The sequence below is a fragment of the Lynx rufus genome, unplaced genomic scaffold (genome assembly GCF_022079265.1).
Source record: "Lynx rufus isolate CCGP_SWC_20201006 ecotype Redwood Valley unplaced genomic scaffold, mLynRuf1.p SCAF_9, whole genome shotgun sequence".
In the NCBI taxonomy this organism is placed as follows: Eukaryota; Metazoa; Chordata; class Mammalia; order Carnivora; family Felidae; genus Lynx; species Lynx rufus.
Window position 1 is genome coordinate 39,885,531 of NW_025814897.1, and position 268,931 is coordinate 40,154,461.

A 268,931-nucleotide genomic window follows, 5' to 3' on the forward strand; every position below is an offset into this window, starting at 1 on the left:
ATGGTAAATATAATCATGGCTGAAATAGACTCATGCTATCTTCCTGCTCCCCTCTATGCAACCCTACTCTAAAGAAAGGATCTGAGGGGCGCCTGGGTGGCTCAGTCGGTTAAGCGGCCGACTTCGGCGCAGGTCATGATCTCACGGTCCGTGAGTTCAAGCCCCGCGTCGGGCTCTGTGCTGACAGCTCAGGGCCTGGAGCCTGTTTCAGATTCTGTGTCTCCCTCTCTCTCTCTGACCCTCCCCCGTTCATGCTCTGTCTCTCTCTGTCTCAAAAATAAATAAACGTTAAAAAAAAAATTTAAAGAAAGGATCTGATAAACTTAGTTCTAAGTGTCATCAAACATGACCTCAAGAAGCTTCTAACTAATCCAGAGCAGTGGTTTTCAACCCTGGCTGCACATCAGAATCACTGAGAGAGCTTTTGAGAAACACTAATGCCCAGCCCCTGCCCCCCACCACCCTGAAAATCTGATTCATTGAACTGGAGGGACACCCAGTTCCATATTGTAACATTCAATCCCCTGGTGCTTTGTTTCTAATGTGCAGACAGGGTCGACCGTTTCTGGCACAGCCCAGTCCCCTCAGAGGTCCAGAGAGTTGATGTCACTTCTCCATGGCTGGAGAGCTGGGAGGTGACAGAGGCGGGATATAAACTTACAGCATCACTGGGTCATTCTAGCCTTTATCAGCTCTTGATCTCACGATATTCTTTCTTCTCTCGTAAATGTCTCAGACTTCAGGTTTTCTCGTCCATATATGCATTTAGCAAATAGTTATTAAGCACCTACCCTGTGCCAGGTCTACAGCAGTGAGCAAAACAGCCAGTTTCCTCTCACCTTGGCCTCAGCAAGAAGAGCCCTCAAACCTGGATGCCTTTCTCAATTTGGATCATTTGGGCTCCACTAGTTTGTGAATTTCTTGGGACCAGGAGCCACGAGTTATTTATTTTTGGAGCTGCAGAGCCTAGCACATTGCCTGGTGTAAAGGCAGATTTGATAAAGGTTGATGAATAAACAAATACGAGTGATTCCTAAATCCCCACACATGGATCAAGAAAACAGAAAAAGGTCAAGAAGACCACTCGTATTAGTCAGGACTCTCTCAATTCTATGTCATTGAAATCTAACTTAAATTCTCTCCGTCGAGAGAGGGCATTTACTTGCTCGTTCGTAACTGGCAAAGGCAAATGTGCAGAGTCCCAGAGGTCAAACCATGTTATTAGGGCTCAGTCTTTCTTGGCAGCTCCCAGCTGGCTCAATCTGTGTCCATTGGCTTCGTTCTTAACTCACAGGCTCTCCACGTGACTGGCAAGATGGCTCCCCAGTATTCTCAGGTTTGTATCCTCTGATTTCAGCAATCCCAGCAATGACGTCAGGGCAGCCTCCAAAGGCCCATGTGCCCATCCCTGAACCAAACACTATCTGGTTCAATGCTCTCTTAGTATCTCCCAGGGGCCAGGCCCTTTGCAAACAAATGGGCTGTCCAAGAACACTTGGCTAGATGAAGGGATGGATTGGTGCATGGGCAGATGGGTATGTGGGTAGATGGATGGATGGACCGGTGTGTGGATGGTGGACAGATGGATGGATGGATGGTGGGTGGATCTCATTAGTATCCAATGGTTCCACCCAGAGCTGCCTGAGGCTCTCTTGTTGTCCCCTTCTTCCCACCCCTCTTACCCCAGGCTGTCACTTCACTTTCCTAAAAGCCTTCTGGTTGCCCATGGAGCCATTAGATGGTCTCTCTTGGTCCTCAGCCAACAGCTAGTACTTTCCCTCCCTCTTGTATCCAGCATCCAGCTGAGTGTGGAATCAATACCAGGACGCTGGGTGTGAACGGAAGGAGCCTGCTCTTTATTTGCCATTATTTACTTCTGAGCGTGTGCATTCCCACTGCTTTCCCATTCTCTGTCTCTCCTCCCTTTTCCTTCCCACTCCTTGGGAACTGGCTCAACCACAATAGGATCAGCTCATCTGCATTTGGCCCTAGAGGACCTGCCAGACTCCGAGGAGGAGGGCAGAGGCGGCGGGCGGGCGGGCGGGCGGGAGCCGCACGGCGCTGTGACAGCGCACAGTCGGGCCCGCGCTCGCCGCCTGGAAGCCCATGCCGGGCCGGAGCCGGGCCGGGATTGCTCATGAGGCCTCTGCCGAGCGGGAGTAGGAAGAACCGCGGCATATCCCTGGGGCTCCTCGCCCTCTGCCTGACCGCAGCCTGCTGTCTGCAAAGTAAGCGCGGGGCGGCGGAGGCGGGGGGGGGGGGGGGGGGGAGGCGGCGGGGAGAGCGCGGCGGGGCGGCGGGGCCAGGGGGGCTGCGGAGGACCGCGGGGTGCGCGGGGCGCGGCGGGCGACCGCAGGGCGGCGTGGGGCGGCATTCGGGTCCCGGGTGTCGCGGCTGCCGGGCCACAGGCCCTAGCCCACCTTGGGGGCCCCGCCTGGCAGGAGACGCGCTGCTCCCCGGCGGGGCTGGGCGCGTCCCCTAGGGCGCCGATCGCGGCCGGAGGGGACGAGCAAACCGCAGGCTCTCCGGTCCTGGCACCTTGGGCCACTTGGGGGTGCCCGTCCCGGCCCCGCCCGGCGGGGCGTTATCAGAGCCGGAAGCCGGCGGGGAGATAACCGGCTCCGGGCCCGGGCGGCCACCTCCTCTGCAGTATTTTCTATTTCTTTTTCCTGGAATGACCGGGCTGCAGCTGAGGTGTTCCGACCCCAAGGGCACGCGGGCCCCGCCCCCTACTGTGGGGACCCCTCGTCCTCCTCCGGGCTTCCCCGGTCACCAGGACATTCTGTAGGCCTTCCCTAAACGCAGAAGAGCCCACAGCAGACTCTCTTGAAGTAAAGGGGTTCTGGGGGTTTGGGTTTGGGTGTTGGGGCTTGAGGTGGCCCTCGCCACTGTGCACCGAGTGGCGGGCTTTGGGTGACCCTAGAATCTCCCTAGTATGGGGAGTCTGGATGTAAGGCACAGCTGCACAAACTCCCAATGGCACAAACTACAGACTGTAAGTTTTACTTTCTCGTCTAGTCATTAACGCTATCGTCATTCCCATTTTACAGATTAGCTAAGTGAGGTTCAGAGTGACCAGTGCAGGGCCATTGGAGGTGGGAGGGCCAATAGTAAGAGCCAGCTCTTACTAAGCATGGATGCATTCACGATCCCTCAGACTTTACAAGACTTCTGTCCTTGAATCCACAAGGCAACCCTCTTAAGTGCTACTCGATTTCTGTTTCACAAGTGAGGAAAGGAGACACAGAGGTTGCTACTTGCACAAAGTCACCCGCTGTTCCTGGGGAGGGTGGGGTGCCAGGGTTCCAACCCGAGCACCCTAGCACTGCACCCTTACACCTCTCTGACTAGACCCCAGCTTTGGAGACTGCACATCTCAGAAACCCAGAAAGACTGGGACCGGGCATGGACTTCTGGCTTCCTGTTGAGGGAGAAGTAACAGGTTGTTATTTCTCAGGTAGGTGGGTGTGTTTGGCCTGGCAGTGACCTTTTCAATTGTTTTTCAAGGCTCCAACACATGTTTCCAACCACCATTCTTACACAACAGATGTTCCCAAGACTCAGGCGCCAGCCAATTGCCACAGTGTGTAATTCATTCATTCACTCACTCGTTCAGGGCCCCCCTCTGCCTGCAGGAAGCAGGCCTCGGTGGGGAAACCTAGTTCAGAGTCATGCCCTCAGACAAGCAAACGACAGTGCCAGCTTGCAGTGGTGAGTCTGGAGAGGCAGGAAGTGCAAACCTTCTGGGAGCCCTGGACGTTCAGAACCCAGACTGGAGAACTGGCCCCACTGAGTCATTTGTGGCCCGGTCCCCAGGAGGACAGAGGAGCGGGCTGAGTCTGGTCTGGGGAGGGAGTGGATAGGCCAGAAGCCACCACCGCTAGAATGGAGCTGTGGGTTCTGGGCTTAGCTGGGGACGGGATGGGTGGGAAGGGGCGGGAGAGCCAGTGTAGGAGGAATCTCACCGAAGCCCCCGGAAAGGCCCAGAAACCATTCCAGGACAGGGCCCGTTCATGCTCTGTCTCTCTCTGTCTCAAAAGTAAATAAACGTTAAAAAAAAAAAAAATTAAAAAAAATTAAAAAATAAATAAATAAAAATAAAAAAGGAAGTCTTCCAAATTCCTTCATTTCTGATCTCCACGGGAGATCTGACATACTCCATGCTCGTCTGGGAGGGGGCTGCAGACAGGAGACCCTCCTTTCTCTATTACCACCAGGACCTGAGGACACCTATATGTGACACCCTATTTGCTGTCAGACTTTTTTCTTTAACATGTATGTATGTATGTATGTATGTATGTATAATGGACATACAAGGCATTCAATATTACTGTAGGTGTACAATATATTTTTTTTAGATTTTTTAAATTGTTTTTTAAGTTTATTGATTTCTTTTGAGAGAGAGCAAGAGAGCGAGCAGGGGAGGGGCAGAGAGAAGGAGAGAGAGAGAATCCCAAGCAGGCCCTGCACCATCAGCACAGAACCCGATGTGGGGCTCAGACTCGTGAACCATGACAGCATGACCGGAAATGAAACCATGAGTCGGGCGATTAACTGCCTGAGCTATCCAGGTGCCCCTAAGGTGTACAACATATTGATTTGATAATTCTATGTATTGCTCAGTGTTCATCAAGATAAGTGTAGTCATCCTCTGTCACCAACATTATTAAAAGATGATTGACTGCGTTGCCTATGCTGTACTTTTCATCTCCGTGACATTTACTTTATAACTGAAAGTTTGTACCTCTTAATCCCGTGTCCCCACCCTCACGGCCTCCTCCCCTCTGGCATCCACCAGTTCTCTGTATTTAAGGGTATGTTTCTGGTTTTTTGTTCGTTTGTTTTGTTTTTTAGATTCCACATATAAGTGAAATAATACGGTATTTGTCTTATCCATGTCTGACTTATTTCATGTCGCATAATACCCTCTAGGTCCATCCATGTTGTCACAAATGGCAAGATATTCTTTCTTATGGCTGAGTGATATTCCGTTGTAGATATATACCACTCCTTCTTTATTCATTCATCTATTGATGACACGTCTGTTGCTTCCATATCTTGGCCGTGGTACAATAATGCTACAATAGGCATAGGGTTACATATATCTTTAGTGTCTTGGTTTTCTTTGGGTTTTCCAGCAGCGGAAATCCTGGAACCCATGAGAGTTTTAATTTTAATCTTTTGAGGAACTTCCATACTGTTTTCCACAGTGGCTGCCCCAGTTTTCGTCCCCACCAACAATGCATGAGGGCTTCCTTTTGTCCGCATCCTCACCAACATTGGTTTTTTCTTGTCTTTCTGATACTAGCTATTCTGACCTGTGCAAAGTGGTATCTCACTGTGGTTTTGATTTTCATTTCCCTGATGATTAGTGATGTTGAGCATCTTTTCACGTGTCTGTTGGACACCTGTATGTCTTCCTTGGAAAAACGGTTATTCAGATCTTCTGCCCATTTTTTAATCAGGTTGTTTGGGTTTTTTGCTGTTGAATTGTATAAGTTTTTTATATATTTTGGACATTAATCCCTTAGCAGATATACCACTGCAAGTATCTTCAATAGTTGCCCTTTTGTTTTGTTGATGGTTTCCTTTTTGGTGGTTTTTATTTTGGTGTAGTCCTGAGTATTTTTGCTTTTGTTTCCCTTGCCTGAGGAAACGTATCTAGAAAAATGTTGCGAAGACTGATATTCAAGAGATTACTGCCTCTGTTTTCATTTAGAGGTTTTATGCTTTCAGGTCTCACATTTATGTCTTTAATCCATTCGAGTTCATTTTTGTGTATGGTTTAGGCAGGTGGTCCAGTTTTATTCTTTTGCATGTAGCTGTCCAGTTTTCCCAAAACCATTTGTTGAAGAGACAAGTATTCTCTTATGTACTCTTGCTTTCTTTGTTGTAAGTTAATTGACCATATAATCTTGGATTTATTTCTGGTCTTTGTATTCTGTTCTGTTGATCTCTGTGCCTGTTTCTGTGCTAATACTATACTGTTTTGATTATTATAGTTATAGTTACAGTATATCTTAAAGTTCAGGGTTATGATACCTTCAGCTTTGTTTTTCTTTCTAAAGATTGTGTGGTTATTTGGGGTCTTTGTGGTTCCATACAAATTTTAGGATTCTTTGTTCCAGTTCTGTGAAAAATGCTGTTGGCGTTTTGATAGGGATTGCATTAAATCTGTAGATTGCTTTGGGTAATATGGATTAATGGTAATAAGAATTAATGATATTAATTCTTCTAATCCATGAGCGTGGTATATCTTTCCATTTGTTTGTGTCGTGCTCAATTTCTTTCATCAATGCAGTTTTTCATCAGTGTTCTTTCATCAGTATAGTTTTCAGAGTTTGGGTCTTTCCCCTCCTTGGTTAAATTTATTCGTAGGTATTTTATTCTTGTTGGTGCTATTGTAAATGGAATCGTCTTCATAATTTCTTTATCTGCTACTATTAGTGTGTAGAAATGCAACAGATTTTTGCATATTGATTTTGTGTTCTGCAACTCTACTGAATTCATTTATCAGTTTGAATAGTTTTTTGGTGGAGTCTTTAGGATTTTCTATATATAGTATCATGTCATCTGCAAATAGTGGCAATTTTCTTCTTTCTTACCAGTATGGAGCCTTTTAAAATCTTTGTCTTGTCCACTTGCTGCAGCTAGGATTTCCAGGACTATGTTGAATCAACGTGGGGAGAGTGGACATCCTTGTCTTGTTCCTGATCTCAGAGGAAACACTTTCAGTTTTTCACCCTTGAATATGATGTAAGCTGTGGGCTTTTCATTGATTTCCTTTGCTCTGTTGAGGTATGTTTCCTCTAGACCTACTTTATTGAGGGTTTTCATCGTGAACAGGTGTTGTACTTTGTCTAATGCTTTTTCTGCATCTATTAAACTAATCATATGGTTTTTACCCTTCCTCTTGTTAATGTGATGTATCACCTTGAATGATTTACAAATGTTGAACCACCTGGATCTTTATATTAATCTCACTTGAGCATGGTGAATGACTTTATTACTGTGGTGTGGAATTCTGTTTACTCATATTTTGCTGAGGATTTTTGCGTCTTTGTTCATCAGAGATATTGGCCTGTAGTTTTCTCCCTTTTTATAGTGTCTTTGTTTGGTTTGGGTATCAGGGTAATGCTGGCCTCATGGAATCCATTAAGAAGTTTTCCTTCGTCTATTTTTGGAATAGTTTGAAAAGAATAGGTATTAAGTCTTCTTTAAATGAGTCAGAGAATTCACCTGTGTAGCCAACCGGTCTTGGACTTTTGTTTGTTGAGAGTTTTTTTTATTATTGATTCAATTTTAGTACTAGTAATTGATTAGTCCAGATTTTCCTGAATCAGTTGTGGAAGGGTGTACACTTTCAGGGATCTACCCACGCCTTCTAGGTTGTCCAATTTGTTGGCATATAAATTTTCCCAATATTCTCTTAAAATTCTTTATATTTCTGTGCTGTTGGTTGTTATTTCTTCCGCTTCATTTCTGATTTGATTCATTAGAGTCTTCTCTCTTTATTTTCTTGATGAGTCTGGCTGTAAAGGTTGGTCAATTCTATCTTTTCAAAGAACCAGCGCTTGGTTTCATTGATTTTTTTTTTCCTACTGTTTTTTCTGCCTCCTTCATTTATTTCCGCTGTAATCTTTATTATTTCCTTCTTTCCACTGGTTTGGGGCTTTGTTCTTCTTTTTCTGACTCCATTATGGGTAAGGTTAGGTTGTTTATTTCAGATTTGTTTTGTTTCCTGAGGTAGACCTGTTGCCATAAACTTCCCTCTTAGAAGTGCTTTGCTGTGTCCCAGTGATTTTGGATGGTTGTATTTTCATTTTCACTTGTCTTCATGTATTTTCGTCTTTTCTTTGATTTCTTTATTGAGTTGTTTAGAAGCATGTTGTTTAGCCTCCATGTGTTTGTGTTTTTTCCAGTTGTTCTCTTGTAATTGAGTTTCAGTTTCATATGGTTGTGGTTGGAAAAGATGCTTGATAGGATTTCAATCTTGTTAAATTTATTAAGACGTGTTTTGTGACCTAACATGTGATCTATCCTAACATGGAAGATGTTCCATATGCACTTGGAAGAATATGTAGTCTGTTGTTTTGAGATGGAAAGTTCTGTACATATCTGTTAGTCTATCTGGTCTAATGTGTTTGTTGTTCAAAGCCATTATTTTCTAGTTGATTTTCTGTCTGGATGATCTACCCATTGATGTATGTGCTGTGTTAAAGTCCCCTACTATTATTGTATTATGTCAGTTTCTTCCTTTATGCCTGAAAATCATTGCTGTATGTATTTAGGAACTCTGTGTTGGGTCCATAAATATTTACAATTGTTATATCCTCTTGTTGGATTGATACATTTATCATTATGTAGGGCCCTTTTTTGTGTCTTGCTACAGTCTTCATGGTTTTTTTAATTTATTTTTTCTATTTTATTATTTAAAAAAAATTTTTTTAATGTTTTTATTTATATTTGAGACAGAGAGAGACAGAGTATAAGCAGGGGAGGGGCAGAGAGAGAGAGGGAGACACAGAATCTGAAGCAGGCTCCAGGCTCTGAGCTGTCAGCACAGAGCCCGACGTGGGGCTCAAACTCACAGACTGTGAGATCATGACCTGAGCTGAAGTCCGACACTTAACTGACCGAGCCACCCAGGCTCCCCTTCATTTATTTTGTTAAGTTTATTTATTTATTTAGAGAGAGAGAGAGAGGGAGAGAGAGATGGAGAGGGGCAGAGAGAGAGGGACAGGGAGAGAATCCCAAGCAGGCTCCACACTGTCAGCACAGAGCCAGATGCAAGGCTTGATCTCACAAACCATGAGATCATGACGTGAGCCAAAATCAAGAGTCAGATACTTAACCGATTGAGCCACCCATGCACCCCATTACAGTCTTCATTTTAAAGCCTATTATGTCTGATAGAAGTATTGCTACCTTGGCTTTTTTTCTCTCCTCTCATTTGCATAGTATACGTTTTCCCAGCCCTTCACTTCAATAGGTATGTGTCTTTAGGTCTCAAGTGAGTTGGCAGCATACAGATGGGTATTTTTTTTAATCCATTCAGTCACCCTGTGTTTTTGATTGGAGCATTTCGTTCATTTACATTTGAAGCAATTATTGATAGGTAGGTACTTAATGCCATTCTGTTCATTGTTTTCTGGTTGTTTTTGTAGTTCTCTGCTCCTTTCTTCTCTTGTTTTCTGGCCTTGTGGTCTGATGGGTTTCTTCAGTGTTGTGCTTGGATTTCTTTCTCTTCGGTTTTTGCACACCAATTATAGATTTTTGATTTGTGGTTACCACTGGGTTCAAATACAACATCTTATATGTATAGCGGTCTATATTAGGTTAATGATCGCTTAAGTTGGAACACATTCTAAAAGCACTAATGTGTCCTGTATATGATATCATATTTTGCATGTTTTTATGTTGCCTATCCCCTAATTTTTGTAGATATAATTGATTTTCCTACTTTTGCACGTTAATCTCCATTCTGACTTTGTAACTGGTTAATCTACTACTTTACTATATGTTTGCTTTTACTTGTGAAATTCTTTCTCTTTCATAATTTTCTTACTTCTAGTTACGGCCTTTTCTTTCCCCTCAAAGAATTCCTTTTAACATTTCTGGTAAGCCTGGGTTAGTGGTGATGAACTCCTTTAACTTTTGTTTCCTGGGAAACTCTCCTTCTATTCTGAAGGATTACCTTGCCTGGTAGGGCATTTTTGGTTGTAGTTTTTCCCTTTTAGCACTTTGAATATGAATATATCATGCCACTTCTGGCCTATAAAGTTTCTGCTGAGAAATCAGTCAATAGCCTTATGGAGTTTTTCCTGTATGTAACTGTTGGCTTTTCTCTTGCTGCTTTTTTTTTTTTTTTAAGTTTATTTATTTTGGGAGAGACAGACACCGCTAGTGGGGGAAGGGGCAGAAAGAGAGGGAGACAGAGAATCCCAAGCAGGCTCTGCACTGTCAGCACAAGCCCAATGTGGGGCTCAAACCCACGAAACCTGGAGATCATGACCTGATCTGAAATCAAGAGTTGGATGCTTAACTGTCTGACTCACCCAGGTGCCCTGGTCTCCTGCTGCTTTTCAAATTAAAGGTTGAATTCTCTTTCGTCATCGTCATCGTTTTAATGATTGTGTGCCTTGGTGTGAACCTCCTAGGGTTAATCTTGTTAGGGGCTCTCTGTGCTTTCTGAATCAGCAAGTCTGTTTCCTTCCCCAGATTAGGGTTTTTCAGCTGTTATTTCTTCAATTTTTTATTTAAAAACATTTTTTTATGTTTATTCATTTTTTTTTAAATTTTTTTTTAACGTTTATTTATTTTTGAGACAGAGAGAGACAGAGCATGAACAGGGAATGGTCAGAGAGAGAGGGAGACACAGAATTTGAAACAGGCTCCAGGCTCTGAGCGGTCAGCACAGAGCCCGACGCGGGGCTCGAACTCATGGACCGCAAGATCATGACCTGAGCCGAAGTCGGAAACTTAACCGACTGAGCCACCCAGGCGCCCCTGTTTATTCATTTTTTGATAGAGACAGAGCGTGAGTAGGGGAGGGGCAGAGAGAGAGGGAGACACAGAATCTGAAACGGGCTCCAGGCTTTGAACTGACAGCACAGAGCCCGACGCGGGGCTCGAACTCACGGACCGTGAGATCATGACCTGAGCCGAAGTCAGACGCCTAACCAACTGAGCCACCCAGACGCCCCTCTTCATTTTTTTTTTAATTTTTTTATTTTTGAGAGAGAGAGACAGAGACAGAGAGAGAGAGAGAGACAGAGAGAGAGAGAGAGAATGAGCGGAGGAGGGGCAGAGAGAGAGGGAGACACAGAATCCAAAGCAGGCTCCAGGCTCCGAGCTGTCAGCACAGAGCCGGACATGGGGCTTAAACCCACAGACCACGAGATCATGACTTGAGCCGAAGTCTGGCACTTAACAAACTGAGCCACCCAGGCACCCCTGATAGGAGTCTTCTGCCCTCTTCTCTCCCTCTTCTCCTTCTGGGATCCTTACAATGCACATGTTATTACACCTGATGATTTCACAGAGTTCCCTTAACCTATTCTCATGTTTTTACTATTCTTTTTCCTTTTTGCTGCTCAGCTTGGTTGCTTTTCATTGCTCTGTCTGCTGTTAGACTCTTAAAAAATATATTTTAATATATCTCAAGTCAGGACACATCAATATCAAATTGATTGCTTTGCTCTAACTCCGTTGGCCTGGACGGAAGTTGAGCCCTTCCTGAGAGGATGTGTGTTGCTTCTGTCAGTCACCAGGAGGCTTCTTATCTGGGGAGTAGGAAAGACTTCATGGAGAAGGTGAGGCCGAGTCTTGAAATATGAGTCGTGTATACCACAGGACGAGATGGAGTAGACAATTCTAGGGATACAGCAGGCACTCAAAAAATAGGTGCCCGGTTCCTTCTCGGGCCTGGCCCAGAAGGGTCCAGACACGCTAAACAAGGGAAGGGGAAGCGTGCTGCTGCCTTACCCTGCATCTACCAGGATCTTAGCGGAAACCCCACTCCGAGACCCTGCTGACACTGCGCCTCCTTGGTCCAGTGCATTCGTGAGCCTGGTCTGCCCGCACCTGCGTTTTCCCTGGACAGGAAAGTATTTACTTATCCAGCAGTAAATGGGGGTAGGAGAGAGGCCAGGTTGGCAAGTTCAAAGTTAGAAAATGATTTTCTCCCGTAACTGGGAAGGCCCCAGTCAGCCTTGTGGGCAAAGAAGAAATAGCACATTGGACCGTAAAGGGAGCACTGGACGTTCCTTGTTCGAGTGTGCTTCAGGAAGCACATTGCCCTTTCCTCCTGCTGAGTCACGCCCTGGGGACAGCTATGGCCTGTGCCATGCAGACCCCAGAGGAGCCTGGCTGCTCTGGGACTTCCTGAGGAATCCTTAGCTGGCAGAAAAGGAAGAGCCCGGGGAGCTGGTCCCAGTCCCAGCGCTGGCTGTAAACCCTGTACCCACGCAAGTCCCCGTCCTCTCTGAGTGCACAGGGCAGTGAGCTTGGTGGTTCTCAGCCACGGCTGCACATTAGAACCCCGTGGGGGGCTTGTAAGACCTACAGATGCCCACACCCTACTCTAGAGAGTCAAACTGGTATCTCCAAGGGCGGGAGCCGGTACCGCTGTGTTCTGATTTTAAGTTCCTTAGGTGATCCTAATGTGTGACCAGGCAGTGCTCCTGGACTAGGCCATTTCTATGTCCCCTCCATGAGTCTCATCCCACGGAAACAGTCAGGAAGCGTACGTGTCTCTCCTACCTTCTGGTCTCAGAACACCCACCATTGTGTAGCGGAGCCTCACTTATGTCTTATTTGTGGTTTTTATCCTGACCAACCTATAGATACTTTCCCACCAGGCTTAGGTCGGGAAGACAAGGCTGCCTAGCTTGGAAGTCGGGTTTGCTCAACAGTTCGAGTACCCATGACGTGAGAGGCCAGGATACTCAGCAGGAGGGGAAGGCGTGGCCCGGGGCAGGGCAGGGGCGGGGAGGGCGGGGTGAGTCACATCCTAGCCTGATGATTGGATGTTAGGTGCCCTGGCGCCACAGAGAAAGGGATTTACCTGGCTTGTTTGGATTTGGGAAGAGGCTTCTAGAAGCGGAAACCGGGGAAGGCCAAGTAGGAGGTAGTCAGGTGAGCAAGGAGGGAGGCAGTTCTGAGTAACAGGAATTAAGAAGCACAGACCCAGCCTTGCCCTCTTTCCTCCCTTTGCGCCAATAGCAGGTGACCATTCTTTGGTTAAACCAGGTCTTCCAACACTTGGCCAATTTCTTCCTATGCAATCTTGTAAGTTCTGTAAAAGTTAAAGAAACAGAGTTTGGGAAGGCTCTGGCTCTGGATCATAGGTTGAGCGTGCTGGAATAGTTCCTCTGACAGACCCTTACACTAGTGCCAGAGAATTGGGAGGGAGATGTGGGTCCCTTGGCCCCAGGCAGTGACCAGGGGACCTCACGTGAGACTTCTCGATTTGCCCTTTTCTACCAATGTACCATTCGCTGCCCCGGGCCCACTAGAGGAATAGATCACATTCCTTTTGGAAGCCAATGCCCAGAAGCAGAAGCGCAGGCTTGATCTTTCCTGTTGCCATCAACCAAGCCTTTTATATACGTTGGGATGGGACTTCAGGGGTTCTTGAACCACAGCTTATTCCTTCATGTCGAGGAGACCATGGATTCCTGGCCCCAGCCTGAATGAGCCATCCATCGTGTTACACGTCACTGGGCGCTGGCCATTCGGACCTCAGCACATGCTGGGCGCTCACCTGCTCCTTCCGGCAGGGAGGTGGGCAGTCAGTCCTCTGACACGAACGCAAGGCAGGCTGGGAACTATGTCACAGGAGCCCGGGGGGCCCTGGCGGAGGAGGCACCTTGAGTGAGCACACACCTGAGATAGGGGAGGGGGGAGTCTGAACTGAGAACGAGGGGAGAAGGGCCCAGAGGGGAGAGGTCTGGTGAACTAGAATTGGGTGGCGAGGAGTCTTGAGGGATGGGGATGGAAAAGAAAGTTGAGAGCAGATTACTGAGGACTTTCAGCGCCAGGGGAGACACAGCAGATGTGTGGTCTAGAAGACCACTCCAGCTGACCGAAGAGAAGAAAAGGCAGTCTCTCCCGAGTTTTTATACTTGCTAATAATAGTTACAAGACAATGATATGTGTGGCTGTTTATTGAGCACCTGCTTTGTGCCAGGTATTGCAAACAGCAGGCTTCCACTCACCTTCACATAATCCTGCAAATAGGTGCTGTTGGCTATTGGCCCCCATTATACAGATGAAGAAACTGAGGCTCAGAGAGGTTGAGGAGCTTGCCTAAAGGTACTCATTCCACTAGGCGCTTATGGAAAGCCCACAGTGCCAGGCATTGTGATGCGCCCTGGGGACTCAACAGTGAAGAAAATGGATCTGCCCGCCCCACCACCGTGTTCATAGTTGACAGCTGATCGAGGAGGATGAGCCATTAATCACGAGGAATTACCACGGACCGGGATAAGTGTGTTGATAGACAGGAACAGGGGGCTATGGGAACACAGAGCTGGGCCCCCTAACCTAGAGTGGAGCGATCAGGGAAGGCTTCCTGGAAGAAGTGATATGTAAAATCTACAGGGTGAAGAGGAATCGGCCCCTAAGTGCCTCTGAAGGGGGAACTTTGTACCCTAACTGTGGTACCTAGTCATGAATGTGCCTAAATCCTTTCATTGCTCTATACCTTTCTTCCAAGGGCCTTCAGGCATCCTATAAATACCTCTCAAAGAACCATTGGGAAGTCACCCCACTTCATTTCTTCCTTAGTCCTCCTGTTCCACACATATTAACTGTGGAGTTACCTGAGAACCTCACTTTCCAGTTCCCCAGGCTGGACACTGGCCCAGGCCCGACCATAAGTCCTGTAGCCCCGCTGTGCCGACAGCGAACCCTGCGGCACCCTGCCCCCCTCCCCCACAAGGCTGTGCAGGGCCAGGCAGCCCGCCTCCACCATGCCCGGCTGGCTTCCTTGACATCCGGGTAGAAATGCAGCCCATGGCTATTCAGAAGAGTTCAGCTTTGCAGCAAGGGTGGCTCTTGCTTGTGGTAGAGAGATCCCAAAAGGAATTCTGTGAGGAAATCATAAGATTTACAAGTGCTCATTCCAGTCTATACCTGCTATGGGATTTGGGCTGGAAGAACCAGCTCCGGTCCCTGGTACAACTCCGGCTTCTGTTTGCACACACCCAGGGATGGGGAGCTCACTACTTCAGTAAGCAGCTCAGTGGATCGTCAGAGAATTTTCATTAATAATAGCTAATATTTATTGAGTGATCGCCAGGCATTGGAAACTGTGATACGCTCCTTATAGGTATTGTCTCACTGAAACTTCTTTCTGCTGCAGGAGGTTGGGTCACAGCACTATTGTAGTGTATCTATTTCATAGGTACGTAACTGACGCTGGAAGACTAAGGAGTTTATCCCAGATCACACAGCCATTACTGGCAGACCTAAATTCTGACTCCAGAGTCCATGAATGCATCTATTACACCCACACGGCCTCAGTTCTGTTTACCAGAACCTTCCTCATTTCAATCTTTACCCACCGGTCCTCATTCTGGCAATGACTGGGAGTCCCAAAGCTTCCTTTCTCCAAGATGAGAGGTTCTGCAGCAGAGGCAGTCCCTCCCCTCCCCCCGCCGGTGTGGTGGCCTAAGAGGTGTTAGCAGTGTCGGAGAAGGAGAGGAGGGGCTGGCCTGCAAGAATCCTGGGAGCATCCTCAGTGCCCCTCAGGGCTTGCAGATTCACAGCTACCAAAGTTCTGAGCATGCGGTCCCAAGACCAGCAGCATTACCTAGAAACCTGTTAAAAATGCAAACTCTGAGGCCTTCCCCCAAGACTACTGAATGAGAAATGGAATGCGGCCTACCAATTGTATTTTATTTTTTTAAATGTTCATTTATTTATTTTTGAGAGAGGGAGAGGGCGAGCGGGGGAGGGTCAGAGAGAGAGGAAAACAGACTCCAAAGCAGTCTCCGCACTGTCAGCCCCACGCGGGGCTCGAACTCACCAACCAACCGCGACCTGAGCCAAAGTCGGACGCTTAAGTGACTGTAATTGCATTTTTTTTTCAAACGTTTTTTATTTATTTTTGGGACAGAGAGAGACAGAGCATGAACGGGGGAGGGGCAGAGAGAGAGGGAGACACAGAATCGGAAACAGGCTCCAGGCTCTGAGCCATCAGCCCAGAGCCCGACGCGGGGCTCGAACCCACGGACCGCGAGATCGTGACCTGGCTGAAGTCGGACGCTTAACCGACTGCGCCACCCAGGCGCCCCTGTAATTGCATTTTAACAAGACCTCCGGTGATTCTGATCCAGCTAAATGTTGAGAACCACTGCATTATAGCCTTGGAGAAACGGGAGGGGCAAATGGAATTATTTAACTTTCCTCCCTACCCCCCAAAGCATCCCTAGAAGTAATAAAATTTGCAGGATGCCAGAAAAAATTCCTTTCTCCCAGAAAGAGCTGGCACAGGTGCCCCACACATCCCTCTTACCTGGCAGGCCTCCATTGCTTTGGCTTTAGGCTTTGTTAAGTGCTTCTTTGAAGGGTTATGAGCCTTCAGCGGCTAGCCCCTTAGTGCGGATTCACTCAGTAGTTACCAATCTTGGCTGCACACTGGAATAACATGTGAACTGTTATTTTAGATATTATTAAGTTTATTTATCTTGAGAGAGAGAGAGCACGGGGAAGGGGCAGAGAGAGAGGAAAAGAGAGAGAATCCCAAGCAGGCTCTGCACTGTCATTGCATAGCCCGATGTGGGGCTCAAACTCATGAACCGAACCATGAGATGGGGACCTGAGCTGAAATCAAGAGTCAGATGCTTCACCCACTGAGCCACCTACGCGCCCCCCACATGGGGACTTTTAAAGATCACAGAGGCTTCCGTCCCTCTTTCCTTTCCCCCCAAAAGATTCTGAATACTTCTACCCAAAGGGGTAGGATTCTTAAAAGCTTCGCCAGATGATCTAATGTTCAATCAAGGATGTCAGGATTCAATCAGGCTTCTCGGCTATGGTGAATGAGTAGATTAGGTCAAGTGGCCCACTTGGGTCCAGTTAGCTGTGGCCGGGGAGGCCGGCTGAAAGGCCCTCTGCATGGGAATTCTGAGAACGATAGCAGTGGAGCTGGTCAGGCACCACATTAACTAATAATGGCCTTCCACGCAGAGCGAGCGACCCGAATTGGTGCTCTGTGAATGTTAGTCCCCTTGGCTTCCCTTCCTAAGTGCTTGTTGAATGGAAGGAGACTGGATTGGATTCTCATGGCCTGGAATCAGAGCTCCATCTGGGTGAGAAATCAGGGAAGGGAGCTCCCCCTGTGCCCCGGCTATCAGCTTCTCACAGCCTTAAGGGTTTTGGGGGGGTTTTTTATTGGATCATTGACAGCCAAGCCTTGATGGTCCCTAATTACAAATGAGGAAATGGAGGGGCAGAGAGATAAAAGGCTTTGCAGAGTCACCCAGCCAGGGTGTGGTGCCACCCAAACGGCACCTGTGGCTTTTGGTTACACACAGTGTGAGTAGAGTGGCCTTCCCAGGCCCACATCCTGCCCTTCTCTGCCACCCTCTGCTCCGGCAGGCAGGTGTGCCTTCTCAGCGTCTGAGGAAGCCTGCGGAGTGTTCTCTGTGTGGTCAGAGAAGAAGCCAGAAGGGACGCCAGGATACCCGGGGAGTGTGGCAGTCCAGAAGGCACAAGTGTGCTTCAGGTAGGAGAGGTGGCCAGCGGTGCCCAGGAGGAGAAGGTCGTTTGCTGAGAAGGAAGAGGAATTTGGAGGTCTAAAGAGATTGGAGGGAGCTGGTCATAGTAATCGTGGAAAAGGGAGTAAATTCACAAGAAAAAGCGTTGTGAGGTTGGCAGTATGGAGGGTCCCCTTGAATTTGGTGATCGTGAATGTGTGCTGGAAACCGTGTGCTTTGTTCTGGAGGGTGTCTGTTGAGGGACAGTCTTCCGCAGTGTTGACGGCTCGGGTTTGAGCAGAGAGGGAGTAGAGAGCTGTGGACCCAGACTCGGCAGATGTGATGAAAACACAGAGACCAGTGGAGTAGGAAGAACTGACAAGAGTGCTTGGAACATGGCAGGCCATGGTACCCAGGCTGGCTAGGGAGGGAAGTGAGGATTATGGATGGGGAAAAGTGGAAGGAGTCGGAAGGGAAGGACGCATGAGGCCAGTGGGAGCAGTTGAAGAGTAAACAGGAACGAGAAAAGGCTGTGGTCAGGGCGGGCTGCTTTACTGGAGGCCAAGGGTGAATGTTCTGGTAGGCAAGGGTGCTGGATGGGTCGTCCAGGGGGATGCTGGAGGTGCTTACAGCGATGTCAAGCCCCACAGGAGAGTTGCCAGTGTGTTCGGAGAATGAAGAAGAGGGGTGCCTGGGTGGCTCAGTTGGTTAAACGTCTGACTCTTGAGTTCAGCTCAGATCACGATCTCACCGTCGTGAGATCAAGCTCCGAGTCTGGTTCTGTGCCGAGTGTGGAGTCTGCTTAGGATCTATTCTCTCTCTCTCTCTCTCATTCTGTCTGTCTCAAAAAAAAAAAAAAAAAAAAAAGAAGGGGCGCCTGGGTGGCTTAGTTGGTTGAGCATCCGACTTTGCCTCAGGTCATGCTCCGGTCATGATCTCGCGGCTCATGAGTTCAAGCCCCACGTTGGACTCTGTGGTGACCGCTCAGAGCCTGGAGCCCGCTTCAGATTCTCTGTCTCCCCCTCTCTCTGCCCCTCCCCTGCTCACACTCTGTCTCTCTGTCTCTCAAAAATAAATAAACATTAAAAAAAAAATTTACAAAAAGGAGAAGGAGAAGAAGAAAGACTGGGGGATTTCTCCTGCTGTTGAGGGGAGAGGGTGGAATGACCAACTGCAAGAGAACAGATTTGATTTTGCAAGGCAGCGGAAAGTGATCGTCTAAACCAGTGCCGTCTAAAAGAAATATATTGCAAGCCATACATGTAATTTTGAATTTTCTAGTGGCCACATTAAAAAAGTAAAAAGAAACAGGTGTGATTTAATCATATATTTTTAACCCAATATATTCAGGGTATTATTCCAACATGTAATCAATGTAAAAAAATTACTAATGAGATATTTTGCCTTCTGTTTAACATACTAAATGCTGTCTTCAAAATCCGGGGTGTATTTACACTTAGGGCACATCTCCGTTCGGACTGGCCAATTCCAAGCGCCCAATAGCTACATGTGTGGCTAGTAGCTCCCGTATTGGCAAGCCCAGTTCGGGACTGTTGCCTCTGGTGACATGGGCCTCGCAAGTCTTTACCAGCACTGAGCCATGTGCCATGTGGGGAAATATAAAAGAGGTATAAAAATCCACCTCTGTCCTCAGTGTTTTATTTTTATTAGAGGTGTCTGTGGAGCACTGAAAGTGCTTTGGGGGGGGCTCCTGGGTGGCTCAGTCGGTTGAGGGTCCAACTTCAGCTCAGGTTATGATCTCGGGTTTCATGAGTTCGAGCCCCACATCGGGCTCACTGCTGTCAGCCTGTCAGCACAGAGCCGGCTTCAGATCCTCTGTCCCCGTCTCTCTGCCCCTCCCCCGCTTGCACTCTCCCCACAATAAATAAATGTTAAAAGAAAGGAAAAGAAAAGGAAGTGCCTTGAGTTCCAGCCTCAGCTCTGATTTTCTAGCTGGTGAGAGCTTGGGCTCTGTGTTACGCCTCTGGGCCTCCGTGTCCTTGTCCGGAAAGTAATGTAAAGTAAATAAGCAAGTGAAGCATAGTTCTTTTTTTTTTTTTTTGATAGTTTATGTATTTATTTTGAGGAGCAGATGTGTGGGGGAGGGGCGGAGAGAGAGGGAGAAAATCCCAAGCAGGTTCCACACTGTCAGCACAGAGCCCAACGCGGTGGGGGGGGGGTGGGGGGGTGGGGGGGGTAGTCTTAATCCCATGAACCTTAAGGTCATGACTTGAGCTGAAATCAAGAGCGGACGCCCAGCCATCTGAGCCACCCAGGCAGCCCGTGAAGCATATTAACCCAGGTCTCCTGCCTGCCTGCCTCCCAGGTGGAGATAGTACCTGTGAATTACTAACATTTTCCAATGTGAAAAGTCCGTGGCTGAGATTGGCATGCAATGTATTTATTTTGAGGATCACGCCATTTTTTATTTTTTAAGTAATTCACAAACTTGCTAAAATAGCCCAACTGTCCAAAAAGGCATAAAGTGAAATGTAAGGCTTTCTTCAACCCCAGACACCCAGTCCGTCCCCAAAGACGAGCACATCACTGGTTTTTAGAGTATCCTTCCAGAGATCTTCTATGTCGTTATGTGGATAAATCTATGTGCGTGTGTATATACATATTGTTACTTAAATGGAAATATTCTCTGTATTCTGTTATGCCTTGTGCTTTTTCATTATTTTTTAGATAATCGAATATCAGTGCATATAGATGTATCTCATTCTTTAAATGTCTCCGTAGTACTAGAATTTGAATATTGATAATTTTGTTTAACCAGTTGTGACATAGTAAATACATATTTGGTCACCTCTCCCTGGTTCCTCACACAGAGCCCCTCATATCCTAGTCATTTACTAGGTAATAGGAGCATCTCCTGTTACAATATTTGGTCTTACTCCTTGGTTCCTGACACAAAAGCTAACTGAGGCCCTTGGAATCTCCAGAGTGATAAGTCTGTCTTTTTGTTTGCCAATGAGGTGACTTTTGGAAGATGAAGGCTGGTTGGTAGAGGAGCTAACCATGGGATTAGAAAGTTAGAACTTTCAGCCCTAACCTCCTTCCACCACAACCTCTGGAGATAAGAGAGAGGCTAGGGATTGAGTCAATCACCAATGGCCAATGACTTTATCAACTCTTCCCAAGTAAGGGAACTTCCCCCCAGATGCTAACTGAAGAAGCTTGGAGAGCTTCTGGATTGGTGAGCCCATCAAGGTGCTGGGAGGGTGGCACACCTGGAGAGGGCATGGAACCTTTGCACATACCTGCCTACACCTCTCTTCCGTGTCGCTCTTCCTGAGTTGTATCCTTTATAAAAATAACAGATAATAGTAGAGTGCTCTCCTGAATTCTGTGAGCCATTCTAGCAAACTATTGAACCTGAGGAGGGGGTGGCAGAAACCTCTGTTTTATAGCCAGTTGGTCAGAAGTACAGGAGGCCCAGGGTCGCCCTGGGGTGCTCAGTCAATTAAACATCCAACTCTTGATTTCGGCTCAGGTCATGATCTCGAGGTTCGTGAGGTCTAGGCCCACATCGGGCTCCGCACCTACAGTGCGGAACTTGCTCGGGATTCCCTATCTCCCTCTCTCTGTGCCCCTTCACCCCCTCCCCCCAAATAAATAAATAAACATTTAAAAAAAGGAAGTACAGAGGCCTGGACTTGTAGTTGGTGTCTAAAGTGGGGGCGGTCTCATAAGACTGAGCCCTTTAGGGGTGGGGTGTGCTCTCCCTGCGGGTAGTTGGTGTTGGAAGAGTTACGAGTAGTGTAAGAGCCCGTTTTCCCTTACTGGTCTCTTACCGGTGAGCATACAGGATGCCTCTGGTCTTTTGCTACTACAAAAGACTACACTGTGCTTCAGTAACAAAACCTACATTTGTGTTCCCTTATTACTTGTAGGATCCGTTCATAACCGTGGAATTTCTGGGTCAAGAGGTGTGTGCTAATACTATTTTCATAGATTTTACCATATTGCCCTCCAAGAAGGTGACACCCATTTACAAATCCCCACAGTAATGTTGGAGTATAACTTCGTCCTGCTTCTGACAACGTAACGTTATCAGACCGCTTCGTCTTTCCCAGCGGATAGCGGCCGAGCCATTCAGCTTTCCCAGCCGGGGTTTTGCTGGGCTGTGATAATTGCATAAGACAGGTGGTCACAGGTGGTGACCCACAGAAATGCTATTTTGGAGTGATTTTTTTTTTTTTGATTGGGGTACAACTACAGGAACCTGATGCAGGGGAGCCCCCTGCAAGCCTTCGCCTAAACCTGCATCTGTCCATACTGTTTGGATTTGGCTGACGACTGGGTGACTCCTCAAGGCCATTCATTATACAGTAAGACGATCAGGGGCGAGCTGAGCTTTGGTCCCTGAGTAATCAGGCACTGAGAGGGAGAATTACTACCTGAGCTAATAGGAGGGATAGATACCCTGTAAACTGGGCACACATGTCCACCCTCAACACCATTCATGGCGTCTAAACCCAAATGCCAATGTTTAGGGTTGCCGTGCTGGCCTCCAACGTAGAACGGTCTCCAAAATTCCAGGCTACTTGTTTCAAGAATGACAGAGGTTAGGGGCGCCTTGGTGGCTCAGTTGGTTAAGTGTCCAACTTCGGCTCAGGTCACAATCTCACGGTCCACGAGTTTGAGCCTTGAGTCGGGCCCTGTGCTGACGGCTCAGAGCCTGAAGCCTGCCTGCTTCGGATTCTGGGTCTCCCTCGCTCTCTGCCCCTCCCCCACTCGTGCTCTGTCTCTCTGTCTCTCAAAATAAATAAACATTAAAAAGAAGAAGAATGACAAAAGTTAGGCAGCGAGGTAAATATTTTAGTTGCAGCTTAAAACTGCTGTTTCTCCTTTGAGCTCTTTGGCCCTCAGCAGACTTGGAGGGGAAGGGGGCCTCACCAGCATCCCCCTCAGCTCGGCACAGATCCTCCTGTTCCTGATCCCTCCAGGGGGGCAGCAGTTTGACAGGCAGGGCACGCGTGTCTTTATTCGTCCATTCCAGTATACTCTGAGTGCGCACAAAGTGCCAGGCACTGTGCTGGGCTCTGGGGCTTCTGAAATGACTGGAAACGAGCTCCAGGCAGACCTACTGTGCACACGCTCACTTCCTGCTGCCCTCGCTCCCCGCCAAGTACAGGCCAAAGCCAGTGCCTGGGGTTGTTCTCGACTGTTGGGGCTCAGTCGTGGGTTGTCCTGAAGGTGTGTAGGACAGGCGCATGTGGTGGGCTCAGGGCAGTGTGAGCCCTGTGCGTGTAAATGTTCGATCTGCTGCCAGATCGCCCTCCAGGAAGCCCCGTTCAGATCCTGCTGTGCCTCTACTTAAATGCCATCTGAGGGCCTCCCTGCCCGAGGGCTAACTCCCTCAGATAATCTCCAGCTTGCTACAGATTCCTCAGGCTACCTACCACCCTTTTACTCAGCAGGGCCGGAGAGAGCGGAGGATCCTTCTTGCCTCCCTGGGGGGGCTCACTGTTCTCCCAGCCAGGATGGCGCTTCCTCCCTTTCCCACAATTTAAAAATTTTATCCTTCAAGGCTCTGCTTCTTTCTCTTTCTTTAAGCTTATTTATTTATTTTGAGAGACAGAAAGAGCATGAGCGTGGGAGGGGCAGAGAGAGAGAAAGAGAGAGGGAACCTCAAGCAGGCTCCGTGCTGTCGATGTGGAGCTCGATGCGGGGCTCGAACCCATGAACCTGAGCTGAAATCACGACCCGAGCTGAAATCAAAAGTCGGACGCTTAACCAAGTGAGCCGCGTAGGTGCCCCGCGGCTTCGTTTCATTGAGTGTCTGCTCCCTTCCCCAGCTCCTTGCGAACTTCCCGGCTCCTACCAGGGCAGTGAAATGCAGACTGGATGTCACTCTCAGTTCAGCCACTTAATGTGACATTGCACAAATTCTGTAACCTCAGTGAACTTAACATGTGCTACTCTGTCAAATGGGGATAATAATAATACTGTTCACCAGGCCATACCCGCGAGCCAGCGCCCCGTTGCGGAGAATGCGATGGCGTTCTGGGGTGGCATTCAGTGACTGTGGGGCTGCAGTGGGATTGCTGACCTTGGAGATGCGTTAGGAAGGCAGAGCGTTAAGGGAAGAGTGGCTTTGGCCCTCCCTCACCTCTGCCTCTGCCCCCCACCCTCGGGTGCCTCAGAGATCAGCTCTTGTGTCCCTTGGAGTTTTCCCATTGCTCCTCAACATTTCTGTGAGTCTCCGTGTAACCGACAGTCCTGGTTTGCTTCTAGCACTGACACTCCCCAATCTTGGGAAAACCCCCGGGCACCCTGGGAGGGCTGGTCATCCCAAGGCTAGTGACACAGACCTGAGCCGAGGAGAGCAAGCACGGGGGCCCGAGTGCTGTGCCCTGCGGGGCCTCACACGTGTCCTGTCACCCGCCCTCCCCTGCCTCACAGCCTTCGTCTGGAGGCTTTTCGGCCCTCTTTCCACAGCAGAGGAAGCTGAGGCTCTCTCTCGAAGGTGAAGGGATTTCTCCACGGGGAGGACACCCCCTGGGTTGAGTCCACGTGGATCTGCTCACATCGTGAGCCTCCACCACACCTCCCCGCCCCTTGGAATAACACTTCTGTCCTGTGCTTCCTCGCTCCGCCGCCCTGCTCCAGCAGTGTTCCTGATGTAGGCTTTCTGACTTCCAGTTTACTGCTCACAGGCTCGCTCAGGGTGACAGCAACACTTGCTGGTTCTCGGCTGTGTCAGATGGTCGCGCTGGCTGCACAGGTGGCTTTCCAGATAAGATGAGTTGTCCCGATAGAGGTGGCCTCCATGACTCCTGACACCCAGAGTCTGCACCAGCCATCCGTCCATTAGTTGATACCCTTGTTCGTCGAGACTGTGGTCTGAATAGGCTTGACCTTTGCTGTGATTTCAGGAAATAGATCATCTTCAATCATCAATTTCTTTAAAGCAGCAAAATACAACCTCTGTAATTTATTTGTCAGAAAAGGAGTAAGGAACCATTCTGAGTAGTATATTCCAGCCCATTCCTAGTAGCTGATTTCTGCTGGCACTTTCCCTCTGATTAGTTTCTTTTTCTTAATGTTTATTTATTTTGAGAGAGAGAGAGAGAGAGCGCGAGCGAGCACGCGCGGTGGAGGGGCAGAGAGAGAGGGAGGGGGAGAGAGAATCCCAAGCAGGTTCTGTGCTGTCAGCCCAGAGCCTGACACAGGGCTCAATCTCACCAAGTGTGAGATCATGACCTGAGCCGAAATCGAGAGTCAGAGGTGCCCCTCCCTCTGATTAGTTCTAAGTGGGTCTCCCCAGTACCAGGAAGTCAGGCTTTCAGGGAGCACCTTGGTTCAGGTTCCAGTGACTTCTGCCTTATTAAAAATCTTTAATTCTGTGACACCTTCTTTAAAGGAGGGATGTGCATCTGGGAAATGGGTAGAATTTAGTTCTTCTCTGCTTTTCACATAGAAAGCAAGCGAAGATATAAACCAAGGTCAGCTTTTAACCTTTCTTTAAACTTTGTCCACCAGATTGCTTGGTCTAATCAGGAGAACCTTAAAAAGGTTTTTTAAAATACATTTTATTTTTTTATTCAGTAAACAACTGAAATTCAAAACTTATATAAATGTATAATTTGGAAAATAAAATTCCATTGCCATCCAGTCTCTAAGGGGCAATCCCCGTTGACAGTGAACATATATTACTACAACATTTTCTGTATGTAATAGGTACCTATTTATACACACATAAATAAGATCATATTATGCTGCTTTATAAATCTATTTTTTAACCTAGTAACATGTTGTAGACACTCTCCCTTGTCCATGCAAAACTTATCCTTGTTAATGGCTGCCTGGCATCCACTTTACAAGTGAAATCCGATGTATTAAACCAACCTCCTTGAATAGAACATTTTTTTTTTAATTTTTTTTTTTTCAACGTTTATTTATTTTTGGGACAGAGAGAGACAGAGCATGAACGGGGGAGGGGCAGAGAGAGAGGGAGACACAGAATCGGAAACAGGCTCCAGGCTCCAAGCCATCAGCCCAGAGCCCGACGCGGGGCTCGAACTCCCGGACCGCGAGATCGTGACCTGGCTGAAGTCGGACGCTTAACCGACTGCGCCACCCAGGCGCCCCCGAATAGAACATTTTGAGCCAGGTCTAAGGATTGGCCTAGCTACTAACTTTCTCTGGACTTATTCTGAGTGATCTTAGCATGAGGTACAGAGGCGGGTTACTCATTAATTCAACTTTTTAAACTAAGGTGACAAGCAGTTTGCCTTTAAATTTTTAGAACTGTTAATTTTCCCTCCTAATTATAGATAGATAGGAAAAGGAACTCTTTGTTCTAAAAACCTAGTTAAATGCCTGGTTGGTTTGATTAGAAGGAGGTTTTAATATTAAAATCTTTATTATTTTTTTAAGTTTATTTATTTATTTTTTTTAGTTAATCTCTACACCCAAGGTGAGGCTCAAACTCACAACCCCCAGATCAAGAGTCACATGCTTCCCTGACCTCGCCAGCCAGACACCCCAGGAGGAGGTTTTTATGGTCAAAGGAAAATACAGACTAGTCGACCAGTTTCCAGCTGTATCAGCGTCTCAGAAACTTGGGCTTGTTATTTTTGTTTGTTTGCTTTTCAGTTTTGCTATTTCTTGGGCCAGAGTACCTATAAGACTCAAAATGAAGGTCCCGAAGGGTATTGAAAGGGCTGGCAGTATCCCAGGAAACTAATCTGTCAGTAACCTTGACCAACATGTTTAACATGAGTGTGCGTGAAATATACATGTTGCGATGCAGGTTTATCACTAGCTCTAAATATGGTTCTCCAAATCTTATGGTAATCATATTCCAACTATTTGTATTTGGGGTCAGAGAAATCTGAAAACATAGATAAATGATCGTCACAAGGTGAAGTGGGAAAAACAGTTTTTTGTATGTTTGCTTTTTTTAATGGAAGTATAGTGGACGTACAATGTTACACAGTGAGATTCCACAGGTCTTTATGTTATGCTGTGCTCACCACAAATGCAGTTACCCTCTGTCACGATACAACACTATTGCATTGACTACGTTCCCTGTGCTGTACCCATGACTTGTCCCATAACTACAGCCTGTATCTCCCTCTCCCCTTCACCCATTTTACCCATCTCCTTACCCCCACCCCTCTGGAAACCATCAATTTCTTCTCTGCATTTATGGGCTTGTTTCTGCTTTTTGTTTGTTGGTTTGTTTTGTGTTTTAAATTTTACATGTAGGTTAATTCATACGGTATTTGAATTTCTCTGTCTGACTTATTTCATTTAGCATCACACTCTCAAGGTCCATCTGTGTTGTCCCAAATGGCAAGATCTCATCCTTTTTTATGACTAATACTCCATTGTGTGTGTGTGTGTGTGTGTGTGTGTGTGTGTGTGTGTATTCCAAACATTTTCAATCGGTGTGTTTTCATTCTTGTCTCTATGGATATTTTTATTTCTTTTTGATTTCCTCATTGAGGTCTGTCACCTCCCTGATTAGGTTCACCCCCAGGTATTTTAGTCTTTATAGAGCAATTGCAAATGGAATGTTTTCTTAATTTCTATTTGTGCTACTTTATCATAGTGTATAGAAATGCAACAGATTTCTACATATTCTATATTCAGCAATGACGGGATTCATTTAATATTGCTAAATTTCTGGTGGTGTCTTTAGGAAAAAGTTTTGAATAAGACAAAACTGCACTTAAGTCCCATCCTTTCCATTTCCTAGCTACATGGGCATGTTGCTGACTCATGTAAAAAATTAGAAGGATTGGTAAGCACGTAAGTATGTATTATCGTAACTGGCACATGAAGTCTTGCCTAAATTATAGTTCTCTTTCCTACTTGTGTGTTACCTTTTATTTTTATTTATTTATTTTTATTTATTTTTTTTTCTTACATTTATTTTTGAGACAGAGAGAGACAGAGCATGAACGGGGGAGGGTCAGAGAGAGGGAGACACAGAATCTGAAACAGGCTCCAGGCTCTGAGCTGTCAGCACAGAGCTTGACGCGGGCTCGAACTCACGGACCCGCGAGATCATGACCTGAGCCGGAAGTCAGCAGGCCGCTTATCCGACTGAGCCACCCAGGCGCCCCGCGTGTTACCTTTTAGATATGCAAATTTGTCAAACCATTTCGGCAGCAGCATTTCTCAGGAAATCTTACCCTTCTTGTTGCTATAAACATTTGTCATTCACTTATTCAACTCAACAAAGATTTAGTGACCAATCCCTCTGTGTCCGGAATTCTGCTGGGGGGCACAAAGATGAAGAAAATACATAACTCCTGCCCTCTGAGGGCTGACCTGGAATTTGACCTCTGTTTTCTTCCTGAGAGAGGGGGCAAATGTGGCAAAATGTTAATAATTAGTGAATTAAGGAGAAGGTACATATTAATTGTACTTGCCTTTCAACTTTGCTGTGAATTTAACATGTTTTAAAGCCCAGAGTTGGCGAGAAAATCGATCTCTGTTACTCGGCAGTTGTAACCCGTGAGAACCATTATTACCTCCCAGTGTCTCACCTTGATGTTTATCAGATTATGTCTAGTCACCTAGCCGAGGCCTTTCGGAGAGAAACACTAGTGGAAAATTCTGGGGATGGGAGAAGGCAGGGAGAAATGTCTGGAAAAGTTAACAGGTGTGGTTACCTAGAGCCACACAGCAGAGGCCTTGGAGCACCTGGACACCCAAAGATTGAGGGGCCAAACAGGAAGTGGAGGGGGGAAACCAAGGGATGGGCTCTGAGCTTAAGTCCTGCCCTGTTCGTTACCCAATGTCCAGCCATCTCTGGCCGGTCCTCTCAGGGAGGGTGCGGGGGCATTTGTCACATTCCGTGCTCTCCACTGCCAACCAGTGATGACTGATTTGAGCATAGAGATTAAATATGTGGGCTTTTGGGGCGCCTGGGTGGCTCAGTCGGTTGAGCGTCCGACTTCAGCTCAGGTCACGATCTCACGGTTCATGAGTTCGAGCCCCCGCGTCGGGCTCTGGGCTGATGGCTCAGAGCCTGGAGCCTGCTTCCGATTCTGTGTCTCCCTCTCTCTCTGCCCCTCCCCCATTCATGCTCTGTCTCTCTCTGTCTCAAAAATAAACATTAAAAAATTAAAAAAAAAATATGTGGGCTTTGGAGCCAGCTTGTGTGACTCTCAACCTTGCAGAATGAACTTGGACAAGCTAGTTAGTCCTGTTGACAATGAGGTTTTGCTCCATTCTCGATAGAATTGCAGTAGGTTGTGTGCGAGACATGAATGAGGCAATTTGTGCAGGTGGTTGCACGGGGCTTGTGCATGGCACCCGCTTACTACACGTATGACGGCATATATGTATGACCTCAGTCAACGGTGCTAGTACACGCTTGTGCAGAAACTTCTGCTTGACGCCTCTTTGACTCACCCACCGCCCACATCTAGTTCGCCAGCATGTTTCTTCTCCCCGTTCATGCCCTGTGAGGCTATGCCTCATCTCTTCTTTTTATTTTATTTTATTTTATTTTTTAATGTTTGTTTATTTTTGAGAGAGAGAGAGAGACAGAGCATGAGCAGGGTTGGGGCAGAGAGAGAGAGGGAGACACACGATCCAAAGCAGGCTCCAGGCTCCGAGCTGTCAGCACACAGCCCAACATGGGACTTGAACTCACAGACCGTGAAATCATGACCTGAGCTGAAGTCGGACGCTTAACCGACTGAGCCACCCAGGTGCCCCTTGACCTCTCTTATCTGTCCCCTGCAGCAGCCACCTGCCTGCTCTTCCTGCATCTGGGCTTATCCCCTCTCCCCCAGAATGTTCTCCACAGCAGACGTTCTCAGGCTTAGCGGAGAATGTCCCCTCCTGCCTGAGCCCTCCTGTGGTTCCCATCAGCCATGAGTGAACCCCACTCCTGACCCTCACATTGTGGCCCGTGTCCTGCCAGCCCTCCAGCCCCACCTCTGTCTCTCCCCACTGCATTCTGACATGCTGGCCTTCCTTCTGTCCCTCAGACACACCAGCACTCACCATCCCCTCACAGTTTTTTCACATGCTCCCTCTGCCTGACCTGCTCTTCCCTCAAGTCTCCACAAGTTGCATGCCTGTCATTCAGGTCTCCATTCAAAGTCATCTCCTCAAACCCCTTTGAACTGCTGGTGGGAATGCAAAGTGGTGCAGCTGCTCTGGAAAACAGTATGGAGGTTCCTCAAAAAAAATGAAGAATAGGACTACCCTACGACCCAGCAATTGCACTACTAGGTATTTATCCAAAGGATAACAGCAGTGCTGATTCTATTGGGCCCATGCACCCCACTGTTCATAGTAGCCAAAGTATGGAAAGAGTCCAAATGTCCATCGACTGGTGAATGGATAAAGAAGAAGTGGAATATATATATATATACACACACACACACACTGGAATATTACTCAGCTATCAAAAAGAATGAAATCTTGCCATTTGCAACAACGTAGATGCAAGGAGAGTGTATTCTGCGAAGCGAAATTAGAGAAAAACAAATATCATATGACTTCACTCATGTATGGAATTTAAGACACGAAACAGATGAACATAAGGGAAGGGATGCAAAAAGAATATAAACACATAAGAGACTCTTAAATACAGAGAACCAACTGAGGGTTGCTAGAGGGGTTGTGGGTGGGAGGATGGGCTAAATGGGCGATGGGCATTATTAAGGAAGACACTTGTTGGGATGAGCACTGGGTGTTATACGTAGGGGATGAATCGCTGGATTCTACTCCTGAAATCAAATCGTTATTGCACTACATGCTAACTAACTTGGATGTAAATTTAAGAAAAAAAATAACTAAAAAAAAAAAAAGGTCATCTCCTCTGCGAGATCTTCCCTGACCATTCTCTCTACAGCCACCTTCACCCCACTGGTCACTAGTGCCCTGTTTTATTGTCTTTAAAGCACTTGTCATTATCCAGAATGATTTCATTTGTTTATTACATCCTTGTGTGTCTCCCATTTAGAATGGAGTCACCAGGGAGGTTTACTGTTCATCCAGTAAACAGTCACCTTGGATCTTGTTCACGGGGTGTGTGTGTGTGTGTGTATGTGTGTGTGTGTATATATATGTATATATATGTATGTGTGTGTGTACACACACACACACACACACACACACACACACACAAAATAGCACAGACTGAGGGGCTTAAGCAACAGAAATTTATTTTCTCACAGTTCCAGAGGATGGACAGTCCTAGATCCCGGGTCTAAGCACAGGTCAGTTCAGTTTCTGGTGAAATCTCTCTTCCTGCTTCTTGCTGCAACCTCACATAGCATTTTCTCTCATTTCCCCCTTGCATTCCCGTGGAGAAGTAATGAGAGAGAGAGAGAGAGAGAGAGAGAGAGCTCTCGTGTCTCTTCTTATGAAGACAGTAATCTTATTGGATCAGGGCCCTACCCTTATGACCTCATTTAACCTGGATTACCTCCTCTTTTTTTTTTTTTTTAATTTTTTTAAATGTTTATCTTAGAGAGACAGAGACAGAGTATGAGTGGGGAAGGGGCCGAGAGAGACACAGAACCTGAAGCAGGTTCCAGGCTCCGAGCTGTCAGCACAGAGCCCGATGCGGGGCTCAAACTCACAAACTGTGAGATCATGACCTGAGCCGAAGTCAGACGCTTAACCGACTGAGCCACTCAGGTGCCCCTAACCTTGATTACCTCCTTAGCGGCTGCATCTTCAAATACAGTCACACTGGAGGTTGGGATTCCGACATGGGAGTTTCGTGATACGGGGTACAATTACTCAGTCTATAATGTTCACCACTGTAGTGCCAGCACCAGAACCTAGAAGATAGCCTGGCATGTGCTAGGCACTCAATAAATAGTTGCTGAATAAATCAACGAGTCGTCAAAGTCCGCTTTTCTCTAAGTTCATATAGACGCTGCCCCACGTCTGGCATTCCATCCTGCAGGTCAGGGTGTGTCCCTGTACATCCCCCAGTCGGCCATCAATGCCACGGTGGAGGAAGACATCTTGCTCTCGGTTGACTACTCCTGTCATGGCATCCCCACCATTGAATGGAAGTACACCTCCAACTGGGGCGCACAGAAGATCGTGGAGTGGAAGCCGGGCACTCAGGCCAACATCTCCCAGAGCCACAAGGACAGGCTCTGCACTTTCGACAACGGCTCCATCCAGCTCTTCGGCGTGGGCGTGAGGGACTCGGGCTACTACATCATCACGGTGACGGAGCGCTTGGGGAGCAGCCAGTTTGGCACCATCGTCCTGCACGTGTCGGGTAAGGCAGCCCCCCGGGGCCTGGCACCTCTCTGAACTGCCCACGTGTGGGGCAGCGACTTCGTGGTATTAAAAGAGCCATTATCTTCCCCTTGCCCTGCCCGCCCCGTAGAGATCCTCTACGAAGACCTCCATTTTGTGGCTGTCTTCCTTGCTTTGCTCGCTGCCGTGGCCGCGCTGTTAATCAGCCTCATGTGGGTTTGTAATAAGTGTGCGTATAAATTCCAGAGGAAGAGAAGACACAAACTCAAAGGTAATTCTCTGGGCCCTGTGGTGATCCATTCACGCTTTTATGGCTGGAGGTGGTTCTTGTTATCCTGGTCTCACCGAGAACCAACCCCCCTGTGGCTGGCGGGCAACTGACCGGCTTGTCTTTTGCTTTGCAGAGAGCACCACTGAGGAGATTGAGCTGCAAGATGTGGAGTGTTAGCCAAGGCTGCGCCCAGTTACATTCCTACCTCAAGAGGAGAAGAGTATTTTCCACAAAGGGCGCGAACGCCGCCAATCCGCCCTCCCCGCCTCCTGCCGCCCGGCCAGTAGCCACACGGTCCCGAGGGGACTGCGGATGTTAGCGAAATTGACTCCGTGGACTCCAGGACTCTGGATTGGACAAAGTCCGTTCTAGTGCTTGCAAGAAGCTCAAGGAGAAGCGCGCTTGAGGCTTTGGGCCAGAGCCTCGCTCGGCGGCCGCTTTGCGAACCCACGCCAGTGGCCTCGTGCTGGTCGGGCCGCTTGCTGGCTACGCTCGGCGCGGCCCTGGGGGTGGCCACTGGAGGTATCCCCGTGTCCGAGGCCGGAGTGGCCCCGGACCGAGCGTGCAGCCAGCATTGGACAGGCTCTCCGTGTTCCTTTCTGCTCTGCTGGTCCCTCCAGCCTCTGCTGCGGGAGCTACTGTGAGAAGACCCGAGGCTTTTAGATGATCTGCCTGCCATGCAGGGGGAGAGACTGGGCCCTAATGAGGTGCTTGGAGCAGACCCCGGGGCCTGGTTAGGGAGAGGGGCTCCGCTTGTTCCTGAGGGATCAATGTCAGAAGCAAGAAATAGGGAGAAAATGACCTCTCTCTTCCTCTCGTAGCCCAACATTAGTTGGATTTTCCCTCCTCTGGCCCCTACTTAGGCCAGAGTGAGGAACACAGATGTTCATCTCCACTGTGGGCAGCAGCTGGCTCCAAATGGCTTCCCGACAAGCCAGGTTCTGGTACCTATGAAAGCGAGCCTGCGTGGTGGGTGGTACGACTGTGCCCCTCGTCACCAACACTTTGTCTCAAGTCAGGCCCTTGCTCCCTCCCAAGTGGGCTTAGGAATACTTGGCGCTCACCTACCTCACAGTCGGGGTATCAGGTGAAGCCCACAGTATGCACAGAGCTCACTGAGCAATTTCAGGAAAGCAGGAGGATTCTTCAAGGGTCTGGAAAGCCAAGCAGGCTACCGAGAGCTGTAAACTGATACACGCTCTGGTGTACCGGGGCTCCATGGGGACCTGGGGACTGGAGCACAAGTGGCCTGGGCTCTTAGGCTCTCGGCTTGTCAGTCACCGTGTTTACTTGAAAGTTTCTCCACCCCGATTTCCATTTGGCAAGCTCTAAATAGGCATGAACTTGCTTTCCATTATCCTTTCTCTCTCCAACACTCTTAGCTACAGACCAAACGCACCAGGCCAATTAGTGGAGCATTCCCTTCTCTTCTCCTCTTTGTTTTTTGAAATGTTTGTTTTTGCGAGAGATGGGTGGGGGGGGGGGCCAGGGAGGGGCAGAGAGCAAGGGGGACAGAAGATTCAAAATGGGCTCTGTGCTGACAGCAGAGAGCCCGACTTGGGGTATGAACTCATGAACTGTGAGATCATGACCTGAGCCGAAGTCCCATGCTTCACCAACTGAGCCACTCAGGTGCCCCTCTCTTCGCTTGAAGTCCCCAGTGTCAATATCTTTTCTACTTCCCATGTGGCAAAAAAAGTTGCCTGGAGAAGTTAGGCCTTTCTCTAAATAATCCGGGGTAATAAGAAGGGATTTTTGGAGTAGTCACACAGGAGCTCTGTGCTCCTGGAGAAAGTCTCTAAAGGCATTATTGATTCAAAAGGCAAGAGAGCAGTTGGTCTACACAACTGATTTGTAGCTTGAGCACCTGCACAGAGAAGGTTCTCACCCCCCAGGCCACCTCCTGTGCACACACTTGTAAGCACGCACACCTGTGCCCTTTCCCCCAGGCAGTAGTCAGAGGAACCAGTCCCCCACCGGGATGGGTTCCTCATACAAGTCCCCACTATCATGAAGAAGCAGGGTGGGAGTACGGGAATAAAAAGGGGGTCAAGGATAATCTGATTAGTTCTTTCTTCTCTTTCCCACAGAAAACGCATCAGCAGGAAACCCGTTTGGATCCGGGCACCTGCTGGCATCTGTGTGTGCTCTTTTACACCACCTGCTTTCCAGAACTGTGCTTCTAGCTTGTCAGAAGTCAGGGGTGGTAATCTCCAGAATAAAAGGAGAAATGGAAAAGCGGAACCAGTGAGAGGCCTTCATGGCAAACCCAAATGTAAATTAAACTGCCCCCCACCCCAAAGCTCATGAAAAGTTATGCCCCTGGCTTTCCATTTCTTTATTTTGCACTTTTAAAGCTCCCTCCATCCTGAACAGTCTTGTGGAAAGTATTTGATTCCAGAGCCTGAAGTGTTTGTCTATTTTTCAGAAAAGAAAATCTGAAATTCCAGAGGTTGGCCACTGGAAATGTTAAGCTATAAGTTATGTTTTAAACTGTGAAAAAAAAAATTGCTGTAAAGAACAAAATAAAGCCTGAAAACAAAGCCCCAGCCCTTTGTGTGTGAGCCCAGTCCTGCCAAGCGCTCAGAGGCCCTGGGTGAGGTTTCCATCACCTGTGGGCATTAGAAAAACCCCAGCCACACCCATGGGTCTGGCACCTTTTTTATTTTTATTTTTATTTTTTTCAATATGTGAAGTTTATTGTCAAATTGGTTTCCATACAACACCCAGTGCTCATCCCAAAAGGTGCCCTCCTCAATACCCATCACCCACCCTCCCCTCTGTCCCACCCCCCATCAACCCTCAGTTTGTTCTCAGTTTTTAAGAGTCTCTTATGCTTTGGCTCTCTCCCACTCTAACCTCTTTTTTTTTTTTTTCCTTCCCCTCCCCCATGGGTTTCTGTTAGTTTCTCAGGATCCACATAAGAGTGAAACCATATGGTATCTGTCTTTCTCTGTATGGCTTATTTCACTTAGCATCACACTCTCCAGTTCCATCCACGTTGCTACAAAGGGCCGTATTTCATTCTTCCTCATTGCCACATAGTATTCCATTGTGTATATAAACCACAATTTCTTTATCCATTCATCAGTTGATGGACATTTAGGCTCTTTCCATAATTTGGCTATTGTTGAGAGTGCTGCTATGAACATTGGGGTACAAGTGCCCCTATGCATCAGTACTCCTGTATCCCTTGGGTAGATTCCTAGCAGTGCTATTGCTGGGTCATAGGGTAGGTCTATTTTTAATTTTTTGAGGAACCTCCACACTGTTTTCCAGAGTGGCTGCACCAATTTGCATTCCCACCAACAGTGCAAGAGGGTTCCTGTTTCTCCACGTCCTCGTCTGGCACCTTTTTTAAATGACGAGGAACTGTAAACATTTTTTAGTGATTCTGAAAAACACCTGCCCGTCATTCTGCCCTGCATCCTCCCAGAAGCCTAATTGGAAGTTTTTGCTTCCAGAATATTAACCATAATTCAACAGAGTCCTTTCTGCTTCCGGAAAGGGCTGAAATAAAGATATGACCATTGTACCACCGCGTTCAACAGTGCGTGAGATGCTGCACAGAACGTAACATGCTCTGTCTACAGAACGTCCTCTCAGATTGCGATCTAAGAAAATTAAAAAGGTATACACCGTACTTTCTCATTTCATCGCGTTCCGGGTTTGGAAGGACGGCGGAGCCCCCCGTGGGAGGCACGCACAGCACGCCACGCCCCCTTGAGATAGAAGTCACAGGAAGGTGAGGAGCTGCGCAGTGCGAGGTAGCCAGTTCTGAGACCTGCCCTGAGCAGGAGCCTGCTGTCAAACCCTGGGGCAAGGGGAACCCTCCCTCTGCCATCGGTTTCATATCCCAGCCTGGGTTTCTTTGGCCGCTACAGGGAAGCATCGAGCACCTCTGGTTTAGGGACGCAGAGCCAGGCCTGTGGCCACTGTGGGCGCGTCTGTCCACCACGCAACTTCTCAAGGGGTGGCGGCCTTTCCAGTCCCCTGGTGGTGAGGTTCAGGACACCACTTCCACTGCCTTTTAGAAATCGGATGGGCGTTGGGGCTTGGTTTCATTGCAAAGGTGAGAAATCCTTCTTTAAAATTGAAATGATGGGGCGCCTGGGTGGCGCAGTCGGTTAAGCGTCCGACTTCAGCCAGGTCACGATCTCGCGGTCCGTGAGTTCGAGCCCCGCGTCAGGCTCTGGGCTGATGGCTCAGAGCCTGGAGCCTGTTTCCAATTCTGTGTCTCCCTCTCTCTCTGCCCCTCCCCCGTTCATGCTCTGTCTCTCTCTGTCCCAAAAATAAATAAAACGTTGAAAAAAAAAAATTTAAAAAAAAAAAATAAAGTATTAAAAAAAAAAAAAAAAAAAATAAAATTGAAATGATACTCAAGTCTGTATATAAAGTAAAAAGTAAAATTCTCCCTCAAGTCCTACTCCCCAGAGGGAAGAGTAGTTACATTGGGCATGTATCCTTCTAGCCGTAGGCATCTGTGAACACCTCTCTGTCTCTCTCTCTCTCTCTCTTTCACTTTCTTTCCATGCACACATCCCAATAGTCCATCTGTTTTCTTTTTAGGCAAATGGGCTTCTGTGATATGTGTTATCCTACAATTGGCTTGTTTTCCCTTAATGTTTCTTAGGCATTATTTTGTTTCTCTACTTATTCCTAAACTTCATTCTCATTGCCTGCACAGTGCAATCCCTAGCATGGATACATTACAGTTCACTCGGAAGGTACTTTTTATTTCAAATGATATATACAAAAATAAATATCTTGAGCCATCTTTCTTTCAATGGCAGACTTGTTCCTTCGACCAAGGTGGCTGCTTCTTGTTAACTAACACAGTCAGCTCTGTTCCCTAGGAATCCTTTACTCTTTCAGGACTTCAGAGTGATTGTTTCATAATATTGGTGGGTTTTTTGTTTTGTTTTTTTTTTAATTTTTTTTAACGTTTATTTATTTTTGAGACAGAGAGACAGACCATGAATGGGGGAGGAGCAGAGAGAGAGGGAGACACAGAATCGGAAGCAGGCTCCAGGCTCTGAGCCATCAGCCCAGAGCCTGACGCGGGGCTCGAACTCAGGGACTGTGAGATCGCGAGATCGTGACCTGAGCTGAAGTCGGACGCTTAACCGACTGAGCCACCCAGGCGCCCCTGGTGGATTTTATTGTAAAGCTTCTTAGGGACTATTTGGAGGAGGGAGAAAGAGTATTGTTCATGTAAAAGAAATCCAAAGTTTCAGCTTTAAAATTTTTTGTGTGTGTTTATTTTTGACAGAGAGAGAGACAGAACATGAGTGGGGGAGGGGCAGAGAGAGAGGGAGACACAGAATCTGAAACAGGCTCCAGGCTCTGAGGTATCAGCACAGACCCCAACGCAGGGCTTGAACTCACAGACCGCGAGATCATGACCTGAGCTGAAGTCAGACACTCAACTGACTGAGCCACCCAGGCACCCCTAAAGTTTCAGCTTTAGATGTCACCTTATAAAGTGGAAACAGGTAGGTTACATTCCTTTGATGCAACAGACCAGGGTTTGTTTTGGGCAGTTCTGGCCCTAAAAATGCTAAAAGTATTTTTCCTTCAGGTACCTCATGGTTTGAACGATTTCTTTTCTTGCCAAACAAAATGAATTTATTAAACAATTATTTATTTTCCTGTTTTTATTAATCACAAATACTAAAGTGTCAATTAGGATTCCTGGTCAAAACGAAATCATTGGTATCACTTTGATAGTGTTCTGGCAAAGAAATCTGATGGTGAAGTTTTGTTGGGTAAATGTGTGATCGCCTTTACGCTTTTTCAAATACTAAACACAGATCACAGTTCTCTATTACTGCCTTTTGGGTCCCAAGGGGCTTGGACTGGGAGCATTTGTCAAGTGCGTCAAAAGAAAAGCTGTGAATAAATTTAGGTAAGAGACACATCACTGGCTTCATCTAAATTATTGGGAAGTTTTGCAGATTGTATGTTTCTTTTGGGGGGGGTGGGTTAATCTTAAATTACATGAATAAATACAGCCAAGACTCTACTAAGAGAAATGTACATTTTTAACCTCAGAAAGCTTTGGTTTCTGGTTTTTTTTTTTTTTTTTAACGTTTATTTTTGAGACAGAGACAGAGCATGAACAGGGGAGGGGCAGAGAGAGAGGGAGACACAGAATCTGAAACGGGCTCCAGGCTCTGAGCTGGCAGCACAGAGCCCGACGCGGGGCTCGAACTCACGGACCGTGAGATCATGACCTGAGCCGAAGTCGGACGCTTAACCGACTGAGCCACCCAGGCGCCCCACTTTGGTTTCTGTTTTAATTGAAGTATGATCCACACGCAATGTTATGGTAGTTTCAGGTCTCACCATGTTAGATACCATCTGTCACCGTGTAACGTTATTACAATATTGACTGTATTTCTTGCGCTGTACTTTTAATCTCTGTGACTTATTTCATAATTTGAAGTTTGTACCTCTTAATCCCCTTTATCAATTTCACCCATTCCCCCACCCACCTCCCTCTGGCAACCACCAGTTTGTTCTCTGTATTCGAGTCTGTTTCCGTTTCTTCTTTTGTGTTTCAATTCCACGTAGGAGTGAAATCCTATGGTATTTCTCTGACTTGTTTCACTTAGCATAATAGGTGTATATACATATATAGAAGTACACACACACACACACACACACACACCACTGTTCTTTATCCATTCATCTATTGATGAAAACTTGGGTTGCCTCTATACCTTGGCTATTGTAAATCATGCTGCAATAAACACAGGAGGTCCATATCTTTTCATTTTCTTTGGGTAAATATCCAGCAGTGGAAATACTGGATCACAGGTATTTCTGTTTTTAATTTTTTTGGGAACTTCCACACCGTCTTCCAGTGTGGTTGCGCGAGTTTGCATTCCCACCAACAGTGCAGGGGGGGGGGTCCGTTTCCCCTACATCCTCACCAACATGTTTATTTCTTATCTTTTTGATACTAGGCATTCTGCCAGGTGTGAGGTGGCATCTCATTGTGGTTTTGATTTGCATTTTCCTGAGGCTGAGTGATGCTGAGTATCTTTTCATAAGTCTGTTATCCGTCTGTGTATCTTCTTTGAGAAAATGGCTATTAAGTTCCTCTGCCCATTTTTAAATCAGGTTGTTGCTTTTCTTTTTTTTTTTTTTTTTTTTTTTTTTGGTGTGGAGCTTTATCAGCTCTTTATATATTTTGGATTTTAACCCCTTTTGGCTATATCATTTGCACATATCTTTAACAGGTTGCATTTTGGTTTTGTTGATAGTTTCCTTTGCTGTGCAGAAGCTTTTTATTTTGACGAAGTCTCAGTAGTTTATTTTTGCTTTTGTTTCCCTTGAGACATATCCTTAAATATTTGCTAAGGCTGACATCCAAGAGATTACTATCTATGTTTTCTTTTAGGAGTTTTATGGTTTCGGGTCTCATATTTACATCTTTAACCCATTTGAGTTAATTTTGTTATGGTGAAAGAAAGCGGTCCAATTTCATTCTTCTGCATGTAGCTGTCCAGTTTTCCCAACACGATTTGTTGAAGAGACTGTCTTTTTCCCATTGCATATTCCTGCCACCTTTGTCCTAGATTAACTGACCATGTAGCTACGGGTTTATTTCCAGGCTCTCTATCCTGTTGCACGTGTGCTACTTTTATATCTCAAACTTCTCCCTCATCTATCACTTCAAGCCAAATATAGTCTGTTCTACAACAAATGTTTCACAATCAGTAAATAGGAAGAGAAATAAAGTATAATACGGAAGTTTTCCTGGTTCCTAATCAAGGGGAGCCAGAATATTGGGAGCAGAAAAACACGTTGGCCATGTGGTGAGCTCAACTTTTAAAGAAGTAAAAATGAGCACCAGTTATTTCGGGCTCCTTTACCAAAATTTAGGCCATTTCCTTTTTTGGGTATTTAGATCGGTCTCAATTTTTCAGTTTGCAGACGGTGATCTCTGTGACTCTGTCCTTTGCGAAGTATGAATTTCTAGAGGTGGAGTTGTAAATAGGAAACAGCAAACTTGAGAACGAAGACGAAGCTCCAGTCACAAAGTTCGCGTAGCACTTGCCACTTGGCACTTGCTATTTCAGACACAGGGTTTCTCAGCTGTGAACTGCCTGTCAACGTCAGTTCCCACCCTGAAGTGAGAGTCAGAGATTTTAGTCCCAAGGCAACGAAGAATTGGAGTACGAAGTAGAAGTGAACCAAGGTATGGAAAGAAATTGACCACAGAGCATGGCTTTCAAAATGAACTGGAAAAAAACAAAAATCTTCATGGCCACAGATGCACTCGCTGTCTTTATCACCTGTAAATTTGAGCAAAACAGGACATTCTAAAATGCTTTCTCCTACGGATAAATACAAATAAAGCTGGCGTCTTAACCACTGACTGACTTCTAAAACGCTGGACTTTCCGAGAACAGTCACTTAATGTTTTCTATCTGCCAGCCCTTTGGAACTTCACATCCATTACCAACCATACTGAGACCTTTGAACCACCACTGAGGTGAGCAGGGGCATTCTTGTCCTTGTTTTAACACGTAAGGGACCGGGTGCAGCCGGGGTAACGTTGCCAAACGGAGACAGCTAAGCAGGGGTAGAACCGACATCAGAACCCAGCTCTTTCGCCAGCCCATTAAACACACAGGGACTAACTGGTTTGCTCCCGCTGGCCTCCCAACTTTCACGGTATATTCTTCCATTGCCGGGTCATCCAGGTTGCAACATTAATTAAGCTGGAGAATGTGAATCAACATAAGGCACACGAGTTGCTGGCCCAGTGGCCGAGCTGCCATCTTCCCCCTGCCTCTCCTTCCTTTTCCACTGTTTTCTAAGTAGCGGGTAATGGCTCTTCACTCCCCAGCGATGAAGATCGTGGCAGCGTGCGGTTGCTCCACTGTCCTCAGATGAAGCTTAAGAGAGCCCGTGGTTACACCTTGGGCTCTCCACTCCACTCGGTGTGGTCGTTGCACTGGCTCCTGACCAGATAATCCTACACAACAAAGCGTTCGTTTTTTCTAGTTGATAGCCATTTTATGTCTAATAAGAGGGGGGCTTTTCTTCCGGATCTCTTTAAACTGTAACTCTTCTAATAACTCATTTTTATTATATTTACCAAATTATCAATTTGCAGTGGATGGAAATTAAACAAAAAACAAGAAAACCCCCACCAAAACGAAGTCTCCTGGCAAAAGTCCTTTGAGTATGAGCCTTCAAAATTACAGAAGACTCCACATGTGAGTCGATCTGTATGGATTAGCTTAGGATAATTAGCTAAGGCAACTTTTGTGGGCCACCATGAAGAGATTTATTTTTTATAAAGCTTTATAATTGTAGAGTCATAGCAGTTTCTTAGAATTTCCATGGATAGAAAGATGCAGCATCTCGATCAGGAGGGGAAAACAAGCAAACACACAGAGAGGTTATGGTACTTTGTGGCTTACAAGTTCCATTTATCTTTTAAAAGAAAAAAGGAGATGGGGCGCCTGGGTGGCGCAGTCGGTTAAGCGTCCGACTTCAGCCAGGTCACGATCTCACGGTCCGTGAGTTCGAGCCCCGCGTCGGGCTCTGGGCTGATGGCTCAGAGCCTGGAGCCTGTTTCAGATTCTGTGTCTCCCTCTCTCTCTGCCCCTCCCCTGTTCATGCTCTGTCTCTCTCTGTCCCAAAAATAAATAAAACGTTGAAAAAAAAAATTTAAAAAAAAAAAATAAAAAAAATAAAAGAAAAAAGGAGAAATATAAACCTTATGAAGTGATTTTAGTCATAGCTTATTAAAAGGGTATCTTTAAAAAATTGAAAGCCTTTCTCATAAGGAATACACTCCCTATGTATTATTTATAATTGTTCCAAAAGACCCATATAAACCTAAGTCTCTTATTAAGGGAAGTAACTCAGGTGCATTTTAGGATTGGGGCACTATTTCCAGAAAGTTCAAATATGTTATTTGTAAAATGTAATCAATCCACAGATCCATTCGTATTTTTCCCTGGAGAAAGAGCGCTTTATGGAGTGAGACAGGACAATACTTTCACTGAAAGAAGGAATCCAGAGCTGTTGGGTGGAGGCTGGAGAATTGCAGGGGCAGGCGGGGCAGGGTGTGAGCACTTGCCGTCTCAAGGGACAGAGGTCATTCAAGTGGCGGAAGAGACAAAAAAGGGACCTGAGAAAACCCTAAAAATATACGCTGCCCTCTGTGCCTTCGGCTGAGCACTTTCTAGGATGCTCTCAGAGGACCCAGGCATACATAAAGGCAATTGGAGGAAGAGGAAGTCGATTTGCCAAGACAAGCGTAGCTTTAATAGCTCTGCTACGGAAGGGGGAGAGGATCTTCCTGCCAGCGTGTAGATCCTTCCACTTCAGGGGAAGAAGTCTTCTTTCACTGTGAGCACGCTCTGTACGAAAGCTGGGTCGTAAGAGCGTTTGTATATTCTTAAGCAATCTTTTTAACGAATAGGAGAATGAGATGAGTTGATAAAAGACAAGCAATCTTTTTAACGAATAGAATGAGATGAGTTGATAAAAGACATAATTCATTTGGGGGTGCCTAGGTGGCTCAGTCGGTTAAGCAACCAACTGCCTCTTGGTTTTGGCTCAGGTTATGATCTCTCAGTTTGTGACCTCAAGCCCAGGGACAGGTTCCACGATGACAGTACAGAGCCTGCTTGGGATTCTCTCTCTCCTCTCTCTGCCCCTCCTCTCTCTCAATAAATAAACTTTAAAATCATCAGTGCTCTTTAAAAAAAAAAAAAAAAAGACCATTCATTTAGGTTGTTAAGAGTTCAACGAGGGGCACCTGGGTGGCGCAGTCGGTTAAGCATCCGACTTCAGCCAGGTCACGATCTCGCGGTCCGGGAGTTCGAGCCCCGCGTCAGGCTCTGGGCTGATGGCTCAGAGCCTGGAGCCTGTTTCTGATTCTGTGTCTCCCTCTCTCTCTGCCCCTCCCCCGTTCATGCTCTGTCTCTCTCTGTCCCAAAAATAAAATAAACGTTGAAAACAAACAAAAAAAAAATTAAAAAAAAAAAAAAGTTCAACGAGCATCTGGAATTTTTAACCATATGCTTTATTTGATGTCAACATCAAAGGAATATTTTAAAAAGTTAATTCAAACCCATAAATTAGTAACATTTCAAGTTAACTGCATAAAAAAGTTGTTTTGCATCTCCCTATACTATATACCCTATAACTGTACATAAGCTTCTGCATTTCAAAGCACTCGTCACTTATAAAGTGAAAGGTTTCAAAATGCTAGGTAAACATCTGCTAATTATTTTTTTAAAACAATACTCCTTTGGAAAATTTCTCTTCCTTGTGCTTAATGGTTCATCTTCTCAAGTCTGTTTCTGGAAACTTCTCTGCCAAAAAACAATCCAGAGACCGTGCTGGAAACAAGGATCATAGCAGGCAAGGGCTGAGCGCAGACATAAGCAGCTCCATTTTATAGACAAAGTTTCGACCTTCCATCTTATTCCACTGAACTTCTCTGAACGGACCACGAAGATGATTCCATTTGCTATCCTGTAAAACATCACTCTTCGGAAGGTCTTTACACTGGTTCCGGGGAAACTGAACCATGATCTTGCTGCCACTTTCAGGGCCATTGCGAACTGCGGAGCAAAACCAAAATATCAGTATGGTCAATTTCCAAACTAGAAAACAAGGAAGCGTCCCACAACTTCATTCTACCACGAATACAAAAACCTCTTCTGCATATGCATTTAAAAGCTCTAGTTTAAAAGCGCTGGTCCGTTTTCATATGCAAAAAACCAAACAAACCTTGCTGATTTATATATACGAGGCTGGTATAAATATTCACGAACTACTGTTTGTATCATAAAAATGTGGCAAGATGAATTCTGGCTTGGGAAAGTCATATGTCCTGTATGTTTTCAGAAAACCAATTTATTTTTTTTCTAAAACACTTGATACACATCTAATATAGAAGGAAACGCAAACGTTCAGAATCAGGACTGGGAGGGAGAAGGCAAGATTATTCTGAATTACGAACTTCAGGTTTTAATGAGGCTTCATTACTCAGTGAAGAAGAAATGGGTATTTTGAAACTCTTATCAATAAAGATCGAGCAAATGACCAAGCCTACAGATTCAGACCATGGTTCTGGGGGAAAAATTTCTAATTGCTCACTCTTTCAAATATTTAGAACAGGTATTAGTAAAGACACACTAGGGGCGCCTGGGTGGCTCAGTCAGGTAAGTGTCCGACTTCGGCTCAAGTCATGATCTCGCGGTTTGTGAGTTTGAATCCCACGTCAGGCTCTGTGCTGACAGCCCAGAGCCTGGACCCTGCTTCAGATTCTGTATCTCCCTCCCTCTCTCTGCCCCTCCCCTGCTTGTGCTCTGTCTCTCTCTGCCTCTCAAAAATAAACGGTAAAAAAAAAAAAAAAAAGAAAGAAGGAAAGAAAAGACTACACTAAAGCCGCAAGTACTCCAAAAACACCTCTCTTCTCTGTTCCATCCCGTCATGTCCTTAGGATCCGATATTACTCTTGCCAATTTGCAGTACATTTTCAAAAAGCATTTATCCATCAAAGGTTTTGAACTTTAGGAGTAACGATGCTGATGGCAGTTTTCAGATCTCTTAGGAAAATGTGTCATCAAGCAAAACATTTTTAAGACCACTAGAAGAGAATAATTTGTTGCTCTGAATAATAGCTATGATCAGATAAAAGCTCAGCATAACTGCTATATGAACTCACTGCAGAGATAAATGACTCCCAAGTATGTCTATTACAGGTAAATGTTAAGACCAAACTCCCAAAGGCCTCTTCACATTCCAAGCAGCAGCCAGTACCTGAGATAGCATAGTCACCACTCGGGGAGGCCACCGTTATGGCAGAGGCATTGCCAATGCTCTCTATGGGTCCAAGGCCCACGTGATTACTGAAGCTTAGCACTTGCCAGCCCATAACCTTGGCGAGCTGCTGAACTGCATGCACCTGATGCTGTGACATCTGTGAACGAAAAAGGAAACTTTATGTGTAATTGCCATGGATATTTACTTTGCGGTAGCTTGACATCACGACTGTGAACTTTTTGTTGGGGTGTCCCCTGCTGAGCACAGACAGGAATCCTATCTTCTGTGTGAGGAACCCTCCTCTGTGATTACCGGGGGAGGGTCCCACCTTCCACCGCAGAGGCTAAAATAGCCTGATGCTCGCCTTCCCTGCCCGATGGCAGCTTGAGCACAGACATGTGACCTAAACTTGGCCAACCGAAGACTCCCACCTGGATCACCGAATGTGGCGCAGTACCAAAGGCAGCGGGGTGTGCTGAGTATCTTCCAGTTACCCCTGCAAATCCACTCTCCACCCAGAGAGGATGACCCATATGGTTACATCATTTGGCTTCAGGGTGGGTTCAGATAACGGGAGCAACCAAGGTAATGGGAGCCAGAGGATGGCGAAAGAGAGAGGAAAGCAAGGTCGGTACCCTTCCCCGTGAGCTTGTATCCGGTGATGAAAGGCGACTAGTGTTTTTCCAAGGTGGCCTGTTCCACATGACTCTCCCCCTTTAGGGCACCTACAAGCCCTCCCCTTATCCCTCTGGCTTAGGACTGATGACCACTCAGCACCCCCCGGCCTGGTTACCTGGTTGGTACTAGCACCAGGTTACCACACTTTCCCTGGCGGTTCTCCTACACCCACACTTTTGTAAATCCTTAGAAAAATTACTGAGTGCCACCTGTTTTCTACTAAAATCCTGACTAATGCACAGGGGCAAGTTAGAGCGCACTCTGCCACTAGCGATGAAGGCAGTGGGAGTGTCAGGATGGCAACTGACAGCAGCCGCTGTCCTGGCTGTGCTTCTCACCGGGCAGCTTCCTTTGATCTCCGCCACCTGCCAGCCTTGTTCTCTAGACTTTCCATTGGTTCTCGGAGCTACCCAACAGCCTCCCAATATAGTTCTGTGTGCGTGCGTGTGTGTGTGTGACACGAAAGTCAGTTTAAGTGTAATCAACCAAGAACTGCCGTATCTCACAAAAGCATTTTATTTACTTGGCACCAAAGAAAGAAGTCAGTATAGAAGATTATTGCTTCTAGGATGGAGAGCATGTTTTTTTCAGCTTTATGTGAAATATAAATGTGTATATTGTGAAAAGCGTATTAGCTTCCCTAAACCTACCCTTTCTCCCACAAGTCAATTTTTCACTGGATCATAACTCCATGAAGAACACAGGAGAAATACTATTCTTAACTTTACAGAAGAGGAAAGGAAGGTCCAGAAATTTGTCTGGCGTCACAAAGCAAATTTGTGGTGTACCTGGGACTAGAACCCAGCACTTTCCATGCTGCTCCTTAACACGGAAGAACTATATCTGAGGGCTTAAGTAAAATATCCCACTTCTTATCATGGAGGGTCACTAGAGTTTTGTATCTGATCTCTCCTCTGGTTTTCTGGGGTAATTCTCCACTTTTGTGTGGACCCAAAGGGGCTGTAAACCCAGGCAAACGTGAGAAATCCGAAGTTTACAGTCTCCGAGCTGCTCCTTCATCTTAACCACAAACTAACTGGAAATACATCTAGGACAATTTATCAAAGTTTCACAATTAGTCATTAAGTTGTAAAATGTGCACTAGAAATTAAGCAAGATGGCGGACAAAAATAGCTTTCTTTTTATAATATACCTTAACTCTTCCTTACTCATTTTGTTCTTTAAGCAGTAACAAGGGCAAGAGGCCCCAGACTTGCGGTCTATAACTCTTACCTGTGACAGGAGGAAGTCCTGTAGCTCCTGCTCCTGGTGAGACAGTGTGATCACTCTTCCATCCCTGTGTACAACTCGGATCTGCTCAACTCCGATATTCAACTGCAGCTGAATGGACCTTTATAGACACATATACTAAAAATCAGAAATGTTCAAAATTACCTCATACGATGCCACAGACATTAAACCTTAACACCAAAGAAACCGAAAATAACAATTTTGATAACCTACACCAACACCCATGGGAGAGAGGGGTTGTCTTAGGTTCAAGGTAACCGTCAGACTCCCACCAGATGCCCCTAGGTCACCCATGTGTGCAGAAGGATGCAGGAGAGGAAGCCCAGCTCGCCAGCCGGCCAACACCCAATGTCACTCTGCTCTGACAATCTGCACACCTTTGCTGCACTGAGATGAGATCTACACTGGGCATGTGGGGGACCTGCCCCGACTTAGAAGCCTCATTCCGTAGAAGAGCCACATGTCCTCATGACAACTCCATAGACATGGTCTCCACAGTCCCCCCCCAGGAGATACTGCCCAGTTTGAGAAGTCACTCCATCTGGGAAAAGCCAAAGGCACCTCCATCAGGTGTTTATAATTCCTTCCAGTCCAGATCCACTTTACCAGTTTGGGATCATTTTTGCCAAAAGCAATATTGCCTAGTAACACAGGTGGCATCTTTTCTTAGCAGGTTACTAGGGGACTATAGCTAAAGAGTTAACCGAAGATCAAATTCTCATACGGAAAGGGAAAAGCTCTTATTAACTCCACACCCTCTCCTGAAATAATCGGCAAACAAGTCAAAATATATACTCTATTAACTTGGCTTAGGTCAAATAAAGAAACTCATAAAACAACATGCAGATAACGACCCTCTTCCAAACCAATTTACAAATTTTTAGCACTAGCATACAACATCTACGAGAAATATGAAATTCTCCAAATCAAACCATCTAGATGAACCGAAGGATAAAATAGCATTATTATCTCCTCACATTTGAAAATACCTCTTTTTTTAGACTTGACTTTACAGTGACCACTTAGGAATAAAACATTGTGTCAGTTATCTATGTAAAATTGTAATTTTGACGTATTAAAAGTTTACATGTTTCTTTCAAAGAAAAACACAAAATTCAGAAGGCTTAAAAGGAAAAACTTACAAACTTAACCAAATGGTAAAAAGCCTGAGTACTGGGATACCCGCCTGAGTGGCTCAGTCAGTTAAGTGTCTGATTATTGATTTTGGCTCGACTCACAGTTTGTGAGTTTGAGCCCTGTGTCGGGATCCACGCTGTCAGTGCAGGGCCTGCTTGGGATTCTCTCCTCCTCTTTCTGATCCTTCTCCACTTGTGCATGCTCTCTCTCTCTCAAAATAAATAAACTTAAAAAAAATTATGATTACTATTGGTAGAAGCATAGTTGTGGCAACCGCTTTGAAAAGCAATTCGGTAACATTAACACAAAGTTTAAACGTCCTTATCTTCTGACCCAGCAATTACACCTGGAGGGCTTTATCCTACGGATATACTTGCCTACGGATGTACTTGCACGTGTACAAGTTACTGGCTGGCATCTAACTAAAATGTTCATCAGGGGGCACCTGGGTGGCTCAGTCAGTTGAGCGTCAGACTTCGGCTCAAGTCATGATCTTGTGGCTCTGAGTTTGAGTTCCACACCAGGCTCACTGCTGTCAGTACAGAGCCCACTTAGGATCCTCTATCCCCCTCTCTCTGCCCTTTCCCCACCTGCGCTCTCTCAAAAATAAATAAATATTTAAAGATACAATAAAATGTTCATCAACAGAAGGCTGATTAAAAGTCATGGTACATACAATGAACACAATGAAGCTGTAAAAAGAATGAAGTAAATCTGTACGTAGTGGTAAGGAATGCTTATTCACCAATATAACATAATGCAATTCACCAATATTCATCAATATAATATTGATGGGAATTGGGATCATTTGGGAATGCAAATTGGGAATGACTGCTGATAGGTATAGGGTTTCTTTTTGAGGTAATGGAAAATGTTCTAGAATTAGTGATGATACACAACATAAATAATATACTAAAATCCACTGAACTGTACACTCTAAAATAGTAAATTTTTTATGTGAATTATATGTCTCAGTATTTTAAAAGCACACAATATTGTAGGAAAAAAGTAGGATATATATGCTTGTAAATGCACAGACTTTCCTAGAAGGATGTGTAGAAACTTTTTAGATGCTTCTGGGAAGTCCTAAGAGAATTACTTTCAACTTTAAATAACCTAAGTTGACCCCAGCTATAAAAGATGAGGAAAAGGGCATTCTACTACTTCCTTTCCCTCCTGATGCTGTCAAGGATACATGATCAACAATCCTTCTTCTCAGAAGTTTAGAACTTTTACCCCGGGCCCTGAAACCATAATCTCACATTTGTTCGGTCTTGTAAACGTAAATAACTCGATGCTGACAATTTTTTTCTTTTCCGCTCCTTTGTACTCTTTCTCGTAATGTTTTATGGTGGAAAATTTTAAGCAAAAGTACATAGTAGATTTTGCATATATAGTAATATATACAAAAGTAATGCAATGAAATACAAGGAAAGCCAATGGCCCCATCACCTAGCCGTAACAGTTAAAATGCATGCCAAACTTGTTTTACCTTATTCAACGGCTACTCTCCCACCACACTCCAAGTCACCTCAATTATTTCCTTATTTCTCTATAGTATAGGGGAAGAAAACCATGATCCACCTTCACCCCACCATCTTTTCCTGGAAGTTGCAAGACTGATTTCCACTGTGTATTCCTTTATCTTCTATATCCGATCTTTTACATCATGCTCCCTAGCGATTTTTCATTTTTGAAAAATAGTGAATTAAAGTCTCTATATTAAAAAAATAACAATTGGGGCGCCTGGGTGGCTCAGTTGGTTGAGCGTCCAACTTCGGCTCAGGTCATGATCTCGCGGTCCGTGAGTTCGAGCCCCACATCGGGCTCTGTGTTGATGGCTGAGAGCCTGGGGCCTGCTTCGGATTCTGTGTCTCCCTCTCTCTCTGACCCTCCCCCGCTCATGTTCTGTCTCTCTCTCTCTGTCAAAAATAAATAAAACATTAAAAAAAATTTTTTTTTAAATAACAATTTAAGGGGCGCCTGGGTGGCTCAGTCGGTTAAGCATCCGACTTCAGCTCAGGTAATGATCTCACAGTTCGTGGGTTCGAGCCCCACAATGGGCTCTGTGCTGACAGCTCATAGCCGGGAGCCTGTTTTGGATTCTGTGTCTCCCTCTCTCTCTGTCCCTCCCCTGCTCACGCTCTTTGTCTCAAAAATAAACAAACATTAAATAAATAAATAAATGAACAAACAACAATTTAAGGGTATTATACTCTCCTACTCCTGAGGGTGGTGATTTTGTTTTCAGTGTGTTTTGCTCAACGGAGAGAGCCCAGTGGCTAGTTAGGTCTGCCTGAAATAAAGCAACTAAAACTTGAAAAAGAAAAGGTACTCACCGACATTGATAAATGTTTGCTAATGGCTCTCTCAGACTGACCTGGGGAAGGGGACTTAACTATATCCTGTCAGTTGTTAATTTTAGTTTTTAATATTTTATTTGAGAGAGAGTCCAAGCAGGAGAGGGGCAGAGGGAGGGGGGGGACAGAGAGAGAGAGAGAGAGAGAGAATGAGAATACCCAGCAGCCTCCACACCCAGTGCAGAGCCTGACATGGGGCTCGATCCCATAACCCTGGAATCATGACTTGGACTGAAATCAAGAGTTAGTCGCTTAACTGACTGAACCACCCAGGAACCCCAGTTGTTAAATTTCAAAAGAGGCTCAAACGGAGGCCAAAATGCCTTCCGTGGCTACAAGCTTAATTTTATTAACTTGGTTTATTCTCCCCAGCTTTATTGAAATATAATTGACACACATCGTTGATTGGTTTAAGGTGTATGTAGAACATGATGATGTAATAAGTGTATATATTTTATGAAATGATCATCGTAGTATGTTAACACCCATCACCTCATAAGCTGCCCATTTTTGTTCCTGTGATAAGACCTTTCAAGATCTACTCTTAGCTACTTTCAAATATACAACACAGTATTATTAACTATAGTCACCATGGTGTACATTAGATCCCAGAACTTTTACAAATGGAAGTTTGTACCTTTTGCCCACCCCGCCTCCCAACCTCTGGCAACCACCAATTTGTCCCGTGTTATCTTAGCCCGTGATTTGTGAATGTAAGTGAAGGAGAGTGCTTCTCTGTGAATGGTCGGGACAAAAGTCATTTCACCCCCTTTACAGACACAGCTCTCAGCCCCATTTTAAGAGCATAATCATGAACTAGATTGGACACAGGTTTAATCCTCTAATCTCCCCCGCCAGGAGAGCTACAAAACTTAGGCTGTTTTAGGCACAATATGGAGAGTATAGGCTCTAATACAAACGGCCCTGCTCACCTCAAATAACCCCAGACTCGCCACTGCCTCGAGCAAGAACTGAAGCGGACCAGAGTGTAAGGCGTGGCCGCTCAATGATGAGGTTCATTTTTTGCCACAACTCAAATATGTGACATTTACCTTACGGAGACTATTTCAAACATTCTTACTTCTCATTTGCACAAAACCTCTACAGTTGATAGAATTTACTGGAATGTTATGGCACCGCAGCAAATAAAACCCCAAATCTCGATATAATCATTCAACAAACATCAATATATAAAAAGCAACTTAACGTTTGAAACGAACAACTTATTTTTGACACTTACTTGCATATCTGTTCATAACCTTGTGATGTGATTAAAACCTTCACACTAGATTCATAAACATCATTAATATTCGACCAGTGAGCCTGTATCTGAGGGTCCTCGATGCGACTTGCCAAGCTGTCAATGGTTGCAGCAGCTCTTTTAAAGAAAAGAAGGTGAAAATTTTAAAAAGCTACCATTTTAAATAGTAAGATTATAAATCACTTTATTAATGTTATGGCTATTTGAAAACAGGAGGACTACGTTTCAAAAATACTACATTTGAAAAGCAAAGACCTTTCTTAAAAAAAGGTTTATTTCCTTTGAACTCCAATTTGTTTCCTCTCAGGAAAACTCATCAGAACAGAGGAAGAAGGGTACTTTTAGGGTATATGCCTCAGGTCTGAAGAGAAAAGAAATCATTCATGGATGTTAATAATTTGGTCCCTGGTAACAAATGGCACACCCACAGTGGAGGCCCATTTACTATCATGGAACTACAATCATTTTCCTGAGAAGCCAGGGAGCCGTTCTGCACAATGAAAACCTTACACTCCAAGAAAGATAAACATGTACACGAGAAATACGATTTAACTCCTCATTATGTACCACAGATCATAGTAAGTGCTTTCATGAACTGTATCGTTTCATCTCACTAACAACCCTGTCAAGTAGACACTATGATTATCTCTATTTTTCAGTCTAGCCACACTCAGTAATTTGCCTAAGGTGACACAGCCATAAGCCGAGGTATATAACCGGTAGTCTAACATACTAATCAAACAGCTACTACTCAGAACCAAAGCATAATTCATGACACTTAATGAGACTACTGGAGGTCTCCGGTTTCTAGTTATCTGATTCCCCAGTACTTGATTGGGAAGAAATGCAAACTGCCATTGAGGACAAGAGGCCATTTACATAAATGGGTTTGGGGTTTGCTCTTTTACTGCTTCTGCTCCAGTACTGGTTTCTTTCAACCTCTTCAACTTTCTCTTCCTTTTCTGGGATTTGTTTCCTTGACAGAATTTCTTCAAAAATTCCTACAGCAGACAGATATGTATGTGAGCACTGATCTTAGCATTATGCCCCAATAAACTGGAAATAAAAAGTATCTAGTGACTGAGAATTGGTAAAAGAAATCATGGAGTGTTTACATAATGGGATATTGCACAGCTATTAAAATATCTCTGAAAGGCATTTAATGAAAGATAAAAACATTTATAATATTAAGTGAAAGCAGGATATAAAATTTTGTGATTCCGGATTTTCCTTTTTTTTTTTTAATTTGAGAGAGAGCACGAGGGGGGAGAGAGAGAGAATCTTAAGCAGCACAGAGGTAGGTCCCATAATCCCCAGCACATGACCTGAGCCAAAATCAAGAGTCAGACACTCAACTGACTGAACCACCCAGGCGCCCCGATTCCAGATTTAAAAAAAAAGATACACATACCCTAGCACACATATATATCAAAATACATGAGCATGTTAATAACAGGTCTTGCTTGTGTATGGTATTTATACAGATGGGGTTGATACGTTGGAAAATTATTTTATAACTGGGGAACGCAGGAATATTTTTAAAGCTTTGCTGCCTCCAACACTATAACAATACTCTGAAAATGTATGAGGATTCCAAAAATAGCTACCTTCATTCCCCTGACTTTAGGTTAAAGGTTTTTATAACTGAAACGTACAAATGAAAGTGGCAACAGTAACCTACCCTATTTTATCGTTTATAAGGAACTTCTGCATATATTATTTCATTTGACCCGAAGACCAGACTCCTATATCCCTAACTGGCAGAGAAATAGGTGGAGGGCCATAGATATGAAAACCAAAGTTAGTGGAGTGCCTGGGTGGCTCAGTCAGTTAAGCGTCTGACTCTTGATTTTGGCTCAGGTCATGAACTAGCGGTTTGTGGGATTGAGCTCCACGTCTGGCTCTGCACTAACAGAGCGAAACCTGCTTGGGATTCTCTCCCTCCCATTCTCTCTGCCCCCCGACCCCCGACTCATGCACATGCTGTCTCTAAAAATAAATAAATAAACTTAAACTAAAAAAACAAAAAACGCCCCAAAGTTAGTTAGCAAGTAACTGAGCCCTGTTTTTGTTGTTGTTTTAATGTTTACTTACTTTTGAGAGAGAGAACACGAGCAGGGGAGGGGCAGAGAGAAGGGGACACAGAATCTGAAGGAGGCTCCAGGCTCTGAGCTGTCAGCACAGAGCCCAATGTGGGGCTCTAACCCACAAACCGCACAGAGCCCCACACAGGGTTCGAACCCAGGAACCGTGAGATCATGACCTGAGCTGAAGTCGGATGCTCAAACAACTGAGCCACCCAAGCGCCTCCTGAGCCCTGGTTTAAGCACATTTTTTTACCCCAGATTTCTTATTCCTTTTACTGCACCATGCTGTCTTCTCAGAACATGTCCTGCTAATTCATTTTACTATAAGCTTCAGGCTTAGGTTTCCATTTAAAGACTACAAACGTATGTGCCATTAAAACCATGACTTGCAGAAGAGCCTGGGCGGCTCTGCCGGTTAAACATCCAACTTTGGCTCGGGTCATAATCTCACAGTTCTCGGGTGCAAGTTCTGTGCTGACAGCTCAGAGCCTGGAGCCTGCTTCGGATTCTGTGTCTCACTCTCTGCCCCTCCCCCACTCACGTGGTCTCTTTCTCTCAAAAATAAATAAAACATTAAAAAAAAATTTAAAAAGAAAACCATGCCTTGTATTAGCATGAAAAAAATCAAAATCAAAATAAACACTCATCCACAGCACAGTGTGCCCACACCTGAGAGTCTGGAATATTATCAAGGCACCATTCTAAATGAAGTAAAAAACAGCTCTCTTCACCAAGGAACAATACTAAAATACAACAGCACCTTCAACATGTTTCTTTTTTAAAGTTTATTTATTTGTTTTGAGAGATTGAGAAAGAGAGTGAGGGGGAGAGAGGAGAGAAATCCCATGTAGGACTCAATCTCATGACCTTGCTTCCAGATCATGACCTAAGCTGAAATCAAGAGTCAGATGCTTGGGGCACTTAGGTGCCTCAGTTGGTTAACCATCCAACTCTTGGTTTTGGCTCAGGTCATGATCTCGCTGTTTGTGAGTTTGAGACCCGCATCGGGCTCTGCACTGGCACAAGGGGCCTGCCTGGGATTCTCTGCCTCCCTCTCTCTCTGCCCCTCCCCCACTTGCACAGTCTCTGTCTCTCTCAAAATAAACTGAGCCACTCAGGCGCACAAACCTTTAGCATGTGAAGAAGGCACATTTAAGTACAAGTTCTTTTGTAAACATAAAAGTTTGGATTGCAAGTAACTTGTTCTGCTAGTGTTCCCCAAGAGAAGCAAACACTTCTAACAAATACTAACTTGATAAACGAGCGTGTCTTACAATTCAACAGTACGTGACACCCAGCGTGACATGATCACAACTGAGCCAATGGTTCCTGAAATTCGCTTTGATAGGAGAAGAGCGCTTTGGATGACAAGCATGTTTCCAGAACGAATTACGCTCACAGACCAAGGTTTTCCTGTCGTGTGCATGGAAGCAAGAAAATGAGCTCCAGAGCTCCACAGAGCTGGGTATGAACCCTGATTTTGCTACTCTTTAGAGGTCTCACTTGGAGCAAGTTGTACAACTTCTCTAAGTTGGAACCTTCTCATCACTGAAAATAACTAATACCACCTGATGCCAGAGAACAAAAGCTAGAGAAGTCAACATATGGGAAAGCACCTTCCCAAGTCCTAAAACGTGAGACAGCCCAAAAAAATAGGGAAAGCTTCAAAAAAAAAAAAAAAAAGATTAGAATCAGTTCAGTTCAGGAACAAGTATCTCCTGGATGGGTCACTGAAGAAGGTGTGGGGTTCAGGGCATACTCCTAGTCAGGTACCTTCCGAAACTGCAGCCAGCGTCAGAAGCCATCTTGTAAGTTACATGGGCCCTGAAGCTAAGTCTTCCCCACACCTGACAGGACCATCCGTGTCAACTCTTATCCCACACCCCGCTTCCTCTCCCTGGCACAAAAGGTTACAGCATGCCAAAAATAATGCATAGGAGGTAAGTAATAAAGGAAAAATGACTGAAGCTTTGAAGAAAAACCATTACTTTGTTCATCTTTACCTGCTCCTCAGAAAGATATGCTTTGCTTGTTTAATTATTTTTTCCAGAAGCCCTTCACTGGATTGTAATGAATTAATCTCGTTTTTATCAAAAGCCTGAGGACCCGAAAGTCTCATTCTCTTGTGACCAAAAGGTGCGCTTGCTGGATGAGGCATCGTGATGGAACTCAAGGTCTGTTTATGAAACTGTAACAAGAATAGCCATTTTCAATTAATTTTCATACCGAAGCATAACTGACATAGAATGTGTTAGTTTAAGGCAGACAACATCATGACCTGATGTTAGTATATACTGTAAAATGATTCAAAAGAATCCTAGTTAACATCTGTCATCGTAAACAATTGTAAATTTAAAAAACTTTTTTTTTTTCTTTAAAGCAACTAATACTTACATATTTAAGGCAGGGGAGGCTGGAATACATACTTCTATTCAGTTTCTCAGGGGATTCTTTTGAAATTAGCCTAAACTGTGAGCCAGCACTCTGCAAACACAGTTCTAGTTAACCTGTATGAGAGTATGTCCTGAAATAACTATCCTGTTCACAGGCTCTGGCATGACACTTTCCCCATCACTCAATCAGAATCACTTTTCCCTCTGCACCCTGCACTCTGCACACTTTCCTGGTGCGTCTGTATCAAGCTTGAGGTTTATTTCTACCACTAGAAGCTAAGCTTGTGAACACAGACTGAGAATTCCGATTATCGGCGTATTCCCCCAACACAGAGCAAGGATCCTTCACATCACAGACGGTGAAAGCCATCACTAGGGGAATAACGAGGACTCAACAGAGAGGAGCCTGTGCACATTCACCGCACTGGGTATGCTTACCAAAACGCAAGAAGAGACATTTATTCCATTACCTCTCTAATTAGTAGATGCAAATTATGCTCTAAGACATAAAGATGGTCCTCCGGACTTTGCTTCTCAGTAGCACATTTTTGGGATTTCTTATCATTTGAGGAATGGCACAAAGAAATCAGTAACTGCAAGCCTATTTATAAAAAGAAATAGGACAGATGCAAATAACCGAAGATATAGAAAAGCACAACTGTCTTCATAAACTATAATCACAGCCCTTTCTCAAAAGAGCATTCTAAACTTAGAGATCAGGCTTCACGATTACCATTTTCACACCAAAATGACTATTCAGGATTATAAATAAACCATCACGTATTTTAACAATTCAAGTTCTATTGACCTACAATGTGGCTGTTGACTTTGAGCTGTGGATAAAGAGAGTTCAAGAGAAACTGTATGTGAATTAGTTTCTTCTTGCCTTTAAATTAAAAACAAAAAACACAACACCATTTTTGAAAAAACAAAAAACACTTAGTTGGGGCGCCTGGAGGACTCAGTCAGTTAAGCGTCCAACTTCGGCTCAGGTCATGATCTCACGGTTCATGACTTCAAGCCCCACATCAGACTCTCTGCAGTCAGCACAGAGCCTGCTTCCAATCCTCTGATTCTGCTTCCCCCTCTCTCTGCCCCTACTCCATGCTCACTCTCTCTTCTCAAAAATTAATATTAAAAAAAAAAACCAACAAAAAACCTTGGAAAAACAACAACAAAAAACCCCACCAAGTGGGTATCTGGTCTTGCTGACTAGAAAAAAGACAAATACTCTTCCTTGCTGTCATGAAAGCATGGATGGAATTTTTCACTTGTAAAACCCATTCCTTTGACAAGACTCAAGAAGCTACATCTCACAATTTTAAAAACAAACAAAAATCACTGACACGGCTAACAACAAATTGATCTCCAAGGCAATTCCAACTGCTCTTGAATAGTAATATAATTAAAATCCCAATTTCCACAAATTTAGGAATATTATGGGCATTTAATAACCACTGTCTGACTGACATCTTATTTAGCTAGTAGGACAGGATCCCTGGGAAACAGTCCACGAACGGTGTCAGCAGACACCTCAAAGCAACTGTTGCTGAATAACAGCCTTGCTAGTACACGTTTTTCGCGTATGTGGTTTAAAATCCAGGAGTGACACTACTTAGGACACAGACTAGAATTGGAGACGTGCTGTGTCTTGCGCGCTTTATGAGCCACCACTATGGACAGCACGCTACCGCTTTGCTTACTGTTCCCTCAACGCAGCCACATACGTAACTAGCCCCTCTGCCCTGTTCCCCAAACCACAAAGTCCTATTTATAAACTCAAAAGGGTTGGCTGCTCTTACTTGGAAAGGGCTGAGAGATAATCTGGTTTTTCACCACAATGTGAGGGATCTGTGACTTAATTTGAACAGCTTCCCGAGAGAGCTGCGCAAAAATTTCTTTACACAAGAGAACGTTCTGTGCTGCTTCTAATTTCGTCTGCCAGTGTGGGGAACCTGAAAGACAGGGGACATATGCATATATCAATTATCTGACCGGATTATGCATTAATTCGCTTAAGTGGGGACTTGAATGCATACAACAAAAGTTCAGAAAACACTGTATTACAGCATATCTTTCCCAAAACTGAAAAATTTTCCTTTCGTTTACATAGAAAACTGGTAAAGAAGTTCGATCTTAAAAAAAAAGATTGCACAGCTATTCACCAACAGTTAATTAACGGATTATAAATAATAAATTTCCAATTGTCCTTACTCCAGAGTACCGACTTTTCCTATCTACGTTTATCACCAGTTTATTTGGGAACGTAAGCTCAGACAGGACCAGAAGTTAGAGGACAGAACATAACTGCACCTGGTTTGGATTTGGGCAAAGGTCGTTTGAAGAGGTTGACTGTGCCAAGGTCACCTATGTCTGGAGCCTGTTTTTGAATTGAAACCTATGGGACAATAAAAACATGAAAAAATGTTAGCAAATTAACTTCTGAGTGAAGAAATTACTAAAACATACTTTAACAAGGGGCATCTGGGTGGTTCAGTCAGTTGAGTGTCTGACTTCGGCTCATGTCTGACTTCGGCTCAGGGCATGACCTCACAGTTTGCGGGTCTGAGTCCCCCATCGGGCTCTGCGCTGACAGCGTAGACAGAGCCTGCTTGGGATTCTCCGTCTCCCTCTCTCTCTGCCCCTGCCCTGCTTGTGTGGTCTCCCTCCCTCAAGAATAAACATTCAAAAAAAAAAAAAAAAATACTTCGGCAAATACCTTGATATATGCAGACCCCTCTAAATCACTAGGAATTTGTACATCGAGGGGACAGTAATCTTCAGGTATCTTCTTATCCAGATCAATATCTGTATTCTTTATTACTTCGAATGTACCGTGATGGGGAAAGAGAGATCCTAATGGGGTATTTATTAAAAACAAGAAAACAGAAACAAGTTAACACATAAATTTAACATACCTTAAGTATATAATATTTCACAGGTGTGCCGTTTTAAAGGAGCACATGCACCCCAATGTTTATAACAATAGCCCAAGTATGGAAAGAGCCCAAATGTCCATCGATGGATGAATGGATAAGGAAGATGTGGTGTATATAAATATATATATATATATATATATATATATATATATATATATATATATTTATACACATCCACAACGGAGTATTACTCAGCAATCAAAAAGAATGAAATCTTGCCATCTGCAGTTACGTGGACGGAACTAGAGAATATTATGCTAAGCGAAATTAGCCAGTCAGAGAAAGACAAATATCTTGACTTCATATGACTTTTTAAGATACAGAACAGATGAACGTAAGGAAAGGGAAGCAAAAACAATATAAAAACAAGGAGAGGGACAAAACATAAGAGACTCTTAAATACAGAGAATAAAATGAGGTCTGCTGGAGGGTTGTGGGTTGGGGGATGGGCATTTTAAATGGGTAAGAAATTGGGGCGCCTGGGTGGCGCAGTCGGTTAAGCGTCCGACTTCAGCCAGGTCACGATCTCGCCGTCCGTGAGTTCGAGCCCCGCGTCAGGCTCTGGGCTGATGGCTCAGAGCCTGGAGCCTGTTTCCGATTCTGTGTCTCCCTCTCTCTCTGCCCCTCCCCCGTTCATGCTCTGTCTCTCTCTGTCCCAAAAATAAATAAAAACGTTGAAAAAAAAATGGGTAAGAAATTAAAGAAGACGCCTGTTGGAATGAGCACTGGGTATTATACATAGGGGATGACTCACTGGAATCTACTCCTGAAATCATTATTCCGCCATATGCTAACTTGGATGTAAATGAAATAATTAAGTAATTAATTTTTAAAAATATGTAAAAAAAACAGAAAAAAGCCTTGGTCATCTTGAAATAGGATTTTACCTTCAGAATTCCCCAGTTTACATCAAATGCTGAGACACTTAGGTTCTCCGGTACTGACTTAAACCACCTCACCTTGCCTGCTTTTAATGGTAGGACAACGATGGCTCCCTCTGGCAAATAAGTCTTTTTAAACTATCACTCTCCTGTTATCACGGTGATCACAGCCAGGGCTCCTTGCTTTGTCCCTTGGCACTCAAAGCTTTTACTCCACTGAGCTGGGAGTCTTGTAAACCTTTACTGTGTTGCTCCTCTGAATACACCTTAGTGGCTTACAAGACAGCAGCGTGATTACCTCCGGAAACGTATTATAGGTCAACAATAAAAAGTCTGTACAAACAGATGTGAATTCAAGATCATCAAATTTTGGTATATGCCAACAAAATATATTCCTGCAACCTTGGTAGAATGGGGCAAAAGGCAAAGTGTTTTCACCACTCTCTCCCTTAACCCAGGATGTGACAACAGCTTAGATGACTTAATGGAGAAAAAAAGAGTTAAGGTGGAATGGAAACATTTCTTTTTCCTTTTATGCTCAGTTGGTTTTTTTTTTTAACTTTTTAAGCTTATTTTTATTTATTTTTTGAGAGAGCATGTGCAAGCATGGGGGAGGGGCAGAGAGAGAGAGAGAGAGAGAGAGAGAGAGAGAGAGAGAGAGAATCCCAAGCAGGCTCTGCACCGTCAGCACAGAGTCTGACGTGGAGCTCGAACTCCCAAACCATGACATGATGACCTGAGCCAAAGTCAAGAGTCAGATGCTTAACCGACTGAGCCACCCAGGTGCCCCTTTTGCTTAATTTTTAAGGGTTACAAAGGAGCCCCTGATCGAGTCCAGTCCTAGCTCCTTTATCTCTGACGAAAATGTCAATTATGGTTCCGGGTGTGTTAGCACATAAGCTTTCTGTTAAATGCATCTAAAGATTTTCAAACTGAATCCCTCCCTCCCTCTCTCTATATATTCACTTATAAGGCTATATGAGTAATTTTAGCTTATCAGGCTTATGTGTACAGAAATTAAAATTTCAAAATGTAACCTGTAACTGAGAAGCCATACATTATAGCCATACACATAAACATCACAGTCAACCCCGTATAGTTTTGTGACAAGCTACAGCTTAAAAGGACCGTTTCTAACAATGATCTATACCTGCGCTTCTGTAGCTCAGATCTCCAAGAATTTTATCTCCAACTTTTCTGAGTTTCCAGTGTTGCCGTAATCTCAAAAGCTCAGAGTTGAAGTCTCTTTGCAGCTTATTTTCTTGGTTTTCAGTGACTGATTTGGTCAATCTTTCTGCCCCCTTCAACAGGATCTGTGCTGCTCCAGCCAGCGACTTCTTTTTAGATATCAACTGCAGTGTCTGAGGGTTCTAGCAAAAACAATCCAACCATACAGTTCTGTATTTGTAAATGATTTCAACATTTCTCAATAATAAAATACCTACTCAGGAGAAAATTAAGAAAGAAAAGCACTGTTTTTTGAAAAATAACAACCTTAACTATTTCTCCCGTCAACTCAAATGAACTTATGTTAAACCACAAACACCACACTGGACTACAAATCAGAACTCATGTGAACTCTGCCCAGTCTAGATGGGGTTCCCCTCTTGTGTCGTACAAATGCCCACCCCCGGCCCCGTGTATACCCTTCTCTGTAATCCCTGCTTCAAAGTCACCCACGATGGCGAGACCCACTATGTCCATGGACGCTAGAACAATGCTCAGCACCTACTACTTGATTTCTGGAATAAATGAATGACCCCAATGAGTACAGCTGTATAATTACACGATGGCAAGCTACCAATGTGCCTTTGGAATAAAGACTGAAGCCACACAGCATTAAAATTAATGCACTTCACTGAAGGCTGATTTCCGGAAAACTGATGAGACAGCATAATCTATGTATTATATGTACATACCTAAATACCCATTAATCACCACCGATTTGTGTACTCTAGTAACCGGATACACTTCCAAATAAGCCAAATTTAACAAAAGAAAGTCTTCTGGCTGCATGAATCAAAATCACCAAGTTTCATAAAATGTCACAATAATCACTTGTCAATTTTTAAAACGTAATACGTTTTTAATTTTCTTTTTTTTTTTAATTTTTTTTTTTCAACGTTTATTTATTTTTGGGACAGAGAGAGACAGAGCATGAACGGGGGAGGGGCAGAGAGAGAGGGAGACACAGAATCGGAAACAGGCTCCAGGCTCTGAGCCATCAGCCCAGAGCCTGACACGGGGCTCGAACTCACGGACCGCGAGATCGTGACCTGGCCGAAGTCGGACGCTTAACCGACTGCGCCACCCAGGCGCCCCCGTTTTTAATTTTCTGAATAGTTATGTTCCTTAACTCTACATAGCAACAGCAGAATGGCAGGTCAGCTGTGCAAGAGAAAGAGCCAGGAATTCTTTTGCACTACAGCGTAACCAAGAACGGGGAAAATTCCCATCCACAGGTTTAAAGAATAGTGCTGGTCACAATAATCTTTGGACCGTGTCAGGGAAGTGAATTCTAAATTCTTGGAGAGATCAAGAAATTCCTGGAGACCCCTCTCTGGGAAGAGCACAGGTAAAGGCCGTGGGCTAGGAATAAGGAGCCAGAGTTGTGGTCTTGGCTCTCTAACCACGGGCTGTGCTGCCTCGGAATGTGTCACGCATCCCTCTGGGCCTCGGGGTTCTCTCTGTACAACGAAGGAACCAGACTGAATGATCTCTAAGAAGTCTTCCAGCATGGCGTTTCTAGATTCCGAAACTATTACCACGTGAGTAATTACATTCAATGCACTTTACGTACAAATGGGCAAGAACAACCATTCCTTCCTCTTCTCGCCATTAACCTGGTCGTGGACCTAATGCTGCTCTTCCTTGAGAACCTCCCAAGTGGCCTCCTTCATTTCAGACTTTCCATTCACTATTGCATCCTTCTGTTGCCTCCCTTTCATCCTCTCGTGCTCAAAAATTAAACACGCTCTTCCTCAAACTGCAACAATCTCACCTAGCTTTCATAATTTGGCCTTTTTAAACCAGTCCCTAGAAACAGGTTGAGGGGAAAAGTGAGACTTTGAAAAAACTCACTTGCTGAAGGACCCAGGACTAATGACGGCAGAGGCGGGATTTGAACCCAGGTCTGTCTGACTCCACAGCCATTTCACTATCACATTTTTTTTTTTTATTTTTTTTTAATTTTTTTTTTCAATGTTTATTTATTTTTGGGACAGAGAGAGACAGAGCATGAACGGGGGAGGGGCAGAGAGAGAGGGAGACACAGAATCGGAAACAGGCTCCAGGCTCTGAGCCATCAGCCCAGAGCCTGACGCGGGGCTCGAACTCACGGACCGCGAGATCGTGACCTGGCTGAAGTCGGACGCTTAACCGACTGCGCCACCCAGGCGCCCCTCACTATCACATTTTTGTGTAATACACTACAGACCAAGGATCCGGGCTGTAAGAATTTGTTAAGATCTGGGAAACTTTCTTTTTTTTTTTTTTTTTTTTTTTAATTTTTTTTTTCAACGTTTTTTATTTATTTTTGGGACAGAGAGAGACAGAGCATGAACGGGGGAGGGGCAGAGAGAGAGGGAGACACAGAATCGGAAACAGGCTCCAGGCTCCGAGCCATCAGCCCAGAGCCTGACGCGGGGCTCGAACTCACGGACCGCGAGATCGTGACCTGGCTGATGTCGGACGCTTAACCGACTGCGCCACCCAGGCGCCCCAGATCTCGAAACTTTCAAGTGTTATATTATTAATGAAACTTAACTCCTCTAAGGGTCTCAGGACCATTAATAAAATGATAAATAAAGGAGATGGGGTTTCACACCTTTGTTTTGAACCAGTCTTCACAGCTTCATCTGGACTTAATTTTGCATGAAAGGCAAAGGGGACAGAAGGCACACAGCCTGAAAAGTGGTCCTGGGACTCAATAAAATGGTACCATTATTCAATTAAAGCCCACAAATACCTGTTTTGGAGGAAGTGCATCCTGAGAGACGGGATCAAGAGTCATAAATTTTTTATCTCTAACAATACTAAGGACATCATAGAGAACGCACATCTCTGTCAAGGCACTTCTCAAATTATTCCTCACTGAGTCCCAGGGCCAAAGAGAAGGTTGAAATTTTACCAACCCTAAAAAGAGAAAGAAAAAAAGAAACGCACAGGTATGAGTTACACTGACTACAAGGCAGAAATCTCACTGAGATGTTGTAAGTACTAAAAGAACAGTGACTTTCATTTCAAATCGCTTCCTGTTTTATCCCATTCCACGTACCCTTTCATGAATCTTTGTGTTAATATTTAAGCTCGCATTCCTACAATGGCAAAACAAACATGATATCTAATTTCCACAGCTTAAATCTAACATTCCAACATTACAGGTAAGCATTTCAGTATTTTTTTTCAATATATGCAAGACTTTTATTTTTTTTATTTTATTTTTTTTTAAATGTTTATTTATTTTTGAGAGAGAGAGAGACAGAATGTGAGTGGGTTAGGGGCAGAGAGAGAGGGAGACACAGAATCCAAAGCAGGCTCCAGGCTCTGGGCTGTCAGCACAGAGCCCGACGCGGGGCTCGAACTCACGAGCTGTGAGATCATGACCTGAGCCGAAGTCGGACGCTCAACCGACTGAGCCACCCAGGCGCCCCGAATGCAAGACTTTTAAATAACCCTTTTCTTCCAGCTTTTAAAACGAGTAACCGAAAGGGTGCCTGGGTGGCTCAGTCGGTTAGATGTCCAATCTCGGGTCAGGTCATGATCTCACGGTTCGTAGGTTTGAGCCCTGTGTCAGGCTCTATGCTGACAGCTCAGAGCCTGGAGCCTGCTTCAGATTCTGTGTCTCCCTCTCTCTGCCCCTCCCCTACTCACACTCTGTGTCTCTCAAAAAGAAACATTAAAAAAAAAAAAAACAAAACTTGAATAACGAGAGAATTTCCAAAATACATTAAAGTACAAAAATAAAAGTGACCTACAGGGGCACCTGGGTGGCTCAGTCAGATAAATGACTTGACTCTTGATTTTGCCTCAGGCCAAGATTTGGCTCAGGTAGGCTTGGGTAACATTCCTGAGTTCAACCCCACTTTGGGCTCTCTGCTGACAGGGAGGAGCCTGCTTGGGATTCTCTCCCTCGGCCCTTCTCCCCGCACTGCCACGCACATGCGGGCTCTCTCTCTCTCTCCCTCAAAATAAACCTTAAAAAGAATTTTTTTTTAAATGATCTATAAGGGCAGCATTCCGATATTAAAAACTGTTAACATGCCTTCCAACCTCTTAAATCACTTCATTAAATTCCACCAAATACATGCTCATTATATAGAGTTCAAATAGAGTTATAGAGTAAAAAAGTAAAAGTTTTCCTTTGTTCCCCACCCCTAGTTCTGTCCCATCCCGAGAAGTAATCGATATTAACAGTTGAGGTGTACCCATCCAACTGTTTTTCGATGCATTTATATACATTTACTTCCATGTTTCTATTACTTGTTTTTTTTTTTTCCTCACTTAATATGTCCTACAGCTACTTCCATGTCAGTACATAGATCTATTTCATTCTTTTAACGCTATTTGACATTCTGGAGCATAGCTGTACAGTAAGTTTAACCATTCCTATTTAACGGACATGTACGTTGCTTTCCATAATGTCAGTAATGGTAAACATGCTGAACACACATCTGTGTACGTGGACAACTTTTTCTGTAGGTTAAATTCCTAGCCATGATTTAGTAGGTCAAAGGAGATACACATTTAACATTTTTGACATACTGAACTGCTAAACCTTCCAAAAAGGCTTTACCAATTCACATTTCCAACACTGGATACTATGTTGCTAATGCACCAGAATAGTGTTTTAATTTGCCTCTCCCTAATTGTGAGATCTGAAGTCTTTTCCTGTGAGCTGCGCTATTTTTCCAGTGCGTTGTCTCCCCCACCCCCACCCCCAGTTGGAAGGGAATCTTTGAATAGCAGGGATATTGACTACTATGTGTCCTGTATGTTGCAAATGCTTTTCCCAGTCATTTCTTTTCTTACTTTGTTCATGGCACCTTTTTCCGTTATTATTTTAAATTTTTATGTAATTAATCTGTCCCTTTGTCTTTATATTTTCTGTATTTCCTATCTTAAGAAGGTCTCTTCTACTCCCAAAGTTTTATAATTATAGTTTCCTTCCAATTTTTACTTTATTCTCTTCATTTGTATTTCAATCCTTGTGGAACTAATCTGAGTGTGAAGTAGGAGGCAGTATTTGCTTTTTACTCCCAAATGGACCCCCAGTTATCCTAACACCACTGATTTGAAATGCCATCTTTAAATTCCCATTTACACAGGGTCTGTTGCACATACCTAAATCATTGTGACTATTTTTTATCCCTGACAATAATGAAAATCCAAAACCCATCACACTGTTTCTATAATTCTCTCCTAACCAGTCTCCCTCCTTCCAGTTTCATTTTCCCTGTAATCCTTTCGCTACATAGGATCCAGAATAATCTTTTTTTTCTTAATTTTTAAAAAATGTTCATTTGTTTTTGAGAGAGAGAGGGAGGCAGAGCACGAGCAGGGGAGGGCAGAGAGAGAGGGAGACACAGAATCCCAAGCAGGCTCCAGGCTTTGAGCTGTCAACACAGAGATCCACGCAGGGCTCGAACTCAGGGAGCTGTGAGATCATGACCTGAGCCCAAGTTGGACGCTTAACCCAATGAGCCACCCAGGTGCCCCAAAATAATCTTTTTTTAAACAGAATCATCAGTCTACTTAAAATCCTTCAAAAGCTTTCAGCTGGCTTTCTAATAAAAGTCACATGCTTATCTTGGCCTACTGGCTGTACACGATTTGGTCCCAGCCTATCTCTTAGACTTTATCTTATATTCCAGTCAATACAGACCTCTCTCTCTTTTCAGTAGGTGTAATTAGCATCATCCACATTGCAAAGTAACTCGACTAGACGTGGCAGAGCCGCGATATGAACCGCAGGCTTCTTCACCAAGTATGCCCCATAACAGACTTAAACGCTTCATCAGTGACAGTGCCTCAAATGCTCCAATTCAAGAAAACATGCAGAAGGATAAGGAGTGTTAGCAGGCAGGCAGCGCCCTAAATCGTCAGGCTGTGAAAAGACCACAGTGAGCACGATCACTCTTCCGCACTGAAGTTACTTGCAAAGTTCGCCCACGCACCGCATCTCGTCTAGCACGGGAGACGCAGGGTGGCATTACCTGGGCGGGTACCGGGGTCCCCAGACCGGCCCGCGGACTGGAGTAGCACACACGGGCCTTACCTTCCTCGTCGTCCTGGTCTGCGCTGGACCCGGCGCCAGCCCAGTCCTGCGCGTCCCCCTCGGCCCCCGCCGCCTCCTCCTCCTCGGAGCCCGAACCCTGGCTGAAGTCGATCCGCTGGGCCAGGCGCGCCAGGTTCTGCGACATGGACAGCGGCTGCAGGTACGTCTCAGTGCCATCCAGGCCCACCTCCTGGACCTGCTTCTCGCAGGCCGACTCGATGCTGATCCGCACAGCGCGCACCCCAGACATGCTGGCGGCGTCGGGAGGACTGCCGCGCGAGCCAAAACCCGAGGTGGGAAGGAGAGGCGCCTCCGAGGAAAGCCCGCAAGCCGGGAACCGCAGTGCTTCTGCGGACCTCCGGAAACCAAACGCCGCGCTGGGGCGGGAAACAAAGCCGAGGGCTTGGCGGCTTTCCCAGAATGCACTGCAGTTCCCCGCCCCCGCTCGGAGTCTCCCGGAACCCGACTGGCAGGCGCTGGCTCTCCACGCTTCCGGGGGGAGCGCTTCCGGTGAATCCCAGGGCAGCGCCGGGAAAAACTTCCTCGTCTGTAAGGAGGCGTGGCCGGCAGAGGGCGGTGGGGAGGGATCTTAGTGCCGAGGGCGCGGGCGGGCTGGTCCGTGGTGTTCGTCTGCGTTTTAAAAGTTACTTGCTTGAAGCGATGGAAGGCGGAAAGCTGGAGAAGGCCGGAAAGAAGTCGGGAAAAGGAAATGAATGGGTCCCTGGGTCTTAGCAATGAGCGTCCTTCTGAGAATGTGAGATTTGAGGGCTTACACCTCAAGAAACATGTCTGAAGAGTGATAAAACGAAGATGTAATTTGAGGAAAACAATACATCGTGCTTATTATCTGTTTTCCCATTAGTGGTAAACTCCTGGAGAGGGACTATCTCCAGCAAGCTTAATAATAGACACTGGCATGTAATATGAGCTTAATTTTTATTTTATGCCTGAGTAATGGAGATAAGCAATACTTAAAGGGTTAAGAAGCAGTGGTAAAACTTAACAGTCTGAGTGCCCGAGACTATGTCATAAGTATTAATTCCACAGAGGAGGACAGATATCGCAAAACTCCTATTTAAGGAATTGTGTATACCATTTATCATGGATGAAGGATATGAGCGGAAAAGTGTTCACCTTTAGCCCAGAAGGCTGACCTATAGTGTGCATAGTTTTGATAAAGATCAAATAGATGCTGACGGCTGCATTCTTAAAGGGTCTCATGACTGCCTCTACATCTCACGGATAGTTATTAGTATCGAGCTGCATGATACGCACCAGAGAAATCTTTCGAGAAGACATTTAGGATCTAATACTCCCTGCATGTCCCCCCTTGAGCACTAAGTACATACAGAAGCGCCAGCTTCACAAAGCCGAAGTGCAGCTCTTTCTGCCCATGGGGTCCTGGCCCCGTTTTATAAGAAAAGCACCTTTTTTGCACCAAAAACGTCTCAAGAATTCTTCCCTGACTATTCGCGACCCCACGTCAATCATGAGGCTTTTCAAGTTTTGTACTGACCAAGATACATTTAAGTTTTTTAATTATTTCCTAAGGTGTTTAGGAAAATAAGATTTCCCTGGTGTCAGTCTCTAAGGAAACAATATGTGGGAGTGTGTTGGGAATGTGAATTTTCAAGAGAGGAACCTATTTTTGGCAAGCTCAAGTGATTCTTTTGCACAATCATGTTTGAGAACCACTGTACTCTATGCATAAGTTTGTAAAAGTTTTTAATACTTTATTTTAAATTTTGTGCCCATCACTGTGCTTGGTTTAAAAAAAAATTTTTTTTTAATGTTTATTTATTTTTGAGACAGAGAGAGACAGAGCATGAATGGGGGAGGGTCAGAGAGAGAGGGAGACACAGAATCCGAAACAGGCTTCAGGCTCTGAGCTGTCAGCGCAGAGCCCGACGCGGGGCTCGAACTCACGGACTGCGAGATCATGACCTGAGCCGAAGTCAGCCGCTTAACTGACTGAGCCACCCAGGCGCCCCAGTGTGCTTGGTTTTAACCATACTTTTCATTTCATCTTTTTAAGGTGCTCATCCTTCTGCATTTTGGCCCTGGCAACTGCTATCTCATCTGGGTTAGCTTACACACCTGAGAATCAGAATTGAGGCTGGGCTCGGCTGGTGGGTTCTACTTCAAGATATAGGTCTCCAGGTCGTTCAGATGACTCTGTACCATGTGTCTTTCGTTCATTCTTCTTGGACTGGCAGGCTGCTCAGGATGTGTTCTTATGGTGATGGCCGAGGTACAAGAGAGAGGTTTTGCCTGCATTACATGTCTAACAATCACATGGCCCATGGCCAAGCCTAAAAGTCAAGGATAGGAGAGGGGACACTCAGCCTTTTCAGTTGCAGAAACTGCAGAGTTACATGGAAAGGGGATATGGATAAAGGGAGGATCAAGGCCAACAATCTGTCACATATGGAAAATAATCCAGTTACATTCCCCTATCTCACACCATAAATAAAAATTCCAATTGGATTAAAGATCTAAGTATAAAAAAAGTGAAGTCTTCTGCAGACTCAGATATATATATGAGGCTAAGTCCTGCTTAAATAGAAGTGTTCTATGAAAAAATATTTGTCACATTTTGAGGGTTCATGGAGCTCAAATCTTCCAAAGGGAAGAGATGAACCATCCTTAAGGGGTGAGGAGACAGAGATCTGCTAGGCTCTCAATTAAAACTCCACAGAACACAAGGAATAACAGGCTATAAGCAGGGGTGGCCTGAGTCTTCTTTAAAATGTAACCCAGAGTGCCTCGGTGGCTCAGTCAGTTAAGCAACTGACTTTTGATTTCAGTACCTGACTCTTGATTTCAGCTCAGGTCTCACGGTTCATGGGATTGAGCCCCATCCATGTCAGGCTCCACCCTGACAGCTCGGAATCTGCTTGGGATTCTCTCTCTCCCTCTCTCTCTGCCCCTCCCTCGCTCACGGGTACTCTAAGTAAATAAATAAACTTAAAAAAGTAAAATGCAGCCCTACCCTATTCCAGCTCAGTCTCTGATTACACTGAGGAAATCGGTCTCTCACTTTATATACCTAACAAAAGAAAGATGGAAACCCTCACCGTGGAAGATACCTGAACACACAGTACCCAGCATATAATAGCAGTAAATGTAAAAAGGCAGGCAAGAGTGACTGATAATAAAAACCTAAAACAATAGGAACATATCCATGGATGATCAAAACATTGGAGATGGTAGGCAAGAACTTTAAAATAACTGAACAGTAATGTTAGATGAAAATGGAGAAAATGGATGAAAGGCTTCAACAGAAACTGGAAATGATTTTCTAGTCTATTGGTTTGATTGTCATCACTGTGCCAAAACCACACTCTTACTTTCACAAGTTTATAAATTTTGATATCAAATACCCTTGACCTTGTTGTCTTGAAAATCACCTTTGTTAATCTTGGCCCTTTGCTATCCCATACATTTTCCAATCAACTGGTTCTATGGAAAGGCCCACTGGCATTCGACTGGCATTGAATTGAGTTTATAGATTTGACAAGAAAGGCTTCTGATGCTTCTATGATACTGCATTTTCCTAGATAGAAGTATTTATTTTTCATGTTTTTAGGTTTTCAACATTTTATAATGTTCCCCATGATGGTTATATATAATTTTTGGTAAATGAAAATATTGCTGTGTGGTTTTGATAGCATTGTAATTGATATCTTTTTCAAATTTACATTTTTAACTATTTCTTATTGGTATGAAGAAATGTAACGCATTATTATACATTGATTTTATATTTTGGAATCTTCTTGAATACAGTCTAGTAATTCCACTAGAAACTCTCTTGGGTTTTCTAAGAATCAATCATGCTTTCTGCCAAAAATGTTTGTCTTCCTTTTCAGTCATTATTCTTTCTTGTTTGTTTTTCCTGGCTAGAACCTCCAATAGTTGATGATATTGGACATACTTGTCACGTTTAGAATTTTAAAGTAAACATGGCATTAACATAAAACTTTCTGAATACATGTATAGCATTTACAAAACTACATTTACATGCTTCTCAGAGCATGCACTAGATGTTTGCTGCCCAGTCAGGTGATTCTATTTTGTTCACAACAGCCTCTTACTGCTTCTTTTTGTTTTTTTTTTTAAATTTTTTTTAATGTTTATTTATTTTTGAGAGAGACAGTGACTGAATGCGAGTGGGTTAGGGGCAGAGAGAGAGGGAGACACAGAAGCAGAAGCAGGCTCCAGGCTCTGAGCTGTCAGCACAGAGTCCGACGCAGGGCTCAAACTCATGAGCTGTGAGATCATGACCTGAGCCGAAGTTGGATGCTCAACCGACTGAGCCACCCAGGCGCCCCAGCCTCTTACTGCTTCTCAAACATACCAAATCCCCTCCTGTGTCTGGACCTTTGAATCTGCCAAGAAGGATGTTTCTCCAAATAACTTCATAGCTCACTTTCTCATTTCTTTCAGGTCTTTGCTCAAGTGTCTCTTTATCAGAGTCTTTTTCTGATCTCCCTATATAAAATGTGTAATAAGGAACCTAATTCCACTTTTTATGTTTGACTGCTGACAGCTGTTAAGCCTCACTCCCCTCTCTTCCCATTCTGCTCCATATTTGAGCAAGCCTGGCTGCTCCTTCTCTGACACTTGTGGGAAATTTAAACTGCATATGGAACCATCACCTTGGCCCTAACTGTTCATTACCACAGAAACCCCAAACCAGGCTCCTTTCTCTGTTCTCTCAGCCATTTTTGGACCTGCTTGGGAGCTGTCCTGCTTTCCCCAGAAAGCCTCATTATGCAAGCGGCAAATCCTTTCATACCCTGTTGGGGTGTATGTGACTCTATCAGTCTTGACACCCAAACCTAATTTGGGGTGATGAGTCCATCCTGTCTCATGTGGGATGGACTCAACAAAATAGCATCCTCCTTGGGGGCGCCTGTGTGGCTCTGTCGGTTAAGCGTCCAACTCTTGATTTTGGCTCAGGTCATGATCTCACGGTTGGTGAGATTGAGTCCCACCTCAGGCTCTGCAATGACAGCATGGCTCGGGATTCTTTCTCCTTTTCCCTCTGCCCCTCCCCTGCCCACGTTGTCTCTTTCTGTCTCTCAAAAATAAATTGACTTTTCAAAAAATAGCGTACTCTTTTACAATCCATCCTGTGTTTTATTTTTCTTCATAGGACTTAATACTACCTGTCATATAACACATTTGTTTACTGTTAGTCCCCCCCCCCCATATAAACGATTGAATGATAGAGGCCCGCATCTGGTGAAGTGTCTGACATAATCTTCTATACACTCATTCATTCAACAAATATTTATTGAGTGCCTGCTTTGGCCAGGCACTATTAAAGGCATTAGTGCTACACCGGTAAACAAAGCTCTTTTTTTCCTGTCTGGAGGCAAGATATTAAAAAGAAACATCATATTGTGAATATAAACTTTTTATTCATTTTTTGCTTCAAACTAGTGCTTCTTGTAAAAATAACATTTACAAATTTCTACTCACAGGACAGGTTATAGGTAACATCCAAAGAAGACAATCAAAAAATATTTTTTGAAGATTTAGTATGCGTTTGTTATTAAAGAGCTCCTAAATCTGCACATGCTTAGCATTAGCAAGATTATGATTAGACAGTTGATTTCTGGCTAATGATTATTAAAGAAGAATACTGAGGATAATGTCAACAATTTCAATCAGTAAAAGAGTATAATTTTTTATTTCACAAAGGACAGTGTCATGTGTACCAACGGCCTCACTTATAAATTAAAGTATACCCACTTCAGTGTTGTATTTGGATGTTTCTTTTCCCTTTCCTTCTGGCAAATAGCCAACAAGATACAAACTGCTTCCAACTGGCAACCCAAACAAAGGAGGCATCATGGCTAACCACCTAGTTGCCAATGCTTGTGAAAGTCAAATTGCGAACTCCTGAGTATGGTTCAACCCCACCAAAAGGGGGAAACTTGCTTCCTCTGCCCACCTTATTCCATGAAAATAAAAAAGTATACTCTGATTTCTGAAATGGATTTTTAAAATTTAATACTATAGATTCAATAACTATCAGCATTTGCAACACTGATTTTTCTAATACCCAGAAACATCCACTTAGGACTTGTGAGAGTATTTTGAAAAATTTAATAATGTTATACAAATATAAGTTATTACCGGTAGATAGTAGGTATAATCACGTGATTCCTGATCGTGTTATATTTAAGGTATAAACATAAGACTGATTTTGCTGTGAATAAAGAATAAAAAAATGAACATTTTCATTATGTATGTTGGTTCCCAATAATCTCTAAGATATATCAGATAATACAGAGTACAGAGGTCAACATACCTTTCAGTTAATGGCCAAAACAATGGGATTTAAGTCGTGAGATCATTTCTATTGGATTTTATATTAGTATCAATCAATGAGTTGATTACTTAACCTTAATTATGTCTTTTTCATTTGATTTAATCTCGCCCAATTGAATGGGTCTCTTTTGGTTGATCAATGCGATACAGAAACTCTGCAGGCAAGAAGTATCCAAGATATTCCACTGTGTCTGGGGTAGTGTCATAATGGTAGTGTCCACCTTCTCCATGATGACTGAAACAATGGGTGTGCTCCAATCGCAAATCAAACCCCTAGGACAACAGACAAGCTATCTGTCAGTATTTAAATTATCCTGGATAGGAATTGTTTAAGGGGGAGGGAGACCTTTTTATTTGTTATAATAGTTTTTATTTTATTTTTTAAGTAAGCAATATATATACTTAATTCAAAATTCAAAGAGTGAAAAAGGATATATTCCGTAAAGTGTGTCTTTCCATCTTCTGCCTTTACTACTTCCTTCCTTCCTTTCCTTGCAGGCACCCGGTGTAAGGAGTTTCTTATATATCCTTCCAGAAATATTAACTTTTGTAATTTTTACTCAAATTTTCACTCTGTACATACTGTGATGAGTATTGCTTTTCTTCATTTAAAAATATAGCTTGAGATCTTAGTATATTAGATCATAAAAGAGCTTCTGCTTTCTTTTACACCTACATGGCATTCTATTGTACACACATACCGATTCCACCAATTCTCAACTAACATTTAGATTATGTCCAATGCTGCTATTATAGTAATGCTATTATGAATAACCTTTAAACTAATAATTTTAAATACTTACACGTATATTTAAGGATACATTCCTAGACACGTAATCGCTGGATCAAAAGTCAGTATTGCGGTAGCTACTTTCTCTGAATTGGTCTCTCTCATATCTTTTTCTAGTGTCTAGTGTTAGACTATAAGGAATGGTATGATGAGCAACAAATAAGGTGATAGGAGACCCGAATCATGGTCTTGATTCTACTATTTAATAACATGACTTTGGGTGTCATGTAAAATACCTGTGCCTTGATTTGCTCGAAGGTAAAATCTGCCCTGCCTAACTCACAGGGGCGTTAGCCACCTGCTCCCTCATCTTTCAAGATAATTCTGGAGACTATCCTAGTTCTTAAATGACAACTCAGAAAGTGCCTAATTTTAAAAGAATATCCTAAAACCTAAGCATAATCACTGTATTATACTGCAATATAAAAGACAGACATAAACTTACTGGGTCTCTGGAGACAAAAACTGGCAGACAAACCAAAGGAGCTTTCATCTCATAAAAGTGCAACCATTTATTCACCTCCTCATCAGAGTTCAAAGGGCAGGAAGAAAATTCTGTGGGCTACAATAAAAGATCATTCTAAATATATAGAATATTATTGATAATTAAAATGTAAATTGTATCTAACTTCATTACATTAGAAATTTAAGCCTTCTTATACATTTGACTATTTTTAGAATCAAAACAAATTATATACCATAGTTTTCAAAAGGATCACCAATCAAGTATATAAGCTAAGATGCATGAATGAATAAATGAAAGAATGAGCCTACTACTATCTTTTTATTTTTCATAGCTTCTCAGTTTTCCTGGAAATATATCCTCGTCCTAATTTTAAATCTCATTACTGCTACCAGTACATCGAGGGGTGTGTGGGTGGGGAACAAGGCATTAGAAGTTGGTAGAAGCATCAAAATGAATAAAATAAACTGATTCAAGGAAGCAAAAACAAAACAAACAAACACTTGTACTACAAAGCACTGCTAAAAGAAATTTGGGAAGACTCCAAGGGGGCACCTGGGTGGCTCAATGGTTAAGCATCCGACTATGGCTCATGATCTCAAGGTTCGTGAGTTTGAGCCCTGCGTTGGGCTCGGTGCTGACAGCTCAGAGCCTGGAGCCTGCTTCGGATTCTGTGTCTCCCTCTCTCTCTGTCCCTCCCCTGCTGGCACTCTGTCTCTCTCTGTCTCTCAAAAATAAAGCATTTAAAAAATAAAAGAAATTTAAAAAGACTCCAATAAATGGAGAAATATCCTGTGTTCATGAATCGAACAATATTGTTAAGATGTTAATACCACCAAAAGCAATCTAAAGATTTAATGCCACCCCTATTAAAATCCCAATAAAGTTTTTTGCTGAAATAGAAGAATCCATCGTAAAAGTCATGTGGAATCTCAAGGGACCCTGAAGAGCCAAACCAATTTTCGGGGAAAAGAGAAAAGTTGGAGGCCTAGCACTTCCTGATATCAAACTTACTACAAGTAATCAAAACGGTGTAACACTGGCATAAAGGCAGACATACAAATCAGTGGAATAGCACAGAGATCCCAGAAATAAACCCTTGCATATATGGTCAAATAATTTTCAATAAGGGTGTCAAAACCATTCAATGGAAAATGGACTATCTTTTCAAAAAATGGTGCTGGGAAAACTGGATATTCATGTGCAAAAGAGTGAAGTCGGCCCCTTAATTTATACATGTACAAAAAAAGAACTCAAAATGGATCAAAGACCTAGCTGTAAGAGCTAAAATATAAAACTTAGAAGAAAATTTAAGGGAAAAGTTTCAGAACGTGGGATTTTTCACTATAATTTCTTGCATATGACATAAAAATTACAGGCAACAAAAGGAATAATAAACAAGAGGGACTATATCAAATTACAAACGTCTGCACTGTAAAGGAAACAAGCCACAAAATGAAAAGGCAATCTATGGAATGGGAAAAAATATTTATCCAATAAGGGGTTAATATGCACAATATACAAGGAACTCCTACAACTCAATAGCAAAAAACAACCAACTTAAAAAATGGGCAAAGGAACTAAATTAGACATTCCTCCAAACAAGACATACAAATGGCCAGCAGGTATATGAAAAAGTGCTCAATATCATCAGGGAAGGGAAATGCAAGTCAAAACCATGAGATATCACCTCATTCCTGTGAGGATGGTTGCTATCAAAAAAGCAAGGGATAACAAGTGTTGACAAGGATATGGAGAAAAAGGGACACTTGTATGATGTTAGTAGGTATGTAAACCGGTGCAATCATTATGGAAAACAGTATGAAGGTTCCTCAAAAAATAGAACCATATGATCCAGTAATCCCACTTCTGGGTCTATCAAGGGATGAATGGATAAAGAAATTGTTGTGTGTGTGTGTGTGTGTGTGTGTGTGTGTGTGTGTGTGTGTGTATGTGTGTGTATATATATATATATATTTATATATATATATATATATATAAAAATGTGTGATTTGATTATATATATGTGCGTGTAAATATGTAAAATTATGACATATATATACACACACATATACAAGGAATGTTATCCAGGCCTAGAAAGGAAGGAAATCCTGCAATTTGTAACAACATGGATGAACTTGGAGGACATTATGCTAAAATGAAATAGGCCACACACAAATATTGCATGGTATCACTTACTGGAATCTAAAGAGTCCAATTTAGAGAAACAGACACATAAAGTGGTGGTTGCCAGGAGCTGGGGAATGGGGAAAATGAGGTGAAGGTCAAAGGGTACAAACATTTTTCAGTTACAAGATGGGTAAGTTTTAGAGATATAATGCACCTTATGGTTAACTACAGGCATACCTTGGAGATATTGTGGGTTTAGTTCCAGACCACTGCAATAAAATAGGGGCAAGTCAAATGAATTTTTTAGTTTCCCATTGCATGTAAAAGTGATGTTTGCATTATACTGTGGTCTATCAAGTGTGCATATATCTTAAAAAATGTACATACCTAAATTTAAAAACACTTTATTGCCAAAAAACGCTGACAATCATTTGAGCTTTCAGCAAGTCATAAACTAGTTTTTTCAAGGCATAAACTTTTTGCTAGTGGTGGGTCTTGCCTCAGTGTTGATGGCTCAGGGTTGAGTGATCAGGGTGCTACAGTGGTGAACAGTGCTGTTCTGTAGCATTTTACCCACAGAACTTTCTTTTTTTTTTTTTTTTAATTTTTTTTTTCAACGTTTATTTATTTTTGGGACAGAGAGAGACAGAGCATGAACGGGGGAGGGGCAGAGAGAGAGGGAGACACAGAATCGGAAACAGGCTCCAGGCTCTGAGCCATCAGCCCAGAGCCTGACACGGGGCTCGAACTCACGGACCGCGAGATCGTGACCTGGCTGAAGTCGGACGCTTAACCGACTGCGCCACCCAGGCGCCCCCCCACAGAACTTTCAAAATTGGAGTCAATCCTCTCAAACCCTCCAGCTGCTTTAGCAACTTAGTTCATGTAATGTTCTAAGTCCCTTGTTGTCATTTCAACAATCTTCACGGCATCTTCACCAGCAGATTCCATCTCAAGAAGCCACTTTTTTGTTCATCTCTAAGAAGCAACTCTTCATCTGTTCAAGTTTGATCATGAGATTGCAGTAATTTAGCCCCACCTTCAGGCTCCACTTCTAGTTCTCTTGCTGTTTCTACCACTTCTGCAGTTACTTCCTCCACTTACGTCTTGAACCCCTCAAAGTCATCTATGGGAGTTGTAATCAACTTCTTCCAAACTCCTATTTATGCTGACATTTTGACCTCTTCTCATGAATCACAAATGTTCTTAGTAGTATCTAGAATGGTGAATCCTTTCTAGGCTTTCAACTGACTTTGCCCTGAGCTGCCATATTCCTATGGAAGCTATAATCTTATGAAATGTATTGTTTTTAATTTTTTAATGTCTATTTATTTCTAAGAGAGAGACAGAGTGCCTGCAGGGGAGAGGCAGAGAGAGAGGAAGACACAGAATCTGAAGCAGGCTCCAGGCTCCGAGCTATCAGCACAGAGCATGACATGGGGCTTGAACACATGACCTGAGCCAAAGTCAGATGGTTAACCGACTGAGCCACCCAGGTGCCCCTGAAACGTATTTCTCATATAATAAAACTTGAAAGCTGAAATTACTCCTTGATCCATGGGTTGCAGAATGGATGCGATGTTAGCAGGCATGAAAGCATGAATCTCATTGTGTATCTCCATCAGACCTCTTGGGTGACCAGGTGCATTGTCAATGAGCAGTAATATTTTGCAAGGAATACGTTTTTCTGAGCAGTTGGTGTCAAAAGCATGCTAAAAATATTCAGTAACCCATTTTGTAAACGGATGTGCTATCGTCTGGGCTCTGCTGTTCCATTGATAGAGCACAGGCAGAGTAGATTTAGCATAATTCATAAGGACCCTAGGATTTTCAGGATGGTAAATGAGCACTGGCTTCAACTTAAAGCCACCAGCTGCATTAGCCCTTAACAGAAGAGTCAGCCTGTCCTTTGCAGCTTTGAAGCAAAGCATTGACTTCTCTATAGGTATGAAAGTCCTAGACGGTATCTTCTTCCAATAGAAGGCTGTTTTGTCTACCTTGAAAATCTGTTGTTTCGTGTAGCCACCTTCATTAATTACCTTAGCTAGATCTCTGGAGGATAACTTGCTGCAGCTTCTACATCAGCATTTGCTGCTTCACCTTGCATTGCTATGTTATGGAGATGGCTTCTTTTCTTAAACCTCATGAACCAACCTCTGCTAGTTTCGAACTTTTCTTCTGCAGCTCCCTCACCCGTTTCGGCCTTCATAGAATTGAAGAAGGGCTTTGCTCTGGATTAGGCTTTGGCTTAAGGGAATGTTAGGGCTTGTCTGATCTTCCATCCAGACCACTAAAACTTTCTCCATATCAGCAATAAGGCTATTTTTGCTTTCTTACCATTTGTGGATTCACTGGAGTAACACTTCTAATTTTCCATCAAGGACTCTTCCTTTATGTTCACACCTTGGCTGTTTGGATGGGAGGTCCAGCTTTTGGTCTTCCTTGGCTTTTGACATGCCTGCCTCACTAAGCTTAATCATGTCTAGCTTTTAATTTAAAGTGAGAGACGTGTGATTCTTCCTTTCACTTGAACACTGAGAGGCCACTGTAGGGTTAGTAACTGGCCTAAATTTAATATTGTTGTGTCTCAAGGAATAGGGAGCCCAGACACAGGGCTGGTTGGTGGAAAAGTCAAAACAGACCAACATTTATTAAGGTGACCATCTTACATGGGTGCCGTTTGTAGCACCCCAAAGCAAGTTCAATCATTACTTCAAAGATCACTGATGACGGACTGCCGTAACAAACATAATAAGAACAATGAAAAAGTTTGCAATATTGCGAGAATTACCAAAATGCGACACAGAGAGGGGAAGTGAGCAAATGCTGTTGGAAATTTGGTGCCAAAAGACTTGCTTGATGCAGTGCTGCCACAAACTAATGTATGAAAAATGCAGTATTTGCGAATGCGATAATGTGAAACACAATAAAATATGTCCATAGTTAATAATAAAGTATTGTGTACTCGAGTTTTAAAAATGCCTGTAATTATTTGGTATTTGCAATTAGATTTATCTACAATTCTGTTTTTAACAATTTGGAAAATTAAGTAGTTTCGTAAATGTTGTGTCTTTCTTTGCAAAATCAGCTGACTTGCCATTTAAAATTATCAGGATAAAAAACATTAAAGCCAAACATTTTTGATGAGTTTAGTGACAGAATGAAAAGGAAATTAAGTTGTAATTACTTTTACACTTGATTCATTCTTGCACCCACAAAACATTATTTTAAAACCTCGGGGTGCCTGTGTGGCTCAGTTGGTTAAGCGTCTGACTTCAGCTCGGGTCATAATCTCATCGTGTGTGGGTTCGAGCCCCACATTGGGCCCTGTGCTGACAGCTCAGAGCCTGGGGCCTGCTTCAGATTCTGTGTCTCCCTCTCTCTCTGCCCCTCCCCCACTCATGCACATGTGCACGCGCGCGCTCCCTCTCTCTCTCTCAAGAATAAACATTAAAAAAAATAAAAATTAAAAAAAAAATGCCCTGGGTCTTGCTTCATACGGTATTCCATCCTTATTGTCTTATAAACTTATATAATTAGCCCATAAGATTATAATTTTCATAATGACTCCTTTCCCCAAAACCACAACCATCTAGATAGCAAAGTCAACATATGCAGTTTGGGATTCTGGCAATAAAAATGATAATCCAAAAAAAATTGATAATCTATTTCTAAGGCTTATACTCATATCTATCTACATCTTAAAAACACAAAGTTCCAATGTATTAACATAAAGAAAGGACTCTGGTTAGACATTATCTTACAGTATGATTTACAGTATTGTTTGTCATTTAAGTTTTAAAGTAATACATGGGGCACCTGGGTGGCTCAGTCAGGTAAGCGTCCAACTGTTGATTTCCACTCAGGTCATAATTTCACGGTTTGCGAGATCGAGCCCTGTGTCGGGCTCTGCACTGAGCGTGCAGCTGGCTTGGGATTCTCAATTCTCCCTCTCTCTCTCTGCCCCTCCCCTGCTCTCTCTTTCTCTCAAAATAAAATAAACTTAAAGGATTAAATAAATAAATAAGTAAAATTAATACAATCATAGTAAAAGCATTCAGGGTGTTTTAAGGGTAGAATTCTCAATGTATATTAAAAAATCTCAAGATCTTAAGTATGTGCACATACATACCCATATACACATGTACACAAAGACTCTTACCATTATGTGAGTCTTCACTTTTCCCTTCTGAATTACGAAAGTACCTCCCATCCCTACAGGCTTATCTCCATAATGTTTTTCAAGAGTCTGTCTCATACAAGTCACAAAGTTAAGTTTTCCAGTTCTTCTTTTGGCTTTCACCTCAATGACCTAGAGAGGACATAAATATGCATTCCATTGCTCTAAGTTGCAAAATTTTATGTGAATAACTATCAAAATGAAACATATAATCTAATGCCATGAAGCAGTCACTTGTTTGCTTGGAGCACACACATAGGAGTTGAGCGAGATGTCTCAATCCTGTCTTGATCAACAATACATAGCGTGCGTGTGTGTGTGTGTGTGTGTGTGTGTATGATGAGTTATCATTTACTCTAATAAGTCTTATTCATGTTTTCTTGGACAGAGAGAGTTATAGCGAAGTCTTCTACTGAGCTCTAGAGATTCTTACCATTTATATGTCAAGGTGGCAAAAGGTTGAAAATTCCTGGCTCAAAGGGGTTAACCTCTGGTAAGTCAGAAGGGAGGAGAAAGTGATTACATCTTTTCCTTTCCCTTAAAATTCTGGACTTGTGTTACCTCCACTTAATTAGGTCTTTTTACTTCACTACCTGGCTTCTCAAAGTAGCCGAAGTAGCTCCCTGTATTTAAAAATCTGAGAGTTCTCACAACTGCTAACATTGAAATGATCTTTTCGTGTTCTAACAGGAAGTAAAGACGAGGTGAGGCATTAATTTTTTTTACCTCTTTCTTGATGTAATAGTTTGCTACCACAATTTCTGTCTAGCTCAACCAACATCTGATCAATCAGCAATGAACAAATTACCTACATAGCAACTGCAGGTAGGTAGTATCTGTCTATTTCAGCTGCGTGGTTCATCTATTTGACTCACTCCACACATGAATAGCATTACCTTTTATCACTCAGAAAACAAGGTATTGCTTACTAAGTATTCTTCACCTCAGTTTTAAATAAGACTTTCACCTTACTTGTAGTACTCTCTGAATCTGTAATAAAATTTGGCTCAGCTGGTTTTGACTTTTAAGAAAACCGTACTTGTGGCAGTTAAAGTTCAAATTTTTAGCTATCTGAGAACTTCTGGAGAATACTGTGTCTTTGTGAACAAAAAATCACCTTTCCAGGTTGGCCCTCACTGGCAAAAAGATTAGCCAGTAATGCACACCCAAAATCATGATATTTCTCACTGTATTTCTCGAGCAGGCACCCTCCATCTGCAGGGTTAACATGGGCAAAGTAACTTCCATTTACTGGAGATTTGTGTTCACTTTCTGTTTGAATAATTGGCATAAACTGAAAAGAAATGTAAATAAGAAAAGTAAATTAGTCAATCCTGGCATCAATATCCGAAGAGAATATCTTGAGGATCCTTGACTTAAGATATTTTATTTCAGGACCCATTAAGAAAACATGAAGTATGAAATATTTAATTTTAGATTCAAAATGTTGAAGATTTACAAACATCAAAAAGTTGAAAAAACATTTTATAAAACGTCTAGTATTTCTTACAGTGTTTCAAAAACCTTGTAAACTGGGCTTTAAATTTTAGACTTTTTTTCTATCTTGAACACTAGGTAAATTATATTACTCTTTCTACAAAAGAACCTTGTATGACTATCGAGTAATGGTCACATCTGAAGAGATGAGGGAATGGGCAGACTTAAGAGGTCTTTTACTTTTCTGGTCCAGAGATGGGAAGAGACCGTGGTGTTTTTATGTTGTAAATATACTAACACACACAGGAATCGATAGTATCTTTTGTAAATAATCATTATACCACTGGGGTAGGTCCTTGCTATTTAGTCTGAAAGAGGGAATTGATGAGATCATTAAATATTCCATTCATCTTCTCATCAAAAGCTGCTTTCATATCAAACGGAAAGATTTACAGTGAAGGCAGAAATTCTCTGATGGATAAAGGATTAAAATCTTGCACAATCCAGGGACCTCAGCAGACCACATTAGGATGTTAGACTCATCTAACACGGAGTGCATACCCTAGAAAATCTGAAATTAGGGGCTGGTGCTCCATTATAGTGGAACATAGGCTATAGTCCAAATCGGTACCAAACGATATCAAATCTATAAAGAAAGAGGATACCAATTCATTCAGAAAGCAGACTTTCGGGTAGGGCAATAAAAGAAAAATAGGTAGATAAACGTCAAAGCAATAAAATAAAATAATAAAATAATAAAACAATTTAAAAAAAATAATAAAATAAAGTAAAATAATTATATGTATGCTGACCTCACAGTTGAACCCAACAGTCTGAAATGGGCCTGCTCCTGCTCCAAGAATAAAAGCTCCAGGAAGCTTAATGTCTTTTGCAATCTTATTTACATCATAAACCTATACAAGAAAAAAAAATATTATTTAAATCACAACTTATACAAATCTGTACTTTTTTTCACTGAGTCCGTTAATACTTCCATGCCACATTGGTCAATGGGTCTTCTAATAACAAAAAGAGGAATCAACTCAACCTCTAATAATCTTCATGTGAATGTGAAGAGTAAAAGTACACTTACTTTTTCTTTATTTGCAAGAGGCAATAAGTAAGGCACACCTCCTACTTCTGCAATTCTAGTTTTCCCACAGATGCCTAAAAAAAAAAAAGTAACTTTAAAAATAGGCAAACCTCTAACTTAAGTGTAAAATGCCAAAAGGCACTAACTTATTTATTATCTAAAGGGTACCTAACTCTTCCATTCTTACAGTTTTACAAATAGTAGGGATTGAAAGACAGAAATAGCTATGATCCCTATCCTATTCTAACTACTTATATATCTAATACTGTCATTATCAAGCATAAAGGCAACGGAAAGTTGATAATAGAGCAAGGGCTAGAATTGAAGCCGAAGTTCAGATAGGATGAGAATTCTACAATTAGTCTGTAATGACCTATTCCTTTAAAAATCTGTGCTTTGGGGGCACCTGGGTGGCTCAGTCGGTTAAGCATCTGACTTTGGCTCAGGTCATGATCTCACTGCTGGTGGGATTGAGCCCTGCGTCGGGCTCTGTGCTGAATAGACAACTATGGTGAAGGATTGAGCTAAATTTTAGACATGCTGACCTCAAGTTGTCCTTAGCATATACAGGTGGAGATGTCCTGTGGACAGCTGGAATTACTCATCTATAGCCAAGAAAAAGACAGACCTACCTAGGTGAGATGTGCAGATTTCAAGTTCTTGTATCCACACAGCAATTTAAAATCACAGGAGTAAATGGAAAAATGCAGAGAGACTGTACAGAATAAGAAGAGGTTGAGGAAAGAATTCCAGAAAATGTCAGGATTTAAGAGCCTGCCAGAAAGAGAAAGGAGCTAGGAAAAATGAGGAAGAAAGAACATCATGGAAGTCGGAAAGGTACCAAGGAAGAGAAGGCAAAAGAATCAAGGAAAAAGGAGAGAGAACTAAGGGGAGACAGAATGTCAGGCAGCCATGGCCGAATACTATGAAATATGTGAGAAACCAAATAATACCAGTAAACATATCAAAGTCATTGGTGACTTCAGTCAGACCAGGTAGAAAGTACCTAACACTTGTAAAAGATACGATACATATAAACGTACATATCTAGCTTCCTTAGTGTTGCAATTTAAAGGCTTACAAGTTATCATCTAGAAACCTTTTTGGATGACAGAATTAAGATGAATCATTTTTCCTTTTCCTTGTACTCTTCTGTGTTTTCTGATTTTTTAATTTTACTTCCATTGACTACTTATTTAGTGGGGAGAATATATTACCTCTGGTACACAAAACTTCCAGAATTTACAAGTATACTTAATGCTTGTTTGTTTGTTTGTTTGTTTATTTATTTTGAGACACAGAGAGAGACTGCATGAGTGGGAGAGGGCGGGGGGGGGGACCCAGAATATGAAATATGAAGCAGGCTCCAGGCTCTGAGCTGTCAGCACAGAGCCCGACGTGGGGCTCGAACTCACGAGCCGTGAGATCATGTAGAATTTACAAGAATACTTAAAATCAGAGACTGTTTAAACTGGAAAGACCCAGAAAGAAAATGAAAGCCAAATCTCTCCATTTTAATATATCTGAAGCCCAAATATATTATTTGGCTTCCTTAGGGTGATGAAATCTGTGCATGGCAGAGAAAGAAGCAGAGTCTAGAACTTCTGTGTAAAATTACTTTTTAACAAAAAATTATAATTATGTCAGTAACATAATCAAAGAGGAAGTGTGAGTGTTTATCTCCAAATTCCTCATCACAATAGGATATAATGGGAGAAGGTCAGACTTTCAGAACAGATAGACTTGGATTTGAATCCTGATTATGATTACTGTTGATCTTGCCTAGCCTCTCTGAGCTTCAGTCTTCTCATTCCTAGACTGGGGCGAGCACTTACTTTGCAGGGTTATTGTCAAAATTAAGTCACCAAATATAGGTGTTTATCTATCATACAAATTATATTTATTCAACCAATATTTTTTCCCTTCCTTCTTACTTTAAACATCGGCTGGATGTTTGGCAAATAAGAATTTAACAGATGACTCAAATACAAGGCTTTCAAGATTCCTTCTGGTCTTGAATAAATAAATATAAACAGCGAGATTTACATTTCCTTAACAGTCGCTCCAACAGTTAAAAAACAAAACTCTCATGTGATATCAAGGATTCTAGCCTACTGAATATCGATGATAGAACCTGTGAAAATAACATAAGTGCATAAAACAGCATTTTCCCACAAAGGAATAAAACGAAATTTGCTCCATTTAAGAAAACTGCACAGAAATTCAGCACAATTTAGTCTAAAATTTGGGACAATATCCTTTATTTGTAGGTAATTTAAGACAATCCTTCATAATAATTTTAGTTTCAGAAGAAGATGGGGACTGAAAAAAGTGAATTGCAAAAACTGTTTACCTTTTACAGGAAAGGTAAATGGCTCCTTAGTCAAATCAGGGCAATCGACCACAGACACCTGGACATCAGCAAAGTTATCTTTGAGGCCCTTCTGCAGAACTGACAAAAAAGGAAAAGGGTTAACATCAGGTAAAAATTTGCCACCATATATCAAACCTTCCCTCAACATTTTGGGTATCACGCTCTCAGTCTAAATTTGTATAATTAAAAGGTGGGGGAGGGAGAGGGCAAGGGGAGGGGCCTGGTTCAGTTGGTAGAGCAAGGGACTCTTCATCTTGGGGTCATGAGTTCAAGCCCCATGTTGGGCAGGGCTTACTTTAATTTAAAAAAAAGAGAGAGAGAGAGGGAGGAGTGCTTGGGTGGCTCAGTTGGCTAAGCGTCCGACTTGGGCTCAAGTCATGATTTCACGGTTCTTGGGTTTGAGCCCCACATTGGGCTCTGTGCTGACAGCTTGGAGCCTGGAGCCTGCTTCGGATTCTGTGTCTCCCTCTCTCTTTGCCCTTCCCCCACTTGCATTTTTTCTCTCTCTCTCAAAAATAAATAAGCATTAAAAAAAAGAGGGAAATGGTCTTACTAATGAATATAACTAGACATTAGGCACACAATCACAAGGTCTTATTAATTAATATAATTAGACACCAACACACAATCACAAGACAGAATTAAACACAAATAATCCCCATCAAAATCACTATAGATCTGTAGAGATTTAAACACTGCATTAAGGTGAGGACTACTTTTCTTTTGCAGACAGAATTCCAAAGACCTATTGAAATGTCTATATTTAAATTGTTAGTAAGCAATTACATGTAACAACTTCATGGACACTTGAAGAGAAAACGTTGAGCAAAAGGACTAAGACACAAAAGACTTTATAGGACTTCACTTACACATACTTCAAAATCGGGCAACTCATCTAAGGTGACAGAAGTCAGAACGGTGGTTACCTCTTTGGGTAGAGATAGTGACTGGCTAAATACCTGAAGGAGTCTTCTGGAATGCCGAAGTATTTTATATCTCAGTCTGGGTGGTAGTGACATGAGTGTAAGCATGCTAAAATTCATCAAGATGTACACTTAAGATTAGTGCACTTTACCGCAGACGTATTGTAACTCAATACAAAAAGGGAAAAAAGAAACATATTTCAAACTTATAATGCTAGGAGCAATGTACTTCTAAGGATGGAAAGTTTCCATAAAAATTTCTCTGATAGTGTCAGCCATTAGTTTAAGTTTTGTAGAATCAACCTCTCCAAAACATGAAGTCATCCTAAATCTAGCCACATAGACATTCCATACCAGATCTTTTATCCATATGAAAACAGAAACCAAATTGCCTGGAAAATTCCCCTAGCTAAACTAATGACACCAGACTTATCAATATGGAAATTATAATATTTCAGCATGTGGAAATACCGTTAAATCTATTTTTTACCGATTTCAAAGAGACCAAATTCTTGCTGTAGGACTTTATGTAAAATTGAAAATCAATTGCAAGCCAAAAAACTTAGATTCCAATCTATTTTGTACTGAAAATATCCTGTACATATAGAAAGAACATATAGAAACACAGACACACAAGCGAAGATAGATGTAGAAAGGCCCTCAAAGAAAAGATTCCTAGCTGTCCTCTCATAACAGGGAAGACAGAAAGACTGACAGAAAGAAAATACAGGCAAAGAATACTAGTCATACAGATGATTTGTTAGCCGCCATCCCACTGAGGAAAAACTAGGAAGGTCAGAAGAAGAGAGTCATAACCAAGCAAAACCTGAGTACGCTTTTTGACTTAAACCTTAATCAGGAAGACAGATGAACTGTCAGGATGGGTGCACTTTGAAAAGTAAGGGTAGGTTTTATACTCGCCGTCAGAATACAAGCTAGAGGCCATCAATCAAATGTTAGCTTTCTGACAGGCTATACAGTTTTGGCTTAGTACTATTCCTGGCTTCATTTCATAGTCCTATTTTTACTTTCTTTTTCTTATCTGTCACCCCACCTAATTCATCTTGCGAAGGGGCCTTAAATTCCTATTTGAACAAGGGGAACTGCAGAAAAATATATACAGAAATCTAAGCGAGTTCATTGGCAGTCTATCATATCAGGAGAAGGGGAAAAAGTAGTAATGTTAGGAACATGGTTAATATACCACAGATTTTATACTTAAAGAATATTGTAACTGGTAAAAAGCTAAAACGGTGTGACTTTTCGGGCATCACACATACTTAAATATTGGATTACTATATTCATTTTCACTCTGTAAAGTTGGTATCTTAACAAGAATCTTCAAGTGGTTGAGTTTACTTTTTTTTTTTTTTTTTGGAGGGGCATAATTTTGGACTTTCTCAATAAAAATAGTACAGAAGAGACACCGAAAAGGAAAATGAGCTCTGCATTGAAAATACTATCACATAAATTATGTCTTACAATATTTTTATTTTTAATTGTTTTCCTTAGGATAATTTAAAAACCCTTCAGTTACTATTGTATTTACCTCCAACAAGCTCCTCAAGACTTGGCACGTGAAAAGAATACTCAGCGCAAGCCATTTCTTCTTGAGGTGCAAGGATGTACACGTAAAGCTATGCGAGGCTAATGGTCACAAGAGTTCCCGGTAAAGGAAGCATGAACAGCTGTTGTTCTGGAAAGAAACACTAGAGTTCAGTTATATAAAAAGGGCAGAAGGGCATTTGGGTTTCTATCCTCATAGAAAGGCAATCACAGCTTCTGGTATTTAATATTCCAAGCGAGAAATGCACAAGTAACCTTTTTTAATACTGATTCTTTAAACAGTCAACACTTAAAATAGACAAGAGGAAATGCCAAACCAAGAAGGCACATGATTCTTTAGTCATATATGTGAATTTAACACGTAGTTTTCTAATGGTTGATCTAAGGAATATAGGTCCTGAGGCAAAAAGTAGTTTTTAAGGTTTATAGATAACTGTTTAAACGGTTAGAGATAACAGTATAAGATGCTCAAGGAATTAATTCTCTCATAGATAATTTGTGTCTTCTATATTTGACATATAGGCTAAAAATTAAACAAGTTTCTTAGACTACCACTTTTACAAAAGAAATTTTAAATTACTAAGAAAAGTGCAAAATTCTGCAAACGAGTAGCTACTGAAATTCAAAGTATTACTTTTACTTACAAATAAACATACTTTCTTGGTAAGCAGCTTTAACGTTCAATTATTCTAACCTGATTATAGTCTGATGTTTTAAAAATATATGCTAAGTATATTTTACAATAGGGAAACATATATACACAGAGATTAGTATCTTACCTTAAGAGTTCAGGTGAGGTGATGAAGCGTGCAAGCAGAGGGAGGTAAATAAAATGAAGGAAAAAAAAAAAACCCCTAAAACCCAAGCAAAAATAATGTAAGGTGGGCAGGGGATCCCGCTCTAGGCCAACTGCAACAAAGAATGCTGGTAACATTCTTAAGGGTGTTTCTAAGAGCACTATTCAGATTCTCATTAAAATTGTTAATGGAACATCTCATTAATTATTAACCTGAACAGTCTTGATACAGGCTTGCTTAGTAAGTGGAAGGTGGTCTTTCAACATCACTTGAAAAATTCTCCCTCCCCCCCATTTTTTTTTTTTTTTTTTTTTTTAATTTTCCAAAGTTTCGCAGGTTTCTTAGAAACTGGGCTTCTGGTTTTGGTGGTGATTTCAAACAACATATCCTCAACAAACATGCTAGCGCATAGATGTAGGACTTAACGTTCACATAAGTACTTCATCAAATACCAACTTTTATTACCCTTTAATTATATGCATAATCTAGTCTCCCAAATAAAATATAAACTGTTGATAATGGGCCCTGAGTCCTATATAATCCTATTTCAATGATCTCAAGCATGTTTTTCAGTTGAACAATTTATAATTGTTCAGGAATGAGACATTTTAACTTTTTCTCTGGAAATTAATTTCAGATGGACAGAAAACACACACAGATATTCCTGTATACCTTCACCTAGATTTTCCAAATGTTAACATCTTACGTTTTATCAGAAAGCAGCAAGTAATAATCAAGAACATGTCAAAATCTGCTCAATACTATATTTATAATGAGGAAAATAAAAGCACTCTAGATATTTTTATTTATAGTAGGAATAATAAAGACAAGCTTAAATTCAAATATAATCCTAATTTTATACTTTGTGCTACCTTGAAAAGGTCAGGGGTTTTTTTTGTTGTCATTTTTTTTTTTGTTTGTTTGTTCGTTTGTTTTTCTTTCCTCACCAAAACAGAAACAAAGTCCAAACCCAGGAGGCTACAGCTGAATAACTGGTTTGGAAATGTAGAACTTCAGGTTAGCCAACAGCCCAGAAGGCAGCGGTAGTGTGTGTGTAAGTGTTTATGTGGGAGGTAGGGCTGGAGGTTGGAGTTGGGAGTGATGAGAGAAAGCGGTTAGAAAAGGGTTTTTTTTTTAATGTTTATTTTTGAGAAAGAGACAGAGTGTGAGCAGGGGAGGGGCAGAGAGAGAGGGGGACAGAATCTGAAGCAGGCTCCAGGCTCTGAAATGTCAGCACAGAGCCTGACGTGGGGCTTGAGCTCACCAACTGAGAGATCATGACCTGAGCAGAAGTCAGAAGTGTAACTGACTGAGCCACCCAGGAACCCCAGAAAAGTTTTAATACAGGGGCACCCGGGGGGCTCATTTCGCTAAGCGTTCGACTTTGGCTCAGGTAATGATCTCATGGTTTGTGAGTTCAAGCTCTGCTTTCCACACAGAGCCCACTTCAGATCCTCTGTTTCTCTCTCAAAAATAAATAAACATTAAAAAAAAAAAAAGGTTCTAATACAAACTCAAGAGTGGCTCTAGGAGGACAGCTTTGGGCTGTAAGGAGGCACAGGATATTTACCCTCCAGATTCCATTGCTGGGAGTCAGTGGCCCAGCAGTAGGGCCTAGAGATGGAAAAAATATAAATAGAAGGCAGTTGGGTAAGTGGAACTGCAGAGACAATGCCTAACAGGGTAGAACAACTGTAGCAACCAAGCTGATAACTTTTTATTGAGTGCATGCTATATTAACAGGTATGTATGATATGCCACTTTACATTCTCTCAAAACCTCTCACTCCAAATAGATAATACATTTCTCATTCCACAAAAGAGGAATAGGCCAGAGAGAATGTATTATTTGAGATCACCCAGCTATTAAAAGAAAGATTAAAAAAAATAATTGAAAATCAAATGTAGCCCACTGTAACGGCAGAACTCCGAGGTTAACCTGAGATAGAATGACACAGCTCAGCTCACAGACGGAAGAATTTGCAGTCATCTTGAGAGCACTCAGAGGTGTCATCTGTTTGCTTTGTTTCTTCCTGCTAGGCAGTGAGTGATCTTTTTGAAGATAGGACTAGGGCTCTCTTATCTGTCTTCCGAGTGCCTTCCTAGTGGGCACCATTTCAGCCTTAATTATTTATTGAACGTTTACAACGTGTCAGACACATAAGTCTCTGGGATAGGGCTGGCTTGCGGGTGTGCAACTAGCATAATTGCACAGGGCCATGTATTCAGAACAGCACTTGGTTTAGTGCTCTGCTGTCCACCACTCTGCAATTCTTTTTTTTTTTTTTTTTAATTTTTTTTTCAACGTTTTATTTATTTTGGGGACAGAGAGAGACAGAGCATGAACGCGGGAGGGGCAGAGAGAGAGGGAGACACAGAATCCGAAACAGGCTCCAGGCTCCGAGCCATCAGCCCAGAGCCCGACGCGGGGCTCGAACTCACGGACCGCGAGATCGTGACCTGGCTGAAGTTGGACGCTTAACCGACTGCGCCACCCAGGCGCCCCAATGCAATTCTTAACTTTATATTTGAACTTTTAGGACCACTAGGACAATGGAGCACGTGCAGGATCAGAGGCCGGAGGTGCATCGGGCATGTCCACCACCACCATTCCTTGCTACTTCACTCCCATAATGCATTTGTGAAGCCCCAAGAACACAGAAATCTAGTGGACCCACCATCTGTGGGAGTTCAGGGAGACTTAAGGTCCCCGGATTGCATAGTGTTGGTGTTGCATACATCAAGAAGTAAAAAAAAATGTTAGTTTTGTGCAGTTTCCACTGTTCTGGTAAGAACAAAATACATGTTTGTATGAGCTACAAAATACATATTGTGAAATTTAAGCAATTCTGCATACGAGTTGACTGTTCTTTCATCTGTATTTAAAACTGGCACTGCACGATAGAAGAAGAAAAACATGCTAATAATTTAAATTTAAAAAATTTTTAATGTTTATTTATTTTTGAGAGAGAGACTGAGCGCAAATGGGGGTGGGGGTGGGGGGTGGGGGGTGGGCAGAGAAAGAGAGACAGAGACACAGAATCTGAAGCAGGCTCCAGGCTCCAAACAGTCAGTAACAGAGCCCAATGCATCGGGCTTGAACTCACGAACTGGGAGATAATAACCTGAGCCGAAGTCCGATGCTTAACGTACTGAGTCACCCAGGCGCCCCCAAATTTTTATTTTGACATTAAATAGCAAATTTCTATTAACACATGAATACTAACATGCTGTTATAATTAATAGAAAGTTGATGCTATTAGTTGAAACACCGTGACAAGCCAAAGGAGATACTAGAAGAAAGGAGAGCTTACTTTTTAGTACCTTTAGTGGCGCTTCGCCCTGCTGTTTGAACAAGGGAGCCTGTATTTTTATTTTGTACGGAGTCTCACAAATTACATGGCCAGGGCTGCTCCCAAATATGACAGCGAGTAACACGACCATACCTGTCGTGGCGTTTCCAAGTAGTTCATAGACTTGTGGAAATGCCCGCCTACCTAAGGGATTCGACTTTTATGCCTGGAATTTTTCAGTATGTAGAGAGAAACTGTGTAAAGAGATCAGTTTACCTTCAAGGTCTGTTCAATCCTGAGATCACACTGACTCTACGGGACTAGGCAACTTTACGGATCTATCATATGATACAAGAGATCTGAAAGTGGACACACCAAACCAGCTCATTCCTTTTTGTAACTCCTTTAGGAGAGAGAAAAAAACCACCCAAACTAGACTAGTTGAAACTGTTTTAACACTCAGTAGCCGTTCGGGGAACGAAGTAAAAAACCCAGAAGAAAAAAACAATCCACCGCTCGTGTCTCTTGGGATACGTTGCCCAGCTCCAGGAGGCTGACCCTCAGTTTGGAGGGAAAGAGTGAGCTAACAAAACAAGTCCAAAGGTGGAGAGGGGAACCGGGTGTGCAATGGAGTAACACCGGCTTCCAGTACAAAGGTTACAAATTTTGAGTCACGGTCAAGGCAGGGGTCTGTCACAGTTTCACACAGAAGAGATTTCTGAAGACAGAAGTAGATCTAACAGCCGGCACGACACTCACCTCCACGCACACACCCCCGACCAGGCTTTAGGAAATAGGACGGCGGCTCAGCAAATGCGAGACACCGGAAACAGATCAGGCTGAGTGGCTGCCTCCTGGCAGTTCACACCCACTCCGAAAAGTTGACCCCATTTGCCGAAAAGTTCTTGGCTATTCCATTTACCTATTCAGTTAGCCGAGCCGACTCCTGAACCCCGAGAAATGCGTCTGTCAACCCCGCCTCCTCCGCGTTAGGGAGCTCAGGCACCGCCCACCCCAATCGCCCCGCCCCTCGCGGCGATCAAAATGGCGCTCCCGCATCTTGCTGCTTCCCACCTTTCACGTTCCTCGTGGCGTAAAGTGTTCTCGCGAGATTTCGGGCCCACTATTAGCTGGGTGGTGCGATGGGCCATCCTTTTCTTTCGAGAGGCCGTGGAGGTAGGTGGTCCTAGGCGCGTTGGGGTGCTGCGGTCAGGAGGTTGCCGGATGCGGGCTTCCGAGGCCTGGGTTGTTCAGCCCGTGCCGAGCCGGCGCTCCTGGTGCAAGCCGTTTGCCAGTTTGGGTGGGTAGGAAGAGGACGTGATCGTCCGGGCCTGGTGAGCGAGGGAGGAGCTAGGTTTCCCCGGGATCCTCGCGTTGCTCGGCAGGTTGCAGCCACAGCGCAGAAGGCAGGCCCTGAGGGTGGTGGGCTCGCGGCTGTGGGCCTAGTGGCTGGATGGCGGCCCACACTTACGCGTTTGCAGGCGTGCTCCGTTGTATGTTAGTGAAGTTGTTAAAATTAAGTATTACGGGCGAGCACACGTTTTGTTAATCTTCGTAAGTGCGAGGTAACCATTTCTGACGCCATTTTCCTTGCATGAGGTTGGGTGCTTCCTGGAGACATTCTGCTCGAAGGTCAGGCATAGTGAGTGGTTGAAGGGGTTGTTAACACCACGCAAGAGCGCCGGATCGTGGGACGGAAGCGTCACTTAGGAGTGCTTTCTTTAGAAATTTATTTTAATGGTTATATTTGAGAGAGAGTGTCGAGTAGGGGAGTGGCAGAGTCGGGAGACAGGATGGGGCTCGAGCTCAGGAACGGTGAGATTATGACCTGAGCTGAAGTGTACAACCGACTGAGCCCCTCAGGGGCCCCAGGAGTGCTTTCTAAACCGTTTCCGAAAAAGTGGTTTTTGAGTTAATGCCACTGTGATATTTAAAAGGCAGATTTAACCTCCGGTATATCCCATCAGTGCCATTGGACCCAATTTTTGTTAAATTGCTGTTTTTGAGCAATTCATGAATTCGTAGATTTTGCATTTTGAAAATGCAAGCTGCAACAAGACATATCCTGAAAATTACCACGAGTCCGTTGGGTATTTTGCAGATAGAAGATCTGTGTGACTTTAAGGATTTCCTGAGTTGAGATATTTTGCCATTTAATTCTAGGATTCCTTCCTTACTCAGTTGTCCTTCCCAAGTAAAGACTAAACACAAGAGCGGAAGAATGTAGGTATCACCTATGGGGGAGATGAGGTAGTAAACTAATAAGACAGTTTTTGCTTTGTTATTGTAAGAGCCTCCAAGGAGATTAAAACAAGAGAGATGGAGGGCCCCATTGTGTAGTCTGTTAGTCTTTCCTTGGAAAGTTTGAGAATTCAGGACTTATCAGGAAATCCTATATGCCGAGGTAGAAATTTCACAGTGACTTGGAATCACAGTATGAATGAGAAGAGGCTACAAATAAAAAAATGAGGCCAGCGGTTTGGATTGACAGAGTAAATCGTGGGGATTATTTCTCCTGATACACTGAGGCAGCATTGCCTCTTGCCTTCGTATGTAGTTTTTCCTGGGAGTGCTCATCTGCTCTTATCAAATGGCTTTTTGGCTATTGACGGTATGTTAATACTTGCATACAATATGGCTAGTGAATTTACATTCTGTATTACGGGAAGATGTTTAATACTTTGTTTTGGAAATGTACTATAATCTTATTCCACTTGGATAGATTGAGAAGACACAACTGAAAGATGGAAACCATGAATTCACTTTCTAGATTTTAGAATTTTTGATTTGAAATGGATAGTCCCTATATAAAAATATTAAAGGCCTTGTATTTGATTTTTTTCCTTAATTTACATGAAATGGCATTATCTGACTACGTGAAATTTTGTTTAGATAATAGCTGTTTATGTTAGCATTTGTTCGGAGAAGCCACATCATGTTTGCCGAGTTGTCGGAAATCTGAAGCAAGTAATAAGTGATGAGTAATTTGGAGAGGGGCTTGGAGAATACATAACAGGAATGAATTCTCTGAATCCTATAATGGCATCTGATTCAGCTGTGGAAATTGAAAATCACAGGTAAGTGCTTTTTAAGTTTTTTAGTCAGCCATTACTAGATTTTTATTGCAAAGCTGACTAAATTTGATGGTAATGTTTACTGTATTTGAATTACCTAGTAAGCAGTAAAGGTAATTTTCAAGAATTAGAAAAGAAAAGGAAAACCTGTTACAGGTCTTCGGCTTGTTTATATAATTAACAGTGGGACACATTCTTAACCAGGGAAGCAATACTCTTGGCCAGTTTGGTGTCTCTTCCTGACGAAATTACTCCTACAAACGGGCAATGGACATCAGTGGGTGATCTTGCTTAAAAATTACTTTGTGATACTGCACATTATCGAGAATGCTGGCATGTACATCTATATATATATGATGGAAATATCTAGTTAACAGGGAAATGAAATGGGCATTTATACTGTATTCAAGTCAAATGTTTACTTTGTTCCTCTAGTTTTATTTAGAGCAAGTTCTAGGAGTAAACAAGACTGTCTTTGGAAATTAATATTCTTTCTTTTGGAAGATCATTTTTTGGTAAATGCTATGAGATCATGGCACTATAGGCCATTTTCAGTAGTTAGAACGAAATAGTTGGCTTAGTACTGAGCCCATCTTTTTAAAAATTATTCTGAACATGTTTTCCTGCTTTTGGTCTGTGGAAGAAAAGTGTATTACAGTAATCAGTATTCAGTAATACAAGAGGGTGTGATTAATTTTTCCCCTTTTTTTTTCCAGTGATAATTCTTCATCTGGTAGCAGCTTATTTAAAACTCAGTGTGTCCCTTCCTCACCTAAACCGAGGCAAAGAAACCCTATCAGAAAATTTGTTTATTCACCTGAAAGTGTTCAAGCAAAGGATTCCTCTAGTGATTCATCTTTAGAACCAAGACCATTGACTTTAAAAGCTATTTTTGAAAGATTCAAAAAAAAGAAACGTAAAAAGAGGAAATACAAGCCAACAGGAAGACCAAGGGGAAGACCAAAAGGAAGAAAAAATACTAGACGCTCCCAAATAAATAGGAAACAAGTTAGAGACAAAGGATCTGGGTTCCCATTTTTAGAATCAGAGAATGAAAGAAAACCACTACCTTGGAGGAAGATTTTAACCTTTGAGGTCAGTATTTTATAAATGTGGATACACATAGCCAAAATGCCTGAAATGATTTGTTGGCCACTTTTAAGTGCCCCCCCCCCTCTTTTTTGTAAAGTTTATTTTTTTAAATGTTTACTTTTTTTTTTTTAATTTTTTTTTCAACGTTTATTTATTTTTGGGACAGAGAGAGACAGAGCATGAACGGGGGAGGGGCAGAGAGAGAGGGAGACACAGAATCTGAAACAGGCTCCAGGCTCCGAGCCATCAGCCCAGAGCCCGACGCGGGGCTCGAACTCACGGACCGCGAGATCGTGACCTGGCTGATGTCGGACGCTTAACCGACTGCGCCACCCAGCGCCCCTAAATGTTTACTTTTGAGACAGAAAGAGCATGAGTGGGGGAGGGACAGAGAGAGAGGGAGACATAGAATCTGAAGCAGGCTCCAGGCTCTGAGCTGTCAGCACAGAGCCCTGCGCAGGGCTCGAACTCATCAACTGTGAGATCATGACCTGAACTGAAGTCAACCGCTCAACCAACTGAGCCACCCAGGTGCCCCTGTAAAGTTCATTTTTGAGTGAAGGAGCCCACAAGCAAGCTGGGGAGAGGTATACAGAGGAGGAGAGAGAATCCCAAGCAGTCTCTGCTGTCAATGGTGAGCCGGAAAAATGTGGGGCTCAATCTCAACATTTGCCAGCCCCGTTCCAGGGCGTTTGACACAAGCATTCCAGGAGATGTCTGGATTTAGATTTCTCTAGAACTTAGCCCTGCTTGATTTAGGATAAATAAGGTCAGACGCTACTTTGCTTTCAACTTTATCTCTTTATTCTTTTGGTAGTCTCTTCCAGAGTTAACTACTTGTGTTTGTAGGTGACGAAATGTGTAAGGAATTCATGTCTAATATTGGCACAGCTATAAGCATGGTCTTTCACTGTACTTGAACAGAGTTAAGACTTGTGGTTCTTTTTTATATTCCATTCCCAGAAGTAGTTTTCACTGTAGAAGTTACCTGCAGTCGGTCTTAGGCTTTCTAGCAGTAATCCACAGCCAGTCTCCCATGACCTGAGCCTAAATCCAGAATTAGATTCTCAACCAACTGAGCCACCCAGGCTCCCCTTGGTGGCCACTTTTAGAATTGAGATGTACCTGGAACATAAAATCTGCAACTTTGTTAATACTCTTCTGTACTAACTGCCACTTCAAGACCACGACCCATCCTTCACAAATACCACTTGGGTTCCTGGGTGGATTCTTCACTGGTCTATTCAGTGAACATATCCATATATGAGGTGTTTCAAGGCTGTTTATATAAAATCACTTGATTTAATCAGGCCTTTAAACATTCCTAAAACTGAAATGATTCCCAGTGGTTTTATGGTAACCTAAGCCAAACCTATCCATACCTTCCATGTGCAGTGGCTTTAGAATAGGCCGTTTTCTTCTGATACCAAATACTCAATTTCTGATAGAACTGCCCAACAATTACTTAGCAGTAAACTCTCAAATATTTTAAATGACTGCATAATTCATAAGTCTCTTGCTCTAGAGTTGATGATATATTTGAAAGAATATTCTCTAAGCTTTTGTTTTAAGCTAATTCTCTTATAGAGATTTGTTTCTTTGGGAGCTTCTAAAGACATTTTTTAATGCAAACAAGATTTGTGCTTAGGTTTTCTTGGTATACCAACGTAGGTAAATTTGATAATGTGCTAGGTAGACCATGAATTCCTTTTAAAACCAGCATCTGGCATATGTGGTCCACATATGGCAGAGTAACTAAATCAAGATCATATAAGAGTTTTTAGCAGAGGGATCCTTTCTATTTTGGAACATAAGGCATCTGCTGAGTCAGGAAAGTTTTTTATTTTGTGAGGCCATTACTTACAATACAGCGTTTTTATGTAGCAAGCAGTGGCAAGAGGATTTTTCAACTACCTTGAAAAGCTGAAGTATGAATACTACCTCAAGGAATCCTTGAAACAAATGAATGTTGGTGAAGATTTAGAAAAAGAAGACTTTGACAGTCGTAGATATAAATACTTGGATGATGATGGATCTCTCTCTCCTATTGAGTCAGAGTAAGTTTACTCACGTGAAATAATTTTGGTCATAGGTTTTGTCGAATTCAATGTTTTTGAACTTTAATGTTGTTCCATATCATGCTATCGATTTGTTTATATTTTACAGTAAACCATTTGGGTTGGTAGTTGAGCTATGAGTTTGGCACATGAAGCATCCATTTTGGGGTGTTACACATGATAGCGTAAATTTTCTTTTTAATTAGTATTGATGTTTCGGTTGTACATCATGATAGTATACTACTAATGGGTTCTAGAAGTTTTTGTCATCTGAGTGAGGATATATTTTAATGTTACAGAGCAGAGGATGATCTTGCAACAAATCTTGAACATGATGACGAATGTGATATCAAATTGGTGGTAAGTGACATCTTTGTCTCATTTCATCTTAGAATAGCAGTTGGTACAGGAAGAATTTATTCTACTAGTTACTATCTTAGGTTCTGAATTTAGTTTTTGAAAAGCTTAATAGATTTGGTGCAGGAAATAAAAATAGGGATTATTTGGATACTTACCTGGTGAGAACATGGGCTTTTCAGTAATTGCTATTAGGATGTCTAGTGAGGAAAAGAAGCTGAATTTGGATTTTTAACATTTAGACCGTCTCCAGGTTTTTTCAGTAACCTAGAGTTAAGTTATGTGGGATAACAAAAGCAGTAAAATTTAGTTGTTGCTTAATATGGATGTTTTTTATGCAGGACCATAATTATTTCATAGTAAGTTCTGAAGTACCAAAGAAGAAGAATGTGTATTTAGAACAAGAGGAATATACTGAAGAAGCAGCTGTGTCTAAAAGGAGAACATCAAGGTCCAAAAACATTGGACAGAGGATAGAATGGTCTGAAAAGGAGATAGGAATATGAATGTTAAGGTAAACAGCACAGAGAAAAACAGCTTTTCGTAGAAAATAAAGATGATAAATGCAAATATATATGTGAGTGATAAAAATGAATCTAAGGAGAAAATAAAAAGAACCTGAACAAATTAGTGAAACTCTGAATTATCAGGAAAAGCGTTTTAAAGCTGTGGAATTGTTTACATGTAGAAAAGAATTAAGGCTTGCATAGCAAAAATAATCACCTGATAAGTAATAAACAGGATCCTACTGTTTTTGCCCATACTTTGTTTCAGAGCAAGAGCTTAAAGGTGTCATTTTGAGCAAAGAAGTATGGAGATTATCTCCTGAAAACCTTTATTATAAATGTAATCACTAATGATTGACATCTCCTCAGGATACCTGAAGCCGTTTTTATCCCAGTTTTATTCAAACAAAGACTTTTAGTGTCAAACGTGTTATTGTAATAAGAACTTCCTAACTACCTAGACTGTTGTCAACTACAATTTTCTTCTCATCACCACTGTATATTGCTGATTATGCCACTAAATAACGCTGTATTGATTGCACTTGTGCTTGTTTTTGTTCAGTTTTGTGGACAAAGACTTAGACAAGTGCAGAAAATAAATCCTCTTTTGCAACCCAGAACTCATGGCTCAATATGAGTTTTGATACATGTAAGAAGGAACAAGATCCCTACAACCAACTAAAGTGATGGTGGGGGGTTTGATAAACTTGAAAGTTGGTTTCAGGACTGTAGAATGACTAAAGCACAAGACAAAAGGGAATTCTCAACTATGGTGAATTAGTATTACGATTTTAATGTTGACATAAAACAAAGATGCCTTCTTGTTGTAGGCTTTTCATTTGAGAGCACAATGTCTGGACTTAAAGGTATGTCTTCTGCTTTCAGTGAAGGAATGTCTTTTGGTGAATTTTTGGATCAGATTTGTTTAAATGTACTTTATCAGATAATATAAACCTCTACAGGTTTCATTGTTGAAAGACATTTTCCCAGTTTTAAATTGTTTATGACGTGATTTCAGAAAAAGATTTTAGAGTTCATACATTTTATAGTGACAGATGCAAGCTTTACTTCACTTGCAGGAAGGGGTCCCCAAATTGTAACATAGGTTATGGCAATAATCAGAATACAGGATATTCCCACTTTAAGCATCTACGTTAGCTTAAACTAATGCATAATCTAAAATGAGGTTTAGGACTTAATAGTGTAATGTTTGAAATGATTACACGAGATTTCCTAAATCTGAATGATGGAAAGGTTAATTCACAATCATCCAATTTGTTTTATTATCTTCCAGGGATTCCTAAATGGGAAGAACATAAGTACAGCCATATTAATATTTTCCTGAAATTTTTTAAGTCAAATAACTGTAGTTCTTAAAATGAGGCAGAATCTTAAACGTTTTGCTGTAATCCTGGGAATTTCATTGGAGTTTGTAAAAATCAAGACTTTAGACATGGAAATCTTTTTCCTTTGGTGGTTCTAGAATAGCTACTTGGTACTTTGCATGTCTATCTCAGTATACACTCTTGTAACCAACCATTCAGAAAATCCTTATGCGATTAAATTATGGAATAAGTTTGTTGTAAATAGGATGTTTGGCTTTTTGCACAATTTTGAACTCAGATTTAGAGCAGATCACAGGTCTAATTGTTTTCTTGTGGAATCTTCAGTTTTAAAACTGTAAACAGTGGTTGAGGTCTATCCCGATGGGGCTTTTTCTGTAGACCTACATCGTTGGAAACGCCTCATAGAGTATATGTGTGGTTTCCTTTATTCACAGAACTATGTGTTAGATCTGTGGGAAAGAACTACAAGACATCTATCTGCTAAAACATTGAAAGCCCTAACGGTCATATATTTTAAATCTTAGGTATTGGAGTATCCCAAGAATCTGTATAGTTCAGGGCGTGCTAGTTTAGGTAAGTTTTTGTTGGGGACAGTGTAATCTTGGGGGCACCGTTACAGTTCACATGATGAATTTAACTGTTCAACTGCTGAATGATTACAGACATGAACTAAAACTTGATTCTGACGGAGCTGACGATCGCTTAAAAAAAAAACAAAAAACCATGGTTGTCAATTTGGATGCTAAGCACCTATTTTAGATTTTAATCACACATTTAAATTGTTCTTAATCTTTTATTTGGTATTTTATCTGTAGGGGTGAATATGATTTGAACTCATTTACATTTAGAGGTAGGTGGAATGTTTAATTTTTGTTGAAATTTATTAAGAATTCAAAAGTACTGAAAAAACGTGAGTTGTGAGTACGGTATCCCATTACTGTTGTGCCTCGTAGTTATTTGGGTATGCCACGGAAGTATTAGATCTTAGGGTGCCTAGGTGGTTCAGTCAGTTGAGCAGTCCGACTCCATTTTGGCTCAGGTCATGATCCCAGGGTCATAGGATTAAGCCTTGTGTCAGGCTCTGCGCTGAGCGGGGAGCCTGCTTGAGGTTTTCTTTCTTTCTCTCTCTCCCTCTGCCCATCTCCCCCACTTGTGTGTTCTCTAAAATTAAAAAGGTACCAAGATCTTGGCAAAGGTACTTGCCATGATATTTATACACCGAATTGGACAACCTGATGAGACTGCATGTCTAGGGAATAACATGAAAATGCCCCCTCCCGTCTTGTATCCTTATGAAACCATTGCTATGGTTCATCCTAATAACCTGTGTATTTGGATATGTTACAGTACGGATATTGAATTTAAATTCTGCCTAATAGCAATCTGAGCTACAGATTGATTTCACAATCCACAATCTTGATTTCTAATGCATCATTTCTTTTAGTATTTGACTTAATAGTTCCGTATGTATAATACAGAGACAGGATAAAGATAATGGGGACTAGATTTATAATTTCAGATGCAGTTAATGTAGTTGCCTCATTGGAATGATAATTAGGAATAAAAGTCAAATTACATATTACAAGAACTTAAATCTCTAGAGATAAGTTTCTCAGTGGTATTGCAACCTTGAAGTACAGGGGTTTACAATTCAGTCATGATTGCACTGCATGGTATCTGCATTCAGCAGCTTGTTCCTGCTGGGTGTTCAAAGGACAGTGCAATATCAATTCAGTATCTGGCATCGTTGGTTTTCTTGGCTTCGTGCATGTTAAACCTGGTATTTTTATTGAAACAGTATTCCTATAGTTTTTCATATTACTGAATTTGAGATCATCTTTGATAGGAACTAATGCTTCTCTTTTTTTCTAGGGTGTTTGAAATTGAGAACCAGGGGTCCATCTAGTCTGACCCTAAACATGTAAGGTTTTCTATTTCTGTTGCTTCTGGTGGGTGCTTTTATTGCTAGCAAACAGCAGGACTTCTATACGGAATCAGAAACCTTTGTATAGCTTATACATAAGCTTGAGAGGAAATTTTTAAAAGCCTCATTCATTCTAAGGTGGAAGTGGGCACTATCATTCATGGTGTCCAGGAATTGTTAATGTGGCTACATTGAGACACAGGTAATGCTTGCATCACAGCAAGTTTATTGCAGTGGTGACAATGAGACCTGTAACATTTTCTGCTAGGCCTGTGGAGTAGAGTGGAAGTAACAAGACTTTCCCATGTTGGAAGCAATTAAGGGATAACAATTTTATAGATCATTTGCCAAAACAGCAATCAGTGTAATTCTTAAAACTTGATTTCTAGGGCCCTAAAGTAAAAAAAAAAAAACTGGATCCCAAAGATTGCAGGTAAGATTTCCCCTCAAGTGCCCAATCTTACAGGAGTTGAAAGCTTTTTCTTTCATAACACTTCATTAATGTTCCTAATGCTCTGGTTTACCTAATTTTGGCAACAGCTAATCCTGGTGGTTTATTGTATCCTAATTAAAAAAAAAAGACCCTAGATATTAACGTGTGTTTATACAACTTGCCAGTGATTTGTGATGTTATGATGATGGGCAAAATGTTCAACTGCTCTGACTGGGCTGAATGAAAGTAGCCTTTCTGAACATCCATCTAAATGAAATCTGGGGGACACTGGATGGCTCTGTCAGTTCAGTGACTTCAGCTCATGACCTCATGGTTGGTGTATTTGAGTTCGGGCTCTGGGCTGATAAGCGCTGAGCCTGCTTGGGATCCTCTATCCCTCTCTCTCGTGCCCCTCCCGCACTGGCATGTTCTTTCTTCCCAAAATAAATACAGTATTTAAAAAATAAGTGGGGGCGCCTGGGTGGCTCAGTCAGTTGAGTGTCCAACTTTGGTTCAGGTCATGATCTCGTGGTTCATGAGTCTGAGTTCCGCATTGGGCTCTGTGCTGACAGATCAGAGCTTGAAGTGTGTCTCCCTCCTCTTGTCCCCTCTCCCCCCCCAAAAAACATAAAAAAATGGAATGGGTTGAAAAGTTAATTATTCCAACTCTGCATTTTTAAGCCTGGAAATTTCAATACGTATTAGTTCAGAACTGGGTATCCGGCTACTTTGGAACCTAATTAAAACCACATTTTGAGAAATTTAGTCTAAACTTTAAAATCGTCCATAGGTGGGGAATTCCTGAAGTATGCCCATATTCAAGTGGAGATTAAAGAAGCCCAAGGGAAAGAACTCTGGCAAGTTAGTTCTTTATCTTATCTTTAATGGTATAATGGTCATTACCAAGGCTTTGAGAATGTAGTTTCTCATTTGCTGTGGACATGACCATAAAAAATTTTTCCACTGGGCTTGCTTTCTTTATGCTACTTTGCTAGCGTTCAGCCTGTTGGGAACATTTACAACAGCCATATTTCAAATTCTCATCTGACCATACATAGTATTTTGAATGGTGCATGCCTAGATCTCTGTTGTTACTAGTAACTGGGCAAGTTGTAATATTAATAATAGATATAAGAGGGAGATTGGCTTTATTTACAGGATCATCTCTGGAAATGCAGTTTTACTTTTCTATTCCTTTTCTATAGGATAGGACTGATGGTGACAACTGTGGACTGAACAAAAAGCTCCTTTTAAAAGGTATGTACACATTTGAAAAAATTTAAAGGTCTAATTTATAGGTCATTTCAAAGAGGGCTTGTGGGGCTAAAACCAAGAGCCCTTAACGCTGTGACCAGATATCGAAGTTCTCCATAGGATATAATAGTTACTCAGTGTTGCTATGTTTTCCTGAGGAGATACAAGATTTTAGCTCCTTTACAGCCATGTGGGAAAGAAATGTCTCCCAAATTTAACCAATGTATACTCTCGTTCTCAGGGCTATTTTGAAGAATGTGATTCTGACTCGGAGGAACGACGGTGCTTGGGAGTGGAAGGAATCCCATGTTAAAATTCTTAAATAAAAATTTATTGACTTTAAATAACTTCACCTATGTTACACATAATTTAAACAAAGAATCTTTACACATTTTGTAGAAAGTCAGCACGTATTTTTGGCTCGAAGTTTCTCTAGTGTTTTCTGTGGAGGGAATAGAAAAATGAAATTAACAGTTGCAGTGCCCTAGACCTGGAAAGATTATAGGGGGCCTCACTCACCTTATGAAATTCTTTTGCTCTTGCTCGGTTTTGGGCATATGCATCTTGCTTTGCTTTCTCTTCCCTTTGCTGTTTCACTTCAGCTAACTGATTGTATAATCTGTAAGAAATTTATTCTTACATATTCTTCGTACTCTCAGTAATACTTAAGGAATGTGAGTAACCACACACGACACAGAAACATATACATACCTTAAAGCCCTTTGACGCATGAGGGCTTGTGCAGTCTTTCTGTCTTCAGGAAGTGACACTCTGACCTTATTCACGCCCTTCAGGCGACTCACAGATGAGCCTGAGCAGAGAATAAGTGATCTGGCAAATATTACCCTGCTATATGCTCTTTGTGAGAATTGATGCAGATGTGGGGAACATACCTGTTGGTTTCTCCTTAGCTGTTTTGATCTGAGATTTCTCAGAAAGGTGAATCTTATTCTTTATTTCTTTCTGTCTCTGGGAAGATCTCTCTATAAATGATTTTTTCCTCTTTACAAATGCTTCTTGTAAGCTCCCAGGTATAGCTGTAAACTTCGGCAGGGTTTCTGTTTAAAGATGAAATTGAAGCTTATTTTTAGCTCATTGACACTTTTGTGCTGGCAGTCTATGAGATTGTGGGGAATGTGAAGGCTGAGAGGTTGAGCAGGGGACCCTTTCAGATGCTCAAGGCATACCTGCCGAAACTGCCACTGGCTCCTCCACACAGTGTTCTGATACAACTGGATAATCTGAGGTTTCTTTTTCTGATATAAGAGGCAGAAATTCATTCACCTAATTGCAAGTAAATCATAGATAAAATCATAGGTAAATGATCTTCCACTAACCTTAACAGTTTCTAAACCCCTGGTTCCCTTTGGTAGAGGGAGACTTGCTGTTTGGGGGAGATGGGAAGTTGAGTGCCTATTCTCAATCCCCAAATACAGTGTAGGAATCTGCGTCCAATGAATTTAGTTCCTATTCTGCTTTCACCGCTTTGTGTGGTTTCTCACATCTAAATGGCAGGGCTGCAGTTTTCTGGGGAAGGGAAAGTCCTTAATAAAGGGTTCTATTCCTATTAAAATGCTTTACTCTCCAGCTCTGTTAGAGAATGGCTTTTGCCCAGCCTCCTCTAGCCCAAAGCTTTTTTCCTCACCTGATTCTTGTCAAGTGCTTCTATACCACTTCTGCATCTGCACTTCTTGTCTGCTGCCTCCCCATTACTCTTCTCAGTAATCATGGAAACAAATACTAGGTGTGGAACTGTTTTTTTAAGATGAATTCTCTAATTCAGCATCAGGCTACAAAAACATTAGTCCTGCCACGGTAGTAGCACGTACAACCTGGGACTTTGGTAACAGGGCAACTTAATACACTGAAACAGTTGATGGGTGGTGACTTAGACTTGCTCAGTTTCCAACTGTAGTTCCGTTGTAATCCATGAATTCATCTATTATAAGCTTTACAGCAGGATTTCCTCCAATGACTACCTTCTAAGAATTGAAGTGAGCCCCATAGGAATGGTCCGCTTGCAGTGGAGAAAAGTACAAGGAACCTGCAGCTAATAGGACTATAAAGCTGTTGTACTCAAGTTGATAATTTGAAAATAAACTTGCAATAGCACTTACTCTGTATCCCCATTAGGTCTGATTTACTTATGTATTTTTAGAGCTTCTCTGTGCCTCAGAATTTCCTACATCTTTTATTGGGGGATGGAAGGCATGAGTTTCAACCCTTCTAAGCCCTAATGAAATCTACGGCATCATAAATAATTCCTTATTCTCAGCTGTGTGCTGCTGTGTAAATGAAGTGTATTCACATTAAAGGGAGCTATGACCTTTACCTGAAAGCTGCTTTTTGCCTCATTTTCTTTCTTTTCTTCTAGGGTTAAGTTTGCAAACTCCATTTCAGCAATACTGATATCACTGGTGCTTACTAATGTAAGCTCTGGCTCTTCCATTATACCATGTCCAGACTCTGTCAACTGTGTGATAAAATTGAAAAAGAAACCATATTCAAAGTAACAGCCTTGAAATAGTAAAAATGTAAAAGTGATGTACATTGACAATGTGGTGCCTCCCCCATCCCAACCCACTTTTAGAAATACTGAAGACTTTGGGGATGGGCAAAATGTCTGAAGATAGCTACTGCAAGAATTATAAGCCCAAGTGTTTATATTATAGGGCTGATGCAGGTTGACAGGCAGCCATGCAGAACCTGAGGGTGTAACTGACCTATCTAAAGGAGCAGGAGCTAGTGGACTGTTCTCAAACTACATCTTTAGAGGGAAGTATCCAACTACTGAGTAAGAATCTGCAAAAGTACACCCCAAAAGGAGCAAAATATCTGTGACCTAGATGTCACTCTTGCTCTCAATCTGTATTACATGTTCATCTGTGGAAGGACAATACTGAAAGGTAATACTCAGGCGACCGGAGTTGAAACCAAGCAGATTAATACAATGTAGTGCCAAGAAATTCCACACTGAAGGTGCTGAAGCATAGGCCAAACTATTCCTCAGGGAAATGAGAGGGGATATGTCGAATTGGGAGCAGACCGGTTGTAAAATTTAAAGGTCAACTTAAAACTTGAGCTCAGAACCTGCTTGGAATGCTCTGTCGTCTTCCTCTCTGCCCCTCCCCCATGTGCCCTCTCACTCTCAAACTTCAAAAAAAAAAAAACTTGAAATTTGGGAGTTTGCTCATTTCATTGGAAATTTCCAATGATTACATGATTGACTAGCTCAGGAATGTTAAGTAGCTTTGTTGCTTCTAAATTTGTTTCAAAAGTCTTCCTTGGAAATGAATTTATTTCCACACAACACAGATTTCACTTACCCACATTGGAATAGAGCTCTGTAATGATCCAGAACTTAAAAAGAGCTCTGACTGTGCTAGTTGAGAGAGGTTTCTTAGGATTTCTGGAGTTTCTGCTTTAGCTGAATTCCCAAAATATTTTTCATTCTGAACAGAATATGGTGCTTGAACTGAAGTTCCCATCTCCACTGTTCTCAGACACAACTGTGAATCGATTTCCTCTACTTGTGAATTTATATTTAAAACCCCACAGGTTTCCTTTTTGTCTCCATTGAGTCCTTGACTTTGTAACATTGTATCAATCCCTCTTACTGATAGTTTTTCAGAGCCCAGTGTTTCTTCTCTGCCTTCTGGTTGGGCTTTTATTGAGCATTCACTAGAGGTAGAACCACAGGGAGTGCTATGCTGTAGATTTAAGTGATGAAATACATTAGCCTCATCAGATGACCTGAAGCCTGAATTTTGTAAATTTCCTACAGAGAGCTGGAAAGGAACACTTTCTTTCCTATTTTGTAATTCAGTCTGTGCAGAGTAGTTCTGATTTTCCATGCTTTGGGAAGAATCTCTTGCTTCAATGCTAAAAATACTTGGTAGATCAACATGCTGGCTCCCCTCCTGTGAAGAAAATTCTGGCAGAAGCTGTTGAAAAGACTGTTCAGAGCCTGTAAGAAATAAGTTAACCATAATTACATGTTGTAACACCTGGATAACAGTTTGAGTAAATAACGAATTCAGCTTACTTCCTACTACTTGGGGAGTGAAAGCTGATGTATGTATACATGAATATAGAACGAAAGGATGGTCACAGTGATTTTTAATAACTCCACTGCTCATACCATGTATTTTCTCCTAGTCTAATAAAGAAAATATGGTTATTAGATATGCTGAGGACTTTTCCCTCATTAAGAGAGAATACCGATTTTAATAACAGACTAAATGCGCACATTATGTACCTCATATATAAAAAGGTGTGCATATGTGTGTATACACAAAATTTGTACAAGAAGTATTTTTTTTTTTGAAAGACCAAAAGCGTGAGCAGGGAAGAGGGGCAAAGGGAAAGAGGGAAGGAGAAGACAGAGACAGAAAGAGCGAGAATCTTAAGCAGGCTCCACACAGGGCTCTATCTCATGACCGTAAGGTCATGACCTGAGCTGAAATTAAGGGTAAGACACTTAACCGGGAAGCTTTACTGGCCTGTATAAAAAGTTTTATAAGGATACTTAAACTGTTAACTGGAAGGGCTGAGGTAAGGAAGTTGAGGAACAAGAGGTAGTGCTTTTGCTTTTATCAAATTCCATACTGTAAAAATGCAAACAGCATTACTACTCCTGTTACTTAAACGGATACACAGAGAAACAGAAGTTGTAACACTGGGGATTGGTGACCGCAGGAGTGGAGACATACCAAGACCTGCCAGGCACAATTTCCAAAGAAAATGGATGTAAACCATGGAAAAAGCAGTGGAGTTTCTTTAACTTTTCTAACGTAATCATACACACCCTCAGTAATGTTTTCTGTAGCAAAAATCTGAGCTGCAGCATGAGCCAAGTGAGGGTCAGGTTGCTGGTTCGGGCTTGTGTTAGAAGGATTCAGGCTGGTTCTCAGCGCTGTAAAGGAAGCTGTACTTTTGGATGAAACGGTAGTACGGTGGCTTTCCCATGAAGAATCAGAGTTCTGACGAAAACAACAGAGAAAGGCTGAAATACTGATTATGTATTACCAACCGAATCAATAATCATGTTCTTATGATACTACTCTTCCTTAATTACCACTTCTCTTTCACACTAGTAATTTGACTATTTAAACCCATTCTTCCATTTCAGGAATGGAATGAAAGAGGCTTTTTAAAAAAAGATTATTTAGAAAACAAACTGCAAATTAACCAGATAAGAGTTTAGAATATGATGAGATCGTCTTCTAAAAGCAGGAACTAAAAAAAAAGAACCAAAAAAAAAATAAAAAAATAAAAAAATAAAAAAAAAATAAAAGCAGGAACTATTATGTAAGGACAGCCGGGGAGGTCAGGGTATGGGAGCAAAAGACCTGATTTGAATCTCAGCTGCTGTACTATGTAGGAAGAGGCATTAATTTTGAAAAATCAAAAAAATAAAATAACAGGGACACCTGGGTGGCTCAGGGAGTTAAGCATCCGACTCTTGATTTTATCTCAAGTCATGATCTCACGAACCGTGAGATCGAGCCCCGCACTGGGCTCTGCACTGACAGTGAGGAGCCTGCTTGGGATTCCCTCTCCCTCCCTCTCTTTCCTCCCCTGCTCTTTCTCTCAAAGTAAATAAACTTAAAAATATTAATAACAAATGACAATAAAAACGTTCTTGAGCATCTTATGGATTATAATCCTTAGCTGGAGATAAGGCTCACAGGACAAAATTCTAGTGCAGCTGGTTTTCAATCTTGGTTCCACATTAGAATCACTTGGGGAGCCTAAAAAAAATCCTGATAATCTAAAGCACTCCTGGAGATTCTGATTTAACTGTTCTGGGCACAGTCCAAGCACTGGGATTTTTAAAGACTTGCCACAGGATTCTAATCAGCAGCCAAGGCTAAGAACCACTGTTCTGCTCTAACAGAAGAAAAACTGTTTTTGGAAACTCACAGCAATGAAGCATCTACATTACTTTACCTGGTAAAAGTCTCTGCTGTCTTGAGAAATCCCAGAGTATGATGATAACATATCAAAATCTGGATGTGGTTCTAAGGGTTTAAATAGCTGATGATGCAGATTTGGAAAAGTGTGTTCTAATTCCGGAAAGTCAAGGTCAACTGTTAGAATTTTGAGAAAAAAAATTAAAATTTAGTTTTAGGTAACTCCCAATTCAACAAAACTCTTTCCATTTTTTTTTTCATTACCAGTAGATGCTTTCAAATTAAGTCCTATCATCATGTCCAACATACAAAACATGAGGATACTCCATGACCAAAACCTTTTGACAACATTTCCATTTTTACTAGCTCTAAAGTAAGAGGTTAATAATTAGGAGTAAGAAGCCATTATGATCACTGTTTTGCTATAAGCTTTGTTATTCTCAGTTCATTTTAGGATCAATGATTTAAAAAACAAGTGTCCAACTTTGGCTCCGGCCACAATCTCACAGTTTGAGTCCTGCACTGGGCTATCCGCTGTCAGCAAAGAGCTCACTTCGGATCCTCTGTCGCCCCCTTCTCTCTGCTCCTCCCCTGCTCCGGCTCTCTCTCAAAAATAAACAAACATTAGAAAAAAAGAAAAAGAAAAAAAATCCTTGTTCACTGTCCTGGGTGTTACTATGGGTCAGGCATTGTACTTCATGTGTATCATTTTGTTTAGTCTCCAACATCCCTCTTTTAGAGAAGATGAAAGAATAACAAGCAGCCTGCCCATGGTGTCACAGCTAAAAACGATCACACTAGGACTCAATGGTCTCATCTGTGAACTCCTTTCTCAATACTGGCAATAGGGCCTCAGCTGTTAGAGCTAACTTTGCAATGGTAACGGAAGATTTGTTGATCTCTTCTATATGTTCTTCACTCTGATTTGTCCCAGATCCCCTCTTGCACTAAATGCCCTGTTTGCCGTGTCCATGTCATAACTGCTGCAGCAGTCCATAAAAACATAAAGCTCAGGGCACCTGGGTGGCTCAGTCGGCTAAACGTCTTGACTTTGGCTCAGGTCACGATCTCACAGTTCGTGGGTTTGAGCCCCACATCAGGCTCTGTGCTGACAGCGCAGAGCCTGGAGCCTGCTTTGTATTCTGAGTCTCCTTCTCTCTCTCTGCCCCTCCCCTGCTCGGTCTCCCTCTCTCAAAAAATGAATTAACATTAAAAAACAAAAACACGAAGCTCAATCACTCCTTCAAACTGAAAGGATGAAAGGTTATATACAAGTATTGTTCAAAATCATTTTACCCCGCAAGTCTGTCTTCTCAGTCATCAAATTTGCTTCATTTATGTGCTTTTCCATCATCTGCTGAAGGTGTGTCTGACCAGATGTGAATTTTTCCACTGCAGGCAACACAGGTTTATGAACTTCCCCAGGGTCCTGCCTTTGATAACTGACTTGTGATGCAGGAACTACAGAACTTAATACATTTGTTTCCTCTTCTTTAGCAGTGGTAGGTTCTTGTTCCCTGTGGTCCGATGCATGCTCTGAAAAGGACCCTGAAAATTGAGTTTAGGGAAAATATTTAATGGCTGGGCACTTCCTTAGAGACACATTTTGGGAGGCCCAACAATATATGTTGATAAGGGAGCAGGGCAATGAAGAAATCTGCTCAGATAGATTCCCACTGAATGGGAAAATATGACCATAGCAGATTATTGTCAAAATGTAGTTGGAGATCCACAGAGCATCTCTGTGGGTCTGCAGGCCTGTGACTTCCAATCATGGTTAGAGTATCATACTGTCCAATATTCTGTCAGGCATGAATAGTTTACTCCTGAGATTTAAAGGAACAATCCCTCTCAGCACATTGGGATGATCTCTCAATGTTTGCTCTCACCAATCTATCAAACTCCACTGATGCTGGTCCTTCAACTTATTTACAAACATTTTGACATTATTACCTGCATCTGTAAGGCTCAAATCTGTGTTTTCATAACTTAAAAAGCTCCCAGTAGAAACAGTTATTGATGATAATGGCTCATGATAAATCTCTTCTGTTTCAGCCTAAAAATTAAGGGGAACATTAGACTACAATGTAGGAAGTAATAGCTAGAAAAAACTCAAATCAGTAACAGTTCTCTTTTAGCAGTTATCAATTCTGAGCTCAGATCAAGTGTAGAAACCTTCATAGCTGTAAAGGTCAGTACTAAAACCTTTTCATCATTGCTCAGAACTGATTAGACTTTCATACACACACATATCTCCTCCACCCCATCCCTATCTCATTCATCAAGTTCTCGGTTATATACTATCACCTTTACACACACACACACACGCGCACACACACACACACACACACACACACACACACACCAGACATAGGCCCTTACTGTTTGAAATTACTTTTGCTTCTCAGAACTACAGAGATCATGCATCAGATAGACTGGAAAGTCTTCTGATGCTCAGATTTGGCTATTTTCATCATTGATCCACTTCAGGAAGAGTAGATCTCAGAGAACACAGACTTTAACATTTCACAACTTGTATAAACTAAAGACAACGTAAAACCAAACAGGTCCAACAATGGGGTACACATTAAGACATTACTAACATTATGTGGCTTCACAGGTGGACTCAGATATGTATGTTCTTCCTCCACAGCATAACTTAATATTGCGTCATTCTCAGTCACAGCCTCCTTGACCTTGACTGAAACGGAGGGGAGGGGAGAGAATTTAGACTATTACAAATCAAGTTCTTAGCACCAAAGGACATCATTTCTGTTTTCCGACAATTTTCTTTCATATTTTGCTTTGTAAGATTGCCTTATCTTAGACCAAAAAAACCCAAAAACATTCATTTTATTATTCATTAAAAACATTTCCTAGTCATCTTTTCCCTGGAAAACTGTACTTGTTATTACTCTATGAAAAATAGAAAACTGCTAGTATGATGGGAAATGCTTTTGTTATTAAGTGAAGAATATTCTATCATGACTACAAGATGATCTCAAAGTTGAGAAAAATGCATATAAAAAAAGACAAAAACATCAAAATGCAACAAGTGGTAGGAAAAAGAGGAATTTTACTTTTGGTGCTTTCTAAAATCACAATGAGCACACACTGCTTTTATTATGAATGATTCTTAATTATATTTGATGTATTAAAAATATATAAACATTATTTTGCCTCACTTGATAATTCAGGTATTCTGAGTTAATTTCTCTCTTACTCCAAAAGAGTTGATGAGAAAACTGGCCAAAGCGTATAGTCATCTGTGGCTCTAAAACAGAATAAAATTAAAACTGTGCCACCAAATACATAAACTTTGTGTCTCATTATCACCGTGATTTTATTACAAGATATCATACACATTAACAGTATGTTTCTTAAATGTTTGTGTGAGAAGTGTGTTCTAAAAGATAACCCAGGCCACACATGCATATTACTCATATATTCATAATATTTATATTATGGATAATGAAGCAGAAGCAAAGCTAATACCAAATATTATAGTAAGTACAATCTGTTCTTAAACACTTTTTTATTCTCTTCTAGTTCATTAAAAAATATATCATTGTGACCTAACTGTTCTAACCAATAAACTGTTACTCGGTTTCTTCAATACACACTACAATTTTCAGTAAAGAAACTAAGATATGGTGAATTGCAGGATAAGTTGTTATTTTTTTCTTAGGCAGCTCATTTCAAAAGCTAGTTGGGAGATAGGAAATTAATCTGCAGTTTTTCAATTCATAATCACAACTCTACACGGATACCAAGAAGACTCTCCCAGAGGGAGGATTTGGGTACTGGTAAGAGGTGAAAAAATAAAAATGAGAAAGGAACAAGGTCAGAGTAATTAACGATGTTGAAGAATTCAATGGACAGGTCCCCGACGGCAGTTGGCAGAGAAAAAAGGGTCACTGGTTGGTCCCCAATAGAAGGGGCCCATGATGGGATTACTCAAAAAGGGAAGTAGCATCACGAAAGCAGAGTAATGCCTTAAGCAGAGTAATCTTCCCATGCTACCCAAGAATTTCCTGCTTTCCTTCAGAAGCAAAGCCCCGTTTCCTGCTTTCCTACAAAAGCAAAGGCTACAGAGCTTGAAGTTAGTGATCCCACTTAACCTACTAAGAAATTAAGGCAAGGTGATGAAGACCTGGATAAAGAGGAAGGGAGGGAACAGAGAAGAAGTAGAAAGCTAGGACCTTCTTTTCTAAGACAGAAAAGATCTGAATCCAGGGAGGATTATAAGAGAAAAGCAGTCCCTGAGAGCCAGGAGCTGACCCAGCACTATCACTGAGGCCTTGGTGTTCTGTTAAACACGAGGAATTTCACGGTACCAACAGAAAAGGCCATTCTGTGACTATGATGGATCAAGACAAAAATCAGGCCACTGGTATGCATGTCTAAACATAAACAAAACCATGAGTATTATCCAAACCATAAAAATGATCAAGCATCTCTTTGCCATGGCCTGAATTATTGAGACAGAAAGTGTAATTTTTATATATGTTTAATCTGTCAGACATAGTTAAGAATGATAATTTAGAGGGCTGTCTGGGTGACTCAGTTGGTTAAGCGTTTTGGCTTAAGAGTCTTAACTTTGACTCTTGATTTCGGCTCAGGTCACAATCTCACTGTTCATGGGTTAGAGCTCCCGTGTCGGGCTCTACAGTGACATTGTGGATCCTGCTTGGGATTCTCTCTCTCTCCCTTTCTCTCTGCCTCTCCCGCGCGTTCTCTCTCTCTCAAAACGAAAAACCTTGGATAATTTATAATAAAGGCAATAGATGCTCGTTACGATTTCAAAAGTTACGAAGAAATAAAATTCTTCCTTTTCCTACCATTCACAAGCAACCACTTACGGCACTTTGGTGTTTTCTCTCTTGCCTTTTTTTTTTTCTGAGTAACTGCTGCTTCTTTACTAAGCGTAGTTTTCATAAGCCTTGCACCATCATTCCTACCTCCTGGATAAGTTTTTATGGTACCCAATAGTGGAATTGCCCCTGCTTCCTGATAACATCCAATACTCATAAGCAAGGCCCATTTCCTTAAAGCCTCCCCCAGATCACCAAATACAGGCCCGAATCTTACGGTAAGTCCTTTCTAATACCTGTCCTGAGACACCTCACAGCTCCCTGTGCTGGGCATTCTACCTCACTGCAACAAGTCAGAACATTCCACTTTGTTCAACTATGGCTATGTTCCTGGTCCTCTTTGGCTAGAGGATGGTTGCGGGTAGAATAAAAAGGAAATACAAGTATTCTTTGGCTAAATTGAGAAGAATGGTAACAGTTTCATTTTAAAATGTCAAAACTCAGGGCACCTTGGTGGCTCAGTTGGTTGAGCATCCAACTTTCAGTTTTGGCTCAGGTCATGATCTCACGTTTTGTGAGTTCAAGCCCCACATGGGGCCCTAAGCTGACAGCACAGAGCCTGCTTGGATTTCTCTCTCCCCCTCTTTCTCTGCCCCTTCCCCACTTGTGCTGTTTCTGTCTCTCTCAAAAATAAGTAAATACCTTTTTTTAAAAAAGTAAATAAATAAATAAAATATCAAAAACTCTAATTCACTGGAAATTATATCCTTTGCAGGTATTTCAATCTCCAATTAAAAAGAGATGTAAAATTCTCTATAAACCCTCAAAAAGAGAATGGCTCTCTCTCATCTCTCACTCTATTAAACGACAGTGATGGCTAAAATTAAAAGAAATCTGCTTGGAAAAGGTAACTGCTGAAAAGTATTGGCACTAATGAAGCAGCACTGGAACTATGCTTTGTAGGGCAAGCAATATTATACCTATAAAACAGAAATTCATAAGTGAAGAAATTAATCTGGTTGTGTCTTGGTGGCAGGATTAAGTACTTTAAAATTTTTCCCTTGCAACTCTATTTTCCAAATATTTAAAAGTGAACATAAAGCACGTCATTTAGAATACCACAGAATTTTTTAAAGATAATATTTAACAGTATTAAGTTAAATGTGGATTGTTACAAATAAGCTTAAACAAAATTTGCAGAGGTTGCCAACTGTGAAAACTTTATATCCTCATATGCTTCCCATCAGCATTTATTTAGTGAAACAATTTAAAAGCAAAATTACCATTCTCTAAATAAACTCCACTTCCCTCATTCAACTTTTTGTGTAAACAGTACATGCTTTTTGTAAAACAAAACAAAACAAACAACCCTACAATACATAAGCATATAAAATAGAAAGTGAAACCTGGCCTCCAACAAAGGTAAACCTGTACCAACACTTTGATGATGTAATTCCATACAATTTTTACACCATAAAGACAGGTTTTACCCCCTTAATTTAACAAGTACACAGAACTGCACATTACGGATGCGCCATAAGGATTCTATTCCCAACCGTCATTAAAGTTATCTACCACTTGTCATTATAAATTACACTACAATAAATATCTCTGTGCACAGGAATTCCACTGGTCTCTCACCTGCTTCACTGGAGTTAGCACCACAGACGTTCTCCTGGGCAACCGGGTAAAGACAACCAAATGGTTCACAGTCCAGTGGGCTCCCAAAGAAACTTTGTTCTCGGCTTATTGAGACCCTCAGGGGATCCCTGTCTTGACAAGAATCTGCAAGGAAAAAAAAAAGATGGACTCATTACATTTCCACTTACATTTCCACAGTTAGTTAAAACAAAAATGGCTATTTAGGGGCACCTGGGTGGCTCAGTTGGTTAAGCGCCTGACTCTTGGTTTTGGCTCGGGTCATGATCTCATGGTTCACGAGTTCAAGCCTTGTGTCGGGCTCTGTGCTGACAGCATGCAGCCTGCTTGGGATTCTCTGTCTCCCTCTCTCTCTGCCCCTCCCCTGTGCCATCTCTCTCTCAAAATAAATAAATAAACTTAAAAAAAATTAGAAATTAAAATTAAAAAAAAAAACCCAAAAACAAACAAAAAAGGCAATAAAGATTACAGATAAAAATCTGAAATTTTACACACCTGATGTATGTAGCAAGGAAATAATAACCGTTTAAGTTTTTCACACAGGCCTTTAAATTACTTCACTTCCATTTCCCTAACTTTAAGGCTGCTCCTAGTTCAAATACCAGATAATACTTCAGTATTGACCAATCACAGGATTCAAGTTCCTGGAGAATTCACTAACCACTGGTAGTATTCTAAGGTATGTGTTGATAGCATAAAGTCAAAATAACCATGGCGAATCTGTGGTATGACATCAAGACAGAGGTTTGCTCTGGAGAGAACTGAGAGGCCATAGTTGGGAGGACGCAAGAGGACAGTCTACGGAGTTCTGTAACACTCTAGTTCTTGACCTGAGTGGTGGCTACATGGGGATGGCTATTACAGCGATAACCACTGAAATAAACCCTTATGATTTGTGCAATTCTCTGAATATTATACTCTGATACAAATATAATAGAGGCATGGGAGAGGCATGGGAGATACCCAAAAGTAGAAGCTAATCTACTGTGCACCACCTTAGAAAAAATTGGCAGTTAAAGGCACCGAATATTACATAAGGAAAGTGTGCACCAGGGAACTGAAGACAGGGACAATGTTTAAAAATATGTACTGCGAGGGGCGCCTGGGTGGCGCAGTCGGTTAAGCGTCCGACTTCAGCCAGGTCACGATCTCGCGGTCCGTGAGTTCGAGCCCCGCGTCAGGCTCTGGGCTGATGGCTCGGGGCCTGGAGCCTGTTTCCGATTCTGTGTCTCCCTCTCTCTCTGCCCCTCGCCCGTTCATGCTCTGTCTCTCTCTGTCCCAAAAATAAATAAACGTTGAAAAAAAAATTAAAAAAAAAAAAAAATATGTACTGCGAACAGACCCATCCCACCGCCTACATTTATCCCCAGAGGAGACTAACGATTTACGCTCTGGAGAAACTGAATCCAGTATACTCTGAACTCAGGGGGGGCTCAGCACTGAAAGAAAACAAGGGTGGGAGGAAGTAAGAGTGCCAAAAGGAAGTCAGGGGTAGTAAAGTCTGCATCCTCAATGCAGAATCCCCCCCAGGTCTGGCTCCATAACAGCAAGAGCCAGACTTATATCAAGCTTGGCAGATCTTTCCTTGAAGAAACTAAACTCTAAACTGCCTCAAGGAAAGAACCACAGATACTGAATTGAAGGTGCCTGATGAGAAACCATTTTTTCTAATGAAGTCCAGCAGGAAACAGGGCCGCCAACTACACAGTTTCTTTTTTTTTTTTTTTTTAACATTTATTTATTTTCGAGACAAAGAGACAAAGTCCCAGCAGAGAAGGAGCAGAGGGAGAAGGAGACACAGAATCCAAAGCAGGCTCCAGGCTCTGAGCAAGCTGTCAGCACAGAGCCTGGCGTGGGGCTCGAACCCACAAACCGTGAGATCATGACAGGAGCTGAAGTCGGACGCTTAACCAACTGAGCCACCCAGGCGCCCCCCAGAATTTCTAATTAGCCATGAGCATCCCACTCAAATATGCAAGATATTAGAGAAAAGCCTCTAAAAAAATCAGAAACAACAAAAAAGGAACAAAAGAATTTGGACAGAGAAAATACACGAACCCAAACAAACAAAAAACACTATATATATATATATATATATATATATATATATATATATATATTCAAAGTAGTTAATTGCATTGGTGACACAACAGCAGGATGCTATGAAAAAGGAAAAAGACAGGAAGAGTAAGCTTTTAGAAAGTGCAATGTGATAGTCAAAATAAAAATTCGTAAGTGAGAAATACACTGAGGCAATTCTTCCAGAAAGTAAAACCAAAAGAAATGAACTATAGAGAAGAAAATTAGAGGATCGATATAGATCAGTGTTTCTCAACATTACTTTTATCATCAGTCTTTGTAGTCATTATTTCTTGCTCTAATTGCCTCCTACCTCCATGAAATTTTAGTAACTACAGACGTACTGCTTATCTTTTTCTGTACAACTGTGGTTTGGTACCTTTCCAAGAAGCAGTTTTTGTCCCTTCTGGAAGCGCTAACACCCTTATTAACAATGCAGAACAGCTGTCCTCCAACTTCCAACTAGGTGTTTCACAGAGAAAATAGTGTGATCTTCCCTTACATTGGAGGTATTTAACAGAAGTATTAGTGTAAGAAGACAGACATTCAACAGAAACTTTAAGCAAATAAAAAATGACAATTTACTATAGAAAAAGAAGTTTTAGGGGGTGCCTGGGTGGCTCAATTGGTTGAACATCCAACTTCAGCTCAGGTCACGATCTCGCCATTTGTGAGTTTGAGCCCCACGTCAGACTCTTGTGCTGACAGCTCGGAGCCTGGAGCGTGCTTTGGATTCTGCGTCTCCGGCTCTCTCTGCCCCTCCCCCACTCGCACTCTGTTTCTCTCTCAAAAATAAACATTAAAAAAAAAAAGAAATTTTACAAAAAAGGAAATATAGCACACTAACTGAACAGTGAAAAAAACTTAACATGTTAGCATGATAGTAATTTAGCTGGATTTTTCCTGAAATTTATTGCCAAGGATAGTGGTAAATATAAGAAGAAACATAAAAGACTTGAAAAGTGGCTGTCTCTGGTAAAGTTAAGGGGTGAAGGGTGGGTAGGGGCAGGAAAACATGCTGTTTCATGTTATAACCTTTTAGCGCTATTTGCCTTTTTAAACTGTGTGCCTGTCGTATTCTAACTAGAAGAATTCCCCAAAGAAGTGTGATAAAGGCTAGGATAAAAGCTCCCAAAGGCAGGGGGCGGGACACTTGATAGCTCAGGACAAATTTACAGGGAAGTAGCAGTGAACCCCACCCTGAAGGAAGGAGCGAGATCACGAAGGGCCTGCAGGTGACAGTAGGGACTTTGACTTAATTTAGACTTACTCCTCGACTCGAAGGGAAACCCGGTGAAGAGTTTCCAACACGGAGATGCAGAGGGAGACTACTCTGAATATACCGTGGGAAAATGAGAGTAAAGCTAGACTGGAAACAGGGAACACTGGAAGCTGTAGCAGCCACTCAGGAGTCTGCATGAAGTGAGTGGCAGTGGGCAGGGAAACAGGCAGGTGCCAGAGCGGAACAAGAACTGAGAAGTGGTGATGGGTTACTGCGTGTCGGAGAGATCGACACAAGGATCTGCTCGGATAAACTCGATCAATTATTTGCTTGAGTCTGAAATCTAAAAATCATTATGAAACTCAACCAGGGCTATTTACTAAAGATCGCAGGGAGGAATTTTCCAGATAACTGCATCTAGGAAGAAGTAGAGAGAAGAATTATACCTGCTTATAACTGTTCATAAAGCCAGAATTTTAAGCATAATAATTATCCTCAAAAGATACACGAAAAGAGCACTGAAGGTATTGAAGTAGAAAAGCAGCAAAGAAGAAGAGAAAAAAAGAGTTACTCCTAAAGAAACAGGTTTAGAAGGCAGATATGAAAGGAAGCATAGGGAATACAGTAAATAGGCTTTCACCATACACAAGAAGAAATCAGTTCCCTAATGCCACATTTCTTTAAGTCCAAATTTTAAATACTGTTTATGTAAACCCATTTTTTTCTCTCATGAGTATTCGCAGTCTGTTTCTTCAAAACAAAAATTTAGCATCCTGAAAAAAATGTAGAAAACCGGCAAACTATTAAACAAATCACATTTTATTGGGGCGCCTGGGTGGCTCAGCCGATTAAGCCTTCGGACTCTTGGTTCAGGTCATGATCTCACAGTTTGTGGGTTCGAGCCCTTCATTGGGCTCTCCACTCACAGCACAGGGCCTGCTTCAGATCCTCTGTCTCTCTTTCTCTGCCCCTGCCCCACTAGTGCTAGTTCCCCCCTCCCAAAATTAAATAAATGTTAAAAAAAATTAAAAACAAAACCCTATTTTATCAAACCGCATGTTTACCTAGAAGAGAAGTTCTGCCACTTGCTGGCGATTCTACCTCTTGTATAGCACTAAGTTCGTGTTGGTTCAAATCCAATCCACATTTAACTTTTGCTACAGGCGGCTTGGAGGATCTCCTGCCCAGTTCTTTGTCCAGATGCTTGCCTATCAAGTCAGAGACAAAGTTAGGCATAATACAGATCTGTTAACATACGACAAACTTTTCTTTAGCCAGAGGGTTGCGGGAGGTGAAAGCAAAGAGTAACCAGCAGACAGTTAACAATAAAATACAATTATCTTACCACTTTGCTTGGCACTACTTTCTGAAAGCAGCTGATTGTCATCGGAGTTGCTCCTAGTAACAGGCCTAATGTTTTCCTGATCGTCTCCTGCTAGGTCTTGGGGACGAGGAAGCCACTCTCTGAGCTTCTGACTTTGCACGTCATTTCCAACTGTGGGCTGACTTATCTGAAAAAGTGGACAATTGAGGGTGGGGATGACACAAGATGAGAGATCATGTGAAGAATTCATCAGATGTGTACTGCCCTTCTTAAATTAGAACCTCAAGCAAATAAATAATTCCATCACTCACACTATTACAGCTTTATACATTAAAAAAGATGAGAAATGCTTCTTATACAGAAACCATATTCCATTGAAAAGTACAATGTTGGACTTAAAACTCAGCTTCCATTGTATCTTTCATAAGACATTCTACTTGAGTACTCCCCCCTGCTTTTCTTTCCCCATTACTTTTCCTTAAAAAGACCAGTAAATCCCTAGAACTCAAGTACTCATGAACTCAACTCAAGCTTCTCTTGAACATCAAAGGATTTAAGGAATTCTATTTAGACTAAACCATAGATTTAGGAAGTAACCTTTTAAAATAAAATAGACACCTTCACACTCATAATATACTCCTGTCTCCCCTACTGAGAACATGGATGTCTACGTGACCGTGGTAGAGTCTGCCCTCTAATTCAGTAACAGGCAGCAGTTCTAACTGTCCATCAGCCCTAAAATCATGCGGTAATATGATCACTTAAGGAAAAAGATGGTACTAATTTTGATTCATATACAATTGTCCACAAAGTGCTATGCAGAAAGCACAAGACTTGCTATCTGCATAAAAGAAATTCCGCTATTCTGCAATTTAACCTTTTGGTAAGTTCAAAACCCTTTGTGATAAAACTTCAAATGACAATCTACATTTTAATGGTGTTTGAACTTGGCTATGTCAAACTACTGGCCGAAATCAGTTGGGCTTCCAGTAACTATTAACCTCCGAAACACCATGCACGGTGGATCAATTTTTACTTTTTAATTTCCACATTGTTTAAGGTAGAAAAATAAAGCAGTTAAGGTCAAACCACTTATCCTCAATAACTAAGAACTTATTCAGGCCTGAGATTAAAAAACATTTAGCTTGTCTGAGTTGGGTTACGTCCATTATTTAATTTCTAGGCATTCAAGTTTAATTACATACCTGACTGTATTTAAAGAAATCCTTCAAAGTCTTTTGATGTTTCTGTATCTGCTGCTGCAGTGTCATCTGTCTCTGTACAAGCAACTCTTCTTGGGCTTTTTGGCTGTGACGCAGAACTTGCTTTTGTAGATCCAACTGCTTCTGAAATTCCAGGTTATCTTGATGAGTTAAGACAGGTGGTGAAAAACTCAAAAGCCTATCTTGAAATCTGGGGATCACAGAATTGCTGGAGGGAGCTGCATGTTCATTCTTAGAGGAATACAATCCACAACTGTTTTTAGATTTAACTTCAGCAAAAGGCAGCGGAATAAATGAATGCTCTCTTTTGTGAGCTGAAAACAAAGAGGAAAGAGCATGCTCAGAAGACTCACTTTCAATCCACTGTGTGTGTTTGTTTAATAGAAGTTCTTCCTGGACTTTCTCATTAGAAAGCACCACTTCCCTTTGCAAGTCCAACTGTGCTGTCGAAGTGTCTTGCTGAGGCAGAACGGGCTGTGATAAACTCGAAGGTCTGTCCTGTGATGTTGAGATTTCAGGGTGACTTCCAGGAACAGTACTGTTACATCTGGGTACAAAAGGCTTTTGGATTCTTTCACAATTGGCAACAGGCGGTGCTACCTGGGATAAGGGTGAAGAGCCAGTCTGCTCAGATGAGACCTTTTTCTCCAGTTTACTTAGTCTTTGCAAAAGTAATTCTTCTTGGACTTCCTGTCTAGATCGAATGGATCTCCTTTGTATATCTAACTGCTGCTGAAGTGCCTTCAAATCACCCTGGTGAGGTTGGATAAAATGCTCAGCAGGTAACTTTTCCTCAAATTTATACTGTCTGGGCAAAACCAATTCTTTCTGGGTTTTCTTGCTGCATGGAAGGGGATTTCTTTGTGCAGATAAGTGTTCTTGTTGAAGTGCAATCAGGTGATCTGGCTGGGTTAAAACAGGTTGTGATAAATCTAAAAGCCTGTCAGGCAATCTTGGTATCTCCAAATTATCACTCTTAGCTGAACAAGGTTCTTGGACTCTTCGAGATTCACTAAGGGGTAATGAAGCAAATGAATGCTGTGCAACTGGGGGTAGGAAGGAAGAGGCGCCAACCTGTTCAGGAGATATTCTTTCCTTCCACTCACTCTGTTTATGCAAAAGTAATTCTTCCTGAGCTTCCTGTCTAGACTGAATGATAGCTTCTCTCTGTATAGCTAACCTTTCTCCAAGAGCCTTTAAATTATCTTGTTGAGGCTGGATAAGTTGTGATATCCTCAAAAGCCTATCCTGCAACTGTGGGATCTGAGAATGGCTTGAAAGAATTTTAGTATCACTCTCTGTTGAAAGGGCTTCCTGGGTTGTACCAGATTCAGCAGAAGGTAATGAGGTAAATGAAGGCTGTCCTAACTGGGGCAGGAATGAGGAGTCGGTCTGTTCAGAAGATAGATTCCCTTGGGTTTTCTGGCTAAAATGAAGGGCCTCCTTCCCCAGGCCTAGCCATTTGTGGTGTTCCTCCAAATCATCCTGTAGAGGTAGTATATGTTGTGGAAACCTCAGAAGTCTTTCCTGAGCTCTTGGGATCTTAGGATGGCTTACAGGAACTGTACTATCACTCTGGACTGACATAAACTCCTGGACTCTTTCAGACTCTGCTACCTGGGACAGGGATAAAGAGGTGCCAGTCTGTTCAGAAGAAACCATTGTTTCTAATTCACTTTGTTTGTGTACAAATTCCTGGGTTTCTTGTTTAGCACCAAGTATCACCCTCTGCACGTGTAACTGTTCTTGACGTGCTGTCAAATTTTCCCACTGTGGCAAACTACGAGGCTGGTCCTGAAATGCCGGGAGTACCAAGTCACTTGAAGGAACGGTACTCTCCTTCTCAGATAAAGAAATTCTTCTAGGCTCAGCTTTAGCAGAAGGTTGTGAAGCAACTGAACACTGAGCAACCACTGGTGGGAATAAAGAACTCATCTGCCCAGACGTACTGTCTCCCAAATCCCTTGGTCTCTGCAAAAGCAACTCCGCCTGGGCTTCAGGCCTCGCCTGAAGAGCGCCCTTCTGTGCCGTCGGCTGTTCTGGGAGCAGCTTCATACTATCATGCAAAGGTAGGAACTGCTGTAGGAAACTCAAAGACCTATCCCGAGATTGCTGGATTTCAGGCTGGCTTGAGAGAAGTCCCTTCTCACTCTCAGATGAATACTGCTCCTGGATTTTTCCAGAATGAGTGCCGGCAGAAGGTCGCAAAGTCAATGTATGCTGAGCCACCTGAGATGGGAGAGAGGGGGGTTCAGTCTGTTCAGACCATATTCTCCCATCCACTTCACTCTGTTTATGTACACATAATACTTCCTGGGCTTCTCGCCTAGCCTGTTGGCTGTCCCTCTGAATATTTAACTGTTCTTGGAGAAATTTAAAATTATCTTGCTGTGATAAGACAGGCTGTGAAAAACTCAAAAGCCTATCCTGAAGTCGTGGGACCCCAAGATGGCCTGAGGAAACTGCAGTATCATCTCTGATTGGAAAAGATTCCTGGATTCTCCCTGATTCAGCTCTGGCAGAAGGCAGTGTAGCAAATGAATCCAGAGGTACTAATGGAAGGGATATCGAGAGGCCAGTTTGTCCTTCCAGTTCTTTTCGTTTGTGCAAAAGCAATTGTTCTTGAGCTTCCTGTCTTGACCGAAGAATTTCCTTCTGTCGGTCTAACTGTTCTTGGAGAGCCTTCAAATTACCCTGCTGGGCTGTGATATTCTCTGAGGATGGCAAAGACTTATCCTGTATTTGGCTGATTACAGAAGGACTTACAGGAACTGTACTTTTGCTTATGGTTGGAAAGGGTTCCTGGATTTTTCCAGATTCCACTGTAGCAGGCAGAGAACTAAAAGCACGCTCAGCTGCCAGTGGTTGGAATGAAGAACGTTCAGTTAGCTTAGAGGGTATATGTTCATTGTTCTCTGAGAATCTTTGCTGGGAGTCTAAAGTTTGAGAAGTTGTTGCCGTAGACGTTTCAGCTATTTCTCTAGGATCGTGTAATATTCGCGGTCTATCATATGACAAAGGCTTTGAAAGTGTATGAGAATCTTTATGAGGCAATTTATAGTCTCCCTGTTGTACTTCACTCTGTGAGAATTGCTTAGGCTGTTCCTCTGACTCCAGAGACTGCTTGGCTAAAACATCTGAACTCAACTTGGGTCTCTGACCTTGGTCCCAATGCTCTGATATAACAGTGGGTCTTTCAGATTTCTGTGGTGGTACTGTTACAACAGAATCAGATACCAATGAAGTGGCTAACACGGGTGGGTACTTTGCTTTTAACATAGTCTGATATTCGAGTAATCGCTTCCTGGCTATTTCCACAGACTGTCTGTGAAACCTACCAAAAACAAACACAAAAAACAAACATTGTTCTTTCTTGAGGAAAACATGCCCTATATTCCCAAGTGTTCAATTAACCCAAGTATTAAATTTAACCAACAGCAATTCAGGGTTGGCTATTAGGACAAAAAAGGAACAACATTCATATTGATCTCTGAGAAACCTCTACGTTGTAGTTCCAAGAGAATCCCGATTAGATCTTCATATAAAAAAAATAATAAATCCTGCAGATGCAGCCACACACTATCACAAGAAACCGTACCCTAGCTAATACCTGTTTTGCTGTAAAAGCTGATGTTGATAGATACGAATCATCTGCCTGTGATTATCCTCATCGGATTTGACGGCGCGTGATGCTGGAGCAGTGCCGACCTAATGAAAGACAAAGCTACTAGTTGAAAGGCAAATCTAGAAAAAAGTCCTAAAGTATTTTACATAAACTAAAGTTCGATGACTGTAAACTTTCACATAGCTTTATTTTTCATACAAAAGACTGGCACTTCCATTATGAAGAAATGAAGTAACCCACCATTCTCCTTTAGTGCCAAGCCCAAGAGCTCAATGTACACATTACATATAAATCATGGTCATATACGATGGCACCCTCTAGAAACTGAAAGGTGAAAGCCATCAGGTTTGTGTAAGTATACCTATATCTACACACACACACACACACACACAGCACTAAAAGAAAAAAAATTACCAAATAAGATTAAAAATGCATTTCACTTTCCCGAATGCTAAGATTGCTCATATTTTCTTATCCCTCAACAATCTATGTAGGGATGAGATTTCCTGCATCTTACCCCAGTCTCTTGAGTTCTTTTTCTTTTTTCTTCTTCCAGCTGAGCCCTGAAGCAATCAGTTTCTAATCGTAACTTCTGTTGTTCAATTTGTTCAAGTAATTCCAACTGCTTTTGCTTCTGCTCTTCGATTTCCATGATCTAAGTAACAAAAATACTACTGATCTATTAACGACAAACTCAACAAAAGTTTACATGCATTACATTGAAAGGAAACTGATCTCATCACCAAGAGTACCAGCTGTCGAGAAGAAAGTGGTAATGTTTTATCTCTTATTGCCACTGTTTTATCTGTTATGATGCTCGACCAAATTCTGTGCTCGCACCTTTAATTTTCCAGTGTTCTCAGTAAGAAAAATGACTAGAGAAATTAAATACTAAGGCCTCACAAATAATTTGATTTCTTAGGCCCACCCATGAAGGGGTGCAGTTATCTAGAGGCCAAATAAAACATGAGCAACATTCTGTGTCTTTTCTGTCAGACGTGAAACAGATGAAGACAATGGCAGAGGGGTAACACATAAACTCTAATAATTACACCAACACACCAACACACACACACAGATCCAAGTAATTAGAACATGCCAGAGGAACCTCGAGCTTCTTGAGGACGGGACTAGTGTGACTGGTTGCCTGCTAAAGAGGGCATCTCGTACAGTCCCTAGAACACACATAACAGATAAATACTTACTGAATAAGTAGAACAAGGAACGAATGTGAAGTTTTATCAAGAGGAACACTTCCACTAGAGATAATGAAGAATGATCTGGTTTCGAAAATAAAAAATGTCTCAATCTGGTATTTTACCTATTCCTGATCAGGCAGTAGTGGCTACGGCCGAGTTCTTGTCTTCACCTTCCTTTCTTTCCCTCACTCATAGGAGCCACTGAATTTGGACCGTTTATATTTCAGTAGTACCTCTAGAAGTACACTGGCTACATGTGACTATTAAAATGTAAATGAATTAAAATTAAATAAAACTTAAAATTCAGTTCCTCAGTGGCGACAGTCACATGCCAAGTACTCAACAGCCCATGTAGCAGGTACCATACTGGACACAGATATGGAACGTTTCCACAGCAGAGAAAGCTCTATTGGACACTATTGCTTTAGAATATTGATTAGAAAACACTTATCTGAGAAGAAATACTGGCTCATAGCATTCTCACTCCCCAACTGTATTTATATAAAAAAACTATGACTATAAACTGGCTTAGTAACAATTAACCACCTTCAAGGTAATTTGTGTTAAAAAAAAAAAAATCTTTTATTAAAGCTGATGGGACCAAAATTATAGTTAAGGAGGTTGAATTTACAATTTTTCTTCTGAAAAAGAGTATTTCAGAAAAACTTTTGAGATTTATAAAGCCTAGCTGAGTATCTAATATTATGACAGGGACTCATTTATTCAACGAACATTTATTGAGCACTTACTATTATGTATAAGGCATTGAACCAGAAACTATGTAAAATGAATTGAATTTTTAAAAAAGACAGTCTCTGTCTTTAAAGAAAAATGGTAAGTTTTACAGGGAAAAGAAGATACATACAAAAGTATTAAATACAAAACAATGTAGTAAGGGTTAAATGAATAGTTTATAAGCAGAGATGAAGTCCTTTCTAACAAGGTAGAAGAAACAGTATCAAAAGTAGCCAGATAGTAAGACAAATTTCATTGATCAAACAAAATTATGGTACCTAGCCAAAGAAAGAAACCTCTACAAATAAAAAGTTCAGATTACCTGTTTCTGCCTTGCTGCCATTCTAATTCTGGCTGCTTCTTCTTGAGGATGAAGTAGAACCGAACTCTGAGCTACAGTTGTGATGGGCTGAGTCTCATTTATTCCTAGGAGAATCCCCAAAACAAAAATTAGTTTCAATAATTTAGAATTTTGACACCACTATTATTCTCTTTATTCATTTGTCACATATGTAATTGTATTAGACAAAGAATGTTAAGCAAGCTTAATCTGAGAATGTGATAAAAATACCTTGTTCCTTTTCATAGTCTGTATCCAATGAAAGTGGTTTCTCTTCACTACTAAGTGGTCCAGAGTCAACTGTTAAAGTATCACTTTCAGCAACTGTAAGGATACATTATTATGAATGTATTATCACTGTCAAGCTTAAATCTGAACAAAGTAAAACAAACAAACAAAAAAAAAAACACAAAAAAAACAACTTGCATTCAGATTAACAATTCAATTTTGGTTCATCTATATGTCTTATTTAGTTAAGATCCAGTCATGTTCCAGATGACCACATATTTTATCCATTAAACTTGAGCCTAATAAAAGAAGACTGATGGGAGACGAAAATTGTGAACCAAAAGGAAAAAATGAAGAATTGATTAAAAAGGTGTACTGATAGTTCCAAACAGAAGAGAAAAGCATGAAAGAGTAGAATAAGCAAGGTACCAAAGTTTAAAAAAGAGAAGCTTAAGGAAAGTCCATTTTTATTTTAAGTTTATTTTGAGAGAGAGTGCAAATGGGGAAGAGGCAAAGAGAGGAGGAGAGAAAGAATCTCTAGCAGGCTCTATGCCACCAGCACAGAGCCCAAAGAGAGGTTCAATCCCACAAACTGTGAGATCAGGACCTGAGCTGAAACCCAGAGTCACACACTTAACTGATTGAGCCACCCAAGTACCCTCCTTGACATTTTTAGATATCAGGATTTTGGTTATTTATTAAATCAGAGCAGAGAAGGAAGTTAAATCAGTTTTTCTGATCATATCAGGGGAGCCAGGAACGCTGCATCAAGCACTCATTCATTCACTCACTAACTCATTTATTCAGCACCTACTTATGTGCTGCATGCTGGGGACACAGTGGCACATTTTAAAAAGGTGGACAGGAGGCTTTACAGGCAAGTGGGCAGACAGAAACATTACATATTCACCTTTCATCTTCAGAAAAAATTATAAAACTAGAAACTGGTAGGTGCTATATAAGAGAAATAAAGGATTATATAATAGAGTACTATAAGCGAATCTGAATTAGGCTAGGGGCTCAGATGAGATTTGTCTTAGGAAATGACATTTAGGCGGACATCTGAAAGGTAAGGAGGAATCAGCTGGGTAGAGAATGTGGGGATGTCTAAGAATGAATATAAGGTGTAGTCAGCTTACAAGGGGGAGAAAGAAGCAAGATGAAGCTGGAGAAAGCCCACTCATACAGGGCCTTCCAAAAAATTAACTTGGTTATGACTGAAGATGAATCCCCCTTTTACTGAATTCCGAAATCATACTCTCTCCTACTTTGTTGGCCAGTCCTTTTTACTACTTTGCGGTCTGCCCTTCTTTAGTTATCTGCTAAATGCTGGAGTCCCTCAAAGGGTCTCCTAAGTCCTCTTCTCACCAAATTCTTTCCCCTGAAAGAGTTCCCATGGCTTTAAATATCATATATACATCTGACTTTCCAAACTTACCTCTCTTGCTTTAAGCTACTCAATTATTTCAACAAATACTAACAGCATTTTTTTATGCACAAGGCACTTGTCTAAGCCTTGGGGATACAGCAATGAACAAAACCAAGTTCCTACCCTCAATGGAGGTTATACCAGGATTGGAGGATGTGCAGGGTGGACAGAGTGTCAAGGCAAGAAGCAAATAAGCCAAGAAAGTAAATTTATGGTCTAGGAGATGCTGGTAACAGCTATGGAGAGAAAGCAGGGTAGAGGGGATAGGGAGTGAAGGGTAAGGGGAATGGGGGAGAGGAGTAACTTGCCATTTTGTATAGAGTGAACAGAGAAGGCCTTTCTGAGAAAGCCAGGTCTCAGCAAGTATTTGAAGGAAGAGTAAGGCACAGAAACATCCAAGAGCATCCCAGCCAAGACCAGCAATCTGCAAAGACCACGTGAGTCATGTCTGCTGTGTGCATGGAACAGCCAGGAAGACAGTGCGTATGGTGAGTGCTTCAGGAGGGAGGTGTGGCTGGAAAGGAAGTCAAGAGGAAGTAGGGTGAGAGAGGTGGTGGGAGAGAGGTGTGTGCGCGAGCAGATTATGCAAGGCTTTGATGCCACTATAAGCACGTTGGTTTTAACTGCACGAATTGGGTAGTTGTTGGAGGGCCTCCCCGAGAGTAATGACATGAGGTGATTTGTGTTTTAACAGGATGACTCTGGGATTACACCACAGCAGGAAGGTACAAAATCTGAAGACAGAAGACGGTTAGCAGGCTACTGCAAGAATCCGCACTGGACAAGAAATTTAGCTTAAACTAGGGCAGTAGGTGGTGAGAAGTGGTGGCACTGTGGACAGGTTTTGAGAGTGAGACTAAAAGGATCTGTGACAATTTGGTTGTACGATATAAAAAAGGGAACCAGAAGGACAGGCTTTTTGGCTTCAGCAAGAAAACTTTATTGCCACTTACTGAAATGTGGACGAGTGTAGGAAAAGCAGGTGGGTATTAGAGGAGATATTGAGTTCAGTTTTGGAAAAGTTTATGACGATTACACAGGAAGATGTCAAATAAGACATTTAAGTAAATGAGTGGGGTTCCAAGGAGAGGTCAAGGCTAGAAACACACACTTCGAAGATGGTAACGTAAAGTCATGACATTGGCGTTCAGGGAGTGTGAAAAGATCTGAGAAACAAGCTCTGGGGGCAAGGACTCATGGTTGTAGAGATGAGAAGAGCAGCAAAGGAAATTATGAAGGAGGAGCCAGTAAGGTAAGAAGACCAAGAGAAGGTGGTGTCAAGAGGTCAAGGGAAGAAACTATTTCCAGAAGGTTTCCTGTTGTACTTAGGATAAAATCCAAAATCTAGACATGAGCTATAAGTCACTTGGTTCAGAAGCTTGGTAGCAAAATATTTCCATACAAATCCAATCACATTAAAAAAAATACATAGAAGATAAAACTCTAAGGAAAAAAACAAATCAAAGAGGAGTTATGTCATCACGATTCATTTGTTAGTCTGTAACTTCAGACGCTGTTGTGCTTGACTTTTGTAACTTCTGGAAATGTATTTAAAAAAAAAATTTTTTTTTTTCAACGTTTATTTATTTTTGGGACAGAGAGAGACAGAGCATGAACGGGGGAGGGGCAGAGAGAGAGGGAGACACAGAATCGGAAACAGGCTCCAGGCTCTGAGCCATCAGCCCAGAGCCTGACGCGGGGCTCGAACTCACGGACCGCGAGATCGTGACCTGGCTGAAGTCGGACGTTTAATCGACTGCGCCACCCAGGCGCCCCTGGAAATGTACTTAAAATAACCTTTTTGTCTACCAAAAAACGCCCTAAATTCTTGAAGAGTAACAAAGAAGCCAAATCTCTGGTGGGAATGTGAAATAAACATGCGACACAATATACTCAAAAGCTGTTAACATGTTCATATTCTTTGATTCAGGAATTCAAGAGTTGTCCCTAAGGAAATAAAGATGTGGACAAAGACTGCTAAAAGGATGCTCTCTACAGCACAAAAAATAACAAGAAAAATTAGAAATACGCTAAATATTTTAACCATAGCAAGCCGGTTAATTTTGGTTCATCAATTACTGGACCTAAAATAGACAGCTGACCCTTGAACACCACCACAGTTAGAAGCCAAACCCCCACTTATAACTTCTGACTCCCCCAAAACTTTTAAAGAATTTTATGTTTATTTATTTTTGAGAGAGAGAGACACACACACACACACACAGTATAAGCAGGGGAGTAGCAGAGAGAAGGACACGCAGAATCCAAAGCAGGCTCTAGGCTCTGAGCTGTCAGCACAGAGCCTGATGTGGGGCTCAAACCCACAAACCGTGAGATCATGACCTGAGCCTAAATCAGATCCTGAACTGACAGAGCCACCCAGGTGCCCCGTCTCCCCCAAAACTTAACTACTAATAGCCTACTGATGGCCGGGTGTCTTACCAATAATACAGTCAGCTAACACATATTTTGTATATTATAGATATTACATACTGTATTTTTTTTTTTTTTGAGTTTATTCATTTTGAGAAAGTGAGAGACCATGAGCTGGGGAGGGGCAGAGAGAAAGAATCCCAAACAGGCTTTGTGCTGTCAGCACAGAGCCCAACACGGGGCTTGATCCCACAAACCGTGAGATCATGACTTGAACAGAAATCAATAGTTGGATGCTTAACTGACTGAGCCACCCAGGTGCCCCTATATACTATATTCTTAAATACCTAACTTTTTAATTTTTTCTGTACTTTTAGGCTACGCAGTTCGTATGTGAGTTTTTTTAAATCATCATCATCACCAAAAAAATCTTCTAGTATGTTTATGGAAAAATCCACATATAATTGGGCCCACATAGTTCAAACGTGTTTTGTGCCAGGGTCAACCATATATAAACAATACTACCATGTTAGTGTGTATGGAAGGAGATTCACTAAGGTTTTTAACATTTACTGCCTTGAAGTAGCAGCATCATGGGCTTTAAAGCATTTTCTTCCTTTGACCAATTATTCTTTGATTTTTCAGGTATCATATTTTTGAACAACTTAAAAAGGGTCTGTGTGCTACAAAAATCAGACTCTTGGAGAGAATCACCTTGTTCCTGCCCAGAGGATAATGTTCTATCTTCGTCAGCAATTGCTCCTGATTCGACTGTTGGGGCTTTACTCTCAGTCTCACTAGCAGTGGTAATCACTTCGTTTTCGTCTTCAGACGTGGACTGAATCGTCCAGAGAGATTTTTGGCTTCGGATCTTATTTAATAATTTTTTAAAAAGAATTTTTGAAGGAACCTGGTGGGTCTTCATTGATAAGGAAGCTAAAAGAAAAGAAAAACACTTATTCAGCATCTGTTATATACCAAGCAAATTATTCTACCATTATGCTTAGTACCTGCCACACTCACTAGTTATAATAAAAGCACTTTATTATTCTCTACATTTATAAATTAGCAGCATATACAATGCTATTTGGCCCCCATCACAATTTTATAACCAGGAAGAATTTTCAATTTAAATTCAAACAAAAACACCAAAATTCGACTATTTTCCAACAATATGCATGCAACACAAATTTCAAACTTAAAAATGTTTTTGGGAAGATGTTTTTCTGTTTGCTAAACGATGACAGAATGCATACCATTTAATTAACTTGTGGAAGATTAGCATTCAAAATACGTTCTATAAGGTTTTATACTCTATTCTAGAGACGAGACCCAAATATGGGACGCTCGGTGCAGAGCCGACGACATGAGGCTCGATCCCACGACCCTGTGATTATGACCTAAGCCAAAATCAAGAGTTGGACATTCAACCACCTGAGCCAAAAAGCTGCCCAGGCCCTGTACTTCCTAGTAGGCTACAGAGGAAAACAGAACTAGCTAGAACCTTAAAAGACAATCAGGTGCTCCCGAATTATCCCTGGTACGATCGGGAAAATTTCGCTCAACTACCTTCATAAAGAGATCCCTTCAGTCAAAAACAAGATTCTCATTTCCCCAAACATCCTTCCATATGGGTTAACAGGACAACACCAAAACGCAGTATAGTAAAAACAACTCTCTAAGGGAACAGAACTGTGTTGCAAATACATAGTTCTCTGGCTTAATCAAGGAATAAAATTAAAACAATCTACTGAAGGCAAAAACTGGCAAACTATGGTTTTGTCTGACGTACTTTTTAAAAAATGTTATAATATGGGACGCCTGGGTGGCTCAGTTGGTTGAGCATCTGACTTCGGCTCAGGTCATGATCTCATGGTCTGTGAGTTCGAGCCCCGCATCAGGCTCCGTGCTGACAGCTCAGAGCCTAGAGCTTGCTGTGGATTCTGTATCTCCCTCTCTTTCTCTGCCTCTCCCCTGCTCGCGCGCTCTCTCTCTCTCTCTCAAAAATAAATAAAAACATTAAAAAAATGTTCTAATTTTAACTTACAAACAATAAAGTACACAAAACCCAAGTGTACAGCTGAAAAAATTTTACATATATCTACGTAATACAATCCAGATCATGATGTAGAACATTACCAACACCTATAAGGCTCCTTCATACTCCTTCCCAGTCAATACACCCCTAAAGATAACCACTGTTCTAACCTTGAAACCAGATTAGTTCTGTTTACTTTAACTTCGTACAAATATAGAATTACACTTAGGTATTCTTTTCTGTCTGGCTGCTTTTACTCACCATTAGTTTGTGATTCACTCATATTTAAGAAATTAAATCTGTGGCCAATATTTAAAAATAAGGATTTTTAAACCAATGAGATTCCTAGATGCTTTCGAAAAATCAAGAGAGTTGGCAACATCAAGCAAGCAATTCCAAATGGGAACTACAGGGGCTGAAAAGTAAGTGTTCCTTTGGATACGGCAAGAATTACAATTCTGACAAACTAGAGATCTGAATAGTACTCCCAATTAAAAAACTGAAAGAGCTGGATGAAACAGTAAAAATATCTTCCTCAAGGCACGGCTGATCTGGTAAGAAAATCGAAGATTCTGCAGTGGCCAGAAATAAAGTGTAGGCAGGAATTCTGGAAGGCAAGTGAGCCCTGAACCCATCTTCTCATGTTTATGAGACACCACAGTCACCGTACACCGTTCAGAGGGCAGTGTGGGCACAGGGGACAGGGATAGAGCCTACAACTTAATAAGAGTCTCACCTAGCAATCTAACAGGTGACCCACATAAAGTTGGAACACCGAAGGGCTACCTAACCAGTGTGGGGTAAAGATGATAAGAAAGCTTGAGTGGTTTTGAACAAAGGTATGGAGGGAAAAAAGAGATCAAAATAAAGAGAACTTGGTCTCTAAAGAGATGTGAAGGGGGGCAGTGTTACACGTGAGTCGCACCGGGCTGGCTTAGATAACCGCAGACTGTGGGACCATTCACTAACATTGAGGAAGACAACGTTTCAGTAGACAAGGGAGGATAGATTTATCATCAGACAGGGAGTTTTAAGTAACTGTGAGACAGCCACGTGACAAAGTTAAGAATGGTGGAGACAGGGGTGAAGTTTAGAAGAGAGGCTGAAATTTGTGCTGCTCATCATGATACATGAACTATTTACTAGTTTTTTCCTATTAACAGAGTAGAAACTCTGTGGTGACTTGATGAAAGTCTAAAAATAATGCTGAGTTTTCAAATGAACTTAGAGTTGAGTACCTAACTTAAATAATCTAATAACCTATGTACATGTGAACAAAATGACTTTCCTCCCACATATATGAAAAGGATCGTTAATGATGGAAATCTAAAAATATGGTTTCCTTCTTCCGTCACTCCCATCAGTATTAGTTATTTGTTTGCACTAAAATTAGACCAGATTTTCCTACTGGCAAATTACTAGCATTTTTTCCTATGAAATATTGTAATATTCAGCCCAGGAGTGTTTACCGTCTGCTTCACTAGAACATATTATTTCGGCTTCTGTCACTGGAATGTTTTCAGTTTCTGCTAAATTTTCTTGTTCCATTGAGAGGTCCAGTTCTTCATCTTGGATCGGATCAGTCACAGTAGGCAAAGGTTCTGGTTCAAGGCGCAAAATCAGGTTTCCTTTTACCTCTCAATAAAGAAATAGAGAGATAATGTTTCCATTCTGAAATGACCAAGAAGAACTTGAGCATATAATTTAAAGGCCGTCATGGTTTCCAAGTCTAACCCCTGAGAGTTTCTTTCAAACTGAGAAGTCATTTCAAAATAACGACTGCTTCAACAATACAAATGTATTTTCCCACCCAAACACTTCTAAAAGCATTGTTGAAAGCGTACTGAAAGGGTCTTACTCCTGTCTGCATCATACAGGTCTTCAAAGGCGAATTCCAGCTCCCTCTGCCAGTCTTCTTTCATCTCACTGCGCTTGTACGCAAGTTCAACTAGCTGCGGGGGCATCTGTGCCACAGTCTGTCTCCTGCGTGCCAGGTCGTCTTGCTGCAGCTGCTTGAGTTCTTTCATTACTTTCTCCTGAGTCTTCGAGAACGGAGAGACTTAATCAACACCAGTGGAGGCACAGACCTTAGACAGGACCGTTCACAGGAAGGGCCAAGTGGAGAAGTCACGAGGAACAGGGACTGGGGTTCCCTCCCCACCCCCCTCCTGTGTTCTACCACAAAAAGTCATTAATTCTTCACTCCAAAAAAGTTTACTGGAAGCCAGATACCATGCTCGATGTTAGAACACAACCTCACTCCTAGACTAGAGGAGTCTCATAGAACAGCCTCAGAGGAGCACCAAGACCCAGAGTGACTGGCTTAACAGATATTTCCTGTTACTTCACACTCTTGTGAATCCCCATGATGAAACAGGATCTATCTATAGGTCTTTAAGCCTAAGAAGGTAAGCTAATATGAAAGTTTAAGCAGAATGTTTCAGTGAGGTTATCTAACTGAATTTTAGTGGTGTAAGATAGTAAGGGAGGATAAGGGAAGACCTCTCATCCCTTGAGTTGAGGATTAAGGCAGATAAAAGCGGGTGGAGGAGTACACATAAGAAATAATTACTGCAGCACGGAGGTATAGAGAGGAAGGCATGGGGCATTTGGAGAAAATACACTGCTATAGGTAATGGACAGACAGGGTACCAAGGGCAAGGATGGTTAAGGGAAAAAGATAATATTGGAGAGGTATGCAGGGGCCAAATACTATTTACAACAGACACTAGCAGGAAATGAGATCCCAGGACACAATGGGGTCTGCAGCAAAAAGGTTCACACAGGAAAAAGGAAATCCTCTACCAGTGGTTTTGATGATTGCAGGTTTTGATGACCATTCTCATGTAAGAGACACTAAGCCTACAAAAAGGCAGAGAGAGAGCCGTGTAACAGTGTTCGCCAAGTGGTAATAGACACAACGCTTATTCTTTCTTTTAATTTTTTTTAATGTTGATTTATTTTTGAGACAGAGAGACAGAAAGCAAGCAAAGGAAGGGCAGAGAGAGAGGGAGACACAGAATCTGAAGCATGATTCAGGCTCTGAGCTCTCAGCACAGAGCCCGACATGGGGCTCGAATTCACAAACCGCGAGATCATGACCTGAGCTCAAGTCGGACACCTAACCAACTGAGCCACCCAGGGGCCCCACAACACTACTCGTTCTTATTCTTATGTCAAGTTTTAGGACTCATTTTTTTTATATTAAGATTCAAACAATCCCATTCAATTTAACTTCAAAGTTCTTTGAATATACTCTTTCTAGCTCAGCGCGAGTACGGCATATTATTCTACTCGAATCATTTATATTAACATCTTCCATCACCACTGACATTTGCTGTGAGCTTATGAAATTCCAGGCACAATTCTAAGGGCTTATTAAACTCATGTAATCTTCAAAACAGACAATGAAACAATTCAGAGATGTTCGGTAATTTGCCTGAGGTCAACCAGCCAAGCAGTGAAGAGAAGAAATTCCAGGCAGACTGTGGAGTCTACCTTCTTAACCACTAAACATTACTCATTTGTGGAACAATGTGTTCAGTTTGATTGCCTTTCACATTTTTTTTTCTATCAGTTTAAGTCTTAGGATGAGAAGTATTGGTAATAATTCAGATAATCAGTTCTTTTAGTCATAATTTACTCCCAGTTTATAAAAACCTAAAAATTTAACTGAGAAGGTCGTGTATGAATCAGTTAAAACTATACCAATGAATTTTAAGGCTTTTGTTTCTTCTTAATGTTTATTTACTTATTTTGAGAGGGAGAGAGAGTGTGCACAAGCAAGTTGGGGAGGGGCAGAGGGGGAGACAGAGAATCCCTAGCAGGTTCCGCGCTGTCAGCGCAGGGCTGAACACGGGACTCAATCTCACAAACCGTGAGATCATGATCTGAACCAGTATCAAGAGTCCAACGCTTAACTAACTGAGCCACCCAGTGGTCCCACTTTAAGGCTTTTAATTCCCACAGAAGCACTTAAAAACTCATTCTTCACATGAGTGTTTAAAACATCCAAATGCATTAGTCAAATACATAAAATAAAATCATTTGACTTCTTTTTTTTTTTTTAAATATTTTATTTAATTTATTTATTTATTTTTTTATTTTTTTAATTTTTTTTTTTTCAACGTTTATTTTATTTTTGAGACAGAGAGAGACAGAGCATGAACGGGGGAGGGGCAGAGAGAGAGGGAGACACAGAATCGGAAACAGGCTCCAGGCTCTGAGCCGTCAGCCCAGAGCCCGACGCGGGGCTCGAACTCACGGACCGCGAGATCGTGACCTGGCTGAAGTCGGACGCTTAACCGACTGCGCCACCCAGGCGCCCCAAAATCATTTGACTTCTAAAATGAATTGTTTTCTGCTATGTTCCAAGGATAAGGATAAGGATAAACACTGAACGATAATAAGCATGACAGAAGTAAAGCTAAACTTATAAAGCCAGGCTTCATTATACATATTTTAGAGCTCTGTGACACTTTTCCAAAGCTCCCTGATAGGAAGAACCATGACTCTACTTCTGAATCAATACTCTGCAAAGTCAGCAAGTGCTTTGCTCAGTAAATATTTAGTAAACAGAATCCCAAAATTCGCAGAGCACAAATGCAATTCATTAAATGAGAAAAGTGATTAATTTCTCTTCAGGCAATTTTTGGCTGATTAAAATATTAAACTTTTAATAAGTTCATCATTGCAAAAAATGTTAGAACAGCAATATACTACTGTCAGTGAGAACTGCTTCATCCAACCTGAATGTGAAATGGGAAATCTGCAAAGACAGGAGTCAAAGAGTGTACTTTCACATTCTTCACACGTCTGACCTCTGAGCCCGTCCACTAATCAGTTCTACAGCCTATTGGTACGTCTACAGCCAGGATTCTTACCTGAGCCAAGTGGATCTTTTTCATTGCTTGGAAACCCCGCACATGCGCCTTTTCACACTGTTCCATTCTCTCTTGTGCTGCTTGTTTTTGTCGTTCTTCCAGTCTTTTCACTTCTTCTTCAGCAGCCACATGAGGATCTGGCTAGCAGTCAATCAGTACATTTCAGAAAATTTAAAAATTGTGAAACAAAGTGATAACTAAATAATAACTTTAAAATCATACTTCCCTACTTATATAAAATAGAAAGAGTTGTATTTTTAAATGCCCACAATTATCAACTGTATGTATAAATGAAAAATATCAAATTGTTAGTGAAAGTTGAACAAATTCATTTACTTTAAGCCAGATTACACTATACTCCTCCAAACACATTCCTCCATCGTTGTTCTGTTCCAAAACTCCATTAAAATAACAGCGTTGTCAGCACTCACAAAGCTAGTAGTGAAGAACCCACACGCTTCAAAGGTCATTTAGGGAAGCACTGAGATCTGTCTTTGGTTTTCAGTCAACAGCTGCGGCTTCACTTCAACCTCAGGGAGGCCAAGTCACCAAAACAGCTACTTTAAGATAATTTCTGACTTCCTAAAACTTGTGCATAATCAGAGATTATGTGATTGTACAGTCAGCTATTATCTCACCAAGCTAACAGTGGTAGCAAACAGGAGGGGAAAGGGTATATAACCTGGATTTACTGTTGAACCTGAATGTTCACTTTCAAGTACGGATTTAAGCATTACAAATGTGTCTTTAAGTAAACATCTTAAAAAGCATAGTAAATGCATACTTTATATGCTGAAATTCTAAGGTGAACTAAGAACGATGACTATGAAAGCTGTTTTAGTTGACTCAACACAGGTATAAAACTGTGCGGGTCCACTTATTCATGGGTTTTTTTCCAATAATTATATTCGAAAAATTTTTAGAGATTTGCAACAATCTGAAAAAACTCACAGATGAAGCAGGTAGCCTAGAAATATCAAAAATATTAAGAAAAGTTAGGTATGTCATGAATGTGTAAAATATATGTAAGGTACTAGTCTATTTTATCATTTACTACCATAACCGATATAAAAAGTTAAAATTTATCAAAACTCACACACACAAGCACTTATACACCAGATGTGGAGGCACTCACAGTCGAGAAATGTAAACAGACATAAAGATTTAATGTTTAAGTCATAACTGCATAAAATTAACTGTAGCACGTACTGAACTATCATCCTTATTTATTTATCTTTTATCTATATTTTTTAGAGGCAGGGGAGAGGGGCAGAGGAAGAGACAGAGAGAATCTTAAGAAAGAGAGAGAATCTTAAGCCCCAATGCGGGGCTCAATCTCATGACCGCGGGATCATGACCTGAGCAGAAACCAAGAGTAAGACGTGCAACAGACTGAGCTACCCAGGCACCCTGTATTAATTTTTTAGCCACTTCTGGTTGCTATTGCAGTGAGCACAAATGTTGTGTCTGCTTAAAACACTGTGACACCAATCATTTCTACATGAGCAATTTACCTCTCCAGTTAACTGCATATGGTAAAAAGTGGTAAAGAGTGATGTCTTGTGGTTCTTGTGTATTTTTCATCATGTTTATTAGGGCAGTGTCATAAACCTTGCATAACATCATGGGACCCATACAAAGTACCACTAGTGATGCTGGAAGTACTCCCAGGAAGCAAGGAAAAGTCATGATATTACAAGAAAAAGTTGCACTGCTTCGTATGTCCTGCGGATTGCGGGCTGCAGCTGTGCTCGCCTGCCATTTCAGGATAAATGAATCCAGGGTAAGAACCGTGGTTAAAGAAGAAAAGGAAATTTATATAGCTATAGTTGCAGCTACAACAGCAAGCATGAAAACCTTGCACTATTTGCAAAATAGCTTTTTATCTCATACTGAAAATGAAGCTTTTATGTGGGTGCATAATGGCTAGAAGAAAGGCAAACATATAAACTCTAATACAATTCAAGAAAAATTATATCCCTTTTGAGTCAATCAATATTTGTGCAAATCTACACAGAACACCAGGCAGAACAAAGGTTAGATTAAATCAATACTATAATTTCCAAAAAATTTATTTAGGGAATTAAAATGCATAAAATTAAATAAAGTAATCTTTAAGAACACCATTTCATTCCATTTAGGCCATGACTTAAAATTTTTTTTTTATGTTTTATTTTATATTTGGGAGAGAGAGAGAGAGCGCATGCACGAACAGTGGAGGGGCAAAGACACGGAGACAGAATCTGAAGCAGGCTCCAGGCTCCGAGATGTCAGCACAGAGCCCAATGCTGAGTTCGAACTCACAAGCAGTGAGATCATGACTTGAGCCAAAGTCAGACTCTCAACCGACTGAGCCACCCAAACACACCAGGCCATGACATTTTTAAGAAGTGTTGTTTGGGAATTCACCACACCATTTGAAGGTGAATTAATAGCAGAATGTCAATTTTGCTAAACCAAAACTTTAAGGGAAGGAAAAATTTCAAAAATACACAACATTCACAATATTCAGTCCAAACACAATGAGGTACATAAAAGATATGAAGAAAATAAAGGGTTAGAGTGCCCAAACTTCAAAATAAGATTTTACAAGCATGCTTTAGGAAGACAATCCCTTACAGACTTGTGTTAATGACACTCAAAATTTAGACAAAAATCTTGTTGAAATAATTGTTAGATTAAATTTTTAGCAGCTGAACTCAAAAGGTACATGAAATTTGCAAAAACTGTGAATCCCACACAAATTTTCTTTTTAGAAAACATGTTTCTAAAAAACTCTTCCATCAATTAAAATCTGCAGTGCACACAACGTGATAGTATTAAATATGCTACTTCTGCATCTTGTACATCAGACATTTGGACAGAAATCTTTTTAAGTAGGACAGCAGGGTAACTGATGAATTCAACTGTTTCTGCTTTTCTTGTCTACAGACATTTTTGGGTCTCACAGCAAACAATACAGTGTATTTGACTGGAAAAATACTTCTAGGGACAAAAAATCCATTTTTAACAAGTTGCTATGCAACTGTCATGGACAAAGGAACAAACACAAGGAAGGCCATGAGTAATTTAGAAAACGCAAACATGTTTTTCTTTATTGTGTGCATAGAAAGTAAATGTAGCTAAACATAATTCAGAGAATAACTGGCTCTAAGTGGGGATACAGGAGACTACCTCATCATTCTTAAGCCAAAGACAAATGTTATGACATAAAGGATTTTAGAACTACTTTATCAGGCTATTCAAATGAAACATCTTACACTTGTACATGTTAAAAAGGCTGACTGAACATATGAAAGTTGTTTATTTACAGAAAGCTGCTAAAGAAATAAGATGCAGGGGCGCCTGGGTGGCTCAGTCAGTTAAGTGTCCAACTTTAGCTCAGGGCATGATCTCACAGTTTGTGAGCTTGAGCCTCATGTAGGGCTCTGTGCTAACAGCTCAGAGCCTGGAACCTGTTTCTGATTCTGTGTCTCTGTGTCTCCCCCTCTCTCTGCCCCTCTCCAGCTCATGCTCTGTTTCTCTCAAAACTAAAAAACATTAAAAAAAAAAAAAAGGAACAAGGGGCGCCTGGGTGGCTCAGTTGGTTAAGCATCCAACTTCGGCTCAGGTCATGATCTCACAGTCTGTGAGTTTGAGCCCCACATTGGGCTCTGTGCTGACAGCTCAGAGCCTGGAGCCTGCTTCAGATTCTGTCTCCTTCTCTCTCTGCCCCTCCACTGCTCACGCTCTATCTCTCTCTCAAAAATAAACAAACATTAAAAAAAAAATTAAAAAAAAAAAAAGGAACAAGATGCAGATGAAAATTCAGAGGTAATTTTGTTATCCTGAAAACCAAATACGCTGCTCCACTGTCACATTTTAAACCCAAGGTTTAAAGACAGATTTTTTTTTCCTAAGTAATGGTATAAAGTAGCAAATAAAACAAATATCAGAATGCTTTAGTTTATGGGACTGTTTAAAATTTTTTTTTTTTTCAACGTTTTATTTATTTTGGGGACAGAGAGAGACAGAGCATGAACGCGGGAGGGGCAGAGAGAGAGGGAGACACAGAATCTGAAACAGGCTCCAGGCTCTGAGCCATCAGCCCAGAGCCCGACGCGGGGCTCGAACTCACGGACCGCGAGATCGTGACCTGGCTGAAGTCGGACGCTTAACCGACTGCGCCACCCAGGCGCCCCTATGGGACTGTTTTTATAAAACTACAAGTACTGATCCAATCTTCAATCCAGAAATTAAAGAGGAGAGAGGTCTTTTATTTACTATCAAAGAGGAAAGTTTAATAACTTACTGTAACCCCATCAGCGGTACCCTATACAACAGCTAGGTAAAAAAAAAAAAAAAATGTTTTTCTTCATCAATCTTATTTGAGAGAGAACATCTACTTAATACTGCAAAATGTGGTATAGTAACCACAAAAGCAAGTTAGCCACAGACTGAAGTTACTGTCCCTATGTTATAATACTATTAAAGCTGTAATAACAATACGATTTTAAACAAATCAAGATTTATTCTTTTTCTTAGAAGTTAATTCTATGATGAGAATATTCATCTATCTCAGGTTTGAACTGAATATTGATTTTAACATCTGCCAATAAGTAGTTAACCAAAATGTGTACTTGCTGCACTCTAAACTTCATAAGAAAGCTATACTGGGAAAGTTTGTTTTCTTAGTAGCCAAATATATCCAACATGAAAAGAAATTAAAATCCAGTTATAAAGAAATAGCAATTATAATAACAAGGATTACCATTTATCACTCTTGAGACTGGCAATAATTTCTAAACCATAATAATCCATACAAGGGAATAGATAAGGGTATGATAAGATGCCCATTTTCATATGTTGCTGATACTTTTTAAAAGGCAATTTAATGATCCATATCAAGTATCTGTATCAAATGTTATAATTTGGATCCAATAATTTCTCTTCCATGAGTCTATTCTAAATATACCTCAGAATTATACACAAAAATTTACAAGATTATTATGTTTGCATTATTTACAGAAGCAAAAAGAAATGAACAAAAGAACAATGGTTAAATAAACTCTATGATGCCTATAAAAATTATGTTTTGAAAAGTATGCGTATATGGGAATGCAAACTGGTGCAGCTGCTCTGGAAAACAGTGGGGGTCCCATTCCTCAAAAAATTAAAAATAGATCTACCCTATGACCCAGCAATAGCACTGCTAGGAATTTACCCAAGGGATACAGGAGTGCTGATGCATAGGGGCACTTGTACCCCAATGTTTATAGCAGCACTTTCAACAATAGCCAAATTATGGAAAGAGCCTAAATGTCCATCAACTGATGAATGGATAAAGAAGTTGTGGTTTATATATACAATGGAATACTACTTGGCAATGAGAAAGAACGAAATATGGCCTTTTGTAGCAAAGTGGATGGAACTGGAGAGTGTTACGCTAAGTGAAATAAGTCAGGCAGAGAAAGACAGATACCATATGTTTTCACTCATATGTGGATCCTGAGAAACTTAACAGAAGACGAGGGGAGAGGGGAAGGTGGAGAAAAAAAGTTACAGAGAGGGAAGAAGGCAAACCATAAGAGACTCTTAAATACTGAGAACAAACTGAGGGTTGATAGGGGGTGGGAGGGAGGGGAAAATGGGTGATGGGCATTGAGGAGGGCACCTGTTGGGATGAGCACTGGGTGTTGTATGGAAACCAATTTGACAATAAATTACATATAAAAAAAATTAAAAAAAAAAAAAAGAAAAGTATGCGTATATACTTATATATACAAAGGCTACAATGAATTCATTAATGTATGAATCACATTACTCTTTGGTGATGACATTGGTAGTTGTTTTCCTATAGTTTATGCTTATGTATATAGTGCCAAATTACACATATAACTCACTTCAATGAACAGAAATAAAGTGAGGATCATGAACAACAATAAGTCAATCACCTGGTTTGTGTCCATCTCTCTATTCACAAAAGTGTGGAGGTGATGATAGGTAGAACTACTGGTTTTCACATGAGAAGTTTTCTTTAATTCAATGTTCTGAAAAAGGAACGTAGACAATGGATTATTAGGTTAACAGTATTTTCAATTAAAGCTGAACCCAATAAAAAAAAAGTAATTTTGTATCTAACCAGTTATTCTTATTCATTTTTCTTACATGAGAATCATTCACTGTATTTCTATTAATGGGGAATATAGGTTGAGAAACTAGAGTATACTTAGGCAAGAATACTAAATTGGTGATGCTGTGTAGTTTACTGCATCACATCAGAAGGTACATAATGGCAAGTTGCTCTCTTATTACGGATTCTAAGTTTGAGCACTTGGTTATGGTGGTGGACGCCCAGTGATGAGAAAGCTGTCCTTTTTCAAACAGAAGTAAGACAGTGAATAAACGTAGATGGATGATAGACACCTGTCTGGTGCCAAAGTATCACCTCCCAGATTACTTGATAACTGAACAGAGCAAAATATACCTGTTTAATAGAGGTGTCTTGTATTCACCACCATAACCAAGTGAGACAAATAGAATATAAGAAACTAGTCTCCTCAAAAAGTCTGAAATATGAAAATTGAGTAGGGTTGAGTGACAGAATGTTCTAGATTGAGAGAGACTAAGACAAAACATGCAGAAGCAATGGGTGAAGCCCGACTGGAATCCTATTTAAAAAAGAAAGAAGTTGTTTCTACAAACCAAGAGCACACTGTATACACTATAAGCTAACTTGACAATAGATTTTATACATATGTAAATACAAATATAAATACAAACATAAAACGAAGTTGTAAAGTAAAACAATTTAGGGACAACTGGAGAATCTTAATTATGGACTATATACTAAATGGTATAAAAAATCAATATTAATTTCCTTAGTGTGATACTGTCATTGCATAAGAGAATGTCCTTATTCTTATAAGAAGCATAAAATATGCTACAATTTATATTCAAATGTATGCATTTATACACACAACTCTTTGAAATCTATACACACATATAGGTGTAAACAGCTATTCATTGTACTGTACTTGCCTTTTAACTTCTCTGTATTTTGAAAATTTTCGTAATAAAAAGTTAGGGGGAAAAGTACAACTACACATTGCATACAATCCCTATTTGTCAAATCACTTACACAGATAATGCTTTGTTTGCTTTTTGTAAGTATTTGACCCTGACTTGTTAGAACATCAGGAATTACGATAAAAGTAATCAAAAGGCATCATGGATAAAATACTGCTTGTGTTTTAACGAGGTACTGAGGGAGGCGGTACTTGAGGGAGCGAACGAAATCTGAAATGCTCCCATTTGAATCTTTTGGATCAAATGTCACATGGCAGATGGCTCCACATAAAAGCAGGAAGGCTGACAAAATCAAAGCCTTAAGAGGCCAACATCTGGTACCTCTGCTGATCTTACCTACATAAGATATACTTGTATATGCAATGAAATTAGATAGCCCTGTATGTAATGGTTTTTTAATTTCTACTTTTTAGATAAAAATAACTGTAATTGTGATAATCACCCAAACAGCCATTTCAATAACTACAACAAACTATTGTAAAACAAAAGAACCAATACCTTTTAAAATTAATTTCCACTTTGTCTTTTCTAAAATAAGTTCCAAATCACAAAAGCACACGTATTACTCCCACAGAGAAATAGACATCTCTCATCCACTTTATGTAATCTCGTGTAAATTTATTAATTTATCTAAACCAAACTTCTTTACCTCTAAGAGGCTAACCATTTACAATGCCCAAATCTTGAATGTAAAAAGTTGACAGGGTAAATAATCCAGTTTTTTCCCCCCAACAAATAAAGGGCATTTTTAAAAAAGACCAAACCATTTATAGTTTTTTAAAAATCAAAAACATAGCTTTTGAAACAACTAAAAAAAAAATACAGACAACTGCTGAAAATTGAATACAGACTGGGTATTAGATATCACGAATATTAGTACTGTGCTTAAAAAAAATCCTTATACATCAGAGATATATACTAAAGAAGGAGTAAAAAAAGTATCTAGGATTATTTTTAAATACTCTAGACGTGTGTTACCTGCAAATTTAAAAATTAAGTTTAAACAAATGAAATTTTGACCTGCATTGAATTCTAATAATAAAGAATTATTATAAGCCAGTTCTTCTCAACACTCAAAGTAATTCACCTCAAAAAGAGTTGGAGGTGGTGGTGGCAGACTTGTAATTTTGGCAGATCTCTCTTTTTCCACAAGTAATGCTTCCTTTCGAGCTGTTATATGCCTTGAAAAAAACAAGAGATGTCCTAAATTAATCTCCCAGGTAATATTATAGCACAACCTTTAAGGTCTAAAATATAAAAGGCAGAGGATCTCAAGAAATCCTCCAGTTGGATCCCACAGGCTCAATATGTAGTTTAATAAAAAGTCTCTACACAACGGACATGTAAGAACATGTTTACAAGTAAAAGAGGTGTAGCTAAAGACATAAAGCCCTACGCTGAAACTGACCCAACAAACTAATGCTTCTTAATTTACAATGATTTAGAGTAAAAAAACTAGAAATGTTGATAAAGGTGGGCCACTGTATAAAATGAGCACTGTTGACTAGTAAGAGGCTCCATCACTTTTAAAACATGCAAAAATACACATTAAATGATTTGTCAATAGTCTGAGTCTCTTTCCATGCTCTTAACTGCACTGATTTTTCTTTTTTTTATATCGGAGGCAGACAGATTTGGGGGGACATTCATTCTTGAACTAGCCATACATTTTTCCAGAAACTAAGGAATTGCTAAAGTCATACTAGAAGAGAAAGCTCATTTGTTAATTTGCTCACCTAGGCAAACCAAACCCCCACCGCATTATTTTTATTTCATTTTATTTTTAAGTAGACTTCACACCCAGCATGGAGCCCAACATGGGGCTTGAACTCACAACCCTGAGATCAAGACCTGAGCTAAGATCACAAGCTGGACGCTTAACCGACTCAGCCACCCAGGAGCCCCCCAAGACATTGTTTTTAAACCAAGTTGAACAAATCAATTGATATACCACATGACTTATATTTAATATCTGTTTAAATAGTATCCGATGTATTCTCTACTTCTAGCCCTATCGGTTTCAGTGGAAAATATGGTAAAAATCATTATTTTACCAGGTTTTTTGTTTCATTAGTTCTTCTTTTTGATTTTTCTGTAATTTCAGAGCCTCTTTATGTCTCATTTCTGCTTTTCTTTTTCTTTCTGCTGCCCGCTGTGCCAGAGCATTCAAATCAGGTTCCTAAAAATATATATTACTTAAAATGTTATGTTAAACAAGATTAACATGCCAAACAAATAATATGGGTGGTTTGCCAGCCAGGGCAAAAATCACAAAGGTATTCAAATGACTGAGGTTTAGGAAACACTGCACTTAAAGCACAAAGTTAACGGCATAAATAAAACTACAAAAATCAGGTGTCACAATCCTAAGGCTATTTATTACTAAAAACAGACTAATCTCAGGGACCAAGGACCACATATCATTGTCACATACATCAAGGATGTTTATTTTCTTCACTAATTGTTTGATATCAAAGACCTTCCTTCTTTGGAACCAGGTTGGTTATTTTGTGCGACCGTATCTGGGACCACAATCTAGTATTTTCCAACCATAAATCACAATAAACAACACATGGCTTGGGAACAGTCTTAAATACTACGTTCTACTTTGTCTTTCTGAAAGTTATCAAAGAACTGTTACTGTTTGTGAATGAAATCCAAGTGTATACATATTCCACTATACATGTTTTAGAGGTATGAAGAATCATAAATGGGAAATCTGCATTCAGCCCAATGAAATCTGTCCAAAATGCTTGCAACAAACAACTTCTGATTCAGAAGGTTATTTTATTTACCCAGATAAATAAGTACTGGAAGAGAATACTTCCAATTTAAACATCATATGTTAAAGACAGATTTTACTTTCCTAATAAGTGATTCTTATTAGGAAATGCATCTAGCAGGATTATTAAATTATACTAATATATAAAAAATTGAGGCAGATCTGCTGGGGCAGCCCCAGCATGGAGCACCCCAGGAACCCCAGCCTGCTCCAGTTCAGTCTTTGTGCCAGGGCGGCCCTGCAGTACAGCGCATCAGGCCCCTGGGCTATGACCACACCAGCTCCAGCTGGCCAGCAATAGCTGCTGGGCACACTCAGTCTACTGTGGGGACATTCCTACATAAGGCCACTCCCTCAAGACCAGGAGAGGGAATTGTTCCACCTAATTCCCAGAAACATACACAGAAAGTCAGACAAAAGGAGATGGAGAAATATGTTCTAAATAAAAGGAACAAGGCAAAACCATAGAAAGAAAAAAAAAAAAACTAAACAAAATGGAGACAGGCAATATAGCTGGTAAAGGGTTCAAAGTAATGGTGAGGAGGAAGCTCACCAAATTTAAGAGTAGATGAATTCAGTGAGAACTTAAAAAAGAGATAGAAAATATAAAAAAGAACCAACCACAGGGCACCTGGGTGTCTCAGTTGGTGAAGATGATTTCGGTTCAGGTCATGATCTCACAGTTTGGGAGTTTAAGCCCTGTGCATGGCTCCTTGCTGACAGCGCAGAGCCTGATTAGGATTCTGTCTCTCCCTCTCTCTGCCCTTCTCCTGCACTCATGCTCTCTCTCTCAAAATAAATAAACTTAAAAAGAAAAAGAAAAATACACTAGAGGGAATCAACAGCAAATTAAAGGATGCAGAAGAATGAATCAGTTGGCTGGAAAAAAGGGTAGCGGAAAGCACCCAAGCTAAACAGCAAAAATAAAAATAAATAATAATAAAAATAATGAGGATAGGTTAAGGGACCCAAGACACCTTCAAGCATAATAGCATTCACATTACAGGGGTCCCAGAGGAGAATAAAGGGGAACAGAAAAACACATTTGAACAAACAATAGCTGAAAACTTTCCGAACCTAGGGAGGTAAACAGACTTCCAGGTTCAGGAAGCACACAGAGGACCTAACAACATGAAACCAAGGAGGCTCACACCAAGATACACAATTAAAACATCAACAATTAGATCATCACCTTGAAACCAGCCTTACAAGAAATGTTAGAGAGATTTCTTTAAGTGGAAAAGAAAAAGCCATAACTAGAAGCAAGAAAACTATGAAAGGAAAAAATTCCACTGGTTGATCACTTATAAAGCTAGTATGAAGGTTACGGGATAAAAGTAATAAAATCAATTATATCTACAATAATTAGTTAAGGGACACATGAAATAAAACAATGTAAAATATTATACCACACATAAAATGTAAAAGGGGGAGTACAAATTTAGTGTTTTTAGAATGTCTGAACTTAAGCAACCATCGACTTAATATAGACTGCTATATACACAGAATACTATATATGAACCTCATAACCAAAACCCAAAAACCTCTAATAGACACACAAAATAGAAACAAATCCAAGCATAACACTGAAGAAAGTCATCAAAACACAAAGAGAGCAAGAGAGGAAGAAAGGAACACAGGAAAAACTACAAAAAACAACCAGAAAATAACAAAATGGCAGTAAGTACATACCTGTCAATGATTATTTTAAATGTAAATGAACGAAATGTTCCAATCAAAAAGACATGGGGTGCTGGGGTGCCTGGCTCAGTCAGTTGAGCATCTGACTTTGGCTCAGGTCACGACCTCAAAACTTACGGGTTGGAGCCCCTCTGTGATGACAGCTCAGAGCCTGGAGCCTGCTTCAGATTGTCTCCCTTTCTCTCTGCCCCTCCCCCGCTCAAGCTCTCTCAAAATAAATAAACATAATAAAAAAAAAAGACATGGGGTGAATGGATAAAAACTATGACCCATTTACATGCTGCCTACAAGAGACCCACTTCAGATCTAAAGACACATACAGACTGAAAGTTAAGGCTGGAAGAAGATATTCTATACAAATGGAAGAAATAGGGAAAAAAAGCCAGGTAACAATACTTTTATCAGACAAACAGACTTTAAAACAAAGACTATACCAAGAAACAAAGAAAGGCATTACATAATGAAAAGAGGCTGTAACAACTGTAAACATATATGCACCCAACATAGGAACATCTAAATATATAAAGTAAATATTAACAGCCACTTACATACAGATAGATCATCCAGACAGATGGACTTAAAATATAGAGAGAAAACATTCTGTCTAAAAAAAACAAAACAAAAACAACAACAACAACAATGCAGAATACACAGTCTTTTCAAGTTCATATGGAACATCCACCAGGATAGATCACATGTTAGGCCACAAAACATGTCTCATTAAATTTAAGAAGTGAAATCATATCAAGCACCTTTCTGACCACAACAGTATGGAACTAGAAATCAATTACAAGAAAAAAACTGGGGGTAAGAAAAAAAAAAAAAACAACCACACTAAAGATAAACAACAGATGGGTCAATGAAAAAGTCAAAGAGGAAATAAAAAAATAGAGAAAAATGAAAATGGAAACACAAATTCTCTGAGATGCAGCAAAAGCAGTTCTAAGACGGAAGTTAAAAGCAATACAGGCCTCTCTCAAGAAACAAGAAAAATATCAAATAAATAACCAATCTTATACCTAAAGGAACTAAAAAACAAGAAGCAGCAAAGCCAAATGTTAGTAAAAATAAGGACAGAGATCAGAGTGGAAATAAATGAAATAGAGATTTAAAAAAAAGATCAATGAAACTAAGCTGGTTCTTTGAAAAGATAAACAGAATTGAGAAACATTTAGCCAGACTCATCAAGAAAAAAGAAAGAGCATTTAAGTAAATAAAATCTGAAAGACAACTTACACCACAGAAAAACAAAGAATTAGAAAAGACTACTATGAAAAATTATACACCAACAAAATGGACAACTTAGAAAAAATTGGATAAATTCCCAGAAACAATCTTCCAAGACTGAATCAGGAAGAAAGAGAAAACATGAGCAGACTGATTACTAACATTAAAGTTGAATTAATAATAAAAAAAAAAACTCCCCCAAAATAGAAGTCCAGGACTAGATGGCTTCTGGTGAATTTCTACCAAACATTTAAAAAAGAATTAATACTTACCATTCTCAAACTATTCCATCAAATAGAAGAGGGAGGAATGCTTCCAAATGCATTCTATAAGGCCAGCATAACCCTGTACCACAACCAGATAGAAGCTACAGGAAAAGAAAAATCATAGGCCAAAATCCCTCATCAACATAGATGCAAAAATCCTCAACAAAATATTAGCAAATTGAATTCAACAATACATTAAAAGAATTATTTACCATGATCAAATAGGACTTATACCAGGAATGAAGGATGTTCAAAAAGTACAACTCAATTACTATAATACAGCACATTAACAAAATGAAGAATAAAGACCATATGATCAATTTCAACAGATGTAGGAAAAGCATTTGACAAAATTCAACATCTATTCATGACAAAAACTCTCAACAAAATGGGTTCACAGGGAACATATCTCAACATAACAAAAGGCGATTTATGAGAACCCCACAACTAACATCATATTCCATGGTGAAAAGTTGAAAGCGCTTCCTCTAAGATCAGAAACAAGGATGGCTACTCTTTTATTCAACACAGTACTGGAATTCCTAGCCACAGAAATCACACAAGAGATAAAATGCATCCAAACTGGAAAGGAACAGGTAAACTGTCAGTATTTGCAGATGACATGATTTTACATATAGAAAACCCTAAAGACTCCACCAAAAAACTATTAAAATAAATGAATTCGGTAAAGCTGCAGGATACACAATTAATATACACAATTCTGTTGCATTTCTGTACCTTAATAACAAAGTAGGACAAAAAGAAATTAGGAAAACAATCCCATTTACAATTATATCACAAAGAATAAAATACCCAGGAATAAATGTAACCAAGGCGTGAAGAGAATTATACTCTGAAAATTATAAAACACCAATGAAAGAAACTGAAGATGACACAAATAAATGGAAAGGTATACAATGTCCAAGAACTGGAAAAATTAATATTGTTAAAATGTCCAAACTACCCAAAGCAATCTACAGAGTCAATGCAATTCCTATCAAAATACCAACAATATTTTCCACAGAACTAGAACAAATAATTCTAAAATTTGTACAGAATCACAAAGACTCCAAATAGCCAAAGCAATCTTAAGAAAGAAGAAGGAACCTGGAGGCATCACACTTGCTGATTTCAAACTGTATTACAAAACTATAGTAATCAATATAGTATGGTAGTGACACAAACACACACACAGATCAATGGAACAGAATACAGAACACAGAAATAAACCCATGTTTATATGGTCAATTAATCTGTGACAAAGTAAACAAGAATATACAATGGAGAAAAGACAGTCTCTTCAATAGTGTTGGAAATTGGACTGCCACATGCAAAAGATTAAAACGGGACCACTTTCTTGCACCAGATACAAAAATTAACCCCAAATGGATTAAAGACCTAAATGTAAGACCTGAAACCATTAAATTCCTAAAAGAAAACATAAGTAGTAATCTCTTGGAAATCCGCCTCAGCATTATTTTGCTGGATATGTTTCCTTAGGCAAGGAAAACAAAAGCAAAAATAAGCAACTGGACTACATCAAACTAAAAAGCTTTTTCACAGTGAAGGAAACCATAAAAAAACGAAAAGGTAATCTATTGAATGGGAGAAGATACCGATAAATGATATATCAGATAAGGCATTAATCTCAACTATATAAGGTACTCATACAACCCAAAACAACAAAAATCAAATAATCCAATTTAAAAATATGCAGAGGACTTAGACAGTTTTCCAAAGAAGACACACAGCTGGCCAACAGACACAAGAAAAGATGCTCCACATCTCTAATTAAAGAAATGCAAATCAAAAGCACAATGAGGTATCACCTCACACCTGTCAGAATGGCGAGTATCAAAAAGAAACAACAAGTGTTGGTGAGGATATAAGAGAAGAGAATTCTTGTGCACTGTTGGTAGAAACGTAAATTGGTGCAGTCACTGTGGAAACAGTAGGGAGGTTCTTCAAAAAATAAAAAATAAAAAATACCAGTAATTCTACTGCTGGGTATTTACCCAAAGAAAATGAAAACACCAATTTGAAAAGATATATGTACCCCTATGTTTACTGCAGATTTATTATAATAGCCAAGATACAGAAGTAGCCTAAGTGTCCACTGACAGATAAGTGGATAAAAAAACTATAGTGTATGTATATATACAATGGAATATCAGTCATAAAAAAAAAAAAAATGAGACCTTGCCATTTCCAACAGCATGGAAAGCCTACGGGTAATGTGCTAAGTAAAATAATTCAGACAGAGAAAGACAAATACCTTATGATTTCACTTGTATGTGAAATCTAAAAAAACAAAACAAATGAACAAATAAAAAAATAAGAAACTGACTAATCAATATAGAGAACAAACTGGTGGTTGCCAGAGGTGAGTAGGTGGGGGATGGGTGAAATAGGTGGAGGGGATTAAGAGGTACAAACTTGTCACTATAGAATAAGTCATAGGAATGAAAAAATACATCATAGAGAATATAATCAACACTATCGCGATAACTCTGTAGGCGACAGACGGTAACTACCCTTATCAGGGTGAGCACCGCATAAGGTAATTGTTGAACCACAATGTTGTACACCTGAAACTAATAAAATATTGTATGCCAACCACTTTAAATAAAGAAAAAAAAAGACTGTAGAAAACATAAGTTTAGGCTGCCCCAAATAAATTCTATACGTGCAAACATTCATACCAGACAACACTGAATAACTGTAACTTACTTTTAACCACTACTACCAGACAGGCGGTCAGTAAGTGTTCACTTACATTTTCTTTGGCTTGTTGGTGTCCCTCTCCCATATTTCTTAAACTTGCCAAATACAGTTTTTCCAAGTTCTTTATTTTCTGAGTTTGTGATTCTTTCCATTCTGTCCTTAGTTCCTCTGCCAAACGGGCGAATTGCTGATTTCTCCTGTGTTTTATATCTTCTCTTATCTGAAAGGCGATATCCCTTTCTTGTTCTCGAACCTAAAGAATGCATATTTAACAGATTATATGAAAAGAGGCTTACTTCAAGTTTTCTGAAAAGCTACTTGGAAATAGGAACTTAAATGAATTCTCCTCAGGTATATCAATTTTCCTGAATATCCTTATATTAGGTAAGGCCTACGGAAAGCAGAAAATCCAAGTGATGTAAGAAGTTAAACCCTCAAGACTACTTCTAAAGTTCTAACTCATTAGCTACTATCTTCTCCTCTCCAATCTAAGCACTAACAGGATTACCATGGTCATTTTAATAACCTATAAGAGGTTAAAAAGGTAAGGATGATCAACAAAATTTCTAGCCCAGGTGAATACAGATAGAGCTGGATGAGAAGTCCATGTTTGTGGTACATCATCCCCAATTCTAGACAGAATGGCACCTACAACACGCTTCACGAGGACTTAAATATCTTACTCTGAGAAGACCTCTAGAAAAGAATAATCTACAACTTCTTAATCAGTCTGTTGCAGCAGCTAATAATCTTTCCAGTAAGTCTTCAAAGCCATTCTAATCTTCCTACTCGAATCCTCATCAATAATACATAATTTAAAAAATGTTTAAAGAATGATTTTCAAATAATTATCAAGTCAAATAATCCCTAACCTGAAACTCTTCTTCATCTGTTTACTATTACAGCCTATTTTTCGAATTTTCCAAAACTAGTTAATACACAAGAACCAGGGCTCTTGTACAGCCAGAAAAGGGCTTTATTTTTTAAAATGTTTTTAATGTTTATTCATTTTTGAGAGAGAGATGGAGACAGAGCACAAGCAGGGGAGGGGCAGAGAAAAAGGGAGACACAGAATCCGAAGCAGGCTCCAGGCTCTGACCTGTCAACAGAGTCCAACACGGGGCTCAAACCCACAAACTGTGAGATCATGACCTGAGCCAAAATCAGATGCTCAATTGACTGAGCCACCCAGGCGCCCCAGAAAAGGGCTTTAAATGCAACATTTAGAACTCTCTACTATAAACCCACTAATAATTTGGGGAAGACAAAGAATTTGAAACATTGTTCTAAATGAATCTTACCTGCAGCAGTCTTAGTTTTCGTCTTCTTTCATAATCTTCCTTTAAAACGAAAGCTTCCTCATTAGGACTCAATCTCAGCTTGCCAGCATTCCCTACCTTTCTTTTCATTTCTGGGTACTTTAGAGATTCTGAATTTAAAAAAAGAAAAGAAAAAAAAATGTCTATTAAAATAGGGTAGCAAAGATTAGAACAATTTTTAAAATGTATTTAACAGTTCATATTTAAAGGACTATATACATATGAAAAAAAAATTTAGATAGACTAAGTCGATTTATATCTACAAGTAGCATTTACTTGGAAACATTTTCCCCCATTACAGCAGTGTGTTTATCTAGAGTATCTGGAACCTGACTTCTGATCAAGATTTACAGAGTTTACCTAGCTTAAATGTAAAAAAAGCACAAAGACTTAAAAAAATGTGTTAGCATAAATGTTTTCACAATTACAATGTCACACTCGAGAACGCTGATAACTTGTTCATAACCAGCAAGACTGCTGTAATTGTAAAAGGCTCCCTAGATTCAACTCTCAGTCTGCTGTGTATAACTTGATCGCCAAGTGTCACTGTACCATATGGAATCACATCAACCTTCAACAATTCTTTAATAATTACTATGGTGTGATTTTTTTAAAAATCAACAACCATTTAAAAATTTTCTGAGAATAATTCTGTTGTTTGGATGAGTCAGGTGTTCAGGTTCTCAGATCTACTCTTCTAATGCCATTGACCAGGTGTTGTCACTCTCCACCCTAGGTTGTAACATGGATACTCAGAGCTTTCGGAAGTTAGCTTATGACCCACTTCTTCATGAGACTCTATCAATTTTTGCCTTACCCACCCACCACCCCATTCCTGACTTGCTCACCTATGATGAATATTACCTTTACACACACATGGGGACCAATCTAATGTTGTCTTCATATTACCTTCCTCTAGTTTTTCATCTATTACAGTGTGCCCTTTTTTTTTTTCAACGTTTTTATTTATTTTTGGGACAGAGAGAGACAGAGCATGAACGGGGGAGGGGCAGAGAGACGGAGACACAGAATCGGAAACAGGCTCCAGGCTCCGAGCCATCAGCCCAGAGCCTGACGCGGGGCTCGAACTCACGGACCGCGAGATCGTGACCTGGCTGAAGTCGGACACTTAACCGACTGCGCCACCCAGGCGCCCCTACAGTGTGCCCTTTCTAGCTAGATTCCTAACAACTGAAGGACAGAGGTTATCGTTTTATTTTAATATTCAAACTAATTTAACAAATAACTACCAGGCAGTATTGCACATGCTATGGATGGATATTGTTTTGGGCTAGGAGGATTTAAAGTTATCTAATAGGACTCTGAGTCCAAAAAGAAATAACGGCTTGCATTTGAAAATCTTTTCCAATGCATCCCATTTATCTGATATTCACAGGGCCTTGATAACAGTAGGTGAAGTGCTGTCTCCTTCATTTTTTTTTTTTTTTTGCAAGCGAGGGAGGGGCAGAGAGAGAGAGAGGGTGAGAGAATCCCAAGCAGGCTCTGCAATGTCAGTGCAGAGCCTGATGCAGGGGTCTTGATCTCACAAGATCATGACCTGAGCTAAAATCAAGAGTTGGCCCCTTAAATGTTTGTTTATTTTTGAGAGAGAGGGAGAGAGACAGAGACCGAGTACAAGTGGGGGAGGGGCAGAGAGAGAGGGAGACACAGAGTCTGAAGCAGGCTTCAGGCTGAGTTGTCAGCACAGAGCCCAATGCGGGGTTCGAACTCATGAACCGTGAGATCATGACCTGAGCAGGAGTCAGAGGCGTAACCGACTGAGGCACCCCAAGAGTCCACCGCTTAAAGATGCTTAACCAACTAAGCCACCCAGGCGACCCTGTCTTCCTCATTTTACAAATGAAGAATCAAAAAGCCTTTTGGGTTAAAGGACTTGACCTAAGCGACAGGATCTGTTGGCAGATCCAAAGGAAGAGTCTGGTTTCCTTATTCCATATGGCTCCTAACTTTCTGACATGCTAAAACATGTGGAATGAGGAAATTTTGGCTTAAACCAGTATTTTTTGTGAGTGGGGACTGATGAACAAGGAAGTACTAAACAAAGAAAAAATGAGCAAGATTAAATTCAGTCCTCACAATTTTTCTGAAGGTCTCTGAAAATTCATATACAAACCTGATAAATCTCACAATGTATCAAGGGAAAAAAGACAAAAAAGAGAACACACTACAAAATTCCATTTATATGAAACTCAAAAACAAGCAAGACCAATCTATGATTAGAGAGGTTAAAATAGGGGGTCATCTTTCTGTAGGTTAATGACTAGGATGGGACACAAGGAGCCTGCAAGGGTGCTAGAAATGATCTGTATTTTGATCTGTATAATGATGACACAGGTGTATACATATGTAAAAATTCCTCACATGTTACACTTGGATGGTTATACTTTATTCTAAGGTAAACCTCAAAAGATGGGGGGGGGTGACACTATTTTTTCAGATTGCTTTGAGTATTTCTCATCTTATTTGCTTCAGGAGCATAGGAAAACATAGGTTACTTTTACCACCTTAGATGTGATAGAGTGACTTTTCTCTTGCATATAATTTTCTTAATTTTTTAACTTATTTGTAAGTAATTTCAGACTTAGAATTCCCATATACTGTACTCTTTCCCCAGCTCCTCTAAGTGGCAATCACAGCACAACGACCAAAACCAAGAAATTAACATTCGCACAATACTTTTAACTAATCTACAGACCTTATTCAAATTTTGTCAAGTACTCCACTAATGTCCATTTTCTGAACCAGGACCCAATTCAAGGACAACCCATTGCTTTCAACAGTTGTAGATCTCTGGATCCTCCAAGAAGCAGAGGACAAGACAGGATTAAACCCACAAAGATTTTGTTAGGAGATGCCTGTGTGAGGTAAAATGGGAGGGAGCCAGTAAAAGCTGGGAGCACTTCAGACAGACTTCCATGCCAATTTGACAATTAATGGAGAGAGGGAAATTTGGGCAGATGACCGCCATGCAGCCTAAAGAGGCTGATTCAGTAAGACCTCTGAGGAGTTCTTAAGCGAAAGTCCCTGTGTCTCAGGAATAGGCCTGCCTTAATGTCCTGCCATGTTCAGCCACTGGCCAGAAGCAGCCATGCAAATGAATTCAGAATACGGGAGCTGAAGGTCTGTGAACTACATTTTCACCACTGCTGAAATCGTAATGCCTCCTTCGACTCCTCTAATCTGGGACAGTTCCTCAGTCTGTGCCTTTCTTTTCAACCTCTTGATTTTTTTTTTTTAAACTACTGGTCAGTTATTTTGTAGAACGTCCCTCGATATGGAGTCACTTAATCTTTCCTTGTAGTTGCACTAAGAGTATGCATTTTTGGCAAGAACACCGCAGAAGCGATGATGCGACCTTTCCCAGTGTATTAAATTGTGTTAACATGTCTTACTGCCAGCTGCTGATGTTAATTTTGATCACTTGGTTGGGTCGTGTCTACCAGGTCTCTCCGCTTCTCCTTTGTTAAGTATCTGGTGGAGAGACAGTTGAGGCTATATATGTAAGTATCATGTTCCTTACTATACGTTTGCTCCTGAGTAACCACTGATGGCTGTTTGAAACATTAACTGTGGCGTTTGCCAAAAAGCATTTTCTATTTCCATTCTTCCTCCTACACTTACCAATCGCAATCCTACTGTACGGAAGTTTCCCCTGCTCCTTCTCTTATTCATTAAATCATTTATTCCTATCAATATGGATTTTTAAATTCTGCGTATTAATACCATCCAGTAACAGAGATACTAATTTATCTTTTAAGGATTTGTCCCGAGGATTAAATGGCACATACTGTAGCCACAAAATACAAGCCCTAGAAGATTTGCGTTCAAGACTCATCATGGCCATTTACTGCAGGAAGACACTGGCCAAGTCACTTACGTTACTTTGGTCTCGTTTTCTTAAAGTATATTGGAAATCACAGCATCTACCCCAAAAGGTTGTTCTGATGATTACGTGACTTAATGAATGTGAAACTGCCAATACTGTTTTAGTATTAAAGACTCAAACGTTCCCCCACTGTTTTAAAAGCTCAGCTTGCGGCCGGACGTACTACCTGAGAAATTAAAGGTGAGAGACACCAAAACAGAGCACTCTGTCTGCAAGAAACAATTGCAGGCAGTGCTCTTAAACCGGTACAAGGTTTCAGGCCAAGTCCGCGGCAGACAAGCGGGAAGGGAGGGCAGGACGCACCGAAAAGCGTTTCGTTTACAGCAGCAACCGCGGAGGCCTTCCCGGCTGCCCCCGATTCGCAAGCCCAAGGACCTCGCGCGACAGCACCCCGGGAGGGGGCGCAAGGCCACACGCGCCTAAAGTCCGGGAGCAGCCTCTCGCAGCAAGCAGCGGGTCTGCGTCCGGACGCACCTCCAGTCCCCCCACTCCTCACCGCCGCCAGCCCGACCCCAGGCAGGGCCCGGGGCCTTCAAGGCATCCCCTTCCGGAGGAGCACACCTCGAGTTCCGGGGCTTAAGGAGTTCTGCACGGCCGGGCCGCGGGAAGCAGGCGCGTCCGTCACTCACCCGTGAACCAGAAACCCGGGGTCAGGAATCACAGCTCAGACAGAAAAGGGCCCAGCGCCAGGGGCCCACCAGCTTCCCAACAGCCGTTTGTGCGCCTGCGGGGCAGCCATCGCCGACCTCCCGTCACTTCCGTCATTCAAACAGCCCGCCAATGGCTGGGCCAAGCCGCGGGAATCGGCCTAGTCCCGCCTCCCCCGAGGACAGCCGGGACTGCCGCGCCGGAAAAGCCCGCGCACGCGCCCGCGTCAAACCCTACGCATCGGCCTATTATTCCTCGTACCTGCCGCGGATTTGAAGTTTGCTGCCTTTCTCTCAATGCGCTCATGTTATAGATCAGGAGGCAGAGGTCCAGAAAGGGGAAAATATTTGCCCAGAGCGTTGAGGGTGACTTTAGTTTTAAGCCCTGTTATGAAGATGCCTTGGGATATACATCCTTTTGTGCACTGCCTACACAATTCATTTGGTACATTATGCTGCAGTGTCTCACAGCGTTCCTTCAAGGCCTCCAGTTTGGACAACACTGAACTGTATCATGACACTCTGTGCCTCCAAAGGTCCGATACATGTAGAACATGTTACAAATTTACTCACTATAAATAACCTGTAATCAGAAAAGGGATGGGTCCAGGTTCGTATTTATTGAGCAACTATTATGTGCCAGGTACAGTGTGGTAGGTGCAGGGGAGACCAGGGTAAACGGATTATGGCCCCCTCCTAGATTTTGTAGCCTGCAGTTAAAACACAAAAAATCAAACAATTAGAAAATGGAGAATGGGGAAGAGGGAAGTTGCTGCCATGATCAGATTCAGCATCATTGTGCAGAAGAGGCCAAAGGGACTGAAGGCTGAAAACTATCAATTTAGGACACTACTACAGGAAGTGAAAGATGATCATAATGAGAATGGAGAGAAATGAGTAGATTTAAGAAGCAAACGAGGCCAAACATCAGAAATTGGTGGTTACCTGGTTATGGAAAGCAAAGGGAGGGAGAAATCAACCATGATGCCTAAGTTCTATGTATGTTTGGCAACATACAGTGAGTGGATAAGGATAACATCCTGCTAGAACTCAGGAAAAGAAGCAGACTTGGGGGGGAATCAATGAGTTCAGTTTTGAATATTTTGAATTTGAGCTTTTTATGGGATATCTAGACAAAGGAATGAATTGTAGAAATATTTCGGAGGCAAAGTTAGTAGTACTGACAAAGGACTATGGGTGAGGTTGGGGAGAAAGTTGAGAGTGAAATTAATCTCATAGGTGGTGCCACCAACCAAGGGAGAAATCAGAAGTGGGAGTCAGTTAAAGTGGGCAAGGAGATGAGCTCAGCTCTGGACGCATTGAACTTTACTTGCCTGTGGAACATTGAGTGATGGGCAGTAGTGGATGACTACAGAGGTAGATAGCCCACAGAGCTGGGCTAGCATATAGACTTGGGGTTCATTTCCATATGAGTGACAACCAGAGCAGAGTGATAACCAGAGGATGAGATCACTTGGCGAGGGTTTGCAGAGTGAGAAGAACAATGAACTAAGGACCAAACTCTGAGGAACATCAACACTTAAAGGGAGTTAGAGAAACAAACTGTCCAAGGACATAAAGAATAAATAGTGTGATCCCACCTCAGCTTTGCAAATAAGGAAGCGAAGTGAAGGGGAAATTCAGTGACTTGGCCAAAAGCACATGTACGTGGAGGGTGAAACCAGGACTACAATTCATGTCCTTATCCTAAATACTAGAATTTTTCCTCCCTTTCCATTTCCTGTCATAGTTATCATGATGAATAGTTGCTTCATTCTAAACATATTCTTCAATATCCTCAACATAGACTCAGAGATACCCTCTTACACCCAACAAAAGATGTGCCCATTTTTTCATGCTGTTGGGTAGGTTTAGTGCCCGCCATGTTTTTCAAAAGTACTCTGTACATTTCCCATCATAGCACTTACCAGTTCTTATTGAAATGAGCTGTCAATAGGCCTCTCTATTGATTAGACTCTGAGTTCCTCAAGAACCAGTAGTGCATTTTGTTCAGTTGCTGGCCACATACATCTTCTTAAATGCTTGCTGAGTGAATTATATGCTTCACTTCCCCAACCTGCATCCTGGGCAGAAATTCTGCAATCAGAGATTTTATTTTTTTAAAAATTTTTTTTTCAACGTTTATTTATTTTTGGGACAGAGAGAGACAGAGCATGAACGGGGGAGGGGCAAAGAGAGAGGGAGACACAGAATCGGAAGCAGGCTCCAGGCTCTGGGCCATCATCAGCCCAGAGCCCGACGCGGGGCTCGAACTCACGGACCGCGAGATCGTGACCTGGCTGAAGTCGGACGCTTAACCGACTGCGCCACTCAGGCGCCCCTGCAATCGGAGATTTTAAATTAAGGCTTGTTCTGTTTTCAATAGAAGGCAGTGAGGAATCAAAGAAAGCCCAGTGGGCTTAGAGTCAGAGCATCTGGTTTAGCATTACAACTCTGAGACTTTCTAACTGTAGGACACGAAGCCAATGAGCCCTAGTTTCTGTTTTGGTTTTCTGTTGTTGCCAGCCAAACCACCCTAGAATGCCCACAATGGCTCACTCTTTATGGCTGGCAGTTGACTCTGGCTGTAGCTGGATCTGGTGAATGGTATGACTCTTTGTGGCCATTCTCTGTGGGTTGACTTCTTACTAGCAGTGTTTAAAAGGGGGCATCGTAAGTGTGAGTATTCCCAGAGAAAGAAAGTGGAGCGTGCAGGGCCTTTTAAAGACAAAACTGATAAGTAGTTATGGCAAGTTCAGCCGTATTTTATTAAATATCACAGGGCAAGCCCAGATTCAAGAGAGGAGAAGTGAACCCTGTCTCTCAATGGAGAGAGTGATAAAGAATTAATGCCATTCATCACCATTTTTTTTTTAAGTAATACTCGGCGTGCCCTCTTTGTAGGCTGGTTGTGAGACTCAAAAGGCAGGAATCATGAGAGCATTTTGCACACTCCAAAGAGGTATCCCCATTTACGTAATATAACAGCTATTTTACATTTTGTCTAGCAACTTTCTCTCCTCCTCTGGTATATATCCACCCCTCCAGGCCACAGGGGGAGACAAATGACCCAGACTGGGCAAATTACAGTCCTCTCTGCCCCTTGCCACTGGGATTGATGAAAGGATGAGTACATGACCTCAATCAGGCCAGTCAGAATCTTTTTTTTTTTTTTAATTTTTTTTTTCAACGTTTATTTTATTTTTGGGACAGAGAGAGACAGAGCATGAACGGGCGAGGGGCAGAGAGAGAGGGAGACACAGACTCGGAAACAGGCTCCAGGCTCCGAGCCATCAGCCCAGAGCCTGACGCGGGGCTCGAACTCACGGACCGCAAGATGGTGACCTGGCTGAAGTCGGACGCTTAACCGACTGCGCCACCCAGGCGCCCCAGTCAGAATCTTTCACAGGAATTTTTCTTACTGGAGCCAGAAGGGATGAATTTTTTCCTCTCTGGGCTAATCTTAGAATATGAAACTGGATGGGGCGCCTGGGTGGCTCAGTCGATTAAGGATTAAGCGTCTGACTTCGGCTCAGGTCACGATCTCAAGGTTTGTGAGTTCAAGCCCCGTGTTGGGCTCTGTGCTGACAGCTCAGAGCTGGGAGCCTGCTTCCGATTCTGTCTCTGTCTCTCTGCCCCTTCCCTACTCGCTCTCTGTCTCTCGGTCTCTCTCTCTCAAATATAAAAAATAAAACATAAAAAACTTAAAAAACAAAAATAATATGACACTGGAGCTTCTCCGGCGAGGTTCCTAACATGCGGTAGTTGAAAGAATGAGACTGACATTCATCTCAAACACAGAGAATCCTGAATGTTCAAGTCCCTGGACACAGTTCATTCTCTAGTTTACTGATAGGAGCTATTAAATCCACCCCCTTTTATGCAAATTGAAAGAGCCTGTAGATTTATTTATTTATTTATTTATTTATAGTTTATTTCTTTTTGAAAGAGAGCGAATGAGCGGGGGAGGGGCAGACAGAGGGAGACAGAATCCAGAGTAGTGTCCAAGCTCTGAGCTGTCCATGCAGAGGCTGAGGCAGGGCTCGAACCCCCGAGCTGTGAGATCATGGCCTGAGCTGAAGTTGGGCGCTTAACTTACTGAGCCGCTCAGGAGCCCCTGATTTTATTTTTTAAAAGTAGGCTTCACACCCAGTGTGGAGCCCAACGCGGGCTGAACTCACGACCCTGAGATCAAGACCTGAGCTGAGATCAAGAGTCAGACACTTGGGGCGCCTGGGTGGCGCAGTCGGTTAAGCGTCCGACTTCAGCCAGGTCACGATCTCGCGGTCCGGGAGTTCGAGCCCCGCGTCGGGCTCTGGGCTGATGGCTCAGAGCCTGGAGCCTGTTTCCGATTCTGTGTCTCCCTCTCTCTCTGCCCCACCCCCATTCATGCTCTGTCTCTCTCTGTCCCAAAAATAAATAAACGTTGAAAAAAAAAATTAAAAAAAAAAAAAAGAGTCAGACACTTAACTGACTGAGCCACCCAGGTGCCCCTGTAGATTTACATTTAAGTTCTCGTGGACAAACAACATCTGGGCATCCCGGGAAATAGTATAGAATAATAGTTAAGATCTTGGACCTCGAGTCCCACTGCCTAGATTTAAATTTCTGGTTTAACAACTCTTTGACCTTGAGCTAGTTCCCGAACCTCCTCAAAAGTCAATGTGCTCGGCTTTAAAAAGGATGTAGTATTGTTGTGAGGTTTAAAGCTCTTGAGATAATGCCTGGCACAAAGTATGCGATAAACGTTAAGTTTTTTGGCTTCTATTTTAATACATTTATTTCAGACGACAGGAGGCAAAAACAAAAACAGAAACACACACACACACACACACACACACACACACACACACACACCCCAACCGCATTTAAGTGTCTATTGGTGTTTTGGACTTAATTTTTTTTTTTAATTTTTTTTTCAACGTTTATTTATTTTTGGGACAGAGAGAGACAGAGCATGAATGGGGGTGGGGCAGAGAGAGAGGGAGACACAGAATCGGAAACAGGCTCCAGGCTCTGAGCCATCAGCCCAGAGCCCGACGCGGGGCTCGAACTCCCGGACCGCGAGATCGTGACCTGGCTGAAGTCGGACGCTTAACCGACTGCGCCACCCAGGCACCCCTGGACTTAATTTTTAATTAGGTCCTTTTGTCTTTTGTGGGGTAGAGGCACGTGTATTTAGCTTCTCGAGTGTTGTTCGGCCATCAGGAATGAATGTTAGTGTGCGGTGATCAAGAGGAAGAGTGGCCGTAGGCAGTGATGACTTGAGTTAGTCTAGTGAGTTGCCGTGTGATGCTGCCCCTCCTTAAAACGCAGCTGGAGCCCTCCAGGATTGGAGCCCTTTAAGACATTTCTCAGATGGCAGGAGCTTTACTGTTCTGAATGCACAGGAACCTTTGCCCACATCCAGTGTGAGTGGAACGTCAATTACAGTGGTGGTGAGTGGGGAGCAGGGACACTCTCAATAATTGTCGCGTGTCAGCTCCGGAAGAAAGAGAATCTCTGCAAGAACAGAAATCATCAACCATCCTACCATTTGCCAACTGCCCTCTCTCTCTCTCTCTGGCATAAACACCACGAGAGTTTAACAAGTGATAGTATCTCAAGAGGATAATTTAGAACTGCTACCAGCGGTGAGATTGAGAGTGCCCGGCGGGAGAGGAAAGATGGGCTGAGAAAGGCTTTTAAAAGCTATAAATATTTTTTTTTAAAGGTGTGTGGGTAGTTCTGGGGTGGTGAGGAATTGGGCCATTTATGTGAGGAGAGTGAGAAAGGAGAGGAGAGTTTGGGGAAGTTGATTGGTCGCGTTTCATATTTTCAGTCTTTTTTAGCACATTGCTAATACAGTATTTATTAATATACTAATGTTTATTAAGCCATTAGTGGGTAGACTGTGAGTTACATACCTAAAAAGTGAGGGAAGTCTAAGTGAAAAGTTGTGGGGTGAGTGGGAAGGAGATTATGTACAACCCAGACGAGCACATAGCGGTTGAGGAGATGGCGTGGGAAGAGTTTTGCAGCTGGAAGCAGCTGATGTGGGTTTGAACATCTGCTGGACAAACCGTTAACTCTCTGAGGCTCAGCCTCTCTATATAAAATAGAGATAGAAATACCCAACGTCTATTAGGCACTCTGTGTGCCAGGAATGTTAGCACCCACGCTATCTCGCGGAGAAGTTGTGAAAATTACATTTTTAAAATTTAAGTTGTAAACATCCTACATAAAAGCAAAAACATAACTCTCAAAACATCGTACTGCAGCTTGGCCACCAGTACAGGCTTGGGGCAGGCAACTTTCACAGGTTTCTTTGTTACTGCCATTCGACCTGCTTTACTTTTTTTTTTTTGACGTTGATTTATTTGTTTTGAGAGGGGGGAGGGGCACAGGGAGAGTGAGAGAAAGAATCCCAAGCAGGCTCCATGCTGGCAGCGCAGAGCCCAACTCAGGGCTGGATCTCATGAACCGTGAGGTCATGACCTGAGCCGAAATCAAGAGTCGAACTCTTAACCAACTGAGTCACTCGCCCCTGACCTGCTTTAACTGATCTAGCTTTATACATACGAATCATCACTATTTGCTCAGAGTTCCCTTCATCCCAAATCATTTTCATTTACCTGTGAACGTAATAGTAATCTACACCCATGCTTCCCAAGTTGCGGTCCAAAGATCAGAAGCGTTGGCATCACCTTGTTAGAAATGCAGACCCTCAGGATCCATCCCAGATCTACTGACTCAGAACCTGCACTTGAACTAGATCTGCAGGCAATCGTACGCACATTGAAATTTGAGAAGCGCTGCCCTACACAGGGCCCCATGTGAGGTGAAGTTAGGACAGAGCAATTTATTATGTCCAAGTAGGAAGAGAGAAGGGGAAGCAAATGGGTCCCAATATGAATAAGTGATAGAGGTAGGTCATGACACTATCTAAAACGTGGGTAGTGTTTTCCTTTACTGATGTAGACCTTGGCCACTTGCTGGTACAGGCAGGTGGGTGGTCGAGTGAGTATACTGGGTTTGGAGTTCTTACCCTAGCTCTGATACTTACTTATTTAGGAAATGGGTCACCTTGAGATCGCCATTTTACTAACGAGGAAGCCGAGACTCAGAGAGGTCACATCCTAGGAAGTGAGCACAACAGACTTCCAAGTTAGGACTTTTTAGTCCAAAGTGAAACACCTAAGCTTGATGCTATACTGTATATTTTGGAATCAACAGATCCATTGATGGTCATTTCCTAACTGACATTGGATTATGGCAGACTCCTCAGTGCCAGTCTCATGTTTCCAGATCTTATCTTGGTAGTGCTGTTACCTGTTGATGTTCAGAGTCAGAGTCATCTTTTAAAAATGTTTATTTCTTTTTTGAGAGAGAGAGAGAGAGAGAGAGAGAGAGAGCGAGTGGGGGAGGGGCAGAGAGAGAGGGAGACACAGAATCCGAAGCAGCGTCCAGGCTCAGAGCTGTCAGCACAGAGCCCAACGAGGGGCTCGAACCCACGAACAGTGAGATCATGACTTGAGCCGAAGTCGGATGCTTAACCGGCTGAGCCACCCAGGCGCCCCCCTTTCTCAAATTCTTAGCACCTTTCAGTATTAGTTTGCTAGGGCTGCCATAACACAGAACCACAAACTGAGTGGCTTAAACAACAGAAATTCCTTGCCTCGCGGTTCTGGAGGTTAGATGTCTGAGATCAAGGTGTCAGCAGGGCCATCTTCCCTCTGAAGGGAAGGAGCTATTCCATGCCTCTCTGCTAGCCTCTGGCAGTTTCTTGACTTGTAGAAGCATCACCCTGATCTCTGCCTTCAGCTTCACATGGTGTTCTCCCTGTGTGTGTGTCTATGTCCAAATTTCCCCTTTTCATAAGGACACCACTCAAAGACACCATATTGGATTAGGGGCTACTCTACCCCTAGTGTGTCCTCATTTTAACCAGTTATGTCTGCAATGACCCTATTCCCAACAAGGTCACATTCTGAGGTGCTGGGGGTTAGGACTTCAACACAGATATGCTTGGGGGGTACAATACAACCGAGAATGCTTCCTCCTGAAGCTAGTGCAAGGGTGTGAAATACATGAAACAACTCTCTTCATTGGCTCATCACTCAGGGTTTCACAGGATAAAATCACAACATTAGAGAGGTGCAAAGTGTGCGGGATTCCTTGTTCCCTAGTAGTGTGGGACCAATGTTGTATGACTTCCGGGGCTGATCTCCTCTTCCTACCATGCCTCTGTGTTGCTAGCTTATAATATGAACATCTTGATGGCAAGGATGATTCCTCCTAGTATCAAGACAAGTATATGTTTGATAAGTCATGGGACACAAATGCCCTTCCCTTGGGGCGCCTGGGTGGCGCAGTCGGTTAAGCGTCCGACTTCAGCTCAGGTCACGATCTCGCGGTCCAGGAGTTAGAGCCCCGCGTCGGGCTCTGGGCTGATGGCTCAGAGCCTGGAGCCTGTTTCCGATTCTGTGTCTCCCTCTCTCTCTGCCCCTCCCCCGTTCATGCTCTGTCTCTCTCTGTCCCAAAAATAAATAAAAGTTGAAAAAAAAATTAAAAAAAAAATTAAAAAAAAAACAAATGCCCTTCCCTTCTTTTCCACTCATCTATAACCTGCCCATCTTTCAAGGCTAAGATAGTCTTTTTTTTTTTTTTTAGTATTTCTTTTTCATTTTTTTTTTTTTAATTTTACGGAGGGAGAGAGAGAGTGTACGAGTGCGGGAGTGGGTCAGAGGGAGAGGAAGAGAATCTTAAGCAGGCTGCATGCTCAGCACAGAGCCTGATGCCGGGCTCGATCCCACTACCCTGGGATCATGACCTAAGCAATCAAGAGTTGGAAGCTCAACCGACTGAACCATCCAGGCACCCCTAGGCTACAACATCCTAATAGCTACCATTTTATTGAGCCCTTATGTTGCCCGGAGTACATGGCTCAAGTCACAGGACTGAGGTTTTCACCCAGATGTTTCCAACACCAAATCCATATTCCCATTCCTCTCTGTTAATGCCATGTTTTCCATTCCACTCTAATCACTCAGTACATATTTACTGAGTAGTTGTGTAAACGATGCTCTGTACTTCCTGTGTTTGTCTTCTAGCCAGCTATGATCCGACTGTATCCCAAACTTTCTCTGCTCGACGTTAACAACCCTTCTACCTAGTTTTATAATTATTTTATAACTGTGCCGTATCCTCTGGTGGACTGGAAACATCTTGGAGGAAACTGCCACGTCTAATTTATTTTGCACTTGTATGGGGCTGGGTAGAGCACAGGGTTCAAACCACTGGTGGTCCTAAATATATTTCTAATAAATAAGTGAAAGAAAGTATGCACCCACAAACACTAGATATGAGACTGTTTTCAGCTCTGTGTTCTGATTATTAGAAGATGATCTAGCTTCAGAAATAACTGGGCTTTAATTCATTGGTTAGCAATGAATTGCTATATTTCCCTCTATATTTCTCATGTGATAAAACTTTGACCATGAGACCATTTCTGGCATACCACTTTTTCCTTGACTTATTTGTATGTGAATGGCATTTGATGACCCAATATTCCGTCAAATCAGTTAAGAATGAGTTTGACACCACTTGTTACAGAACCACCTTCTCTGGAGCTCCCCGAGCCCCTTCCAGCAGTTTCTATCTCTCTCAGACCATGTCTGTGGGTTTCACATTTGGGCTTTTGTTGACTCTTCTTTAGACAAAGCCCTTATCCTATTTCTGTGAGTTGAATCTCATCTCCAGTAGCTTTTCCTAGATTTCAAGCTTCTGTGTTCTTTTTTCTCCTTTTCTTTCTCTTCCCTCCCATCTTTGCTCCTAAGACTTCACTATTGGGATTCTACTACTGGAATTGCACCCAAATCTTCTAATAGAGATCTACTCATCTTACACTCTCTCTCCTTAGTTTTTCCAAGAGCCTAAGGACTTCATAATCTATCCCCTGATGTCGTCAAGCCACCAGGCCCAGGTCAGAAGAGGTGTGCATACCCCCTCTCTGGTACGTGCCCCCATCTTCAACACTGGGCACAAACATACCACATTCAGGAAGACTTAAAGGAACAAACAAAACCATTACATGGTCTATGGTTTGCCAAGTATTTCACCGAGAGCACAGTGATCACCATTGTCCCCATTCTACAGATGAGAAAGCTCATGCTCAAAAAGACTAAATAGCTTGCCTGGTATTACACATCTTGTCAATGGGATGAGTAGCATAGGTCCTTTATGCCGGCATGAATGCACACTAACATAGTAAAGACAGTCACCTCCCAGGCTAGATAAGTTTTGCATTCCTTTCCTTCAAGACCTAATTTCCAGTGTTATTACATTAACTCCTGTTTTGAGGTATTACTCCTAGATAGACAATTACAATTTTTGAGGGACCAGAGGAAGCATTTGGGGGAATCATGCCTCCTGCTTTCCGTCCTTTGAATAGCCAGCAGCCCCCTTTAGGGTTCACCTGAATGGCTAACTTCCCACTGACTTTCTCGACCCTTATTTATATTACTAGGTTTCATTCCTCTGGCTGTCTAATCCAAGCTCAAAGATTCACAGGCGGACCACTCCTTGAAGGCGTAGGCACAGGTTCGCATTTTAAGGTCTTTCAAAGCCTTAACCCAAGGAAGGGAGCAATGAGCCAGTTTTAGGCACCTTCTCAGGTGCCTTAGTCAGGACAGAGGCAGCACCTCAGATTGTTCAACTCCAATTTGGGGGGGGTAAGTGGTAGAAATTATAATGTCTGCCACTAGAGGGCGGATTTGTCAAATTTTGAAATGATTGCGGACAATGGGAAACTAGGAATTTTTTTTCTTCCTTTCACAAGTCCCCTTGCATTCGACAGAGGAGAGAGCAGGGTCACCAGAAATAGGAAGAAGCAAAGGCAGTGCCAGTGTTATTGATAAGAGTGGGTCCCCTTCATCATCTTCTTCTCTAAGTGCGTATAGCGTAGTTGGACTGCCCTAGGGAAGCAAACCGGACCACACCAGATAATAATAGCCTAATGTACTATCCATATGCCCATATGCCCATATGCCCATATGCGGGCACCATACTAGGCGTTTTACCTACATTATCTTCTTTGATCCTCACAACAGACTTCGGAGGAGATGTACCTGGGTGGCTCAGTCTGTGAACGTCTGGCTTCAGCTCAGGTCATGATCTCACAGTTCGTAGGTTTGAGCCCCAGATCTGGCTTTGTGCTGACAGCACGGAGACTGCTTGGGATTCTGTCTCCCTCTCTCTCTGCCTGCCACCCCCTCCCCCCCCACCACTTGTGCACACTCTCTCTCTCTCAAAAATAAACGTTAAAAAAAACCAGCAATTTTTTAAGTCATTATTTTACAAATAAAGAAATAAGCTTATTAAGATTTAAAAATATTGCTCAAAAGCAAGTAGCTAATAAATGACAGATTTGAATTGATGTTTGTGGGGAAGGAGTTAAGTGGGAAAAGGAGAAGTCTTGAAAGGGCCTGAGATTAAATGGTAAATCACCATTCAAAGCCTCTAAGAGGGCTTCAGGGCAGGGCATTTTCTGTTTTAGCAGCTCTAAGTGGAGAAAATACCTTTGAGCAAATTATATGTGTTCTTTGTAAAAAAAAAAAAAATGTTATCAACACAGAATATCTAAAGAATAAAGTGAAAACAACCTTTAAATCTTATCATCTAGATAAAGCATTTTTAATCATTTTTAGTCAGGATCCTACTATACTGGTTTTTTTTTTTTTGGATATGTTATCATGTAGATAAATACAGAATCCTCACTATCAATATTAAAGATTGTGTTTTATTTTATTGTACTTAGATCCCTTAAATCACTTATCCAGTTCTTATTGATAAACTATTCATTAATTTCCTTTTTTTTTTACCATTATAAATAATTGTGTAACCATTTTTTGTGTCTAGTTCTATCCAAGAGAGGCTCACCTTTGTTAATTGGATCCCATCTTATCTGTCTGAATTCCTTTGTCATTTTTCTTCTCTGTCATATCATTTCTTTAGGAGTAAGATTCAGATAATAGCTCCATCTTTTAAAAAAAAATCTTCCCTGATGTCACCCCCCCTCTAGCTACAGCCTGTTTTCTTCTTTACCTAGACACCTAGAAATTCTTGAGAGCACTGTTTATACTTGCCAGCCTCACTTTCTACTCACTTTCTACTCACTTTCTCTTGAATCCACTCCAATCGGGTTTTCCTCCACAGACAGTTCTTATCAAGGTCCCCAGTTGGTGACCCAATGGTTGGTCCTCCATTTATATCTCTCTCGCAACATTTCACCTACTGACCATTCCTTTCTCTCCCGGAATTCTTCACTGGCCTTCCAGAAAACCACTTCTAATAGGAGTGTTTTGCTCCTGTTTCATTGGCTACTGCTCTTCACACTGCTTGCTTCCCCTGGCCTTCCTGATCTCTAAATTTTGGAGCAACCCAGTGTTCACATCTCAGACCTCTTCTCTGTCTACATTCATTCCTCAGGTGATCTCATCTGGCTTTAGGATTAAATGCTATCTATATGCCCGGACCTGTCCCTGAGCGCCAGATTTCCTAATCCAACTACCTCCCTGACGTCTTTACTGCAAAGTCTAATACATACCACACACTTGAGTTGAAAGCCCTTTGTTTCTCTGACTTCATTTCACCTAATTTCTCCTCCTAACGGCTTTCCCATCTTGATAAATATCATACTTTTCAGCCAAAACCTTGAGTCACCCTCGACTCCTTTCTCTTCTAACTCACATCTGCTTTGTCAGGAAATCCTGGTGGCTCTACCTCCAAAACATATCTAGAATTCAGCCACCTTCAGCCACCTCCACTGTCCCCTCCCCCATCATACTTCAGCTGGTTTATTGCAATTACAACCAAGTGGTCTTCGTGCTCACGGTCTTGGCCACTTGTACCCTATTTTCCACCCAGCAGCTAGAGAGAGTCTTTACAAACTCATGTCGTTGACCATCATCGCTCTGCTCAAAGCCCTCTGATTCTGCCTATTTCGTTGACGGTAAAACCCCAATGGCCTTACTGTGGCTGACAAGGCCCTGAGTGATTTCAGAGCATTGCCCTGTCAGGTTCCACATCTTTACCCCTCCCCCACTCTGCTTCCGTCTCACTGGCCTCCTCACTGGCCTGCCTTTCCTGCCACCCTTCCCTCTGCCTGGAATCATCTTTCCCCACGTATCCCTACACCCTGCTTCTCTACTTCCTTCAAGGGTCTGTTCAGTGTCTTCTTGTCGGCCTTTCTAATCACCCTGTTGGGAGCAATACTTTCCACCGTCTGTTGCCCTTACCTTTTTTTTCTTTTTTTGCCCTGCTTTATTTTTCTTACCATTATCACCACCACCACCACCACCCCCCCACACACGCACATCAAACACATACACAAGGGGCGCCTGGGTGGCGCAGTCGGTTAAGCGTCCGACTTCAGCCAGGTCACGATCTCGCGGTCCGTGAGTTCGAGCCCCGCGTCAGGCTCTGGGCTGATGGCTCGGAGCCTGGAGCCTGTTTCCGATTCTGTGTCTCCCTCTCTCTCTGCCCCTCCCCCGTTCATGCTCTGTCTCTCTGTGTCCCAAAAATAAATAAACGTTGAAAAAAAAAAAAAACACATACACAATTTATTTGTCGTTTGTCTCCCCTGACTATAATATATGCTCCTTGAAGGCAGGCATTTTGTCTGTTTTCTTTCTGGTTATAACTCTAACTCCTCATCTAATGCTTGACAACTATAGGAGCTCGATATGTATTTGTTAAATGAATGAATATTCATCTTGTAGTGCAAGTATCTCCTTAGGGTAGATTTCTAGGAGTTGAATTACCGACTCAAAGGGTATGAATATTAGGGTCCCTGGGTGGCTCAGTCGGTTAAGCATCGGACCTCGGCTCAGGTCATGATCTCACAGTTCGTGAACACGAGCCCCACTTCGGGTGAGCTCTGCTTCTCTCTCTCTCTCTCTCCCTCTCTCTCTCTCTCTCTCTCTGCCCCTTTCTCACGTGTGCCCTCTCTCTCTCTAAAACAAGGTATGATGGGGCGCCTGGGTGGCTCAGTCGGTTGGGCGTCCGACTTCGGCTCAGGTCATGATCTCGCGGTCCGTGAGTTCGAGACCCGCATCAGGCTCTGGGCTGACAGCTCAGAGCCTGGCACCTGTTTTGGATTCTGTGTCTCCCTCTCTCTCTGACCCTCCCCTGCTCATGTTCTGTCTCTCTCTGTCTCAAAAATAAATAAAACGTTAAAAAAAAATTTTTTTTTTTTTCTTTTCCAACGTTTTTATTTATTCTTGGGACAGAGAGAGACAGCATGAACGGGGGAGGGGCAGAGAGAGAGGGAGCCACAGAATCGGAAACAGGCTCCAGGCTCCGAGCCATCAGCCCAGAGCCTGACGCGGGGCTCGAACTCCCGGACCGCGAGATCGTGACCTGGCTGAAGTCGGACGCTTAACCGACTGCGCCACCCAGGCGCCCCAAAAAAAATTTTTTTAAAAAGGTATGAATATTAAAGACACATTTGACACATTTCGTCGTTATTTGACATATTTGACCAATTTATGTTCCCATCGGGACCTGACAGTGCCATTGGCTCGATGCTCATTAAAAAGGGTTTTGTCAATACTTTTCATCTTTAGTAATCTCATAGGGAAAATATTTTCTTTCCGCCTGCATTTTGGGATTATTTGCATATTTTAGGTATAGATTTATCGAGCATTTGTACATGCGTTGTTTGTGTGAATTCCTAGGTGATGTCCTTCATCTGCACTTCAACGAGGAGTCTTTCCCTTATTGATTTGTTTTTTGTGTATTAAATCTTTTTTAAATCGCCAACCTTTTCTCCTGTTTCTTATTTGCCTTTCATCCTTATTTTAGGTGTTTTTGACAAAAAGAAGTTAACGATATATTATGCAGTCACATGTATTCATTTTCCCTGGTGGTTTTTGATTTCTCCAATAAGAATATAGTTATGTGATGAATGTTTGAATATTGAGCTTGCCGAGGCTTTCTTAGCAGTGTTTACTCGGGACATTCTCTTCTTGGAGGTCAATTTCTTGCTAAAGTATTATGAATCCAGGTAGAAGGAGGTGGTACGACACTACCCGGCCCATCAAACATATACCCCCAGGAACCTGGGAAGTAGGAACGCTCTACCAAGGCCAAGTGTCATGAAACCAGTTCCCTAGGGAGTTCGCCGAAAGGTGAGCTGCCACGGTTGTTAAACATCTATGCCTACAGCAGGGGCCAGGGAGAGAACCTCGCGCGGCTTCTGGAAACTGTGCACTTATGGTCTTGCTCCAAGGAGACATATGCAAATGAACCCAAGTACGAGGTTCTGGGGAACCAGAAAGGTTTACCTTGACGGGTTTCCCAGATGGCACCGCCATGTAATCACTGGCTATTTCCCTCCCTGTCAGCGCTGTTGACGGACATACATCTCACCACAAAGTGGTGCTTATACTTGTGCACCGGGCAGGTGTCTTCCCAGCCAGCCACCCTCACCTTGTGTGCATTAGGACTAAAGATGTCCCCAGGAGCAGGAGCGACCCTCAAATTAATGTGAGGATACAGCTTCCTATCTGTTGTACCCCGGATATGTTAAGGTGTACGCAGATATTTCTTTTTCCCTGGCCCTCAGGGCCGCCGGTATGGGGCCTGGGGGGCCTGGGTCCTCACAGCTTACTCCCTGAAGTACTGTCCACGCACGGGCATCATCTGGGAGCTTGTTCAAAATGTAACGCTTCAAGCGTCATCTCAAAATCTGCATTCTTGCAAGACACCTAGTGATTGCCTGCCCATTTAACTTTCAGAAGCTGTGCCCAAGACAATTGATCTGGGCTTGAACAATCCCATCCTTTTATCCCACCGCAATGTGTAACTATTATCATTATTTGCTCCTCGATCGTGAAAACATGTGGAAAGAGCTGACTATTATAATCAGAGCTGGAAAGAATGTCAGCTAATGGTGCTGTTGCTGCTGTCGTTTTCTGGAAACGTATGGACACTAGCGAGCACTTGATTTGGGTGGCTTCGTCCTCATCTCTCATTGTTCATGTATAATGTAAGGCTTGTTCCTTTCCAATGAGAATGTAGGGCTATTTCTTCTTATAATATCTCCCTCCAATTTTTTTTTTTTTCAGCATAATGCAGGCTTTTGTAAACTTTGCATTGGAATCACTGGGTGGGTAGGGGTATCTTGTTAAAATGCAGAGGCTTATTCAGTAGCTCAGAGAGTCTACATTTTAAGCGACCTTTTGGTTGATGCTGATACTGCTGGTCCACGGACCACACTTTGAGTAGCAAGGCTTTAGAGTATTCCTTTGAATCTCATAACGAGCTTATGAGGTGGGTAGACTAGATGTTATCTCCATAGCTTATAGATGAGGTGTTTGAGGAGCATGGAGTTGAAACACGTGTCTAAGATGCCATAGCTATTAAGTGATGGAGTTGGCCGCCCTGTGGTGTTTGCCTCCTGTGGCCCTCTCTTCCTTTGTACCTTAAGGGACAGAAAGGAACTGAGACCGGCCCTATAATGAATTGCTAGAACAGTCTAGGGGCTATGACCACTCTTCCCTCTTTTCCCTACTAATGGCCATGACTCGGGCAGTACACTTTAGACTGGTATCATAGTGTCGGTATGTTTGGGCTGCTATAACAAAATACCACAGACAGGGTGGCTTATAAACAACTGAAACTTATTTCTCACAGTTCTGGAGGCTGGGAAGTCCAGACAAAGGCACCAGCAGCTATGGTATCTGGTAGAGACCCTCTTTCTGGATTGTCTTCTTGCTGTATGCTTACACGGTCGAAGGGGCAAAGCAACTCTCTGGGGCCTCTTTTGTAAGGGACAGTAATCCCATTGATGAGGGCTCCACCCTTATGACCCAATCACTTCCCGAAGGCCCAATTCTAAATATAATCCCCTTGGGAATTAGAATTTCAATCTATAAATATAGGGGAAGACACAAACATTCAATCTATAGCAAGAGTGAATAAGAGTTTTGTACTGGGGGGACATTTTGACATTCTCTCAGTGGATGCAAAATAAATTTCATCAAAGATACTTACAACTTCAGATACAAGATTTCTCAATCCTGGCTCACTTGCTGCACTTTATAAAAATTTTTTTAATGTTTATTTATTTTTGAGAGACACAGAGCATGAGCAGCAAGGAACAGAGAGAGAGGGAGACACAGAATCTGAAGTGGGCTTCAGGCTCTGAGCTGTCAGCACGGAGCCCGACGCAGGGCTTGAACTCACAGACCGCGAGATCATGACCTGAGCCAAAGTTGGACGCTCAACCGACTGATCCCCCCCCAGGCACCCTTCATTTGTCGCACTTTGAAAACATAGATTCCTAGGTTCCACCATAAAAATACTGAATTAGAATCTTTGGAGATTGGAGCCCAGGGATCTTTTCAAAACACCACCAGTGATTATAATGGATGATCAGGGTTTAAAACACAATGACACTGCTCCATCTTCTCACCCTTGCCCAGCGAGTTCTCGTTCGGTGGCCCTTGCCTCTCTTAGCCACAGGGGACATGTTTCAAGATCCCCAGTGGATGCCTAAAGCCGCAGATAGTAGTGCAACTTACATGTGCTATATTTTTCCTGTACCTACATACCTATGATAAAGTGTAATTAATAAATTAGGCACAGTAAGAGATTAACAACAGTAAGTAAGCATAACAGAAAAATTCTAACAGTATACTGTAATAAAAGTTATATGATGTGGCCTCTCTTTCTCAAAGTATCTTATGGTACTGTACTCACCCTTCTCGCAATGACGTGAAATAATAACAAGCCCACGTGATGAGATGAAGCGAGGCGAATGACATAGGCACTGTGACGTGGCGTTCGGCTACCATTGACTTTCTGACCATAGGTCAGAAGGATCACCTGCTTCCAGACCGCAGCTGACCACAGATAACTGAGACCCTGGAAAGTGAAACAATGAATAAGGGGGCAATTGAAATGGAACAGTTAACATTTATTCAGAATGTACTCTGTCGGGCAGTCTCTCCAAGTGTGGCTGGGGGGACCGGCAGCGTTGGCTTTACCAGGGGGCTTATTAGAAAAAGTCAGAATCTCAGGCTCCGACCCACATTCCCTGGGTCAGAATTTGCACTTTCTAAAGATCCCCAGATGATTTTTCTATCCACGTGGAGTTGGAGAAGTACAATATGCACAATTGCATTTCATTTTATCTTTCCAACACACTGTGGGGCACTTTTTCGGGTGTTTGGGCACTGGGGTCTAAGGAGGTTAAGTAACTTGCCTAAGGTCACATAGCTAGTAAGAATTCAAACTAGGTCCCATCTGACTCTGGAACCCAGGCTCCAAACAGATATACTAATGATTTTCACAACTGCATGTGCTGAAGATTTCCCTAGGATGCTTATTAAAAATAGTGATCCCTGTACTTCCTTCTCTTAAAATTCTGATCCAGCCCGTCTGGGGTAGGGCCCAGAAATCAGCACTGAAATCCACCCATCCCAGGGATTTTGAGGCACGTGGTCAAGGAACACAATTTGCAAAGCACTGCACTTTACTTTCTGAATGCGCTCTTGGGGAGAGAACCACTGTGTATTTCCAACGCGCTTTTCCAAAGCACTTCAAAACGAGGGCTTGGCTGACTGTGATAAAGACTTTTTTCCCACCTAGATGGACCCAGATCCCCTGGAAGCCTCTGGAACCCATGCCGCGCTTCGGAAGAGAGCGTGGAAGAGTCCCACTACAGCTGAACACACGTACCAAAACAGGGTTTGGTTGGATGCCGGGCAGACACCGAGGCCAGGGAAGATCTGAGATCTATTTAAGAACAAAACCAAACGCTTGGTATTTTTCACAATCTACAAACTTGCAGGCAGGGGTGTTGGTTACCTTTTTAAATTTTTATTATGATTTCATGTATAATTTAGATCACTGGATGGCTGTAAGTCCTGCTAATAAATTGTGTACACTCTGAATGCAATAAAGATCAGCTGACACAGCAGAATCGATGTGTTGTTTGCAGGACCCGGGGGACATGGCGGAGTCGAAGTGGGGTAAGCTGTGACTCGCCACGTGGGTGCAGGGGCTCTCCTCCCCAATTTTACTTTAACAGAATACATTTTTGGACATACCTTTTCTCTTCTTTTTTTCTTTTTGACACAAGACTCTCCTGAAGAGCTCAGGGCATAACACACGTACACACACATGCACACACATTCACGTTTCCTTCATTTGATGACTGACACAAGTGAACACAGGATTGACGTACGAACAGAAGGAGAACTAAGGGTGAAGAAGTGGAAGGAATAAGTAGTTGCGTATTATTTTGTAAGGCTCACCATTCTGAGTCCATTCATTCATTATTTTATTTCACAGCCCGTACTGAACATTTATTACACTCTGAGCCATCTGGTAGCTACTTGAGTCTATTACGGCCTCTATCCTCCTGAGGTGTGGGGTGAGGGTAGGAGAGAAAATACTGAAATACACAATTTTAACACATTACCTTAATGAAGGAAAGGCCTCCTTAAAAGATAGCTTTTTGGAATTTATCTGTTGCCAGTAAGGAGGAAATGCAGGGCTTGGAAAATGTGATACAGTGAGCAGCCCCTATTTTGGGAATGCCTTCTTACTCGGTGTCAGAACCACCATCCAGCAAGTCTCTGAACGGTTACCCCAGATTTACAGGCAAGGAACGGGAGCCCCAGGAAGGTACAGATGTTCTCAAGGTTACACTGGGGGAGCATGGCATAATCAAGACATATATTTGTCAGATCCTAGAGGTATGGTCTTTTGACCTTGCCACCTTATTTTTATGGTTGAGAACGTGATAAAGAGAAGAAAGGAAAATCTATACGTGAAGAAAACTTGACATAGAAAGGAACACCTCTAATGATTACTACTGGGTTCTTAGAAAATTCATCTCTGTAGCGTCGGATAGAGTTTGGTAATTTTCTAGACAAGTAGATGGTCTGGGCAAGGCCAGATGGATGATTCCCTCTTATAAAGCCTGAAAGAGACCCATGCCATGACATTCTACCTTAGCTCACCCACAGGGGACCTTAGTATCACGTAGGGTTCTAGATTCTGGCATGAGACTTTGTTAAGGGACTTAAACCCAGAGAAACAGATGAAATCTAGGGACTCAGAACATTACATACCGCTGCCCAGGTGCTGAACCGTCATAGAATACATGAGTAGGTTGCTTTTCCCTGGCTGATGGGTCTATCCTCCCTTTCTGAATATCATGGTGCACTGGGGCGAGAGCCAAGTCTGACAGTCTGTCTGGCAATCTGTCTAAAGTTGACGTAAGTGGTGGGAATCCAAGGGGATGTGAATCAGTTATGCTACAGTAACAAACAAGACTCCCAAATCTCAATGTTTATGATAACAAATGTTTATTTCTCACTTCTGTATCCTACATGGATCAGCTGCCACTCTCACATCTGCATCTTGAGACCAGGCTGATGGAATTGCCTCTCCCTTGAATGTTTCCTGTCACTGAGACAGAGGGAATGTTCCTAGGGTCCTTTCTGCCCACTTTTTATGGGCCAAGTGAGCCTATAGCTACTCTGGGGTTCCACAGGGCAAGCTTTTATAATCCTCTCTCTCGGGGAGAAGAATCAGAATATTGGGTGATGAGTAAATCCAATATATTACAACGAGTACAGAGTTCTGAGCATCAAATTTGGGATCTCAATTCAGAGGTCAAGTGAGTTACTCGAAGGCCAGAATTGGGAGGGAAGACCAGTGAGGTTAGAACCCACCAGAACTGGAGGAGCAAAGGAATTTGGAGCAAGGGTGGGGTCAAGGGTGATTGCCATGGATACCCTGGATCATTTGTGTTCATGACCAGTGACTGGCTGGGACACGGAGGAGCTGGCTGGCTGATTTAAAGGTTCACAAGTGTGCAGGCTTGGGGGACAGAACCTAATAGGGTCCATCAGGGAAGTGTGAGCTATTCATTTTGTGTTTGCTTGGATCAGTGCTGTCCTCTGTAGTCTGATCTTTAGCTCGCCAGACACTGATCACCCTGGGGAAAACTGAGGTACCATGTTACACCCCTAAAGTGTTCTAGAACACTTCCCATGCCTACAGCCTTTGAGGATCATTTAGAACCCTGAATGCTTTTCTTTTTTTTTTTTGAAGGTAACTTATATTGGACCAAAGCCTTCTAACCCACTTTAAAGAACTTTTTGATAAAAACAAGGTACACTTGGCAAGTCTTACAGATAATTGCTCGTCTGCGATAAATAATGATTTACAATGAGCAACAGTCGGGATTGTTAAATTAGCTTTCTTTTCCCACTTTCTGGAGCAATAGCAAGCTAAACTCTGCCACAAAGAGGAAAAGGCAAATAATTGGCTCAAAGAGGGAGGCAGATCAGGCAGGGGACCACAGGATCCAATTCTTCTCCTTTTAGACCTTGAGAAAAAGTATAGGGTGAATTCGGCTCAGCACTCTCTACACACTTTTATTTAGTGTTCACCTCACTGGTTTGGGGCTTTTACCTCCCATGAGGCACCCAATGGCCTCTCGCATCCCTACTCAGGTAGTGGGTCTCAAGGCAGGGTCTCAGCCTCCAAAATTCTCTTCTTTTCTCCACTATCGAAATCACCCTTCAATTCCCTTCCTTGGGAAATTTAAGAACATTATCTGAGGAATCCGTGGATAGACTAATTCAGACTAAAGTGCCAGAGAGTAGTTAATATGTTAACCTTTTCCGGGAATATTTGCATTTCAAAGCTTCCCAAGGACAATGCTTCAGGGAAGCAAATACCGCCAGAATAGTGGAATGTGAGGCAATGTGACTTGCCAGTGGGGCTGCCTTAGGGGGCTTTTCCGGATTATTCCCTGTCCCTTCTAAACAACCTGTGTTTATTACACCCTCTAGTGTTTGTTAGCACCTAGTCTGACACACAATTCAAGCAGCCCAGAAGCTAATGGCTTCTGCATAGCGCAGGGCCGTTTTTCAGCACCAGTGTGAATTTCAAGTGTCTGTGCCCGCATGGCCAAGAAAAAAGTAGTAATTATAATGCTATACATATTATCAGACCCCATGATGATAAAATCATGAACTCCCAAGCACTTTTGCGTGGATTAACATAGCTAATACTCAAAGAATCTAACATAGTTAACACTCAAAGGATCTATGGCGGACAAGACAGGGTTGTCATCCTCCATTTTAAGGATGTAGAAACAGATTTGGAGACATTAAGTGACTTATCTAAGGTCACACAGCTAGTTCATCTTCCCATACCTGTTCCAGTGCTTTTCCTCTGCGTAGTGCTACTCCTTCAGCCTCTGGCACTGCCTGGATCGTGGGTGCTTAGAGTTTGGATCAGGCAGGGCAAAAACGCAAGATGGTGGGGGTCATATCGTCAGTCAGAGCCCCTGCCCCGCGTTTGGCCCAGCTAGGACCTGGCCAGTGTTTTGCTGCAGAACATCACCCCAGCAGCAGGGGTGAGGGGGGCAGGGGTGTTTCCTATATTGGTATTCTGCATCTGTGTACGTATTGATTTCTTTCTCAAAGGGTTCCGTCTGCCTTCTGTCTAATTATGTTACTAATCTTCATCCCAGTCCTTTGAGGGTTTTCATCCTTGCTCTATAGAGGTGCAGGTTTCCAGGGTTACCAGAAATCCATAGATTGAAGCCTTTCTCCAGCTTTCTTGTAGAGGTCCTTCTTGGCGAAAATCTCACTTTTTTGTCATCTTTATTTTCTGGATGCTGTGTCTCCCACAACTTTTCTCTTTTACTTCCACTTGCAGTTTATCTGTTAAGAATAATCCCTGCGAAGCTGCTTCGTGCTAGAGGATGCAAAATAAATTATAGACACCATGCCCTCAGTGATAGTGCAAACAAACAAACAAACAAACCCTACAACAAGGTCAATGTCATGAGCCGGAAAGTGCTCTGCTGTTGGAATCAGCAGATCTGGGACAGTCTCGGTTTGTCCATAAATCATGGTGTGGTCCTGACTGAGTCCTGGACCTAGCTGCTCCCATCTGAGTCTCAGTTGATTCATCTGTGAGATGGGGAAATAACTGCCACAGTGGTCCGTGAGGATTCGATGAGACAATTCTGTCAGACAGGGCTTCGTGTCATAAGAATCACCTGTGGGGAAATACAGGTTAAAAACGCAGATTTGGAGACCCTAAGTGTGAGAGGTGGGGCCTGAGACTCTGATTTCTACCACTTCCCAAGTGATGGGGCCACGACTGAGTGCCACTGTCTAAGGAAATGTCGGAACAGCGTGCAGTGACAGTCCCTCACTTCAACTTTCTTGATGTTGAAGAGCCTCCACAAAGTAGTGTTTAAATGCGACATTTATTGTTTTCCCTTGTAACAGAAGTTAATGGGTGGTTTTTGTGAACGCAGGGCTGGCTTACATCTCAACACTTTTCTTGGCTGACATTCAGGCTGATTTACAGCGCCAGGGGCTAAAGATTTGAAAATATCCTAGCATCCTACCGCACAGGCAGCTAAATTAAACTCAATACCCAGGGCCTGCGTGATTAGAATAATGAACTGTTCCAATCTACCTCAAAGACCTGTTGGTGGGGGAGCATTGTAGGAGCTGGAGGAAGCCAAATTTGGGAAGCAGAAACCGTATTGCAAAAATAAAAAGTCCCACTAGCTGTTTATGTATCAGATAAATCGTCGTTTGGGACGGTGAGGAATTTGCCGTTTCAATTTGCCTTGAAGTCTGATGGATTTTTGACCCAGAGAAAAAAATTACTCTTTTCTCATTTGGAGAACGTCTTTCTCAAAGTCTTATTACAGTCAACACCATGTCCCTCTGTATTCCCAGACTCTCCATCCCAACTCTCCATTTGGCCCCAGGGCCTGGACAATCTTGGGAAGGTTTGTAGTTAACCATGACGCTAACCCAAGACTTTGTCGCCTCCAGAATGATAACTTAAAATTGCACAAGGTCTGATGGTTTCAAAAGCACTTTCGCCTACGTTATCTTTTTTGATCTGTATGACTACCCTTTAAGCCAAATAATATTATCTCCATTTTCAATTTTGGAGAATCTATATGATGTGTCCAAGGTCATACTGAAAGTGGCAGAGCTGGAGGGCAGAACCATTTTATTTATTACTCTTTCTGGAATAATATATCTGTCCTTGTTCTAGGACAGTATCTTTTCAATCCTGGATTCATCTTAGAAGCTTTTTAAAAATCCTGATGCTCAGGTCCTATCCCAGATCAATTAAGTCAGAATCTTTGAAATGGAGCCAATATCCATCTGCATTAAAAAGAAAAAATTCCGAGAGTGACTTTCATGTGCATCCAGAAGTGAGAAGTCACTGCTCCGGTAGAAGTTTTCAGGACTGCTAGGGGGAAAAATGTTTTCATCCAAAGGGAGGTATCTTTATGAAGGGCTAGATACTGTCATGGTAATTGATTCTTTGTATGTGTGATTTCTAGCATCTAGCTCGACGCCTGGCAGAGTGGGGAAGAAAAGAACCAAAGGTACTGTACCCCTACTATGGGTCTGGTGCCCTGCTTGTCATTTAACTGCCCTACACCTCAGTGAGATTGGTACCATTACTTCATTTTCCTGGTGAAGGCACTGAGACGTACCCAAGTTAAATGATTTATTAAAAATCATGCCCCTCGTCAGTATCACGGCTGGGATTTGAACCTACAACCTGCCACGCCCAAGTGTGCTCCACCGTGCCAGTGGTTTTAAACCCTGGCCAAGATTCTGATTGCCTGGACTGAGTAAGGGCAAGACATTGGTAAGTTTCAGCTGTAGTCAAGATTGAGAGTCACTTCCCCTCACCGCTCTGCCTTTCCAAAGTGCTTACAATACATTTGTTGAAATTGAAAGGTCCTGGGAAAGGACTTCCTTAGGCACGTAGACACATGCATGTGCCCACATCAACATACACATCTCTTCGCCTAAATTAGAGGGGACAAAGTCGTTCATTCCACAGCGAACACTGTTTGGAATAGGAAATCCAGGCACCTGAGTTTGCATACCAAGCCTTTCCTGGGAACTTGTATCTGAAGGCCTATTTAAGGGTGGTTGGACAGAGGGAGGGGGCATGAAGGGGCTAGAAAGTGGAGTTGGAGGGGCCACAAAGACAAACTTGGGCATCTTTACAGTTTTACCTGGAGTCAGTCTGCACCAGGAAGCAGCCAAGTCTTGGTAAGCAGAGGGGATCTTTCAGACCAGACTGCAGTGTGGCAGATCACTTGGAGGGTTAGGAAATATCTGACTAACCCCCTGGATCTGGGCATGCTCTCTGAGAGAACGGCTTGATATTTTGAGGAAAATATGACAGCTTTTCCCCCTGGGATCGGGTCCTGGCTCCGCTAATATTCAGTGGGTCCCCTGTACGTGTGCAACACTGTCTGGGTTTCATGAAAGAGGCAGACGCATTTCAGTCTCAGATAAAGTGATTCTCAGGCACTGCCCCTGCTTCCAGAAGCCATATCCAAGTCATCGTTGTTATTCAAGAATCCAATTAAGTGCTTCGGAATTACTCTTTAGAGAGACAGAAGAGAGAGAGCGCGTCCTGCATCTCCCCATTAACATTCCCATCGTGTTAGCAGGAAACACAATATAATTTTTACATCATTGTTTGAAATTTGTCCACATGAAAAATTCTCAGTCAATTCCATTCAATTGTTTGCTCTTAACCTTAGCTGGACCTGAGGCTCTGACCTCTGAATACTAGACTATTATCTGAGGGTCACAGCTCAGTGACACCAACCTTACGAGAAAGGAAACCTTAAGATCCAGACTCTATTGGATCCAAATTAATTTATTTTGGGCCAACGATGATATACGCTTCCTAAGCAGGAGAACCACTGCTTTAGTTAAACATTTGGGGTCTCCTAAGCCACGATTTTAGAAAGGCCCCCTAACCTCTGTTAGTGATACTTGAATTCGAGTTGATAAGTATTAACTGGAGGAATACTTAATTGGAAGATTCAGAATGGAGTGAAACAGAGTCTTTTTTTTTTTTTTTGAAACAGAGTCTTAATCATTTGTTCATCAAACATTAATCAATCTATTACTACATACCGGGTATTGGCCCAAGTATGGGGGTATGGAGATATGTAAGCTGCTGCCTCCAGCCTAGTGGCTTCTAATCCAGTGGGGAGACTGACAATATTTCCTCAGCATCCCCCTGCAGAGTAGGTCCCGCATTCTTATATCTAGTGTACCTATCAGGAGAAAGAGAAGGAAGGCAGCTAGCGTGGACTGTCCCCCGTGTTGGCTCCACTGTTCCTTCCTCATGCAGACCCAAGCCACACAATCAGACCTCAGTAAACCCAGCCTGCTCGAGCTCCTAAACATTTAGAGGGCTTTAGCTGTGGTACTTCTCGGACTTTTTCAATGTGTAGTTCAAGGTAGGCAATACTTGCTGACTTCCTCTGTGGTGTTAGTTCATTTTGTAACTAGAGAAAGGCAGAGACTCACTCTGGTGTGGTGACTCCTTGGTTGGTCTCTTAAAGCCACAGAAGCCTATTTCTGGATGCCAAATCTTAAAGGGATTGGTTGGTTGGGTAATTTCCCTATTTTTCCATTTTTATCATGTATCTCACTTAACTGGGGCAAGAAGGTTGGATCTTGACATTCCACCGACAAGCCATAAACTCGGACTCCATCAGGCCGAGGGCAGGGGAAGGTAGGAAGTGTTGAAGTCTGGGCATTAGCCAGATCACTAGGTGGGGGTGAGCCAAAAATCTGCGAGAGTGGGATATCAGTGGACAGGAAGAGCCGGAAGTCAGCCCTCCCTAACATCCAGGGAGGGGCCAAGGAATGAATGGGTCATTCTGGCTAGAAGTATGCTAAAAGTGAAAAGCCTAGAGAACCACAAGAGACCAAGGGGCTATCAGCTGCCAGGGTCAGGGACAGGCTAGAGACCTCAGAAGTGAGGAAACTGCAGCTCTCTTGGCAGAAGTCATGTTGGCATTTGGGTGGGTATATGCCCACACATGGGAGCTGGAGGTGAGAACGGAATGCAGCTGCTTAGGGCAGAAGACAGTGGGGGCCGTAGATGGTTAGGAAGCTGTTTCTATTCATTGAAGCAGAGTGACTTCTTCTCCATATTTTCTTAACCTTATTGTTGCACTTATAAGTGTGTTTGTGTGTATTTATAAAGGTGTATATATATATATATTAACATGCTATTAACATAATATATATAATCTATATCTATATCTATATATCTATTAACATGCTACCTCCCCAGCAGAGTTTGCAGCTTCCAGGGCGAGGGTCTGCAAACTTGCCCCCATAGATTTGGCACACAGTGCACGTCGTTGGCTTTACCTGACTCCCAATCCGGTATTCCTTACTGTCCCCCCGAGGTTTCCACACGGATGCTCAAACCCACAGAAATCATACTGCTAAAAATTATCCGGGTTCTTTTTGTCACTGTCGTCTCTGACACAAGGGTCACACTGGCATGCAGATCAGCGGCATCATGTTGGAGACCTTCGTATATGTTCCGTCCAGGTATCCAAATGAAATACTATTTTTTTTTTAATTTTTTTTTCAACGTTTATTTATTTTTGGGACAGAGAGAGACAGAGCATGAACGGGGGAGGGGCAGAGAGAGAGGGAGACACAGAATCGGAAACAGGCTCCAGGCTCTGAGCCATCAGCCCAGAGCCCGACGCGGGGCTCGAACTCACGGACCGCGAGATCATGACCTGGCTGAAGTCGGACGCTTAACCGACTGCGCCACCCAGGCGCCCCAAAATACTATTTATTTATTGAGAACTGGCGCTAGCTTGGCCATGTGCGCATGGTGTTAACCTCGGTTAACGTACTCTGAGGATCTGTGAGTATCTGTTTCCATCCCCTCAGCCGATGAAACAAAACTGCCCCCAAAGATGCAGCCCTCCCCATTCCAGTGATCGTGAGTGGCTCTCTGACATCTCCTGGTATTCTGCTTCCAGGTCTCTTATTTGGATCCCTCTTTCTGGGCTGACGGTCTCCTAATGAGGTATGGCGTTTATTTTTTTCTGATTCCCACACACTGTGATAGAGGGAAAGCAATGTTATTGGCTGTTCTGTCTTATGTTTTTTTTGTAAAGAAAGAAAAAAGAGAAGAAGAGTAGAAAAAGGAAAGAGAAGGGCGTGCATTGGGGGAGAAAGGAAAAAAAAGCAAAGAAAAATGAAAAGAAGGGTGAGGGAAAGTAAGAAAGAAAAACAATGTAAATCTTCTTGACAGTTTTGAGTTTTGCCTTGTGCAGAAAGCTGTTTAAATCCTTCAGAGTTTCTCTTGTATGCCAGTCCCCTGTCAGAAACTTGACACCCCTCTTCTGCCTAGACACAAGCTATAGGAAACTTAAGTGATATAAAGATACCTATCTAGATACTTGTATTTAAGTTCTCTGTGGTGTGCATGTTCCTTAGTAGGGTTGTGATGACCCCTTCTGAGTTTGAAAACCAAAGATAAACTCGGTGGGCTTTTTTTTGCTTTTTGTTTTGTTTTTTTTCCAGGACGTAACCTCTGCTTGTAGTTTTGTTTCACTGTGTAAAGGCTGAGAGGACAGTATTTCAGTTATTTATTTTCAGTTCGTTGATTAGGGAGGGGGCAAGGGGAGGAAGATGATTAACTTTCTTATGTCTTGAATTAATTTGCACATTTGGAAGACAGAAAAAGATGTCCTTTCCTCCTTCTGTCCGGTTGAACTTCCCAGACCCCGGTTCTTTTCTTCTTTCCTGTTTTAGCCTCTTGCTGGCCAGCCTTTGTTTCCATGCCCTGTTCTGGCTCTGGACCGCACCTGCTCCCAATCCCGCGCAGCCTCCCCACGTGAGGAGGTCTTCTTTTCGGTCCATTCAGCGGGAATCCACCAGGTATGTCTTTCTGTTCCCCTTTCCAGGGAGTCTTTTCGTGATGCTCCTGATAAAAGATGAAATAAAAAGTCAAAGCACAAACTCCTAGGAAGAAGGGAAACAAAAGTCTGAACAGTGGAACCTGTGGATGTCAGGGCTTCAGCGTGGGTGTTTGTGATTATGAGTGTGTGTGTGTGTGTGTGTGCACATGTGCGTGCGCACGTTGGGGAAGATGTGATGATAGACAATGAGGAGGCAGTGCTTGGATATTCGTAGTGGTGATTTTTTTCCTGATTGTTTTAATTCTGCTTCCCTCCATCCAGAGTGGCCCTCCAACCTTCCCTCCCGGCCCTTCCACACTCCCGTCCCTCACTCCAGGATAAAGGTGAGGTCAGGAGAAGATGCAAACACCATGTCACCCGGAAAACTCTTCAGTGAATGTGGGGGTGATGCAGTAAACAACCCACGAGGAAGGGAAGGGAGCATCATGATGGAATTAGGAGTGCAGGCGTTAGATACACCTGGGTTTGAACCCCAGGATTAGCACACGGTAGCCAGCCAGTCACTTAACTTTACTTGTTTCAGCTTGCCCATCTATAAGTAAGAATAAATTGGATTATTTAGAGCATCCAGAATGCTATACATTTAGTAAAATCTCAATAAATGTTGATACTATTGGCACATAATAATATGAGCAAGAGTGCAAGAGTTTTGAAGGGCGAGTGTTTATTTGAAGATGCACAAGCAATGATTTGGCAGCCTCATGAAGGACCCTGACCCCAGCCCACCCCCCCACGCCCCCACTCCCCCACTCTTGAGACAGTCCTGTGGGCAAATGCAGGGCTTGGGCCAGTGGACTGTCCCCATTCGAGAGGACTTCAGAGAGGTCTAGGGGAGAGGCAGGTGAACAGTTGTCAAGGATCCTCTTTTTAAAAAATCGTGCCTGACATCTTAGCTTCAACTAAATGACCCTCGAGGTCCTTTAAAACCTGATTAAAAAAGAAAAAGACCAACACACAATACAAAATCCGAGCTCTGGAAGAGGATTTAAAGACAGTGACAATCAAGTTCTGCCTCCAACCCCCCAGTCTTCCAGTTCCTCTCCCCAGAGGCAACTACTGCAAGCAATTTTTTTAATGTTTATTTTTTTAAATTTTTTTTAATGTTTATTTATTTCTGAGACAGAGAGAGACAGAGCATGAGTAGGGGAGGGGCAGAAAGAGAGGGAGACACGGAATCAGAAGCAGGCTCCAGGCTCTGAGCTGTCAGCACAGAGCCCGACGCGGGGCTCGAACTCACAGATCGCGAGATCATGACGCGGGCTGAAGTCGGACGCGTAACCGACTGAGCCACCCAGGCGCCCCTTTAATGTTTATTTTTGAGAAGGAGTACGTGCTCGTGCAAGCAGGGGGAGGGGCAGCGACAGAGGGGAACAGAGGATCTGAAGCGGGGTCTGTACCAACAGCAGCCGCCTGATCGGGGCTCGAACTCTCCAACGGTGAGATCATGACCTGAGCTGAAGCTGGATGCTTAACCAGCTGAGCCACCCAGGCACCCCTACAACCAACTTCTTATATAGTCACATGTATTCTCAGGGTTCTAGTCTGAAACCACTTTCACACTTTTTTTTTTTTTTGAAAACTTCCACACGCTGTCATAGCTGGTCCGATTAGGACCCGGCCAGCTGCTCAGAAATACAGGGCACTGTGCTTTGGGGAGCATTCAACACAAGAACGTGGAGTAGGGAGGAACGAACCTGAGCCGCAAGCGGGCCAGCTGCTGAGTGTCCTGCCCACGCGCCAGGGCGGCCCGCCCACCGGCTCTCCCACCGGGGACGTTTGCTTCCTGCCCTCTGATCCCCTCACTCCCTATGACCCAGACCTCAGTGAAGCGAGATAATTCTAAATTCTGCCAACACGGTGGTGAGGAAAAGAGAGGCAGAAAAGCAAGCATTCGTGCTGAGGAGTGAGTGGGCAGAGGCATGGAGGGGCGTTTCCTTCTGTTTAAGAGCCTGGGAAAAAGGTCTGTTGGGCCGAGGAAAGGAAACGCTCAACGGGGAAGGCAGAAGGAAATGCAGGGGACAGAGTGTCACTCACGGAGGTTGGCGAGAACGAAGCTGAAAGCATAAATGCTTTTTCTTCTGTTGCCCCAAACTACCTAATCTTATATTTTTGCCAAAGGTGACTTCATTCCTTCTGCCATTCCACATGGCGCTGTCCCCGTCCAGTGACACAGCGTTTCTCGCTTGTTGATTTTGTGGGGAAGCCCTCACAGGAGTGGTCTGATTTCACTTTACAGCATGGTCTGATTTCACTAATTTTATAAGGTCAACTCATTAGAGGCAAGTCGGGAGACCCCAGAACAGACCAATAAATAGTCTGCTAAGCCATCCGTTTAAAATGACAATAATAAAAATGTTATGAAACATCAATATTTGCACCACGGCTTATGATCGCTTTTAACAAGCAATTCTGCTGTGATCTTTGAATGATTTCCTTTAGTAGATGACTTCCCTGTTGTCAGCTTTGATCTTGACTCGGTATGATTATGCTACCCCCACCACACGTGTGTTTGAGTTAAAATGCCTTTTGGCTTATTTCCACAACTGAACTCAAGAGTCAGACTCCCTACGGATTTTTATAAGTGGTCATCACCTCTCTGCATGATTTGGGGGTGGAGGTTGTTGCTGATTTAAATTAAAACCCATTTAGAGGAATGACTAATTCAGACCCTCCAAAATCCATTTCTGGGTCAGAATCATCTGGGTGGGGTCTCTGGACAGTTTTCACTTTTATTTTCTGCCTTTTAAACATTGACTTAGTAGGCCACAAAAAGTCCTTAAAATCAGATTGGGTTGGGTAATCAAAAGGTTTTATTCAGTCTTTGAGACTCAGTTTTCTCATCTGTAAACTGAGGGTGACAATAACCCCTACTTCTCAGAGTTATATATAAGACATAAATGTATATGTATGTGTACGTGTATATGTATATGTGTGTGTATATATATGTATATGTCTATATGTGTCTTATTTCCATAAGATATTATGTACTAAGTACCTAGCATTGTAGTGCCTGGTGTGTTAACCATCATTATAATTACTATGCCGTGGTCCCTGGTAAGATTTTCCCAAAGTTCCTCAGTCAGATGCATAGAAACAGTAGGCTCGGTTTGGTGTTTCCCTATCTTGAGATGTCGTAACACAGTTTAACAGGTGCCTGTAGGTCACGCAGGCAGCAATTAATCGGATTGTATGTACTATCAAACGATCTTGCTCCATGAGGTTCTTTTTTGTTACTGTTCTGTTTTTGCTTGTCTACTCTCATTGACGCAAATCTTTTACAGTAGGGGCTTCGATGGGGGAACAAAGTGTTCTGTTTAGTAAGAGGTTAACTGAAAATTAACCATGAAGCCTCTTTCGTCCTGATCTTATTAAAAATTATTTCCAACTGGATAAGTGCATTTTCCCACCCTCAGACAGTTCGATGGACATGGAAGTTTATCTTTCTTGGTGATAGAAGCTCTTTGGGTACCTGGGTCATGGCTCTGAAGGCTGGCCTCCATCCTACAGGCTTGAAAATATAAAATCTGAACAGCAGATGTGGGCAGCCTGTGACCTGTGCCAAAGGTGGCACCAAGACTAAATTTTGGATTCATTAGAACTGTTTCTTATCCCGTTTTGTAGTGTAGACACTCAGTAAAACATTTGTTAAATAAATGATCATTGTATATTTGCTCCCCAACATACTCAGCCTCTCTGCCCACTCTCTCCCATCCCTTCCTAAAAGTGTTTAAGATAGCTTACAAGGATTCCTAGAATATAAAGAGACAGTACTCTGTAGGAGACATTACTTAACGATAAACCAGTCTCAGGCACCTCTTCCCTTGCTCTCTGCTGTGTGGTCAACTGTATTGGGCCCAGTTCTGCAGCCAGTGCAGACTAAACTGGGCACCAGGGTGGGCAAAATGTTGGCTGGATAGAGCTAATCAGATTCTGTCTCCTGAGAGAGAGACAGTTCTTAATGTCAGTATGATATTTCCTTGCAGAAACTTTCTTTCTCAGTTTAGTTAGCTTGAGTGGGTCCTGTTCTTTACAACAGAACAACCCTTGAGTGAATCTGAACATCAGATTTGGTTCTCAGCTTTCCACAGGATGTTCAAAGTCCGGAAATGCAGAGTAAGCTTATTTTCATACAGTACATCAGTTACATTTTCACATAACATGTTCAACCTCCAGACACCTTTGCAGGTGAAGTACCTCTAAATTTTAAGCAGTGGATCCAATTGTTAGCCTGGAAAGAAAATACAATAAATATACAGCAGAAGTGGCAAAAAACCATTTCAAAACACCAGGACAATAGTGTAGTCATTATCATTTTTTTTCACATGAACAGTCTGATATTCTATGGTGCGTCTAATTTGGACACAAAGCCACGTTAGCATATTGTTTTTATTTTTTTTAAATTTTTTTTTCAACGTTTATTTATTTTTGGGACAGAGAGAGACAGAGCATGAACGGGGGAGGGGCAGAGAGAGAGGGAGACACAGAATGGGAAACAGGCTCCAGGCTCCGAGCCATCAGCCCAGAGCCTGACGCGGGGCTCGAACTCACGGACCGCGAGATCGTGACCTGGCTGAAGTCGGACGCTTAACCCACTGCGCCACCCAGGCGCCCCAGCATATTGTTTTTAAAAGTAACTAACATTCTGTTTAAAAATAAGTTTATCCTGGGGCGCCTGGGTGGCGCAGTCGGTTAAGCGTCCGACTTCAGCCAGGTCACGATCTCGCGGTCCGTGGGTTCGAGCCCCGCGTCAGGCTCTGGGCTGATGGCTCAAAGCCTGGAACCTGTTTCCGATTCTGTGTCTCCCTCTCTCTCTGCCCCTCCCCCGTTCATGCTCTGTCTCTCTCTGTCCCAAAAAATAAATAAAATAAATAAATAAAAATAAAGCAATACATATTAAATAAAAACATATTAAATACAAATTTAAAATTTAGTTGCTTTGTCCCACTAGCCACATTTCAAGCGCTCAATAGCCACATGTGGCTAGCAGCTAACGTATTGGACAGGGCAGATTTAGGGCATTTCCATATCATCATAGAAAGTTCTATTGGTCAGCACGGGTCTAGACTCTAAAAGTGAGGGATTGACTTCATGTCAACTTCAACATCCTAAGTCCGGAACAGATTTCCAAAATCCAGGAACCACTATAATTGGCATTGTTTCTTTGCCCTAAGCCATCAGAAGAGAAGCTTCTGAACAGGGACCTATGCGGCACCCTCTCCGAGTGTTGGTCACCTTGAATGTAGACATGTGGAGGTGAATTGGAGATTTTTTAACAGCAGGGAGTGTGGAGAATTAAAGCTCATTCCTCAGCGCGAAGCCTGGGACACAGTAGGCGCTCAATAAATGCCAATACGATTGGCTATTAGAGAGTGTGGACCGTGGTGTCACAGCGATGCTTTGAGGCCCAGTTTACCACTTTCTAACCACATGGCCTGGACGAAATCAGTCAATTTCCCCAAAGCCCAGTTTCCTTCATTGTAATTGGAGGTAATACCTGACCTTCCTGTCATGGAGGGTGGTGAGACGACCATGAGGCAACATACAGGAAAGCACACTCTGCCAAGGCTTTGTAAAGTAACCTCTTACTTCTGCCCTCCTTTGTGCCCTGCAAAAAAATGATGAAAATAGTAAATTCCCAATCTTAGCCTGTTTAGCAGTGATTTACCTCTTTTCCCTGAAAACAGAGGACAGAAAAGATATGGTTTATCGAGGGCCAGAATTACATGAGATGACGCAGATTTTACGGCAGGAGAAAGAGAAAAGAAAGCAGCGGCGGACAGTGTGAGCCAGAATAAATCTTTGTGAATTCCCTAGCAGTCAGGGCCGGGGCTGGGAAGACTGCCAGGGTGCCTGGCGAGTAGATGCTGTCCCTGGGTCTCGTGTTGTTAGCAAGACTCGATAGACTTCAGTGGAGGGCTCCAAGTGGACCCCGCTGACCTCCCATGACGGCCTAAGGGTCCGCACACGGTTGTGGAGAACAGCACGTCTCTGTGGGTCTCTGTCCTCTCCTGAACAGAACTGTGTCCTGAGAACCGCCAGGCCGAGACTGCCCGGCATGCAGGAGAAATGATCCACGTTAAATCTAGCTCTTTCCATTCAAGATGACAAGTAACAGTCATACAAAAGCAATTCAGGTTAGTTATCATTTCATGAGGAATTTTTAGCCTGCTTTTGAAAAGACTACTTAGGACAATTCCTCCCCCCCCCCCCCCTGCAACTCACACTTGTAACCCTAAAGCCAGGCTCGTGTCCTGAAGGCCACTTCCCTCCAGTCATGCCCCGGAGTCACCCAGCTCCTCATTTCTGTGTCACCCATCCTTCCTCACCGCTTCCCAGCCCTGGTGTGGGTCACCTCTCACTGGGCTGTCTACCTGCCCCCCCCCCGGAGTACAGTCCTCCCAGTAGGACGCACCCCTTTGTGTGGGCATCCACAGAGGGGTACGATTGGGTGGTGTACCTATCCTCTCTACTGTCCAACCCTTTGCTACCCATGGTACCATCACCCAAAGGTCGATGAGTGAGTGTGTCAGACATTACCAAAGAGCTGGTATAACGAAAGGGAATTATAATAAATAGGGCATGAAGGGAAAAATATCTTTTTAAAAAAATATTTATTTGTTTTTGAGAGAGAGAGAGAGACACAGAGCATGAGTGGGGGAGGGGCAGAGAGAGAGGGAGACACAGAATCCAAAGCAGGCTCCAGGCTCTGAGTGTCAGCACAAAGCCCCACGCTGGGCTTGAACTCATGAACCACGGCATCACGACCCAAGTCGAAGTCTGATGCTCAGCCAACTGAGCCACCCAGGCACCCGGAAGGGGAAAAGATCTTAAAGAAAAACTGCTAAGTGACTGTCTTGAAAGGCGATGGAAAAGCATGAACAAAGTCCACTCGGTCACAAGGGGATGCTCAGGAGTACGCCCCAGTTCCCCGCTGTCATCCCCATCCTGAGGTGGAGCACACTCTCTTCTTCAAAACTCCCAGGTCACAAAACCATCACCCTTAGGGGTTTTCCGGCTCTCAGATCAGTTCCCTGACCCTGAAAAAGCTGCAACGTGGAAGTCCCATCAGTACATTTCACAAGCTCTGAGTTGTGTGGTCTGGTCTCAAATTCAACAGAATAGCTCAGGATGGACTTTAACTGGCCCTCCCAAGTTCTCTTAGCCGAGATGAGGTGCAAATGGGCCTCTTCAGTCTTCTGAGAGACCCTACGTACAACTCTGAGAACTTGCACACTAACGACACACTTGCACACTAATAACACATACACACCTACCTAAATCCGTATTGAAGGGGCGCCTGGGTGGCTCAGTCGGTTAAGCGTCCAACTTCAGTTCAGGTCATGATCTCACAGTTCGTGAGTTCGAGCCCGGCATCGTGCTCTGTGCTGACAGCTCAGAGCCTGGAGCCTGCTTCAGATTCTGTGTCTCCCTCTCTCTCTCTGCCCCTCCCCTGCTCATGCTCTGTCTCCCTCTGTCTCAAAAATAAATAACACATTAAAAAAAAAATAAATCCGTATTGAAGAAACAAAACATTTCTTATTGCAATATGGCCCACTGAAATACAATGACGATTGAACATTCTATCGTTACAAAGAGTTTGGTCAGGCTAAGTTCCTTTTCCTGTGCTTTCTTGGTACAGAGGAAACCAGACTCATTATGGCCATCTACCACTTAGAGGCCGTCACTCAATCAGAATACCTCGCCCGTGTTTGAAAATTAAAGTTGTTCTGTTTTTACTTTTGGGAATGCATCGGTTTGCTAGACTCCCATAACAGAGTACCGCAGACAGCATGGCTTAAATAGAAGAAATTTATTTTCTCTGTTCGGGAGGCTGGAATTCTGGGATCCGGGCATCAGCGAGAGTGGTTTCTTCCGAGGCTTCTCTCTGAGACGTGTAGATGGCTGCCTTCTCCCTGTGCCTCCACGTCATATTCTCTCTGTATCAGTGTCCTAATTTCTTCTTTTTATAAGGACACCAGTCAGGTCGGATCAGGGCCCGCCCTAACGACCTCATTGTAACTTAATTACCTCTTTAAAGACTCAATCTCCAGATACAGTCACATTCTGAGATTCTGGGGGTTAGGACTCCCACATACGAGCTCTGGGGTGAGGGGGGAGACCAATTTTGCTCCTTCCATTTATTTAACGCAAATGAATTTAATCTTTAATCCAAGATTAAATTCTTGTGTTGGATATTTTTCAGGGTGCCTCTGAAATCAGCGGCAGGAGATGCTGTCATCCCCCGGTCCTCGTGACCCCCAGGGGCACAGAAGGATTAGAAAGGGGACAGAACTGCTCTGGTGTCTTCACAAACAGCCAGTTCATCCTGCACAAGACCGCCAAATCCTTGTTCTCACCAGCAACGTATCGCTGAATGCCCATTCTCCAAGAGTGCCAGAAGATTCTCCGTGACCTCTAACCTCAATTTAAAGTTGGATAATGAGTTTTCCTCTCTCTCTCTTTTTCTTTTTTTTTTTTTTGCTGAAACAATGCTCTGCATACTATTACTCCTTGATAGAAAGCCTCGAATAGAGCTTTGGAATCAAACGGACCTGAACTGGTGTGTTAGAAGCCTCACCCCTTACTAACTGTGTACCTATGGGCAATTCACTCAGTCCATTCCCGAAACACTTACCAAGCACAGACCATACGCCAGGCATTGTGCTAAATTTGAGGGACACAAAGATGGGTAAGATCAAATTCCTCTCTGCAGGACTCTAGTAGCGGCTGGCGGAAAAATAAACAAGGAATTTCCTCAGAGCGTAAAACAAGGGTTTTAATAGTGCTCAACGCAGACTGCTGTAGTGTTCAGAGGCCCAGGTGAGAGGAGGTGGTGGAGAGGTGGTAAGGACCGAGCCAGTCCTTAAGGATAAAGGTAACCAGATGATGGGGGGTGCCTAGGGGGCTCCGTCGGTTAAGTGTCTGACTCTTGATTTCCGCTCAGTTCATGATCTCACGGTTCATGAGTTCGAGCCCCACAACAGACTCTGCACTGACCGCGTGGAGTCTGTTTGGGATTCTCTCTCTCTCTGTCTCTCTCTCTCTCTCTCTGCCCCACCCCATCCGTGCTCTTTCTCTCTCAAAACAAACAAACAAACTTAAAAAAAAGTTAACCAGGTGAAGGGAACTCGGGTTGGTTAAGGAGGAAGGTGTTCCTGGTAGAAGTGAGGTAACCACTCAGAGCACGGGGCTAGGAACACCCCACTCCCAGCGCTGCCATGGAAAGTAATGGTGAAGATTCTGTACAAAGTGTCTAGCACAGTCCACAAGAGGTGCTGCCGAACGTAGCAGAGGAGCCCCATCCCGTCCCTCTCCCCTGCTGTTCTCTCCGACTTTCCTCTCCGGCAAATCCGAGCTTGGGACTTAGCAAGCCTCCCCACGGGCCATGTGAGTGCAGGGTCTGGCAAAGATCCTACCTTCTCCGCTATGTCGAAACTGCTTCTCTTCCGTGCATCTTAATTCGGAGGTTGCAAGGGAATTTGGCCACCTTCTCAACGTTTCCCCACAGCACATAAATTATAAGTGAGTCCAAGAATGCGAGTAGAATCACGATGGAAAGGTCTGAGTGGGCTGGTGCAGGCGCCAGCTTATTCTCTGCATGATAATTTCTACCACTGTAATTAGACTCTGTAATTAAAAATCACTAATGTTTCATGACAGCCCGCAATTGGATCTGGGGCACAAAGGAAAAGGTTGGGGTGGGGTGGTATGTGTGGGGACACCACACACAGAGATGTCTGGGCTGGGAAATGGTATCACCCTTCAGAGCCATTCGCTAATAAAAAGTGTTCCCATTTATATACGGAAATAATGAAGCAAAGGAGCAGCTGTTTGAAGAAGAACGCAGAAAGAGAAGATAAGCAAAAACCCTGCAGTTCACTTAGAAAGCCACAGTAATTTACCTGCCTGCTTTCCTTTCCTGGGAAGATTTTTATCTCTGTTGGCATTGTTGTAAATTACTTAGTAAAGCTGGAGTCAAAATTGGTTTTCAGTTCGTTCCACCTCCATTTGACCCCTGTGTAAACAAGAAACCACACTGGATTTTCTCACACTCTTAGCTGTGTAACAGCTCCCAGGAAACCAGGATTTCTGTTTCCAATTGACCATGACTCTAGGGCTAAGAGATCAGTGATGGCGGGGAATCAAAAGCAGGCTCCTGGCCGAACCACGGAGGGATTCTCCATGCTTCCCACACACGGGGCCACCTGCGGGGATAAACAAGGACTGTCCTTGGGATCCCTGACACATGCCCAGGAGACAGAAGGAAGGGAACCTTGGAGGAAATCTAGTTCCATTCTCACCCTTGTCGGAAAGGGATTTTTCCTCCGGCCTCTGAGAAGGTCTTCGTCCTGTGAAAGTAAATTAGGTAGAAAATTACTTTTTGACAAACTTGAGTGAAGCAGTGAAAGTCATTCTGCCTAAGTTTGAAAAGTGGAACTGAAGGGTGGTTTTTTTTTTTTTTTAAAGGTTCTTTCTTTCTTCTTCTCTTTTTAAAAGCAGATTGCCCTAGGGCATTGACGAGGCATTCAAGTAGATTGTGAATACTTTTCTAGTTTGTCTGATTCTGATGGGGAGTGCTCTCGTCTTCATTTGCATGTCAAAACCCAGGGCCCTCCTGAATTTTCTCGCCATTCTGGATCAGTACATAGAATTTTCTGTTATTTCGCATTGCAAAGTGCGTCCTGTTTAGCGATTAACTGGGCTTTCCTGCTAGTCTTGGGGGAATGCAGCCATCATATTTAAGTGGTTATGTCTCTGATGGTTTCTGTTATCGACTGCCAGGTAACAAAACACCCCAAACTTAGTGTTTTAAAATAACAATGATTTATTATTTTCCTCTGTTCTGGGGGTCGACTGGGCGATTCTTCAGCCACACGTGGTGCTGCTTGAGGTCACTCCTGCAGCTGCATTCAGCTGGCAGATGGATGGGGCTGGAAGGTCCATGAAGGCCTCTCTCACATGACTGGGGTGTGGGTGCTGACTGTCAGCACGGGCGCCTCTGATTGTGTAGGCTGTCTCCCCACAGGGGTGTCATCCCCCAGGCCCTCTGCACCTCCAGCAGAGCAGGCTGGATGTCATCTGCACCCCTCCCCCACCCAACCCCCTACCAGCTTTCCACATTGCCCCATCTCAGCTCTTCACCTGCCTGACTCTCGTCACCGGTCCCTATATGAAGGCCTCTTATGTTGAGGATCTTTTTTATTTTTCAATGTTTATTTATTTTTGAGAGAGAGATAGAGGGAGAGAGAGCGAGTGCACACAGTAGGGGAGGGACAGAGAGAGAGGGAGACACAGAATCTGAAGCAGGATCCAGGCTCTGAGCTGTCAGCACAGAGCCTAACACGGGGCTTGAACCCCTGAACCGTGAGATCGTGACCTGAGCCGAAGTCGGATGCTTAACAGACTGAGCTACCCAGGTGCCCTGAGACTCTTTCTAAGCCTGCTTTTTGCTCAGTGACAAGAAGTACTAATGGGTTTTTAGTTAAACTTATTCCATCTAATATGTTATTCCTTTAAGTTGTCAGTTACTCTTGAATTACTGAGTTAAAGTTCTTTATTAAGAAGTCACTTGGCCCAGAAAAGTCAAGGGAATTTGGAAGACGTTAGAAGGGAACTTGCTATGTAGCTATTAAGACTTATTATAAAGTGGGGCACCTGGGTGGCTCAGACTGTTGAGCAACCAACTTTGGCTCAGGTCGTGATCTCATGGTTGGTGGGTTTGAGCCCCACATCGGGCCCTCAGCTATCAGCACAGAGCCTGCTTCGGATCCTCTATCCCCCTCTGTCTCTGCCCCTCTCCGGCTCTTTATCTCTCCCTCAAAAATAAATAAACATTAAAAGGGCCTTATTATAAAGCTACATTAATTTAAAAATGTGGTATGAGGGGATGGATGCCTGTGTGGCTCAGTGGGTTAAGCGTCTGACCCTTGGTTTTGGCTCGTGGGTTCAAGCCCTGCATTGGGCTCCGTGCTGGCAGCGTGGAGCCTGCTTGGGATTCTCTGTCTCCTTCTCTCTGGCCCTCCCCTGCTTGTGTTCTCTCTCTCTCTCTCTCTTTCAAAATGAATAAACTTAAAAAAAATAAAAATGTGCTATGAATTCTCAAGAAGACAAGTGGGACCAAATGAAGAGCTCAAGGTGAGCATCACCCCTGCTTTAGAACGGTCACCCCTCAGGTTAAAGCACGAATCACTGGAGAAAGAATGGACACTTCCAGGAATGGTTCTGGACAACCAGCCATTCAGATGGAAAAGCACAAAATTAGATACTAACTTTGCACCAGGCACAAAAATAAATTTCAGGTGGATTAAAGGCCTCAATGTAAACAGGTGGAAAAAATATGTGACTATTTCTAGAACCATAAGTGTTGAGAAGGATTTCTTAAATAAGACCCTACAGTTCAAACCTTCTTGAAGAAAATGATTAATTCAAATGGCATTAACACTCAATGTCTGTGAGGTTGAAGATGCACATACCTATAACCCAGCAATTTGGGTTATGGGTAGATCTAGAGAAACTCTCATACATAGGCATGAGGAGGAACACAAAAGGTTGTTCACTGGTGCGTTGGTTATAATATAAAAAATTAGAAACAGCCTAATTGTTCCTCAGCAGGGGAGTAGGAAAAACAAACTGTGGTTTATTCATGTAATGCAATAATATTTAGCAGTTGAAATGAATAGATTTCTATGTAGCCACACGGATAAATTTCAAAATCATGGTGAGTAAAAAAAAACAAGTCCAAGAGGATATGCACAGAATGATGCTTTTTTATGAAAAGTTTTCAGTGTAGGAAACAACACTGAGCATTTTTCTTAAGTTTGTATTTTTAAGTAATCTCTACACCCAGTGTGGGGCTCAAACTCACAACCCTGAGATCAACAGTCGCATACTCTATGGACCGAGCCAGCCAGGTGCCCTGACATTGAGCATTTTTTAATCTAGCTATCGACATTTGGAGAAACACATCAAAACATGCAAGCAAGATACACACAATCTTCAAAGTAATGGAAAGGAGGGAGGAAAATGGGATTTTATGTGTAGGGGGCTTCAGTTGCATTTTTATATTTTGTTTCTTAAAGAGAATCTGGATTGAAGATGGTGAAATATTAACGTGCTAAATCTGGGTAGAGGCTACATGTGCTTCTATTAACTTATTATATGTTTCTTACATTTTAAAAAGTGAATGTTTTTAGAATCCCTAAAGAATGATAACAAGGCTGTGAGGTCCAGGGCAGTATGGAAGCTTCAATTTGGAAGAGCTTGTGCAGTGCCTGGTGGCCTGCCACCCTTCCATCTCGGGGTCATTGCCTGCAGACTCAGCCATGGTCCAACCACTCTCTTCCTTTGTCCTGACCTGCTCTGTTTTCGGGAACACCCCCCGCAAGCAGAAGATGTCTCGACTTACTGATTCCAGCTCCCCAAGCTCATTCCTTTTTTCCTTTTCACCCTTAGACATCGGAAAGCCAGAGATGAATGATCATGATGCTCTTGAAGAAGGAGAGGAAGTCCAGAAGGCCTTACTCCTTGAAAATCTTCGTGGTTTTCAAGGCTGTGTCATCTACATTATCTCAGTGGCTTTTCTCATCAGGCTTGTAGACAGAGCAGGTGTTTTTATTGCTGTGTTATGATAAAGAAACCGAGTCACTGAAGAGCTAAATTACTTGGCGAGGGCATTGAAATGATTAGTGAGGTGACTGAAATTAGAACTTGGTCCGAAGTCCCAGCTTGAGGCTCTTTCTGAAATAATGAGTTGAGTGCCGTATGTGGTAATGTAATACTATGGGTCCCCAAGGGGGCAATAGGAGGGAGTCCATCACTGTAGGTGGGTTGAATTGTGTCCTCTGAAAATGGTTTCAAGCTCTAACCTCCAGTACCTGTGAATGTAACCTTATTTGGAAATAGGATCTTTGCAGATGTAAAGGGTAGGCCCTAAATCCAGTGACTGGTGTCCTTATTAAGAAGACAAAGGACAGAAATACACACACAGGAGAGAAGGGTGTGTGGACACAGGCCGAGATTGGAGTGATATAACTGTAGCTGAGGAACACCACGGATTGCTGGGAGTAACCAGAAGTTAGGCGAAGTGCCTGGGGGATAGTTTCTCCTTCAGCGCCTCTTGAAAAATCAATGGGGAATCAATCAACTCTACTGACACTTTGATTTTGGACTTCAGGCCTCTTGAACTATGAGAGAATAAATTTATGTTGTGTTAAGCCAGTTTGTGGCAATTTGTTTTGGCTGTCCCAGGAAGCAAAATATTCACCAGGCTTGGGGTGATTCCAGTGGGGGTGTTGCCTCAGCTGAGGGCCGAAATGCTAGTGGGCTTGTGTAGAGACAGAGCTGGGAATGCGTTCAGCCAGAAATAACAGAAGACCCATCCAAAGTGGCTTAAGCAAACAGTGTTCATTTATTCTCACGTAACAATAAGTTCAGAGGAAAGCAGTCTGGGGGTTGTGTAGTTGAGCAATGCCGTAGGGGACCCAGGCCCGTCCCATATTTCTACCCTTCCGTCTCTAGCTTTGTCAGCACCTTTTATTCTCATCCTTGTTGCTTCATGATCTCCAGATGGCCATGGAGCCACTCAGCTACACATCTGCCTTCCAGGCAGAAAGAGGAAGGAAGAAAACGGTAATCTTTTTCAAAAATCACCAGTGGACTTCTCCTTTGACTTCAATGGCCAGAACTGGCTTACATTTCATATGGCTTTCCTAGCTGCAAGGAAGGGAGATAGGTATTTGTATACATAGGTTGTAAGAGAAAAACACAAATAAGAAGTTGATCACTGGTGTTGAGTAAGCCATTCTACAATACCTCTAAAATACCATCTTTCTAAATCAAGGTCCGGTAGCATACAACAAGAAAACTAGAATAATAGTGGTTTAAACACATAAGAGTCTGGATGTAGATAATCTAAGATTGATATGGAGGATCCGCAATCATTAAGATAGCAGATTCCTTCTTTCTTTTCCTTCATCTTTGGTGTTAGCTTCCATTCTCATTGTGGTCTCATAAACCAAAGTGGCTGCTGAAGCTCTAGACATCACAGTTTCATTCCAGAAAGCAGGAAGGATGAAGGGGAAGGCAACATAGCACACCCCAGGCAATTGTCTTTTTGAGGAGTCTTCCAATCACTATCTCCCATTATATTTTATTGACTAGTGTTAGAGGAGAAGGTGAAAAATGTTCCCTTTACTGGATAAAAACATGGCTGCCCCACTAAGTAAGAAGATAGTTAGATACTGGGTAGGCAATAAGCGGCTTCTTCCTCCTGGAGTAAATAAGTTTCACCTCAAGTGGCAATTTTGATTTATTTCTAGTGATTTCCTAGAGCACTGTGTGAAGCAAGCTTCTGAGGCAATAATCTGGGCTCAGTGGGTAGAGTGCAAGGGTTGACTATGGATCTCGATCATGGTCATGAGAGTTGGGGTATAATGACATGTATATACACATACCTTGAATTTGCTATTCCTGGATAGGTGGGGAATTAAGAAAGAAAAGAACACACATCGTTATATCACTTTCCTTTGTAGCTCCTGTGCCTACACACAGTGCCTGATATCCTACTGGTTACCGTACAACAACTCATTGTTGCATGGGCCCTTCTTCCTTGGAAAGAGGCAGAGAGGCTCATTTGCTGCCGACAGGGGTGACAACGTGGAGATATATTTGTTTGCTAGGGTTGCCATAATAAAGTGCCATGCATGGGGTAGCTTAATAAGAGACATATATTTTCAGGGCACCTGGGTGGCTCATTCGGTTAAGCGTCCCACTCTTGATTTCAGCTCAGGTCATAATCTCCTGAACCATGAAATTGAGCCCCAAGTCGGACTCTTCACTGACAATGAGGAGTCTGCTTAGGATTCTCTCTCTCTCCCTGTCTCTCCCTCTCTCTCTCTGCCCCTCCCTTGTCAAAATAAATACATAAAACTTTAAAAAAAAGGAAGAGATTTATTTTCTCATGGATCTGGAAGTTCAAGGACTGAGATCAAGGTGTCAGCAAGGTTGGTGTCTACTGAGAGCTTTGAAGGAAGAATCTGTTCCAGGCTTTTCTCTTTGGCCTGTGTCTGAATCCTCCTCTTCTTAATAAGAACACCAGTCAGATTAGATTAGGGCCCATCCTAGTGACCTTATTTTAACTAATGTCCTCTTTAAAGACCCTATCTCCTAATAGAGGCACATCCTGAGGTATTGGGTGTTAGGACTTTCACATATGAATTCTGAGGGGGCTGTTGTCCAAGAAGATGTTTCTTCTCCCTACTGAACGCTGTTCTGTCTGATGTCAGAGACCACTGCAAAATAGGGATGTGTGCCTGGAGTGGCCACTCCGTATGTGTGCACAGGGAATGCAGTTGGGTACAAACTGGGGGTGCGTGGTACTCGCCTACTCACCTCACCACGATTTCCTTAGTGACTGATGCTGTGGCTATCGTTATGCTATCCCCTCTTATTTTCACTCACTAGTTTACTTATGTTGAAATAAGCAGACCTTACCCTACTAATCATGGGAGTATTCTAGGCACATGACTCTGTCTGGAGCAGTTATAATAGCCTGTTCCCCTGTTCTCAGAGACTGGTTCATGCATAGTCATGTCGCTCAAGCTAAGCCAACCAGCGCCCTTCCATGGAAGTTTTCAACTACCTCCAGGAAGGGAAGTTCTCCTTCCTTGCGGATCGTTAAGCTAGAAGCCTGGAAGCCCAGAGCAGCCTGTGCTTTGTCTCCTGTCTCCCTTGCCATGTGGAGAAATTCCACCTGCAATAAAATGTATGAAGCCAAAATCCAGAAAAATGCAGAGACAGAGAGTGAAGTCTCCAGAGCATTTGAGTCCCGGACTGTGGGCGTCCCTAAGACCAGCTCCATTTTACTCCTTCCATGACCATGTAATCCAGTACATCCCCTAGCTTTGGATGGTGGGGTTGGGTGCCTGTCACTGGCAGTCAAAGAATCCAGATGATACCCCACTAGACGTAATGCGAACACGTTCAGCAAACTTTCTATCTAATTGGTGGGATAATGAGCCACAGGCCAAAAGCTTACATTTCTAGGTTTGTTTCTTTGGAGCCGTTTTAAATTTGTGTTTCCATAAATTTTAGTGAGCCTATTTAGAGCAGTAGCTAGTCTATAGCTATGGGCCAGTGGTTCTCAGAGGAAAATATTGTGCCTTTCATTGGTAAGATGTTTTAGGGAACAGAAAATGGGATAGTATCAATATTAATTCATACAGGAAATTTATTATGTGAGTGCCATTTAAATATTTCTCTTTAAAGTAACCTTGTGACTTTGAACCTTTTTTTCTTTATAGATGTGGAGTTTCTTCGATGGGCTTCTTAACAGTGTCCAACTCATGACTTCCTTTTTTTTTTGCTTTCAACTATCAGATATTTAACGCAATTAAAAAGCATTTACAACTGAGTGCTGGTTATTAGATATGATGGCCAAATTATATTTTGGATAAAGCATCCCATCTAGATTAACAGACTTCTATCTCTGCTCCGAAAAATATTTGTAAGAAAACCTCGTATTGTGACAAAGTCTGCAAATTGCATTCTGGGGAGGAGTGACATTGTTAATAGCAGACAACAGTGGCCTGACAAGTCTGTTTTCTCACTTGCCATTGAAGATATGTAGAAACACTTGCCATTGAAGTTTTGTTTGCCCTTTAAGTTAATGAATTGCATGATCTAATAATAACTAATTGTACCTTCCTGCTGTCATAAAGCTCTTAAAGCATTTCACAATCAATTAGCAGCTCAGGGACATCATTATTATTGGCCATTTTGCAATATGAATGGACTCAGAGTTAATACAGAGTAGATTTTACTGCCAAGCAGCTCATGGTGGAGCTAGGCTGCAAGAAAAACAAACAGGCTTTGACATTCATAAGGAAAGTTTTCAAAGTCTCACCAGCAAGGTTTTTTGGTTCCTTGCTTTTATTTTTCATGTACTGCCTTTCTCATTACTTATGCATTGTCCATTAAATCCAGCACTTGAGCCGAGCTCTGGTGTTTCTTCTTTTCCAAGTTGCCTTGCTGCATTACCTCTCTTGATTAAATAAGCTAAATGTGTGTACCCAACTGAGACAAAGTCCAATACTGCATAATTACCCAGTATATTTGGTTGGCACAGGCCAGCAGGCTGGGCGAATTAGGTCAGAGTGGATTTTAGGTTAAGGTCGTGCTAGAGACCGTCCAAGACTCGTGGGCCAAATCTAAACACTGGAAGGCCACCAGCCTCTGGTCCAACCCCTTGAAAGGTTGTTGAGTCCCTTTATGATTAAGGATTTGCTTTCATTACCTGAAAGGTAATGAAATGATATGGTATGGTTTTCCTAGAATCTTCAGATGTGGACACTGCCTGGGACTTTTTTAGTTTACATGATATGTTTGTTTGAATCAAACACAGGCCAGTTTAGATAGCTCTTTGTGGATCAAACTAAGGAAGGTTTTACGGTAGCTTGAAAAACTTTCTATAATTTACTTCTATTCTTTGGAGGCTCTCGACCTGACTAGAAACTGAGTATCTTGTCTTATTGGATAGTTTAATCATAAAGGACCCTAGGAGCCTGGGATGCTCTGTGAGGTGTCCCAAGCTGGGATATACTACTTAGCTTTCTGGCCAGTTCCTGTCTTCAAGTGACAAAAAAAGTTGTTTTAGCAACCAGTAACAGTGTGGTAGGCTGAATAATACCCACCCACCCCCGCCCCTCACCCCCCCAAAAGATATTATTGTCTCAATAGTGGACTTTATGAAGGTTACTTATATGGCAAAAAAAAAATTTTTTTTAATTAAAAATTACAGATGGGGTTAGATTAAGATTCCTGAGATGGGGAGACCCAGGATTATCTGGGGGGCACTAAATGCAATTTGGGTCCTTATAAGAGGGGAATTTGACACAGATAAGAGAAGGGAATGTGGCCAACAGAGCCAGGGCTTACAGTGATGCAGATACAAGTCAAAGAATGCCAGCGGCCACCAGAAGCTGGAAAGGCAAGGAACACATTCTTGCTGAGCCTTTGGAGGGAGCATGGCTCCACCAACGCCTTGATTTTGGACGTCTAGCCTCCAGAACTGGGAGGGAATGAATTTCTGCTGCTGTAAGCCACTTATTTGTGGTAATTTGGTATAAGAGCCCTAAGAAACTAATAGAAACAGGGAGGCAAAATGGTATGAGGGGCAGAGAGGAGGGTTCACAGCTGTGCCAGATCTGACTCACTTGAGGAATGCAACTGTGGTCCAAAACTGGGCTCCAAAAGACAGTCCCAGACAACTTGTTTGCTTAATTGCTAAAGAAATTAAGGTAAGTTTGAGCCTGACGGTAGAAGTTTGGGGACTCCCCCAAACTTGGATGATGCCCACACTGCAGGCTGTGCAATCTCTCTGTCTGCTGTTGTGTGTGTGCAAAAACGTTGGATGCTAATGGTCTGTGGAGGCATCGATTCACTTTGACTTTCTTTTATCGCAGCTTCGCCTGGAACTTCATTTTTTTTCCTCACAGTTTTAAAGGTTTTATTCTTTTTTTTCTTTTTCAAAGTTTTATTTAAATTTTAGTTAGTTAACGTACGGTGCAATATTGGTTTCAGGAGTAGAACCCAGTGATTCATCACTTACATCAACGCCCAGTGTTCATCACAAGTGTCCTCCTTCGAGCCCATCCCCCACTAGCCCATCCCCCCCACCCCACCTCCTTCCATCAAACCCTTAGTTTGTTCCTGTATTGAAGAGTCTCAATGGAACTTCATTTTGAGCATCGTTTTCTGTTTCACTTACCTTTGTTTTTAGTAGGAGACTTTTTCCAGAATGGCTCCTCAGATGGTACAAGCGAACCGTGAAAGTCTTTGTGAAATCCAGCATCTTGGTGGGCCTTTCAGGCAAAAAGGAAAGTCTGGCGATCTGGGGGGTCTGCCTGGTGGGAGTGGACATAGTCTCCTCAGCAGACTAGGGGGGTGTCGGCGCCTGGGAGGCAGCCGGAAGAGTGAGTCTGGGGCTGCGTGGAGAGGATCTGCTCGGCCGTCCCCGGGCTACGCGAGTTTAGATATGAAATAACACGTCTATGGCGCAGGGGCTCTAACTTCTGACAGAAAGCCCCCCAGGGAAGCATTGGATGTACTGCTCACTATTAAGGGCTGGAAAAAATTCAGTGGAACAGAACAGAGCGATTCTGAGGACAAAATGGCTCAATCAAGTGAAAAGTGATTTCAGAGCTGACATCAGCCTGACATTAGCAACCAGGTTCTTCTTATTATCTGCTTTTGAACCTCAGTGGGAGAACTTGTCTACCTTTGATACTGTAAGCACGATGCTTCATGTTTAAAGATTAAAGCAGCTCCTCGGCTTGTTAGCAAGAAATCACATGGGAATGGGTTTCACAGCCAGAAGCTGGGCTCCCTCAAAAGGATGTCACTGTCTCCCCCTTCCATGAATATCAAAAAAGCCCGTGATTAATTCTTTCCATTAGGAGCCCCATCTCCCACTTCTGCTATGTGTAGGATTGAAACAATATAGTCTGATTACCATTGTGTCCTGTGCGGTTTAGATTGTAATTGCCAAATGTGAAATGTAAGAATTTTTTTTACATCTTGTCACTCCAGATGAGGATATACTCTGGAAGTGGAATTAGAAACAATGCACCGGTAATTAAAGAGTGGTGTCCTCCCTGAGACTAAAACACAGCCCACGGTGCCAAGATTTTGATTGGCAGTATGTAATTAAAAGTTGCTTTAAATGGCTACTAAACATTACCAGCTATGAAAAGGTGGCAGAGAGGAACAATTTTAATATAGGAATTTTTTAAAAGCTAGACACATTTAGAATACGTGTAAAACATCTGATTAAACATTTAAAATTAAATCCCTAGGGCGTACTGAAAGGGTTATATTCCAGTTTCTGCGTTTTTGTTTACATAAAACAATAATTTACTGTACACTGTATTTACCAAAAGTTACTGGTTAATATGTATAAATTTTTAGGGAAATAGGGGAAGTTTTGAGACTACCAAATAATGGTGTTTTAGAAGATAAAATCCAACATGCCTGGATTATCCCTTTTGTTGTTGTATTTATTTAATACAATTTAAATAATTTAAGATTTTCAATTGTTGATTTCACTGCATATAAATTATATTGCGAGTAAAAGTTTTAATTGTTGGTCAATGTCCGTACAATATTTTGGTGGGGAGGAGGAAGAGGCTAAGGGAAGTCCAAATGCTTCTTCCTGCTCCCTGAGCAACATTTAAGTGAAGGCCCATTTATGTGCAAAAGCATCTCTGTTACAGTGTCACTAGGGAGTTGCCAAAATGCGGAGGAAAGCATTTTATAGACTGGAAAAAAGTAAGTTGATTTAATGTATGTATTTATGAGTTTAGACTAGTCCACACACTATGTTAGTGGGAGTTTATTTGTTTTTGCTAGAAATCCTTCCCTGGATGCTCAAGCCCAAGGCCCCTTGGTTGTCCATATTTGGTCCCACAAGCTGGGAAAAGGCACGGCTGGAATCAGAGAGCACGCACCCAAGTCCGCCAGGCCCTGCCCTGTCCCTGTAGGTGACTGTGGTGTTCGCCCAATGGCACTTACTGTTAGTTACTCATGTAACCAACTGCGAGCTTTCTGCGTCTTTGCTGTTTTTAGAACTTAGGATAGAGATGGAACTTAACTGACAACAGGTAAATAGGCATAGAAATGCCTGATTGGCATTATTAATCTTCCCTAAAGAGAAACAATAAAATGTCAGGTTGAGAGCATTTGGCAAATCTGAACAGCCAAGAGAAAAAATGTTGCTAAATGAGTTCACAGCCAGTGCCTCGCATCCCGCCTTCCATTATAAATCGCTTTGTGACGATGGAAGGGGTGAAGACCTTTGTTCCCACTCAAGCGATGGAGGCTCTTTGTCAGGCTCTTGGTTCCATCCTGACTCTCAGATCAACTATGGTGACAATTCAGATTATCGTTTGAGAAGGACTCGCTGTCTTTTGCAGCATTAGCGGAACACTTTGTTGTCTCATCAAGCAGTCCACTCACCCATGGCAAAGGCTGGTGGCGCTGGCACGTGTTATGGGGGACAAAGGAAGTGGAAGCCGTGGTCCCTACCTCAGGGAGCACTGCACCTGCCCAAGAGGACTACACCTCACACAGTGCCACGGAGAAAGGATGGAAGGAAAAAGGGGGGTGATTTTTTTTTAATTTTTTTTAACGTTTTATTTATTTATTTATTTATTTTATTTATTTTATTTTTGGGACAGAGAGAGACAGAGCATGAACGGGGGAGGGGCAGAGAGAGAGGGAGACACAGAATCGGAAACAGGCTCCAGGCTCTGAGCCGTCAGCCCAGAGCCTGACGCGGGGCTCGAACTCACGGACCGCGAGATCGTGACCTGGCTGAAGTCGGACGCTTAACCGACTGCGCCACCCAGGCGCCCACGTTTTATTTATTTTTGAGACAGAGAGAGACAGAGCATGAGCAGGGGAGGGTCAGAGAGAGAGGGAGACACAGAATCCAAAACAGGCTCCAGGCTCTGAGCTGTCAGCACAGAGCCTGACACGGGGCTCAAACTCACGGACCGCGAGATCATGACCCGAGCCGAAGTCGGCCGCTTAACCGACTGAGCCACCCAGGCGCCCCTGGGGGGGTGATTTTGAAATAAAACCCACTGCTCTCTATGTGATCTTTGTTCACTATTTTTACGTTGAATTAAAAGGAATTTACGAGAGGCTCCATGCTTAATTTTTTACACTAATAAATTCTTAGCCTTTTAAGAAACAACAGTTAATACCTACTGGTGAGGGTTCAGAACATGATACTACCAATATCTGAATACCTATTTTGCTCATAACAAAACAAACGAAAGCGTTTCCCTTAAAAAGCTCCTCTTTTACCCACCTTCTCATCCTTATTGCTTATGTTTTTAGTTTTTTAAATTAAGTTTATTTATTTATTTTGAGAGAAAGAGAGAGCATGAGCAGGGTAGGGGCAGAGAGAGGGGGAAGAGGGACAATCCCAAGCAGGGCTTGAACTCCCAAGCATCCCTGAATGCAGGGCTTGAACTCACAAACTGTGAGCCAAAATCGAGGGGTGGAGGCTCAACTGAGCCTCCCAGGTGGCCCTTGTCCTTGTTGTTTATAATGGCAGTAAAATAAAAGTCTTCCCATATCCACAAATCCGTGAGTTTCTGAGGAGAGAAATGAAACAGAAGCTTTCCCACTTCTCCGCAGACCCAGGACGAAGGGGCATAGCCCCGTAGAGATTGCATTTAGTTACACAGCATCGCAAGTGAAGGTTTACTAAACTCTGTTTTCCCCTTTAGTGTTTCCCTAACTTTGCTGAATGTGAAAGGGATTGAACCCCTAGCCAACCCAAGACGAAAAGGAGAGGAACCAAATGCTGACTGAACAGCATTTGATTAAAATTCAAGTCCTTAAGAAATTTTTTGGAAATAATTTCAAATTTACAGAAAAGTGGCAAGAATAGTACAAAAACTCTCATACAGCCTTTACGTTATTCCTTAATCCCTAATGCCCTGACACGGTATTAACATTTTACCATGTTTACCCTGTGATTCTCCCTCTTTCCATTTAGTTCGCGTTAGAGGCTTTTTATGAACCTTGGAGGATAAGCAGACATGATGCTTCATTGTTCCTCCATACTTCGATGTATATGTCCTAAAGACAAGGCTATACTATAAACCAGGGTGTAGCCATCAAAATCAGGAAATAAACTCTGACACAGTACTATCGTCTAATTCCCAAGGCTCATTCAAATTTCTCCGAGAGTCCCAATCATGTCCTTTACAGTTGGGATCAAATCCAGGTTCATGTGCTGTATTTCGCGGTCACGTCTCCTTCGTCTCCTTTAATCCGGCACGTCCCAGGGCTGTGCTGCTACACCAGCTCACTGGGAGAAAAAAGAAGCCCTGATTTGTAGTGGCTGCTGGTTTTTATGGTGTCAATATTCCCATTCTGGCCAATTTCAAGTTACCAACTTCATGTCACTATCACTGAAGTGTAGAGTCAGGAAGAGATGCGCACAATTGATTTTCTCGAGTGGGTCTGAGCCAATACCAGCTGGCTCTAATATACCACTGGCTTCCTCTGTCTCTCCTTGTATTTTGTGACTATGATGGGATTTTTTTCAGAGTACAGGCCAGTTACTCTGTCCTTCATTTGGGGTTCGTCTGATACTTCTTCATGTTTACATTTAGTTTATGCACTTTGCGGCAGGAATACTGCCGAAGTAATGCTGTGCTCTTCTCTGTGTGCATCAGATCAAGAGGCACATGACATTGATTAGCCCCATTACTAAAGATGATAAAAGAGTTACCCCATTCTTCTATCACGTGGTAAGATAGTGTCTGACCAGGTTTCTCCACTGTAAAGATAAATAGTATTTTATCCTTTACTTAATAAGCATTTTATGGGGAGATACTTTTTAAAAATTTTTTCTAAACATTTTTAACGTTTATTTATTTTTGAGAGAGAGAGAGAGACAGAGTACGAGCAAGGGAGGGGCAGAGAGAGAGGGAGACACAGAATCCGAAGCAGGCTCCAGGCTCTGAGCTGTCAACACAGAGCCTGACGCAGGGCTCGAACTCACGAGCTATGAGATCATGACCTGAGCCAAAGTCAGATGCTTAACTGACTGAGCCACCCAGGTGCCCAGGGAGATAGTTTTTTAAATTGCAGTATAGTTGACTGTGGGGTGATATTTTGAGGCTACTTAAATACCTAGTTCCTCCATGAAGTTTTATTTGCTAATTTTAGCATTCATTGCTGACCCTTGCCTTGACTGTTCCTGTTATGATTGCCAAATGGTGATTCTTTAATTCCGCCAATCCTTTATAATTGTTATTAGTTGTCATTTGACTTTAAGTCAGGTCCTTCCCCTTCCCTCAGTTTCTTTATGTTAGTATGGACTCATGGATCCCTATTTTACTCAGTGATTTATCATTTCTGGCTGTCATTATTTACTTTTATGCTGAAATACTGCATATTTGGCCAGATTAGGCCTCTTCAAGATGGTGCCTATGTTCTGTTGACAGGTTCTCGTCATTCTTGGATCAATCTTGGCTTTATGGTACAAACTGTCCCAGGTGCATCTTGTACCTTTACTACATTAGCTCTGGAATCAGCCATTTTCTGAGGAGCCCGGTGAGCAAAGAATGGTATTTAGTAACCAAGATCTGGGTACTAAATATGATCATTCTACTGGGGTTTTATTGCTTCTGGGCCTTCTCAGATACACGTAGAAGACATCTACAGTAAAACCTTACTTTGCAAGCGTAATTCGTTCCAGAAACATGCTTGTAATCCAAAGCACTTGTATATCAAAGGGAATTTCCCCATATGATATAATGGAAACTCAGATGATTCATTCCACGACCCAAAAATATTCGCATAAAAATGATTCTAATACTGCAATATGGTAAAAAAATAATGAAGAAAATGCAAGATATAAAGAAAAATAAACAAAGTAACCTGCACTTACCTTTGAAAACCTTCATGGCTGGTGTGAGGGAGACAAGAGAGAGGAGGGTTATTGTGTAGGAACAACTTTCCCTATCACTAATGGAATCGTTGCTGTCTATTGGCTCAATGGAATCTTTCTTTTTGTGCAACTTTAACAAGGAACCTATCCAATGACACTTGCTTTTGCCTCCTTTTGAGGATTTTGTGGAAATGTGACAGTGCATTGATGATCAGTCACAATCCTGCAGTGAGAAAGAGAGAGAGAAGAACCATTGGCTCAGTTGTGATCATGTGATGTTTGGCGTTGCGTACGACTTGTATCGCAAGACATCACTCATTTATCAAGTTAAACTTTATCAGAAATGCTTGCTTGTCTTTGGAACACTCACAGAACAAGTTACTTGCAATCCAGGTTCTACTGTATATGTACACGCACAAACTCACACATGGGCGCGTGCATGCAAGCATTGTGATGGACACGAAAATGTACCACTCAGGTTCCGCTTCAAGGAGAGACTCGCTGAGAACTTTCTTGCCTAATGTCCCACCTTTCTGGGGGCAGCCAGCCCACTTCTAGTGACTGGTCAAGGGAAGGGTATAAAGCTTGGTCATTTTGGTGCAGTGAGGAACTCTGACAGGCCACGTGTGCTCCAGAGTGACTTAGGTCTGCCTTGCAGTTCGATGTCCCCTTGTGCCCAATCTGTTTCCTTCCACAGGTTTTGATTTCTTTTTTTAAAATTTTTTTTTTTCAACGTTTATTTATTTTTGGGACAGAGAGAGACAGAGCATGAACGGGGGGAGGGGCAGAGAGAGAGGGGGAGACACAGAACCGGAAACAGGCTCCAGGCTCTGAGCCATCAGCCCAGAGCCTGACGCAGGGCTCGAACTCACGGACCGCGAGATCGTGACCTGGCTGAAGTCGGACGCTTAACCGACTGCGCCACCCAGGCGCCCCCACAGGTTTTGATTTCTAATAAACATACCACACTCCAAAATTCATCTCTCTTTCTCTCTCTGTTTCACACACACACACACACACACACACACACACACGCACACACACACAGAGACATCTGCACCTATACTTATAAATATGTGAATTCACACCAATATTTCCAATTCCATCCAATCATCATGGGCTTATTCCAGTCTTTCCTCTCCCACCATCCTTAATATATTTACTTATTCTCTCCATCCTTCCATATGTAAGCAGTTTTCTGACCATGCAGGATGTCTTCCCACACCTGGCCCCATCACCCTGACCATGCTACCCTAATCCTTGGCCCTAGCCCTGCTGACTTCAATGGCTGTTCAGCTGAATCCTCAGCACTGAACAAGAGAAAGGGGAGCCCAATTAATTTCATAAGATAGGAGTTATAAAAATCCATATAAGTAATATATGTTATTTGGTTTGCATATAAATTTCAACAGCATATGACGCTTGTTTCCTTTTTACCAAGGCCTATTAAAAATGAAATGCATATTATAGTTTCATTTCATCTTATGTCAAACAGAGAACGAGTTTTCAGAATCCACATTCTGGTACATATGATAGAAGAGAAATGTCAAGAGAAGGCTTAATTGCTTTAGGAAGTTGCTCTGTAAAAATAGCAATCACTTCTAGCTGAGATACAAAAGTCTTTGCAGAGGAGGTGAGGTTTGAACTGACTTGTCTAGAATGTATCAGATTTGAATAAATGGATCAGAAGTGGATCAGGGAAAGAGAAAGATGAGACATGGAGTCAAGGAACAGGTAGAATGGGTAAGAACAAGGAATATCAGGGGAAAGTGTGTAGATTAATTTGGCAGAGAAAGATTCATGTAGGGGGAATGAGGAACATAAACCAGGAGAGTTAGCTTGTGGAGGATCCCGTCCATGCTTTAGATTTTATTGTGCAGGTAATGGAGAGTCACCTTTCATCCTTTGAGTATAGTTATAAAGATTAGTCTAGCAGAACTGGTCAAGATGAGAGAGTTAGGTCATTATTTCGGTGGTTTGAGTGTTGACAATAAAGGCACATGTAGGGCTGGTGGGTCAGTTAGGGTCCTATCAGGAAGGCAGACCCACTGTGGAATGAGGGTTCACTATAGTAATACACCTCACACTATCGTGAGAGAAGCTATGGAAGTAAGGCCCTGGAAGGAAAGTTAGAAGGTCAGAGAAGAGTCTCTAACTAGGCCTCCTGTTACTGGTATGAGTGGAAAAGTTGGAGCTTCTTGGGGAATCTGGAGGGTAGCTATGTCTAGCTTCCACGGTGGGACCACAAAGGAGAGGTAGTAGAAAAGCCTATAGAAAGTTGTCGCTTCTGTGTATCTCCTGTTTTTGTAAGTATGCAGCCAAACATCTGGTAGTGGGCATGGGCTACTGTTAGTCATCAGGGCCAGCAGTTGGCAAGAAGAGCTAAATGTCAAGTAAGGGAGAGCAGGGACAACCTGGAATGCACCTGCCCCTCTGCATCTGTCTGCCGCATCATGGCCACTTCTAACCATGATGACCTTCAGAAAGTAATGGCTGCTAATACACTCTATCTTCCAAAACTTGCATAAATTCTTTGTGTTGCTCTAGGTCCTTGGGAAAGCAGGAGCCAAATAGGACTTGCTATACAAAATACTTAAAATAAATTTTTTTTAATGTTTATTTTTGAGAGAGAGAGAGAGAGAGAGAGAGAGAGAACAAGTGGGGGAGGGGCAGAGAGAGGGAGACACAGAATCTGAAGCAGGCTCCAGGCTCTGAGCTGTCAGTACAGAGCCCGACTCGGGGCTCCAACTCACGAACTACGAGATCGTGACCTGAGCCAATGTCGGACGCTCAACCGACTGAGCCATCCAGGTGCCTCACAAGAGACTTTTTAAGGGGAACATCTGTGAAGGAAAATGGACAGACAACAAGGGTAGTAGGGAGGCTGAAAGAGCCATCAGACCACAGTGCAGGTCTCATCCTGGGTAAAGGGGAGAGAGAAGAAAGGAAGGTTGGGTGGATCATTGCAACTCTAAGAGAGTTTTTCAAGGCCACTGGGGAGTCCTCAGGCCAAAGTTGCCCATCTGAGGAATGTCCCATCTCCTCGGTATGAGCCTATCTCAGTATTCCTGTCACGCTCAGTCATTGGACGGTTCATGGAAATTGTGGCCAGGTGTCTATGTGGTGATGGATATCAGAGAGCAGCAGTTGGGGCCAGTTAATTCACTCCCTACATTTGGAGATGTGAATATGTTGGTTATTTGGAAATCACTCTTATGACCACCATATTCTTCTCTTCATTACCTCTTACCTGGAACCATGGAGGGAAATGGATTAAGTTCTGGCTTAACCAAATCAACACGGCACTTACTGCTGCTGTCAGTGACAGCGGGGATGAGCAGAGGACTTGAGAAGCACCCCACAAAGGCACAAAGTGGCAGGGATTGGTGGCTAGATGGATGAAGGGGCAAAATAGATGAGGTCAAACCATGTCTCATCTAGTCTCTGAGGTACATTCGAGAGAAAGAGAGAAGGAAGTTGGAAACGAGACCTGCTCTGGAGGACAGCGCACAAATCCAGTTTTAGACCTGATCAGTCCGAGGTCCTGGAGGGACGAGCAGCTGGGAACACCACACAGGCTCTTGGGAAAAGCTCAGAGAAAAGTCTGGATGGCCACACAGGTGGAAGGGAGCCACGAGACTAGGTGGAATCTGAGAGACAGATTTAATCCAGGCGTGTGCCCACCGTTGTGGGGCTCGAAGAGGAAAGGCACAGAGGATAGCTCAGAGATAGTAGGAGTTCAGAGGACCATGAGCACAGAGTGCCAAGAGCAGCGCCGGGATAGGAATAGAGTCTCAGTGAGGGAAACACCGGCGATTTCGATGCTCCACAGAGGCTAGGACATTACCATTAGATTTGGGATCACACAGCCATTTGTGTTTTTTGCATAGTGTGATTTCTAATGAGAGGTAGAGGTGAAGGCAGGTCTCTGGGCATTCAGTAATGAGTGGCAGGTTAAAAAAGTGAGGGGTGCACCTGTAGGCTAATAGAGCAATTTGACCAGCATCGGGAACGAGAGAAACATTTTCAACCACAGGTAGACTTGGGTAGAATTATACGCCCAGAAGGAGGAGCCAGTGGAAAAAGAAGAGATTGACGTATTAAAACAAACACATTCCTGAAAGAGGTGGAAAAAGGTGGAATCAAGAGCTCAACAGAAGGAGTGGTTAGTGTTAGAAAAAAGACCCATATATTCTTTTCGCAAATACACATTCCCCTTTCCTGTGCCCGGCAGAGGAAATCCTGGCCCCTTCTGTGGAGGTCGTACACATTATCCTCAGACTGATTAGCACCATACCATTTTGGTGCTAACAACACCAACAACGCCTCATAAGCAAATTGCCTAGTTGCAAACTTAAAAAAAAAAAAAAAAGGTTTTTACCCAGTTCTGCTTATTAAAACTAACTGCATGGAGCAAATTAATAAAAAGAAATATCTTGCAACTCACTGGAGAAGAATCATCCGTAGATGTCAGGATTCTGGTATTTTATTCCTACGTTAAATTTAAGGACGCGGGGGCTTGTTAAACTGGCTTTTTATTTGGGGATTTGTGGAGTTAGCATATTCTGAATGTCTTCAGGAAGATAATTTAGGTAAGAAAGTTTGTGCATATCTTTCCGTGCAGGTGACAACATTCCAATGAAGTATTTTACAGAGTGCAGAACACAGTCATTAATAACACAACATCCTGAACAGTCATGCATATTTCTTTTTTACAACAAGCATCTTGTTTGGTAATGGCAGGACAGCAGAGTGAATATCCTGCCACATTGAAATTCATGAAGTACAATCCATTTTATGAAATGCACATATAAAGACTTTCTGCTCTACTCTTTCTAAATTGCTGTCTCTATCCTTATAACTTAGGGATTTGGGAAATTCTCTCCTGGTAATAATACTTTAAAATGCATCTCCCCGGCAGTATACCCATTATGTCGATTGAACTACGTAAGAAATTCTTAAAATATAGCCTGCTTTATCTAGAAGGATAATTATCTGTGGAGGATGCCAGGCTTAGAAGGAGCAGGGGGAAAGGACTAATGGTTTGAATGGAGGACCGTCCTGGGACTTAGCATCTTTGTAAGAGCAGCGAGGAGTCCATGCTGTCAAAGTACATCAGGCAAATCAAAAGATTAGAATCCCTCTCCTTTTGTAAAATGAAAGGGGGAAAAAAAGAATAAATGTAGACTCGGCATTGCTCTGGTTCAATTCCTTTCTCTAGGCTGCTCTGTCAAACCTTGTTTATTGAGACTAACTAGGGAGAAGAAACGTCTGATTTAGGGAATGTTTCCAAAGAAACGCACTTTTGATACTCCTAATACAGATAGTAGCTCAGACCAGGTGCAGATGTTGCCAAGTGAACGCTTTGGGAGGGCCAGTTGTGGGACGAGAGCTGACCACGATCCGCAATTAGCTTAGCAATTATGTGTGCAGTGAGTGGATGCTTCTAAAGTGTGGTCTTTCAGCACATTGTTTACTTTCCAATCTCCAACATTCTTCTTGTGACTTTGTTTACCCTAGTAAGTAACTTTCCAGAAATAAATTTCAGTCATGTCCCCGTTTCGTGAATTCAAATTTGGTGGGACCTCAATTAGGTAGGATTGATTTGTATACCTGCATATGTGTATGTGTGTTTGAAGCCATTGTATTTTTAACCCAGGAGGGAGGAAAAGAAATGTTAAGTCTTAGGCCACAGTGTCATATAAGTTCCGAGAATGCTTTCAAGGGAAGTGGATTTGAGCATTACATTTTTTTTTAATTATTATTATTTTAAATTTTAACATTTTTTGAATATATGCTATGTTCTGGGCGCTACAATTGGGGGATTTCATATTTGAAGCCAGGAGTTCTAAGTCCCAGTCCAGGAATTCTTGTAGTCTGATGTTCTAATTATCTAATTCTTGTACTAAGCAAATGGGCCTCCTTGAAAGAGAAGCTGGGCCTAGCCCTTAGGATAGAAAAGGAGTCAGGGACCACTTAGGTAGCCTCGCCCAACTGAAACAAAGTAGGTGACCCAGAATCAAGGAAAAAACTTCGCCACCCCCACCACAACAACAGCAACAGCAACAACAATAGCAACTCGGAAGCAAAATCAAATACTGCGCGACTAAAACAGATGGCCTCAAATCAACAGACTTAAGCTCGTGTATTTTTTTTACGATAGAGTTTCATGACTCTTCACTCGGAATCGATTTACTCTTATTGGACACAATTTTAACTTGCTTGAATGACTGGTTTCTTAGCCAGCTGGAGATTAGAAGCAACCTGTTCCATTAGGGAGCGGGTCGTGGCGGCTGTAATTGCTAACAGAAGGAGGAGATAGAATCTACTCCGTCTAGCCGACACCTAGACTCAATGCCTGCGTGCGGACGATAAAGGGCTCCAAAAGGGGCGCCTGGGTGGCTCAGTCGGTTAGGCGTCCGACTTCGGCTCAGGCCATGATCTCACAGTTTGTGGGTTTGAGCCCCGCGTTGGGCTCTGTGCTGACTGCTCGGAGCCTGCTTCGGATTCTGTGTCTTCCCTCTCTCTCTGACCCTCCCCCGTTCATGCTCTGTCTCTCTCTGTCTCAAAAATAAATAAACGTTAAAAAAAAATTAAAAAAAAAATCCCCAAGTATATTTCTACATTGTAGCACAGAGAAATAGGACTCTGACTAGTCAAGCAAAGATTAATTTGTGTCCAATGGACTTATGTTAAGGTGGAGAAAATACCTAAAATATCAAAATGTTTTGGAGTAGAGTTTCCACTGCCTTTAAGTTTTATTAATAAGGACAATTGTATTTGAGGCAGAGCCAGAAAAAAAAAATCACTGTTTTCTTTTTTTTTATTTCATTCTTTTCATCAATCATTTACGTGTTCATTATTTTTATCCATCCAACAAAATTTGATGCGGCTGAGGTGTTACGAGATGAAGACATCAGGGAAATACTGCCGTGTTAGATGGCCTGATTTCTAATTGATTTTAAATCATTCCTACAAGTCTAGCAACTCTCAAGACCCAAATGAAATGTGGGGAAATGTGTCTCTGATGAAAGGGAAATGAGGAACTTCAGAGTGTCCGTGAGAACGGAACCACAACCCAAGGCGGTTCTTTTGAGAAACAGTCAATTGTGAGTGAATGAATGCTTCTTGCGGTTAATACAGATGTTGCGTGTGCAAACAGAAAAATCACGGAGGCAATATTATCGATTCAAAAGAATAAGAGGGAAAAGGAACAGGGAGGAAACAAAGAAGAAAGAAAAGAAAGGAAATGGATTAGAAGAGGAGGGTGAGGCGCGGGTCATGGCAATGCAAGTGCTTATCAATTACTTCTGAGCTCAGGAAAAAACAAACTCTTCAACTGACCAAAATAATGCGCTAACCCAAGAAGTGGACAAGACCAGCCTGAACTCTCTTTTAAATTTAGTTCCATGTATAGGGGCGCCTGGGTGGCTCAGTCAGTTGAGTGTCCCACTCTTGGTTTCGGCTCAGGTCGTGAACTCAGGGTTCAAGAGTTTGAGCCCCGCATCATCCGGCTCTCTGGTGACAGTTGCAGAGCCTGCTTGGGAGTGTCTGTCTCCCTTTCTCTCTGTCCCTCCCCTACTCGTGCTGTCTCTCTCTCAAAACTAGGTGAATAAACTTAAAAAAAAATTCAGTTCCATGTACATATTCAATTCTGTTCAGCTAACTTGTCAGACATTTATTGAGCCCTACAATATGCAAGGCTACTCAGTCTATATGATCTGTTAGAACTATCCCTTGCTGATTAGTTCCCCAAATCTTTGGACCCACACACATTTTCATTACTTTTATATAACAACAATCAAGTATACCATTCCTTCTCATCATTCTCTTTTCTCTTCCTACACAGTTGGAAAGCACAGAAGTCAAGTCTTAACACAAACAGCCAAGAGCAGTTCTAACTGAACTGGTTCAACAAAACTGTGAAGCTGGTTTTATCTGATCTTCTCTGCCTTCATGAGGGGCCCTTCCCATAACAAGAGCATTTAATTTCCACATCTATTGAGCACTTACTCTCTTTCACACCAGAGAACCTGTTTTCAGACAATATTTTGGGATCAGTTACTTATTTGTCAATTTACAAATGAATATATATATTCTTTTAAGTGCCAGGCTATGTGCTGGCATTTCACCAATAAAGTAGTTATGTATATTTACAGTTCAAAAGTTTAATTTTGAAGTCAATGTGTTGCCTTCCACAAGGTATCTGCTTTTAAATTTTCTCAGTTTGCAGAATAAAATACCTCCAATTTTAGGAGAGGGGAAAAATGTATTCTTCTACTTTCTTAAGTAATCTTATGGGGGCCTGCAGATTAAATAGACCAAAGAGAAATTACAGGAGACAATGCAAATACATTTTATGTTTTCATTATTTATTTATTTATTTAAAAATTTTTTAAGTTTATTTATTTTGAGAGAGACAGCTCAAGCAGGGGAGGGGCAGAGAGAGAGGGAGAGAGAGAGAGAATCTGAAGCAGGCTCTGCTTTATCAACACAGAGCCCGATGTGGGGCTCAAACCCACGAACTGTGAGATCGTGACCTGAGCCGAAATCAGGAGTCAGATGCTTAACTGACTGAGCCACTCAAGAGCCCCCACATTTTATTTTAATTTTTATGTGTGCTTAGATCATCATAGAAAAGAAATAAAGACCCAGAGAGGCATTAAAGACCTGGGGGCTTATATGCCACTTTAACAAGGATAATATATTAAAAAAATTTTTTTATTATGTTTATTTATTTTTGAGAGAGAGACAGACAGAGTGTGAGCAGGCGAGGGGCAGAGAGAGAGGGAATCGAAGCAGGCTCCAGGCTCTGAGCTGTCAGCACAGAGACCTACATGGGGCTCAAACCCACGAACTGGGAGATCATAGCCTGAGCCGAAGTTGGACGCTCAACCGACTGAGCCACCCAGGCACCCCAAAGATAATATATTTGAAGAAAAGAAACAAGACAAAGGAAAAAGACTACTGGGGGCAGTAAATTGAGGGAAAGTAAATATAAGGTTAAATATAATGGAAGATAAGGATTATTTTATTTTTAGTTATTTGTTGTTTTTAGTAAAAAAAAATTTTTTTTAAATTTTTTTTTCAACGTTTATTTATTTTTGGGACAGAGAGAGACAGAGCATGAACGGGGGAGGGGTAGAGAAAGAGGGAGACACAGAATCAGAAACAGGCTCCAGGCTCCGAGCCATCAGCCCAGAGCCCGATGCGGGGCTCGAACTCACGGACCGCGAGATCGTGACCCGGCTGAAGTCGGACGCTTAACCGACTGCGCCACCCAGGCGCCCCTAGTAAAAAAAATTTTTAATGTTTATTTTTGAGAGCGAGCGAGCCATCATGAGTGGGGGAGGGGCAGAGACAGAAGGAGACAGAGGAAACGAAGCAGGCTCTGTGCTGTCAGTGCAAAGCCCGAAGTGGGGCCTGAACCCACGAATCGTGAGATCATGACGGGAGCCGAAGTCGTATGCTCAAGTGACTGAGCCACCCAGGCGCCCTGATGAGGATTAGTTTCGTAAGGTTTGTGTAGATTCATCTTGGTGCTGACTTTCTGCCTCCAGTCAGGATTGTTCTCCTGGTATGGGAGACAGGAGGGAGAATGCCTTCACAAAGGGAAATGTTGATCTGCTTTTCTGTAGATAGGGGGAGAACATTCGGTTCAAAATACTCCTTATGCTAATGTGGCGTTATTTGGGGATGGCGTGTTCAGATCCCCGTCAGTACTTTATCAGAGGACTCTCGTACAGCCCGCCCTACAGCTGGGGTGGGGGTATTTGGGGCTTGCAGACTGGATTGCCGAGGACTACTTCCCCCGCCAGGATGAGGGAGTTAAGAGAGTGGAGGCTTTGGGGGGCTTTCTTCCTGGAACAAGTCACTGGTCATCTGCCCAGCACACCCTCCGGGTGACCCTTTTGTTATGGTTTCATGTAGGCCAGTGAACATGCCTTCTTCCGGTCAGGCTTTCCTTTGGCCTCTTGTTCACTGAGCTCCCTGGTTGCTTGCCAGGATGAGGTTCCTCCCTGTTCCCTCCTCCCTCTGCCTTTCCCTCTTCTCCACACCTCAGCCCTCGACCTGGTGGGGCTGATTTCCTGGGTCTGCTAGCTTTCTCCGTGACGGCACTCCTCAGTTCGTAGTTCAGTGTCTTTGGCCAAGCCACTTCATTTTCTAAACCTCCGTTTCTTGAGCTATCAAATGGGGCTTGTAACATTTGCTCCAAGTGTCTCTGTGAATTACATCTACAGGAAACTTTCAAGTAACAACAAGTAATGTTAATCGAGCACTTGGGCAATGCCACGCACGTTTCTAAACACCTGATGTGGTTATGTCAGGAAATCCTTAAAAACAACTGTAGGGAGTAGGAACCATTATTACCATCCTCCTTATGCAGAGGGGGGAAGGGGGCAGGCGGGGAAGCAGAGATCCCTGGGTCAGTGGTTATTTAGGTGCCAGAGCTGGGTTCAGGATGCAATGTGTTCGTCTCCAGAGCTCTGGTTTGTAACCAGGATCCTACTGGCAGCCAGCGCGGGTTCATTTTCTCTCTGAACGTTCTCAGAGAGAAAACCTCCTGCCAGTGGTTTCTCTGTCGACCCCTACTGGACACCCGTGGGATAGCGCAGGCCGTCCTTTGTGGAGCCTAGGGCTCGTTTTAGTGAAAGCTTATGGCTCTGGCAGGTGAAACCTGGCAGGAGCCATGTCCTCGGGGGTCCCCCTCGCTCTGCCCCCATCACACCACGGCAACAATCGCCGGTCCCTGCTGCAGTCTAACCATCTGGAGAAGGGCCCCCGAGTGTGTGGAAAGCAAAAACTAAAGTACACAGTGGCCTGGCATTCAAACCCTTCTCTTCCAGTCTGACCCAACCCACAGTTACAATGCGGGAGAATCTCAAACGCTGATCTGAAGAGTGATTTCCAGGCTCCGGGTCTGTTAACTCTCTTGATAGCGTTTGCAAGTATCTGATGGCCTGTGGAGTGGAAGAGCGGGGTGCTCAGTCTGTGTAGCCCAAAGAGAACAAACCATCTGAGGTAAATCTCAGCTCAGTATAAAGACTTTTTATGAATGGGCCACTCTTTTTTTGTTTGTTTTTTGAGAGAGAGAGAGAGAGAGAGAGAGAGAGAGAACATGAGAGCAGCACAGGGGATAGATGGAGAGAGAGAGAGGGAGAGAGAGAATCTTAAGTAGGCTCTGTGCTGAGCACGGAGCCCAACGCAGACTCCATCCCGTGACCCTGGGATCACGACCTGAGCCGAAATCTAGAGTCAGACGCTCAATCGACTAAGCCACCCAGGCGCCCCTAAGATGGGCCACTCTTACAAGGATGAATTCTCTGTCTGTGAAAGTGTGCAGGCCTGGGGACGCTCCTTGTCGTGGGCACTGGAATGTCACAGTTAGCAGTAAGAGCACCACGGATTTTGAAATCAAACCGAGTTTGAATCCCAGCGACTCCACATACTAAGGGTATGCATTGGGCAAGTCACTTCATCTTGCTGAGCTCCCCCACGTATAAAATAGGGTAAGGGTCCAGCAGAGGGTTACATGTTGAGAAGTATGCGCAGTATCTTGGTTGGCGCCCACACTTAGAGAGCACTCGACAAATGGTATTTAACTGACACTCACAAAGGCCTTATTATGTATCAGACCCTATTCCAAGTGTTTTGCATTAACCCATTGATTCTCATGACAATCTTATGAGGTGGTACTGTTACTGCATCTGGGTGGAATACTGGGTGCAGTGGTTTCGAGAGCCCCTTCCGACTCTGTGATTCTACGCCCAGGTGACAGATCCAGCCGGGCAGCTCTTGGTGGGCAGAACTGATGCTTGATGGACTGTCTGATGATATTAGCTACCAGCTTTCCTGATCCTGAGGACTTAGGATTCCGATAGTGCACGCCTCGAGTCTCGTACCTTAGAGCCCCTGAAAATACCCCTCATCAAGCATTTTCTCCCTCACAGACGTGTGCATTAACAAATTCTTCCATTATCCTTGAAAGCATGCGCTGGCTGCCTGGAAAGTGTTCTCCTTCCCCCTCACCTCCCTTTCCTTCTTCTCATATTTGATTGCTACTATGTATTTAATACTTAACCCATGCCAAAATCCGTGTTAAACGATGCGTGCATGTGTGTGTGTGTGTGTGTATTTGAGCAAGAGAGTGACAGGATCCAGTTATATTTTGGTAAATCATTAAATATAGAGCCAGCTTGATCTCATTCAGGCCCTTGCTTATTTACATAGTTACTATCATGTGCCTGGGATCTATTCCTGTCCCTAAAGATCCCTTCCTCCCTGTCCATGAGCCCCTGCTACAGCTAAGAGCAGAACTGAGGTTTTCCCATGACAACAATTTCCATTATTTAAAAGAAAAAAGAAAGTGCTTTATGATGAAAGGTGATGAAAACAAGATTGAGGGAAAAGACAAGGCAATCAGAAGATAGAAACTGAACATGGCATCTGGAGAACGGAAGAAGGCCAGGAGATGCCGGGTCAGCACAGCTGGTAATTATGTGTTAAGACTGACGCAATGTATCTGCATTTCTCAAAAGCTAACATTCTGCATGACAGATTTTCTGTGAGTAACTGCTTGAGGTCTTTTTTGTTCTTACAGATTATTATTTTTTTTTGACCACAGGAACTCATAACCTAGACAGGAGGAGGGGAAAAAAAGGGATAATCCTTCCTTTATTTGTTCATCTAATTATTTAATAATAATGTATCACATTCTATTATAGCTAGTTTGGGGACCCACAGTATAGGAAGAATTTGGAAAACTATAAAAACAAACCAATAGATGAAAGGGTAAAGCAATGGGCTTTGCTTCAAGTCCCCAAAAAGATGGTTGTTGGCTCAAGGTTGTTGGCTCATCTTTAATTAAATGGAGGTTGTTATAAACAATAGTTTTCCGGGGCGCCTGGGTGGCTCAGTCGGTTAAGCTTCCGACTTCGGCTCAGGTCATGATCTCACGGTCCATGAGTTCGAGCCCCGCGTCGGGCTCTGTGCTGACAGCTCAGAGCCTGAAGCCCGTTTCAGATTCTGTGTCTCCCTCTCTCTCTGCCCCTCCCCTATTCATGCTCTGTCTCTCTCTGTCTCAAAAATAAATAAACGTTAACAAAATTAAAAAAGAATAAAATAAAATAAACAATAGTTTTCCTCTGCCAGGCAGAATACGAAATAGCTTTCACCCACAGCAGGAAGACTTTAGAGGCTAGAACAGAACCTCGTTACGGAATATTTAAGAGTCATGTGACTAAGCTGTCTCAGCAAAGGGCTGAGAGAGAAGGGAATTCCTTGCCCTCCTTAACCACATCCAGACCCGCTCGATCTGAGTTCCAGACAGGCAGATTACCGGAGCCTAACGGACATTGCTGGGAAGTCTATGTTCCGAGGCTAGATTTGACTTCCAACAGCACGTTCCCCAGGCCCCTGCCGGGGCGGCGGACGGGACAGCAAGCTCAGTATTGGGAGACCAGGCCTGCAGGTCCTGGGCCACGTGTTGCTTTCCCTTGTTTGCTTTGGACTCCAGTTTTCTCATCCATACAATGAACAAGTGGGTCAACGTGCTAGTAGTTCTCCAACTTCAGTGTGGATGAGAATCGTGTACTATTTATTACTATCATTTGGAGAGGCACTTGTTTCAGATCCAGATTTCTATTCCCTTCTCCACACAAGTTGTTATTTAGTTAGTCTGGAGTGGGGCACAGGACCCAAGATTCTCTCTCTGGGAATTCTCTCTCTCTCTCTCTCTCTCAAGAGAATGAGTGGGGGAGGGGCAGAGAGAGAGGGAGACAGAGAATCCCAAGCAGGCCCTGTGCTGTCTGCACAGAGCACTATGTGCGACTCAATCTCAGGAACCGTGAGATCATGACTCATGACCTGAGCTGAAGTCAAGAGTCAGACTCTTAACCAACTGAGCCACCCAGGTGCCCCCTCAACACGATTCCGTTTATTAGTAAGTGTCTGGTATGACGTTAGGCTGGTGTATCAGTCAGCTTGGGTTGCCGTAACAAGATACCAGAGGCGGAGTGGCTTAAACAAGAGATTAATCTCACAGTTCTGCAGGGTAGAAGTCCAAGATCACGGTGTTGGTTTCTTTCTCCTGAGACCTCTCTCCTTGGCTCGCAGAAGGCCTCCCTCTTGCTGTGTCCTCACAGGGCCCTTCTTCTGGGTGGGCATCCCCGTGTCCCTGTGTGATATCCCTGAGGTCAGTGATAATTTAAACAGACACGGCCTGAGGTGCACAGTCTCTGAGTGTCCTAGTCCCCAGAGGGACACCAGGCCGATCGGATCACCACCCACCCTGATGACCTCATTTTAACTGAATCACATCTTTAGAGGCCCTGTCTCCAAATACCATCCCGTTCAGAGGTTACTGGGGGTTAGGGCTTAAACGTACGGATCCTGGGCGGGGGGGAGTTACAATTTAGCCTCTAACATCCGATAATCTCTAAATTTAGATAACCTCCAAAATTCTGTGACCCATGAAAGCTAGGTAATACCTCTTTCCAGGCCCAGGCTCCTCTTTGAGTCTGCTTATAGACCACTGTGGGACAGCTGAACTCTTATTTTTATAGTCTCTCCACATCTCTAGCCCAAGTTCCCAGCCCTACTCTGGTGATATCTAATCTCTTAATCCCTAATCTCCTGGCCCTTGTTGGTTTTACCACTCTTTTTAAGGTGCCTGCCACTTCCCGCCCCCACCTCCTACACTGATATGTTATTACCTCATTTATTTATCTGTTTCCTGATTTCCTGCCCTTCTCCCCCGCTAGACTGTAAATTCCATAGATCAGCGAACTACATAGTACATTTTGTTCCCAGTACCATACACGGTGCCTGGCATACAGTAGGCGCTCAGTAACTGTTGCCGCGTGAACAAATGACCAAATAAGTGAGAGGAGTCGAGAGGACCTTTAAGGTCCATTCCAACCCTCAGATTCAATCAGCTTTTTCCTTCTTTATTCTTCCATGGGGATGGTGTTTAAGAGGCTTCTTCCCAGCCAGAGGGAATGAATAAAATGTGTGGACCACCAACCCCCCATGATATCTACCTGGACACCTGGGAGCAATGAAATGTATGCTCTCTTGCCATCCCAGCAATGTCTTAGTAGGCCCTGGGCGTTGAGTGTCTGGACTCTACTACCCGAGGTAGGGCATGGACAGAGGGCGGCAAATGTCCCAAGTCCACATGAGCCCACAGCTGGAGTCTGGGTGTGGTCTTGAGTCTTCTTGCAGATGGCCAAAAACACTCATTTGTAAACTCTAGGCCTCAGACATTTGCTGGGACTAAATAAGCAGGTACGCTTTTTAACTTATTCATTTAGGTTGATGGAAAGATGCTGGAATGTGTTCAGTTAAAGTGCCACCGGGGCTCCTGGGTGGCTCGGTCGGTTAAGCTTCCGACTTCGGCTCAGGTCATGATCTCACGGTCTGTGAGTTTGAGCCCCGCGTCGGGCTCTGTGCTGACAGCTCAGAGCCTGCAGCCTGCTTCGGATTCTGTGTCTCCCTCTCTCTCTCTCTACCCCTCCCTCACTCACACTTTGTCTGTCTCTCTCTCTCTCAAAAATAAACACTAAAAAAAAAAAGGCGCCACCAACAATGGAATGTGTTCAGTCAAAGCACCCACAATAAGGCAATAAAGCTAGTGACGATAAATGAAAGAAAGAAAATATCCACAATAATTTAAACAGAGAGAGTCTGAGGTGCACAGGTGAGTTTTAATCTCTGATTGGGGTGGATCTATAGGTGTGAAATCTTAAGGCTACAGAAGGCAATACTCTGAGATAGTTCTCATGTACATCTTTATTGAAGGCCTTGACCCCCGGCTGAATTGATTGCTTTTTTTCCTCATATTTATTAAATTTGAGAGCAAATGTTTGTTTCTATGTCTGTTCCCTCTACTATAACGTGGTTCGTTGAGAGCAATGATCACATCTTGTTTGTTTCTGCACCTCCGCACCTGCTACATGGCCCTCAAAAATTGTTTACTGAGTGAATGACTAACAAGGAGATTTAAATATTATTGACTGGGAGATATTGCCAGCATGTTTTATAGCAAGTCTGGCTGAGAATCATGAATTCTGCCATGATCCTTCTAACATATCCTGCTCTTAGTGATTTTGTTTAGACAATTTTTAAAAACCGGTTTTTACTCTAAGGTCAAAATATCTTAGGATGGGGAGTGCCAAGCACGTTTAGGGGAGGAAAGTAGCCAGGAGAAGGACATCTAGAAGGCCCGCTTCCAGGAATGCAAAATGATTTTCAAATGGTCTCAAGTCAGACATAATTAAGAAAGTAAATACATTGAAGGAGAATCAAATACCTGTAACACAATGCAAAGCATTAAAAGAAATCACCTTGTGCTCCAGATTATACACATTGTTGTTCCACTCAATAGTGTACGTAATGGTAAATTGACTCTAATTATTAATACCAATAGTCCCATTCACTGAGAAATCAGTTTATAATAAAGATTTATTTAGCTTCCAAGCTCCTGGGGCCATAGCCAAACACCTGTCAGAGACGTGGCCATGGGGGATTATTATTAATTATCTGTCCAATTATTCTTCTCTCCCTTAGGAACACCAACAGTATATGCCCCACATCTAATGAGGGCAGGAAGGATCCACTCGTGCCCACCTTACTTCCTAGGGTCCTTCTCACAGAGGGATTGTCCTAGTTGTCACTGAAGGCTGCTCAGCAGATAACTTGGGCCCTTAAGTAGCCTTCAGAGCTGCACAGAAATTTGTGCCGCTGGGGGAGACGGACAGACGTTTTCTGCACTGTTTCCCTTTCCACACTTTCCCCTCAAACACTTTCCCTGTTCCTGGTTCCCCTCTACCCTCCCCTCCTCTGCCCAAACCTTCTCTCAGCACTACTGTCTTCTTGAGCTATGCTTTCTATCATGCTCCCAACCGAACTGTGTTTTCTGGGAACAGGTTGGGGAGATGCCAAAAGGGCCGTGAAGCCTCCCTAAGTTGAACAAGGCTTTTTAAAAAAAATTGTGGTAAAATACACATAAAATTAGCCTTATTTATTTATTTGTTTATTTATGGCATGAGTAGGGGAGAGGAACAGGGAGAGAGAGAGAGAGAGAGAGAGAGAATCCTAAGCAGGTTCCACGCTCAGCGCCGACACCAACGTGGGGCTTGATCCCTTGACCCTGGGATCATGACCTGAGCTGAAATCAAGAGTGGGACACTGACTGAGCCTCCCAGGCGCCCCTGAAATTAACCATTTTAAACTGTATACTTTAACGGCATTTTGAACATTCACAATGTCCTGCAACCACCACCACTAGTCTAGTTCCAGAACATTTTCATCACCCAGAAAGGAAACCTCACATCCGTGGAGCAGTCCCTCCCTATTCCGTTTTCCCTTCAACCCCTGGCCGCCGCTAATCTACGTGTTGCCTCTCTGGATTTGCCTATGCTGAATATGTCCTATTCCGTCTGTGGCTTCTTGTGACTAGCTTCTCTCGCTTCGCTGGGTTCATCCGGTTCCTATGAGCACTCCCTGCTTTTTTGTGACTGAGTTATATTCCATCGCATGGGTGGACCACATTTGGCTCATTAGTTAATAGACATTTGCGTTGGATTTTTTTCAACCAAGCTTTTTAACCCCCATGCATTGTCTCCATTTCCTTAATCGAATGACAGCAACCGATGGTTATAAAGAGCTTGCCTGTCCCAGGCGTTGTGCACAGTGGTTTACAAGCATGACCCCATTTAATCCTCATGAGGCAAAAGCCTGCACATGTTGGTATCACACCAGGCAGCCCATCAGAGGGGTCCGGGGCTGACACGCAGCCAAGATTTCTGTCTCGAGGGAGAGGTGGAGGGCGCCAGTGTGCACAAATCAGCTTTGTCACCAACTTTGGGGTGAATATCATCATTATTCCTAATCTAATTTAAGAAAATGAGAATTGAAGAATTTCTGTACTTTATTCAACATCTAACAAAGAGGAAGAAACCAGATGAACCCAGATCCCACCAAGTCCAGATCCTTGGCTCCTACCAGATATTAGGATAACATTGGCAAGGACCTCTGGAGCTTACTTCCTTCTTCCAGGGTCTCCTTTTGTCCTAGTCCAAGGTAAAAAATATATGTTGCACTCTAATCCAGTATGTAATGCACACACATAACAAAAAAGTTTCATGAAACTACACTTAACCTTAGTACCTGCAATGTACTTTTTCATTCTATCTCATTTTTTTTAAAAAAGCTGGTAAAGCTCCACTAAATGGATTTCCAACAGATTCTCACCCACAATCGCAAAACCATGGCTGAAATCCAAATGTCCATTTTCTTTTTCAGTCTTTACTTCACTCAACCTTTTCGTGACATTTGACGCTGTCCGATGGGCCTCTACTTGTTGCAACTCAACATGTTTCTGGGTCACTCTCTCTTGGGCTCCAGAAGGCTATTTCCAGTGTTCGTCCCGCATTTCAACCTAAATGTTTTATCTGTGCTTTAACCACAGGGGCTCAAAACTGTGTTTGCCCCTGCCTCCCTCCCCGACCATTTCAAAACTGTTTTTCCCCCCACTGCTCCCTATCTCAGTTGATGCTTGTTCCATCTTTCCAGCCTCTCAAGATATGTAAAGAACTCATAACCATGGGGCGCCTGGGTGGCTCAGTCGGTTGAGGTCCGACTTCAGCTCAGGTCACGATCTCACGGTCCGTGAGTTCGAGCCCCGCGTCGGGCTCTGGGCTGATGGCCCAGAGCCTGGAGCCTGCTTCCGATTCTGTGTCTCCCTCTCTCTCTGCTCTTTCCCCGTTCATGCTCTGTCTCTCTCTGTCTCAAAAATAAATAAACGTTAAAAAAAATTAAAAAAAAAAAGAACTCATAACCAAAAGGTTGAACAGACACAGAAAAGAATATATACAAATGGACAAGCATATGAAAAGATGCTTACCATCACCAGGTCTTAAATGAAAATTAAAACCACCAGGTACCACCATTATATACCCACAAAAATGTCTAAAATAAAAAAGGTGGGCAGTGCAAGTGTCGGCAAGGATATGGAACATATACGTTGCTAGTGGGGGTTATGAAAGGATATAACAACTTTGGAGAACTGTTTGGCAGTTTCCCACAAGGTTAAGTTTGCATTTACCACATCGTCTGGCAATATCAACCCCTGGCTATGCCCCCCATGAGAAATAAAAACATAACCCACACAAAGACATTCACAGAAATGTCCCTAACAGTTTTATTCAACTTGAAGTCAAACCAAACATCCATCAATAGGTGACTGAATAGATAAGGTGTGGTCCAGCCACACAATAGTATAATACTCAGCAGAACAAAGGCACGGTCTGCTAATATCGACGACATCCTGTGTGAATTTCAAAAACATTATGCCGAATGAAATCCGCCAGACAGAAAAGAGCGCACACTGTATGATTCGATTTATATGAAATTCTAGAAAAAAGAAAAGCTGATGTATTGGGACAGAAAGCGCGTGAGTGGTTACCTGGGTGGGGGAGGGTGGGGGAGTTGTTTACCAACCGCAGAGGGCATGAGGCTTTTTGGATGATGAAAATATTCTATGTCTTGCTTGTGGTTACATTTGGTGGTGGGTGTATACATTTGTCAAAACTTATCAAACCGTGTACTTAAAGTAGATGCAGTTTTATCTTATGAAAAGCATATCTTTAGGAAGTCGATTTAACCAGCCAGCTAGGAAAAAAAAAAAAAGGGTGTTGCACCTCTTCCTTTCTGTCACCTCCCACAACTAATAAGTTATTCGATTCTCCTGACTTAGACTTTCAACATTGCTGTCAAAGGAGAATCTTCTCCCTCTCACCTCTCTCGCTCTCCATTGCCAAGTCTTGCTTCAGGTCCACAGGAGCTCTCCCCCTGCACCAATATGAGGGCCTCCTGTCTTTCCCCACCCCTGCTCTCCTCAACTCCGGCCAAGCTTTCCCTTCTTAGCGCTCCCGATCGTATCCTGCCACTCCCTTGATGGAATACTTCCACTGGTTGCCTTTTGTCCAAAGATCGAGATACAGATTTATTCCTCCTTCCCTCCCACCAATATTTATTGGGAAGAGGCAGGCATTTAGCACTTCATGCAGAGCCGTTCATAAACTGGACCCTTTCAAGGCTCATTTTTAGTCATGCTGCGTGTTCACAACTTAACGCCTTTGTATATTCTGTAGCTGCCACCTCTCTTGGCCTTCCTTTTCTCTCTTCCTATGCATTTCTATTTCTTAGAGATTTCCTGCTCTGTGAAGCTTTTTGCCATGTATCCAGGCAGACATAGGTATCTCAGAACCTTTCACTCAAGCCTAACATAGCATTGGCTGGTATCACTTCGTTGTGTCTGTGAAGTCTGCGTCTGCCTTGATGTTTCAGACAGTGCCATAGTCACACCTTGTCTCTGAGAGCTAACGCGATGGCACTTAATGTTTACTGAATTCATTGCCCGTATTTCTATTGATGATAAAGTTAGCAACATAAATTCTCCTGCTAGAGTTAATTTTTTCCTCTCCAATCCTTCCGTAATCTTTTATCAATGCCTCTCTTGTATCACTTATTATTTCCCCACTGCCCTGTGAGCTTTAAAAAATTTTGAAATATTTTCGGCATCTAGAAATCTTCATCTTAATTTTAAGCGCCTTGTCAAATCTTAGCATTTTTGTTCTGTTTGCCTCGGATGTTTTAAAAAATAAATATAACATTTATAGATACAATGGAAGGCTCCCAAGGACCCCTTCCCAAAGCCAGTCCTTTCTCTCCCTTTCAAAGGCAATCCTTCTCCTAAATTTGGTGTTTATCATTGATTTGCATATTCTTAAACCATGTATGTATGAATTCATAAATAATTCATAGTATTGTTTTACATATCTTAAAACTTTATGCAAATAATATAATTCTACACATATTCTGCAAGTTGTTTTTTGTTTTGTTCAACATATTTTTACACTGATCCGTGTTGATACATGTAACTCTAATTTATTTTACTTATTTTTTTCAAATTTTTTTAAAGTTTATTTTTGAGAGAGAGAGAGAGAGAAAAGAGAGAGCGCAAGTGGGAGGGGCAGAGAGAGAGGGAGACACAGAATCCAAAATAGGCTCCAGGCTCTGAGCTGTCAGCACAGGGCCCAGTGTGGGGCTAGAACTCACGAACTGCAAGGTCATGACCCGAGCTGAAGTCGGACGCTTAACCGACTGAGCCACCCAGGTGCCCCCATGTAACTCTAATTTAAATGGGTGACTTCAGGAATATGCCTGCATAAATCTTCAACTAGATGTAGTCCAACTCTGTGTAAGCAGAGAACATGTTCCAAAAATATATATGTATCTTACATATCAAATTCTTGTCTCCAAACCGCACTGTGGAGGCCGAGTCAGGCACCATCCCCCAAATCTCCTTCTCTCTCCTGCTTACATCCAGTCACATTTACCTGAGGTATCTTTTCTCCTCTCCCTCCACTGTCACCATCCCAGGCAGTACCATTGGGTCTTGATGGGACCACCACAGTAGTCTCCTAACTGGTCTTTGTACTATCTGACACCCTCCTTCCCTTCTCTTCTTCACACGGCCGTTGGGACATCTTTCTAAAAGGCATGTCTGACCATATCAAATATGACCCTGACCTTAGAACTCTTTGGAAGCTCCTATTATTCTTAGGATGAGGATCAAATCCTTAACTCTGCCCTGCAGCCCCCCGCCTGGACTGGCTCTGCCTAGCTCTTGGCTTTTCACCAAGCTGTCTCTGTTCTCCATTTTCGTTGTCCCTCCTGCATCCTGGCCTCTGCCTGAGATCTCTTCCTTGCCCTCTTCACACCTAACTCCTCAATCTAGGTCAGCTTCCCTTCTTATTCACTCGCAAAGAGCTTTCTTCTCCTCCTGAGTCTATTAATTCCTATTTGGTATTACAGATTCACTAGTGTGATTGATTTGATTGATTGTCTGGCTTCCAACTAGACTCTAAACTTGAGGCAGGATTGAACCATGTATGTCTATGTTTGCTTTTCCATGCATTTGAACCTTTCTTATAGCAAGCCCTTCAATAAGTATTTGCCAAAGAGTGAATGAACCCCTGGGAAATGTATTTAAAAAATGGAGCTATAGGATGATGCAAGCCTAGCTTCTGAATGTTGGGTTGGATAATCATTTACTTTGAAAGAACAGGATTCAAGGACACCGTAAATTGTGGACCATGGGCCCTGATAGGCCAGGAGAAATATCCTCCCCAAAGGCTGGGACTTGGCAATTCCCAATACCCTATGTCAGAAGCCAGCTGGCGGCCCACACTTTTGAAAACGTGGTGATACATTAACCTGCAAAGGCAAAGTCCAAGGGCATGACTTTGCTGTAAGGCTGTCTTCCTGCCTGCGGTTTTAATAGCCTGGTCTCCAAATGTGCACTGACGTCAGTGGGAGATCCTTGTGCCCGGTGTGTCTGACTCAGCCTCCACAGTGCAGTTGGGAGAGAAGAATTTGGCCTAAGGACATCTCACCTGCTACCTCTGTGGGGATTAAAGTGGAATTCAGCCTGAATACTTTTCTTTCTTGCCCCAATGTAATGTAACCTTCAGTTGCTATTTGTGCTTCCTCCTATTTTACTATTTATAGACTGTTCGGTAAAAATCTGAATGAGGCGGTGGGACCGGGGGAGGGGCACAGAATCAAGTGCTCTTCAGTCTTTTGCAAAAGTGCCAAGCTGATACAGTTAAAGGCACAGGGAGAAACATGTTGGCACTTCACGACACAATAGAGGCTTCAGAATTGAAAGTGTTTTATGTCTTTTGTATTATTAAAAATATTCTTCCATCTTTTTTTTTAAATTTTTATTTTGAGATCTTTCTCATTTTGAGCATGAGCAGGGGAGGGACGTAGAGAGAGGGAGAGAGAGAAGGAGAGAGAGAGAGACTCTTAAGTCGACTCCACACTTTCAGCGCAGAGCCTGACGTGGGGCTTGAACCCACGAACAGTGAGATCATGACCCGAGCCAAAATCAAGAGTCGGACACTCAACTGACTAAGCCACCTGGGCGCCCCCAAAATATTTCTCAATCTTAAAAATACGGGGCGCCTGGGTGGCGCAGTCGGTTGGGCGTCCGACTTCAGCTCAGGTCACGATCTTGCGGTCCGTGAGTTCGAGCCCCGCGTCAGGCTCTGGGCTGATGGCTCAGAGCCTGGAGCTTGTTTCCGATTCTGTGTCTCCCTCTCTCTCTGCCCCTCCCCTGTTCATGCTCTGTCTCTCTCTGTCCCAAAAATAAACGTTAAAAAAAAATAACACATGTGTTAGCCTATAGGATCTATAGCCTATAGCCTATAGGATCTCAGAAAATCCTCATCCAGGGCTTCCTATTATATATAATACATTATATATGAAATATATATTAAATTAAACTTATTAAATTAATAAGATTTATTAAATTAACAAAAATTAAATATGTTATAAGTATTTTTTCAATCTTAAAAATAAAACGTGTTAGTCTATAGGATCTCAGAAAATCCTCACCAAGAGCATCCTATTATATCTAACACAAGAAATATGCTCTTAATGGAAAAGATTTCCTGGCAAGTGTTCATAAAAAGTAGATACCTGAAATCCTGAGTTTCATAAAGCGTGCTTTAAAATACAATATGGCAAGATATTACAATATTGCCAGAAATGTCTGTCACAACAAACTTCTCCCTCCCTAATGCTCTCAAAGTACCTTAGACACACCTCAGTACAGTGCTCATCAGAGGGCGTTGTGATAAGTTGAATGTCTCCTGGCTCAGACTATGAGCCTCTTGAGGTCAGAGCACAGTTTTTAGCTGTTTGTGAAAGACTTAGCTTCCGTCAGGGTACCCGACACACGGTAGGTGCAGAAAGAATGAATCAGAATCAGAGAAGTGTGCTCCGATCCTGCTTTCATGTTTCAGACTCTAGGGCCTTGGCAGATACCTAACCTCCTCAAGTTCCATTATTCTATAAATTGGGGACTCATACCTCCTCACAGGGCAGCTATTACAATGAAATGAGATATGTGTCCCGCATGTGGGAGGTATTCAGCAAATGTTGTTGCCAAGAACTTAAGAGCTAGGATGCTGAGTTCTGCCTTTTTCTAGCTGTGTGACCCTGGGAAAGTCCCATAAACTCTCTGGGCCTTGGCTTCTCATTTTGTAAAATGGGAATAATAATATCTACCCGTCAGATTTGTGGTGAGGAACAGTTTGGGACTGTTGGATTTAATGGACCAAAACCAAACGAAGTCTAGTGACTAACACATCATTGCCAGTTTTTTATTTTTCCAACTAGAAATGCTCCAGAAAAGAAACTGTCATCTACCCTCACCATAAAAGAAAGAGTATTTTAAGACCAAAAAAGGGAGGAAGGATTAATTTCTTCAAATGAACATATCTTTAAGAAAAAGTGTTTTCTGATGTCTCTATCTGAGACTGGTGACAAGTTTAGTCTTGTGCTAGCACGAGCCCACGTCCAGCCTTTGGAAACTATTAATTAGGCAGATTAAATGAGGTGATATGTGTAAACAGCTGAGCAGAGAGCCCAGCATGCAGGAAACACTAAGTAAACGTTAACTGCTGCCATTTCATGTTATTTCTATAATCCTCAGAAATTAAGATACTTAACAATTCTATTAAAAAAGTTGTATGAACGAATGACATACCCATTATGTTTGTAATGAGTGGAGCTAACAAAGGAAAGAGGTGGTGACCTGAGTAACTGGCCAGAGGCTTTGGGGATAAGGAGATCCCTGGCAAACGTTCACTGAGGAAGGGAGGGAGGGAGGGAGGGAGGGGCTTCCTACATTTCGGGTATGATCTTATTTGTGCCCCATAGAAACCCCATTTGTCCACATCGAGCAACTGAGGCACGGAGAGGTTATGATCACCCGCGAGTAGGCGGTGAGGTGGCGATTCCAACCCAGGCAATCAAGACTCTGTCGCTGTGATCTTCTGCCCCCCTCCAATAATGATAAAATATATGATAAATTCCAATGTAAACGATTATGCTGTATAAATAGAAGAAGTGGAAGATAATGGAGAGCAAGAGCAACAGACTGTGTCATTGAACTAGATATGGGGCAGCAAAGGGAAGCATTAGAAGATGGGCAGATAGTCTCATAATCATATCCAGTCTTACGTAAAAATGTCATGCTCTAGAAATGTGTCAGATACCATTTTCAGTGCAGTTGAAGAATCTGACGTGTCAAGGGCTTGGCACATCACCTTTATTTTCTGCTGGGCTTCTCCAGTTGGGTTTTCTGAAGTGTGACATGCCTTTGATAGTGGTGGTTGGGAGGGGTGAGGCGTGCGAGGGGGAAGAGTAGCGCTTTGGCTCTGAGTCGTGTTCCCAGCGTTTTAAATCCATGGTATTGCCAAGGCCGGGGGGTGCGGAGCGCTGGGAGGGCGCCGCGTTCCAGCTGGAGAGGGGCGAGCAGCCAGGTGGGCAGGGTGGCCTGCCCGCCACTAAATCACCTGTGTAGACCCCCGGGTAATGAATCAATCTCCCTTCCCTGCGAAGCAGCCATTGCTTCATTGCTCTGCACCAGCTCCGTGGCGGGGGCCAAAAGCAAGCTTTGGAAACGGGCCTGTGCGGAATCTAATAAAATAAGAGGTCACAGCTTCCCAGAGCCTCACTGCCAGCGCGTGGCCAGCACTCGGCTGGAATTGGCAGTAGTGGGCTCCCAAACCTCCCTGCGGCCGAACGCAGACTAGCTGGCTTCCTGGAGACGGTTCAGTCACAGCGTGCCCTGGATCCTGCCCAAGCTGACACTCCACAGCAGGGACCCGCGGAGGACCCGGCCAAGGTCCCGGTGTCGTGGAAGGGGCTGCCAAGGAGAGTTGCTCTTTTGAAGACCAGAGACATTTCTGCCGGGTTGAGGTGAAGCCTCCAAGGTTCACAGGATGCCAAATCACACAGGCTTTCCATCAACTCATTATGCATCTTGTTTCTTATTAACCCAAACAATCCCTTTAGCCTTACCCCCGTGCTACTCAGCGCAAAAATTATATCCTCTTCGGGGTTCAGATTGATGGCGTTTGCTGCATTCCGGGCTCTGCTCTAAGCGTTCTCTGTGGTTTATCTACTTCTCACAACCGCCCATTAACAGAAAATGATGGAAGTGTAAGAGACAAGTAACACATCAGGGGACACACGGCGAGTATGTTGGGAGCCCAGGTTAACTCCAACCACATATCAGCTCCTTTATCCCATGAGGATTGTGAAAATAATTATTATTTAAGTGTCCGTGTCTCCGTTCTCTTCCCAAATGGATTAGAAGCTTCCAGAGGGAAGTGACCGTCTTAGGTGGAGGTGCTTCTGTAATGTCTCAGTCAGCTGGGATTGCTGTGACAAATAGCACAGACCGGGAGATGTTAACAGCAGACATTTGTTTCTAGCAGGGCTGGAGGCTGGAGGTCAGGATGCCGGCAGGGTTGAGTTCTTGGTGAGGTCCTTCTTCCCTGGTTATGAACTCACATGGCCTTCCTTGGTGGCTTCTTGCAGAGGGAGAGAGAGAGAGAGAGAGATATCTTCTTATAATGGCACTGTTCCTGTCCACGAGGATGCCATGCTCATGACCTAATCGCCTCCCCCAATCCCCACTTCCTAAAACCATTACATTGAGGATTAGGATTTCAACATGTGAATTGCGGAGGGGACACAAACATTCAGTTCACAACCCACAGTCTTCTTTCATGCACTTGGGAAACATTTACTGAACGCCTATTAAGTGCCAAGGACTGTGTTAAATATTTGTCTATACAAACACACACAGAAAATAATCAAGCCTGGGGGCACCAGTTAAGCGTCCGACTCTTGGTTTCAGCTCGGGTCACGATCTCACAGTTTGTGAGTTCGTGCCCTGCGTACCACTCTGTGCTGACAGTGAGGGACCTGCTTGGGATTCTGTCTCTCCCTCTCTCTCTCTGCCCCTCCCCCACTCATGCAGGGGGTTGCTCTCTCTCTCTCTCTCTCTCCCAAAATAAATAAATAAACATTAAAAAAACCAAATCTGTTTTTTTATGAATAGGGCTATGAGGGTAATGTACAGGGAAGTCAATGGGTTATTACAAAACAACCAGGTGTACTGGGCATGACATAAGTCATTCAGGTAGATCTTAGCAGTTACTTATATTTATGCTGCCCTCTCAAGAACGCCACTGGAAAAGGGTGCCTGGGTGGCTCAGTCAGTTAAGTGTCTGACTTCGGCTCGGGTTATGATCTCACGGTTTGTGAGTTCCAGCCCTGTGTCGGGCTCTGCACTGACACCTCGGAGCCCAGAGCCGGCTTTAGATTCTGTGTCTCCCTCTCTCTCTGCCCCTCCCCTAGTCACACTCTGTCTCTCTCTCAAAAATAAATAAATGTTAAAAAATTTTTAAAAAATGCCACTGGAAATTAACATACTTTATTTATCCATGTATTTTATTTTAGATGCAACAAGCAAGAGTGTTCTTCTCAGATAAAATATTTAAATTAGTCCAATGGTGGGTGTGGCATCGTAAAAAATATATATTTGGCCTTTGTCCTTGGTTCCTGTCATAGAGATCCTAAATCCCTTGGAATCCCTTGAGTGTTAGGGATGCTAAGAATATCTTTTGCTGTAAAGAAGAGACGCTTGGTAGGCCCCCAGATAGCTTCAGAATGGTGGCTTGTTACCAGAAAGAGCAAACCTTGATTAGAAGCCTGGAACTTTCAGCCCCTCCCCCCTCAACCTCTGGGGAGGTAGGAGGGCTGGAGATTGCGTGGATCATGATGGCGTGATGACACCTCCATAAAACTCCTACATGACAGGGTTTGGAGAGCTTCCAGGTTGGTGAGCACACTGAGGTGGTGGAAGATGTTCGAGGAAGGCATGGAAACTCCATGCACTGTCCCCCACTTCCTTGCCCTATGCGTCTCTTCCATTGGGCTGTTCCTGAGCTGTATCCTTTATAACGAACTGATAATAGTAAGAACAGTGTCTTCCTGAGTTCTGGGAGCCATTCTAGCAAATTATTGAACCTGAGGGGGCTGGGGGTGGGAATCCCCAGCTTGCGGCCGGCCGGTCAGAAGTACAGGCGCCTTAGGACTCGTGACTGACGTCTGAAGTGAGGGCAGTCTGGTGAAACTGAGCTGTTTAATTTGTGGGGTCTGATCCTAACCCCCGGAAGTTAGTGTCAGAATTGAACTGAACTGTGGGACATCCAGACAGTGACCGGAGAACCAGAGATCTGGTAGTTGCCACTGGAAAACAGCCAGTGGCGTTCTTGAGAGAGCGACATAAATCTGTCCATCGTTAAACGTGGACATCAGAAGGTACACGCATCTTCCGTCACAAGCGTATACCTGACTCAGAAGCACAGTTTCATTTTTAAGAATCATATTAAGATCAAAATAGAAGGTAAGTGCTTAAACATTCTATATTATGTTCCTGTCCCAATTATTATAAGGGTGTCCTAGTTCATCTCCCCCCTTCCACTTTTGCCCTACTCTGATCTCTCTCCACCCAGCAGCCAGGGGAGCAATGCTAGACGCCCATCAGTGACTCACAATTGCTCTTAGATTAAAACCCAGATTTCTTACCATGCGCTGTAGTGACTTGCATGATCCACCTTCTGTCTTTCCAGACTTATGATGATGATGATTGACAGACCACTAGCATTTACTGAGCAGCCGCTAACACCCCACATGCTTACTCTAACTTAACCCTACGACAGCCCTAGCTCTCCTCCTCTCGAGCTTCCTGAGCAGCGTCACTCTGCTCCTTTCCCTTCCAAATGCTCACAGCGCCCTTTCCCACCTCCAGATCTTTGCATCTCCTTCCCCTTGGCCCAGGGTGCCGTTGCCCCTGCTCTTCTCATGGCTGGCCTTGTGCTTTCATCGGGTGTCAGTGCACATATCGCCTCTTTGGAGAGGCTGTCCTGAGCCACCCATCTAAGCAGCTCCCTGCAATCACCATGTCCTTTCCTGCTGATGAGTCCTTGCCGATGAGGACTTATTAGAGCCTGCCAGGGTCATGTTTATCCTTTTCTCGTGTTTGTCTGTTTTCCCACCTAGAAAGTTTTGTAAGCTCCATTTTGGCAGTTTGCTAACCACTGCCTTTCTCACTGCTCTATCACCAGTGTCTAGCTGTGTATGGAACAGAGGAGATGCTCCGAATGTATTTGGTGAATGGACCGATGAGTTTACTTTAAGAATGTGGCCGAAGGGGTGCCTGGGTGGCTCAGTTGGTTAAGCCTCCGACTGCAACTGAGGTCATGATCTCACAATTCATGGGTTTGAGCCCCGCACCCGGCTCTGTGCCGACGACAGCTCAGAGCCTAGAGCCTGCTTCAGATTCTGTGTCTCCCTCTCTCTCTGTCCCTCCCCTGCTCACGCTCTGTTTCCGTCTCTCTCTCTCTCTCTCAAAAATAAATAAACATTAAAAAAAAGAAAGAATACTAAGTAAAATGCTGGGGTACCTGGATGGCTCAGTCGGTTAAGTGTCCGACTTCGACTTAGGTCATGATCTCACGGTTCATGAGTTTGAACCCCACGCTGGGCTCTGCAATGACAGGGCAGAGCCTGCTTGGGATTCTCTCCCCGTCTCTCTCTGCCCCTCCCCACTCGTGCGTGTGCACAGTCTCTTTCTGTCTCTCTCACTCAAAATAAATAAATAAACTTAAAAAACTAATATTAAGTAAAATGCTAAAAAGATTCCTGTGCACTTCTTTGTAAGTAGTGAGCGCTTAACCGTGTCAATATTTATAGATTAACAGGCCAGGTTTTCATACGGTCACTAGACGGCTGAGTGACCACATGAAAAGCAGTCCGGGTGAGCCTTGGGGAAACATACCTAAGTTTTCCAGACCGAGCTGGACGACTGGGTAAGCACTGCCATCCAGGCAAGAGCAGAGAGCTGCAGGACGAAGGCGTGGCTGGCTGTCCACGGCGGTCAGAGAAGCAGAGGGTGCATGCTCTTCAGATGGGAAATGGTGTGGAGTGGGCTGGAACTTGGGGTAGACGGGGTGAGGGTGGGGGGGGTGAAGAGTTCTGGGAGACGGGAGGGGTGAGGAGGGCTGGGAGACGAGGTTGAAGGCGAGAGCACAAAGGATGGAGAAAGGTGCTGAATGCCAGGCGAAAGAGGACAGGCTTTATGCAATGGTCGGCCGTGGAAATGAGGGAGAACCCGGGCAATCAGAGTAGATTAATGCCCCACAGAAGAGAGGACATGGATCGAAGAAAGCAGAGACTGCAGGCAAGACATGAGGCTCTCCTTCCACTACGGTGGTACAGCCAGAAGGGAGAGGACGCGGTGCACTGATTTCACACTCAACATGTTTGCTCAGTGAATTTTCCAAAAACGCGCATTGAAATGTCCCATGCACTGTATAAACTGCTTAAAGGAAGTTTAGGCATTAGGATAGAGAGGTATATGCTTTCTTAAACCTCAGTCTGATCACTAATGTGTACAGAAGCATTGCACGTCCTTAAATGAAGGACTGCAGATACAATTTGTAGCAAATCACAGGATTAGAGACTGGAAGGGCCTGCAGGATAAACCTGTGTCTTCATTTTCACTGTGTGGCCTTGATCTTTTGCTGGGGGCTTCTGCACATGCCCGACCATGCCACACACTTGGCCAGCTCGTTTTGCTCTCGCTCTTAGCTCTCTGTTTCTCTCTCCCATCCCTGCCAGGTGAAATCCCACTCATTCTTCCTGCCAAGGTACACAGTCATGTCTGATGCCTTCTGTAACTTTGTTCAGGTAAAATCAATTGCTCTGCTCTATGCTCCTGTGTCACTTGCGTGGAGGCCTATTATATAAATATATATGGAGGCATAGTCACGTGGGGATTAACGGGGCAGGCCCTAAAGCCAGACTGCCTGGGTTTGCTTTTGACCAGCCATGTAAATTACTGCACTGCTCCGAGCTTTAGTTTTCTTATCTGTGACATGAAGATAACCATAGTATCTCCAGTTACACTATGCATCTCATAGGGTTTTTAGAGAGATCTGATGGGCTAATACATGTGAAATAGAGGGGGCAATCCCTGGCACCGGTAAGGTGTTAAGTGTGTTAGCTTTTTTCCCGCTTGACTTCTGGTTTCTGAGGGTAAGCGGTGGAGGTTCTTATTCATCTATGTAACCCCAGAGCCTGGCACAGTGCCTGGCCCACTGTGGTCCTCGGGGAGTGCTGCTGAATGAAGGAGGAAACTGAGGCTCAGAGCAGCTCAGGCCATGTCTATGGCCCCCGTAGGACATGCACCCAGAGCCGTGTGAGCCCCAGGCCAATGCTCTTAGGTTGGCCATTGAATTGGCCACCGCTGAATGTGGAATAAACTGTTCTGTCTGTGTGCCTTGAGCCAGAACGACTCCGTGCATTTAAATTCAGTTTTCAGGTTGCCTTTCATGACATCTTTGAAAGAGACATCTATAGTTACAGAACGTAAAAAAAAAGAAAGAATGTAAATGTAAACGCATGAAATTACTGTGATTTAGGGAATGATAGGTGTTATTTTTTCACAAGTTTTATGTAATGTGAGTGCATGCTATGCTATGGAGTAATCTGAACACAAGTTGTAAATAAACCCAAAGAGTACTTATTTTTAAGATAGAGCACGATGGCAGTGTGTGCATTCTCTTTCAAACATTTGCAAAATGTGGGGTATTTCTAACAAGTTAAATGTGAGATATTTCCTCACAATATTTATTGGCTGAAGACACTGAAACAGAGGTATGGTCATGTTTGGGGGCCCTGATTTAGAACCTCAGTTCCCTAAGGTGTGTCCGCTAGGGAGAGGGGGAGAGCAAGAGAGGGTACAATCTCCTGCCCTCAGACTAAGATCTCACCTGGGTGGCTCAGTCAGTTAAGCGTCTGACTCTTGGTTTTGGCTCAGGTCATGATCTCGTGGGTCGTGAGTTTGAGCCCCGCATTGGGCTCTGCGCTGACGGTGTGGAGCCTGCTTGGGATTCTCTCTCCCTCTTTCTCTGCCCCTTTCCCTGCTTGTGCTCTCCCTCAAAATAAATAAATAAACTTAAAAAAAAAAAAGAACTAAGATCTCTTGTGCCCCACCTGTAGGTGTCCATCTGCCTTGACTCTGGACCCATTTCTGATTTGAGGTGGATTTTGAGGATCTAAAATCCACTGAAACACAGTTGTGCTGTTGGGCCCAGTTCGATCGGGGTCCCCATATCAGTTAAGGAAACCAATTTGTTGCTTTCCCTCTCTCTATCAGATTTGTATGTGCTTTATCTCATTTAATCCCTGCAAGAATTTCACATGTGATGAGCAGGTGCCTAGAGAGGTTCAATGACTTGACTTAATCAGGATTCAAACCCTGGTGCATGGTGGAAACAACCCAAATGCCCATCAACTGGCAAACGGATAAACAAAATGCAGTATATCCATATAATGGAATATTACTCAGCCATTAAAAAGGATCAAGTCCTGATGCTTGTTATGTATTAGCTAGGATTCTCCAGAAAAACAGACCAATAGGATATATATATATATATATATATATATATATATATTATAATATTATATATGTATATAATCTATTGATAAATATAATATAATATATTAATGTGTCATAAGTTAATATTATGTTATGTTATAATTTATAATGTTTAATAATTTATAACATTATAAAATTTATAACATTGTAATATTATGTTATATAACAAGGAATTATGCCACATGACTATGGAGGCTGACAAGTCCCAAGACCTTCCGTCTGCAGGTTGGAACTCAGGAGAGCTGATGATGTAAGGTCCAGTCTACATCTGAGCCCAAAGGCAGGAAAGGACTGGTGCCCCAGCTTGACAAAAACAGTCAGGCAGAGAGAGACAGAGAATAAATCCTCCCTTACTCAGCCTTTATGTGCTATTCAGCTGTTCAACGGGTTGGATGAGGCCCACCCACATTTGGGGAGGACAATCTCCTTTACTGTCTATCCATCCAAATGTTAATCTCAACCAGACACAGTCTCACAGACACACCCAGAGTAATGTTTAACCAAATATGTGGGCACTCTCTGGCTTAATCAAGCTGATGCATAAAATTAACCATTACAACCGTGGTTGAGCCTCAAAAACATCCTGGTAAGTGAAAGAAGCCAGACACAAAAGATTGTGTGATTCCATTTACATGAAACACCCAGGACAGGCAAATCCATAGAAACAGAAGGCAATTATGGTTGCCAGGGGCTGGCAGCGTTTGGGGGGGGGCGGGGAATGGGGAGCAACTGCTTAATGGGTATGGGGTTTCCATTTGGGGTGATGACAATATTCTAGAACAAGATAGTAGGGATGGTCACACAGCACTGTGAATGTACTTAATGCTGCTGAGTTATGCCCTTTAGGTTGGTTAAAATGGTGAATTTTATGTTATGTGTTTTTTGTGACAATAAGAATGATTTTTAAAACCATGTCGCATCTGTCTTTGAAGACCTTGCTTTTCTCACATCGCTCAATGTGCTTCTGCCTTGTTCCTGATTCTCGGTTCCTACCTTGCAACTGCATCTCCTGTGAAGAAATTGCTCAGTCCCTCAGTCCTTCTGCAGGAGCCGCGTGCTTTCTAAGGCCACCCCTCCACTTCTCTTCCCTTCCCACAAAGGCTGGATTGGGGCTTTGCCCTACAGTAGGAACCCACGACGGCACTTCGTTCCGACCTCCTGCCTGCTTGTAGCTCTTGGCTGACTGCTCCTTTGTCTCTCTGTGGCTCTACCTGGTCCCAGCTGCTAGTCTGAACTCTCATCTTCAGCCTGTCATTGTAGGGGCTGGGACTCCATGGCCTGGTGCTGGGCCAGTCTGGGCTTGTGCATCTCAGGGAGCCGGTCAGGCTGACCTGCGTCAAGGGCTGTTGGTGTCCTCTCCACACCCCCGCAGTCCTTTCCCCTGGTAGACACTTCCTTCCTCTCCTACCCTATCCCTGACTCTTTGTTCCGCTTTTCTGACACATTATTCCTGTCAAAGTGTCCCCACAGTGACAGCCAGTCCTCTGCAGAAACTGAGTGAAGGCTACTCACTGTGGCCTTCTTTGCCCTTCCCCAGCTGGGCCCATGTTCCCAGAAAACAAGTGGGTATCACCCACCACCCATAATTAGTCTTCCCGACCTGTGCATCTAGGGAAGGAGCCACATAATCAAAATCAGAGAAGAACTGAAATGCTAGGAATTTTGAGCACAAAAGGAAAGAAGAAACCATTAAAAGCTCAAAGGAACATGACTGGGGGCTCTTGGGGTCTCACGGCATCACCGAAATCACATGATGCAGGCAGCTCTGTCTTCCATCCATGTTCCCCATCCCAAGGCCCCTGTCCTGTCCCGTAGGTGCTTAATTCCATTGTACCTCACCTTCCTGCCAATCCGAACCACACACCAGCCTCTCAGCAGCCTCGAGACACCTGGAGACGCTACACTCTGCTCATTCTCTGAATAAGTGGCCATACTTCATTCGCTATGAATTTCCCAAAGTCCCTGCTTGAAAAGGATGATGTCATTAGACATGGAAAAAAGAGCCCTTTGCGTCTTCCAGCTACAGGGGAAGCAGGCTGCATCCAGGAGAGATGCTGTGGCCCGAAAGAGCTGAGTGAGGCCTGGATCACCTGCGCAGGGCAGGCAGGATAGAAGGACTCGGGGCCCCATCAGACTTCCGGGGGGGGGGCCAGGGGGCAGAGGGAAGAGAAGTACAGGAGCCTGGAAAGAGGCTGAGTGCTTCGTCCTGGAAAAATAAATCTCTTGCTGATTGAGAGAACCAAGCAGTTTCCATCTCGGTCCTACCAGGCCCTGCAGTAAATACCAAGAGGAGTAAGACACAGTGCCTGCCCTCAGGGGGATTTTTCCTAACTGGGGGAGGCAGGGAGGCGAGGCACAGACTCCCTGCCAGGGAGCAGTGCTGGAATAAATGGGGATTCAGAAGAGGGCAGGAGCAGTAGGGCCTGAGACAGCTCCGAGAAGGGACAGCTTGAGCCAGACCTTGAGCACTGAGTGGGAGCGAGAACATGGAAGGGGAGGGACAGTCTAGGCGGAGGCCCTTGTGGCACAGTCAGGGGATGGTGAGTCGTGGAGCCTGGCTGATCAGAGTCCAAAACAGCGGTTGGAAAGAAGAGTGACGGGGAAATATGGTGCAGGCTTGACTGGCGTGACTTTGCGTGACCTTCAGCCCCCGAGCGGCCATGAGAAAACTGGTGTGATTCCTAAAATGCAACGAGGTACTTGATATGAAGCCCTCACCCAGCGCCGGGCACCGACCGCGCCTCCGAAAATGTCAGTTCTGGTTTTCCCTTCCTGGGCTGAGCTGCCTGGGCATCAGCCCGCAGGCTGTGTGCAGCCACGAGGGGGGGGGGAGCAGGAAAGGAATTTCAAAACCCCGGCAGAGAGGGAATTAGGAAGGATGTGAGAGGGGCTTGTGGAAAGTTAATCCCAGCCCGTTCTGACCGCAGTTCTGGCAAAGACCAAAAGCTCTAATGGGATGCACTGAGGTCCTGGGTGCTGGGCAAGTTACCGGAATGGGAAGCCTTGCCGTGATCTCTCAGGCCCTGCTTAAGGCAAGAAGATCATGTCTGAAATCTTTTCCGGAAAGCTCTCTAGAGCTCTCAAGCAGTGGGGGCTGCCAATGCCTAATACCCCAAGCGGAAGCGGGATGTGTGGGATATAAAGAGAGAGGATCCACCCTCCCCTTATCAATCATCGTTGCCAGCCATTTTTCACTCCAGCTAAAATTTAGTAGGTATATTAAAATGCATCCAGGCACAATAAAACCTTGTTTGAAGTTTAAAATATAGCTTGTCAGATGAGTATTTAGTGGTGTGTTTTAATATGCATAAGTGCAAACCAGAATTTAATGTGTAGGCTAAAGTACACATTAGCAATTTCATAAGTGATCTAAAATTGCAGTGTACGTGAGCAACTGGGGGGGAGGCAAGGGTGAGGGGGAGAGAGGGAAACAAAATATCATAAAACTCAGGATCTATTTTCTTTATTCCCCTAAGTAGGGCCTTGAATTCCCAGGTGAATTTATAATGGGGTTTCCTCCAACTTATTTATGATTTTATGTTATGTTTCATTGAGATGGAATTCACATAACATAAAATTAACCCTTTTGCAGAGTAAAATTCAATGGCATTTAGCACACTCATGGCGCTGCACTGGGCCACATCACCTCTCTCTGCTTCCATAACAGCCCTATCACCCCCAAAGGAAACCCTGCATCCATTAAGCAGTTACTCTTTATTTCTTCTGGCTGTGACTAATCAGCTTTCTGTCTCTATGGATTTACCTATTCAGGAGCTCTCTCTGTCTGTCTGTCTCTCTTCACTTAAAAAATTTGTTTATTATTTTGCTTTTGTTTCTTTCCCATGATGCACAGGAACTTGTGTGTTTCTCTGGACCACCAGCAATGCCTGCTGCTTTGGAAGAATTCAGCGGTTGCAATGCTGGGAGCCAGTATGTCAAGTGGCAGAAAGGAGGGGGACCACAGGATAGAAACTAGCTTTCTAAAACCAGTATAGGTAAGGCTAGGAGACCATCTTACTGAGTTTTTCCTAAAGAGGCTATTAAACGTTTTGTATTATTGACCCCTTTGCAGTCTGATGAAGCTCTTGGACCTCTTTCTAGAATAATAATCTGAATAAAATAAAGCATACAGGATTATAAAGGAAACCAATTATTTTGAGATGCATTTATAAAATACTGAAGTATTCGGTGGTCAACTGATATATATACTTTATTAACACATTCAATAACAAGATCTAGCTGTGGGTCTAATACCAGTGTAATGTTAAAGTAGTGAGAGGTGTAAATTATATTTTGAGATATCTGCAACACCATAATGTGATATGAAAATATGTGATTTCTACTGATGGCAAAGTCCTAGGTATTGCTAATAATCCGGTAGCTTGTTGCTTATGTTCATAATTAAAAAGAACATGAGTGTCAGTTTGTGAAAACAAAGATATAATCCACCCCCCGCCCCCAGTTCACCCATAGACCTTAGTTAAAAACCCTTGCTCTGGGATCGATGGTGTCTAATCTATTTTTAACCAAGGATTCTTCTGAGAATCTAGTAACAGCTGTCTGTAGACCATCTACACAAAAAACCAACAAACAAAAAAACCCCAAAAAACAAGAAAACAAAAACAAAACAAAACAAAACACCACTTATCTACAGATACAAAAATTATATCATGTTTGTGGACCCCCTAGGGCCCATCAACACACCATTTCCAAGCCAATGGACCTCAGGTCAAAAACTCCAGTTCTAGATATACCAATGGTCAAGGACAATTCAGCATTCTTTGTCTGTAAAGAACAGAAACTAGCTCTGGAACCAGGCAGTTTTAGATGGTCTTTGTAGTAGAAGCTTCTGGACAGTCTTATCTGCATCCCACATCTGGGATAAGTAAGCCCCATCCATGGCCAGGCTTTTGACTCTCTGATCATCATTCCATGTTCTGTTCATGTCTCAGTTGCCTTGCTTGGGTCAGGTGCCCTTTCCTTCACTAGCAGAAAGCTAGGCACCTTGGTGAAATAGCAGACTGTATCTAATGAGGAAGAATAATTTGTCAGAAGGAATTTGAGGTGCTATTACCAAAAAACATATATTAAAATTCTTTTTAGGTTTATTTATTTTGAGAGAAAGAGAGAACACAAGTTGCGTAGGGGCAAAGAGAGAAGGGAGAGAGAATCCCAAGCAGGCTCCACACTGTCAGCACAGAACCCGATGCAGGGCTCAAACCCACAAACCGTGAGATCATGACCTGAGCCGAAACCAAGAGTCGGATGCTTAACTGACAGAGCCACCCAGATGCCACCAAAAAAAATATATATATATTTTAAAGAAAAATGAAAAGAAAAAATAATGGTGTGGACATGAGGCAGGCAAAAGAGAAAATAAAGTTTACTTTACATCCCAAGAAAAGAGGGATTTTTTTAAAAGGTAAGACATTTCCTGGGAACATTTTGATGCTTCTGAAATCATAATATGGCTTCCAATGTGCGTATACATTGAAAGCAGCCCTCCCCTCCTTCCCACTCTCAGAAAAGTAAACTTGTGAAGTCAGGGTTGCGTCCTATCGTTGACGAGTCTTGGAACTGAGAAAGTGTGGCCTTACAGAGTCAAAGCCATTCAAGGTGATTCCTTGAAGCTTCAGGAATGGGACTTCATGCCAGCTTCTTTTAATCTTTTCTAATGCGTACTTTACCTGATTCGGCTGTCATTTTACATCAGATGTTTGCTGCACTACTGAATGCGGAGATAAAATTCAATTCTATCGAATGGGTATTCACTGAACAGTAGCTATGGGTATTCACTGAACAGTAGCTACTAGTCAAGCTCTCATCCAGGCACGGTGAGCGTCACAAAAGGAGAAAAACACAGAGCCATCTGCTCTTCGAGAGCTTAGAGCTTGGATGGAGAGACTGCACACGCATAGGACCCAGGTAAAATACCCACCTGCACTGCTAACCTAAGTGACACTCATTTGGAATGCTTAGTACTTCAACAGGGGGTCAGGAGTTCAGAGAGCAGAGTGTGGGTTGAGTGGAGAAGGAAGAACCTGGGATGTCCCCGTCCTATGCCTGTGCCTATATGGAGACAAGGCTCCCAGGACCCGCTCTGAAAGGAATGAGACACTGAGCAGTTGCACACCTCGTTTTGGTCATTATCCGAGAGACAGAGAAGCCGTGGGTGAGGGGGGCTGTGTGCCCAATGGGCTTCTCACTGGGTCAATACCCATTCATCTCTCAGGTGTCTGTAACTTTACGGTCACTTCCAGAAAGATCTTCCCAGACCTCTCAATTTAAAATGAGTTCTATTAAACTTTCTAACAGTACCTTGTTCTTTTCCTTTAGAACGCTTAGTGTGATTTGTAATTATATGTTTATTTTTCTCTCCACTGGTCTGTGAGCTTCTCTAGGGAGGGAAGGACTGTGTCTTTTTGCTTGCCTCTGTATCCACAAAATTCAGTATATTGCCTGCCCGTACGAGGTACTCAGTAAATACGTGTGGAGTGATTGAAAAGTTAAGTACAGGCTAGAAACCATCTTTTTTCTGACAATGATGGGGCTCAATGGGGGACAAGGACGTCGTTTTTAAGAAACACCTTTGGATGTTAGAAACGTGCCAGACCAAAAGGGACAGTGAGTCACTGATGAAGACCCAAAAGTTACAATAATTAAGAAGGGCTGCTTCCTGGTTTGGAATTTAAAACCTGAGGTGGACTATTCACAACCTACGGAATGAGGGCAGAGCTCCCCTGTCCCGTTCTACCACGTGGACCGTCCAGGAGCTATGTTGTTCATGTGGTCTCATTCCCCCAAGCAGATACCAAAACAAAACAAAAGTCAAAAAACGAACCCCTGACTGGGGCGTCTGGGTGGCTCAGTCGGTAAGCATCCGACTTCAGCTCAGGTCACGATCTCACGGTTCGTGAGTTCGAGGTCCGTGAGTTTGAGCCCCGCATCAGGCTCTGCGCTGACAGCTCAGAGCCTGGAGGCTGCTTCAGATTCTGCGTCTCCCTCTCTCTCTACTCCTCCCCCACTCACACTCTGTCTCTCTCTCTCAAAAATAAATAAACATTTAAAAAAAAAGAAAGAAAGACACCCTGGAAGGAGTTAGAGAAGCATGAAGACAGGCACGTTGATGAAGCTCTTATTTCTCCTGAAATAGAAACATAACATTTGCCAGCAGGGAGAAAGTGGTGAAAAAAAGGAGTTGAAAGAATTCACTGGCGTTCTTGGCTTGAGAGTTTGCTTTGGTTGCTGGCAGAGGGGAGGGAGTAGGGATTCCTTCCCATGCTTTAGCTGAAGACTTAAATTTCACAAACCCAGAAGCAGCGAGCGTGAAGATCTTGCTTGAACTTTTCACTAGTGCTCCGGTGCCTCTGTACAAATGAAAGCAGAGATCTTTAAACTTTCCCTCATATGGGATTTTACAGCTTTACGGAAACGAGCAAGGCTACCTTTTACTGTAGAAGTAGGTATGATTTTGTCCAAAGCCTTCTTTTAAATAAATTTATTCGATATTCCTACCAGTAAGAAAAAGACATTTTTATTATAATACTTGATACTTATGCGGTAGTTCTCTCTGAGGAATTCAAAGTCCAGCTAAGTGTATGAAATGGATACATTTCGTAGCTTCTGGTGGAAACGCAAATGTCTGGGACTTCATGCTATACTACTTCTCAAATATACCAAGTTGGATATTTTCCCCTCTCGGATTAGGCATCTGGATGTCTTCTCTGGAAAAACATCTGTTCATGTCCTCTTCTCGTTTCTTCACTGGATTATTCATTTTTTGGGGTGTGGGGTTTCATAAGTTCTTTATAGATTTTGGATACGAACCCTTTATCCGATATGTCATTTGTAAATATCTTCTCCTATTCCACAGGCTGCCTTTTAGTTTTGTTGATTCTTTCCGTTGCTGTGCAGAAGGTTTTGATTTGGATGAAGTCCCAATAGTTCATTTTTGCTTTCGTTTCCCTTGTCTCCAGCGATGTGTCCAGTAAGAAGTTGCTACGGCCTTGGTCACAGAGGTTGCTGCCTGTGTTCTCCTCTAGGATTTTGATTGTTTCCTGTCTCACATTTGGGTCTTTTATCCATCTTGAATTTGTTTTTGTGCATGGTGCAAGAAAGTGGTCCAGTTTCCTTCTTCTGCATGTTGCTGTCCAGTTTTCCCAACACCATTTGTTAAAGAGACTGTCTTTTTTTTTTTTTTAACGTTTATTTATTTTTGAGACAGAGAGAGACAAAGCGTGAACGGGGGAGGGTCAGAGAGAGGGAGACACAGAATCTGAAACAGGCTCCAGGTTCTGAGCTGTCAGCACAGAGCCCGACGCGGGGCTCGAACTCATGGACCGCGAGATCATGGCCTGGGCCGAAGTCGGCCGCTTAACCGACTGAGCCACCCAGGCGCCCCATAAAGAGCCTGTCTTTTTTACCTTGGATAGTCTTTCTTGCTTTGTTGAAGATTAGTGGACCATGTTTCCTCTTTTGGATTAGGGAAGTTAAATTTCACCCCTTCCCTAGTTCTAAAAAAGTCTTTCTATAATGTTAGGCTTCTGGAAATTCATATCAGATTTAAGTTCAACTCATAGCTAAAGGGGTTAATTGTTTGACCTCCGTATTCATCTAGGCCTTGGTGACTTACTTACACGACCTAGGTCTGTTTTCCCCTTTATAAATAGTATCTCTCCTCAGGGTTAGGTTAAGTAGCTTTCCTCTGGGGGAACAGTGTAGATGACCTGAAAAAGACTCACCCTGCCACAAGCACATACACACGTGCGTGTGAGTGTAAGGACACACACAAACACACACATACTTGGTCACTGACCAGACCTCAAACCCAGGGCTGTCTTCCCAGCCGGACACCTCCAGAACCCTGGTCACAGATGCAGTCCTGGGAGCGAGGCCTCGTCCCACATTCTGACCTGTGAAGCTATATGACTGCCAAGTAGACGTGAGGTAGAAAGGGAAACAGAGGCTGGGTGCACGTGACTAGAACAATAGCAACAACTGTGGTAGGTGGAGCGACAGTCTACTGAGTCTGCTGAGACCTTAGGGATTGCCTGGGTGTCTGAGATGCAAAAGTGATCATCTCTGGGGTTTTCAGGTTGCACGGACCGGCACCGTTACCGAAACGGCTGGGGGGAGACGGAGGTTGCCAGCTTTTTATTTTGCCAAAAAATGACCCCAAATCAAAACCCCCAAACTATCACAAATCTAATATTCACTGATAGGGGCAAGGACAACAGTTAGCTTCGCATTGCTTTCGCTACTCTCGTTTTGCCCCTGGATGGCAAAAACCTCTCCACAGGCCTGCTGCCCTCTGCAGGGGAGCCTGAGACCCCTGTGGTAGAGACTACACGGCAGCCGCGGCATGGACGGGCCGAGGCGGCAGGTTCATGGACACAGGCCGCCGACCGCTGCTCCTGGCAGCTGCAGCCAGGCCATGAACCCAGCCTCGGCGGGGAGGGTTCGTACTTCTGCGATTGTCACCGTTCTCCTGCTTCACTGCTTCTAGCATTTATATCCCTGGCACAGCCCGGCACAACATGGCGCATCGCTGACGCACGAGGCAGCGTTTCCCGGTTTATCCCGAGTGTGAGTCCTTGTCCTCTTCATCGCGTACCACGGGGACCCCGGGGGGCGTGTCGCCCACAAACCTATCCTCACTGTATTCTCTGTCTTCACAGCATTCCGAGAGAGCGAGGAACAAGGCGTGAGTGCTCATCAATCTGCCATGCTCTTGCCACGTTCGCGTATGTCCCAGTGGCCACCGCACGTCACATAACCTCGCCCAGGGTCTGTGTGGGAGAGGGCTGCAGCAAGGGCATAGATACCAAGGTAGCATTCCTTAGAGGTCACCAGTGCAACACTGTGTGAGCTTTTCCTTCTTCGACGTGCATTGCGAGATACGGAGCTTTGACTTCTACGTTGTGGTGCTTTCACAAAGACACAATAGAGATGTTATGACTAGTAGAAGGGAGCATTCGGAGTCACCTTATTAAGGGACCGAATCCTACATCAAATGGCTCTGCTTGCCTCATAAAATTATTCATTAATTTTTAGCAGTGGCCTTGGGAAGTTATGTACATAATATTTAGAGGAAAATGGCATTTACAATTATAATGAATTAAAGCAATCCACACGGTAATACTGTTGCCCCAGTTTGGAACTTGAGGCTTGCGGATTTCATATTTAATGGCCTACCTATCCCCACCAGACCCTCTGCCCCAGTATGTGTGGGGGTATGTACCCACGCCTGTCTCATCGACTAGACCCCAAACCCCTCCAGAGGCAGGGATCTCACCTCACCCATGTTTATTTTCCTCGCCCTTCCAGCACCTATACCACTCAGTAGATGCTCCCTAAATGCTTGTGGAATGCATGAGTCAGTAGTTGCCATTTATTAAACACCTGTGTGTTTCAGGGACTTCACTCCCAGATTGGCTCACCGATTCTTTCTCAGTGCCACCGAGAAGTGTTACTCTCTACGGTTTTCCCCTGAGGGGGGGCTGAGGTGCAGAAAGCCCAAGGTGGATGGGCCTGAACTCCAGCCCCACCCCATCTGCTGCCGGGACACTTTCCTCACTGCTGCTGGGACACTTTCCTCACTGCTGCTTTTTGTGCGGAGCAGGAAGCACACAGTCAGAAGCGAAAGCCTCAAGGTGTTGAGAGAGGGGCAAAAAGAAACCAGGAAGAGGTAGGAGATTGCAGCGGCCCTCAAACAGTTCTCTGCCTCTGCAATACAATAAATACTGTTCGTGAAGAGATTGGCCCAGGGAAACCCTGCTTGGAAACCTTGTAGGAGAGCCAGCTCCACATCTCTTGGAAAAATCAAGACCAGCTCATTCTTGCTGGTGAGGAGAGGAGGGACTGGAGAGGCCTTGCTCCTAATACCGCAGGTACACAGAACTAATGTTGAACCAAGGCTGTCCTCGGGCGAAGGGTAGCCATTTTTTTTTTACGTTTCGCCTATGGTCTTTTTTTTAAAAAATTTTTTTTTTTCAACGTTTATTTATTTTTGGGACAGAGAGAGACAGAGCATGAACGGGGGAGGGGCAGAGAGAGAGGGAGACACAGAATCGGAAACAGGCTCCAGGCTCTGAGCCATCAGCCCAGAGCCTGACGCGGGGCTCGAACTCACGGACCGCGAGATCATGACCTGGCTGAAGTCGGACGCTTAACCGACTGTGCCACCCAGGCGCCCCACGCCTATAGTCTTTACTACCTACTAGATCAGTAAGTAACAATACTAAAAATAGCTACCATTTAGATAGGACAGCATACGTGGGGTGTAGGGGGGCAGCTGTGCAAAGCCCTTTACATACAATGCATGATCTCATCTAATCTCACAACAACCCATTTGACATAGATTTTATTATTCTTAATTTATAGATGAGGTAACTGCGCCCAGGGAGACTAGCTTTCCAGAGATTTCCTAGCTTTTAAGTGGTAGATCTAAAACCTAAGTCTATCTGACTAAAAGCCCTGAATAATATTTAGCTGTGGGCTTTGCATGGCTTTGGTGCTGGTCTGAGGTGGAAATTGTGCAGCCCATTTATTCATGCAAAGCTGCGCACGTGTCTGTGTAATTTACAAAAACAAATCCAGGTCAAGATATCTGTCCGCTTCAGGTTTAAAAGCCTACTGTGGAGAGCTGCTCAAATCTCTACTCATTCACTCACTCTTTCGCTCCCTCAACAAGTATTTATTGCGCACTTCGGTATTCCAGGCAGGGCGCCCTCGGAGAGAGAACGTTGAACACCAGAGACCTGGTGTTTTGCTCCCCTGCCCTCCGCCCTTTCTTCGATTGTACTGTCGTGGCGACGCTTTCAGAGAAGCAGGAAATGTGTCAGCCCGGGGATGACCTGTACCGGCGGTGCCCAGCGGCTGGGTGGTCAGGGCAGGCTCCCCGGAGGCGGCGGCGGCGGCCCGGGCCCGGCACGCGGGACCGGTAAGGCGACCCTGCCTAATGGGCTCGGAAACAAGCGTTGGGGCCCGACCGGGCCGAGGGCGGGGCCCGGGGCGAAGGCGGTGGGCTGAGGCCGAGGTCCGGGCGGGGGCGGCCGGCGAGTTAGGGTTAGGGCGAGAGGATTCGGCTTCCCGGCGGCAGAGGGCGCCTGGCGCTGCGGTCCGGCGCGCCGGAGCCGCCCGCGCGGGCGCCGAGAGGAGAGGCGAGGCGAGGCGGGGAGCGCGAGCGACGGCGGCCACTGCCACGTATTCCCGGCAGTGGCGGCGGCGGCGGCGGTGGCGGCGGCACGGGAGGAGGTGAGCGGCGCCGGCGCCCGCGGGCAGGTGGGCAGGGAGAGGTGCGGCGGCGCGGCGGGCGGGCGGGCGCGGGGATCGGGCACCGGGCACCGGGCACCGGGAGGGGGTGCCGGCGCCGGGACAGCGCGGTTCCCGCCACGCCGGCTCCGCCTCCGCGCCGGGCTGCCGGCCGCGGCCCGGGCGCGGAGCCGGTCCCGAGCGCAACTCGTGCCGGCGGGGCGGGCGGGGGCACAGGAGACGCGAGCCCGCCCGCCAGCCGCCGCTCCGGACGGGAATCCCCGCCGCGGCGGGAACGGGGCCGCGGCCGGAAAAGTTGGGGCGGACCGCTTGCCCGCGTGGGCCGGGCGGGAAGTGCGGTTGCGGAGCGGACCCCGGGGGGCGCAGGGACGCGGTGAGAGGGGGTCCCGGGCTGGACGCAGGGCAGCCGGGAGGGCCCCGTTTGGGAAGGCGGGAGATGCAGATCCTCTGAGGGCCGGGAGAAAGGGGGTGCGTTCTGGGTCTCCCGCTGCAGTGGGCAAGTGTCCGGCCGGGAACCCTGCGGGTGAGGAGGGAGCGAGGGAGGCCCTACGGGGGGGGGGGGGCGGCGGTGAGCACTAGGGACCGGAGGCGAGTCGGTGCGGGGTGGGCTTTGCCTACCCTCTACCTCCCTTGGGGCAGACCCTGAGAGAGGGGTCAGGCTCAGAGAGTTGGGGACACCCCCCCTGGCGTCTGAAGACCGGATGGGGGAGTTCCTGTAAGGACTGCGGGAGGGAGCTGATCGTCGCTTCCTCCACTGCTCGGGTCAGGTACCGCCCCTCCCCATCTGTCAGGTTCACCTCCCCGACTGCAATGCTTTTGTCCTGGGGAAGTTGGGGAGGGATCCCTGAGTGGATGAGGTATTTAGGGGTTCCAAGGTGAGCAGGACAGGACGGTATGAAATCCTAACTGTCGCAGAGAGCTGTCTGATCTCCTCCCACATCCACCCACCCCATTCCCTCTCTGGAGGACGCGTCAGGGCTTCCCTGGCTTGGGCTAGCAGGTCCTCAAAGCCCAGCAGCACATCTACTCAGACGGTCCTGGATATCCTGAAGGGAAATATGAAGTGTCCCTTTATTCTCTGGCTGAGGCTCGTTATTTCAGAAACAAGTGGTTCTGGAGATGTGGGATGCTTTATTAGAACAACCTGTGTGGTGCCCCTTGGCAACAGCCATGACTCATGTTGGCCTTTTTTCCTTTTTCAAATAAACTTTGTATTCAGGACACAAGTGTGCTAGGTCATTTGCGACTGATAGAGCTGGAGACCCACACTGTGGGCCTTTTGAGCCCTAGCTCTAGTCCTAGGGTATATTAGCAAGGAGTATGATCTTTGATGAGTCCTCTCTGGGCCTCAGTTTCCTTTTCTCTGAAATGGGGTATAAAGACAGAGCTAGACGATCTGATGGAGTCAGAAGAGAGACTGAAACGTTTCTCCTTGTGAGACTAGATCAGTCACACAAAGTCAGCCTCAGCCTATTATAAAGAAATTCGGATGGACTTACGACAGATAAGATGCAAGGAAGATTGCAAAAAGCAAAAGAGAATAAAATCAAATAATTGGTACGAGATGTCTAGTGTGAATACTGTTGTCATGCAGGCAATTCGTGTACATGGCTGTCCAGAGGTCTTTACTAGAAAGTTGCTAACTCTTCTTTAAAAAAAAAGAAAATCATGTATATCTTACCTGCGGACCTGAATTTTTTCTTTGGTTTTAACCTCCAAGCCTGGAGTGGATGCTCGGTTTGGCTGGTTTGGCTGGAGCCTGATTCGAAGAACATCCCCAGGATGAGATCCCCAGCAACTCTTAGGGCCACAGCACTGAAGATCTCCTTCTGTCTGACACTGGGATCCATGGATCACCAGACTTCTGTCAGCTTTTTCACTGTGGCTTGAGAAGTCGTCAGCTGATGCCTGTTATGTCTGGCATTTCTGAAATTCCCAGATTTCTTTTCAAGTGAGTGTAATTCATAGGCACACGGTTCATTAGATGCAGCACATTAAAAATGACCTGAAATAATAATGTGTCCACTCCATCCTTATCCCCCAGACCCCCTGGGCAACCTCTCACTAGAACTTCTAGGTCACCTGCTGGCTATCTTGTTTGGATGCTGGGCCAAACAGCACATTAATGATTAAGCCATGATGCTGGAAGGAGAGGAAGATTTTTTTTTTATTTTTTTTTTTTGGTATTCTATCATAACCGAATGCTCCTTGTCCTTCTCTTCCATTAGCTTTCAAAATCCATATCGGGTTTGACCACATCATTTTCAGTAATCCTTTTTTTGTCAGTTTCTTGGAAGCTGCAGTTAGTGGTTATCTCTGAGTTTGAAGTGGTAAAATTATATCTTCTCCAACAAGTAAAGGCTTAACTAATTAGATTGGATTTTTAAAATATCTGTAGTGTGTATATATATGTGTGTGTGTGTGCCTGTCTGTGTGTATGCTATTAAATTAATGAAAATTATGATGCTAATAATAGTAACTATTTGAGTCACTACCATTTATCAGACACTGGGAGGTGAGAAAACAAACCTCAGGAAGAGCAGAACTCTGTAAGTGTTGTAGCCGGTTTGCACTATGATCTTTGTTTTTTTTTTTTTTTTTTTTAAATTTTTTTTTAACGTTTATTTATTTTTGGGACAGAGAGAGACAGAGCATGAACGGGGGAGGGGCAGAGAGAGAAGGAGACACAGAATCGGAAACAGGCTCCAGGCTCTGAGCCATCAGCCCAGAGCCTGACGCGGGGCTCGAACTCACAGACCGCGAGATCGTGACCTGGCTGAAGTCGGACGCTCAACCGACTGCGCCACCCAGGCGCCCCTGCACTATGATCTTTGAAACCAAATAGCCTTTTTGTAATAGTGGAGAAGGAATTCTTAGCTATCCTACAGGGTTGTGATGTTAAATGAGATAATGTATGTGAAAAGCAACATGTGAACTGTAAAGTAGCCTCCAGCCCAGGACAGTATTTTAACATAAGCACTTGGGGACACTAGAAGCTTGAGGCCGTGAGTCTTGGTATGTATGTGGTAGGCCTGGGTGTGCCTCCTGAGCCCATCCCCTGACCCCTCTGAGCCTGGTCTCCTCATATGTAAAATCAGGACCACTGCATTACATTAAATGAGATATATTGGGGGGGGGGTTGCTCAGTAAAGGTTGGCATTCACCCTTTTCTCTCCCCTTGCTTACAGGCACTTGGGATAATGGGATTGATTAAATCTTCCAGTAGGAATTGTCCTCAAGGGAAAAAGGCTTTTATGGTACATTTTTGTACTTATGAATAATTCTTCCAGCTTTTGCCTTCCCACCCCAACGCCCAGTGCACACAGTGAATATTCCAGGCCCTGCCATCTTCTAAAAGGGAGAACAAAACCAGAAGCCAGAGAGGACAGTCTTTGATAGAAGGTTGAAGATGGGTGAGGCTAGTTTCCCTTTGCCAATTTTGTGCCCTGTCTCCTTTTTATTCATTTTATTGCACAGGGGAATGATACTGAGTTTGGGGAGGTTTCTAGCTGGAAGGAGGCAGTGGAAGAGGTATAGTGTAAGGTGGGGCCAGGGCGGGTAAGGGCTGGGCAGGAGACGGGAGAGGCGAATCTGACCGTACAAGCTGGAAAGTTGGTGTGGGGGAATCTCTGTTAGGTGTAGGATTTGGCTAAGTATGGGGCCAGTTTCCATCTCGTCCTATAAGGCTCTCTTGTGGGGCTTTGAAGTTTTGTGCTCCAGGCAGATTTTGACCGGTTGTGGTGGCATCATAAATGAGTTTCCATAGTAAGTTGTATGCTGAAAAGGAAATTAAATTCCAAGAGGGTGTTTGTTGTGACTGATGCCAGACTTTTTCTGAGAATTTTATTAAGATTCAGTCTGCCTATAAAAGCACTTTTTAGTTCTCTGAAGATATTAATTAAGAAAGAGTTTTTTTTTTTTTTAAATAGAAGTGTCTCCTTTGTGAGCTTTTGAAATGTGATCTTCCTTATCTTTGAAACGGATGAAGTCCAAAAAATCATAGAGCTATATATTTTAAAACATTTCCTCCCCAAAGTAATATTTTCCTTCTCTTCCCATTCCTCCCCTCCTCTGGCATTATTTTGATAGTTAATTTTGGTTTCTTTCACATTTGGTTGTTGATGACCATTCATTTCTAGATCTCTAATGTGCCTCCTTTGCCCCTGAGTTCGTGGGTAGTCGTTCATTATGATAGAGGTGGCAAAACACAGACTCCCGAGCTGGCTGGGAAACAGGTCGAGTCAACATCGTCATGGTTCTTGAAGAGTGAGGCTGTCTGTAACTTGGGTTTAATCCTCACGGCAGCTCTGGGGGGTCGATTGTGCTGTCCTCAACGCACAGATGGGGAGATGGGCCCAGGAACACGTGTGCGTCCACGTAGCCAGCCAAGGGTTAGCCCGGGTCTTCGGTGACCTGTGTGACTCCAGGACCTGTGCAGGCAGAGGCCTCGCCATCTCTGACAGGGTCGGACTGTGTCCTATAGGCTGGGGGTTCTCATGTAGGGAGAGCGGGTCAGGTGGGGCGTGAAGTTGGGACTGGAGAAATGAGTCCATCAGAGTTCCTGGACTGATGAGTCCATCAGAGTTCGTGATGGGGCATGAACTGGAGACATGAGGACAGTGGCGGTGGTGATACTGAACGGGGACATGTCGGGATGATAGCGCTTTGTCCCTTTGGGTATGGACACTGAGAGAAGGAGGAACCAAATCCTAGCCATTCTTATCTCTCCTCACCCCTCCCCGTTGGAGGTCTGGTCCACATGCTGGGCATTGGAGACACTGACCCTTGGTAGACTGAAAGCAGCCTCTGCAGAAACCAAAATTGCCCCTTTGGTCTCTTTTGACAGCTAGAGAAAGGTGTCCGACTGAAACCTGAAAGCGCCTTCCCCTCTCTTTGCCCATCACCTAGCCTTAATCATTTCTGCCTTTCCGGGAGCATCTCAGAGGATGGAATTCAGGTTCCTCTGACACTGATACCATTCAGGGAAGTGCTGGTTTGAGCATTCAAGCAAAGTGAAAAGCATCAAAGGGAAAAGGCCCCCAGAGAAGGAAACCTACCTGGGGCGGAGTCTGCGCCCCACTCTTCCCCGGTAGGCTCAGTGGACCCACCAGGGCCTCGGTTCTGGCTGTTCCCCAGGAGTTGGTCTGCCTCTCAGTAGGGGTGACTTGTGGTCACCAAGCATGCAGGGGCTGGCCGGAGAATGGGAGGGAGGGTGGGTGAGTTCACAGTGGTGGGCAGCTCTGAGAGATGAGACCACCTCTCCCCTGAAGGGTGCAGACTCAGCAGGGAACCACGCCATACTCCGGTGAATCGGTGAATCGGAGGCAGAGCAAGGGGAAATGGCTGGTCCTGGTGGCTGGTGTCCACATGTTCCTGTCAGAGGATGCAGTGTCACCACGTCAGGAATATGCTGGTCTCATGCAGTCTCCCTTATTTAGTGCCAGCCTCTATGATAAACTTGCTTGGGCTCCCGTTTTCCAGACTGCATAACACCCGTGCCCTTTAGTTTCTTCTTGCTAGGCTAAGCCAGTTGATCAGGTTTGGGCTTTATTTGGGCTTTGTCCTCACCGTAAGGAGGCCAAGGGTTACCTTTATTGGACCGCTGCTTCCTGGCACCTGCAATCACAAGTCGTCTCTGCCTTGAGTCCCTGCCGAAGATTCAGCTCCCTGACTTTCTGCTTGATGGTCACCTCCTTCCCTCCAAGATGGAACCACTTTTCATTGCCCCGAGGGCACCTTTTGGTGTCCGCCTTAGCTGTGGACAGTTAGAGCGCCCATGAGTTTGTCTGCTGCACTAACAGGGTACTTGTTTAATGGAAAAACATTTTTGCCTGGGGATGGCAGCTGTCACACCTGCTTCTCGAACATTATGACCGAAGCAAAGCCCCTTTGTTGGTTTTCGTTTTGCTTCGTGTTTAGCTGTGCCTGTGTGTTTGGGGTGCGTGTTTGTTTTAATTATTACCGGGAAGCAAAAAAGATATTTATCAAATGTTTGGATCTACAGAAGTGCTACTGCTGGCAAGCAGAAAGAATAAATATATATTTAGCCGGGCTCCCATTGATTTATCTCTCCTTTTTTCCACATTGTTGCTGTTTTGTTGGCAGAACCGGCTGATTTGTATACCGGTTCAGTTTGGATTTCAGTAGCGAGTGTTGAAAGATGCTTGGGCTGTTTGCCTAAGTGGAGGGGCTCCAGGGAGTGAGTCTGGGGTTGCCCTTCTCGGCCCTCCCTGCGCTCCCAGGAGCCTGGCGCACAGGTGACTTTGTGGGGAAGGTGGAGTTTGGCCAGGTCGCTTCCTCCTAGCAGCAATCCTGGCCTCTCCTCTGCTGTCGGAAAGAGGGAATAGTCCCTTAGTTTTGGCTTTCTCTTTTCTCATCCTGTGGGGGTGAGAGGGAGGAAAGGGTTAGGATAGTGAGTTTTAGAGCCCAGCAGGCTCGGGGTAGGCTCAGCCGAGATGCAGCTTCCACAGAACTTTTACAGATGTTTCCCTTGTCTCCCACCCTTCCCTTCTTCCCCGTTGCTCCCGATCCAGTCTGCCCTCAGTGGCTTAGAAATTGGACTTGAACTTCCTCCATCAGTCTTGGGAAGACCTTGGAGCGGGGCACCCAAACTTGTTCAGATGGGTGCGGCCGTTGTGCACCAGAAGGAAAATCCTGTTTGGCTGTTGTTCTGTTTTAGTCAGTTGAGTTGCTTTTTTCTTAGATAGTAGAAGTGACACATGAATCTGGGAGGCCCTTGCACCCCTCCCCCACAGACCGCCTCTCCGCCAGGTCCTCAGAAATCACCAGTCTTAGCAGTTTGTTGTGTATCCTGAAACTGCCCGTCAGCCCACATAGACACAGATGCATGCAGTTTTGTTTCTTGTGTGAGCATACACTGATTCCACCCTACCTCTTCCCTATATCTTTCTCTCTTCACCTAATGTATTTTCTAGATCCTTTTCTGCGTGTGGCTCTTCTCTCTTAGTTTGTCTCTTTTGCATCTACAAAATATTTTATAGCACAGCCTATGTCCTGATTTATGAGTCGGCCAACTATTCATAGAACCTAACTCATTGGTTTTGCTACTGTATCTTCATACGTACCTGTCGTTAGGCACACATACATGTGGTTCTCTGGGAGCGGAATTGCTGTGTCAGCGGTCGGACACGTTTAAACTGTTCCAGCGTGCTCTCAAAGGCTGGACTGGTCTAAATTACCAGCAGCGTAGGAGGCGGCCCGTTTCGCCATGCGCTGGCCTCCTTCCAGGTGAAAGAAATGGGTAGTGTTAGTAGGCATCGCATTGCTTATTGGTGAGGCGGTGAGACTCATCGTGTGGTGTTTGGATCTCAGTGGCCAAGTTCGTTGGAACCTGGGAGGGTGAGGGAGCCACGCTCTCAAGGACCGACACTCTGCTCACACTCTGGTGTGAGCGTCCGGCCAACAGGCGTGTCCACGTGGCCCTGGAAGTGGACGCGCACTCTCTCTGCTTTCCCCAGAGGCTCGGTTCTGTCATAGAGCACTTTCATTTCGGTGTAACCTGCCAGAGTATTTCCGCGAACCTCTCCCGGAGGAGGCAAGCGTGTGTAAGTGGCACCTTGAGACCAGCGTCTGCATTGCCGAGGCAGGGATTCGAGGCTGGAGAGCTGACCTGGGAGAACATTTAAAGATTGTGTGCCGGAAAATCAGCTGCTCTTGTTTCTGGAATGGCCTCCATGAATGTGGGGAAGCAAGATTCTGTGCACGGCGGGTCTTTTCCTCCAGCATGTGGTGGTCTCCCTCTGTCCTGGCTCATTGTGGGACTATCACGATGGTTTGCCTCTTAGCGGGGTGCTTTGGGGAGAAGCCGTGGTTTCTTGGAAGATGTTCCGGGGGCCTGACCTGGTGGAGGAGGCATCTAGAGACCCCCACGAAGGAACTCACTGGGCAAGTCCCTGCAGGCCGAGCCATCTGGTGGGCTTTGGGAAGCTCTGGATTACTGGCTGACGGTGTTCTTTACCCGCCATTCAGAGGGGGCCAGAGAGGAGTGATGGAGGAGGCAGCCTAGGGTGGTGCAGAGGCTCTACAGTCAGCCAAGCTCAGTGCCAGCCTCCGCTTAGCCACTTATGGCTGTGTGAGTTAAACAAAGTTGTATTTCCTCCCTGGGCTTCAGTTGGCTCATCTGTAAACCCGGGATAATATCAGTACCTGCCTCACAGGGTTGTTGCGAGCATACAGAGAGTGATATTTGTAAAGCTCTCAGCACATTACCTAATAGGTAGTAAAAAACTGTGATATATGTCCCCTTTCCTTAATAAATGTTTATAAATGCATGAATGCATATTACATTTGCTAAATATAAAAATGCGACTAGTGTAGCGGTTGTAAAGGGGGGGGTCAGGAGATCAGTAGTGACTAGAGCCAGATTGGGGTCACTTAGGGTTGTGGGAGTAAAGAAAGGGGGAAGACAGGGGGTTTTGGTGGGGAAATTTTGGTGGGGCAGGACAGCAAGTGTGACTTCTCTCCTTACACCAGACCTCCTGCTGTGAAACCCCAAAGCCCTCATGCAGAGACCTTTTTTTTTTTTTTTTTTTTTTTAAGGTAGACTGAGTGCTGGGGGCTCCTTAGTCCAACTTTTCCCACTTGTCTGGGAGGAGGCTGAGTGGAGGCCGAAAGGTAAAGCGTCTTCCCCATGCCACAGTGCTGGTAATTTCAGAGTGGAGATGGGGTCCAGGTCTCCTCCTCTGTGGGGTCGAGACTCTTCCCCCTCTTCTCTACACTGCCACATACTGCCTGCTTCTAGGTGTGGGAATAGAGAACTGCATTCATAGGTCTGCCATAGGCTCCTCCCGAGCCCCTTGTGAGATGAGTTCACTGAAGTACAGAGAGGGAAAGTCAAGTATAGCCCCAGGTGAGGCAGGGCTGGGATTCAGACTCAGATCCGCCTGGCTCCAAAGCTCATTCTTTTACCTTCTTCCCGGTTACGTTGCTAATGGTGCTGGCCCCCAGTTGGTGTCTGTGCGGGTTTCA

The 268,931-nt window shown here is 43.1% G+C and overlaps 5 protein-coding genes and 11 non-coding genes across 33 annotated transcripts; 10 read left to right on the forward strand and 6 right to left on the reverse strand.

Moving 5' to 3' along the window:
* Positions 1 to 2,137: 2,137 nt before the first annotated feature.
* On the forward strand, positions 2,138 to 32,129 carry VSTM5 (V-set and transmembrane domain containing 5). Its single transcript, XM_047070140.1, has 4 exons — positions 2,138 to 2,228; positions 31,111 to 31,437; positions 31,549 to 31,689; positions 31,823 to 32,129. The coding sequence occupies exons 1-4, from the start codon at positions 2,138 to 2,140 to the stop codon at positions 31,864 to 31,866; spliced, it is 603 nt and encodes a 200-aa protein (XP_046926096.1). The 3' UTR covers positions 31,867 to 32,129.
* A 10,598-nt stretch (positions 32,130 to 42,727) lies between these two features.
* Positions 42,728 to 67,290, reverse strand: MED17 (mediator complex subunit 17). Its single transcript, XM_047071370.1, has 12 exons — positions 66,763 to 67,290; positions 63,454 to 63,620; positions 60,637 to 60,856; positions 58,386 to 58,522; positions 57,980 to 58,064; positions 57,469 to 57,621; positions 56,137 to 56,267; positions 55,277 to 55,461; positions 51,166 to 51,303; positions 46,411 to 46,528; positions 44,497 to 44,656; positions 42,728 to 43,292 (listed from the first exon to the last, which is right to left on the reverse strand). The coding sequence occupies exons 1-12, from the start codon at positions 67,010 to 67,012 to the stop codon at positions 43,081 to 43,083; spliced, it is 1,956 nt and encodes a 651-aa protein (XP_046927326.1). The 5' UTR covers positions 67,013 to 67,290; the 3' UTR covers positions 42,728 to 43,080.
* LOC124506580 (small nucleolar RNA SNORA46) lies at positions 61,830 to 61,965 on the reverse strand. Its single transcript, XR_006960828.1, has one exon. It is a non-coding gene; the product is annotated as a small nucleolar RNA SNORA46 (small nucleolar RNA).
* A 5,575-nt stretch (positions 67,291 to 72,865) lies between the features above and the next one.
* On the reverse strand, positions 72,866 to 93,106 carry CUNH11orf54 (chromosome unknown C11orf54 homolog). 2 transcript variants are annotated; one of them, XM_047071847.1, is made up of 9 exons: positions 93,072 to 93,106; positions 88,044 to 88,190; positions 85,551 to 85,649; positions 83,198 to 83,271; positions 82,917 to 83,018; positions 81,785 to 81,961; positions 80,650 to 80,799; positions 74,340 to 74,456; positions 72,866 to 73,377 (listed from the first exon to the last, which is right to left on the reverse strand). In XM_047071847.1, the coding sequence occupies exons 2-9, from the start codon at positions 88,096 to 88,098 to the stop codon at positions 73,204 to 73,206; spliced, it is 948 nt and encodes a 315-aa protein (XP_046927803.1). In that variant the 5' UTR covers positions 88,099 to 88,190; positions 93,072 to 93,106; the 3' UTR covers positions 72,866 to 73,203. The 2 variants fall into 2 exon arrangements, with proteins under 2 accessions (XP_046927803.1, XP_046927802.1); XM_047071846.1 differs by lacking the exon at positions 93,072 to 93,106 and adding an exon at positions 92,909 to 93,064.
* Positions 93,107 to 93,241: 135 nt separating this feature from the next.
* TAF1D (TATA-box binding protein associated factor, RNA polymerase I subunit D) lies at positions 93,242 to 104,539 on the forward strand. 9 transcript variants are annotated; one of them, XR_006960764.1, is made up of 12 exons: positions 93,243 to 93,325; positions 95,042 to 95,226; positions 95,940 to 96,318; positions 98,200 to 98,372; positions 98,672 to 98,732; positions 100,066 to 100,101; positions 101,106 to 101,154; positions 101,397 to 101,431; positions 102,454 to 102,502; positions 103,729 to 103,799; positions 104,144 to 104,195; positions 104,434 to 104,539. XR_006960764.1 is itself a non-coding variant. In XM_047072578.1 (9 exons), exons 2-8 carry the CDS (start codon positions 95,168 to 95,170, stop codon positions 104,172 to 104,174), a joined length of 783 nt encoding a protein of 260 aa, XP_046928534.1. In that variant the 5' UTR covers positions 93,243 to 93,325; positions 95,042 to 95,167; the 3' UTR covers positions 104,175 to 104,195; positions 104,434 to 104,539. The 9 variants fall into 9 exon arrangements, 1 of the variants encoding a protein (XP_046928534.1); XR_006960759.1 differs by adding an exon at positions 99,071 to 99,243 and having other exon boundaries at positions 93,244 to 93,325; positions 101,106 to 101,431; XR_006960760.1 differs by lacking the exon at positions 93,243 to 93,325 and adding exons at positions 93,462 to 93,483; positions 99,071 to 99,243 and having other exon boundaries at positions 101,106 to 101,431.
* On the forward strand, positions 99,773 to 99,899 carry LOC124506590 (small nucleolar RNA SNORA40). Its single transcript, XR_006960837.1, has one exon. It is a non-coding gene; the product is annotated as a small nucleolar RNA SNORA40 (small nucleolar RNA).
* Positions 100,926 to 101,056, forward strand: LOC124506587 (small nucleolar RNA SNORA18). The gene has a single exon (XR_006960834.1). It is a non-coding gene; the product is annotated as a small nucleolar RNA SNORA18 (small nucleolar RNA).
* Positions 101,200 to 101,272, forward strand: LOC124506594 (small nucleolar RNA SNORD5). The gene has a single exon (XR_006960841.1). It is a non-coding gene; the product is annotated as a small nucleolar RNA SNORD5 (small nucleolar RNA).
* LOC124506578 (small nucleolar RNA SNORA8) lies at positions 102,244 to 102,381 on the forward strand. The gene has a single exon (XR_006960826.1). It is a non-coding gene; the product is annotated as a small nucleolar RNA SNORA8 (small nucleolar RNA).
* Positions 102,626 to 102,765, forward strand: LOC124506581 (small nucleolar RNA SNORA1). Its single transcript, XR_006960829.1, has one exon. It is a non-coding gene; the product is annotated as a small nucleolar RNA SNORA1 (small nucleolar RNA).
* LOC124506577 (small nucleolar RNA Z40) lies at positions 103,131 to 103,203 on the forward strand. The gene has a single exon (XR_006960825.1). It is a non-coding gene; the product is annotated as a small nucleolar RNA Z40 (small nucleolar RNA).
* On the forward strand, positions 103,832 to 103,956 carry LOC124506586 (small nucleolar RNA SNORA32). The gene has a single exon (XR_006960833.1). It is a non-coding gene; the product is annotated as a small nucleolar RNA SNORA32 (small nucleolar RNA).
* On the forward strand, positions 104,235 to 104,361 carry LOC124506579 (small nucleolar RNA SNORA25). The gene has a single exon (XR_006960827.1). It is a non-coding gene; the product is annotated as a small nucleolar RNA SNORA25 (small nucleolar RNA).
* Positions 104,502 to 161,009, reverse strand: CEP295 (centrosomal protein 295). 9 transcript variants are annotated; one of them, XM_047072570.1, is made up of 30 exons: positions 160,902 to 161,009; positions 156,348 to 156,475; positions 155,099 to 155,299; positions 148,401 to 148,525; positions 147,434 to 147,527; positions 145,212 to 145,307; positions 139,279 to 139,419; positions 136,254 to 136,437; positions 135,865 to 136,032; positions 133,072 to 133,293; positions 128,559 to 128,651; positions 128,310 to 128,413; positions 126,571 to 126,708; positions 126,039 to 126,136; positions 122,411 to 125,762; positions 121,227 to 121,392; positions 120,946 to 121,089; positions 116,563 to 116,706; positions 112,711 to 112,808; positions 112,061 to 112,163; positions 111,404 to 111,655; positions 110,145 to 110,284; positions 109,000 to 109,174; positions 107,519 to 108,159; positions 106,525 to 106,665; positions 105,380 to 105,476; positions 105,086 to 105,250; positions 104,904 to 105,003; positions 104,712 to 104,811; positions 104,502 to 104,634 (listed from the first exon to the last, which is right to left on the reverse strand). In XM_047072570.1, the coding sequence occupies exons 2-30, from the start codon at positions 156,453 to 156,455 to the stop codon at positions 104,596 to 104,598; spliced, it is 7,629 nt and encodes a 2,542-aa protein (XP_046928526.1). In that variant the 5' UTR covers positions 156,456 to 156,475; positions 160,902 to 161,009; the 3' UTR covers positions 104,502 to 104,595. The 9 variants fall into 9 exon arrangements, with proteins under 9 accessions (XP_046928526.1, XP_046928524.1, XP_046928527.1 ...); XM_047072568.1 differs by having other exon boundaries at positions 104,502 to 104,811; XM_047072571.1 differs by lacking the exons at positions 155,099 to 155,299; positions 156,348 to 156,475; positions 160,902 to 161,009 and adding an exon at positions 152,329 to 152,419 and having other exon boundaries at positions 104,502 to 104,811.
* Positions 112,259 to 112,328, reverse strand: LOC124506588 (small nucleolar RNA U2-30). The gene has a single exon (XR_006960835.1). It is a non-coding gene; the product is annotated as a small nucleolar RNA U2-30 (small nucleolar RNA).
* On the reverse strand, positions 112,510 to 112,589 carry LOC124506589 (small nucleolar RNA U2-19). The gene has a single exon (XR_006960836.1). It is a non-coding gene; the product is annotated as a small nucleolar RNA U2-19 (small nucleolar RNA).
* Positions 161,010 to 268,931: the final 107,922 nt, after the last annotated feature.

Coding starts and splice junctions, on each gene's coding strand:
- MED17 (XM_047071370.1), bottom strand. CDS start 67,012: ATGTCTGGGGTGCGCGCTGTGCGGATCAGCATCGAGTCGGCCTGCGAG. Junction 58,065..58,385: donor AGGGGTCTGCATATATCAAG/GTATTTGCCGAA, acceptor ATTGTCCCATAG/GTTTCAATTCAAAAACAGGC. Junction 46,529..51,165: donor GGTTATGAACAGATATGCAA/GTAAGTGTCAAA, acceptor GTGTCTATAAAG/GTCCATTCAGCTGCAGTTGA.
- TAF1D (XM_047072578.1), top strand. CDS start 95,168: ATGAATTCTCTGAATCCTATAATGGCATCTGATTCAGCTGTGGAAATT. Junction 96,319..98,199: donor GGAAGATTTTAACCTTTGAG/GTCAGTATTTTA, acceptor GTTTTTATGTAG/CAAGCAGTGGCAAGAGGATT. Junction 98,373..98,671: donor CTCTCTCCTATTGAGTCAGA/GTAAGTTTACTC, acceptor TTAATGTTACAG/AGCAGAGGATGATCTTGCAA.
- CUNH11orf54 (XM_047071847.1), bottom strand. CDS start 88,098: ATGGCTTGCGCTGAGTATTCTTTTCACGTGCCAAGTCTTGAGGAGCTT. Junction 81,962..82,916: donor CTGTTGGGTTCAACTGTGAG/GTCAGCATACAT, acceptor ATTTCTTTTCAG/TTTATGCCAATTATTCAAAC. Junction 74,457..80,649: donor AAGTGAAGACTCACATAATG/GTAAGAGTCTTT, acceptor CTTTTATTGTAG/CCCACAGAATTTTCTTCCTG.
- VSTM5 (XM_047070140.1), top strand. CDS start 2,138: ATGAGGCCTCTGCCGAGCGGGAGTAGGAAGAACCGCGGCATATCCCTG. Junction 31,438..31,548: donor CATCGTCCTGCACGTGTCGG/GTAAGGCAGCCC, acceptor CCCGCCCCGTAG/AGATCCTCTACGAAGACCTC. Junction 31,690..31,822: donor GAGAAGACACAAACTCAAAG/GTAATTCTCTGG, acceptor TTTGCTTTGCAG/AGAGCACCACTGAGGAGATT.
- CEP295 (XM_047072568.1), bottom strand. CDS start 156,455: ATGAAAAGAAAGGTAGGGAATGCTGGCAAGCTGAGATTGAGTCCTAAT. Junction 155,300..156,347: donor GAAAACTAAGACTGCTGCAG/GTAAGATTCATT, acceptor TGCATTCTTTAG/GTTCGAGAACAAGAAAGGGA. Junction 136,033..136,253: donor CCTGTATGATGCAGACAGGA/GTAAGACCCTTT, acceptor TTCTTTATTGAG/AGGTAAAAGGAAACCTGATT.